This window comes from Lynx rufus, unplaced genomic scaffold (genome assembly GCF_022079265.1).
Source record: "Lynx rufus isolate CCGP_SWC_20201006 ecotype Redwood Valley unplaced genomic scaffold, mLynRuf1.p SCAF_2, whole genome shotgun sequence".
NCBI lineage: Eukaryota > Metazoa > Chordata > Mammalia > Carnivora > Felidae > Lynx > Lynx rufus.
The window spans coordinates 28,220,607-28,499,210 of NW_025814834.1; the positions used below are offsets into that span (position 1 = coordinate 28,220,607).

Consider the following 278,604-nt stretch of genomic DNA (forward strand, 5'->3'; position numbering starts at 1 on the left):
GATTGATGCTGTAGTGATGTAGAGAACAAGTTAAATAATTATCAAAATTTATGGACAAAGAGATGAAAAAGTTAAGATGATAGCAACAAAGGATAGAGAACAAAGAAGAGGGGCAACTGTTGTTCCTTAGGAGGAATCCAGAACAGCAGGAAAGACACAGTCACAGAGATGGGATAGGAGAGTGTTTCTCCCTAGAGGGTAGGGTTGAGGATGTAGCCATGGTGGGCACGTGACCAGATTGCCCTGGAAGGAGTGGTGTGCCTTTAAATTGGAGTAATGAATGACTACCTGTTGGGCTGGGTTGTGTCCCTTCAGTGATGTTAGGGGAAAAAAATAAAGAGATAAAGATAGTGAATGAATGCATGAATGCAGATGTTCAGCCGGAAGCGCGAAACCACATCCCAGATGAAGTCAATCAAGAGAAGTCAATCACAAGAAACCCAGAGCTAGACGCATTTGGGCAAAACTTTTGAACCGTAAGATAAATAGGAGGGAAATGCTACCATATCCATTTTCTCCTTTAAAAAAAAAGGTAGGGGGCATGCCTGGGTGGCTCAGTCAGTTATGCATCCGACTCTTGATTTCAGCTCAGATTATGATCTCACGGTTCACGAGTTTGAGTCCAAGTAGGGCAGAGCCTGCTTAGGATTCTCTCTCTCCCTCCCTCTCTTACGTGCTCTCTCTTTCAAAAATAAATAAATAAACTTAAAAAAAAAAAAGAAGAAAAACTACCCAAAACAAATTAAAAACTTAGACTTGTCACAAGCTTTTCTTTCTCTGCCACACAAAATTCCCAATGACAATGAAACAATGCTTACAGATGGCTAAAGAATGAGGTCAGAATCTAATCCCATTTAACTATGTTTTCACTCAAGGAAGAATAATATGAAGACCTTGGTTTGCAAGTACTCAGAAAGAATGCCACCTATGTAACCTTTTCAGAAAATTACTTCAGTTGGACTCTAACAAACTTATGAGTTGGTAAGTCGTGGAATGGCACCCTTGGTGGTGAGTACTAAAATCAAGTAAAATTGAGACAGGAAGAGTACATTAATTTTGAACATCTTCACCCTCTAAATGACAAAGCTTATCTCAGTAATAATCGTTAAGTGCAACTATAATAACGGCCAAAAAAGAAATGCAGAAAGTGAAAATAGTTTATTGAATTTTTTATGTATAATGGTACAGTAAAAAATTATTAGTTACTAAAAAAGAGAATATGGAAAATATGGATTACTACTTTTTAATTACAATGTTATGGATTTTTTTTCATAAAAAAAGGAAACAAACTTGAACCCATATACCTGTGTATTTATTGGTTACATAATGAATAACAGCATTATTAATTTAATATTAATTTATTAATAATATAATATATAATAATATGTAAGTGTACATTATATAATTAATAATTAATTATTATTAATTTAATAATAATTATGAGGGGCGCCTGGGTGGCTCAGTTAAGCATCCGACTTCGGCTCAGGTCATGATCTCATGGCTCATGGGTTCAAGCCTCGCGTCAGGCTCTGTGCAGACGCGCTCAATGTCTGGAGCCTGCTTCCGATTCTGTGTCTTCCTCTCTCTCTCTCTGCCCTCCCCTGCTCGCGCTCTGTCTCTGTCTCTCTCGAAAATAAAATAAAACATTTTAATAAAAAAATAATAGTTATGAAAGACTAACAAATTGAAAACAAAGAGAAATTTCTATTTTAAAGATAATGTTCAAATTCAATAAAATATTGAATACATAAGCTAAATTCTGTGCTTTCCAATAAAAATATTCACCTTGCAGTTTCTACTGTATCACCGTTTTATTTTATTTATTTTAATGTTTATTTACTTGAGAGAGAGAGAGAGAGAAAGAGAGAGTGTGTGTGTGTGTGTGTGTGTGTGTGTGTGTGTGTGAGTGGGGGAGGGGCAGAGAAAGAGGGAGACACAGAATCTCAAGCACCGGGTCCAGGCTCTGAGCTGTCAGCACAGAGTCCAAAGTGGGGCTTGAACTCGTGAACCATGAGATCATGACCTGAGCTGAAGTCAACGTTTAACTGGCTGAGCCACCCAGACACCCCAGTATCACTGTTTTAAATTTCAAATACCCAAAATTCAAATACTCACAAGCAATTACAGAACTGAAGTTAACTCGTGTTCTGATTCCTTGTCTTTGCAATCACTATTGTTGTTCCTTGTTTCAAATCTACTACTTAAACTCAGGCATTTGTAGTACCACAGGGGTTGGAAACACAGACTGCACTCCGAAAGTGAACTGGAACAATGCTGAACCATTTATAAAGCTACCTTTGAAATGAGCCTGCATGTCCCCCTGTTCTGGAAGCTCAATGAATGACTGAAAATTCTTGTGATTACTGCCCGTGTAGAACACAGCATGCACTAACAGATAAGTAATGATAAAATGTGCTAAGTTTAAGTTTACATGCACATTATTAACACTCAGTAACCTCAGCAGTTGTTTATGATGTAGGCCAAAGATTGTTCAGGAAGAAATATTTTGTGGCTGACTTTGTTGACCGTTGCTGGCATGTGGCGATAATAAAGGGTAGCTGACTTTAGTCGGTTTCCTTGTCATTCAGTTCTCACTGCTCTGCCCTCCGTCTACCTCTAGTTTGAATAATTCTGGTAAATCTGGCTGTGCAACTGAATGCCAGACCATAGGTCTCTCTTTTTCTAATTACCCTCCAAAGAGAGGACTGTGGTTTAATTAGATAGAATTATGCTCTCGTGCATGTATCAGGAAGCCGACAGAAAGGCTTAAGCAAGTGAGGGAAATAATTTTTTCCTGTAGCAGACAGCCCAGGGCTGGTAGAGCAGCTCTGTGAGGCCACCAGGGATGCACGCTCCCTTGGTTTTTGCATCAACATCCTTCCCTTTTGTCTTCTGCCCTTAAGCTCACAAAATAGCTACTGAACCTCAAGATCCTGTGCCAACATTATATGCAAGATGAAGCACAAAAAGCAAAGACAAAATGCTCCCCAAGCCAAGTGTGCCCCCTTTTTAGGAGGAAAACACTAGCTTTCCTAGAAGTCTCATCCACCAGATTTCTGTTTACATCTCCTTGGTCAGAAGTTGTCATCTGGCCACTCTTAGCTGCAAGAGAGTGTGGGAAATAAAGTCTTTTTATTTGACCTGGGCACCTAACCATCCTAAATAAAATTGGGGTTCTTTTGGGATGGAGGAATGGATATTGTTTAGGTAAAGTACTTGGAGATTAAATGCTGGCTATTAGGGGCACCTGGGTGGCTCAGGTCACGATCGGTCAGCTAAGCATCCGACTTTGGCTCAGGTCATGATTTCACGGTCCATGAGTTCAAGCTCCATGTCGGGCTCTGTGCTGACAGTTCAGAGCCTGGAGCTTGCTTCAGATTCTGTGTCTCCCTCTCTCTCTACCCCTCCCCCACTCATGCTCTCTCTCTCTCTCTCTCTCTCTCTCTGTCAAAAATAAATAAATATTAAACAAATTTTTAAATGCTGGCTATTAAATTCTTCTGTTGCTGTAAAGGTACTGAGATAAAGTTGGGGTGTACTTGAATTCCCCATAAGGAGAAACTTGTGGTTGAGGATCACTACAATTTTAATCATTCTAGTGTTACACATGAGAAAGATCCATGCTATGGTATGAATGTCTGTGTCCCACCAAAATTCATTTTGAAATCCTCACCCTCAAGATGATGATATTAGGAGGTGATTGGGAGATCCCAATCACCATTGGAAGATGATTACATCAGGAGGGAAGAGATTAGTGCCCTTATAAAAAAGACCCCAAGGAATGACCTTGCCCCTTATACCATGTGAGGACACAGGGAGTTGGGTGTCTTCTGTGAGGGAGCCATCCCTAACTGGACACCAAATCTGCTGGTGCTATGATCTTGGACTTCCCAACCTCCATAACAGTGATAAATACATTTCTGTTGTTTTTTAGCTACTCAGTCTATGGTATTTTGTTGTATCGGCCTGAAGGAAGATCAATTAAAAAAGATGCTTAACTCTGATGTAGTAGAGACATAATTGTTCTGGGCCAAAAGCATTTCAGTTTCTACTCTTTTTGTATTTTAGTATTTTTGTACTTTGTACCTTAATATTTTTTCCACTTGTGTTACTTTCTTTCTGTGTGTGACCAAGAAAGGATAAAATAGTGTATTATCACATTCAATCACCCAATATCATAAGGTCTGGAGACTTAAAGCCAGGATCAGGCTACTGCAAAGGCAGATATTGATGCTTCTTTTTCTGTACACTCATCTTTCAAGTTCTTGAATTTCCTTGGAGTTAAGCAGCCATGGACCACTAAGCAATACTGACCACTTACCATCCATGTATGAGTCATTGGGCCCATTCACAAGGCAACTCCTGGAAGGAAGAGAATGATAGAGCAATGGTCACTCTGTGGGTCATGTTTTTAATGCCCAAGCTACCCAATAGTGAAACAGTTCCCTGTTCATCTAGTCTCGCTCCTTCACTTTCCGTATTAGGCCCATGTTTTCTTATTTTGTCCTCAATGAGGTCAAGAACATTTTCTGGTGAAAATTGACATGACCGGATATCTATTTTCTTAATGCTTCCCACCTCAGAAAATAGTCTGAAGGATGAACTCAGGATAAAGGATCATAGACATAGGCCACAGCAATAATGACTGAAAGAAGTTTCTGATCATAAAGACTTTCAAACTTCTAGGGAGCGGACGGATGGGCTGAGGCTGAAAGCCTCTAGCACCAAGCTGAAGAAACTGCCACTTGATGGAGCCATTGTGTGTAGTTGACACACAACGTTATGTTATTTTCAGCTGTACAACATGATGATTCCACAACTCCTTATGCTATGCTATACTCACCACAAGGATAGCTACCATCTGTCACCATACATTTTTACTGTGACATCATCGACTATATGTCAATGTCATGCCTTTTGTTCCCACGACTTATTCATTCTGTAACTGGAAGGCTGTACTTCCCATTCCCCTTCACCCATATGGCCCATCCCCTATCTTCCTCCTCCCTGCAACCATCAGTCTGTACTCAGTATTTATAAGTCTGATTCTGCTTTTGTTCGTTGGTTGGTTGGTTTTGTTTTTTCACACATATGTGTGAAATTGTGTGATATTTTTCTTTCTGAGTCTCACTTATTTCATTTAGCAGAATACCCTCTAGGTCCATCCCTGTTGTCCCAAATGGCAAGATCTCACCCTCTTTTATGGCTGAGTAATACTCCATTATATATATATATATATATATATATATATATATATATATATACCACATCTTCCTTATGCATTCATCAGCTGATAGACACTTGGGCTCTCTCCATGGTTTGGTTATTGTTAATGCTGCTATAAACATCGGGTTGAATGTACCCCTTTTGAATCTGTATTTTTGTACCCTCTGGGTAAATAGTAGTGCAATTGCTGGACCACATCTTCTTTATCCATTCATCAATTGACACGACACTTACATTGTTTCCGTATCTTGGGTACTGTAAATAAAATACTGCAGTAAACATAGGGGGGCAAGTGCCTTTTCAAATTAGTGTTTTTTGTTGTCTTTGGGTAAAAACTCAGTAGTCGAATTATTGGGTTACGTGGCATTTTTATTTTTAATTTTTTGACGAAGCTTCATACTGTTTCCCACAGTGGCTGTACCATTTTGCATTCCCACCAAGAGCACACAAGGATTCCTTTTTCTCTGCATCCTCACCAACACTAGTTTCTTGTCTTTTGGATTTTTAGCTGAGAATGGTCTTTCTTAAAAACTTCTCAAAAAGTCTGGACTCGGTTCTTCCATTTTGCCTCTGTATGTGATTTAATGTTAGTTTCTGGTAATGTAATTTAATATACATGTAAAGATATATGGAAAGAGATAGCTATTGGTATAGATATAGACACAGACACAGATATAGGGGACAAAGGTTACTACCAAGCACAGAGCTGTCAGGTCACTTTGAACACACAGACCTCCATTCCAGCTGATACTCTCAAAGTCTGAGCACACCACATACACAGCCATCTGCACATCGATAGTCTAAAACATCCCTATTATAGGATTTCTCCCAAGCATAAGAACCAACAGCAATAGATTATGGTACTTTATTAAGTGACGCCTCATTATGCAGTGAAATACTACAAGACCATTAAAAAGAATGAGGTGGATGGCTAGGGCTACCAGAAAGACAGATACAGATATGAAGAGTATATTGTGACAGGAACAATGGAAGCTGGAAAGCTGTAAATGGAGAATTCCATCTGGTGTTTTCTATGCATAGAAAAAATTCTAAGGGAATGTTCAGCATAGGGAAATTTTTCTCTAATATTTTATGGTTTTGTTAAAAAATTACCTTTGCAATCAGCAAAAGCTATACACATCTATATACACATGTGTGTATAATAGATATAGATACATTTACATATATACACACTTATACATGTATTCACATTTTATGTGCAACAGGTGTTCTAAAACTCAATTCCTTGCAAGTTATGGCTTTGCCTTCAAACCAGAACTTTAGCTTCAGTCTCCCTCATGCCACGTTTATTCTCCCCTCCATACCTCTACTCCTGTTATTCCCTTTGCCTGGAATGCCCCCCCCCTGAATCTTTCATTTTTCAAATCCTGTCTACCTGACCTTCAAGGACTGAGACTCTTCCCCAGGTTCTCAGTCACCTCAGACTCCTTATTTCCTCAACTGTCATAATGCCTTTCAAACTTTGGTGTGTGTAAGAATTCCCCCGAAGGCATTATTAATGTTTCTGTCGCTCCCCTCCCCCACCACCAGAGATTCTGATTCACTAGGGCCAAGGTCGGGCCCCAAAGTCTGCTGTACTCATAATACTCCCAGGTGATGTTGACGCTGTGGGCTATGATCACCCTTCACAGGCACGGGTCTAGACCCCAACAATTTAGATTTAGTATATTCTGTTACTTATTTATTTCGTGGATCACTTGTTTCTCATTACATGGCCAACAACTTGTGGGTAGGAACATTGTTCTACACTTGTCTCTAGCCTCTGCAGTTCGAGAGCCAAGAGATGATCATAGGGTACAAGTTACCTGAGGCTTGGAAGTTTGCAGGCTTCTCAGTAACGCGGACAGTGGTGAAGATTATGTGAGTCTGCAGCAGTCTCTTTCACTTGTACCAGCCCCAGGAAACTTTCTGGCCCTGATTCTGAACTTGAATGCATCATGAATCCATGCATGCGATCATGTGACTTTACGTAGGTTAAGGGACAATGGACAAACCTACCTCAGGAGGACAATTCCTCTGTGGGGCCTCAGAGCCTCTGAAAACACAATTTTTATAATAAGATATCCTTTCTTTATTTTTCTAGACTGTCCCCTGTATTAGTGGAATCCTGAGGCTGGCTGATGCCACTCAAATATAATAGAGCAGTCTGAATGTGGGTGGCCATAACTAAGTGTGAAACGCAAGTGTGCAATTGACTTCTAGCTTTATTTTTTTTTAAGTAGTGATGGGATACATACAGTGGGTCAACTTACTGGAAGAATGCCTGGCCCCACCCATGCAAGTCAGTGTGTATGTGCTCACCTGGTCCATAAAGGCCAACCTGACGGCCATCTCTCCAGAGTATCCCCAAGCAACAGAACACACACCCAATCCTTCCTGTTACTTAGTGCCCACCGACACCCCCCCTTCTTACTACATTCAGTAGAGAAAGTCCCCAGTGTTCTTGGGAACCAGACAATTGGAACCATCTCACCCCCTCCCCCAACCGTCTCTGGGCCAGTGTTCCTGGAGTGCTGAGAAACTCTAATCTGGGACTCTCCTCTTTAGCTGTACCTTTCCCACCCCCCCTTCTCCTTCCCACCAGGTCTTGAGAAGACAGGAGACATCACTGAAGCTGGTGTGTGTTGATTTGTGCCTTATGAATCTGTGTCACTGCATAAAGGTCTACCCCTTCAGGGAATAAGAACGTGCTTCTAGTTCTACCTGTAAAACTAGAAAAGTAGTCTTTAATCTCATAAGAAAGGAGACCTGGCCCTCTACACTCATATGGGAATATGGGGGAAAATATGGGATAGAGGTAGTTCCCAAATACAGTAGTCATGGGAACCTCTCAGGTAACAAACTTTGAAAACGGTCATGGAGGAGTGAAGTACGGTATTTTGAATCACTATCTACTATGACAAATATTTATTAAGCACTTGGGTCATAGACATTATACTGGGTACTGAGGATATAATGATATACCCAAACAGGCATAGTTGTGTATGGAGCTTATGATTGTTCTCATGACACAGTCTTATGAGAAGGTAATTATTGTTTTTTTAATGTTTATTTATTTATTTTGAGAGAGGGAGAATGTGAGCAGGGGAGGGGCAGAGAGAGAGAGGGAGAAAGAATCCCAAGTAGGCTCTGAACCCAGTGCAATCCCCCTGGGGGTCTCAGTCCCATGAACTGCAAGATCATGACCTGAGCCGAAATCAAGAGTCAGACGCTCAACTGACTGAGCCACCAGGTCCCCTGAGAAGATAGTTATTCATATAAAACCATTCAAACAAATGTAAACATTTAATTAAAGTAAGTGCTGTGAAGGAGCAGTAATGGTGCTTTAAATGCATGAACTAGAAACTGCCAACCTAGCAAGGGCAGTAAGAGAAGGCTTTTCTGAAGATCTGAGTACTGAGCTGAGAGCTGAAGGGTGGGTGGGAGCTACCAGAGCAAAGCATGTTCCAGGCAGAAAGGTGTGAAAAGGCCCTGTGGCAGAAATGATATGACATGTTCTTTCATTGAAAAAGGCTCCAGTGGCTGATACAGGCAAGATGTCACTAGAGAGGAAGAAAGGGCCAGACCATGTGTGGGGTTCATATACAACATTAAGAATTCCTGTGGGTAATAGGAAGCCACTAAAATGTTTAGTCAGATTTGCGTTTTGAAAGACTTCCCCAGGCCGTTGTAAGAATGGGTTGAGAGGGCCAATGCTGGGACACCAGCTAGGGGACTATTGCGATCACCCAGGGGAGAGAAGATGAAAACTTGGTCTAGGGTTGGGGTACGGGAAATGAGACAAGACCAGCTCAGGCCACTCACCAGCTAAAACTAATAATACACAAAGTTTCCCCCACCCCCACCCCCATATGATGCAAACCTCCAGGAAAACTGAGTGTTTGGGGCCTTGGTTATAAAGCTGGCTGATTATAAGACAGCAGTGTGAATTCAGAAGTCCATCCTAAGTTTGACATGTGAGTGTGCAACTGACTCTAGCTTCAAATTTTTTAAGTAATGGGGCAGGTGATTTTTCTAGAGAAATAGACTTCTGGAAAATGAGTCAAAGCAGCAAGTTAAGGGAAAAATTCACGAATGGTGTCATTCTGCCTTATCACCACTGAGTGCTGCTGTTTCCAATGACAAGTTCCCCCCCAAAACCCCAAAGAGCCAAGGACCAGTAAGAGGAAGGTGGGGGGGGGAGGTGTTACCTTGGAATAAAAGGGAGAAAAAGACAAAGAGATTTCCTAATTTTGGAAATCTGAGTCCTAAGCAGCAGGGGTCCAAACCAAGAATTTGTGAAGGTCATTTTGCCGTATGGTAACTTCTGGCTTTACTGCCAGCATCTCTAAGGACAGTCCCCAGTATTAAAAGGGCCAAGATGGGGTTTTTTTTTTTTAGAACCATTAGCATGCCCCCTCCCCCACAGACCCATTAGTGGGCCTTATTAAACCAGTTCAGACAAAGAGTAAAGATGCCCTAGTTAATGGAGAGTCTCCGATAATTACTCTGCTCAGCCGCTTCTTTTAGGGTTTGAATGGCCTTTAAATAATGTTTCTCTTGCTGTGTTCTCAGACAATGACCTAGTAGTCTGCTTTAAGCGGTGCCAATCCCATTAGCTGAAGAATAGCAAACTGTGTGTGCCAATGAGTGTGTGCGTGTGCGTGTGTGTGTGTGTGTGTGTGTGTGCGTGTTGAGGAGCACAGCATATGGTGGAGGTCAGATTTAAATGTTGCTCCCTTCTTCTTTTCCTTCATTCCTTTGTAAACTCATCCCTCCTAGGAATCAAATGCACCACTGTGTCTCTCGGGTCATCGATTGGGTGAACATCTATTCCTGAAAGTAGCAAGCAACTTTCAAATGCTTACAGAAGATGCCTATCATTCTTATTTACTAAGCATTTCTTGGTAGGATGTGATCTTAAAGTTATTCCTTGCCTTCTAAGAACTTCAAGTCCCAATGCACAATAATGCAAAGAACATAAAGTCATCTCAATATGTGTTTACTGCTCAGAGTTGAAAAATGTGAAGCGTTTCATAAACGTGGAAGGAAAAATGTAGGAGACAAAACACAGAAGAGGGAATGCCGAGATCCTTGGAATACTTCCCTCTGTGGCCTCTCTGCTGATGCTGGCGGCTCTTATTTTTCTGGTAATTAGACTGCAGAGTTACCTTTCAAGACAGGTTATATATATCCTGACAGAGAATGTGGAAAAAGGGCAACCTCACTTTACTTGGGAAGGATCAAATTCTTCTATCGGAAAGTAAGTTCAATTGTGAACAGCTTTGTTATAAAAATGTGTAAAACAACGTTCAGAAACACTGTAGTGAATTCAATCTGGCTGGAACCAGCCCTTGCCCACCTTTGTCTGGAAGAGTTGTCCAGGCATTCCAGAATGGTCTCTTTTGATAGTTCTTGAACATACGGAGTGTGAAAACAGGCCAGCATCAGGACGTGGGGCGACGTCACACCATTATATGGAAGTGGGTTACATGCAGCTCAGTGAGCATCACACAGCACCCACAATACGCACCACACACACACACACACACACACACCCATACGTGCACACACACATTTGACAACTCTTGGAAAGGATGATCACACTGTAGCCAACAGGAAAAAAAGAGCCACTCTCTGGTTCTTATTCTACAAAAACACCATAGGCAAGGAAATACTCTACTTGGGAAAACTAGGAGGTTCCATTCAGTTTTCACTTTTTTTACCTTTTGTTTTAATGACCACGAGCACTTTATGTGTGAGGGCTCCTTGTGCATAATTTAAATTTCTGATGTTATTTATTTTTGAAAGCATGAACTTACTGAGAACTGAGAGATGTTAGTTTCTTGTACCTACACCGCTAACAACCTATCCGTTGGATAACAACTTTCATTTGTATAATAATTAAAGTGTGTGACGTAGGAATCATCCTTCAGGACATGACAAGTTCAGTATTTTGGGCATTGGACTCTTGTATCAGTGATTCCCATTCTGAGGAAAAGGACTGAATGGTATGACAGTTCATTTGGGTGTGTTAGGAGAGGTGAATTTTTGATCATGTACAAAAGGAAAAAGGGATCCAGCTCTTAGGGACAGGCTTGGACCTTGGGTTACATTAAAAAAAGAACAAAACAGGGGTGCCTGTGTGGCTCAGTCAATTGAGCGTCCGACTTCAGCTCAGGTCATCATCTCGCGGCTTGTGAGTTCGAGCCCCGTGTCAGGCTCCCTGCCGACAGCTCTGAGCCTGGAGCCTGCTTCGGATTCTGTGTTTCCCTCTCTCTCTGCCCCTCCCCCACTCACACTCTGTCTCTCTCTCCTTCAAAAATTAATAAACATTAAATTTTTTTTTTAAAAAAGAACAAAACAAAAAAAATTAAAATTAAAAAAAATGAAAAAAGAACAAAAAACCCCAATAAAACCTTCTTAAAAGTCACTCTTGAAGGGGCGCCTGGGTGGCGCAGTCGGTTAAGCGTCCGACTTCAGCCAGGTCACGATCTCGCGGTCCGTGAGTTCGAGCCCCGCGTCGGGCTCTGGGCTGATGGCTCGGAGCCTGGAGCCTGTTTCCGATTCTGTGTCTCCCTCTCTCTCTGCCCCTCCCCTGTTCATGCTCTGTCTCTCTCTGTCCCAAAAATAAATAAACGTTGAAAAAAAAAATTTAAAAGTCACTCTTGAAAACCAAATCAAATTATGGAATCTCAATAATCTTGAAAATTACAAGTGTTAAATTGTTCATTAAACCACACTCTGGGCCATTACAGTGCTTTGTGCTGTGCGAAATAGTAAGTATAATAAGTATAATCCATGATGTTAGACTTTGTGACTAGGATTACAATTCAGAGGTCCTGATCCCCAATCCAGAGCTTTTTCTAGTATAGCAAAGCCTCTCTTGTGATACAATTACCTTACCACAATCCCGCATGTATCAAAGATAGACTACTGCATTAAAAGGGCTGATCCCCAGTAGAACCAAGGGCTGCCCTTAGATGTGGGCCATTGGGCCGCAGTCCTGGGCTCTGTGCTCTAGGTCTTCCCCTGGCTGCATCTCTCTCTGGCCAAGGAGGTGGCTACCTGGAGCCCCCTCCTTCTAGATCAGGTACCTAGGAACTCGACATTCCCTGCCCCCAAAGTCAGAAGCCTGCCTCCAGGGCTGCATAGGTTTTTATGCCAGGGCTTGTCTTCCTGGGGGCTGGCCCAGCTGCCAGTGTGTCCTCTTAGGCCTGAGGAGTGGCTATGACTAGGGAAGCAGTAGATGCTGGGACATGTTAAGATGATGGGACAGTAGATGTTAAGACATGGTGGCAGAGATGTCTACATGCACATGTGGGGCCTTGTAGAGCGAGACGGGGTCTGGGCTGGGAAGCTAAGGGCAACCGTCTGTTCTGCTCTTGTCCCTGTAAATATCAGGTATGCCTGCAAGTTCTGGTGAATGAATGAATGTCTGTCTCTTGGTGTACGTACGGAATCATAAGGTTTTAATGTGTTCAAATTCAATAAATGATGCCATATACACACATTCATATAAATATACAAATTCAAATTCAATATATGTACAGTCCACAAGTTATGATGGTTCAACTTGTGATTTATATATATACATTTTTATATATTTATATTTTCCATTTACGTGCATTTGTATTATACACACACATTTTTACACTACTCTGAAATATAGTATATGTATTTGCTCCATACAATTAACAGCTCACATATTGGGGGCCTAATATTGCCATGCACTATTATAAACTCTCACTGTGAATTTGCTTATTCCGAAAACACCTTGAAGTAGATACTATTATTACTATCATCATCATCATCATCATCATCCCCATTTTACCCAGGAGGAAACTGAGGCACGGAGAAGTAAGGTCATTGGTGCAGGCGTGATAACCGGTGGGTGCCAGAGTCAGGCTTCTGACCGCAATGCAGTGCAGCTGTATTCAACTTCCCCTGCTTGTCTGCCTCAGCACTACTTCTCCAAGGCAGGCTCAAACCCTCGCTCTTTTGTAGAGCCCTATCTGAGCATCTCCGTCCTCCGGTTTTCTGCACTTCTGGAGTTTCTTGCGTCTTCATCACTCCTCAGATATTTACTGTTGGGGACTGCCGAAAACCTTCCCGTATGTTTATCTATTAGCTCTACCCTCGGAAAGTGAAAGATGACGAGACTCTCGCCTGACAATGTCCGGGTAGGTGTCTTGTTTTCCAGGATAAGCATGCTGGCCTCTGAGATGAGCTGCCAGATCCCTCACTGGAAAGGAATTGTCGCCCCAGCTTCTAGAAAGGAGTGCTGTCAGCAGACTGCCTTCAGCGGTCAGCCAGCCCCTTCAGGGATTGTGTCAACTGCAGAGAACCATTTTGCCCAAGGCCACGCTCCCTCCCAGAGTGCACCACCTCCATGGAATGATGGATGTGGGAGCGTAAAGCCCTGGCCCTCTTGGTCAGTGGCGTGCTGGAGCCAGCTTCCACGGACGTGGAGGCCTGATTGTGCACATCTTGAGCTCCATGTTCAATGACATGACACCCAGATCTTGAAATTAGGCATGGTGTGGTATCTACTCCATGGAAACTGGCAAACACGAACAGATCAGGGCTTTCGTTTTTCAGAGTCAGGTTGCCAGCACACCACTGTTCTTGGCCCAACTCAGGACTACTCTGGACCCTCTGAAGGGCCACTCTGTCTCTGAGGTCTTCGTGGGGTTGGCGGAGGCTGTCATTGGGCCTCACAGCTGTATCTCTCCCTCTGCCCCATTCAGCTCCCATCCCCTCAACCACCCTATGCAGGTGTATTGATCCCAAGGGCACTTTCTGCATGCCGAATTCTCAAAGTCTGCCTTCTGGGGAACTCAGCCCGCAACAACTCTAAATACTGTTAAAGTTTATCTAAACTTTGCAGATTGCTTAGGCACTTTGTCAGGAATGCTAGGTTTTCCCACAAGGAAGTTGAGAATATATCATGCAAAAAGGTTCTATTCCACATCAAGATTGAGACAATTTTTCTTTTCTTTTTTAAAAAATTTTTTTAAAAATGTTTATTATTGAAAGACAGAGTCAGAGCGTGAGCAGGGGAGGGGCAGAGGGAGAGGGAGACACAGAATCCGAAGCAGGGTCCAGGCTTTGAGCTGTCAGCACAGAGCCCGACACGGGGCTCAAACTCACAAACCGCGAGATCATGACCTGAGCCGAAGTCGGACGCTTAACTGACTGAGCCACCCAGGCGCCCCGAGACAATTTTTCTTATACAAGGTTTTAACATTTCTTAAAAAATTTAAGTATATTTTATTTATTCCAATATATCCAAAATTTTGTGATTTCAACATGCAATCATTACAAAATTTTTTACTGAGACATTTTACATTCTTTTTACATACGAAGTTTTAGAAACCTAGTGTGCATTGTATACTAACAGCACTCTCAATTCTGAAAAGCAATTGCTTTTCAATTGCTTAACAGCTATCTAAAGCTGCTATATACATTATACAATGTAACTGTTAAGAGTATCCATTGCTCAAACATACCACAATTTCTATATACACTTGATTGTTTTTTCCATCTTTATTGAATATATAGATGAATATATTGAATATATATATAATTAATATATAAAACCTGCACATAATTAAAGTATACAAATTAGTGAATTGGGACATATGCAATGAACATGCTTATTATTTGGATTGTGGTGTTGGTAACAGGAGTGTACATTTGATTATCGATATACATTTAGGTTGTTTCCAGTTTGAGACTATTTAATTTTGTTTTAATGTTTATTTATTTTTGAGAGAGAGACAGAGACAGACAGAGCGTGAACGGGAGAGGGGCAGAGAGAGAGAGGGAGACACAGAATCGGAAGCAGGCTCCAGGCTCTGAGCTGTCAGCACAGAGCCTGACACGGGGCTCAAACCCACGGACAGTGAGATCATGACTTGAGCTGAAGTCAGACACTTAATGGACTGAGCCACCCAGGCGCCCCCTCCACTTTGAGACTGAGAAATGGTTCTATCAACATTCATGTCTGTCTCCTGGTGTACGTATGGAATCATAAGGTTTTTATTTGTTCAAATTCAATAGATGCTGCCAAATATATTTCACTTAGTACTGTCAGTTCTTTTTCTAATTTTATCAGTTCTGAGGGATTGCTGGTGGTATCTAAACTGGAGTTCAATTTTTTAATTCCCCAATGAGAAATGATGTTGCTCAAGAGGTAAGCACTTAGTAGAGGCCCTGGTTAGTACTCACCGTCCTAGAGGACAATAGATTCCTGCAGTTCGTGCTTGTTGAATGACTAAAACAAACCACATTCAAATTGCCCAGTGAAAGAATTTTTTTGTAAGATTCTATCCCTTATCTTTGAGCTTTCTTGTTAAAAAAGGAATTGTAGGTGGTGACCGGGTGGGGAATCATTGAATCTTTTGCTTTGCTGAAGGTTTTTCACTCCCTCCCTCTGCCCCCCCCCCATTACCTATTTGTAGAAGTGATAGTCAAAAGACTTAAAAACATGTATAGCCAGACCATCAACTGATCAAAAAGGATTCTGGCCCTAAAGCAAGAGCAAAGTGTTGTGGATACCCACCATCCCAGCAGAATAGGGTCAGGTATTAATCCTTTGGGTGTTGGATCATAGGATGGGTGGACACGGGGTTCCTCAGAAAGAGACTTGGGACACTTAGGAAGTTTAGGACCGAAGCTAGTTACCAACCTGTATAGAACTGTTTCAATATTTTAACACTGGGTATGGTCTTGTGGGTGCCTGCTAGTTGAATATTAAGCTCCTTTGTGCTTTCCAACAGGGACTCCTTTTACAACTTTGACATTTTATGTCTCAAATGCTTTTAATTTACCTAAGAAGACAAATTATATTGCTCTCAATGAATATCCTAATCATCTCTACTTGGGCACATCTGGGGAGATGGGAGTGAGGTAGATACTTGGCTTGCAAACTTTAAGCTATAAATAGCACCCCAAATTTTCTGATTAAGTTTAACACTTTTTTTTTTTTTTTTGACGAGGCTTTTATTTCTTCGGAAGGTAGCATTGCTTTATTGAATCCTGGTCTGACCATTACTTTCGTAAATGGAGGCTAAAAGGGAAAAAAATAATGAAAGGACATACTAATATAAAATCTCCTTGCATGTCATTTGGCATTTCGTTTTATTTCAATGCACATTTACTGAGATATTTACTAGATACAATGGTATGTGTCATAGAACATGCAAAGATGAGTAAGATGAAATCCCTGACCTTTGGGGCATGGAGAAGGAGATACAGTAGGGGAGCCTCAGCAGGATAATGGGAAAGGAAGAGTATACAGGAGTGGTAAAAAAAAAAAAAAAATGTGAGTCGGGAGCTTAGAGTGGGAGGAAAAGAGTATGCAGGAGACAAGTCTGAAATGGTGGAATATTAGTCAAGATGCTTTCAGTTGTAAGTGACAGAAACTAACTCAAACTATATTTGGCAGACAGTGATATAATTGGTACCATGGCTGTGAGATCTAGGAGGTGTAAATAGATAGGCGACCCTATGGATTCAGGGTAATGATGCTGTGTCCTTGTAAGTTTGCTGTTTGTAACAAATGTACCACTTTGGTGCCGCATGTTGATGGTGGGGGAGATTGTGCATGTAGGGGAGCAGGGGGTGTATGGAAACTTTGTATTTTCCACTCAATTTTGCTGTGAACCTGAAACTGCTCTACAAGAAAGTCTGTTAAAAAAAAAGAAAAGAGGGGCGCCTGGGTGGCGCAGTCGGTTAAGCGTCCGACTTCAGCCAGGTCACGATCTCGCGGTCCGTGAGTTCGAGCCCCGCGTCGGGCTCTGGGCTGATGGCTCAGAGCCTGGAGCCTGTTTCCGATTCTGTGTCTCCCTCTCTCTCTGCCCCTCCCTCGTTCATGCTCTGTCTCTCTCTGTCCCAAAAATAAATAAACATTGAAAAAAAAAAGAAAAAAAAAAGAAAAAGAAAGAAAGAAAAGATGGTGGGGTTGCTTTTCTCAGACAGCCATTTGAATGGAGACATGAACTTAAATGTTTTAAATTTAAAGAGTAAAATATCCCCTGCTGACCTAATGGAGGCCTGAGTGCCTGCCCAGCTGAGATTGTTCTCAGTCCTTGACTTTTCATCCCTTTTCTGGGACCACCCCCTTGCTTCGGTGCTGAGGCTCTATATTAGTGATGGTGAATAAATTCAGTCATTTTGCAAATGTGACTCTTTAATGCATTTTATGTGGCAGACCCTGTGCTCGATGCACACTGGGAATACAGTGACAAAGCCTGGGCCTTTGCCCTCAAACTTCACAGAACGGTGTAGTTTTTCTCAAAGGGTAGTCCACTGACCGCCTATGTTGGAAGTACTTTGAGGCAGTTGTTTGAATCACAAAATTCAGGACAGTATCATAGACCTTCGAATACAAATGTGTGGATGTGTGACCCAGGAATTTGCATTTTTAACAAGTATTCAAGAGCCTTGACACTCAAAATATGGCATCTCCTGGGAGTTCATTAGAGGTGCAGAGACCCCACCACAGATGTCCTGAATCAGAATCTGCATTTTAACAGGATCCTCATACATTAAAGTTTGTGTTTGAGAAACCCTTTTTTAGAAGATTGTTACATGCTGACTTTTCAAAATCACTGGTCTAGGAAGAGGATATACAAACATGAATTTGTAACAATGTGATGAGTTTATTTTAAAGGAACATGTGAGTTCCTCTGGGTGTGCCTAAAAGGAAAAGGTTCACCTATCAGAGGTTTCCCAGACATGTGTGATAGCACCCACTTTTAAAGGGCAAGGAGTTAGGCTAACAAGATGGGGCAGGGGTGAGGGGTCTCATCAGAGGAAACCACAGTACAGAAGTCCTGAAGTGAAAAAGAATACTGCATATTTAGGGGACAAGAAAGGTACCTCAAATTGCAGTGTTGTTGTTATTGTTTTTGAACTTACTTAAACTCTGAACATCAACCGAAGGAGGTATTAAAAAATAATTATGGTTAAAGATTTTCTCATTAATCTTTAAGGTTAAGGGGGTGAGGGATCAGACTTTCAATTCCTTTCATGTTGCTTTCTCTAGCCTCCTTGGACATTTTTTTTTTTTTTTTGCATTTATTTCTTCACGTATTAATTCAAACATATATACATTGGGCACTGGTGCTTTGTGACTATTATGTGGTGGTGAGTGAAAACAAATAGTTCCTGCCCTCAGGGAGTTTATAGGTGAGGCTGGGGTGGGGGTGAGAAGCCAATAAAATAGGTAAATAAATAACTGTAATTATAAGTTGAGAAAATGGTAAGGAAGTGTGCTGTGATGAACACTGTGGGGAAACTTCAAGGAAAGGCTTACCCAGCTAGACCAGCATATCCTCTTACAAAGTGGCCAAAATCAATGTGGGTTTGGTGTGGTGGGTGTCTTACTAAGAAGCCCCCGGGTGCCAGTCAGTGTGTACATGAACACAATACACACACACACACACACACACACAGCACGCCACTGTTGTGCTGGGAATCCAAATGGGGGTTGAAGACCTCCCCTCAAAATCATCCCCTTTCAACCTGCTGTCTACAACATGAAAGGACAGTGAAAATTGATTTTTCTCCGCAGCTCCAAACATGAAATGAGAAGCAATCTCCAGCTTGTAATAGTCCCATTTTCAGAAAGAACTTATATGAGTAATTTTCTTAGGGAGCTGCAAAAAAAAAAAAAAAAAAAAAAAGGTCCAATCCTGTGTGTCTGTCCCAAGTGAAAATTTACAATTGCAAATATTCATTCGGGCGTTGGGGGGAGCCGTGCGGAGACTCTGCGGCACACGCCATTGTTTTCAAAACGTGTGTGATAAAAATCTTGTCTGAGGAAGCAGAGATAAGGCCTGGCTGTGCGGTCAGGCCCCGCCCGGGCCGCTGGCTCCTTGGGCAAAAAAAGACGAGTCCTTGAGACCCTGGAACCTTGTGTGTCCGGGTCTCGCTTCCCGGGTGGCTGGGGGGAAGCATTTAAGAGTGGGACCGCGAGAAGCGCTTGTAAACAGACGGCCGGGCTGGGATGGTCGGCGGCCAGACGGGCTGTCACGGTGAGGCGGGCTTGCCCGAAGCCGCGCCCCGGCCAGGAGTAGCCTGCAGGCCCCGTAGGTGAAGGCAGAGAAACAGCCCGCGGCCAGGTGAGCATCTGCCTGCGTCTGTGCTGCCTGGCTGGCCAGTGGGGGAAGGGTGTGGGGATGACAACATTGTAACACATATCCGAGGGTATCCCTGGGGTTGCGATGATTTTGCTCTTTCTTCCGTACTCTGGCTTTTAGTTCCTGCTGGAGACTGCGCTGCAATGTAGTGGATAATGGGTGTGGGCAGATCACACGATGCATTGTCTGCTTATTTTTTATCAATCAGGTATATAAGCAGAAGGCAGTTGAAATAGCACATCCTGTTCTGTGCGCTGTTTTTAGTCTCCCTGCTTCCTGGGTCCTAGAAACCAAACCTCAGCAGAGCTTTTAACTCACATCACGCCGGGGCTTCTAGAGAAACGATTGTTCCTTCTGTTGACAACGCTCATTTCTCATGTATAGTAAAGGACGCCGTGTGGCTGATGACAAGCATGATTTGGGCCTCTGTGAGAGGGTTACTATGCTAAAACACCAGGATGAGGACATTTCAGACCCACTCAACAAATAAAATTGTCTACTGAGGTATTTGGTTGAATGGCAAATGGATATTGGTCTAGATTTATAGCTTGCAAAGCAGGGCAGATTTGAATTTACCAGGTCAAGCTGAGATTGAGCTATGCTGTTGTAAACTTATTTGGAAGTTTTTTTTCCTTTCTTTTGTTTTTTCCTCCTTGGAAAAGAGAAACACCTTTTTTTTCTTTAGTATTTTCAGTAGTCATGGTGAATTGCAATTTATATTCATTCATAAGGTATTTTATTATAAATCGACTGCATGTAAATTTTAATTGTTGTGTCTGTAATCAAATACAAGCCAGTTTTCATTTCATTAGCTTCAAGAAAATGCTTTCACCAAAAATTGGGCTGTATACAGATGTGTCTCTCTGGTCACATAATCTAACTTTGAGTTAGTAGAGTATTAGATTAAATTGCATGTAGAGAAGTGTTTTGAAATCAAGCACATCAAAGAAATAATACTAATGCCTTATGAGTTTGTCTTTAAAATGAATATTTTCACAATGTGATGGTTCACAGCAAGAACTATAAAGCCAGACTACCTGGATTTCAGTTCCTGTGTAGCACCTTCCTGTTGTGTAACCATGGGAAGTTACCTGCCGTATTTCCCAATCTGTAGAATGGGTTTAGTAATAGTTCTGCTCTCATAGGGTGGTTGTGAGGATCAAATGAATTAATATTTTTAAAGTGTTAAGAACAGCACATGTAATAATTGCTACACACGTTTGTTAAGGAATACTTAAAGGGTTCCTGGCTGGCTCAGTCAGAAGAGCATGTGACTCTTGGGGTCATGAGTTCAAGCCCCACGTTGGGTGTAGAGATTACTAAAAAATAATAAACTATTTCATTGATTTGAAAAATACATAAAATAAACCTGTGTTGAAAGTAGGATGGTGATTGCAGAAGCTGGGGTAGGGGCTAAATGGAGAGTTTTGTTAAATGAGTATAGTTTCAGTTTTGCACGATGAAGAGTTCTACCGATTGGTTGCACAACAGTGTGAATGTTACTGACGTACACTTGAAAGTAGTTAAGATGGCAAATCTTATGTGTTTTTTCCCACAATTAAAAATTTAAAAAAATATCAGTGTTGGCAAAGGTGGGTGTTAAAATTTTTCTTTTTTTTTTTTTCCTTGAGAGAGAGAGAGAGAGGGCACAGAGAGAGAGAGAGAGAAGTGGAGCTCACCCAGGGCTCATGTTTTACCCAAAGTGGGGCTCGTGTTCACCCGAAGCGAGGCATGAGCTCACGAACTGTGAGATCATGACCTGAGTGGAAGTCAGATGCTTAACAACTGTGCCACACAGGTGCCCCGGTATTCAAAGTTCTTATTAGCACACAGCAGCACCGTCCACAGTTGCCTTTGTCATTGTGAAAATGCAACTTCTTACAGTCATCAGTAAGATTCATTTATTTAGTAAATTCATGCAATTAAGGTTTATCATAAAGACATGAACATGTTATAAGAACACCTAAGACTCTATAGCAGGCAGAATTCTAAAAATGCCCCTGTACCAAGATTGGATGGCCTAATCCATGCAACCTATAAAGATGATGAAATATCACTCTTTTGAGTATATTATATTTTGTGACACAGTTGAATTCAAAATGGCGAAAATACCAGAGTGGTGCTTGTCTAATCACAGGAGTCCATAAAAGTGGAGAGCTTTCTCTGGCTGGTGAAATCCAAACGATTTGAAGCTTGAGGAGGAACAACATACTGTTGCTGTTTTGAAGGTGGAGGGGACACTTGAGAAGGAATGCAGGAGGCCTAGAATTGCTGAAGTTGGCCCAGCATGGAAACTGGAACCTCAGATGTAGGGGCACAGTCTAGCAGCTGGACCGTGCCAACAACCTGAATGAGCTTAGCACTGGGTTCTTTACCAGAGTCTTCAGCTAAGAGCCCAGCCTGGCCAGCAACACCTTGAATATAGTCTCTTGAGAGAGGCCCTGAACAGAGAACCTAGTCAAGCTTACCCAGGCTTCTGACCTTCAGCATTGACCTTAAGAAATAGGTGGTGCTTTAAGCTACTAAGTTTGTGGAAATTTGTTATATAGCAATAGAAAGTTAAGACAGGGGCACCTGAGTGGCTGTCAGTTAAGTGTGCAACTCTTGATCTCAGCTCAGGTCTTGATCTCAGTGTTGTGAGTTCAAGTCCCGCACTGGGCTTTGTGCAGGACGTGGAACCTACTTTTAAAAAACAGAAAGATGAAAACTAATACAGACTTCAGCAGAAAATTGGGCAAAAGACAGGAACAGACTATCCATAGAAGAGGAAATTAATGGCTAATAGATGTACGAAAATACACATTACAGGCGCCTGGGTGGCCCAGGTCATTATCTCATGGCTCATGAGTTCAAGCCTGGCATCGGGCTCTGTTCTGACAGCTCAGAGCCTGGAGCCTGCTTCAGATTCTGTGTCTCCCTCTCTCTCTGCCCCTTCCCAACTCATGCTCTGTCTCTCTCTCAAAAATAAATAAACGTTAAAAAAAAATACATTCTCTTTCCATTAATCAAAGAAATGAAAATTGGAATAACAGCAGGGTCCCATTTTTTCCAGCTCTTAAAATTTACATATTGTTAAAAATTTCACATTAGTTAGGGTCCAGCGGAGCAGACACTCTCAAATGCTGTGAGGGGTTAGCAAATGGTATAACCTTTCTATAAAACTCATTGCTGAATGTATGCAAAGCCTCACTAATGCCCCCACCCCTTGACCTAATACTTCTACTTCTAACAATCTATCCAAAGGAACTTAGAAATACCTTTTAAAGTGTATTTATTTTTGAGAGAGAGAGAGAAAGAGCAGGGCAGAGATAGAGGGAGAGAGAGAATCCCAAGCAGGCTCTGCACTGTCAGCATAGAGTCCGAGCAGGGCTAGAGCTCATGAACTACAAGATCATGACCTGAGCTGATATTAGGAGTTGGATGCTCAACCGACCCAGATGCCCCAGAAATATTTTTAAAGTTAATGTCCACAAATGTTTAATGTAGCTTTGTTTTCTCATAGATTGTTGGAATTTAGGCTTTGGGGTATAGACCCAGGATAATTATCCAAGTGGAAAATAAAGAACTATAATGGATATGTAACCATTTGCAAAAAGAAAGACATCTGCATATTATGACTAGGAAAACAAAGCTGGCCTGGGTTGGTAACATCTGATACATTAGGAAACACTCAAAGCTATTATTCATTGAATATTTATCAGATATCTGACATACTCTATTTCAGTTTAATCATGTTTGCAACCTTCCCATAATACTTGAAGGCAAGCTATAAATTTACATATTTAAGAAGCAGGCAGGCAGATAGGTGCTACTTTGTTTTTTTAATGGTTATTTATTTTGAGAGAGAGAGAGAGAGAGAGAGCGCACGAACAAGGGAGGGCAGAGAGAGAGAGGAGAAGAGAGAATTCCAAGCAGGCTCTGTGCGCACAGCGCACAGGGCTCCATCCCATGAACCCACGAGATCATGACCTGAGCCGAAATCATGAGTCGTACACTTCACTGACTGAGCCACCAAGGCTCCCTAGGGGCTACTTTAATTACTAGTTTCAGAAGACCTGATTTTAACAGGAACCTGGAAAAGATTAGATCATTTGGGCAGATGTTTTAGGATTCTCCATCTCTAGACAATTTCCAGGAGCACTAGAGCAATGCTGCTCTTTCGTTTTCCCCACTGCTTCCCTTTCCTAATTTCATTTTGCTCTATTCTTTCACAACCACAGAAACATCCAGACAGTGCCAGTTGCCCCATTGGCACTAGCCAAATGCTGATTTTCTTCATGAGGAAGTGTTAATCCCTTAAAAGAAACCGTGTGGAGGGATGGTTAGCAAGGGGTTGCTTTTTTCTTTTTTCTTTTTCTTTTAAAGTGTATTTTGTATTTGATTTATAAGTAGCTGAACTGTATTCCAGCTTAGATGCAAGCTAAATAATTCAGAGCCCTGAGTACTGAGTGACACTATGATAAAAATGACCACCAGTAGTAAATTCCATGCATTATGTTTGCTCTATTTCATTGGCTCCTGTGGCTATTACCAGACAGACAATAAAAAGTCCACATAATTAACCCTCATACTGACAATAAGGTGAGAACTGTATGTGTTCTGAGGGTGTAATTAATCTTGATGGCAACGTGAGTTATGAGCAAAACCCAAAGTTAAACTATAGAGACCATTGTATTAAGATGTCAGGCATGCTATTTTCATTAACATTTTGTTTATTTTTCATACACACTAACTGTTAATTTGAGTTATGAGTTTCAGATTGGATTCTCTGATTACATGCCATGTTTGTGACTACTGTAGAAGTTTATTTGTCCAGTTATCTTGATTAGTGTAACCAATTTATAATTCAGTACAAACTAAAGCTGCTTTGTTCTGCATTATCAAGTTTACTTGTGGACATTTATCTAGTGGGGAAATTGCTAAATATCCACTTTACTTGTAGTTTTTTAGCCAGAGAATAGGGAACATGTATTGCAGGTTAGAAAACATCAGCACTGTAACCAGCAGTTTTTAATGCTCCAGGAAATTAACTAAATGATCTTTTCCCACGTGATCTTGATCCATTTTTATCAGCACTTTAGCCTTTCCAGAACAACTTCTCTTCCACCTTTAGGGATTCATTGATTCATTGGCTGAACAAGTAAGAATTGAGCACTTGTTTTGTACCATGACACATAGCTCTTGTACTTGGGGCCAGGAAAACAACCTTGACTAAAACAGTCATAGTCTTTGCCTTCATGAAACTTACGGTCTAGTGGAGGAAACAGACAAGTAAACAGGCCATTTTGCACAGCATAAAAAGCATTATAATTGAGGAAATTAGGATGCTATGGGGACACATAAGAGGGATGTCCAAAATGGACATGGGAGGTCAGGGAACAAGTGATACTTCAGCAGAGACCCAAAGGCTGAATTCACATTTGCCAAGTTGTGTCCCTGTGTGTTGTGGGGTAGAGAGAAGAGAGGGGAAATTCAAGAGATAAGCCTGGGAAAGTAAGTGGACATGAGCTTTTACAGGCAATGTTAAGGAGTGTATGGTTTTTCCAGAAGACAGCAGGGTTTTAATTTTATGTTTGTTTGTTTGTTTGTTTGTTTGTTTATTTATTTATTTTTATTTTTAAGAGAGATAGGGCGTGAGTGGGGGAGGAGCAGAGAGATATACGTAGAGAGAGAGAGAGAGAGAGCGAGAGACAAAATTCGAGGTAGGCTCCAGGCTCTGAGCTGTCAGCACAGAGTCCGACATGGGGCTTGAACTCACAAACCAAGAGATCATGACGCTCAACCGACTGAGCCACCCGGGCGCCCCAGAGTTTTAATTTTAGAAAGGCCACTTAGGTGGTAGTGTGGCGACTGGATGAGAGGAGGGCAAGACTGAAGGGAAGACTGGTGGTGGTGTCTGAACTAAGGCAATAAGGAAGGAGAGGAATGGATATATTTGACAGATGGAGGTGTGGGTGAAGGAGCCAGAAGGGTCAAGGATGATGTTCATTTTCTGGGGCAGATGATGATGTCCTTCGCTATATGGGCAATGTCAGGAGGAGGGGCAGGTTGAGGGTAAGATGAAGAGCTGGGTTCGTGCATGTTAGGAGTTAGGGGACATCCAAAAGGCAGTTGCATTTGTGGGTCTAGATCTTAGGGGAGTAATCTGTTGCTCATCCACCACGTGGATTGTAGCTGAAGCCACAGAAATGGAGAAGAGGAGGAACTAAATAAAAGGGTTATGGGGGAAAACAGAGGAATGTGTGCATTTATGATATGAACATAGGAAAGGGGAGCTCATAGTGGGGACTGAAATGAGCATGCAGAGATAAAGGAGAAATACCGGAAAAGGCTACATCAGTGTATTTGGGAGCGTGATGTTCAGTAGGTCAAATACCGCTGAGAGGGCAGGTTGGGTGTGGAGTGAAAAGTCTCCTGGGGTTATCAAGAAGGAAGTTGTTGATGACCTTTGCCTCTGCAGTTGCAGCTGGTGAAGAACCAGATTCCCTCTGGTAGGGAGAATGAACGAGTGGTGAGAAGTAGAGTCAGAAAGCATAAAGAGCAAGTTTCTTCTAGGAACTTGGAATTCAAAGGGAGGAGGAGAAAGTATTTTAGCTGTAGAGGAACTTGGAGGGCAAGGGAGGGTTTTACTTGGTTTTTCTTTTTTGAATCATCGTGCACTTGTACAATTGAATCTCCCCATTCGAAGACCACCCGGAACACGGAAACACAGTGACTCATGCTGCCTTGAACAGTGCAGGAGTTCCTTGAGTAGATTAAAACCTATTTCAGAGCTTCCTAAACTGATTGCTGTTACCACTCTCTGTACCAGTTTGTTGGTTTATAATGGGAGGAGATTAAAGAGGATGCCGTGCCCTGTTCACTGGTACCATGCAAACTCCTGTCGGCATCCTGTACCCTGCTTTGGAGTTCACAGAGCACTGCATTATGTCATTAGACTTGCTTTCTAAGACGACTTTTGAAGAGGGTAGGACAGGTATTATTTGACCTGCATCGAAGTGACTGGAATTCAGGTTCGAATGGCATACCTCTGGTAGTAGTGCTTGGAACCTTGAAACAAACAGGCCTTCCACTTCCAGGTCTTGTGGTCCCAAAGTAATTGTCCTTCATTGAAACATTAGATATGATGTCTAGAGATTCTCTGGAGTGTGGTGATATGAAACCGGAGCGTTATCAACTTTCAGTAGGCCTAAGAAACAAGACTGAATGTTGTGGGTCAACTTTGTTATTTTGATTGAGCCCCAAATACATTTGACATTCTTACCCTTCTTCCTCCCCCACCAAAAAAGTTCCGTTGGCTTTAGAAGGAGACAATTTATTTGGACCTACCTTAATAGTTAAAATGTGTTGGAATTATGTATGGTCATATTTAATTTGAAATGATTTCTTTAATTCTTTTGACAGAAACACTTATTAGCAGGGGTGGATTTTTTTTTGTTTTTTTGTTTTTGTTTTTTGTTTTTACAGCAAACATTTTACAAGTGCTTCTATTTATTGGCTAAATGAAAAATGATGTCTTAGGGAAATATTAGTAAAAGGTTTGGGCAATTAGGACTATGTCAACATTTGCAAAAGCACTTATTTGGCCTAAATGAAGTCATAGTTATTATACCCTTGCAGACATTACAAGTAATGTGTTCAAGGTCACTAAGAGAATTGACGTTAGCTATTTAGTTAGAGAACAGCTTTTGACTCTGTTTAGGGACCTCTCATCCACCATTCCCTTAAAGAATTTACAATGACACAGAAGTATTACAGATGTGATTTTTTTAAATAAATTAAGTATAAACTGTTTCCCTGGGTGTAAAGATGATATTTAGCATTTAACTTTCTGAGTTGTGGGATTAACAAAGATTTAAAAATAAATAATTTAAATAATTATTTTAGTTATTAATAATAAATAATTTAAAGTTGCTGAGGTTTGACACTACAATTCAAAGCCCAATGTCTGTAAGATTTTAGCTATATTGTTTCAGGGTAATTAATTTGCTATTAAATGCCTTCCAGGACTGTGTGTGCATTTTAGAGTCTTTTTTCCACCCACTGGCAATATTACTTTGGACACATAACTTCATCTCTTTTGAATTTCCTTTTGGGGCACCTGGGTGGCTCAGTCAGTTGAGCGTCTGACTTCGGCGCAGGTCATGATCTCACAGTACATGAGTTCGAGCCCTGCATCAGGCTCTGTGCTGATAGCTCGGAGCCTGGAGCCTGCTTCAAGTTCTGTGTCTCTCTCTGCTCCTCTCCCACTCACACTCTGTGTCTCTCTCTCAAAAATGAATAAACATTACAAAAAATAATACAAAACTAAATCTGAATTTCCTTTTCTGTAAAGTGGTAATCATAATAGCAGCACTCTGATAGAGTTGTGAGAATTTAACAAGATGATGCAGATAAAGGGCTTAACGAACCCTAACCCTAACCCTTTAGCAACTACCGAAAAATAATAGCTATGACTTCTTAATCTTGGTATTGGCTTAGGAATTATAAAAACTCTTTATTTTGTTTTTAAACATTTTATTAAATACATCATTCCACATTTACCATGTGTCCATCCACACTGAATGAGTCCTTTGCAGTACATTTTTAGTGAATTTAGTATAGTAGTGGTGGTCTTGGACAACAGGCATTTCTTTGAGTCCCAGTTATCATATGCCTGTCATCTTAATGTCAAAAGAGCTAAAGGAATATGGACCAATGAGAGCTTCAAAATGAGTACGTGCTGCAGAATTGTTTTCTAAAACTCCATTCCATGCTAATGATAACAGTCCATAATAAAAGAAATTTAAATCCAGAACTAGAGATGAAAATGTAGTTCCTGCTGTTTTTTTCCTTCATACTTTGTAAACTTTTCCTTTGTCCTGTATGATGGACAGAGATTGTTTCTGACCTTCATGTTGTATTTAGCAAAATAACAAAGGCTCATCCTGTTATTTTACCTTACCTTGTCCTTATCTTTGAAGGTCAAAGACTGTTTTGTCTGCCTTTGCTAGCCTTGCTTGTTTCCTGACAGAATTGGTAAGAGGCCGCTTGGTAGTCAAGTTTGTGGTCACAGATTAAGTTGAAAAGAGAAGGAGGAGCCATGGATGCCATTGATCACCACTGAGTGTCTGTCCTTTCAAATAAGAAGTGAATCACCTTTTGCTTAGACCTTATCATGGGTCTGATACTCTCTAGATGCCTTTTTTTTTTTTTTAATGTTTATTTTTGAGACAGAGAGAGACACAGCATGAACAGGGGAGGGTCAGAGAGAGAGGGAGACACAGAATCTGAAACAGGCTCCGGGCTCCGAGCTGTCAGCACAGAGCCCGACGCGGGGCTCAAACCCACGGACCATGAGATCATGACCTGGGCTGAAGTTGGACCATGAGATCATTGACCTGGGCTGAAGTTGGACGCTCAACCGACTGAGCCACCCAGGAGCCCCTCTAGATGCCTTTAACAAAGACCCAGGCTCACTTTTTAACAGGTTCAATTGTAGCTGATAAAGAAAACAACAACAACAAAAACAACAACAGTTAATTACTTCACTGTACATTCACCCTAAGTACCCATAGGAGCTGGTTTTGTGAATATGTACTAACCCATAAGCTGATTATTGTTTTGAAGGTTAAAGTTGTAAGTATTTCCCCTTCTGCTAATCAGCTGCAGTGACCTAAGGAATTGAAGTCAACAGGAAGTGAGGCATTTATTCATTTCTCATGACATCCCAGTCATGTAGCCGAGGCCTTCTGTTGGCCAGAGATGTCTCTGTGGGTCAGAAAGACTTGGGCAGCTTTGTGAAGCCCTGCATTCGTGCCTTCCATTTGTGAGATTATTCATTTACTTTGAACTGATTCTTTGGAACCTTTGAAGCTCTTACCATAGGTTGACAGCTTCATGCCAGACGTAACAGCATTTCTAGAGCAGGTATGATTGATTTTGTGTGTTTGTTTCCTTTGTCTTTGGTTTCTTCCAGCTGAAGTCATCTCTTTGTAGACTGTTAAGACATTTAATTGTGTTTGGTCATTAAGACTTTTTATTATCTCTTGATTATTAACGATTCCTTATTTATGTTCCTGTAACACCTTTTGGATACTTCTGTTAACGCACTGTTTACACTTGGTTTTATGTTGTTTCCCCACTAGCTATTAAGCTCTTTTAGGACAGAAGCCGTGGTTTTGTGTCCTCAGCCTCTAGTGTTTGGGTACTTGGTCCATGCTTGTAAATGCTTGTTGAGTATAAATGGTTGTGTGGTTAGAAATCAGCTAGTTTCTAATAGGAATAGTAATTGCTTTAGGTTTTATAAAGAGCTTTTACATATATTAACTGCATTTGTGCTTTACAATTTTCTAAGGTAGTTGGGGGCAGGCATTGGCAGGATTTCCATTTTGCAGATAAGGAGGGCCCAGAAGTCCTGAGTCAGCCTGACTTGCTTGTAGTCATTCAGTTTAGAAGTCAGTGCCTGGACATTAACCCTTTGTGGTTTTGGAAGTTTGTGTCCTCTTTGCCACACCTCTGCCCCATTGAACAAATTCAAAACTGGGTGGCTCATTGTTGGATTTAACCTACTTACAGTTTATGGTCCTTCTAACATCTGTGCCCCTGAGCAATTTAAGGTGACTTAAAAGGCAATTGAATTTGGTTGGCCCAGCAATTAGACAGGGATTCCAGGAGCCTCTTTTTGTTCCCCATAGGGCCTTCAGCTGACACTAGATGAGTCATCTTGGTTTCTCTTTAATCATCTTTAAAACAATCCTGCTACTTTACTTACCTCTCTCTGTTTACTATTGGTTTTTATCAAGAAGCTTATCAAACACTTTATAAACTATACTCTAAACCATGCATATGAAAAAGATTATTCTCAGTAAGCCAAATCGTGATATGAGTTGATAACATCTTTGAAGCTACTTTCTTAGTTCCTTTTGGGTGTCTTGCATATCTGGGTCTCAGTGTATCTCCCTGGTGGTTGTTACATTCATTGTTGTGGTCTGTCACGTATTCAACTTATGCCAGCTGGCTTGGCTCGGATGGCATCTACATGGATTCTAGTCAGTTATTCCCTGTTGCAGCTGGAGGCTGACTGTAGCCAGATGTGGTTTTTTATGATGGAAGTTTTTGCTTTCTTCGTCTCAGTCTTAGATAATTTGAGGGTATTTTGTTTGTTTTTTAATCTCTAGTCCTTACCATGGAGGTAAAGGGAAGTGGAAAACATTGAGTCTGCATTTTCAGACACTGACACTTACATAACTGAAGTTTATGTCTGTTTGGTTTCTAAAAGTGGGACATATTGGAACTCTGGTGGTTTTATGAAATGGGATTCCCAATCAGGAACCTTGGCTTTCCAATCCAGTGGTTGACATCAGGGCATAATAACATTACTGCCTCCAACAGCAGAGCAATCTGAGATTTGAAATGCCATGCTTATATTTAGTTTGGTTTCTGGGAAAACATCTCGGGGCATTAAATGTCTCAATGATTTTGCAAGCAGCAAACATGTACTGAAAAGTGCTTTAAATTGATTGGGTGTATTTCAAAGGGAACATCTCTTTACTGGTATTAGAAAGAGCTTGAGCTCTAAGTCAATGGGAAATGAGACCAGCCCAACTACTGATTTGGAGTGGTTCACAAAACAATTCCTAGCGCTGCATAGGTGCTTTTGTTCCTATAAAATGTCTGAGTGAGGTCTTGGCTGCCTGACCTTTGCCATGTTATTTTTAAACCTGGTTCCTACAGCTTAGAAGCTTTCTCCACCAAGAAAAAATTTTGAAGCTCAAATCAACATACATTTTGTTAGATTTTACTTAAATGAACTTATAATGAATTTAAATGTACTTTTGCCGGAAAACCAGAGTGGTATTTATATTGATAGACGTCAGTGCTTTGAAAACCTACTCTTTATTCAGTTGTTCATTCAGCAAATATTTACTGAGCACCCATTGTGTACTAGCCATAGTTCTAGGCCCAGTGGGGGTTATGAAAATGAAACAGGTTAGAATCACCAATCTGAAGTTTCTGTAGGTCCAGCAGGGTAGGTGTCTGACCCTCAGGCAAATTGTTTATCTTTGAGCCTTCATATTCTGTCTGTAAAATGGGGATAATAATACTCCCATTACACATTGTGATACACACAGGCAATGTACGTGGCACAATATAGGCTTTTGAGAAATTATAATTGTCTTTGTCATCATTTCAGAAAGAACAGGCAGCATGCAATGTATATGTTGTTGGGGCGGTACCAAGAGATTCTGTGGACCTTTAAATTAAAGAGCAGACAGTTTTAGGATCAGGATTTGAGCTTGTAGAGTGGAAAGAATTTCACAGGTAGAGGTGGGGAGAGGGTACCTTAGAGACAGCTGTGTTAACCAACATTTTGAAGCTGGGAAAACATAAACTTTGAGCTGTAGCATTGCAGTTTGGAGGAAACGAATATATTCTGGAAGAGAAGCGGGCAGCAGGGCAGGCAAGCCAGGCCAAGATTGTGCAAGGTTTAGAGCGTCAGGTGAGCAAGGTGGACCTTGTCGGCAGAAGCTTCATTGAAGGATCTATTTGCTACTGTCTCCCCAGTGCCTAGAACAGTGCCCAGCCCGTGGTGAGCGTTCACCAAAAATCTATTGAATGAGTAACTGACTGTGGTTTTAGACAGATTGAGCTTAATTTTGTCATGAGATAAGCCAGGTAGAAAAGTCCTATGAATAGTTGGGAACCTGGGACCAGAGAGTAGGCCTGAGATTGAGACTTGACAACGGACATTTGGAAGGCATAAACATAGAAGTAATTATTGAAGCCACAAGTGTGGAGAAATTGAGCCCAGAAGCATATGTAGCTGTAGTTGGAGAAGAGAGCTCAGGCAATGCCCACATTTGGTGAGGAGACTGGTGAGGAAGGGAGGAAGATGGAGACTGAGAATGAGAGGATAGAAATGAGAGGAAAAGTCGATGTGTGGTGCCTGTGAAGCACCGGGGATGTTTGAGGAGGGGCTGGTTAACAGCATCAAGGAGGACCGGGACTTGGAGGAACACTAGTGGTTGTGTATGGAGGAAGTCTCCGGAGAGCTGTAGATGGGAGGTTCAATCAAGTGGGCCCTCGTGCCAGCTTGTGAGGTGTAAGTGGGCACAGCACACCTGGGGACGTTGCTTGGTTTTTTCAAGGTTAGTGTTATTTGCTTTTTGAGCATGCGTGTAAACAGACAGTGTGCCCAAATTATATATATAATCTGATTCCAGTTAAATACTGGACACAACACACCTATTGATTTATTTTCCCTGAGTTAGGAGACCATGACTGATTTTTATTTTCTTTTCCATATCTGTCCGTATTTTCCAGTTTCTATGAATATTTATTGCTTTTAGAACTGGGAAAACACTATACAAATTATCTTCTTAATGTTTTTCTCCTAATGTGTTACATAGCAATAGACTTCTCATTTATTAAAACTTATAGACAATGTAGCCATTTAATGTTCCTTCTAGGCCTATGAAAATGGGATTCCATCTGTGTTTCTAGGTGTCCTTCTCCTCTGAAAGACCTCTGAACTCCTTACGAGGTCCACACTGGCACTATTTCCTCGTCTGCTGTTGGTGGCTCGCCTCTGCTCCATCCACACGCCTACATCATCTGTATGTCAAATCACCATGAAAAACCATTATCTCTTATAGCCTTATGGTCCAGAAAGGTCGCCTTACTAGGGTCAGATCCTCTGTGTGGTGGATTCTTTACATTATATAACTTAGAAAATTTTCCGTCAGCTACAACCCGAACCAAAGTGAAGAACACGGAAGAGCCACATGTGCTGACCATCCTTGTAATCCCTCTTCGTTCTCACGTTTGAAAATAGATTGGCAGAAACCGTTTACCCTAGGTGTCTTCAGCATTGCATTTTTCTCCATAGTCCAGCTGTTTCTAAAACTACCTAGCCTCAGACACCCTCTCAGCGCTCATTAAATTCTGATTACAGGCCATTTAGTCAAGTGGGAGGAAGTCAGCACTTTTACCATCCAGCTTTGGAGAACATGGCATCTTTGTGTGGGCTGGGCTGGTATTATTGCTCATATCTGCTTCTGCCTCAGTGTGGGAGGACTGACTTATTCATCCTGTTAATTAGCCTGGCTTAATGAGCATGTAAACAGCCGACTTCCTTGTTAGAAGATAGCAACACACTGATTTCTCCATCCTGTTACATTGTGATGTGTGCAAGGGATTCTTTGGGTTGAGCTTTTCTTACCACACTGACGAATGGACTTCAGTTTCTCAATCTTTTAAATAGGAGAAACAACCCTTTTTACAGAAAGGGCATTTTATGTAAAATAAGATAAAATATCTATAGATCATTGAATTTGGCTGAAAAGTAGTGTATTGTAAGTAGTTGGTTGCTGACTTTGCCATTGTTGGGCTGACGCATCTTTGAAGGTATAGACCAGGAACATGTGGTTGTTGAGTGGGTGAGGTCCAGTGGAGTGCTCCATAATTATATAGTTAAAGGCATGTTGGAACAGATACCTAGTGAGTGATCCACAGGCTTAGCAATTTGATGTTAGCAACTTTGTTGGATGCAGGTAGCTGAGTAAAGCACTCAGTGGTTAAACGATTTGCTGGAGGCCACCCAGCACGTGTATGTGTGTGTGTGTGTGTGTGTGGTTGAGCCAGATTTAGAACACAGTTCTAATTAGCTCCTAATTTCCAGTTTTGTGCTGAGGTAAACCACACTGCACCTACACACTCAATTTATTTGGTTCATTTTGTCAGGGGAACATAATCTGCATATTTTGACCTGTCTGAATATGTTGTTATTTTTAATTAATTTCAAAACTAAATGAAGCATGCTAGGGAAAGGTATTTACTTATAGAGACTAAATTTGGCATTAGCTGCTTGTGTTGTAGTGAATTTGAGGCCTGTATATCCTAGGGAAAAGACGAAGTTCCAAAAAGAATGAGGTTGCAAAATGGAGCCCCAGAGGATGAAGACACAGATTATACAGGAGGGTAAGTAAGCACCTTGCCTGGTGTCCAGTCGCTTCAAGTGTAGAGTGGGATACATGGGATAGAGATTGTTGGTCATTTCAGGGCGATATGGCAAACCCAGTGTGCTGCGAGAGAGCCTGAGCAATTGGGAAAGGCTCCCTACCTTGGAGCAAAGCAGGGAGGAGTAAAGCAGTAAGGGGGATGCTGGTTAGCATCTACAAATTGGAGAGGTGGGTAGTCACGAAGGCCCATGAACATCGCACAAAGGAGTAACAGTGCATTCATTCAACACATGAATAGTTAGTGCCTTTTGTTTTTTTTTTTAAATATGTCAGACACTATTTTATGCACTTGGGATACCTTAGTGAACAAAGCGAGCATAAATTCCTGCCCTTGGGGAGCTAATACTTTATTAGGGAGAGAGAAACACTAAACATTAAGTAAATAAGATCATTAAGTGGTGTGTTAGAAGATAGTAACTACATAAAGAAAAAAGGTCAAGCCAGGTGATCAAGGTTAACATAAACAGTGGTAAGTCATGTTGATAGTATCTGCCTTTGAGAATGACACTTCACCTTTGTGGGTTTTCTCCCAAAAACACATAGCTCTAGTCTAATCATGAGAAAAACATCAAACCAATCCCAGTTGAGGGATAATCTATAAAATATCTTGCCAGTGCTCTTCAAAACTGTCAAGGTCATCAAAAACAAGTAGACTGAGAAACTCATAGCCAAGAGGAGGTTAAAGAGACATGACGACTAAATATGCTGTGATATCCTGTATAGAATCCTGGAACAGAAAAGGATATTAGGAAAAATTGAGGAAATCCCAGTATGTGTGAACTTCAGTTAATAATAATGTATCATTATTGGACCATTAATGGTTCATTAATTGTGAGAAATGTACCATCCTAATGTAGAATGTCACATGGAGGAAACTGGGTGTAGGGTATGCTGGTACTCACTGTACTATCATTGTAATAATTTTGTAAATGTAGGGGCTCAGTAGGTTGAGCGTCCACCTTTTGATTTTGGCTCAGGTCATGATCTCACAGTTCATGAGATTGAGCCCCGAGTTGGGCTCTGCTCCAAGAACGCTAAGAGCTTGGAGCCTGCTTGGGATTCTCTCTCTCCCTCTCTCTCTGCCCCTTCCCTGCTTGCTCTCTCTCTCATTTTTATAAATTTATAAATTTAAAACTGTTTTAAAACTATGAGTTTATTTTTTAAAAATACAGAGTAAGAGGAATCAAAAGTCCAGGGCAGAGATATCTGCTATAATCTAAAAAATTTTTTAAATGTTTTTTTTTATTTATTTTGGAGACAGAGAGAGACAGAGCATGAGCAGGAGAGGGGCAGAGAGAGAGGGAGACACAGAATCTGAAGCAGGCTCCAGGCTGTCAGCACAGAGCCCGACGCGGGGCTCGAACCCACGGACCGCAAGATCATGACCTGAGCTGAAGTCAGATGCTTAACCGACGGAGCCACCCAGGTGCCCCAGATATCTGCTATAATTTTAAATAGGATGGTCAGGGTAGGCCTCATTGAAAAGGTGCTGTGAACAATTACTTCAAGGTCATGTTGGTTCTGAGTGAACAGCCAATGCAAAGACCCTGAGGTGAGAACATGCCCACGGGTTTGAGAATCAGCACGGAGGCCGGTATGGCTGGATGGAAAGGAGGGTGGCGGTAGGGAAGGTGTGAAGTCATGGAGGAGAGATGACAGAGCAGACTGAGGTAGGGGCTTCTAGGCCATTGTGATGTGGGCCAGGAACCATGCCATGTATTGTCTTATTTAATTCTCTCAACTGTCCTGAGAGAGAGGTATTATTAACTTGCTGATTTTGCTCATGAGAAAACTGAAATTAAGGAGGTTAGTAACTTGCTGAAGTCCCATTGCAGGTAATTGGCAGAGCCGCAGTTCCTCTGTTGGACTGAGTCTTCAGGGCAACTACTACCCACAAGAAAATCTGATGCTCTGCCTGCTTGGGCTTTTTTGGTTTTGTTTTTTTGTATTTTGTTTTGTTCTGAGTTGTGGTAAAAAAAAAAAAAAAACACGCACACACACACACATAAAATTTACCATCTTCACATTTTGATGTGTCAGTAGTGTTTTTATTTCTTTATTTTAACTTTTTTAGAAGGTGGGGGGAGGGAGTGGGGCAGAGGGAGAGAGAGAGATAATTCTAAGCAGGCTCCATGCTCAGCCCCAACTCGGGGCTTGATCCCAAGACCGTGGGATCATGACCTGAAATCAAGAGTCAGACGCTCAACTGACTGTGTGTCAGTAGTGTTAAATGTATTCACATTGCTTTGAAACAGTCTCTAGAACTTTTTCATCTTGCAAATCTGAAAATCCATACCCGTTCAGCACCACCTGCCTTCTTTCCTGTACCCCCAAACACCTGGTAAACCACCATTCTACTTTCTGTTTCTATGAATTGGACTACTTTAGATTCCTCATATCCCGTGGATCATGTGGTATTTGTCTTTTTGTGACTGGCCTACTTTACTTAGCATGATGTCCTCAAAGTTCATTCATATTAGAGCATATGACAGGATTTCCTTCCTTTTTAAGGCTGAATTATATTCTGTTGTATGCATATACTACATTCTGTTTATCAGCCTGTTTTGTAAGTAAAGTTTTATTAGACACAGACAGGCCCACCCATTTCCATATCGTTAATGGCTTCCTCCTGCATGACAGTGGTAGGGTTGAGTGGTCACAAAGCTGGCTGTTTGGACCATAAAGCCAAAGCTATTTATTAACTTAACATTGTTTAAAAGTGTTTATTTATTTTGAGAGAGAGAGTGTACATGAGTGAGCAGGGAAGGAAAAGAGAGAGAGGGAGAGAGAGACAGCGAGAAAGAGAGAATCCCAAGCAAGCTCCAAGCTTAGCGCAGGACCCAATGTAGGGCTTGATCTCACTACTGTGAGATCACAACCTAAGCCACAGTCAAGAGTCGGATGCTTAACCAACTGAGCCACCCAAGGGCCCCTGTTATCTTAACTCATTACAGAAAATGTTTACTGACCCTTCTTCTACTGGGGAGACTGTGAAGGGTTAAGAGAAGTGATGTGGAGACTGCATTGGAGGGAGGAAGGCAAGAGGCAGGAAGACCTTTCTGGCTTTGGGGGAACAGGGAGACAGGTGTGGATATGGGGCTTGCCCTCAAGAAGTTCATAGTTTAATTGAGATGAAAAAGATGGTTTACAAAGTTGACTTGTTCAGTAATGGGTTAGACATTTCGGGAAGGATGAGATCTGAAAGGACTGAGTCCTTAGGAAAGACTTCACAGATGGCTCGGATTTGGGATGGGATGGGTTGGACCAACACAGAGTATGGAGGAATGTATCTCCTTCTCAGGAGGCCTTCTTAGCCACACCTTACACATGAGACACGGAAAGCATTTAGAGCTATGCCTGACATATGGTAAGAGCTCCACTAGAATGTAAGTTCCACGAGGGCAGGATTTATATCTGTTTTGTTCACTGTAGTATCACCTTTGCTTAGGACTCAGTAGCTCCTTCAGTAAATATGGAATAAATAAGTTACTGCAACTCTCTGTAACTCTTTTTAATTGCTTAATTTGTACTATGCAAATACAGGCAAAGGGCTGGATCTCTCACATTGGTCTGTCAATTCATTTATTACACTAAAGAGTAATTATTGTTTTTTTTTTTTTTACTACTGTTAAAGCAGCAGCTATCTTTACTGTTTATTGCTGGAGATAGTTATGTGGTAAGAGGTGTTAAGTCAGAGGTACTGACAACAAAAGAAGAGGAAAAGAAAATAATGTCAATGGTCTTAAAGATAACCACTCAAAAATAATTCATTAGTTTACTTAACAAAGATTTATTAAATTGCAACTGTGTTCTGGAGGTCCAAGGGTGAGCCAAATAGACACAGCTGCTGTCTAAGACAGACTATTGACACTGAAACTGGTAATTATAACTGTGAAGTGTATAACTTACAGACATGCAAATGCCTTGGAAACTTAAGGACATTTAACCTAGTCTGGGACACTGGAGAGTGCTTCCCTGAGGAAGTGACAAGTCCTGATTATTGGTTGCTGTGTGGCAAAATACTCCCAAGCTTAGTGCCTTACAATAATTTATTATCTCTCACAGTTCTGGCTTAACTAGGCTTAGCTGGATGGTTCTCACTTGGGATCTCTTATGAGTTGCAGTTGGACACTGACTGGGGCTGGAATCCTCTGCAGGCTTAACTAGGCTGTCACCCAAGATGGCTTCTCCACTCACATGCCTGTTGCCTCCCTGATACAACATGTGACCTCTCTAATGGATAGCCTTATTTCCTAGGTATCAACTTAGAGCTCCAAGAGATAGGAAGCTGCCAGGCTGGGTAAGGTCTATACCTCAAAAGGGCAGAGCATCATTTCTGCACCCTCTGTTGATCAAGTCCTGCCCAGATGCAGGGAGTGGAAGAATAAAGTCAGTTCTTGAGGGGGGAGTAACAAGGTCTCATTGCAGATAATCATATGGGACAGAATTTGTTGTGTCCATCTTTAGAGAATACAGGTCTGTCACTTGATGTTAGGTTGAAGGATAATTTGGCATTTGGTAGGTGCAAAAGAGAGAGGGAGGGAATAGCCTGTCCAGCAATGAGAACAGCTTTGTGGATGGGCCTGGAGGTCAACAAGGTAAACCTCTAAGGAGGGACTGAAAGGCCTGTGTGACTGAGTGGAGGAAGAACAGAAAAAGTGGCATGAGAGTGCTGGGTCCCATAGAGAAGAGTAGAAGGGTAAATGCATATTTCCATCAGAAAGGAAAGGGAGTAGCTGCATAAGTTCCAAACAGAGGCTATGGAAAGCATTAAATAGTGAAAATCAAAATTCCTAGAGTAGGAAGAACAGGTTAGCCTAGAGAAGGACTTGGGGTGGAGTGGGTGTGGGTCAGGGAAATCTTGCCCCACATCACATAGCTAATATGAGACAACTGGGATCTGAGCCCGGAGCTGACTCTAGTTCAGACCCTTTCCACTATATTGCTCACCACACTGCCTATGGAAAGTCACTTAATAAACTTGAAAATCCCTTGCTAATCAAAATGTAATTTATGCTTTCTAATTTCTTCCTAGCCATCCAGGCAAATACCTTCTAAGTTTTCTAAGCTCAACTCAGGACACCTTCTTTTGAAGACTTTCCTAATGCATACAAAGGTGTCCATGTGATTTCATGATGTCTCGGCTGCAGTGTCCCCTTCTGTGAAAGATTGGGGTTGGAAGGATGACTTCAAAGTTCCCTTCTTTGTCTAGCAGTCTATGGTTTTACGATGTGTGGGGTAGAAGTGTTCTACAAGCTAGCTGTGATGGCCACCAATGGTTACATGCTTCTAACCAGCCTATGAATACCTAAACAGGTAGCACAAAGGTGTATTTCCAGATGTTTTGACTTGAAAGAAAGAAAGAAAGAAAGAAGAAAGAAAGAAAGAAAGAGAAAGAAAGAATCACTTTGAAGGCATTTACTCTCTTTCTATTATGATTAAAGACTGAATTTTAAGCACTGGGTAAGAAAAGGGATATGCATAATATAATCTTAGTCGAATAACTACCTGCTTTGTACCTTGGTGCATCTTTTATTAAATGGGAAACTTATGTTAAAAAAGCAAAATTTGACAGAGTAAACTTGAAGATCAATTTGGCTGTATTCAATAATTCATGAATCAGGTGACATCCCATGTTGTAATTAGAAAGCTTTACAAAATAGAAAGCTTTTATAGGTAGAAGGGGTGGGAAAACTAAAGTTTCTAACAAAGAGTGGCTTGTTTCAAGCAAGGTCACCTTTCTTTAGGGGAAGGGCAGGGATCTATTAGGCAGATAACCTCACTAGTGCTGATCTGGTAATTCCAGATTGACTGGTTAAAGGTTACATTCCTGGAAGAGGCTGAATGTGCAATAAGGTTAGATATTAAGTCTTGATTTGCTGATGTCTCTTGGGCTCCGCCAAGTGACTCCATTTTGGGCCTTTTTATGTAAAATATTTATTTATTTATTGGGAGCGTGCAAGCGGGGGAAGGGCAGGGAGAAGGGGAACAGAGGATCTGAAGCGGGCTTGGCACTGACAGGCTGACAGCAGCAAGCCTGATGTGGGGCTCAAAGTCACGAACCACAAGATCATGACCTGAGCCGGAGGCCTAACCGACTGAGCCATCCTTGGCTTTTTTTTTTTTTTTTTAATATATTTTATTATGTTCATCTGTAATTTTAGTAAAGAACTGAATGTTTTAAAATTTATAATGTATTTCTTTTTCATAGCCTCTGGTGTAGAAGATGAAACTGAAAAGTCCCATTTTTCAAAATTACAGAAGTGGTGAAACCCTGTTGCACAATTCAAGAGACTCAAGGCTTAACTGTAAACACAGGAAAAGAAACCCTGTTTGCAACTAGAAAAATATTATAACTGATGTTTATCTCTAAAAGTCAATCATTGCCTGGCTTCATGAGGGCTAACATAATGACGTATCAAAATGTAAAATAGAGACAAATTCATAGTCATTATCACTTTACAGGAGGTTAACCAGAGTTCTTGTGAACTACAAACCTCTTGACACATTTTAAAATAAAGGGCTCTATATACTAGTTTAATTTACATACATTAAGCAATGTAGATTGGTGCTGTTGATTTAAATGTTTTTTTTTTTTTCAATGTTTATTTATTTTATTGTTTGGGACAGAGAGAGACAGAGCATGAACGGGGGAGGGGCAGAGAGAGAGGGAGACACAGAATTGGAAACAGGCTCCAGGCTCTGAGCCATCAGCCCAGAGCCTGACGCGGGGCTCGAACTCACGGACTGCGAGATCATGACCTGGCTGAAGTCGGACGCTTAACCGACTGCGCCACCCAGGCGCCCCAAAATGTAATGGTTTAAAGACCTAAGTGCTAAAAATGATTTTAATTAACCACAAAATTGTGCAGTTTTAAACAAAAAAAGCACATCTATGAACCTTTGCAGCAACATGCAGAGGTATTGCTAATTGCCCAATTTTACCTACTTGTAAGTAGTTAAGGGCAAAAAACCCTTGCGTAGTTGTTTTGTTTCTTCATTCATTGGTACAAATACAAAGGTGTATGTGACTATTGAGCACATGAGATGTGATAGTACGACTGAAAAACTTTACTTGATTTTTATTATGAATTGAAATTGAAATAGCCATCTATGGCTAATGTCTACCACATTGGACAGCATCTCTGTCAAGGTCTGTGCTAATTTGGCCTGACCTTGGAGATCCAGTCTTTCCCAGAGAATGAGTTAATGCTCACATAGAATATTTTCTGCCCAGCCCTGGGGCTGGACCTGTACTCCTAGGCCAGTCCTCAAAGCCTTAGGGAGTTGAGCCTGGAGCCTTATTTTCAAGATGAGTGGAGGAATTCTGTAGTCCAGAGGCATTCATTAGGTATTACACAATCCACACCTGGGAAGCACAGACACAGTAACATTTGGGTTTAAGAAAAGGGCGGAGCCTCCCTCTGTCCTTACCCCTTGCACTTTTTTAGAAAGTTCTTTTTTTAAAATGTTTATTTATTTTTGAGAGGGAGAGAGAAGGAGGGGCAGAGAGAGAGGACAGAGAATCCTAAGCAGGCGCCACGCTGACAGCAGTGAGCCTGATGTGGGGCTGGAACTCACGAACCACAAGACTGTGACCTGAGCTCCAGTCAGATGCTCAACCAGCTGAGCCACCCAGGCACCCATTCCCCTTGCATTTTTTAGCCTGATACACCATCAGAGCTTTCAAAGTCTGTGGAAGGACTCATGCGTTTTTGAATTTAGACCAATTATGACGTAGGCCCAGACACAGAATTCTTAGCCTCATTGCTTCCTGTTTTAGGTCAACATATCACAGAGATTTGCCAGAACAGACTTTTCACAACTGTGCTCAAAGGCTTTTCTGTCTGAGTGAAAGCTATTGGCCTTAATTCCCTTTATCAAACGTTCCACCCTGCTCTGTGTAAGTTCTGACACAAAGCCGGGAGTGATGTGTGCTCTTGACAGTGGAGCCTCTGTGTAGGTGTTGTCCACTTTGGGCGTGACTACCGTAGAAAGATGTAGAGATGCGGAAATAGCTGGGCAGATTCGTGTACTATAGAATACAGTGAACCATGTGCCAATGTTGTGCTCTTTCTTTTCTTCCAGGAAATTAAGGATTGCGCGGCATTGCTTTGACAAGCACATCCTGTTGTCTTTTCAGAGATCTCAATGAAGAATAATCTCAAAGGAACATTTGTCTCCCCATACCTCTGCTAATGGCCATTAGCCGCTAGCAAATGCTTTTAATGACCGAGAAAACATCAACTACCCTTGGTTTTGGTCTGCTTTAGGCAGTCGAATGAAGGTTTTTTTCAGTTGTTTCCAGAACTCTATTGCTGAAGCACCTCTCTTTGTTGGGTGAACATTCATGAAGCCCTTTCCTGAAGCAGTGTAGAAGCCTTAGGCCTCTTGGAGTCTATGACATGGAAGCCTTGGAAGTGGATGATATCAGCCCAGCCTTGGAAGTTACTGAGGATTTCTTCAGTACTTTTGATAGTAAGCTAGAAAAGGCTGTGCAGCAAGCTGAGGTTTATGGGATTCAGGAAGTCCCCGAATTGGTGGGGCACGAGGTACTAAGTACCATAACAGATAATGGTGCTATCAGAAATGTTGCCTCCCTGGGCAAGGGGGGCCTGATTTGGGACCACTGTAAGAGCAGGCTCCTAGAAACCAAAGCTCAAAATGTCTTCCCTGCCAAAGAACAGTTTGTGGTTCAGAAAGGGACAGCCCCAGATAACCTTTCCTGGATGGAACAAAAAGAAGCGTCAACCTTTAACTTTTTCAACATCTGTCAGCGTCGGAGGGACAGACCTCGATCCGTGAATGACTTACTGGATGAGACCTCTACTTTCAAGCCAGGGCATGCACGTTCAAGATCAGATATTACCCAAGTGGACTGGAGGCTGGTCCTCAAAACCATGCCTCTGCAGCGGCAGCAGCAGTCGTCTCTTCAGGGCCCTCATTTCACCAGGCCGTCTTTTCTGTCGTCCTTGCCAAATAAGGTAGAAGATGCTCAAGGAAATACTGGTATGTTTTGATATCTGACTGCTATTGAGCAGTTGTCGATTTTCCTTGGTCTCTATTACATTTACCTCATGAGAAGTGTATTGTCCAGGGTCCTTGTCTGGTTTTGCTTACTTAAGCTCCCTCTTCCATTTACTTGCACACTTCACCTCAAGCCTCAGTCTTGGTATCCTTATAAGAAGTGCTGAGTGAAAAGACAACTGCGGTCAAGTCTCCCCTTCTAATCTTGTGTGTTAGAATCTACAGTCTCATAATTCGTGTGGTATTTGCCTTTGTACAGAGTATGCTACTGCTTATTCGCATCACTAGATGTTTGTCAGATCACACATTGGCATAGCCTTGTGCTGTGAAGGGTTTAAAGATCATAAAGAAACCATCCCTGCCTTAAAGAACTTCTTGCTTGCAGAGGGGATCAGACACTAACAAACACTCAAGAAGGCACCAGCAGGGAGAGAAAGTAGTAGTTGTCAACTGAAATATTTGTGAAGGAACTTTTGTTTTACTTTATATTGTTGAGATTTCTTTCACTGAGAAAATGACAGTGACTGTAAGAGGGCAGAAGAAGGAGAAGACACTGTGGTGGGCTTGTCAGGAAGGGCTAATGAGAGTTCATGGAGCTTTGACTGAACCATTAAAGATACTAAGATGCAGAAAGGGGATCGCACTAGAGGACACTCGGGATTATGGTGGGAAAGAAGGTAAGGAGATGAGAAGTACCAGGGGGAGCAAAGGATCCCATGGTGGGTAGTGGGAGGAAAAGGGGGGAGAGATTGGCTCAGACCTCATGGTGTAGGGCCTTGAATTTCCTTTTTTCTCATACATCATACACATGCATGTGCACACAACTTCTGTGAGGCGTGACAAACCATCTCTTTGTTTCCCCCAGCTTTTTCTTTCAAAATAACCTCATTTATACAGGCTGTCTATTCTTGTCATTCCTATTCAACCTTTAATTTAGATGGCTTCTTCTCAGTTAATTGGGAGTACTGTTTTATGTCCTTAACTGCTATTTTAATATTACTTTAGTCTCTATCCTTGCTTGGTATCCCATTGATACATTTAATATTTTAATAAATTTAGTTTCTAAGTATAATTCAAAGAAGAGATACAGTTTAGTAAGTCTATTCAGGAAATGCAGTGTCCCTATCTGTGAGGTGCTACATTATTTTCACATCCAGTTCAAATCTATTCTTTTAAAATACTTCTTTCTCGGACTCACTTATTTTGCTTAGCATAATACTCTCTGTCTCCATCCACTGATATGTGGAATTTAAGAAACAAAATAAATGAGCATAGGGGATAAAAAGAGAGGGAGGCAAACCAAGAAACAGACTCTGAACTATAGAGAACAAACTGATGGTTACCAGAGGGGAGGTGGGTGGGGGGATGGGTGAAATAGGTGATGGGGATTCAGGAGTGCACCTGTGATAAACATTGGGCATTGTATGGAAGTGTTGAATCACTACATTGTACATCTGCAACTAATATTACACTGTATGTTAATAACTGGAATTTAAATAAAAACTCAAAGAAAAATAAAATATTTCTTTCTTCCCACTCAAATTCATGACTTATAATTCCTTTTCTTTTCTCCTTGACTTTCACCAGTCCTCTGTAGCATCTAGCCAAGGGTGGTGACCATGGGAGTAAAAAGACAAGGACATTATAAAGCACAGTACTTGGTAGCTGATTAGATATTAGGGGACAAACAAGTTGCTCTGACCCTGGTGCCTGGCAAAATGAGAGCTTTGCCTTGAGTTCATATATAAACAAGTATACTCGTTGATTTAACAAATAACCTCTGTTGATTTTTGGTTTCTTAAGAGTTCACGTAGATTTTTATCAGTAAAGCACCGGAACCATTCTAAAACCCTGGTGTTACCCAAGTTGAGAGGGTGTCATATTTCCAGGTTTAGTTTTCCTGTCATTTGGATTGTTAGTGTAGGAGCTGGAGCTGCCTTAGATTCTCCAAAGGAACCTTGAGTATATGACACCCTGTGACTGTTGTTTTTTCAGTCTCAATTTTTAAAAAAGTTGAATACTAAATCATGTTGAAATGTATGTACTGAATGGTACTTTGAAAAGTCTACTGTAACAGATGGCCTTTCAGGTATTGATATAGTATATAATCTGGCCATCTTTTGATCATCCACGGAATATATATCCTAGCAGGAATTAGCACAGTTGGGCAAATGGCATGCCAAGTTCCTAATACCTTTTCTTTCTGTCACACTCACAGGCAAGATAAATCATGTTTGTATTGCTTACCAGGTGAGAGGCAGGGGTAAGCAGGGAGTACCCACTGACTACACGTTCTCAGGCTGGAGGTAGAGAAGAGTTTTAGATATGTGGCAGTCCCCCACGCTGGTGACCATAATTCTCATGGCAAGGGGAGGGATGTGCCAACACACAAATGCACACTAGTCACAATCAGCCAAGATCTTTCAGTAAAGTTTACTTTAAAACCTTTGAAATTTGTGATCCAAACTGAAAAATAGCCTGTTGTGTCTTCTGAAGAAATATGCCCCCAAAGCAGAGGGAGACAGTGTAATATCTTGGCTGGAGATTTAGGGTCAGGCCAGACCTCTCTTTTAACCTTAGACTCGCATATCTGACTGCCTGGCGTACATCTCTTTTGGGATGTTCCACAGACTCTTCAAATTCACAGTGTCCAAAAGTGACCCTCATCCTCTCATCTCCTATTCCTACTGTTCTAAAAATTAACAAGTGTTCATAAGAGTCTGGGGGCTCCTTAGAAGAAATAAAATTTAAACGGGTTTCTTTTGATGAGGTCAACTTGATGTTGTGTCTATCCCTGTCACTCTCTTAATTATAGGTTTGGTTACTGCATGATCCTGTGTTTTCTTCAGTTGATTTTTTTCCCTAGCTCCTTTTCTGAGCTCACCTTGAGTACGAAGACTCACCAGAAGTGGTTCTTCTTCTCGTCCTCCCCTTCCTCCTCTTCTGCCTCCCTTATCCCCTCTCTTCCCTCCCATGAAAATAAACCCAAGGATCTTCTTCATTAGTCACATCTTCTTCTGTGACTTCTGCTCATTTGGTGATGAATAACCACCAAATGAGCTTTTGAGCCTTACTAAGGATAAATGTCACATTGAGTATAAAGCAAATCAGGTTCTGGCCTAAAGAGGCCAGTGGGCAGCTGGGTGTAATACCATCTATTTCACTGATGGGCAAGCCTGTATGAAGGTCTTCTGGTGTGTCTTCTCCTCTTCCCCCTCCTCCCCCTCCTCCCCCTTCTCCTCCTCCTCCTCTTCCTCTTTATCTTCCCCCTCCTCCCCCTCTTCCTCTTCCTCCTCCCCCTCCTCCCCCTCCTCCCCCTCTTCCTCTTCTTCTTCCTCTTCCTCTTCCTCATCCCCTGTCTCTTCTTCTCTTCTTTTTCCTCTTCCTTCTCCCATTCTTCCTCCCCCTCCTTCCCCCTCCTCCCTCCCCTCCCCTTCCTCCCTCTCCTCCCCCTCTTCCCCTCCTCTTCCCCCTCCCCCTCCTCCCCCTCCACCCCTCCTCATCCTCCCCCTCCTCCTCTTCCTCATTCCCCATCTCTTCTTTTTCCTCTTCCTTCTCCCACTTCTTCCTCTTCCTCCTCCTCCTCCTCCTCCTCCTCCTCCACCACAACCACCACAAAGCTTGAGATAGTAATAGTACTTTAAATGTCTTATGTGCATTAAATGGGTTAAAAAATAGAAAGTACTTCTCAGAACCATGTTTGGCACATTTGTAAACACCTAATAGATATCTTAAACATTTACTAATATTATTACAATTATTAATTGAATTTGAAACTCATCAATGAGAATCAAAGTAACACAACCAATGACTCCTACTTTTCCCTGGCATACCAACTGATGTGTTGCAGTAAATGGCCTCGCAATAAATATTTCTTAGATTGGCCTTCCTGAAGTGTGTTTTCTCATATTATTGATAGGTTTGTTAGTGGGAAGTAAACCATTCATTCCCTCTCTCACACTGATTTAAGATCAACTGTTTACAGTTCTCCTGGTCAATGAGGAAGGGACTGTTTCTTACCGTTTCATCCTCAGTACTTAACATGGTGCTTTGAACATAGTTTATGCTCAAATGAATTGTTTAAGATGTAAGTTGAATGAAAAAGATATAATGCTGATAAGATAATTAACGCCAATAATCTCTTTAGCCAGTTCGTGTCATTCTAGAAAAAAACCCTCCAGCATCTTTTCTGAGGGCCTAGCGCCATCATCTAGCATTTCATACCTCGCACATCCTCTCTGTGAAGCTCTTTAGCAGCAGTGAAAAATGAAGATTTGCTTTCATCTCAAAGGCTGCCCTGCACTATCCTTGTGATAAGAGAAAATCAAACAGATACAGCTTGTAAAGCGGCCCCTGGTGTTGGCAAAATGTTGCCCTGGCCTTGGAGGAGTATTCAGATACGTCTCAGACTCCCGGGTCGCACAGGCACGGTTAAGCATTCCCCTTTGTGGAGGAACCTGACTGCTGCTTGGTGAGCACAAAGCCTGGTGCAATGATTATGCTTTGCCCTTTAGTCTTTCTGAAGCTGGCAATCATTTGAAGTAATTTTGCATCACTCCTCAACTTTTCCCTGTTCTCTGTTTCTTTACAGAAGGTGATTACTTTGGATTTGAAGATCACTTCTTCCGTAGGTTCTTGCTTGGAATATATGAGAGCAGAATCCGTCAAACAGATTAACAGCTTACTTGTCACTGTCAGAGCCAACAGCCAAGCACCAGTGCTTGTCCTCAGGGTGAGAGAGCCCATGTAGAAAGAGAAGGAAAAAAAAAAAGAAACAACCAATAGCTGTAGCAAGCACTGTGCATGATTTTAAGTTCTTTACAGCGAACAGCTTATTTAACTTATATAATACTCCTGTGATATAGACACTTTTACTGACCCCGTTTTGAGGATGATGAAACTTGAGGCACGGAAAGCTTAAGGAGTGTGCGTAGAGTCCCATAGCTGGTCCTGAGCAGATCCTCGATTGGAACTCGGGCAGTCTTTCTCCAGAGTCCACACCCTTCAACACTAAGCTGGAGCTGAACACTTACCTTGGAAGCCAATCGTTCCCAGTCTCTAGAACCCTCTATTTTGAAAGCCTTGTTAGCAGTCAGGCCCTGTGGGAGTAGAGGGTGGGAAGTAGTGTAGAAGAGACTGACCTGGATGGTATTCATCGAACCCAAAGTAATCCCTCAGGAGATCACTAGCGAGGAAAAACTGAGACACACCGAAGCAGTCTAGCTAAGCAAGGATTGTTTTCTGCGTTTAACATAGTCACTAAAATACATGGACAGTGCAGCGCTGGCCAGAGTTCTTTAGGGGACCAACGAGTCCACGGAAAGAAGACTGTAACTTTGCCTTTCATACTCCCGAACACTGACCATACAGAAGAGCTTAAGTGAACTGACCCCCATGGGTTTATCGTAACTATGGAACGAGGGCTTTGGCATTTTGCTCCATCTTTGGCTGCCTTTTTCAGTCTTACTTAGAAGCTTGTGAATGGATGTGTTCTAGAAATTTCATTGCCTCAGGCAGAGACAGACCTAGGACAGGCTTCTTCCAAGGGAATGTTGCCAGTGCTAAGTAGATGAAGGATACCGTCAGTGGGTCCTAGGAGGCTGTTAGAGTGTGGCTTGAGTCCAGCCCAGTTAAGACCATGCGTTTTCTGAGGGCCAGATAGTAATGTCGAGAAGGTCAGGTCAGAAATCACTAAGAAGTACTAGATCTAAGGCAAGATGGCGACAGAGACAGGTTTTACCCCAGCTTTATTGAGGTATAATTGACAAAGCTGGAAGACATTTAGTGTACATCGTGATGATTTAATATACATACTCATTATGGATGGATTCCCTGTCTAGTTAATTACCACATCTGTCACCTCACATCCGAGGCAGTTTTTTCTAAAAAACTTCCAGGTAGGTCATAGAGACAAAGCTGCCTCATGGTCAGTTCCTTTCCTTACTGCCACCCCAGTGCCTGCCATGCCCTGGGCAGCTGAAGCAAGGTGTCACAGAGAAGTAGTCCTGAGAGAAGGCCCTAATCCTACCGCCAGAATGGCTCGTTGCTAGTCCTGTCTTTAATCTTAGTTCTGTACAAACATGCTCTTGACCAGTACCTATGCTTAACCCTCTCTTCCTTTGCATTACGTCATCCTGTTCTTGTTCAGTGAGTAATAATAGAGCCACAGGCAGCAGGGAATGTCCAGTAGGATAAGGAAGACGGGGTCCTGATGTCATAGAATTACAATCCAAATATAAATATGTGTTAAGGTAAGAACATAAAAAGTCATGTGAACACGTGGACACTAGATATGTTGTCAAAAATGGATCACACACACGCATTTACACCTATAAATGTGTACGCATAGTAGAGGAGGGTCGGTCTGTGTGGAAAGAACACTCAACTAGGACTCACTGTGTAGGTTTGGAAGAATCACTCGTCTGTTGCTTTTGATTTAACGACCTAGTGAAGCAGGTTAAATTGTCTCTAAGATCCTCCCAATTCCAAAACCGTATCATTGTAAGACGTGTTTGAACTGACCCTGACTCATGGTTCTATGGGAGCTAATTACTATAGCCAGATGGGTATTGGAAGGTTGTAATGGAATTATGGGTATGGTTGAAATTATTTAACGCAGAAGGATTTCTGTGTGCCTTGTAACTCTACTTCTGGGTGAACTGCTGTGTTTGCAATTTTAAAATCAAAAAAAATTTTTTAAAGAAATCTTTTGCATTATCTATGGAGCTCTGAAACCCAACAGACTGCCAGAATCTGACTTACTTTTCCCTCCCTGACTGTGTTCACATTTTCATCTGCTAGGCAAGGGCAGTGGTCAGCTGGGCTTTTGTTTCAGTTGGTTTCGCTGTCTGGTGACCTGGTACCATTCCTATGCCTGTATTTTCTTGTTCTAAGTACTTGAGGAGTAGGCCTCAAGCAGAGATTTTCTTTAGAGCTAGAAAAACCATGGCAGTGTGGTTTCTTTATCTTGAGTTTTATGTTACTCTGTTTCGATTCTCTTTTTCCCCATCTTTAACTTTAAAAAAAAAAAGCCAAATTTGGGACTTATACTAAAATGACTGCTTTTTCAATTACGATGTTTCTCAAAAGCCTTGGAGCCAATAGAGGTGGGAATATTCCTGTGGGCTTAGAACAAGTGAGGTCACCAGGACATGGTCTCTTGCTGAATTTATGATTCACCCTTCAGCAAGATTAGTCAGTACAAAGAAGTTGCTAAAATAGGTCACAGAAAGTTGATTTTATATGGTTGTATAGTTTCCACTGGTTACATTATTGAATGTTGGCCTGTGGCAGCTATTTGGAAACCCAACACGCCTCATCGACAGCCCATATTCTGATTCTAACATTTCTATATGGGAACTCTGAAAACGAAGTGTCTGATGTTTTCTTGTGGTTGCTCTGTTAATACAGTTTATCTTTCTTGGCTAAGGAGAACTGTAGTTACTAATTTCACAAACTGCTAGAGTTACCATCTTAAAACACAAATCTGTTCATGCTACTCTGTTCTCAAAATGAATCATGGCTCCCCATTCTCTACAAAATCAAGTGTGTAAGTTTTATAAAGCATCCCAATCTGTCCCGATCTCACCACCCGCACCTTCTGTCACCCCGTCTATGTGCTGTTTTCGAATGTGCCGAGTACTTCCAAGTTCCTGAGCCTCTGCTTATGCACTCTCTTCATCCAGAACACCTTCCCCACCCGTTTCACTTTTCACAACCCTCCATTATCTTTCAAGGACCAATCCAAATGCTACGTCCTCCCTGAGACCTTTCTATATTTTTTCAACTAAAAGTCTTTTTTTTTTTTTCTTTCACTGTATGTTTTCACAGCACATATCATTCTGCTGTGCATTATAGGCAATTGCTTGTATATCCATCTCCCACACTGGTTGAAAGTTTTTTTTAATTAAAAAAAATTTTTTTAATGTTTATTTTTGAGAGAGAGAGACAGAGTGTGAATGGGGGAGGAGCAGAGAGAGAGGGAGACACAGAATCAGAAGCAGGCTCCAGGCTCTGAGCTGTCAGCACAGAGCCCAACATGGGGCTTGAATCCATGAACCATGAGATAATGACCTGAGCCAAAGTCGGATGCTCAACTGACTGAGCCACCCAGTTGCCCCGGTTGAAAATTTTTTGATGCTATAAACCATATCGTAGAAAACTTTGTATTGTACCAAGTATGTGAGCATATGCAAAGTGTCTGGTTGAGTTTTATGTGTTGGTGATTGGAACATCAGGACAATACTGTTTTGTTTTGTTTGTTTTCCGAAATGGAAATGGCCCCTCTTTCCTTACCTTATAGCTTAAGTTGACTGAAGTTTGTTATTAATAATATCAGTGAGAGCTATCATTTAATGAGAGTTAGCTTTATGTTCAGCCCTGTGCTGAGATGTGTCAACCTACTATCTTATTTAATATTCATAATAGTTGAATATGATAGATGATATTCTGATTTCACAAATGATGAAACTGAATCTTAGAGAAGTTGACCTCACCCAAAGCTATACAGTATGTGATGGGGCTAGGACTCCAAGCCAGTCCTAACACTAGAGGCCACACATAACCACTCAACAATGCTGTCTGTCTCTCAAGCATGAGGAGGGTTAGGTCATTCCCTCCACCATAAATAAACACAGTGTGATCTAGACTCCAAGTTTGGAGGTTAGAGTTTTCTACTATGAGCTTGCACACTTTGAATATAACCTTGGCCAAGTCATTTTGCTTCCTGGGATCTCTTTCCAAATCTGCTAAATCAGTTAAGAATATTTTCAGAAAAGGGGTGCCGGGGTGGCTCAGTCAGTTAAGCATATGACTTCGGCTCAGGTCATGATCTGATGGTTTGTGAATTTGAGCCCCACATCGGTCTCTGTGCTGACAGCTTGGAGCCTGGAGCCTACTTTGGATTCTGTGTCTCCCTCTCTTTCTGCCCCTCCTCTGCTCGCACTGTGTCTTGTTCTCCTTCAAAAAAAAAAAAATCTAAAAACATTTAAAAAAAGAATATTTTCAAGAGCAATTAATAGCATATACAACTAAAAGTAGCCTAAGTAATATGACCATTTGTCATCTTACGTTTTCATCCATCTAACAGGTTACTATGGAACACTTAGTGAATATCAGGTACTATAAACAATAGACACTTAAGACCTGATGTGTCATCAGGGATCCAGGCACTTTCCATCTTTTTTCTCAGCTATTCTCAGTATATTGGTAATGTCTCTTCTTTCCCTTCATAGGTACAAGATAGCCACAGCAGTCCCAAGGGTCACTTTCTTATACATCAATAGCCAAAGTCAGGAAGGGAAAACAGGGCACCCCCTCTGGGTCTCTTTCCCAGTAGGCCCCAATAGCACCCCCTAAGTAGCGAGGGTCACATGCTCACCCCTAAAGCAATCTCTGGCAAAGGAAAATAGCATTTCTGTGATTGGCTTAAACAAATCTTGCTCCTTTCCACGGGGTAGGGGAGAGGACATCTCCTCTGAGCATCTCCCATCATACCTGAGCAAGATTAGGTTCTGTTGGTAAAGAATCAGGAGGATTAGTTAAGGAGGTGAGTAGCTGACAAGTTCTACCTCAGATGGGATCAGGCTAAGAGATTTCTTATCGCTTCTGGCTCTAAGTTTCTCTGATTCTAGTATGTTACCCAAAGATACAGTAATGAAATGCCATTTACCTTAAAATCTGCTGGTCTAAATATTGGAGATTCTTTTCTACTTAATTCCTATAGAGTGAAAAACCCACCATGGCAATGAGTGAGCATATCTTGAAAGTTGGTTTGGAATCATTTTCTGGGTCACAAAGTTCTTCTTCTTCTTTTTTTTTTTTCAATTTTAGTTAACATACAGTGCAATATTAGTTTGAGGAGTAGAATTCAGTGAATCATCACTTACATTATTTACACCCAGTGTTCATCACAATAAGTGCTCTCCTTAATACCTGTCACCCATCAAGCTTGTCTCCCACCCACCTCCCTCCATCAACCTTGAGTTTATTTCTATTGTTAAGTCTCTTGTGACTGTTTCACTCTCTTCTCTCCACCCTGTTCACATATATTCATCTATTTGTTTCTTAAATTCCACATATGAGTGAAATCAAATGGTATTTGTCTTTATCTGATTGACTTATTTCACTTAGCATAATATGTTCAAGCTCCATCCATGTCGTTGAAAATGGCAAGATTTCATTCTTTTTGATGAATGAGTAATATTCCACCATATATATGTATATGATATATATATATATATGTATCACATATATATGTGGTACATATATATATATATGTGAAATATATATATCACATCTTCTTTATCCATTCATCAGTGGATGGACAGTTAGATTCTCTCCGTAGTTTGGCTATTTTTGATAATGCTGCTATAAACATTGGGGTGCATGTACCCCTTTGAATCTGTAATTTTGTATCCTTTGGGTAAATACCTAATAATGTAATTTCTGGGTCATAGAGTAGTTCTGTTTTTAACTTTTTGAGGAACCTCCATACTGTTTGTCCAGAGTGGCTGCGCCAATTTGGATTCCCACCAGCAGTGCAACAGGATTCCCCTTTCTCCACATCCTCGCCAACATTCGTTGTTTCTTGTGGTGTTAATTTTAGCTATCCTGACACGTATAAGTGGTATCTTACCATGGTTTTGAATTGTATTTTCCTGATGATGAGTGATATTATCTTTTCATGTGTCTGTTAGCCATCTGGATGTCTTCTTTGGGAAAGTGTCTATTCATGTCTTCTGCCCATTTCTTAACTGGGTTGTTTGTTTTGGGTGTTGAGTTTGATAAGTTCTTCTAGATTTTGGATACTAACCCTTTGTCAGATATATTATTTGCAAATATCTTCTCCCATTCTGTAGGCTGCCTTTTAGTCTTACTGATTGTTTCCTTCACTATGCAGAAGCTTTTTATCTTGATGAAGTCCCAGTAGTTCATGTTTGCTTTTGCTTCTCTTGCCTTCGGCGACATGTCTCATAAGAAGTTTCTCTGGCTGAGGTCGAAGAGGTTGCTACCTGTGTTCTCTAGGATTTTGTTGGTTCCTGTCTTACACTTAGGTCTTTCATCCATTTTGAATTTATTTTTGTGGATGGTGTAAGAAAGTGGTCCAGTTTCATTCTCCTGCATGACTGTCTTTTTTCCATTGGGATATCCTTCCTGCTTTGTTGAAGATTAGTTGACTATAAAGATGTGGGTCCCTTTCTGGGTTTTCTGTTCTGTTTCACTGATCTATGTGTCTGTTTTTGTGCCTGTGCCATACAGTCTTGATGACTACAGCTTTGTAATATAGCTTGAAATCCGGAATTGTGATGCCTTCAGTTTTGTTTTTCTTTTTCAGTATAACTTTGGCTATTTGGGGTCCATCCAAATTTTAGGACTGTTTGTTCTAGCTCTGTGAAAAATGCTGGTGGTATTTTGATAGAGATTACATTAAATGTGTAGATTGCTTTGGGTAGTATAGACATTTGGACAGTGTTTGTTCTCCCCATCCATGAGCCTGGAATGCTTTTCCATTTCTTTGTGGGTCACAAGGTTCTTAAAGACTAGGGATTACCCTTGTCACAGAAGGCAGAAAGCCTCGGCATTTACAAAGTTGGGTCTGTGACCTAAGTTCACACTTAGATCTCTAAATTCACACTTAGAAGTGAAATTGACCAGGACTGCATGGACTAATGCTCTATCACTGTTGCCCATAGCAAAGAAGTTAGATGGAGAAGATCCCAAAGTTGCTATGTCTGTCTAGTGAATATGTAGCCAGATATGTTACAGGTCTCTTTCTGCTAGAGTCTGCACAGATAATACATCTTTTTCCCTAAGTTTATTACGAAGGAAGATCAAATGGGATAGACTCCTTTACCCATGAAGAAAGGTCTCCAAAGTAGCTCTCAGAAAAGACATTACTTCAGTCTACTTCATTTCTACCAGAATTAGTTTGTTAACAAGTATCTGTGAGCTATCACTAAGTGTTGGCCTGTGGAGCATATTTCAAGTGTATAAGACACAGCCCCTCTCTGGTTCCTGTGGTATCATTCTCTTCATATTCTTTGCTATGGACAGTGGCAGTGTCCTGACTAATGTGGATCCTATTAATGTCACTTCTCCTGTGTGCCTGCAATGAGGAGTACAAAGACCTAAAATTACTGAAAACATTTCTCCCTAGTTTCTGACTTAAACACAGTTGAGTACTATAACATGAAACAAATAGACTTGGAAAACTGTGTTTTGTTAACTAGGAATATTAAAAAAAAGAGAGATGTGATTATAATCTAGAATATCAGAGAAATCTTCATTGAGGAAAGGATGCTTCAGCTGAGCATAGAGGGGTGAACACAAAACCAAGGTGGAGGTGAACACAGCGTGTGTGTGGGATGGCCAGGAGACTAAGCCAGGACAGAGCTCCATTTCTGAGAGTTGTAGTCCAAGGTCATGGAGGACTTGCAAAGCCAAACAACTAGACTTAATGTGATATGTTTAGCAAAGAAGCATTTGAAAATTACTTGAAAGTCAAGATTAAAAGGGTATTTTATAAAAAGTCAGTAAGTTGACAGGGCTGCAGGGTAGTGGGGGTAGGGAGCCAGAAACCTCCCCTCCTGTAGCTTTCATGTCTATGTAAAGGGATATCAGACTAACGTTTTTGGCCTCTCTCCCTACCTTTGCACACTCCACCCCTAGGGAGGAGCAATTTATGGGTAAATTTAGGAGAGGAACTAGGTGTGTATAATTCAGCCTCTCTCATAGGAAGCACTGATTCTGGTCTGTTCCTCCAAACCTGCTCCTCCACCCATCAGCCTTTCATAGGCAGTCCCCCAGGAGGGGAAGCTTGTAGTGATCAGTGCTGCTTGTGACTCAGAGGTAAGTCTGTATAATCCTAGGGCTCAGTTTGGTAGGACGACCCTAAACTGCGTCCTCCCAACTGGCTGATGTTTTGATCTCCGTGTGTCTGACAATGTCGGTCAATCTCAGTTGGTTTAAAACTTGGGTGATGAAGGGGATGCTATTTATTGGTTCCCCACAGGCCCCCACTATATAGAATGGATTGGTAGATGGAAAGAAAGGAAGGGATTGAAACCAACTAGAAGGCTCTGCCAGTCCTCATGCTGTGACTCAACTTAGGGTGGCTGTGGCCCAAGAGAAAGTGAGACTTGTGAAAAGAAAAAGAAGGGCTGTAACTGGGCCATAGATCTGTTGACAGGTTCTGTGTCTGAATTATTTGGTGTCTTCACAGATTCTAGTAGATTCCTTTATACATACATTCACAAATACTTATGGAGTCAGCCACCGAGTATACAGGAGTGCTAGAGATATGCAGGTCCCTGCCCTCAAGGAAAATGAGAGAGTTCTTTGAGTGAAATAAAGCGAGATGTAAGATAGAGAGGGGGGGCTCCATAAACTGGTAAAGGCTGGCCTCACCGATGATGGCATCTTGCGAGGAAAAACTGAGGGAGGCACGTAAGTTAGTGGGGCGGGGTAGAGAAGTTACAAATGGGGGATTTAACAACCTCAGAGTTCCCGAGGCTACAATACACTCAACTTATTTAAAGAACATAAAAGGGTGTGGCTGAAATGGGAGAAAGGGATGTGAGATGATGTGAGATGAAGTCAGGTTAATAATCAGAGGCCAGATTGTGTGGAACAGGAAGGAGGTATACACATTGTAAGAATTTGAAGTCTGCAGGAAAGAGGCAGATTGAGCCATACGAAAGGTAGGATCAAGTGAATGCTTTTTTTTTTTTTAATTTTTTAAAAACATTTTTTTATTTTTGAGAGATGGAGAAAGACAGAGTATGAGCAGGGGAGGGGCAGAGAGAGAGAGGGAGACCCAGAATTTGAAGCAGGCTCCAGGCTCCGAGCTGTCAGCACAGAGCCCGACACGGGGCTTATACTTACAAACCGTGAGATCATGACCTGAGCTGAAGTCGGACGCTTAACCGACTGAGCCACCCAGGCGCCCTGTGAATGCTTTTTTAGTAGATATAGTCCTCAGAATATTGGAAGACAGGAGGAAAAGACATTAGTGGAGGGATAATATTTCAATGTTAGTTAGAGGAGAAGAGAGTCTGAAGAAGTGGGAAGGGATTAGGGACCGAGTAGAGGTGGAAGGCTTATCTTTAACAGCGAGACAAGAAGACTCTTCCTTTGAGACTGGATGGCTAAAATAGGAAACAAGTATTAAATACTCACCATGTATCAGGCACTGTTCTAAGAGTTACTCATTTCTTTCTCACAGCAGGACAATGAGGTAGGTGCTCTTATTATAGCCCATCTTAAAGATGACAAAACTGGGACTCAGGTTAAGTAATTGTCCCATGGTCACACAGCCAGGAAGGGCAGAATTATGATTTCAACTTAGGCTTATTGGCTCTAGCACCTGTGGCCTTAACCACCGTACTCTTCTGTAGCACTTGTGCAAGACCTTGATTAGTGTAATGCCAACATGAAGCCAAGCATAGTATATATGAAGGAGCTCCTGCAGTGCACAAAGGATGAGGCAGTAGGATTAGGTGTTTGGGAAGAGTAAAAGAGGTGTGGAAAAAGTGTTCTGGGGGCTGTGTGTGGGATTCACCGAAATGAATAAAAGAATAAATTGTCAGGATGAAAGATAGGATAGAAATTGAGCAACATGAGTCTCTGTTTGGTGCTACGGTCTGAATATTTGTGTCACTCCCCAAATTCATATGTTGAACTCCTATCTCCTGAAGTGATGATATTGGGAGACATGGCCTTTGATAGGTGCATAGGTCATGAGGGTGGAACCCCCATGAATGGTATTCATGTTCATTTTTAAGACCCAAAAGAGCTCCCTAGGCATTCCACGACAAAAGAAATGTAATATACCTGCCCGATTTTGAAAGGCAATCCTTTTAGGTTTGTCTTAGTGTTATTCTGAAGGATTATGGGTACCCTCCATTCACACTCTACTTTGGCTTTCTTCCACATTTTTTGATCTTGTTGTAAGAACTTAAATATTTCCTTAAAATTTGCCTAAATAACTTTGATTTGCAATATTGGCACTACATTGGGTTTTTGAGTTCTTTGAAAACATTAAAATGTTGCTCTTTGTCTCTCACTGCAACCATGGTCTGACCTTGGGAATCCTATTCTTGTGACTTCATTCATTGTGCGGACTCAGGCAGTCCAGATTTTCTCAGGAAACCAGATTACCTAAACGTTTCTTTCATTTATTGTAATCTGGGGTATGGTGGTTTTTAAAAAGATAAAATTTCAGGGGCCTTTGGGTGGCTCACTTGGTTGAGTGTCCAACTCTGGGTTTCGGCTCAGGTCACGATCTCACGGTTCATGGGTCTGAGCCCCGCGTCCAGCCCCATGTCGGGCTCTGCGCTGTCAATGCAAAGGCTGCCTGGGATTCTCTCTCTCTCACCCTTTCTCTCTGCCCCTCCCCTGCCTGTGTTCTTACTCTCTGTCTTAAAAAAATAAATAAATAAATAAACTTAAAAAAAAGATAGAATAGCATAAAGTAACCAAAATGAAAGCACATAACCATTTCATAATTATATAAGCAAATATAATATACCTATAATTATTATTTATATTATTATTACATATATATCATGTCTAAGGGCTTCATACCAAATCGCATACAGTCTGGGCAGGAGGATTGTGGGTGCTGGGTTATGGCGGCAGAAACTTTTTGTTTTTGCTTTTTACATTTCTTTCTGATTTTTTGAATAATTTTATTAAATAATGTAGTGCATATGTGACAAATGTGAAATAGCATCTGAAACCTGAGTCATCAGAGTAGTGCAGCCATAGAGCCTTGGAGGCTCAGAGGAAGACAGTTGTTTTCAACTAGAGGGGATGAAGGTCTTCAGGAATAGGTGAGATTTTTGTACCGGCCCTCATGTGGGAGGAAAGAACGGGCAAGCAGAGGCAAGGGGAGATCTAGGCAGGGAGGTCAGTGGGAGAACATACACCAAGGTTGGGAGGGACGAGTTGTAGAAACAACATCGGGTCACTTGGCTGAAATATGAAGGAGTGGAGAAAAGTGCCTGCATCGTGTGAAAGCTCACTGAGGAAAGTCATAACAGAGGGATCAGGCTAACATCTTCTGAACCTCCTGATCCATCCTAATATCCTTAGAAGTGGGACAGCCACCTGTGACATATTCTTGCCAAAAAAAAAAAAAAATCTAAATGAACCTCAAGGTCTAAACAGCAGTTGACAGAAAACATGGGAAACGGAGGAACATTTAAACAATACTGTGAGGATTCACCAAGTCCAGGATGTGAGAAGTTCTACAGGACAAATGATTACAGCTTTGTAGTAGGGGCTAAAGTCTGGGATTGTGATGCCTCCTGCTTTGGTCTTCTTCAAAATTACTTTGGCTATTCGGGGCCTTTTGTGGTTCCATATGAATTTTAGGATTGCTTGTTCTAGTTTCGAGAAGAATGCTGGTGCGATTTTGATTGGGATTGCATTGAATGTGTAGATAGCTTTGGGTAGTATTGACATTTTGACAATATTTATTCTTCCAATCCATGAGCAGGGAATGTCTTTCCATTTCTTTATATCTTCTTCAACTACCTTCATAAGCTTTCTATAGTTTTCAGGATACAGATCTTTTACATCTTTGGTTAGATTTATTCCCAGGTATTTTATGCTTCTTGGTGCAATTGTGCATGGGATCAGTTTCTTTATTTGTCTTTCTGTTGCTTCATTGTTAGTGTATAAGAATGCAACTGATTTCTGTACATTGATTTTGTTTCCTGCAACTTTGCTGAATTCATGTATCAGTTCTAGCAGACTTTTGGTGGAGTCTATCAGATTTTCCATGTATAATATCATGTCATCTGCAAAAAGCGAAAGCTTGACTTCATCTTTGCCAATTTGGATGCCTTTGATTTCCTTTTGTTGTCTGATTGCTGATGCTAGAACTTCCAACACTATGTTAAACAACAGCGGTGAGAGTGGGCATTCCTGTCGTGTTCCTGATCTCAGGGAAAAAGCTCTCAGTTTTTCCCCATTGAGGATGATGTTAGCTGTGGGCTTTTCATAAATGGCTTTTATGATGTGTAAGTATGTTCCTTCTATCCCGACTTTCTCAAGCGTTTTTATTAAGAAAGGGTGCTGGATTTTGTCAAAGGCCTTTTCTGCATCGATTGACAGGATCATATGGTTCTTCTCTTTTTTTTTTTATTAATGTGATGTATCACGTTGATTGATTTGTGGATGTTGAACCAGCCCTGCATCCCAGGAATGAATCCCACTTGATCATGGTGAATAATTCTTTTTATATGCTGTTGAATTCTATTTGCTAGTATCTTATTGAGAATTTTTTCATCCATATTCATCAGGGATATTGGCCCTACAGGACAAATGAACTAATTTCTTCAATAAATACATGGCATGAAAAGAAAAAAGGAGAAAAAGAGAACTGTTACAGATTTAAAGAGATTTAAAACACATATCAACCAAATCAGTGTGTGAGCCTCAGTGAACAAACCATCCATATAAAGAAATTTTTTGAGACAATCTGGGAAAATTAGATACAGAGTAGGTATTAGATGAGGAATTATTCATGTTATCGGGTGTGAAAATGGTGTGTGTGTGTGTGTGTGTGTGTGTGTGTGTGTATTAAAGTTTTATCTGTTAGATTAGAGATACCGCTGAAGTATTTATAGTAGAAATGATAAACTTTAAGCAATTTCCTTTCAAATATTCCAGCCAAAAAACCAAAACAAAAAACAATAAAAAGCCAGAGCTGGAGGGGGTGGGGGATATGAAAAGAAGAATAGCAGAAACTTGTTGTTTGAAGCTGAGGGATAGGTCCGTGGGTGTTTATTTTAGTTTTCTACATGCTTTCAAGTGTGTTTGAAATTTTCCATAATCAAATGTTTTAAGGAGTTTGAACTTTACTGTGTAGCACCAGGAAAGCTGTGAATGGTTTTGGGCTGAGAAGGGGGCACAGGAAGGGCTGAGTGGCCCTGGTGACAGTGTGGGAGATGGCCAGGGGGAAGGTGGATGAGAAGTGCGAGCTCATTTAAGACCTTGATTAGGTCTTAAAGGTACAACTTTCCAGTTGTAAAATAAAAAAGTCATGGGGCTGGAAGGTACAGCATGGCAGCTATAGTTAGTAACACTGCACTACCTGTTTGAAAGTTGCTAAGAGAATAAATCTCAAAAGTTCTCATCACAAGAAAAAAATGTTTTGTAACGAGGTATGCTGACGGATCTTAACTGGACTTACCGTGGTGATCATTTCACAATATATGCAAATATCGAATCATTACGTTGTACACCTGAGACTAATATGATGTCGTATGTCAGTTATATCACGGTATTAAAAAACACCCAAACAAACCTTAATTAAGGTGGTGGCCATGAGAACGGAAACTTTTTTGAGAACAGATAGAGGAAATAATAGCAAAAGAGGAACTCTGGTACGTTGGGGGTACAGAAGTGAATCAGGTGCATTGTGTGGAAAATTCCCTTCTTCCTCTTCAGTAAATAGCAATCTTTGTCCTTAAACCACTGCACTGGTATTACAGGACGAAGAGAAGAGGAAGAAGGGGTCTTCACTAGAGGAACTGAACCGGCTCTTCATGCTGCAAAGTAGAAAGCAAGGGGGAAAGGAAGAGTTCTGGGTTTGGGTTTTGGTTTTTATTTTTCTCTCCCTTTTTCAAAAGGAATTACTCTCATGGTTTCAGTATGAAATTTTTTGGGTCCAGTGATTCATTTTGATCATCCTTTCTTGTTTTACTGAGGAAATGGTTATAATCATTGTCAGCGGTCCCATCTGAATCATTTATGATATTAGTTAAGATAGATATTATTCATTTGTGAAATTGAACACTTTACAATAATGTGTGTGAGGTTAATTAAATGAGTTGAAATGATACAGTCTGGGGAAATAAAAGTTGAACTATAAGTTAATGAAAGCTTAGATTTAAATACATACCTTCTGATTTGTCAGCACAAATATTAAAAATAAACTTCAGATAGAAATAGAAAGTAGCAATTATTAGAGATTAAAGAGAAATGGTAGTTCTCTGGCCCTCTACAACTCAAAGAAAATTAACACTTCACACAGGAAATATTGGTGAGGTCTGATATAAACAGGCCCTCCGGAGTGGAATACGCACCCCAGAGGATAGTTTCCTGGTCACGTTTGCTCTCTTCTTCTTGATTTTTCTTTCTCAAGAAATTAACGCTACAAACTGCAGCCTGTAAGGATGGACCTTTTCCTGTGACCAACACCAGTCTTTTCTGTCTCAATTTAATGTACCTATTTAAAGAGGGCTGAGACAGGTGGGGGGAAAAGTCTGGAAATACAATGAATTCTTTACCCTTACTCTGCATCAAGAAGGTGAGGGGACTTTGGAAATTCCCGGGAAGGATTTCCCATCCAGTCCACCCAAGTCAGAAAGAGGTGAGATTTTAGTCAGGTTTGCTGCTGACTTGGGCCCAATTAAAGCAGAATTTCTTTTTTCTTTTTTTTTTTAATGTTTATTTATTTTTGAGACAGAGGCAGAGCATGAGCGGGGGAGGGGCAGAGAGAGAGGGAGACTCAGAATCCGAAGCAGGCTCCAGGCTCTGAGCTGTCAGCACAGAGCCCGACTCGGGGCTCGAACTCAAAGACCATGAGATCATGACCTGAGCTGAAGTCAGACACTTAACCGACGGAGCCACCAACGCACCCCTAAAGCAGAATTTCTAATTCATGCTAGCTGTTGTAAAAAGCTCTCAGGAAGGAAAGAAAAGGAGAGAAAAATTCCTAGCTAAAAGCAAGAAAGATGGTTTTATTTTGCTCAGGGATGCATAGCTGAGCCACTGGGTCACAGGACAGATGGGGGTGGAGGAACACATGGTTACGAGTCTTATTATGGAAAAGCTCGAACTACCATCAGCGCTTGATGGAAATGAGTGGGGGAGAGGTAGCAGCAGTGTCTCTAACAGCACTGCCTCCCTTATTACATTATCCAAAAAGATAGATAACTGAGAATAGGCATCCATTATCTCTCTCTACAAAGGGATTAGTGTGGGTTGCAAGAAATTAATGGCTTTTGAGTTATCACAGAAATACTAATGAATGTCAGGACCAGAGATGTAAAGCAGGTAAAATTGGCTTTTCTCTGCCTTATTTCTCTCCTTTTCTTTTTTGGTTTGCTATTTTAAGATCTGGATCTGTGTTGGGTTTATTTCTTTACTTTTTATTTTTTCCCTTCAGCCAAGATCAGAAATCATGCCCTTTGGGAGTGTGATTTGTCTTCTTTAGGGAATGACTTCGTTAGTTTATGACTGTCTCCAGTGTGTATCAGCAAGAGATTTAGAAACATCTCAGAAATGAAAATCTCTGTCAGGGAAGAGTGCTGCCTCTTGCATGGATGTCATTTGCATGCCTGATAAAAATATCAGGAAGTCTCCCAAGTCACAGGAGACTAAACTTGTATACATTGCAGCTAATTGTTGATTAAAGATGGCACAACCAGGGGCGCCTGGGTGGCGCAGTCAGTTAAGCGTCCGACTTCAGCCAGGTCACGATCTCGCGGTCCGTGAGTTCGAGCCCCGCGTCAGGCTCTGGGCTGATGGCACAGAGCCTGGAGCCTGTTTCCGATTCTGTGTCTCCCTCTCTCTCTGACCCTCCCCCGTTCATGCTCTGTCTCTCTCTGTCCCAAAAATAAATAAACGTTGAAAAAAAAAAATTAAAAAAAAAAAAAAAGATGGCACAACCAGATAAACTTGTGAAACAGGGGAAGAGAAAGGAATTATATCTACTATATGCTGGGCGTTGTGCTACAAGCTTTATTTCTCATTTAATAAGTACTTTCTAAGAGCCTGCTATGTAGTAGGCATTGTACTCTGTGTTGTAAAAAAGGATGAAAAGACACACCTCTCCTCTTTCCTCAGTGGAGCTTATAGTCCAATGGGGAGGAGAGACTTTTTTAAAAACTTCAAAATTGTATTTATTCAAAAATTTAAATAAACTATTATAATACAGCCTGACAAGAGTCCATCAAAGAGGAATAATAGGGATACCTGATACTGACCCGGGGTGTGTGTGTGTGTGTGTGTGTGTGCGCGCGCGTGTGCAGATGAGGGGTTGAGGGAATCGGGACAGGGTCTGTTCCTGGAAGACAGGATGGCTAAGTGAAGGGTAAGTGTGTGGTAGCTAGTGGAAGCAGTAGGAAGGAGCACTGTAAGCAGGTGGTAACAGTATAAGCGCAGTCAGGCTCAGAGGTGAGAGAGAACTGCTACCTAAGCAGAGACCTAAAACATGGGCTGGTTGAGTCCAGCCCTGGGAACTGGTTACAAGACAGAAGGCTCATGAACTGGCCTTGAAGACTAATAGGGGTATCTGAGAAACAGGAGTTTATGAGAAGCATACTTCATGCTCTGTCCTCTCCATGGGTGGTTCCTGGCTTTACTAAAACCCAAATAATGTGTATTAGCAAGGAGTTAGGTCAAGAGATAGGAGGAATATTCGCTCTCATGTATTTGGTTTTCTGTAGAATATTACCTAGAAAACATGAAATCCTGGTGAAGTGCCAATTATTTCATGGACCCGTGGGGGAGAGTCACAGTTTTCCACACAGACCTCCGCATGTCACACTGACATTGCATACCACCCCCCACCAATACTTAATCTTATGCTCATAATTCCACCCTAGGTAGGCTATTGTGGACCTGAGATTTCCCCCCAATTACATCTTGTGAATTGTACTGTCTTGGAATTGTACTACCTCTACTGTGTTTAGTTTGAACCAGAAGGATGTCATTCCCTGATCTCTGGTTTCTTACACCTGCCTTATCGTCTCCTTGAGTTCATTCGTATCAATGAATTAATACATGGCTTCTTTTGTTTTTCCTTTCTAGAACACAAGCAAGCATTCCCAAATATTCTGAAGAAGGGGTACCTGGAGATCAGGAAGGACCATGACAGTTACTGGCAGAGCTGTTACGCAGAACTCTCACCCTACAACTTATCCTTCTACAGCCTAGACAGCAGTGGCAATCAAGCCCTCTATGCCACCTGCCAGCTTTCACACTTCCAGAGCATTTCCGTGTTGGGCAACCTTGAGGCCAGGCTGGTGGATACTGTTCTGTATGACAACACTCAGCTCCAATTAAAGGCAGAGTCACCGTGGGAGGCTTTGGACTGGGGGCAGAAGCTTTGGGAAGTCGTGCACGCCACGGTGCCTGGTTACGTGGGAAGGCAGGATGAGCTGGCAAACTCCCCAGGACTTGGTCATCACGCTGACTGTACACAGAACCATTGTTTACAGAAGAAATCCAGTGAGCTGCTCGCGCCATCACCTGTCTTGGAGAGCCCCAAACAATACCAAAACATCATCAAATCAGGGACGCTGTACAGGCTAACCGTCCAAAACAACTGGAAGGCATTTACTTTTGTGCTGAGCAGGGCCTACCTTATGGCTTTCCATCCCGGCAAGCTAGACGAGGATCCCCTGCTAAGCTACAATGTGGACGTGTGTCTGGCTGTCCAGATGGACAACCTAGATGACTGTGACTCTTGCTTTCAAGTCATTTTCCCCCAAGATGTCCTCCGCCTCCGTGCAGAGACCCGGCAGAGGGCTGAGGAGTGGATGGAGGCTCTGAAAACAGCGGCCAATGTGGCGAGGAGTTCAGAGCAAAACCTGCAGGTCACCCTGAGGAGCAGACCCAAGGATCAGATGGGCAGGCATGAACTCAGGAAGAACAAGCGTCAGTCTGTGACCACCAGCTTCCTCAGCATTCTGACAACCTTGTCTCTGGAACGAGGACTCACTGCTCAGAGTTTCAAATGTGCAGGTATGAAGCAAATTTTTAGTCTAAAGCTCCCTAAAGAACAACCTGAATCCTGCAATTGGAATTCACTATAAAAATCCCCTCGATGGGCTAGTCACATGTACCTTTTGTTTGAAAAGCATCTCTCCTTCAAGGAGTTTCCTACCGCAAAACGTCTGTCTATCTTCATGCCATGCTGGTGAAGTCAGTAGAAGGAGATAGGCTATACGCCGCTGAGTCCAAATGACTTAGCCGAAGCATAACCAGACTAGAATCTAGGCTTCTTGCCTCTGCTGTGATTCCATTTCCTCTGTCTTTTTAAATAAAGGTCACTGGGAATGTGGATGTCACAAATTGTCTCACAAGAGATATTCAGACCCAAAAGCTGACTGCTGACACTTCTTACCGAAAAAAAAAAACCAAAAAAAACAAAACAAAAAAAAACCCGTCTATAGCCAGTAACTGTCATTGATCATGACCTTGTCAAATCCTGTTAAGGAAGAATCTAAAGTCAGCCCTGACAGAAAATCTGGAGGTGACTAACAGCAGGGTAGATGATGATTCAGCAGATGACCTCTGAGTCATGATGGGCCTGTGCCTCATCCTGGGGAAGCCCAGGGCTTCTGAAACTGCTATGGAAGGGTGAGACACAAAGTAGAGTTGAAGGCCAATTATCTGTTATTTCTTAAAACCCTATTACTGCTTCTCTCTCCTACTTCTCTCCTACTTCCCTTTCACTTTCCCCTGAACAGTAAACTAGACAGAATAAAATCTTCCCTAAACCAAATCTATGTATCTACTAGAAACTAAATCAAATTACTTCCCTTTCACTAAACTCCACAATTTGGGACAAGAAATTTTCCTTAAGGTAAATTTACCATGAAGGTAATCTAATTGGAAACCTGATTTGGAAGATTTTAATTCAAGTGTGTCAGATTGAAGTATGTTATTTAAAAGTGAATGGGACACTCACCAGCAGCCAAGACCAAATTTTCAATTTTTGCTTGTTCCTGCATTGAAAGCCAAATAGTGGTGGCACAGGGAAAATTTGAATTTAGGTTAGTTGTGATGATTCCCTTTTCTGTTGAAAAATAATGTACCTAATGAGGGGATTAAGTGAATCATCCCTGCTTTCTCTAGAGGGGCTCTGTAACTGTGGAGCAGAAACTCGAGGGGTTGGGTAGGAGAGACCAGAAACACTGAGCCGGTAAGGAAGCCGCACTAGGTGATGTGCATGTATCTGCAGGTGTGAATGACCTTGTGTGAAGTCAGTCAGCTACTTTTGCAAAATGGTTTTGAAATAGGGGGCCACTGGCTTTACCATAGTTTGTAGAAATTACTGACATTTTAGTGTCTTATTAGTGCATGCGTTATATTTCAACATTCAGTCACTCAACAATAACTTATTGATGCTGATTCTGGGAACATTCTGGAATCATGATACACTTCTGTGGCTTTGGATTGCTGATAGGGTCAACAAATCTGTTGTGTTATTAGAATCAAGGAGAATAGCTGAGCCTAGTTCTCAAGGTAGAGACTGGAATCGCTGAGTTGGGAAACTTTCTAGTAAAAGGGGGAAGAAAAGTCTCAAGGGTTACACAGGGATTGTCACCTAGTTGACCCCTAGTCCACCTTTCTCTCATAAGTTTGCTTCCTGACGGAGGGTGCACTGCCCGCGTTCTGGACTTCATTAGTAGCGTTTCTAGCACTCAGAGGAAGGAGAAACACAGGTACAGGTAGCATGCAGCAGGTCCATCACATCTAGCAGTTGGAGAAATGAAAATGGGAAGAAGACAAAAAAGGGTGAGTAGAAGAGGCAGGGAGAAGGAAACTAAGTAGAAAAGAACAGGGGAAGGATTACCGAACGGTCAGGGACAGAACTTTTTGGCAGCTGCTTTACTTAGGTCCTGTGTTTTAAGATGTCTCCCTGTGCTGTCTAAATGTCCTCACTGTTTGGCCTGGTTGGAGAACAGGTTGAGGATGGGTGGTAATAGGGAATCCAGGAGGCAAGAGAAATGTAATCTGAAACTCATTTGCCCTGCTTAGCTCTTACCTTCGTGCTTTGGTTGGGAGTTCTAATAAGGCACGGTGGGGGGCAGGGGGGGGGGGCGGTTCTAATTTGGGGTGGAGAGAAGTCAATCCTAATTTGTGCAGTATGGCCGATTCCAAAGTAGCAATTTTTATTTCCTTTCAGTGCCCCTTCAATCGGAAAATGCTACGTTCAGTTGCTTTGTGGTACACATGGTTTACCAGCTTGCTTTTCATTTTCCCTAATTCCAATATGCAATACTGGTTTCCTACCCCAGGTAGGAATACTCCATCTCCTGTAGGGGGCAGAGTCTCAAAAGAAAAAGGCTAAAACTCTTTAAGCAAACCTCTGAATGTTTTTTAAATTTCTTGGGAGGCTGTTCATTATATTAAAGATTATTATATCAGATGGAACTTTAAAAATCGATCTGTTTCTCACAAACACAATCTAAACCAGCCGTCTGTTCATTTAGTACTTGTGTCCCCTAATGTTTCATCCTTGTAAAGATATGCATTCGGTGAAAAAGCTGGTTGCATAGTATGTTTATCTTCTAAAATGGCAAAATGTCCATTAAGTTGTTTTTAGTTCAACTTGGCATTATCTATTATTTTAAGGAGAAGCTAATTCAGAATATTGCATGGTTCTAATGACTCTCTTTGAATATAAGTTTTTATGTCCACTTAGTCCCTACCCCCTTAAATATTTTTTTGAGGATTTATTTATTATTCCCCGTTAAATACTTTTGATGAAAAAACTTTACAAGGGGACAGTTGCACGGAGTAGCTCTTTATTGTGATGTCATTCGGTTGCAATCCAGGCGAGCTACAAATGTTGGCTTTAAATCTACAGATTAGTGCAGTTGGCCTTATTTCATTAAATTCTTTCTGTAGGTGAAGAATTTTTGATATCCTTTTTGGAAACTTAAAGAGCCCCTGCAGAGAAAATGGACCATGACCATCCCCAAATGCCTGAGGTTATGGTTTTGAAAATACATGCTTATGCGTATAACTTTGTATCTCTTAACATGTGCTTGAACTTTTTATAGTTGTATTTGATTATGTGTGGTTTGTTCCATGGCTTCCTCTCAGCGCCACGGCTGCCTCATTCTAGGAAGCCCCAGTCACGGTGGTCGTCTTGTTGTTCTGGAACCTACCTTGGTCATTCTTGCCTTCAGGGCCTTTGCACTTGCATTTTTTTCTTCCCAAAAACATGCCTTTGAAAATGAAGCTCTTTCATTCATCCTACCACTTACCGTGTGCCGAGTTTCTTCCCATGTGCCAAAAACTCAGGTGCACGTGGAGGAGTCTTTGCTCTAAGAAAGCGGCTGTGCTCCTTGCCCTCGTGGAACTTGCAGTCCGTCAGGGGAGGCGGACGTTAATCCGAGAATTACATCATGAAGGGCGTACGGCAGCTGTGACGAGAGCTAGAGAAGTGAGGCCCACACACTGGATCAGAGAATGGCCAGGGGTGGTCTCAGGTAGAACTATATGAAATTGCAGCTCTCCAGTCATTTTTGACCCACAAAAGGAGTTTGATAGGGTTGAACTTAATACTTGACCCTGAAGTCCCAGAAGGTTCCTGAGCAGAGAAGCATACGGTGAAAGTGGGATTTCAGAACATTTCATTTGGTGCTGCTTTAGTACAACTTTTCAGAAACACCTCTGTGGAAGTGATTCTTCAGCGAAGAATCTGGTTGGGATTCGAAGTTTGGTTTGGCAATGAGGCGTCTGTGGTATTAAAATATTAATGCTAAAACAAATGATTATGTGGCTTATTAAAATATTTATGAAGTATGTAGCTATAAGTGGTTCTAAATTAGGTTGTTCACAAAATGCTGTATAAATCGGATCATAAGGCAGCAGTCCTGTTTTCTTCAGGAATTAGACGTGGGCACATACCTGTTTCCCCTCAGAAGATATGTGGACTACATACAGCTATTTTTCCTGTAATTTCCCAGCAGTCAGGAAACCTACCAACTGAGCACTGTAAGAAAAGGGCCCAGGGCCTTGTGTTAGGTGCCGCTGCCACTAAACCCTTCCTTCTGTCCCTGCTTTATAATCTGGGAGTGATATCAGATGGCCACCATGGGACAGTGTTCCTGATTCTGAACTGAAGCTGAAAAATGTTAACAGAAGACACAGCAAGAAAAACAGTGAGCCGAGGGGATCCCCTCCACCCTTTCCACACTGTCAGTTTTATGGTTTTACTCCTTCGGCTGCTGTTTAACCTCTTGGGACTGCTGTTGGTAATTACATCTCTCTGGCATTAAGAGCTTTTGCTTTCCTTTTTTTACCCCCAGCCCTTGGGAGGAGTAAGCCCAAGGGGGGGAAAAGTTTTGCTGTGAATTCTTCAGCCATTTAGTGCAAATTCCTGTAATTACCGGCATTGTGTCCTCTCTGAATGGCACATAATACAGCAGAAGCCATTCCTAATTGAGACCTTACAGGAGGTACAAATCCTCTCTTTGTTCAGCCTGACAAATTAGTGCCAGAAAGTGGCAGGGTCCGAGTGGGAATCAAAGGCAAGAAACACAAAGATGGAACTTAAGGCTACAGTAATAACCCTCTCTTGTCCTGAAGGGAAAAAAGGAATGGCCAAGGAAAAGATGAAGTTTTTTTTTGTTTTTTTTTTTTTTTTTTTTTTTTTTTTTGTTATAAATTCCCTTGACATGACAGCACCTCGGGGCTGCTCTATTTATTTAGCAAAAGTGATTAAATAGTAATACAACAGGGCCGCCCATTGTTTCCCTGGGTGCCCCTACCTCACAGACCCCTGCTGCCTCGGCTAATTGATTGACAATGAACCTCTGATAAAGAAGTATGTTGTTAGGACCTAGGTGGGGGGAGCACTTTTTCTCTCTCTTTGTGTGTCTGAGCGAGTGTGTGTGTGTGTGTGTGTGTGTGTGTGTGTGTATGTGTGTGTGATTTCATTTTTGTTTGAATTGCACTCTAGTTTTTCTTTGCCCCCACCCCTTCTCGCCCCTTCTGGCCCCTTCTCTCCCCTTGCCTTTTTTCTCCAGAGCTTTTCGGTGGCTGCTCCCAGAGGATACAAACAGGTAAAAAGGAATGAGAATTGTAGTGCAGGCTTTTGACAAGTTTATCTTTGGAGCAAACTTCCTCCTCTCCCCCTGCTCCGTTTAAGACAGAACTGCAGTGTGAGAAGAGTGAAAAGGAGAAAGGGGCTGATTATTAGTACTTCAGGGTCACAGAAGTTTTTTCTTGTTGTTATTTTCTCATTTGTGAGGATGGATGTCTGAAACTAGTCTTTGAACTAAGATTTTTCTCTTAAATTCCTTACTCAACTTTGAAAAACATTTACCCACTAATAACATTTACATGTTGGGGTGAGGGCGGCTGTGGAGTAAGAAATAACCATTTGAATGATTTCGTCTCTCCCCAGTTCCTGAGAAGCCGGGATTGGTTATTTGAGGGTGGAATCTGGCTGCTGGGGGCGTAACTCCGTCCCCCCAGGACGCTGGAAGCAGTGGGAAGAGGCCTAAAGGCCTCTAGGCAGATAATTAATAGCCCCTGGTTATATATGCTCAACTAGCTGAGCAGAAGCTAAATCCCTAATTTAACTCCGTTACAGCTGCAAAAACAAATCATTTCAAGCCCCTATGAAAGCAAAATATATTAAACAAACAGTATCGACCTTGTTAATACCACAAGGCATTTCGTCTGATAAATGAGGGCGTCTTTCTGGCAAAGGCCTATTTTATGACATCGTTTAGACATAAAGTATACCTTTACCCTGGTAATACAAGCATCCCTGATAGAAAGTATGGAGTGGTTAATTATTCATTAAATAGCTGCCAGTCTGGAAGTAAGCAACATTTCTGAGTTGGGGTAGTTACTTACTGGCCTTAGCATAAATCATGCAGAATAGCAATTCTTAAGAAAAAGAGAAATTGAATTTGGGAGCTGATTATGCATGTGAGTCTAGGTAAAGAAAGATATGTGGGTTTTTAATGAGGGAAGTTGTATATTATGCTCTTGAAGGGGAAAAAAACTTTTAGCATAGCCAAAATCTGTTTTGATTCTCATGTGAAAAATTAGGGCATCCTCTAGTAGCCAAAGTGCAAGATCTGCTAAGGAAAAGAGGGACAGAAATAAAAAGAATTGACTTTCCTTGATATCTCCAATTCCTATCTTTAGTACTGTCTTCAAATTTGTGTCCCACTTGCTAGGAATGATGATAATAAGGTGAAGATTTATTTGAGTTAAGGAATAGGAAGGTAGCCAGTTGGAGGAGAATAAGGCAATAAAGAAAAACTTAGATAGTCCCCTCCAAACACATAAAGAGCTTGGATAAAAGAGAATTTTTTTTAGTTTGTTGTTGCCTTTTTATCTTGTGTTGTCTTCTTTTTAGTGTATTGAGTTGTTGTCTCCCAGAGGAGAAGTCTCATATGTGTGTGTCCTGAAGGGCTAAGTTTTATTTCCCTAACCTTTAATATGACCATGAAAGGGTTGCTGATAGGCAGATCTTTCAGTGGAGTTCTGGCGATGGGTTCATTTCAACAAGCATTTATTAAACCCCTCATGTGCGCCACATACATGCTCTGCCAGGTACCTTGGGATATGCAAGTAGGAGTAATGTGCAGGCAGTGCTCCTTAGTGATTTATAGAATCCCCTCCAAGAGGACATGGGGCTTATAGGGGGTGAACAGGGGAATGGGACTGGGAGGTAAGGGGCTAGGCTGTCATGGCCACTGGCTTGGAGTTCCACACACTCCCTTTCTGGCTATCGTAGAGAATCCCTGTTGTAGAGAATTTGAAAACTAAAGAGTTAAAGTAGCGTCTCTTCCCACTTCCCCATTTTATTTTATTTTTTAAAGTTTATTTTGAGAGAGACTGAGTGCATGTTCATATGGGGGAAGGGCAGAGAGAGAGAGGGAGAGAGAGAGAGAGAGAGAGAGAGAGAGAGAGAGAATCCCAAGCAGGCTTCACGCTGGAGCCCAGTGTGGGCTAAGTCACCCAGATGCCCCTCACTTTCCCATTTTAAAATTCATCCTTAGATTTCCTATAGAATTCAACTCCAGGAAGTCTCCTTGGCTTTTACTACCCATCTATCAAAGATAAAACTTGAATTTTGGGGGGTGCCTTGGTGGCTCAGTCAGTTGAGCCTCTGACTCTTGATTTCTGCTCAGGTCATGATCTCATGGTTCGTGGGATCGAGCCCCATGTCTGGCTCTGTGCTGACTGCAGGGAGACTGCTTAGGATTCTCTCTCTCCCACTCTCTCTCTCTGCCCTGCCCCTACTCATGTGAGCTGTCTCTTTCTCTCTCTCAAAATAATTAAATAAATTAAAAAAAACTTGAATTCTTGTTATGGGCTCATTGTGTAATAGGTGCTATGGGAGATGTAAGAGAAGCAAAGATATGGTCTGGACCCTCACGACTCATCCCCTGGTTGAGGATGCACAAAGGAAAATGAGGAATTACTGGACAGCCAGGTCAGGTCCATGCCCAAGCATTTGGGCTTTTTTTCTTTTTTTCCTGGGACAGTGCCCATAGGCATTCTGAATGGTCAGGTTTGACACACAACACAACCTCTGACACAACTAGGCTGTCCCGAACCCAGGTAATAGAATGGTTTACCTTTATACCAAGAAGGTTGGGAAAGCACCAAAATCTGCATGTGGTGTGTGCCCAGGCTGGCTTTGAGGAGTTCGGGCTGTGAGACCTAGAGTTAGGAGGTTGTCTAAAACGAAAAAACACGCCAACAGGCCCTGTGGTGGTTCCATGTGAGCTAAGTGTGTTTGTGACAGGATCAAGTGTGCTTTCCTTATTGAGGAGCAGAAAATCGTGGAATTGTTGAAGGCGCAAGCACAGAGTCAGAAAGCTAAATAAAAAAGTGAAGATTTTTTGAGTAGTAAAAAAATGAAAAGACTTGTTCTGTTAAAAAAAGGGGGGGGGGCCTGAGTGGCTCAGTCTGTTAAGCATCCGACTCTTGGTTTCAGCTCAGGTCATGATCTCACAGTTTCATGAGTTTGAGCCCCATGTGGTGGCAGCACGGAGCCTGCTTGGGATTCTCTCTCTGCCCTTCCCCCACTCGCACTGTCTCTGTCTCTCTCAAAATAAATAAATAAACGTTTAAAAAAAAAGAAAGGAAAAAAGAAAAGCATTTGGCAAAATCCTCAACATGGAAAAACATGGGTTTTTCAGAGATTATAGTCATGCCATTTTGTGAATGATTGGCAGCTTTATACAAGGATTGTTGACAAATGGATCCCTTTCAGCCTACCATGTTGTTGGTAAGGTACATGATAATAATGAGAATGAGCATCATTTAGTAATTAGGATCAATGACTCTGGAATCAGAGTGGGTTTCCAGATTTGCTACTTACTATGTGACTCTACATAATTACTTAACCTTTCTGCATCTCCATTTTTTAATCTCAGATGTGAGAAAATAATCACGTCTACCTCGTAAGTTTGTAGTAGGAATAAAATGAGGTAAAAGGGCTTGGAAAAGTGCCTGGCATATAGTAAGTGCTATGTAAGGATTAGCTCCTTTTATTATTTGTCTACATAGGACAGTAATTATCTGGATAAAGATATCAGGCATACTTATCAAATTTGGAACTCTCATAAAACTATATTCGACAACTAGAGGGTATTATGCTAAGTGAAATTAGTCAGAGAAAGACAAAGATCATATGACTTCACTCATATGAGGACTTTAAGATATAAAACAGATGAACATAGGGGAGAGAAGCAAAAATAATATAAAAACAGGGAGGGGGACAAAAACATAAGAGACTCTTAAATATGGAGAACAAACAGAGGGTTACTGGAGGGGTTGTGGGAGGGAAGATGGGCCAAATGAGTAAGGGGCATTAAGGAAAATCTACTCCTGAAATCATTGTTGCACTATATGCTAACCTGGATGTAAATTAAAAAAATAAAAATAATAATAATAAATTAAAAAACTATGTTGGACAACTAATATGTTGAATGACAGAATCCAGATTCTGAAACACAAGCTAGAGAAATGGACCAAACAAGTGATATGGGGCACCTGGGTGGCTCATTCGGTTGAGTATTTGACTCTTTATTTCAGCTCAGGTCATTATCCCAGGGTCGTGGGATTGAGCCCCATGTCCGGCTCTGTGCTGAGCATGGAGCCTACTTGGAATTCTCATTCTCTCTCTCTCGCTCTCGCTCTGCCTCCCTCCCCCACTCGCACACTCTTTCTCTCTAAAATAGAAAGAAAGATGTGATTTTCATAGGGATAAATAGATAGTCCCATGCTTATATTCAGAAAATTAACTACAAAGATAGATCTGATGGCCATGGGTGAAAATCAGCACAGTGTCAAGAGCCCTGACAAATAAAAGTGAAAGAACTGGAATTGTGACCTCCAGGCAAGTCACTTAACTTGTCTGAGCTAGTTTTCTCATCTGCAAGATGAAGAGATTTATTATTTCAGCCCTTCTGCAAATGTTTATGGAAGCCCTACTATGTTCTAAGCATTATGTTTGATGAACAGAGTAATCCCATTATTTGCTCTCACAGAAATTCAAAACTGGAAGCCAGACAAATGAGTAATTATAGCATGCAGTTGAACTCAAAGGTCTTTGAATTTCCTTCCAACACTTCCATCTGTCTGGGATATTTTAGAGGGGATGGCCTTGCTCTATATGGTCCCTTTTATCTCTTATTCTGTGATTTTTTTTTGGCTGTCTATAGAAGATTAGAGAAAATTATATTAATGTGGTCCCTCCATTTAAACTTCATTTAATAATAATACCTTTTTCCTTTGAGGAAGGTATTTTAAACCAGTAGAAATATCACTTGACTAAGAAGACAGGAGTTGGGAATCTTTTTCCTGACTCTGATGTTTATCATTGGATAAATTTGCCTTTTTATCCTTTTTTGCAGTCTAATTTTTTCTGTCTAGAAAATAATTTTAAATAAAAATAAATCTGCATTAAGAATCTGGATACACACTGAAGTAGTAATATGACTATGGAAGAAGAAGAATGGTATATAGTTTGAGTTTTGAACTATTTCACATTCTAAAATTCAGAGAGATTTGATCACTTTATATAAGTAGGCTGTTTGATTTTATAGGATATAAATTTGCTTTTTGATTTATTCCTGGTATCTCATCATAGAAGTCACATGTTGGTCTTTGATATGTTTCAGAAGAATAAAATCATTTTGAATTTCAGAAGATATGGATCTTTTGATAGACCTTCCTGAACTTCATAGACCATAGCTGTGCTATCTTTTTTTTTTTTTTTTTTTTTAAAGCTGTTCATTTCTCCCAGTCTTTGTTGCTATACTTTGGTCTGGAAAGTTCTTGTCCCTTTTTGTAGCTTCCTTTATGGCTAACATTGTTCTCATCATGTGTTCATTTCCAGCTAAACTTCTAAAGTAAGTGTTAATGTACTGTTGGACTCTACATTGAGTTAATAGTTTCTATTTACTGACATTTCATTGGGAGAGAAATTGGCCTAGGTGTGGTTTTAGGATAGACTGGGTATCCTACCTGGGGGTAGGTCAATATTCTCCTTAATTTCTAGCTAAGTTCCTTGAAAAAGTAAGCTTTTCATGGCCTCTTCTAAAATAAGAGCTATTTGAGAGGTTTTCTAAAATTCATTGTACTGCCTAAAAGCAAAGGCATACTTAAGTAAAATGAGTATATTCATCCCTAGATAAGGAAATCTAGTAACTGAGTAATACCAATTTATTTCTTTTTTTTTCAACGTTTATTTATTTTTGGGACAGAGAGAGACAGAGCATGAATGGGGGAGGGGCAGAGAGAGAGGGAGACACAGAATCGGAAACAGGCTCCAGGCTCTGAGCCATCAGCCCAGAGCCTGACGCGGGGCTCGAACTCCCGGACCGCGAGATCGTGACCTGGCTGAAGTCGGACGCTTAACCGACTGCGCCACCCAGGCGCCCCAATACCAATTTATTTCTTACAATATTGTTTTCATCCAATCATTCATTCATTCAACAAACATGGGCCATATAAAGTTCCAGAAAAAGGTGTGGGGGCAAACTAAAAGTTAATTTTAGCAGTAGAAAATGTGACTGTATGCAAGTTTTATTTTGTTTTTTAATTGAATATAGTTGACATATAATGTTATATTCATTTCAGGTATACAGCATATTGCTTATGCAAGTCTTTATACCTTGAAATACATTAACGCAGAAAGTGTTTTAATTAAATCACATTAATAAGAAAGAGCATAAGACTCCTTTGCATGTTTCAGATGCAAAATGGAGCAGGCCTGCAAAGCAGTGAGCCCCAAGATCAGGGGTGACAAGGCAGTGTTCTGGGTACAGTTTTGTATTATGCTTTGTTGAAGACTTCTGGGTGTGAAAGATCCTTTATTCCCTTAAAGACTGCTTTACAAGCCTTCCTTGACTACCCTACCCCTGCCCTATTCTAATCCCCCAGGTAGAATTGAGCATTCTTCCTCCATAACCCCCACCCCCTCCACTCTCCTGGACTCCTGTCATGGGCCTATGATGTGTGTCTGACTTTTTCAAAGGCAGGACCTCAGCCTTCTCAGAGTGACCAGAGCACCATTTGCACCGGAATCACAAGAGTAATGAGGGGGGACAAGGCTGGACACTTCCCTAGACCTGTTGAAGTCAGGATCTCTGAGATCAGGTCTGGAGATTTTAACAAACTTTCCAGTTGATTTGCATACATACAAAGTTTGAGAAACCACTGGCATAACCCATTATGTTCTTAGTGAATGAATCAAGCCATACGATAGTTTTCTCTAGGCTATGTAAGCACATTTCTTTTAACTGTTTTTTCTATGTACGTCCAACACTTTAACCACTGAGGTGTCAATCTGCTGATAATCTCCAGGTTTGCATGTCTTCCTTACATTCTGGAAACCACCATGGTGTTCTAATAGGGTTCTACCTAGTGGTGAATAAGAATGAAGAAAGAGATTAGTTCAAGTCCTTACTCATATTCTGGCTTCCTTTTTAATACATCCTAATGTTTTGCCTAGTTTCTATTTTATACTTCATAAGTATATTTAGTATTTGAATTATAAGGTAGCCTTTACCTCCCTCATTTCTTTGCTACCAGCAGGCTCACCTTTCACCGAGACAACTACAGTGGCCTCCCAACCAGTCTTCCTGCTTCCATCCTAACCTTTCCCAATCTTGTCTTAACCATAGTGAATGTGATCATATTAAAATGCAGATTGACCCTGGTAGACCTCTCTTTACAGTCCTTTGGTGGCTTCCCAGTTCTTTTGGCTTGAAGACCAGGATCCTTATGATGACCGTGCATAATTCGACTCCCGCCCACCTCTTTACCTTCAACTCTTCTTGTCACTTCCTCCCACACACCAAGTCCCAGCCACACTGACTTTACTCTGTTCCTCAAATGTACCACTTCCTTCCCACCTGCCTCAGAGCCTTCACACTTGCAGTCGCCTCTCTCTGGAACATTACCACCATCTCCACTACCCTAAACTCTTTCTTTCTTTCTTTCTTTTTTTTTTTTTTTTTTTACCCCCTACTCTTTCTTGAGGTCACTACTTCAGCATTACTTTCTCAAGGACACCTTCTCCAACCAACCCCTCAGACTGACTTAAGACCTATTTAGTTCCCTCCTTTATAATGCTGGTTTAGTACCTCTTACTCTAGTACTTGTTGTAATTGAGATTATAGTGTCGTCTGTGTAATTGTTTATTTAATACTTGTCTCCTCCTGTCTTCTCCACATACTGCAAATGCCATAATGGTGAGGGCTGTGTTGTCTCGTTCATTGCTGTCTCCCTAGCTCTGCATCTGGTGCACAGTACGTATGTGCATTCAATTGTTCTGATCGTCGTCTGTTTTGAGCCCTCCCTCCCCACTTCCACCATATTCTCTAGGAATCCTAGATTGGAGTCATCAGCAGATACATTTAACATGTTCTCTACTCAGTCATCTAGGTTGTTTAACCATATTAAGAAATGATGGACCTGAAACTTACCCTTTTGGAAAACCAGTTATGGTCTTGGAGGTTTCCAGGGACTTAAGAAAATCTTTCTTGACTATGTAACTTTTTAGAGCCTTTATTATTCTGATAAGAGGTATAAGTATACATTTCCAAACTTAGTTGACCTTCTCCTTGCAGGACTAGGATTCCTCAAACACGGGGTGCACACCCCTTCTCTGGGCACCACACCATTAGTTTCTCTCATAGGCATATGTTCTGTTTCAGCTCCAGCTGCTGTGCTGCAGTTCAGTTCTGGCACTGACTGCCTATGGTTGGCACAACCATGGCATAACCATGAGTTAAGGGCTTGATCCTTCACAAGACTGCTGCAGCTCAGATGCCAGCCATGAACTCAGGGTGTCCCCAGACCACCTACACTCTCACTGGCTAGCTACAAATTTGGGGGTTCCCACAACCCTCTCAGATTAATAATTTGCTGGAAAAACTCATAACTTAGGACAGCGCTGTCCTCATAATTACAGTTTTATTAGAAAGGATACAAATCAGGAACAGCCAAATGAAGACACTCAGAAGGCAAGGTCTGGGAATGTTCCAAATGCAGAGCCTCTGTGTTCTCTGTGCTTAGAATCAGGGCATGTCACCTTCCCAGCACACCAGTATATTCTTCAACCAGGAGGTTCCACAGTTTCAGTGTCCAGAGTTTTTATTGGGGTTTCATTACATAGGCGTGCTTGATTGCATCATTGACCTTGTGATTGAACTCAATCTCCAGCCCGTATTCCTTCCCCAGAGGTCAGGCTGGCTCAAAAGACCAAACCCTCTAATCATGTGGTTGGTCCTGGTGACCACCTTCCATCTGAAGCTGTTTGGTGGCCCACCATGAGTCACCTCATTAGCGTAAAGTCAGTTGTGATCCAAGGGGCTCAGGAATCATAAAGACACTTGTATTACTCAGGAAATTCCAAGTGTTTTAGAAGCTCCCTGCTTAGAACGAGGGAGAAAAGAGGAGACAATTGTCTACCATACAACAGTGCGGACAGCAAAAATGGAATCTGGTGAAAGGAGGATAAATGATATACGTGGCTGCCCCTCAGAGGATGAGGAGGCCTCAGTCTTCTCACCTCGGTCTCTAATTTCCAGTCTGCTGCTAGTGTGTTTCTTCCAGCACTGACTGCACTCACCTGGGGAGGGGAGATTTCTAGTGGTGTCTTCTGGGTCTTCCTGGGACCAAGAGGTTTCAGAAGCAGCCAGGAAACTGGCCGGCTCTGGTCTGCCCAGCCTGGTTAGAGCCCTCCCAGGGCCTCAGCTCGGGGTGGTGGGTTGATGTGCACATTCAGTGATTTTGCGATCCCACTCTCTGACCCAGATACCATTCTCAAGTCTTGGCTTAACATTGAGAGTGTTTCTTTTTTTTTTTTTTTTTTTTAATTTTTTTTTTTCGATGTTTATTTATTTTTGGGACAGAGAGAGACAGAGCATGAACGGGGGAGGGGCAGAGAGAGAGGGAGACACAGAATCGGAAACAGGCTCCAGGCTCCGAGCCATCAGCCCGGAGCCTGACGCGGGGCTCGAACTCACGGACCGCGAGATCGTGACCTGGCTGAAGTCGGACGCTTAACCGACTGCGCCACCCAGGCGCCCCGAGAGTGTTTCTTTTTTTAATGGCTATCATAAAAGTGACCAGCAAAATTAACTTCATTTATTGACTTTAGCTAATTTAGTGCGTGCTATATACGACTTCTAGAAGGGAACTAGGATTCCAAAACCAAAGACGTGCAGGCTTGTGTCAGTTTCCAAAAGATTGAAAACACATTCATTTATTTCCCCCCAGCTTTGTTGAGATAAAATTGACAACATTGTGTAAGTTTATGGTCTACATTGTGATGATTTGATATACATATATATTGTGAAATAGTTGCCACATTAAGGTTGGTAAAGACATCCATTACCTCACACAGTTAACATTTTTTGTTGTTGTGAGAACATTTAAGATCTACTTTTATCAATTGTCAAGTGTACAAGTACAGTATTCTTAACTATAGCCACCATGTTGTACATTAGATCCCCAGAATTTATTCATCCCCCCAGCTTTATTAAGATATAATTGGCATATAACATTATGTAAATTTTTTTAAAATGTATTTATTTTTTAATTTACATCCAAGTTAGCATATAGTGCAACAATGATTTCAGGAGTAGATTCCTTAATGCCCCTTACCCATTTAGCCCATCCCCCGCCCCCACAACCCCTCCAGCAACCCTTTGTTTGTTCTCTGTATTTAAGAGTCTCATATTTTGTCCTTCTCCCTGTTTTTATATTATTTTTCTTCTGTTTTTTATCTTAAATTCCTCATATGATATTTGTTTTTCTCTTACTGACTAATTTCGCTTAGCATAATACCCTCTAGTTCCATCCGCGTAGTTGCGAATGGCAAGATTTTATTCTTTTTGATTGTCGAGTGATACTCCATTGTGTATATATACCACATCTTCTTTATCCCATTCATCTGTTGATGGACATTTGGGCTCTTTCCATACTTTGGTTATTGTTGATAGCGCTGCTATAAACATTGGGGTGCGTGTGCCCCTTCGAAACAGCACACCTGTATCCCTTGGATAAATACCTAGTAGTGAAATTGCTGGGTTGTAGGGTAGTTCTATTTTTAATTTTTTGAGGAACCTCCACACTGTTTTCTAGAGTGGCTGCACCAGTTTGCATTCCCACCAGCAGTGCAAAAGAGATCCTCTTTCTCCGCATCCTCGTCAACATCTGTTGTTGCCTGAGGTGTTACTGTTAGCCATTCTGACAGGTGTGAGGTGGTATCTCATTGTGGTTTTGATTTGTATTTCCCTGATGATGAGTGATGTTGAGCATCTTTTCATGTGTTGGTTGGCCATCTGGATGTCTTCTTTGGAGAAGCGTCCATTCATGTCTTTTGCCCATTTCTTCACTGGATTATTTGCTTTTTGGGTGTTGAGTTTGATAAGTTCTTTATAGATTTTGGATACTAACCCTTTATCTGATATGTCATGTGCAAATATCTTCTCCCATTCCATCAGTTCCTTTTTAGTTTTGCTGATTGTTTCCTTCACTGCGCAGAAGCTTTTTATTTTGATGAGGTCCCAATAGTTCATTTTTATTAACATTATGTAAATTTAAGTTGTACAGTGTGGTGATTTGATATACATATGTATTACAAAATGATTACCACAGTAAGGCTAGTTAACATATCCATCACCTCACAAAGTTACCTTTTGTGTATGTGTGTGTGTGGTGAGAATTTTTTTTGAATGTTCATTTTTGAGAGGGAGAAGGAATGAACATGTGCACAAGCAGGGGAGGAGGAGAGAGCTGGGCACTGAGGACCTCAAGTGGGCTCTGCGCTGACAGCAGAGAACTCATTGAGGCACGCTCATTGAGGATTGAGGGGCTCAAACTCGGGAACCCTAAGATCAAGACCTGAGCTGAAGTTGGAGGCTTAACTGACTGAGCCACCCAGGCGCCTGCATCGTGAGAAGTTTTAAGATCTACTCTCTTAGAAACTTTCAGGTATACAATAAAATACTTAACTGTAGTCACCATGCTGAAAATCGCATTCTGACCTAGTACATATCAATATACCAAGGGTTGTATCTTGTTCATTTTTTCAGCAAAGTAAACCATGTGGGGCTGAACCGAAAGCCTCACTGAAAATCATTTCCCCTTCAAATCATCAAGCCTGTACCTCTGACACAGAGGGTAGACTTAGTTTGAAAGTATTGGTTTCTTTCTCTGTTTTCATCAATAAAGATATTCTTCTTAGCCCCTAGGCTAAAATAATAGATACCTGTGATTTGGTGGCTGGGAAGCATCTAGACTTGGTGGGATAAGTAACATATTAGGAGCAGAAGAGCTGGATTTTCTGTTTGTAGCCCTGCCACTGATTTATCTATCATCCAGCCTCGGGTCAGCCCTTTTAATCTGGCCGGTCAGCATCGGTCAGCATCTTCGACACTCTAACCTGAGGGCAGATTAAACTGCCTTGACTGTGTACAATCCAAATGTTACAAAATATCAGCCGAACCAAAAGTGCCAAATTTTAATTCAGTAGTATTGTACATCACTGCATTTTCCCCCCCAGAAAATATGGAAGAGGTGCTTGGATGAACAGAAGTCTTACTGTGGCCGAATAATGGATGGGAAACCTTTAGGAAAATGATGTTTCTCATCCATCATTAAGATGAAGAATTTTAGGGGCACCTGGGTGGCTCAGTCAGTTAAGCCTCTGACTTCGAGTCAGGTCATGATCTTACAGTTTGTGGGTTCCAGCCCCACGTCTGGCTCTGTGCTGACAGAGCCTGGAGCTTCTTCGGACTCTGTGTCTCCCCTTCTGTCTGCCCCTCCCCTGCTTGTGCTCTCTCAAAAAAATAAATAAATGTTAAAAAAAATTTTTTTTTTAGGGGCGCCTGGGTGGCGCAGTCGGTTAAGCGTCCGACTTCAACCAGGTCACGATCTCGCGGTCCGTGAGTTCGAGCCCCGCGTCAGGCTCTGGGCTGATGGCTCAGAGCCTGGAGCCTGTTTCCGATTCTGTGTCTCCCTCTCTCTCTGCCCCTCCCCCGTTCATGCTCTGTCTCTCTCTGTCCCAAAAATAAATAAACATTGAAAAAAAAAATTTTTTTTTAATTTTTTTTTAAAGATGAAGAATTTTAACTGATGAAAGGTGGCTGGTGCCTGGCAACCCTCTGAGCCCAGCTTTCCTGGATGATCCTTGTCTCAGTGACCTTCACCCACGACCCCGTGTGCTTGGGTTGCCTGATCACCTTCCTTTTTCCTTCCCACTCCCATTAGAAGATGTTGTGTGTCTGAGCCAGCATCCTAATAGGGGCCTTAAACTGGACTTATTCACAGTTGGAGTCCCAGAGGCCGTGCCCTCTTGCCATAGCAGACAGGAAGACCGCACCCTGCCGGCCAGGCTGAGCCTGGCAGAGTTCTTCTAAATTCACCAGACACCTCGTCTCTCCATCTGTGATGAGGGCTGGACAAGCAATGGGGAGACAAGCTGGGAATATCTCGCTAGGAAATCCCTTTCAAATGGCAACATGAGGACCAGGGAACAGGAGTTTCTCACTCATACATGTCTCTTTGTGTCTTGCCTGGTAGTTCTGAGTATCCTGATACAAGCAGCCTGCCTTCAAATACTAAAGATAGAGTTAAAAGTTTAGCTTTGGAGGGGATCACAAACCTGTACTTTTAGAGAGACAGAAAATCCTGGAAAGAAGGCCAAAAATGGCATAGGGAAAAGAGTCAAGAAAGTACACTGAGGCAGTTCCCTAAGTCTTCTAGAACATAAAGAATTTGGTTTGGGGTGACAATGAAGAAATTCAAGCATGGGTTTAAGGGAAGCTGATGAAAGTGATCTCTCTTTCACTTTGAGGCTGTTCCCAGTACTACTTGGATCCACTCTCATGACTTTAATTTTATCAAATTGTTGTCATTACTAAAATAGCTCAAGTAAAAATTACTCTAAGAGATGCTGTCAAGGTTTTCTCGGAGGCTTTAGCAAAGAAGAGGAAAGGTGGTGTTGTAAAGATACTGTAAAGTTCAAAGAGATGAGACTCTCGAGAAATAGAAGGAAAGAGGAACAGGCATTCCAAATGGGGAGTGAGGTGGAAGAGGGGTCCGAGGGGCCCATGGTGGGACAGTGTTTGTGACAGAAGCAACGGCTGAGGCCGATGTGCACAGAAACTTCTATATACAAGCTGGAAGGAGACCTAAGTCCCAGAAAAAGACTAAAGGAAGACAGGTTGCTTTTCAGGGAAATAAAAAAGATAATCTGAACTTCCAAGCCAGTAAGAGGCTATTGACCTTTCAAAGCCATCGAAATAGAGGTGTAACTACTGTGCCGTCCAAAACCAAGGCCTACCAACTATGTCTTCTTTTCCTCACTCGGCTTTTCCTCACTTCTTGATAAAGTAGTGTCTCACAAAAAGAGAGTTAGTGGTGGCTTAATATAATGTTAAAGATCAGGGAAGATCACTGCAGAAAGAACATTATTGGGGTACACAGTGGACTCTCTTAGGAAAGAGGGTTCATTCACTACAGTGCTGGGACCAGGGTAGGGGGAGTGAGGCAGTTTCTTTGGGCATATGACTTAAGAGGATGCCCTTCCTTCAAAAAAAAAAAAAAAAAACCTCAGTAATGGACATAAATAATATTTTAATGTAATATTATTTAAAAATCAAAATTAATGCCAAAATATCCATGATGAATAAAGTATAAAATTTTAGAGATAGGATTAGTATGACTGAATTTTCCTTTTGCCCCTTGGACTCTTACATGGCTCGGCACTGGTTCAGAGGAACATTGCAGTAAGACAGTTTATGTAATAAGATACCTTCCCCCAAATCTTTCATTGTGTAATTCCAGAGAGCCCAGCTCAGCATTTGGCTTGTTACAGGGGTGGTGAGGATGACCTCCCTTCCCTGTCTGGCATTGCAGGGGTGCAGTGTGGGGATCCTGGTACTCCCATGCTTAAGAGAGATCTGGTAGCGGGAGGTAGACTGTGACAGAGGAACATTATTCCCACCTGTGGCCGCTTTCATGTCTAAAATAATCACTTTAGCTCAGCCCTTTCCATCTCTGCAGTTTTTCAAGTAAGAATTATTGGTAGCAAGTATTTCACCAGAAGGATTGCTTCATGAAGAAAAGAGCCCCAAGCTTGGAGCCAATGTTACTGGCAGGTAGTTTAGTAGATGGTGGTACAGTGTGGACGAGGCCTCTCTTTGATGGTACCTCTCTACCCTAAACTAACCTAGCAGCATGAATCAGGTTTTTTGTTTTTGTTTTTTTTTTTTTGTAGCTAAGAAAGTAGAGCTGGTAAGAGGGCTCTTTTCTTTCCCACAATAGTGTATCCATCACTTGCAGAGAAAAGTGATTAAGAAGGGTCAGTACTCGGATCTCTTATTTTGCCCTCTTATCTTAGTACTATCAGAGTTTCTTAATATTGGCACTACTGACATTTTGGGCCAGATAACTCTTTGTCGTGGGGGCTGTCCTGTGCATCAAGAGATGTTTAACAACATCCCTGGCCTCTGTCCACTAGATGACAGTAGGTACCCCACTCACTCTTTTATGACAACCAGAAATGTCTCCAGATACCATAAATGCCTCCTTTTGGAACAAAACTCTCCCCAGGTTGAGAACCACTGTACCATCAAGAAATAAATCCTGTCAACTATATCATCTCTTCCACACTCAGCTTTTACTCACTTCTTTATATACTTCTTTATAAAGTGATAAATGTCTTCTACTGAAATGCATGTTGGTTATTTCATGGCACCTAATGGTTTATAATGAGACCTTAGCATCTTAGTGGGTAGATCTAAGTAAAAATATTAGGTCATAGAAATAGAACTCTCAACCATCATTCAGTATCAAATACATCAGATGCTCTCAGTTACAAGTAACAGAAAATCCAAATTAAACTGATTTGTACAGTAAAGGGGAATTTTTCTTAGTCAACTAAGCTTTAGGAATCAGTAGATTGGGTAGCTCAAATTTTTTGAACTGTCTTTTGGACTTAATGCCCCAAACAAACAGCCGTTTCTTCCTGAAACAACCTGTCCCTTCTGACTGATAGGTATTGTGGGCATACAGCGTCATGGGCATCTTTGACAATCCCAATCCTTTCTACATTAGTCAGTTACCAAATGTTTGTAGTTTATCTCCATAGTATCTCCTCTTTCCCCTTCCTGCTCCCAAGATCACTGCCTACTTAAGCCCAGATGGTACAATAACTTATCTACTGGTTCTTTCCCCTTGTTTTTATTTTTTTCCTTGTCAATTAATCTTTCCAAAGTTCAGGTTGCTGTTCAGCTTCAAACAACTCCAGCTGTTCCTGTATCTTACTGATCAGTAAGGATTCTTCCCTCTAAGCATTTAGGATTCTTATGTTACTGGCTTCAGTTTATGGTTCTAAGCTCTTTTTTCACCCCTCTAGTTACAGTAAGCCTCAGACATCTAGAATAGTCAACATTTTCCAAACATGCCCCTGTTTTTCTGACTTGAGCTTTCCTCTTCCAAAATCTCTTTTCTTTTTCAAGGATCAGCTCACATGCTCCATGCCTACACAGCCTTCCCCACTCTCCACAATTAGAGTGATTGCTTCCTCCTTTGCTTACCTCTTACTGTCTTCTGCTTTCCACCTTCCAGATTTGTAACCTTGTCCCCCTCACCCTTCATATTCAGGGTGATGCTAATGCTGTGAGGTCGTAGGCTAATTCATTGACAAAGTAAATTATGCTCTTTTGTATAGTAGATTTATATTTTCTGTGCTTGTCATATTGCCGTACACAAAGGCCATTTAAAAAAATACTTTCCTCAAGGAAATAGCTACATGGGAATACACACACACACACACACACACACACACACACACACACAATGCTATTAAGCTCTGCCTTCTTTACTAACTATACAACCATGGACAGAATTACTTTATCACTCTCTGCCTTAGTTTCTTCATCTGTAAAATGGGGATAATACCTACATTATAGAATTGATAAGGATTAAATAAATATGTGTATGTGTGTGTGTGTGTGTGTGTGTGTGTGTGTGTATAAATTGTTTATAACAGTGCCTGGCATATAGTAAGCACTATGTCAGTATTTGTTTATCTGTTTACCTATTTATTATTTCCACTTAAAATTGCATACAATTTTTTTGAAAGTCTTTGGGTAAAGAGCAGACAGGCACAGAAGTTAATGAGAAAATCTACTCATAGACTAGTAAGAAGAAAACAAGTATGAAAAAACACTAAATTTAGACTGACTTAAATATACTAGATATTGAAATAATAACACTTCATTATTCACCTTCTCTGGTCTTACTGTATTACTGGTGATGAAGCACCTTATCATAAGCATCTTCCAAATCGTGTCTTTGGAAGTGAAAATCTGTGTCACAGATATTTTTAAGTCAATGTAGCTATTTAGTAGACAGAAAAGCAGTCAGAATCTCTAGAACAATGCACATATTTACTTACTTGCTTTGGCAAAAATTAAGATTTATTGCCTTTCAAGATAAATTTTGACTAAATATTGACTTTAGGCTCTCAATCATTGTTTACCTGAAAGACCAATGAATCTTGACACTTCTAAACTCGAGTTGGAATCTACTTGGTATTTATTAATTTATTTCATATGATTTATAGTCTTAATAACAACATTCCAAGAAGATTATACAAACATTATACCATTTATCTACTGTAGACAGCTTTTATATTTTCTTTTCTTTTCTGTAAAAACTTTATTGTTTCCATTTGGTCCATAGCCGGGGAGAGGGCACCAGGGTGTTAAAAAACTGCTTAGTGGCTATAGGGGGCAAATGCCCTGACACCTGGGGGATACAGAGGGAAGCTTACAAGTCCACTGGGTTCCAGAAGCTCTTAGTCCTGCTGGAGGGTGAGCCTTTACAAGAGCTGCTAGTCCAGCCCAGCCTGTAGAAGTTAGTCAGGTGGTCGCCATCTTCTTGATGAGCTTCACCTCCTCATTTAGGAAGCGGCTCTCCAAGAAATCACAGAGATAGAGGTCTGTGCAGGCAGAATCCAGGTCATGCTGATCCCAAAGGGCCTGGTTCAGTTCTTCTCCAGGGCCATGGCGGCTTCCATGCATGCACGGCTTTCCCCCACTCATCTTGGGAGGACATCTGCATGTCCTGGAAGAAGGTGCAGCCTCTGCCCTGGTTTTGTATTTTAAAGAGACACTGGGCACCCTTATGCTTCCCCTGTGCCACCTGGCAGAAGAAGTGGCCCATGCCCTCCAGAGCCACATCCTTGCAGTGAAAATAGAAGCCCGGAGAAAGGTAGGTGTAGAAAGCCTGCAGATGTAGGTTGACTGGGCAGTTGACGGCAGCCTCCATTTTGGTGGGATAATTCTGATGAATCTAGGAGCTCAAGGTTGGTGGGCAGTGAGAGGCTAACCACAGAAACAGCGTTGGCTGGTCCCAGAGGCAGAGGACAGCTGAGAAAAGATGGTCCTGGAGGTTGTGACTGGGAAGGAGGTTGGGGGGTTGTTGGAGGTTGGAAGAAGGGGTAGTCCCCAGATCTGTTTCATACAAACACTGTTGAGGCAAGAGACAGATGCATGGGATTCCCCGGGGCACTATCTGTATTTTCAGTCAGCAGTAATAACCTGGCATTTGATTTTTCGCTTCATTTCTTACTTAAATATAATACCTTTAGCACCATTAATACGACACACAAGTGAACTTGTTTAAATATTCAGTACAAAAAACCCCATCAACCTCATCTTAGGGCTTGTCGTGTATAGTACTTTTCACTTTTAAACCAATTATTGTTCAGATTGGGCTTTTAAAAGATGTTTTTTTGGTTGCCTTGGTCCTGCAGGTCTAAGCAAGTAACACAGGATTATACTTCATCACTGGCCTCTGTCTTGGACAGTTGATATCTGTGAATATCAGTCTCCTCTGTTTCTGTCTCTGGATATAAAGTGTACTCAATGCTTACGGTGTCCAGGCGCAGTGCTAATACTTTACAGGCATAACATTGGCCATCTTGTTGTTTAAGAGGAAAATTCTTTAGTTAGGTATATACATTTTGTACCAGAGGAGTTACTTCTGTTATATTCTTAAGGACATAGCTCTCCTAGCAACAGCTACAATCCACTCCACAAGTGCCAGCTTAAGTTATCCTAAATGTGCCTCAGTCACAATAGGAACAGTTTCCTTGCAAGTGTTACTTAATGCTTCCTCAATGTGGCAGTTCTTTGACTGTACAGACCAACTTTTTGAGTCCAAGTTTTGGCCAACAACGAGTGACAACTTCTCTTGTATGATCTCTCAATGCTACAAAAGCCAAACATAAAATGAAGCCAACCAGAACAAATTCTTTCCTGATGAACAGAAATAAATTTCAGTATAGCTTTGGAAACAGTGAGTACATTTCAGGATCGTATTTGAGGACATGTATTCCCTCCCATCCAGGAAGTTTGCATTCTCTGGGAAGAGAACTTACTATCAAAGGACTTTAAGATTTCATGGAGAAAATAATTTTGAAGTATTGCTATCTCAAGCGAGCCCATGAATGAAACAAAGGGACTACCAGCAGCATGCCATACTATTTCCATTAGCAACTATAGGTGGTACACAGTTGATTTTTCTTGACTTCTTTTGTTCTTTTAGTTTTATTAGACATGCTTGTGGATACTGTTTTCCTTATGACAAACAAAATGCATTCTCAGAGGCATTTGTTTTCATGTGCCTGATTCTCCATCCAAATATGTCACATTTTAATTGATTTTTATGACACAGTAGATGTCTCCTACCTTGTGGGTCACCACTTTGTCTCAAAGTCACAGAGCAACTCGGATGCTTGAGGTGGAAGACGTTTGGGATCACTTATTTCTGAGTAGGTGTTTCTCATTGTTCCTACCCCTTTCCATCGCCATGACCTAGAATTCTGTAGCCTCATTCTACCTGTGTTCACTTGGGAACCCACATGTGGTCGGTTTCATTCACATCCCAGCTCCAGTCTCTCCTACGATGGAGGACGGAAGTCTGGGACCCAGGGTTGCTTGGCTTCTACCTCCTCAGATGGATCCCAAGCTACGCTGCAAAACCTGCTTCCACCCTGTGTCCGGAAATCCTTTGTTAACACGCTGTGCCCAGCTTTGTGCTAATTCCAGTCTCATTAAACAGAACTTGTGATTGTATACCCAGTGCGACACCTTCTTTTAAGAAGTACATGTTCAACAATTACATGACCAGTCAATGGTTATAGACTATAAAGTAGGAGAGCTAAGTTCTGTATGACCTTTCCCCCCTCTGATTATTAGAAAATAGCAAGTCCTTGAAACTCCTCATTTCTGTTTTCCTTCATTTTGGGAAATCTGGTCTCTAGAGCTTATGATAAAAGTCCAGGCCTTTGAGTCACATTTTGCAAAGTGCTTACCACAGGTCATTTGCCCGTGCCGGGGCACTGGACAGAAGAGGGGAGGGAGGGCAAGGGCAGTCCTTTTGCCCTTCCCGTGGCCACCTCTCTCCCCTCTGCACGCATACAGTAGAAGAGGTGACGAAGCGTGCCAGTTTTACTTTTCTCCTTTAACAGAGAAAGTGAAAATGTATCCTCTCTTATCTCTTTTCCTCCCTTTTTAATGAAGACACATCCTCTTCTTCCTTTTCCCCCCCCTGGTTTTTCTCTTAGAGCCTTTCTACCTTCCAAATAGAAAACACCAAATTTGCTTTACCAAATTAGGTAAAGGGAGTAGCATGGCTGACTTAGAAAGCATTGTGTGAGTTCTTTCCTTGGTGAGAGAGATTCACCTGCATCTAGCCACAGCTCGTGTCACTTTTATTCCCATGAATTTTCCAGCTGCCGGTCAGGGGAAAGAGGGCTGAGTTGGTAGTCATGAAGTAGCAAGAAGGTGGTTGGCTTCTCCTCGAGATCTCGGCTTCAGTAACACTGCATTGCAGCCAATTGAGCTAACTAGGTGCACTTGTGAGAAGAAAGATTGCGCCTTTGTGGAGCCTTATGCCAAAATTTCTGCTTCAACCCCCAGCAACCGAATCTTTTGGGCGTCTTTAGTGAAAGGCCATTTGGAAAATGGACTGTACATGCAGCAAATAGAATTTCAGTTAAATGGTAACATTGGTTTCCAAAAGAGTACCACAGGGGAAGCTAAGCTCTTCAGAGCATGTGTTCATTAAAGATTTGAAGTGGGGTGGGAAGCAATAAAAAAAAAAAAAAAAAGGCCAGTGAGTTCTCTTGTGAGATAGTTTTTTGTTCCTATGAATTGAACACACTCTGAAAAGTTTCAAAAAAGAGACTGGGAAGAATGTATTTGCTTTGATCCAATATGTGGAGGGTTCCCTACTACAAATGCCCCTTAATTTAGAAGCATTATTGAAAAGTCTGTTTGAAAGTACATAAAAATATAATATGTAAATAAGCTCTAATTAGTTATTTCAATTAATTATTTTTTGTCTCTGCTTTGCAGCTCTGTTTTTCTCCCCATAATGTCGCTTGTCAGGGTCTGGCTTTGGCACCCTTGAAAAAGTGTGTTTTCCTAATAGTCGTTATTAAGAAAACACATTTTTTGCCCTGTTGAAAACACCACAATGGTAAAGTAAAATCCAGATTGTGTATCTTTGGGGTGAATTGTTTCAGACATTTTTAGTCCATGGTTTGCTAGTATGACTTTAAAGAAGGAAATTTTACAGTTAATTGAAAGAATAGATGTTTTCTTTTTCAGTAAGTGGCATGTGTTGTTTTTTAGAAAATGAATCTGTATTATGCCACTAGCCTCTACCCTTCTTTCCTGATCATCCTGTGTTCTTTCAATAACAAATACTACATTGGATTTGGAGACTAAAGGTTTTAATTCTAAACCAAATAAGATGCTTCTCAGTGGGGACAATGAGTGCTCTGGAAAAATACTGGTAAAATGAACTCAGGTTGTTTCCACATAGCAAATTTTTTAGAAATTGACTACGAACCTGAAATGTTGATTTTGCAGGCCTAAAACGTAAACTACATGACGAATTATGAGCTTTTCACTTAAGAGTCTGCACACCCTCTGCCCTTGAATAGAGTTGGAATTTTAGAGCATGGAGCCACCTAGAAATCAGGGAGCAATCCTCAGCTTTTACTCACCAGGGTCTATGATGGTAGTTGGCTGGTTGGGGAGAAATGCAGGGCCCTAATCTGGGCCCTAATCCAGATCTACAGAATTGAAGTGTAGGGGTGGGGGAGGGATCTACATTTTTCACAAACATCTCCAGAAAATTCTGATGGTCACTGAATCTGGCAACCCTTGATTTAGGCTGGCCCCTTTATTTTGCAGTGAGGAAAGCAGGCCTAGAGAGTTCGATGGGTCGAGTTCATGGTGTGTATTAGACAGGAACAGGCTTACTAACTCTAGACCTGTGCTTGTGTATACACCATGTATCCAAAATGTACAGGTATCCTGTACATATCCTAAGCGTACAGGTAGGTTTAAACCTACTTCTAAGTCATTAGGGGACCTTTCAGCACGGAGAGTAGGAGAGCCTGGTTCCAAATGAGGTATGAAGGTAAAGACACACAATAACTAGGAGTTTATATGCTCTTTTTCTAACCTAAAACCCGAGTGAGCCCTAGCCATGTTCTCTCAGCCCTTTCTGTATTTGATGAGACTAGTGCACAGTGGGGAGAATGCTTAGCTCGTTTAGTTAACTCATATATTTGAACCTCCAGCATGTTAAGCTTTGGACCTGTGTGCCTGATTGATATACACATTTTTAGACCGTATTTTAATATTGCTTATGTATATTGCATCTAAGAAATCATAATAAAGTCATTAAAAATTATAGACTGATAAACCCAGTAGTACCCACTAAAGCATATATAAATATCCAGCAAATGCTTACTGATGTTAATTATATCTAATGTCCAAAGAACCAAAAAGCTAAAGTGACCCAAATTTATTTTTGCTGTGTTCTGTGGGGAGAGTCAAAACTGTAATGATGACCCTGAATTCCTGCAAGACCGTAATCACTTTCTAAATCATTAGGAAAGACTGCATTTTATTCAGGGTCGTTTCAGAGCTAAGTCAATTTGACCATAAACTAATTTTGGGAACAGCAATATCCCAGAGTCTAGGATGTGTTAGGTTCCACTGACTCCTGTTCCAGGGTCCATATAGGAACACATGAGTAATGTGTAATTCTTAGAATGGGCAACATATTTTTTATGGGGTTCTTAACAAAAGTACACTGCTTTAAGAGTCAGGCGAGCAGGTTAGGGAGGATCAATTCTAGGACAGCTATGGGCAATTAAAATCTCTTCATATGTGGGTGTATGTGTGTCAAATAATATTCAGTTTATCATCCTTTCTACATAAACATTTACCAATAGTCTGCTCCATGTAAAGCTCTGTGTTAAGTACTGAGGATAAGAAACAGATTTGAGGAGTTGGAAAAGCACATAAAAAGGCACAGTAGTTTCAGGAAGCGTGTGCTCAATGCCAGATGAGCAATAATGTGGTCAGTGAGTGCAGCAAACAGCATTCCAGTGTTCACAGCCTAGGAATTTTGACGGCGCCTCCGTCCAGCAGAAGCAGCGTGTGTGTTTGGTTCTTCTTTATCTTTCGCACATATCTCATTGCTCAGCCAATCTGAAAAACGGGAGCTTGTTATGATTTTGCTGCTACTCAATAGGAAAGAAATAACCATTCCAGGAAGGAACGGTATGAAGCTTTGGAAGCATAATACAGATACATTTACTTACCATCTTTCAATAAGGACTGTGCTTAAAACCACCACTTCTCTTCCTGGAGAATGCACTATGAAACTGCTTGATTACTGATGCCGTTTGATTTGTGATGAAAATGAAAGTCCTGTGAGTTTTTGTGATATTTTCACTCATAGAGTACATGTGAATCACTTTCTTCTTAGGTTAGCAGTTTGTTAAATGTTTGGAGCTCCTTTAATGGAAATGAGGTGTAACGGTAGTAGTATAACATGGTGACGATGACGATGGTGATGATGACGAAGAGTAATCCATTTTATACTCTTATCATGAAATAGGCTTAATGTAAGATTTCTGTGATCAGTACACTTCTGGATCCAGCCATGAAGTGGGCGGCTACATGGAAGGATTTCTGAAATGAAGCAGGAGATGAGAAATGTCAGGATCACGTTGCTGTTAGTATAATCATGATCACCTGTTCTGGGCTGCCAGGATTCTGTCCTTTGGCTTGTGATAGGATTTCTATCCTCACCAATAGAAGGTGGTTCCTCCGACCTGAAGAAAAAGAATGGCTCCTTTGTGACAGAGCTGAGGTTATTACCAGTTCTTCTTAGAGGACCAGGACAGCGCTCAGAGAATCGTGGATTTCCACGGACACGAAAAGGGCCTTAGCAGTGACTTGCAGGCATCCACTGGTTGAGTCATGGCAGGATTTGGCAAATTGGAAATCAGAGAAGAGGGTGTTGTGTGAGGAGAAATAATATATGCCAATGTATGAAGGGCGGAGTGAGCACACTGTTTATTTGGGGAATAGTGAGGAGAATTCTCTGATTCCCACTGGAGAGTAGGAGTCAGTAGTTGGAAAGGTGAAATAGGGGCCAATTGAAGGACCAGTTTCTTTTGTAAGGCCACATATTCGTTTTTTGAGTCATTTTTAAATTAGACAAGCTCAGAGTCCAATCCAAACTCCACCTCTTACTGGCTAGGTAACCTCAGACAAATTCTTAACTTGGCTAAAACCATCTCAAAATGTTGTACATGTTAAATAAGATCCTTTAAAAAATTTTTTTAATGTTTATTTTTGACAGAGACAGAGCATGAGCGGGGGAGGGGCAGAGAGAGAGGGAGACACAGAATCTGAAACAGGCTCCAGGCTCTGAGCGGTCAGCACAGAGCCCAAAGTGGGGCTCAAACTCACAGACCACGAGATCATGACCTGAGCCAAAGTTGGATGCTCAACCGACTGAGCCACTCGGGCGCCCCTAAATAAGATCCTTTTATGAGAAGCCCTGAGCAACATGCCTGGTGGTGGAAATGGTTTATGAGGAGGAAGTGAGATGCTGATAGGGGGGTTGTAGAGACACTGATCTCCGACAGCTGTGTGCAGAAAACACAGAAGAGACTAGAAACAGGACCAGTTAGGTGCAGGTTATGGTGATCCCTTGGGAGGCGAGGAGGTAGAAGCTATTGGACACATCTATACATGTATTCTCTGGATTTTTTCCCCCCCTTTACAGACTTTTATTTGAGGGTTGTATAACCTTGTTCTGTGGTGTTAAAAGTACAGCAGTAATCACGGGCTCTTTCTTCTGCCTTGAACAGGATGCCAGCGATCCATAGGCCTTTCCAACGGGAAAGCCAAGGTGTGCAACTACAGTGGGTGGTATTACTGCAGCAGCTGCCACGTGGATGACAGTTTTCTTATCCCAGCACGCATAGTCCACAACTGGGACACTTCAAAATATAAGGTAAGCGCAGAGTCTGGGTTTACTTCATGATAGCAGTGGAGGTGTTCACATGTTGTTGTGTGGAGTATAAAGGGAATGATGCAAGAATTTGAAGCAAACTTGACTAGGGAGTCTCACGAAAGCTACGAGATCTTATCCAACGCTTCTCAAAACATCTCACATTTAAAGGTGTCTTAACTATGACTTTTATTAATTTCCTCATTTAAAAAGACATATAGCAGTTTTTTACTTCTGGGCCCTGATAATTAACTGTGGGTGCTAAAAAAGAATTCTGATAGAGAAACAGGCCTCATCATTTTTTATTAGATCTTCTCTCCAAAATCACAACACTCTTGAATATACAAGTGACTTTTGAGGGAAAGGACTTTAAATAATTCAAGATATTTCTTAGAGTAACATTCCTACTCATGTCAAGGTCAGTCTTCCAGAAATCCATCCCCCTGGAACTAGAACCTGGAGAGAAGCTATGAGGACTTCTGGGTAGGGGTCCACATCAAGGAACAGTGAACTGAACCACCCTTACACCTTTACCTGGACTGCTGTTTATTTCTTTTTTTTTTATTTTTTATTTTTTTAAAAAATTTTTAATGTTTTTATCTTATTTTTGAGACCGAGAGAGAGACAGAGCATGAGCAGGGGAGGGGCAGAGAGAGAGGGAGACACAGAATCTGAAGCAGGCTCCAGGCTCTGAGCTGTCAGCATAGAGCCTGACAAGGGGCTCAGACTCACAGACTGTGAGATCATGACCTGAGCTGAAGTCGGATGCCCAACTGACTGAGACACCCAGGTGCCCCTATTTATTATTTTTTTAAAGGGAGGAAGTGAGAATCACAGGTATATGCTAACAGCTTTGCAAAGTAGCTGATAACAGCCAACCAGGATATCCCAGAAGTACAAATAGCAGACTTGGTAACTATAAAAATGTAAGTCAAGAGAGGAGGAGAGGAAGCCTGAACACTGGGACACTCCATCTTAAGAGTGTGGAAAAGAGTGGGGTGCCTGGTTGGCTCAGTCGGTTAGGCATCCGACTTTGGCTCAGGTCATGATCTCGTGGTTCTTGAGTTTGAGCCCCACGTTGGGCTCTGTGCTGACAGCTGGGAGCCTGGAGCCTGCTTCGGATTCTGTGTCTCTCTTTCTCTCTGCCCCTCCCCTGCTCATGCTCTGTCTCTGTCTCTATCTCTCAAAAATAAACATTAAAAAAAAAAGTGTAGAAAGGAGAGAAGCAACCAGCAAAGGAGACTGAGGAATGCAGAAAGAGGTAGAAGGACCCTAGTGTGTTCAACAAGCCACAGGAAGAATGTGTCTCCAGATCAGTTGTGACAGAGGCTGATACATAGATGATGAGATATGATAAGATGAGCACTGAGAATTGACCATGGGATTTAGGAATGTGGTGATAATGACTGACCTCGCTGAGAGCAGTTTGAATTGAGCGGTGGGAGTGAAGGTCTGATTGGAGTGGGTTTGATATGGAACAGGAGAGAAAGTAGCGACAAGAATAGACAACTCTTGAGAAGTTTGCTGTAAGGGGATGGAGAGAGATGGGGAGTAACTGGAGGAGATGTAAGATCCAATTGGGTTTGATTTTTGTTTTAATGGAAGAAATAACAGCATGTTTTCTATGCTGGTGTGAACTACCGAAGAGAGAATTGCTAGAAGATGTGGTTAAGTGAGAAAGATGGAATCGTGTAGACAACAGGAGGGTTGGTCTTTGCTTGGGGCAGGAAGTAAGAGAAAAGGCAGAGTCTGTGGATGCAGGTGCCAGTGGGTGGCTTAGGGAAGTCCTCTGCCATTTACATCAGTAGCTGTCATCAGATCATTTTATTTCAGCACCCATGATCCTGCAGAGGTTAAACACCCAGCCCCAGTCACTCTGGGAAGTGCCTTTACCTTCTATTTCATAGAGATATAGCAGGATTAAGGCAACAGTCCCACCAACCCTTTTATAAACTCGTCCACATCTACACCCATCCTCCTTGCCCTCCTTCCAGCCACAGAAGAAACCTCACTCCTATGGAAGGTTTACTCTGCTCACGATCTTAACTCCTCCATCAGTTTTGCCAAATCTAGTTGACCCTCATCAGTTTCTTGTTCTACTGGACTTGTCTGGGATATAATATTTGACCAGGAATTCTTCTGCCTTGACTTTGAAGATACACCCTTGGTTTTCCTCCTACTTTGAACTCTTTTTTTTCTCAGTCACCTTCTCTGATTCTTTGTCCTCAGCCTATACCTTTAATGTTGCAGTTCCTTAGCGTTGTGTTTTGTTTTCTTTTCCCACTTTATGCTTTATTGCAGTATCTCCTTCTCTTCCATGGTTTTAACTCCCTGATGATTCCTACTTTTATCTTCAGCTCCATTTAAAAATTTTTTTTTAATGTTTATTTATTTTTCGGGGCGGGGGAGGGCCAGAGAGGAAGGAGGGGTGGAGAGAAGGGGACAGAGGATCCAAAGTGGGCTCTGTGCTGTCAGCTGTCGATGCAGGGCTTGAACTCAAAAACCAGGAGATCCTGACCTGAGCCAAGATCAGATGCTTAACTGACTGAGCCCCCCAGGCACCCCTCCGGCTCCATTTTTTGCTACTGAAAGGGAGATCTGTGGATTTAATTGCCAAATGACATCTTAGCTCTAGTTTCCAGCCTAGTAGTCTTCAAGATATGTGGATCGTACTGCAGTTGTTAGCTGCGTCGTACTGCAGTCCCACCCATGCATAAATGAGGCAGTAGAACTTGGTAAGTCGAGGAATCTAATCCACTGAAGTAGCCTAGGCTTAGGATTCTTTCATGGTCCTGTGTCCTGCCAGAATAGAGAATTCTGGTATCTGACTGACGAGAAGCTTTTTTCTGATCCTTCTGTTAGAATATTGTCACATCTGCCTTGAGTGAACCTTCCAAGCAAAGTGCTTTGTACAAACATAGTCTTTATGGCTGTTTTTATACCTCCTTGCCAGTAGCTGTCTGAGACTTGCTTTCACTGTATCACCTGGGAGCGAGGTAAGTGGGGAAGGAACCCATAACTCACCTACCAGTAATTTTTGAAGTCTAAAACAAACATGAAAATTGCAAGGGGCCATTTGGCTGATATCCTTTCTATACCCCTGGGAAGCTCTGTCCCCTGGGCAAGTTAGCCTGTGTTTGAGTGCTCTCATCTGTAACATGAGGACCGTAACACTTCACAGGGTCACTGCAGGTTAAATGGGTTCATGCATGTGAAGTGTTCAGAATAGTGCTAGTACGTAGTACGTGCCAAATAAGCATTCATTCTTATTATGACTTCTATATTTACCTACAAAAATCACGTGAATTGGGATAATACAGGACAGGCACTCTGCAAATAACTTTGATAAGCACTTGAAGAGTGGGAGCTGTTGTCACTGCTTTTCTTATCCTCACATTTATATTGCTCCTCTCTGTGAGCCACCTGGGCATGGGGAACCTGTCTTCGCATAGTTTCTGGCACGTAGTAGGTAAGCAGAAATGTATGCTGAAGGACGGAAGGAACGAGGCCTGTCTCCTGGGCCCCTCCAAACTCGGTACACCCCAAATGGACTTCATCCCCCTCACCACACATCCCTCCAGAATGTCCATGGCCCCACCCGTCACCACTGCCAGCGCTGGGAGACATCAGTTAGCAAAACTTTACGCTGGATTCGCACTCTTGAGATCACCCTCTCTGCTGCACCTTCACTTCCACCTCACCAGTTCACACCTCCGGTGTCACTCCCACGAAGGAGTTTGGTGGCCTTCTGACTGGGCCTCCTGCCTGCAAGTCTTGCCCCAGCAACAGTTCAGAAAACTCTGATCCCACCGTGGGTGAATCTTGTACCCTTTCTTAGTCTCGGTGTCTTCACCTTTAGAACGGAGGTGATGATGACGATAACAGCACCTACTTGACAACAGCGCTGTTTGCATAAAAGAATGACTCGCAGAAAGCACCGGGCACCGTGTCTGGCACACAAGTGCTCGATAATGCCAGTTTTTACTAGGACTGTATATGGAAGTCCAAACCTCATAGCCCGACACAAAGACCTTTTGTGATCTCTAGTCCCTGCGCTTCTAGCCCCTTCTTCATGCCCTACCTCCCCGCCCCCGTGAGCATCCTCCGTATGGTCTCACTCCTCCTGTTCCTCAGTGCTGCCCTGCCATTGCACACCTCTGGTCTTCCTCTTGCCCTCACTCGGCATGGCAAACCCTAAGCCTGTCCTAAACCTCATTTCCTCTCGCCCACTTCTTTCCTTCCCCTCTCCCAGACAGTTATCATTCTCTCCTCTGCATCTCATACTTGGCACTCTGAATGCTGGCTATAAATATGTTTGCCATGCGTGTATTAGATAAAAATGTATTTAGAGGGAAAGGACACTGGTTGACTTTGGTTTAGATTATTTATATTAATCTGCTTAGAGCGGGGCTTTGACAGCTAAGACAGGTGTAGAGAGAACAAGTGAGGGAGGCAGGCCCAGCCTGGGGTCACTGAGAGCTTAGGCTAGTGGCACCTGCCAACAGACTGTGCCACTTTGGGGAGTTAAAACAGAAGAAGTGGCACTAAATGAGGAGAATTTGAAAATCAGGCACAGCTTACCAAGGTGTGAAGTGGTGGAAGAGATCCAGGTCCGTTTGCACTGAGTTCTAAAAGCCACTGAAACCATCAATTCAGCCATCTCTGACACTTTCCGTCTTTTCCCCAAAGCAGACGTTTTTGCCTTGCTGGTCATCCAGGTGACGGGGTTTGATTCTGAGAGGATGAGTAACTAATTGAAGGTGTTACGTACGCTCATTTCAGCCATGTTGTACATGAGGAAAACCTCCTTTGTTAGACCTTCCTTCCCAGGTTCTCAGTGGACCAGGGAAGATTTTAAAGCAAGAACAGAGCAGGTCGAGTTTATCTGGATCATCTCCCACTGGCATTAAGTAACTATATTCCATTTAGTCCAGCCTGTCTTTGCTCAGACATTGGGACTTGATGTTTCTAATTGTGAGGATCAATTCAGACCTATCAGTTTCCAAGACCAGACATCATTCTGCTAGATCTGCCTCCTCTCCTTAATAAGAAGTACGTGACTGGCTTGAATATCCATTTAAAAGAGTGAAAAAATGGTTTTGCAGGGCAGAATGAAATCTGTCATCTTAAACGTTTCCTTGTCTGCCCTCTGGAGTAATCATACTCCTAATTATTTTTAAAGCAGGATTTCATCTATTTTCTGGTATACATCCTGCAAATTGAATTGAGCTCCAGGATTACCCAGCAGCTAAACCTTATCCTCGAGTTCTGTAGCCATTTTCTAATGAAATTCTGTTTGAAGATAACTTTCCTCCTGCTCTCTGCCCTCCCATTCAAAAATATCAAGCATGACAAAGAGGTGGTAAGGACCTCAGACTTGGCCTCGGCTCTTCCCAAATAGTTCCCTTCTGTTGTGCTTTTAAAAAATATTTTTGTGTCCTAGCCTGAATATTCACATTCCATTTAGCTAGGGGTTTTCCATGTTACATAAACTATTTCCTATCTCTACATCTTGAGAGGCATTCAAGGCAAGCTGGACTGCCCTCGCTGAGCTAGAGAGCAGCTCACTGATGGGAAAAAACACATTTTCAGAGTCATTTGGAGATTTTGTGAACAAATTGCAATTAACCTTAAGATCTCCTGATTCCTTCTCCATTAGCCCCAGTGCTCGTTTTAAGAGGACCAAGAAGTATTATGGTTGGGATTGATTTAAGACTTTCTCCATGATTTTTTACAATAAACATGGAGGGAAATGCAGGAAGGAAACCTTATACCAAAGCAATAAATGGTCATTGTACTGTGGTAACAGTGTGAGTGATCTATTTTTTTTTCCCTTTCCTGATTTCATTCTCCAAGTTTTCAGTAACAGGACTGTCACTTTTATTTTTAAAACTTCAGCTGTCATTTAACTCTATACATTCTACTTCAGAAAATACATATTAGATATTTGGCTTTTTTAATGCCTCAGAATTATGGCTATAAATAGGATTGTTGGGTCCTGTGATAACATCCGTGGGCTTTAGTGTGGTATAGAAGGCACTTTTCCACCAAGAAATTGCCTTGCACTGCTGTACTTTTATTCTTTTTTTCACATATAATACACTTCCACAAATTTCAAGATTCACAAATACAAAGGGCATGCATACATAAATAATTTCATTCCCACCTACACTGTTCTTCCCACTGGCATCTGAATTACTCTTTTCTTGTGTATCTTTCCAGAGGTATTTTCTGTCCTCTTTTACACAACAGTGGCAATTTGATGATCTACATGCTGCTCTGGGACAGCTTTCCATTTAGATCATATCACTCTTCCTGGGCTTGCTTGTTTTTTTTTTTTTTTTTATAGCCACTCTGTATTCTATCATGAATTTTACATGTTTTTACACATGACAATCTACATGACAATGACATGATTTTGTTTTTCAAGCTTTTGCTATTACAGGTAGTGATTCAAAGAATAACTTTATCTATCATTTTGCATCTAAGTTCTTCCATTCACCGGTGAGACTGAGGACACCTTCCTAGATGTAGGTTGTACATTTTTGAGTTTGGTGCATATTCTGAATTGTCCTCAATCAGGGTTGTGTCCTACACTTTTACCTGTATCTTCTTGCATGCACCTTCCTTCCCTCAGAGCCAAGATGCCAGCTGTCACTTCTGTTGTGACTGTGCTGCTTCAAGCTGTCTTTCCCCTTTTCTACTTTGTAAACTCAAAATGTTGTCTAAGTAGCCAAGCTGTTCTAAGTGTCTGTAAAGTAGTAAGAGTGTATGGTTCAGAGCATTGTAGAACACTCATTCGTTTCTTCAAGTATTTATTGAACACCCACCATGCTTACCGTTCTGGACACTGGGGACACAGTCTCTGCCTTGTGAATGCTCATATCCCAATGGAGGGAGAAAGACCATAAACAAATGCACAAATAAGTGACTTTTACATAAATGAGTTGTTCCTGGACTTTATTTTTTGCTTTAGGGTTAAAATCAAAAGGCTAGCAAAGCGCCACATTACATCATAGGTTAGTCTCCCTCTGTAGCCCCCCTGCCTTTGTATTTGGGGAAAGAGAAGGACAGAATATGGACAGGGATCACCTCTTCTAAGGAGTGATGAGTAGACAGTTTATAGTAGAGTTATTAAAAAATAACTGTGAATTTAAACAGTGCTACCAAGCACAGGACAGAGTATCCAGAGATCTGAGCTCTGGCTGTAAGTTCTGCCACAAAATGACTGCAGATAAGTCACTTAAGGTCTCTGGATTCAGTTTTTTTTTTTCCCTACTAAGGATAGGTAATGGATTAATTCAGCATTTCTCAAAATATGTTCCATGGAGCATTAACAAGTTCTGTGCTTGTTAATAGGTGTTACTCAAAAAGAGGGTTCTATAGGAGGGCCATAGCTAGGCCAACGCTACAGCTGGAACAGGGCCCCTCAGGAGAACGCAGCCCTGGGGGCTCACAGCGTGGCAAGATGGAAGGAATTAGAGAAAGAGGCCCCTTCCTCTGGTGGGGAAGCAGGGCCCAGCCTGCATTTCGTCTCCCACCGCCCTCTGCACAAGGCCTGCACAACATTAAAAAGCTGCCTTGTCTATAGTAAAATAGGTTTGGGAGATTGCTGGCCTGAGCACGTTAAGCAGACACGATATCCGAAAGCTTTCATAGGCTAACATGCTACCCTTTGAATCACCAAGTGAAGAAGGTAGTGTGTGGCATTTTTCCTGTTGAACCTCAGAACACTATTGTTGTGGGACTAGTATTCTTTGGAACACAGAAAAACTGGACTAGGTTGTGTTTACCAGTTGTTACTCTAAAAGTGTGTTCTCATCAATCCATTTTCCTCCCTTAACAAAAACTGAAGTCCTCACAACCCCCACCTCCACCACATCACCTCCAAATTGCTGTCTATCGTTAAACATTCCCTTTGCTCCATCGCTCTGTTACCCGGGGCTATTTTTGTGGGGGAACATACCAGGACACCATTCCAGAACCTCTTTCTCAGAATTACGTAAACCTGAACAACATTCGAGAACATTAAGAGGTAGCTGCCACCTGCTTAACAAAAGGCTTTTAAATTTATACCAATGATGCTTCCTGCTCACATAACCAATATGTTTATAAATACACTTTGATGTGTGAGGTGTGGAGGAGAACCGTTTCTACCTCGACTTCGTCCTCCTCCTCAGCTCTTGAATCCTGTAGACCACAGCGCTGTGAAGGGAGAACCAGTTCACAAACTGCAACAAAATCACAGTCACTGACTTGAGTTCGTCTAGCTTAAATTAGTCTGTTCGTAAGCTTCAAAAGCTCTGGAAAGAAATTATGTTAATATTAGTAAACATTAAATATTATTTAGTAAAAGATTAAAAAGTCAGTAGGTTTGAAAAATGAACTTATTAACCCTATAAAAGTTGTTTCTAATGTGAATGGAGTGGGATCACTAAAGACAATACCAACCAAAACCATTTTTTAAAAACGTATTGGGTCCATCTATCTGCCTCTGTGAGCTGAGTTTTTATATCCATCCAAAACAACGCTCAGGCTTCTCATGGTTTTCGTAATTTGGTTGGCAAGAAATAGGACAGTAGCTCTTAGGTGGGGATATATTTGGTGTTCACGGACAATTTATGTAATATTTCTATTAATAGCAAAGAAACTTCTCCTCACATAAACTTTATGGTTTCCTTCCCTAAGTAACTATATATTTAACATGTTCTTTTTTAAAAAGCATTCTAATTACAGTTGAGTTTGAAAGTGGAATCCTTAGACCAGTATGCAGGGTGGTTTAGAACTTAGGAAATCAGTGGGGATACAGCACTCTATTTTGCAAAAATAGCATTTTATCCCGAATTTTGTAGTTCTTTCAAAAATTCCCTTACCGGTGTAAGTGGTTGATTATCAGAAGTGAGCATGTGCTCAGTCTTGCTGCCGAAACCTCCCTCAGCCTTGCAAGGGTTTGTTCACCTACCCAGGCAGCTGTGGTCCCAGTTTGCTCCGTATTCTTAACACTGGTTAATAACTTTGTGAAGCAGTGCCTTAGACATCATCGAAACTAGCTCTGTTTTTGTTTTTAGTAATTCCAGCTTATGAACGCTCATGTCGCTAGCTGCTCTCCCATTTGTCTCACTGCTTTTACTGTCTCTGTAAAAGACTCCCTCCCCACCCCCCCCCCACCCCCAACCTTTTTAGGCTTAAGTACCACCTGAAGAGAGAAGCCTTTTCAGGCCTGGGAGACTGGCCAGTGCCCTTTGTCCTTCTGTTCACCTACTAAAAGGTAGCATTGTTAACCTAATTCAGCAGGTCCCTGACTCAGTATAAACACTGCTCAATAGAGCCAGAAAGACTAATTGAATTGTACAATACATCATTTTTCAGCAACGGTTTCAAGTGGACTGTACTTCATTTCCCAGAACACCATCGTGTTTCCCTCGTTTAAGATATTTAAATATGGCACATATTTAACCATGATAAATCAAATATTTCGACCCAATTCTGTCTTTCTCCACCGAACCTTGAGCTACACGAGGACAGGGCCATGCCTGTTGTACTCTCCACTAATGCCTGCTATGGGATCTGGCACGTACCTGTGTCTCTATGCCTCAAGTGAGGCATTCTGTATCCTTGTCAGTTGTTATTTCCAGTCTGGTTAAATAGAGGTTTTGGCTAATTCTAGGGCCTCTTTGTGAGCTGATTTGCAGAGACTGTAAACTTCACCACGTTTGTAACTGCAGGGCCCCAAAGGATCACACAACAGGTACCTCAAAAATAATTGCTAATAGGGAAAAAAAATGGGACACTTACTGGGGAAGAAAAACCATTGATGCCTTTATATATATATATATATATATATATATATATATATATATATGGATATATGGAATGGAAACTTTTATATGAGCTTTATTTTATATTACAAAATATTAAATGTCATAAATGTGCTTTAATCAGCATACAGTAGCCATATCACCTACTCATATTGGTGGGTTTTCTTGCTTGTATCTACTTGTGGTAATCTCTGTGCCATCCTTGCCCACCAAGTGAATTTCTGTTTATCTTTCTAGACCTTGAGGCAGTGTGGCCTGCTTTGCCAGCGGCTCCCTTCCCCCCAGGATAATTGATTTCTCCTTCCTTTAAGCTACCAGTGGACCTCATCCATATTTCTTTTGTAGTAGAGAACAGGCTATATGCGACATGTAGTTCTTGTTTTAAATATTTATCCCCAGGGCTCCTGGGTGGCTCAATCGGTTAAGTGTCCGATTTCACATCAGGTCATGATCTCACAGTTGGTGAGTTCAAGCTCCATGTCGGGCTCTGCGCTGATAGAGTGGATAGCCCTCTCTTTGCCCGACTCTCTCTCATAAATAAATAAAACATTTTAAAAATAAATAAATATTTATCTCTTATACTGCATAGTGAGTCCCTTAAGGGTGAGGACTGTACCCTATTTATCTTCATTAGTAAACTTCTAGTCTGGAATGCAAAGCATAATGGATTTTCAGTTTTCTTTTTAGTAAGCAAAATCGTTTTTCTAATGTTGAATTCTATCCTTATTCCCAGTACCAGAGCAGTTTTCCTGGAAGCTTTTTAGAGAGGTTTTACCCTCCCAAGTAGAAACTAAGCCAACTCTACACATCACTAGCCAGTCCACATCTCAGTATCAGCAAATTGGTAAAGATTCTCCCAAATTACCCACTTCTTATCCATTATTTAAACTACTCCCTCTGTATCTCAGATGCATTGCATTTCTACTCTTTCTAATGACAAGGAAATTTTAAAATCAACTTGCATTGTCTTGGTGTTTACCACCAGAATTGGATATAGAATTGGAAGGATATATTAGTCTGTCAGCCCAAGCTCAAAGTTATTCTAAGAGCAATTCCTTTCTGCTCACTAAAGTGTTTTTTGAGCCTGTTTTCTATGCAAATTATCCTGCATAAATAATATCCTTTAAAGCTATCCTTTTTATTCCTTTTGAATTTTGTAATATGTACATGATTTACCTATATTTTGATGGCTACTTATAAAAGTGGTATAGAATATACATGTATGTAGTTTTTAAAATTAAGTCTGTTTAGAGTCTTCATTTTTTTTTTTTTAATTTTGAGATGACTGTAGATTCCCAGGAAGTTGCATAGATAGTAAAGAGAGGTCCCATGTACCTTTCATCCAGTGTCTCCCATTGGTTACATCTTAGATCACTGTGGTACAATATCCATAAATCGGGAAGCCTACGTGGTATCTTGAGTCTGTATAGTTCTGTGTCATTTTATCTCATGTAGATTCATGTAATCACCACCATAATCAAGATACATAATTAATGGATTCCTTTCAATGCAACGGTTACTTCCACAGGTTTCTGGAAGAGAGAAAGAAAGCCACAATTTATATTTAGTTAAGTTAGGGGCTTTTGCTGTGGCTCGCTCAGAAAGTAATGTGACTTTGGCCTTTCAACTCTGGTTCCTAGTTTGAGGAGGTGTGGAAAACTGGATGGTTCCCCAGACTGACTGAGGAAGTTTATCTTGTAGGTATCTAAGCAAGCCAAAGAGTTTCTGGAGTACGTGTACGAAGAGCCCCTGATCGACATCCAGCAGGAGAACCCGATGCTGTACCGCCACGCCGAGCCGCTGGCCACCGTGGTGCGGCTGCGGCAGCGGCTGAAATCGCTGCGAGCCTATTTGTTCAGCTGCCGGGCCGCCGTGGCCGAGGATCTGCGCCGCAGGTAGGTCACAGATGGCAGGCGGCTCCAGTTTGCCTTCCTCTCCCCGCCCTGGGAGGGTGGTTAGAGGACCTCCCTGGCCTTTCCAGTGGGCACCGTCTTCTGTGACTCTCGCTCCCGGCTCATCTTTGACGTTTTTCCTCCAAAGTCCTCTAAGTTGAGCCAAGAAAAATGAAAGTAATAGCTCAGCGTAACTGAAGGCGTTCCAGCCATGGAACTAGTTGCCACAACAGTGAAGACTTCTCCTACCTGTAGACGAACTCGAGGGGATGATCACAGGAGTGTCTTCATTGATCACTTATGTAGCACTTTTCACTTTTCCTGGTTTTATTTGTGAAATGAGCATGTTTGAACTATTCCATAAAGACGTTTTTCAGTGGAAATAAGTGGTTATTCACATCTTACTTTCCATCCAGAAACAGGCTTGGTAGGTGATGCCGGGGGTAGAGCCTGGGATTAAGATGCACCGGCCCAGGATTCTGCCTTTTCATGTCACCGTTTGTGCAGGCTGGTTTTCCATAGGGCAGTTATCTCCAAGTTCACAGAGCACACAAGTCCATGCCAGGTTCAGATCCTGAGAATAAAACTGAAGTTAAAATGTGCCTGCTCTCATCAAATTCCTTCTTTTACAGTTAGATTTTATTAGCATTTCAAGTCTCACCCTTGGCACATACGAACTAGCTTACACTTGAAATAATTGTTGATGGTGTTCGTAGGTCCCTGAAAATACCTTTTAATGTTTTAATGGAAATGACCAAAAGCATACCTTAGTCATGGTTTCTGGAGGGGAGCCTGCATGCAAAAGAACCTTTGGAAAGTGTTAAAGTGATACGGTTTGTTATTTGAGATCTAGTTAGATCCAAGGAAATGGACATAACCCCCAGGCATCTGAAGAAGACATCTTAAAAAGAACTAAATGTAGATAGTGAGGAGTACATAATATCATAATATCTAGACAAGCCCTCATAAAATAATAATGAAAAGGCAGCTGCCATAAAGCAAAACACTTCTCAGTGGTAGTCATTCTATTACCTAGTTTTTCAAAAAGCACTAGAAAAAGGTCAGGTTTTATTCTTGTAAAGTCTAGGCAGATCTTAATTTTAAAAGATCGGGGCTTTCCCTGAAAGGCAATAGGATTATAGGTCCAACTAAACTAGATATAAGATTTGTAATGTTCAAAGTATGTTTGTTCTATCATTTTCACTCTTGGCTTAGTTCAGAGCTAGTTTTTCTTTGCCTGTATTTTTAGACAATATTAAAATCTACACATGGGAATCATGTGAGGTACCTTTCTGGGACAGTGTTTTGCTTTGGATAAATATGCCACATCAGGGCATACGTTTAGAAATTAAACAGATTCTGTCTTCATTTGGAGGACTAAGAATACCTTTGCTGTTCCCGCAGTCTGGTGGTTTACTGCCATGCCTACCCCTTATGGCCAGACCACCAGGAAAGGAATAGAAGTTCTAGAAAGAAGGCATTCCCCGGGCTGTGAGAATGAAGACAGCAGCCTTTCTTCCTTTCCCTTCATTTTTCTTTCCTCACTTGTCCATGACCCTTATGTAGTGCAGTTCCTGGCACCAGACAGGCATTCAGCAAGTACTGAACGGATAGATGGAAGGAGGGAGGGATAGACAGGTGTCTACTATGCTGTCACTCTAAACCACTGAACAACGGCTGGTAGCCCAGTTTTGAGGAAGGAGTCAATCTTCTGGTTTTATTTCTTCCTTAGGTGTCCGTTAGCACAGTGTCTGACCCATCTGAAACCCTCAAAAATAGTTGTTGAGTGAATGAGCAAACGAACTAAAAAACAAAGAAGTAAAGAAAAATTTAGTTGGTTTTGTTTTGGAGATCAGTCTCAAATCTTTCTTCTCCGTTTCACTTCCAATGTACCACCCTGGTTTGGAGTCTCAGGACAATTGCAGTGTCTCTCTCCCGTTGAACCTTCGCATCAGGCAAATTATTAAATACAAGTATGGAGTTCAAGATCTGTACAACTCTCATCCAGTATATTGTTCTACTCTCACATATCCTGGGATGATTTAACTCTTTAATGCATTCTGTTGTGGGAATTGGTTTTTTCCAATGGAACTGCTTATAATAGTGCATATACATAGTAAACACTCAATAAATACTATTATTCATACTGTTTTATTATCCTAGAGTGTTCTTGTCTCTGGCTTTAGAAATCTTTGTTTAAAGTTTCCACTTAAAAGCCACCCCTGATGCTCTGTCTACGGGACTCGGCCCCTCCTGCTCCTATGTCAGGAGAGGAGTGAGCCAGAGGAAGTGGTTTGGAGCACTAACCCTGGGTATGGGGCCTGAAGTTCCTGGGTATGTGATGCACACTTACTCATGCAGTTGTTGCACAAAGATGAGTGGAGCAGGAGGTTCCCTAAGACCAAAGAATGAGATTCCTATGGAACTCTAGAGGAGGCACATTGATTTTTCTTTTTAAAAATTTGTTCTTTGTTTCTGTATGCTTATATGCTGTGAAGATAATGGAGGGGCACCTGGGTGGCTCAGTTGGCTAAGCCTCTGACTTCGGCGCAGGTCATGATCTTGCATTTGTGGGTTTGAGCCCTACATCAGGCTCTGTGCTGACAGCTCCGAGCCTGGAGCCTGCTTCAGATTCTGTGACTCCCTCTCTCTCTGCCCCTCCCCACTTTCATTCTGTCTCTCTCAAAAATAAACATTAAAAAATATATTAAGGGGCACCTGGGTGGCTCAGTTGGTTAAGCGTCCGACTTCGGCTCGGGTCATGATCTCACGGTTTGTGAGTTCGAGTTCCGCGCCATGCTCTGTGCTGACAGCTTGGAGCCTGGGGCCTGCTTCGGATTCTGTGTCTCCTCCTCTCTCTGCCCCTCCCATGCTCATGCTCTCTCAATAATAAATAAACATTTAAAAAAATTTTTTTAAATATATTAAAAAAATAAACCCCAAACATTGTTACCATGTCTTCCCACCTTGGCACAGGGAAAAGCATACCAGCAGCAAGAAGTACTGCTAGCTTCTGGTGGGGGGTGGGGGAGGGAGGAGGCTGTTATGGGGAGCTGTTCTCTCTCTATTTTGAAGTAGGACTATTTCGTGAAGCGGGTCTAAGATGTTCTGGGCTGCTGGTACTCCTCGCAGCAGGGCCTTACTTAATGTCAGCTGTGCCTTTTTTGAGTGTGCTCTAAATAACCATCACCCACCTAATAACTAAATTCCTGTCACCAGAGGCCATCGCTTACCTACCTTTTACCTTTATAAGGAATCTGACGTTTTAAAAACAAAATTAGCCAGCCCTGCACCTTTGATTAGAGATGATAAACTTATCTAGAAGTAATGTGTAAAGTTCCCTTTGTTTCACTTGGAGGCACAACATTTAAAGTGGAATATCAACATAAGAACCTACTGGATACAACTAATCTTATATAATCTTGATAGGAATTAAAGGAGGGAGGAGTTGGTGTGCAATAGGGGAACGAAAGAGAGCAAGAGAAGCCAGTTCTTACCCAGTTGTAAAAGGCATTCTCTCCCTGCCTGGTTTTTACCTCTGTACAGGAGTAGCCATTAATCTCCAGCAAGTAGGCCCAACATGCTGAAGACCTGTCAACGCCATATAAACAGAAGAAAGCAAACTGTTAATATTGCTGTCGTGAGAAAACTGAAAACAGACTGATTAATCGTACTGGTGCTCCCCCTGCCAGGGAGCTGACTTGGGTCGTCCCCTTATTAGGGAAGTCACAGTTTGCTTTTAGGCCTTTCATTATAATGGCCGCCCGGTCTTCATCCTCAGTGTTCTTGTTCTTGTTGTTAAATGAATGCCTTGTTCTTGAACCCATACCGCAAATCTTGACTGGCAAGGATGATTAGTTTAGAAAAAGTCAGTGTCTTCCATGAAGTCTAAAATGTTTACAGTGCTGACAGTTCACTGTTTCTGAGGAGTCCCAGATGGTGACCCTGTTGGATTGGTTCAAGGCCTAGTTAACTTTTCATGAGAAGAATTGTTTATAGTGTCCACACATGAAGGTACATGAAGAACTCTCTGAAAAATCTTAGCACTCTGAGGACACAGCCACATCAGCAGCGATAGGGAAGTGTTTGGGAGGGACCCTAAGAACTGGTAGAAGGTCTCAGCCCTGTATATTCCGCTGCACACAGGAACAGTAGGATGTGTGTGTAAATCACCTGTCACAAATGAGTGTCTTGGGCCCAAATTTGGCCTAGAGACATGTTTTGTTTGCCCTTTCAGGGATGGTCTCCTTGACTTTTAAATTGGTGGAACAGTTGCTAACATTTAAATAACCAGGAGTTTTCATGTATACACAACGAAGCTCTCTGGTTCCTCTGAGGAAATCAGAAGTTCTGATTACATAGGGCTTCTGTCATTCCTGGATGATCCTGGACTCCCCACTTCGCAGAGTCTCTCCTGCTCCTGTTCCCCCCAAACGCAGGGTCATTCAGTGCAGAATATGTTGCTGCCTTGTTTTTCTTATCCCCAGCCCATTTCATTTGTTTATGGTGGTGCCTGGGCCCATGTTAGATAATCATGGTTTTATCAATTAAAAAATGCTTTCCCACAAATATAATAGTTGTTCTTTACAACAGTCCTTTCAGATGGGAAACAGATGCCATTTAGAAAGAAGAGAAGGAACAGTGTGACTCTGAGATGCTACGTGACTTGCCTGAGGTGACAAATCTGGTAAGCAGCAGAGTCCCTGCTCCGAACCAGATCGCTGCTGCTCTCCCCGGCACATTTGCTGGTGGAGGTGGTGAGGGACAGAGGTCTCCAGGCTCTCAGGAGGAACCACTTTTAATTCTCCGAAAGCCTTGACTGAGGTCGTGTGGAAGAGTGGGAAGGCAGGCGGGGAGGTAGCAGACTGCGATGTCCCAGAAAATGGGGTTGCTGACCCAGGCGGTCCTGCGCTCCCGGTTGCTCAGTCAGGCTCGGAGAGCGAGGCGTGACCATGGGCTTAGCGTTTTCCCTAGGGCAGCATTTGCCAGACCTTCCCATTTCACAGACCTGTAAATTTAAAACAAAAATACGGAGCCATCTGTAGGGTTGCCTTCCATATATATCTTTAACCAAAACAGACATAAACATTACCACCTATTTCTCACCATTTCATAAAGGAACATAGTAACACTACCAAACAAACAAGAAAACAGGCAAATGGTCTCAGAAATCAAACCACTTTTAAAATTCAAATACATTTTAAAATTCATTCTATTCTCTTTCTCATTTATTTTACCTTGGACTGCTGAAAACATCAGACTGACAACAGCTATTTGGACTAACTTTTCAGAAATCTGACTTAAGTTCTTGACTTGTTGACTTCTTCTGAGTCTTTTTTTTTTTAATTAATTTTTTTTTTCAACGTTTATTTATTTTTGGGACAGAGAGAGACAGAGCATGAACGGGGGAGGGGCAGAGAGAGAGGGAGAAACAGAATCGGAAACAGGCTCCAGGCTCTGAGCCATCAGCCCAGAGCCTGACGCGGGGCTCGAACTCCCGGACCGCGAGATCGTGACCTGGCTGAAGTCAGATGCTTAACCAACTGCGCCACCCAGGCGCCCCTTCTTCTGAGTCTTAAAGTGTATCATTCAGTCTAGGGAAAGACATTCTAGAAATTAATGTGGATATCTGAGTATTTCCCACTATCATCGAAATGTGATTTGGGGACTTGGGGTACCTGTGAATCCAAAGTTCCTCTTAGGATATAAATTTAAAACTATTTTCTCTCCAACACTAGTTGAGGCCAGTAGGCCTATTCTCCCAGTTGCTTTGGGCAGAATCGTATTGGGGAACATTTGGGCCTGCTTGTTTATCAGGTTTAGCCTTGGCTTAGACCACTCTGAAACAACAGCTTGACTTGGGAGTCTCAAGAGAATACCAAATGTGATTCTTCTACGTTTTAAGCCACCTACCTTTTCCTGTCTTTGGTCTCACATTTTCCTTGAAATTATAACCCTATCTACAGCATTAGTTCTCACTGAAATATCAGCTTTACTGAACAGTGAGAGATTTCTACCATAAAGATTCCCATTTTTATTAACATTATTTATCCAGGTGAGTACCTGAAAAGAAAAGTGTGGGTGTGTATCCTGTCAGACTGGCATTGCCTCCTCTTCTGTGAAGCAAAATTTAGCAGCCTGCTCGGCTCTTAGACCAGCCCCTGTTGGTGCCACCTCATGTACCAAGATTGCCTTCCAACTCCTTCCTTTGTTACCGCGGGGCAAGCTGCCTTTCTGGTGAGCTGGGGTGGGGGGGTGGGGGCGCTGCTAAATACAAAGGTTGAAATGTCCTTTGGCTATTTGCCAGCCTCTTAAACTTAATCTGCCCAAAACGGAGCTCACCTGTTGCCCCCACTGCTGTTGTCAACTGTGCCTGCCGCAGACTTCACCATCAAGCTGGATGGCACCTGTAGCCACCTGGTTGTCCAGGCCAAACACCTTTCTTTCACGTCCACATCCGGTCCCTCAGCAAGTACATTCACTTGCCGTCACCTGCCCGCTCCAACCCAGGTGCCAGCCACTGCCTTCTTTCCCCCATGTTATTGCAGTAAAGCATCTCCCCCTTCAGTCTGTTCTTAAACTACAGCTAGAGCTCATGTGTAAATTAGATGATGTCACCCTTGACCCAAACTATCTAATAGCTTCACTTCTCCAGGTAAAAGCCAAGGCCACGTACGGTCTCATCCCCAGTTACCTCTGTGCCCTCTTCTCCCACTACCTGTCCCCTCATTCCCTCTGGTCACACCGGCCTTTTTTTTTTTGTCTTTGAGCCGGCTCCTCCTGTGTGAGTTTCTATCCTTGCTTCTCCTTTCCTCAAATAACCACAGGGTTGCTTCCTTAACTCTTTTAGGTCTTTACACAGCTGTCACCTTAATGAAGCATCCTTCACTCCCTTCCACTTCTTCCCCCCATACACTTTCTGTCTTCTTTCTGTGCTTATCACTATATTACATGGTATCTTGTCTGTCTCCCTCTCTCGGGCCGGCATGCGTGGATATGGAAGTTGTGTTTTGCTCACTCCGTGCAGCCATATACAGTGGTCCTGCCCTCCCCGTTAAATGTCAGCTACAAAAGGTCATGGTTTTTATCCATTTTGTTCACTGCTATGTCCCCAGGGCCTAGAACCATACCTGACGTAGAGAGCTAATCAATATCTCTTGAACAAATGAGCTAAATGAGTAAAGTACTGTTACCAAGATCCCACCTGCTTAATTTGGTCACACTTAATTGTTTTCTTATTACAAAAAAAAAAAAATACCAGTCATTATAGAAAACAAAAATAAGAAAGCCAACCATTATCCTACCACTTTGGTGCCTATGTTTCTAGACTTTTTCTTCTGCAGATTTTTTCCTCGTTAAAATAGTTTCATACTGCACATACCACTTTTAACCCAATCACTGCACCTGGCATACTGTGGACATCTTTTTATGCCAGTAAATATTTGTATTAAGCACGATTCACTAAACAGAAATGGTGCTTTGTAGTGTGAGCATACCTACATACCATTGATCCTGGAAAAGTAAATAAGACTATTATTTAGTGTACCCAAAAGTTTGCGTGTCCTAATAATATGCTGAGAAATCATTTCATAGCAACACCTCCTCTTCCCCTGCACATTTCCCCCCCCAAATCAGAGTAGGTGGAGGGGCTATCTGTCACAAAGAGAAAAGATGGCTTGCTGTTGGGAATTGAATATGCCTAATTGAGGAGGCTAGTTTATTAAGACATATCTCTTAAGGCAGCCTAGTTCTTAAAACACAATCTACACAGACATGACTTGCTGTGTCTCTGACCTACATCTGAGGACTATTATAACCAAAACCTGAGATCTAATTGTACAATTATTAGCCAACAATTTTAGAAGAATAAGCAGTAGTAGGACTTGAAGCATGTCAGTAACACTTAAATTCAGTAAATGAATACAACTGTTTGCTCTTTATAAGATTTAATATTAGCCAGATTGTGTGGCTTTATTTTTTCATGTTGGCTAATTAAAAGTGTCATTAGCTTGCAGTTGAGGCTTTAGTCTCAATAGATTATGAATCTATCAGAACTTTGAAACTACCAAAACACAGGATGTTTTTGAACGCAACACTTCTCATTCTACTTTAAGAGTCCTTTTCCCTTGGATGACTTCTAGAACTTCTAAGGTTTTCAGGTCCTCTAACCTCTTGATCTCCTAATAGCTCCTCCCCCTTCTGTCATTTTCTTCAGCGATCTTGTTTAACAAATCGTGTACCAATATCAACACTCTAAAAGGGAGCTACAGGTTGCAAAAGACTATGTCATTCAAAACTAAACTGATTAATAAACTGTGAAAAAGGAATTCTGGCAAGTGATATATTAATTTTACTATAATGTACACATAGCTTTTTACTTGCTGAAATCCTTCAGAAAGTTAAAAAGTGATTTTGTTTTATTCTGAGAGGAAATGAAATATACAGAAATTATCTAAAATCATTTTGTAAAGGATGACAAAAAATAAAACTCAGTGTAGTTAGATAAATATTATGTTCTTGGAACTGTTAAAAAAATACTATAAGAACGTCTTCTAGGATCTATAACTGTGATACAATCTGTCACTTTTGCAATCAGACCCCAGAATAATCAACCAAAATTAGTTCCCAAGTATTCCTACTCCAGGTTTTAGATTGTTACTAAGGAACGTAAACACAATCTCTGAATGAGCAGGTAAAAGAGACCCTTATTTCCCATAACTATCTGCCAAGATATAATATCTGATGCAATCTTGCTACTTTTTCAAGCCAATGAGATTAGCAAAATGAGGTATCTAGATCGAAGCTTGTTTCTTCTACATGGGTTGCTATCGAAATGTCTGCCTTTGATTTAAAATTGTTTTTCCATTAGCTGGGAGCATGGCTAGGCATATGATTCCTGTCCACATCCAGCCTAATGTAGCAATTTCAGAAAGAGTTTGCAGCTCATATGAAGAACACCAAATTGCATCTCCCTGGGTATGCTTCACAGTGCTTCTCGCTGATTTTAGGGTGGGTGATACTGCAGCCCTCTCAACTCAGTACAAATTACCCAACCTGGAGCACAGATTCCTGGAAAACACAGTAATACTACATGAATAGTTTTCTTTTAAATTACTCTTTATGCACTTCTGTCCACATTCTTCGTTCAGGCACATAGGACTTAAAATAAAAAATGGAGGTTGTATGTGTGTGTGTATGTGTGTGTGCCCATATACATGGGCCTTTTCTTCAAAACCTATCTCTTACGTGTGCTAACGGTTCCATGACAAACTTTTTTTTTCTCATTTTAATCATTGGGCTTTTAAACACCAGTTGTGCACCACCGAGAACTGAGCTTCAGGGAAATGGTGGTATTAAATCTGTCAAAATCCTCCAAAGGGTCTGCTTACTTCAGAGTCTGACCTAGTGCCTCTTCTCTCATTAGCATCAAAGCTTGGTGGGGACTGAATTGAAGTCCTCAGAAATTAGTTGGGTTAAATGAGTCTTGATTTATTTGACTCAGTGACCTATTACAAAATGGAATGAGGGCCTCTACCTTTATTATTATTATTATTATTATTATTATTATTATTTGAGAGAGTGTGTGCACATGAGTGGGGGGGGGCAGAGAGAGAGGGAGAGAGAGAGAATCTTAAGCAGGCTTCAGCTCAGTGCTGAGCCCAACATGGGGCTCAATCCCACAACCCTGGGGTCATGACCTGAGCTGAAATTAAGAGTCAAGTGCCCAACCAACTGAGCCATCCAGTTGCCCTGACCCTTACCTTTTTTGTAAAGACTACTGCCTTTGATTTCATTGGCAATTATCTCTGCATTTTTAACCCTGAGTACCAGTTGCATAATATAAAGGCTGAATCATATATGACCATTTTCTTTTTTAAATTTTTATCTTTACCACCATTCTCATTAAAGCAATCTATAAATGAAGCCTAAGTTACCTTCTTGGAGTGTCAGGAAATTCTAAAGGTGTTAAAGTAGAAAACTTTGGCATTAGAAATGATTGTGCTACTTGATTTCCATGATTCTTTAGCAAGTTTCTTCATTGTTCTTTGGTATCTGAGAACTTGATAGTGCTGCCTGCCAGTAATGTGGTTTTCCTTGATGGATGAGTAAAGTGTGGAGTTGACTCTCTCCAACACATTTGTCCTTCGGCTCTGATGGCAGGACTGACCAGATGAACTTGCACTGGCATGAGCTGGGCTGTTCTCATGGTTGGCTTGCTGGAGAAATGCTGTCAGATCTGATGATTAATAGCCCTGCAGTCCAGTAAGGTCACTTCATCACAGAAAACCCTAAACACACAGTCACCTCATCAGAAAGCAAAAGACAGCACCATTCTGTAGCAAAGATCATGTTTACCAGAGGATTGCAAAATTAGATTACTTTCAGTTAGTTTGCAGCCTTTGGTTCCCAATATGTTGACTTTTAGAGGGAATATTGGAGAAATCAGTAACTACCTTTTATGTAACATTTTAATAGAAATGAAGCATTTCTATTGAAACATTTAATTGAAACATTTCAATTAAGAAAATACAGGAGAGGTATGTGTGCATGTGTGTGCAAAAGAGCTTCCAGCTGGGTCCGCCTCTCATTTTCTCTAGGCCATTCCAGGGCCAGGCTCTGTCAATTATCCCTACTTTTGTATCTATAGTTTCCTCCTTTACTAGCACCTTCATTTTAGCATATGAGTATGCCCAAGTCTCTCCCAACTTTAAGAAAAGAATCTTTTTGAGGCATAAAACTTATTTGAAGAAGTAATAACTGAAACCTCTCTAGCCTGGGGAAGAAAACAGACATCCAGTTCTAGGAAGCATAGGGAGTCCAAAACAAAATGAACCTAAAAAGAGCCACACCAAGACATAATAAATACAGTGTCAAAAATTAAGAAGAGTATTTTAAAAGCAGCAAGAAAAAAGCAACTAGTTACATACAAGGGAATACCCATAAAACCATCAAATGATTTTTCAGCAGGAACTTTGCAGGCTAGAAGGGAGTGACATTATATATTCAGGCATATAGACTGAAAGGAAAAATCTTACAACCAAGAATACTCTACCCAGTAAGTTTATCATTCAAAATTGAAAGAGAGATAAAAAGTTTTCCAGACAAACAAAATTTTGAGTTCATCACCACTAAACCAGTCTTACAAGAAATGTTACAGAGGCTCCTTTAAGTGGAAAAGAAAAGGCCATAAGTAGAAGAAAATTATGAAGGAAAAAAATCTCACTAGTAAAAGCAAATATATGGTAAAGATAGTGGTTGACCACTTATAAAGCTAGTATAAATGGTAAAAGACAAAAGTGGTAATATCAACTATATCTACAATAATTCATAAAGGGATACACAAAATAGAAAGATGCAAAATAGGGGCACCTGGGTGGCTTAGACAGTTGAGTGTCTGACTCTTGACCACAGCTCAGCTCATGCTTTCACAGTTCATGGGGTCAAGCCCTGTGTCAGGCCTGTGCTTACAGTGCAGAACTTGCTTGGGATTCTCTCTCTCCTCCTCTCTCTGCCCCTCCCCGACTTGCTCATGCATATGCTCTCGCTCTCTCTCAAAATAAATAAACTTTGAAAAAAAAGATGCAGAATAGATCAGATAGATGAAACATGGGGGGTGTGGTTAAGAATGTAGTGTGTTCTTTTATAATGTGTTCAAACTTTAAGCGACAATAAACCTAAAATAGACTGCCATATACATAGGGTATTGTATATGAAACTCATGGTAACCACAAACCCAAAACCTGTAATAGGTACACAAAAAATAAAGATACAAATATCCAAACATAACACTAAAGAAAGTCATCAAATCATAAGAGAGCAAGAGAAGGAAAAACAGAGAAGAACTACAAAACAACCAGAAAACAATTAACAAAATGGCAATAAGTCCATACCTATCAATAACTACTTTAAATGTAAATAGACTAGGGGCACCTGGCTGGCTCAGTCACTTAAGCATCCAGGTCTTGATTTTGGCTCAGGTCATGATCTCAGAATTTGGGAGTTCGATCTCCGTGTCAGGCTCTGTGCTGACAGTGCTAGAGCCTACTTGGGATTCTCTCTCTGCCCTCTCCCCCGCACCCCCCCACTCCCCGTCTCTTTCTTTTTCTCTCAAAATAAATGAACTTAAAAGAACAGGAAAGAAAGAAAGAAACAATGGCCTTAAATGACACATTAAACCAAATGGACTTAATAGATACATAATGTCCCATCCCAAAACAGTAGAATGCATATTCTTTTCAAATGCACATGAAACCTTCTCCAAAATTACACATTAGTCTACAAAACAAGTCTCAATAAATTTAAGAAGATTGAAATCCTATCAAGCATCTTTTGCAATCACAACAGTATGAAAGCAGAAACCAATTACAAGAAAAAACTAGAAAAATACACACATACTTGGAGGCTAAACAACATGGTACTAAACAATCAATGGGTCAATGAAGAAATCAAAGAAGTAATTTAAAAAACACCTTCAGGCAAATGAAAATGGAAGCAACGTTCCAAAATCAATGGGATCCAGGAAAAACAGTTTTAAGAGGAAATACAAGCCTACCTCAAGAAACAAAAATGTCTAACAGTCTAACCTTACACATAAAGGAACCAGTAGAAGAACAAACAAAACCCAACATTACTAGAAGGAAGGAAATAATAAACATCATAGCAGAAATAAATGAAATCGAGACTAAGAAAACAATAAAAAAAATTAATGAAACTAAGAGCTGGTTCTCCAAAAAAATAAACAAAATTGATAAACCTCTAGCCAGACTCTTCAAGAATAAAAGAGGGCTCAAATAAGTAAAATCAGAAATGAGAGAAGTCACAACCAACACTAGAGAAATACAAAGGATTTAAAAGACTATGAGCAATAAATTGGATAGCTAGAAGTAGATAAATTCCTAGGAACATATAATCTTTCAAGACTGAATAAGGAAGGAATAGAAAATCTGAACAGACTTTCTGTTCTCCTCAGCAAACAAAAGTCCAGGACCAGATGAAGCATTCCAAAAAATTTCAGATGAAGAAATGCTTCCAAATTCATTCTACAATGCGAGCATTACCCTGATACCAAAACCAGACAAAGACATTTAAAAAAAAAAAAAGGAAATTACAGATCAACAGCTTTGATATAGATGCAAAAAAACTTCAGTGAAATATTAGCAAACCAAAGCCAACAATACATGAAAAGGATCATATACCATAGTCAACTGGGATTTATTACTGGGATACAAAGATGGTTTAATATCCACAAAACCAACCTGATATACCACATTAACAAAAAGGAGGGTAAAAATCATATAGTCATCTCAATAGATGCAGAAAAAGCATTGGACAAAATTCATCCATTTATGATAAAAACTCTCAAAGTGGGTACAGAGGGAACATACCTCATCATCATAAAGGTCTTATATGACAAACCCACAGCTAACATCATACTCATTGGTGAAAAGCTGAAAGCTTTTCCTCTAAGATCAGGCACAAGACAAAGATGCCCACTCTCACCACTTTTATTCAACATTGTGTTAGCAGTTTTAGTTACAGCACTCCCACAAGAAAAAAGAAATAAAAGGTATCCAAATTGGAAAAGAGGAAGTAAACCTGTGCTAGACCCTACAGACTCCACTACAAAACTGTTAGAATAAATGAATTCAGTACTGTTGCAGGATACAAAATTAATATATGGAAATCTGTTGCAATATTATGCATTAACAAACAATCAGAAAGAGAAATTAGGAAAACAATCCCATTTACAAGTGTATTAAGAAGAATAAAATACATGGGAATAAATTTAACCAAGAAGGTGAAATACCCTAAAGAGAGAAACTGAGGATGACACAATAGAAGAATATACTGTGCTCAAGGTTTGAAAGAATGTTGTTAAAATGTTCTTACTACCCAAAGCAACGTACAGATTCAGTGCAACCCCTGTCACAATACCAGTGGCATTTTTCACAGAACTAGAACAAATAAACCTAAAATTTGTATGGAATAGCAAAAGACCTAGAGTAGCAAAAACAATCTTGAGGTATCATGCCTCCTGATTTCAAACTATATTACAAAGCTATAATCATCAAAACAGCATGGTATTAGCACAAAAAACAGACACATAGATCAATAAAACAGAATAGCCCAGAAATAAACCCACTCATATGGTCAACTAATCTACAACAAAGAAGGTAAGAATATACAATAGGGAAAAGACAGTCTCAATAAATGGTGCCTAGAAAATTGGACCACGTTCTTACACCATATACAAAAAATAAACAAAATGAATTAAAGACTTAAATGTAAGACCTGAAACCATAAAACTCCTAGAAGAAAACGTAGGCAGTCAACTTTTGGACATCAGTCTTAGCTATTTTTTTGGATCGGTTTTCTCAGTTGATAAAAAACAAAGCAAAAACAAACAATTGGGACAATATCAAACTAAAAAGCTTTTGCCCCACAAAGGAAGCCATTAATGAAATGGAAAGGTAACCTACTGAATGGGAGAAGATATTTGCAAATAAGGGATCAATATCCAAAATATATAAATAACTCATTAGTATAAAAAAAAAACCTGATGAAAAAATGGACAAAGCACCTAAAATAGATATATTTTTTAAAGAAGACATACAGATAACCAACAGACACATGAAAAGATGCTCAACATCACTAATCATCAGGGAAATGTAAATCAAAACCATAGGAAGATATCATACCTTTCAGAGTGGCTAGTATCAATACAAGAAATAAAAAATGTTAGCAAAGATATAGAAAAAAGGGATCCCTTATGCAGTGTTGGTGGGAATGTACTTGTTGCAACCACTGTGGAAAAGAGTAAAAAGGTTCCTCCAGAAATTCAAAATAGAACTAAAATCAGATGATCCAGCAATTCCATTTCTGGGTATCTATCTGAAGAAAATGAAAATTCAAAAAGATGTATGTACCCCTGTGTTCATTACAGCATTATTTATAGTAGCCAAGATATGGAAACCACTGAAGTGTCTATCAGTGGATGAATGGATAAAGAAATTGTGGTATACATACACAAAGTGGAATATTACTCAGCCATAATCTGATTTCAAAAATGAAATTTTGGTTGGGGCGCCTGTGTGGCTCAGTCAGTTAAGCATCTGACTTTGGCTCAGGTCATGACCTCGTGGTTCACAGGTTCGAGCCCCGCATCAGGCTCTGTGCTGACAGCTCAGAGCCTGGAGCCTGCTTTGTGGATTCTGTCTGTCTGTCTGTCTCTCAAAACATAAATAAAACATTAAAAAAATTAAAAGAAATGTTTTTTAAATGAAATCTTGGGGTCACCTGGAGAAATATTGCCATTTGTGACAACATGGATGGATGTAGAGGTCATTATGCTAAGTGAAATAAGCCGGAGAAAGACAAGTACCATGATTTCACTTACATGTAGAATCTAAAAAATAAAACAAAAGAATAAACAAAAAATGGAAACAAACTAATTGGTGGTTGCTAAAGAGAGGGTGGAAGGGTGAAACAGGTGAAGAGGATTAAGAGGCACAAATTTCCAGTTGTAAATAAGTCACAGAGATGTAAAATACAGCATAGGGAATTAAAATTTTAATGACAATGTGTGGTGACAGACAGTAACTAGATTTTTAAGTGCTTATTTTCTAATTTATGTAATGTTGAATTACTTTGTTACATACCTGCAACTAATATTGTATATTAATGACAATTAAAAAGGTTTTTCTAATTGAAATAATACATTTTCTTGTTTAAAAAAGGAAAAGATCCCTTCTTAGTCCTACCTCCTTTTTTTTTTTTTTTTTTTTTTTACCTATGGCCAAGTTTCTCTTTTTTTAAGGGCTACTTCTTTAAAGAGTAATCCATAGTCCTTCACCCCTCTGCAATCTGACTTCCCTCTTCCTCTCCTGAAATCAGTTCGTTCCAGGTCGCTAATGATTCCCATTTGCCAAATCCAGCAGAAACTTCTCGAGCTTTGTGACAGTCTTACTCATATTATTTGACCTCTCCACTGCCTTGGATGCCACTGACCCTCTTTTTCCTTCTTGAAATTCTCTCCTTTCTTGGCTTTGCTGCTCCTGGCTCTTCTGCTTTTTCTCCCTCCTATCACCTGCTCCTTCCCAGTCTTCTTCCCGCATCCACTCCCTAACTAATACTGTTCTGCCAGGATCCAGTCTGGGTTTTCTGTTTTTCTAATATGTGCTGTCCTGGGCTAGCACTTATGGCTTCACCTAACACCTGTAGGCTAAGGGCACACAAATCTCCTGCCTGGACTCCTGGACTTTTCCTGGACATTCTGCAAACAGTTCTAGTCCTCTGCCCCAACTGAGCTACCTGTTGCGCAAAGACCATTCCTCTTCCTTGTTCCCTATGCCGGTAAGTGGCCATGCCATTTACCTAGTGGACCTAGCCGGAAAACTGAATAATCCCAGGCTCCTTCCTGGCCTTCACTTCCTGTTAGTCAGCATGACCTGTGGATTCTTCTACAGAAATCTATCTTGTGGCAAGCCCACTCTCTACAACCCCAGAGTAGCCATTTAAATTCTGTCCAGGCCCCCATCATTTCTCGCCTAATTTACAAAAAAGTTGTCCATCCCTCTGTCTCTCCCCCATCCCCTTCTGCTGCCGGGGTTCTTTTAAAGTCACAGATCTAACCATGCTGTCCTCCTGCACTTCTGTGGCAGCCCCATCTCTTTTGAGGTAGATGTGTAGCAAGGCATTGGGAGACCTCTCGTTTCTGGCTCTGCCCTGCCTTTCTAAGCTCCTACCCATCTGTACATGTGCACTGCTCTTTCTTCCTCCCACACAGCCGGTCCCCTGAGAGCACTTTGCTCACACTGGCCTCTGTGCTGTCACACGTGCTGCTCCCTCCACCTAGAACTCCCCTCCTTCCACACCTTCAGATTACCAATGGGCAGTTCTCTGAGGCCTTCCCGAGCAGGTGCTCTGCAGGTTTCCCTCACCCCTGCAGGTATGTCTCCCGGTCTCAGCACTCCGCCTTGTGAACTGGAGCCATTTGCTTACTTGCCCGTGTATCCCACTTGTCTGCATATTCTTTGCTATTAAAAAGCCATGTTTTCTCCAAAGCTCCAGGGCCTAGCACAATGCCCGTCACATATTACGTACCCTGCATCTATTTATTGCATTGAAACATATGCTGATTTTAGGTTTTTACCACAGTGACAAGTCATAGAGGTTGTAAGGTTGGATTTCATTTGCATTAAATTCACTGGGAGGTATGATGATCACAAGTAGTGTTTTCTGACGAAATGCAAATAATCATCCATTCTTTATTGAATACATTAATAGTAAAATTAATGCTGACATGACTATCTTAAAGGAACACCCGGCTTTGCCTCCTGGATATGAATCACTCCCCCAGGGGTCCCTGAAGTGGCTGTGAACTTTTCTCTGCATCCCCTAGGCAGCTCTGCGTGAGGCAGTTTACTGCTACCCAAGCACACACTGGGTCCACAGGTCCTCTGCAGTCCCTTTTAGTACTCAGAGTGTAAGGGAAACTGGCCCCTGGGAGTCCCAACTCGTTCCGTCCATTTCCTAAAGAGCTTGGTCGATTGAGCCAACTTGCCCACGTAAACCACAGCAGGGAAGAGCCCTTGGTGTCACCCTGATGGGAAGTTGCAGGCGCTTTCCTGGGCTTCGCTTTTATGTTATTATTTACCCCCTTGCTTCCCTTTGGATGGTCTGCCTAAAGGAGATTTTCAGAGACTGTCTTGCAAACCCAACCTGCCGTGAAGATGGGAGGCAGTGAGAAAGAAGAACAGCCTGATATCTGGCCCTGCCTTTGAAACCCTTACCTTCTCTAAGCACAAGAGTGTGTTCCTACTTCTAAATGGCTGGAAAAAAATTTTTTTTTAATTTACATTAAAAAGCACCAGTAAGGAGATACATTTTAATACCTCTCAGTCTTCCCTCTCAGGAAATTTACGGTCGTATTTGACTTTAGTGCTTTTGTGCTACAATTGCCATCCTGAGGGAAAAGAAAAGCTGATTGGCATTATCGTCTTAAAAGCCTGTGGATTTTGTGGCCACCACCATATCTCCTGAACACATCTTCTCCAGACACACTCGGCTTAGTTCCTTTATCTTTTCTGCATATATTGCATTTTCTAGTTCTTTGTGTCTGTTATGACCGACCCCGTATAAATTATAGTAGTAGACACTGACAGGTGGTAGAGAGGAGACAGTAGATGAGGTGCTTCTGCGGGGAGAGAAGACAAACGTGAAATATATTCACACCCAGAAACATTAAACACATAGATAACTTTAGCAGTACAAATAATGTTAGATGACCGTGCTCAAAGTTGGTTAGTTATTGTGAGAAGAGGAGTGGTAGTTAATGAGCAGTGTTTGGAAGCAAGAAGGACCTAGCCCAATAAGGAGAATCTGGAAGTCATTGCTCATCAACTGTGTTCATTGACACATTCATCTCCAGCCCTTAGCACAACACCTGGCTTGTTGTATGCACTCAGTAAGTTGTTAACTGGTTAATGAACGGACTGGCTGTAGTACTCTAGGAAGAGTCTACCAGTACGATTTGATTTGTAAGTTTATAATTATTTCTTACATCCTGTGTACTCTGTCATAGAAGTCTTAGGATTTTAGAGCAGGAAGGACTAAGTGGCAAAACATCGAGATGACCCTGCCCTGTGTTTGTTCCTGCTAAGGTCCATTTCAGTCAGTTTCCTTCTCCCACAGTGTCCGGCTGACCTACGTTTGTGCAAACCAACGGAAGAGGTAGAAGCTAATCTTGAAATGATTTTCCAGCCTACCTACTTGATTCACTCTGTCTCCATTTCTTAGCCCTTCTGACACATTGCTTTCATTTTACTTTATTTAAGGGATTTCATTATTAAGCATTTGCTGTTTAAAGATTATTCCTCCCATTGAGCCATGCTCAAACATTCCATGTCCCCTTATTGGACTATCATATGTTGCTACACTAGCTGCCCCACTCTAAGACTGCGTCCTAGGTTTCCTATTTGGCATGTATCTTTAGGTCTCAAGTTTTCCTGCAAATGCTTACATTATATATAAATAGGAAACTATAAATGCAATGTTGTATTCAGATTGGATCCTTGACTAGAAAAAAGGACATTAGACAATTGGTGAAATTTGAATAAAGTCTATAATTTGCATAATGTTTCCTTTCTTAGGTTTGGTCAATGCACCATGGTTGTGTACGATGTTAACATCGGGGTAGCCAGGTGAAGTACATGAGGGTTATAAACATTTCACAAATAGAGGAAATGTTAGAAACCTGTAAACGTGCTGGTTATTTTTAAAACAATTTTTCAAGCAGAAGAAAAATTGCAGAATGCCAAAGTGTACTTTAGATAATTCCAGGAAGTGTAAGGAAAACAAATAACAATGCCTTTCCCTGCTATGCCCCTTCCTATTCAGTTCCCTTCTAGGTCCATCCCATCCATTCCCACAGCTTTAACTGTCACCTCTGTGCTGATGTCAGAAATGCCCTGGAGTATTCCACATCTCTTCATCCCATATTTCCAAGGCCCATATTTGCTGGCTCTCCTACAAGCACTCTATATTCAGCACGTGTGAAACTCAGTTCTGTATCCCCTGCCCTGACAGCCTGCCCTGTGTAGGCCAGTGACATCACCATCCTGTCACCCAAGCTAGTTACTTCACTCTCTTTTGATTCCTTTCTCCTCTTTCACAGATTCTAAACATTGTCAATTCTTCATCCAAAAGGTCTCCTGTTACCTATCCCCCACTTTCACTGTCCTCCTGTGGTTACCCTAAAATAGACTCTCAAATACCTGTCGGGACTATCTCTGCCTGCAGTCTGCCCATAATCTCTACTGCCTTCAGAAATTGGGCATGACAGAGTATATCAGTGTCACTTTCCTGCTTAAAAATGTATAAATGGCTATATATTGCTTCTGGCCTAAGTAGCAATAACATCTACCTACAAGAGACATGCATTATATAGCTAAATTAGATAGTCAGCCTGCCTCCCTCTTTCCTCTACTCCCACCTTCAAGAAAGTGGAAGGAGTACAGGCCTTTGGAGTTAGAAAGTCCTGACCTTGAATCTCAGATTTGTGACTTTGGACAAATTAGTCTTTGCCTCAGAGCATCAGTTTTTTCTCACATAAAATGGAGGCTATACTTACATGTAGGGCAGTTGTGAGAATTAAGTTAAATGATGATGTATGTCGGGGCACCTGGCTGGCTCAATTGGAGGAGCATGTGGCTCTTAATCTCAGGGTCGTGGGTTCGAGGCCCATGTTGGGTATAGAGATTACTTAAATAAATAAAACTCTTAAAAAAAAAAAGAAGGAAAGAAAGAAAAGAAATGATGATGTATGTCAAGTGCCCAGCCCCCAGTGGGTTTTTCTTACTGTTATTGGTGCTTAATACTATAGGGTGCCAGGAGGAATACATCTCTCAATCATCTCTGTCTGGTATGCGTGTTTTTGAAAATGGAAGTGGTCTACCTTCCACAACAAGGAGCCTGTCTGTAGTAGGGAAACTTATCCCTCACGTGGAGGAATAGGCACTTTCCCCATAACCTACCCACCTGGGCTTGGAATGTGTACCCCCTTCCTGCCACAGGTGTGGCCCTGAACCATTAGAGATGAAGAGTCCAGCCTCAGGTACTATAATGCATTTCCTAGAATATAAGTGCCTTGCCATTCACTCAGTCTATTCTCATTTCTGTGGACAAAACAGGGCATTTTAGCAGAATTTTTCAGAGCCTATCATACTTACTAGGAGAACTCCAAACAAGCATATGCCTGTACCAGACTCCATGGGGGAAGGAATTTATCTAACAGGTGCCCTTTCTTCAGTGGCTTAGTACAGTGGCTGACACATAGTTGTGCTTAATCAGTATTGGATAGATAGAAAGATGAATGGAAGGATGAAGGAATGATTTAATCTCTAGGATTTGTCTATTAATGCATGCATAATTGAAAGACTGAATAATAAATTTCCCAGTGAGCTGGATATTAGCTCAGGGATTCTAAACCTTGGCTGCACTAATCACCAGGAGAATTTTTGTTTCGTTTAACACTGATTTCTGAGTTCTACCCATGTTTATGCCCCATTATTTTCTAAAATCTCCCCCAAGTGATTTTAATAGACAGTCAGGGTTGGGGTCAAACATGCCTGACCATTCTAAAAATATGTATCCTGTGCATAACTTACCATTCTCAATTAACAGTTTATATATCTTTTCCTCACTTGACTTAACTCTCCTTGGCTTATTACTGGGAATGTCTTATTCACAATTTTCCACCTAGTGCCTGGCACAGTGTTTGGTATATAGAGGACAGTTATAAACGTTAATTGAATAAATTGGTTGTTTCATTTAGGATACAAAAAAAATCGCACAGTACCACAAAAGACAAAAAAATGCTGGCACCATGAGTTTTATTTTGGGATGTATGTGTGTTGGTCGGGAGGGTTCTAACCGTCTATACTTTGGTATGATTTTTGTCCATAATCCATTGTTTTTTTTCTCTGTTCACAGTCATTTATCCAGATACTGTAAATTGACAGCAGCTAAATATATTAGACTCTGTCAGGGAATCCCAATTTGAAATATTTCACCCCATTAATCCCATCTGTACCTATGCACTAAAATTCATCATGATATATGCAAGAGGATAGTTCATTAATGTGATATCAAGCACCATTGTCCCCATTAAAGAAAGCCATAAAACCCTCTAGACAAAGACACACAGGTTGCCACACCGATTTTCTCAATTCCATAATCTAGTAATTTAGGCATAGAACTGGAAAGATATTTAAAGACATCATGTTCAGTAGTCTTTATTAAACATTGAAGAAGCTGGAGCTAGGTGGGTTTTAGGATTTGTCTGAGATGACACAACCTGTGAGAGACACAGCTAGTGCAAGAAACCTGATGTTCTAACCCACCGTGGATTGCATTAGAGTCAAAGGTCAGGATAAATTCCAAGAAATGCCCAATCTTCTAAGACTGAATCAAGAAGAAATGCAAGATCTGAATAGACAAATTATAAATAGTGAAATTGAATCAGTAATCAAAAATTTCCAGCAAATAAAAGTCCAGTACCAGATGGCTTCATAGGTGAATTCTACTAAACATTAAAAAAGAGTTAACACCTATCCTTCTCAAACTATTGCCAAAAAAAAAAAAAAAATAGAAGAGAAAGAATACTTCCAAACACATTCTACGAGGCCAGCATTACCCTAATACCAAAACCAGACAAAGACGGTCAAGAAAGAAAGGAAGGAAGGAAGGAAGGAAGGAAGGAAGGAAGGAAGAAAGAAAGAAAGAAAGAAAGAAAGAAAGAAAGAAAGAAAAGAAAGAAAAGAGAAAGGAAAGAAAAGAAAAATAAAAGAAAAAGAAAAAGGAAGAAAAGAAAATTACAGGCCAGTATCACTGATGAACATACGTACAAGTATCTTCAACAAAATATTAGCAAACCAAATTCAGTAATATATTGAAAGGATAATAGGCAGTGATCAAGCGGGATTTATTCCAGGGATTCAAGGAAGTTTCAATATCCAAAAATACACAGATAATCCACATGATAAACCACATAAACAGAGGGATAAAAATTATATAATTATCTCAATAGATGCAGAAAAAGCATGACAAAATTCAGCATCCACTTACGATAAAAACTCAACAAAGTGAGTCTAGAAGGAACATACCTCAACATGATAAAAGCAATATATGACAAACCCACAAATAACGTCATACTCAATGGTGAAAAGCTAAAAGCTTTTCCTTTAAGATCAGACACAAGACAAAGATGCCCACTCTCACCACTTTTTAAAAAAATATTTTTTAATGTTTACTTTGTCTACTTTTGATGGGGGGGAGGGGCAGAAAGAGAGAAAGAATCCCAAGTAGGCTGCACACTAGCACAGAGCCTGACAGGGCTTGATCCCACAACTGCAAGACCATGACCCAAGCCAATATCAAGAGTTGGAAGTTCAACCAATTGAGCTACCCAGGCGCCCCTCACTCTTACACCTTTTATTCAAATTATGGAAAATGATAAAGCTGAGAAAAAGATAAAAAAAAATAATAGACCATGAGGGGAGAATTAGAGAACTAAGTGATTTAATGAAACGTAATAATATCTGTATCATAGGAGTTCCAGAAGAAGAAGAGAGAGAGAGAAAGGGGCAGAAGGTTTACTTGAACAAATTATAGCTGAGGACTTCCTCAATGTGGGGAAGGAAGCAGACATGCAAATCCAGGAGGCATAGAGAACTCCCTTCAGATGTAACAAGAATAGGTCTCCACAACATATTACAGTGACACTGGCAAAATACAAAGATAAAGAGAGAATTCTGAAAGCAGCTAGGGACAAATGGGCCTTAACCTATAAGGGTAGACACATAAGGGTAGTAGCGGACCTGTCCACTGAAACTTGGCAGGCCAGAAGGGAGTGGCAGGAAATATTCAATGTGCTGAATAGGAAAAATATGCAGCCAAGAATCCTTTACCCAGCAAGGTTGTCATTCAGAATAGGAGAGAGAAAGGCTTTCCAAGACAGACAAAAACTGAAGGAGTTCGTGACCACTAAACCAACCCTGCAAGAGATCTTAAGGGGGAGTCTGTGAGTGGAATGCTGTAAAGACTGCAAAGGTCCAGAAACCTCACCACAAGCATGAAATCTACAGATAACACAATGACACTAAATCCATATCTTTCAATAATAACGCTGAATGTAAATGGACTAAATGCTCCAAACAAAAGACATAGGGTATCAGAATAGATAAAAAACAAGATTCATCTACATGCTGTCTATAAGAGACTCATTTTAGACCTGAGGACACCTTCAGATTGCAAGTGAGGGGATGGGGAACCATCTATCATGCTACTGGAAGTCAAAAGAAAGCTGGAGTAGCCATACTTATATCAGACAAACTAGACTTTAAACTAAAGGCTGTAACAAGAGATGAAGAAGGGCATTATATAATAATTACAGGGTCTATCCATCAAGAAGAGCTAACAATTACAAATGTTTATGCACCCAATTTGAGAACACCTGTATATATAAATCAATCACAAACATAAACAATCTTATTGATAAGAATGCAGTAACTACAGGTGACTTTAATACTCCACTTACAACAATGGACAGATCATCTAGGCAGAAAATCAATAAAGAAACAGTGACCTTGAATGATACACTGGACTAGATGGACTGGAAAGATATATTCAGAACTGTTCATCCAAAAGCAGAACACACATTCTTCTCGAGTGCACATGGAACATTCTCCAGGATAGATTACATACTGGGTCACAAAACAGCTCTCAATAAATCAAAAAGAATTGAGATCATACCATGCACACTTTCAGATCACAATGCTATGAAACTTGAAATCAACCATGAGAAAAAGTTTGGAAAACCTCCAAATGCATGGAGGTTAAAGAACACCCTGCTAAAGAATGAATGGGTCAACCAGGCAATTGAAGAAATTTAAAAATATATGGAAACAAATGAAAATGAAAACACAACAGTCCAAACCCTTTGGCATGCAGCAAAAGAAGTCCTAAGAGGAAAATACACTGCAATCCAGGCCTATCTCAAGAAACAAGAAAAATCGCCAATACAAAATCTGACAGCACACCTAAAGGAACTAGAAGCACAACAGCAAAGAAACCCCAAGGCCAGCGGAAAAAGAGAAATAATAAAGACTATAGCAGAAACAATGTAGAATCCAAAAAAAAAAAAAACCCAAAAAACAACAAAAAAACACATTAAACAGATCAATCAAACTAAGAGCTGGTTTTTTGAAAAAATAAACAAAATTGATAACCCCCTAGTCAGACTTCTCAAAAAGAAAAAAAGAGAGGACCCAAATATATAAAACAAGAATGAAAGAGAGATCACAACCAACACCACAGAAATACAAACAATTACCAGAGAATACTATGAAAAAATGTATGCCAACAAAGTGGACAATCTGGAAGAAATGGACAAATTCCTAGATATCCACACACTACCAAAACTCAAATGGGAAGAAATAGAAAACTTGAATAGACCCATAACTAGTCTAGAAGAAATTGAATCAGTTTTCAAAAATCTTCCAACAAATAAAGAGTCCTGGGCCAGATGGCTTCCCAGAGTAATTCTACCAGACTTAAAGCAGAGTTAACATTTATCCTTCTTAAGCTGTTCCAAAAAATGGAAATGGAAGGAAAGCTTCTGGACTCATTCTATGAAGCCAGCATTACCTTGATTCCCAAACCAGACAGAGACCCCACAAAAAAAAAGGAGAATTACAGGCCAATATCCCTGATTAACATGGATGCAGAAAATCTCAACAAGATACTAGCAAATTGAATTCAACAGCGTATTAAAAGAATTATTCACCATGATCAAGTGGGATTCATTCTTGGGCTGCAGGGCTGTTTCAATATTCACAAATCAATGTGATACATCGCATTAGTAAAAGGAAGGATAAAAACCATATGATCCTGTCAATAGATTCAGAAAAACCATTTGACAAAATACAGCATCCTTTCTTAATAAAAACCCTCAAGAAAGTCCGAACAGAAGGAACCTACCTTAACATCATAAAAGCCATATATGAAAAGCCCACAGCTAATATCCTCAGTGGGGAAAAATTGAGAGCTTTCCCCCTGAGATCAGGGACATGACAAGGATGTGCACTCTCACCTCACCACTGTTGTTTAACATAGTGTTGGAAGTCCTAGCCTCAGCAATCAGACAACAAAATGTAATAAAAGGCATCCAAATTGGCAAAGCAGCCAAACTTTGTCACAGATGACATGATACTCTACATGGAAAACCCGAAAGATCCCACCAAAAAGCTGCTAGAACTGATACATGAATTCAGCAAAGTCGCAGGATATAAAATCAGTGTACAGGAATCGGTTGCATTTCTATACACCAATAATGAAGCAACGGAGATATCAAGGAATTGATCCCATTTACAATTGCACCAAGTACCATAAAATACCTAGGAATAAACCTAACCAAAGAGGTAAAAGATCTGTATGCTGAAAACTATAGAAAACTTATGAAGGAAATTGAAGAAGATACAAAGAAATAGAAAAACATTTCATACTCATGGATTAGAAGAATATTGTTAAAATGTCAGTACTACCCAAAGCAATTTATACATTCAGTACAATCCCAATCAAAATTGCACAGGCATTCTTCTCAGAGCTAGAACAAACAATCCTAAAATTTGTATGGAACCACAAAAGACCCCAAATAGCCAAAGTTATGCTGAAAAAGAAAGCCAAAGCAGGAAGCATCACAATCCCAGACTTTAGCCTCTACTACAAAGCTGTAATCATCAAGACAGTATGGTATTGGCACAAAAACAGACACATAGACCAATGGAATAGAATAGAGAACCCAAAATTGGACCCACAAATGTATGGCCAACTAATCTTTGACAAAGCAGGAAAGAGTATCCAATGGAAAAAAGACAGTCTCTTTAGCAAATGGTGCTGGGAAAACTAGACAGTAACATGCAGAAGAATGAAACTGGACCACTTTCTTACACCATACACAAAAATAAACTCAAAATGGATAAAAGACCTAAATGTGAGACAGGAAACCATCAAAACCTTAGAGGAGAAAACAGGCAACAACCTCTTTGACCTCAGCCACAGCAATTTCTTGTTCAACATGTCTCCAAAGGCAAGGGAAATAAAAGCAAAAATGAACTACTGGGACCTCATCAAGATAAAAACCTTCTGCAATGCAAAGGAAACAATCAACAAAACTAAAAGGCAACTGATGGAATGGGAAAAGATATTTGCAAATGACATATCAGATAAGGGGCTAGTATCCAAAATCTATAAAGACCTTACCAAACTCAACACTCAAGAAACAATAATCCAGTGAAGAAATGAGAAGACATGAATAGACACTTCTCCAAAGAAGACATCCAGATGGCCAACCAACACATGAAAACATGCTCAACATCACTCATCATCAGGGAAATACAAATCAAAACCACATTGAGATACCACCTCAAACCAGTCAGAGTGGCTAAAATTAACAACGTAGAAAACAACAGATGCTGGTGAGGATGTGGAGAAATGAGAACCCTCCTGCACTGTTGGTGGGAATGCAAACTGGTGCTGCCACTCTGGAAAAACAGTGTGGAGGTTCCTCAAAAAATTAAAAATAGAACTACCCTATGACGCAGCAATAGCACTACCAGGAATTTATCCAAGGGATACAGGAGTGCTGATTCATAGGGGCACATGTACCCCAATGTTTATAGCAGTACTTTCAAAAATAGCTAAATTATGGAAAGAGCCTAAATGTCCCATCAGCTGATGAATGGATAAAGAAGATGTGGTTTATACATATAATGGAATACTACTTGGCAATGAGAAAGAATGAAATCCTGCCATTTTCAGCAATATGGATTAAACTGGAGGGTACTATGTTAAGTTAAATAAGTCAGTCAGAGAAAGACAGATATTATGTTTTCACTCAAATGTGGAACTTGAGAAACTTAACAGAAGACCCTAGGGGAAGGGAAGGGGAAAAAATAGTTACAAAACAGAGAGGGAGGGAGGGAGGCAAACCTTAAGAAACTCTAAAATACAGAGAACAAACTGAGGGTTGATTTGGGCGGGGGCGTTAGAGGGGGAAAGGGGTGATGGGAATTGAGGAGGACACTTGTTGGGACGAGCATTGGGTGTTGTATGTAAGCGATGAATCATGAGAATCTACCCCCAAAACCAAGAGCACACTGTATACACTGTATGTTAGCCAATTTGACAACAAATTATATTAATTATTGGGGCAGAGAGAGAGAATCCTAAGAATGCTGCACATAGCACAGAGCCTGATGTGGGGCTTGATCCCACAACTGTAATACCATGATCCAAGGCGATATCAAGAGTTGGATGCTCAACCAACTGAGCCCCACAGGTGCCCCTCAATCTTACCACTTTTATTCAACATAGTATTGGAAGTCCTAGCTATAACAATCAAGAAAAAAAAAAAAGGCATCCAAATTGGAAAAGAGAAGTAAAACTGTGACTATTTGCAAATAACATGACACTATGTATAGAAAACCCTAAAGACTCCACTAAAAAATGATTAGAACTAATAAATTAATTCAGTACTGTTGCAGGAAACAAAATTAATATACAGAAATCTTTTGCAATTCTATACACTAATAACTATCAGAAAGAGAAATTATGAAAACAATATCATTTACAGTTGCATCAAGAATAAAATACCTAGGAATAACTTTAATTGAGGAAATGAAAAACCTGTACACTGAGAATGGTAAAACACCGATGAAAGAAATTGAAGCCAATACAAATAAATGGAAAGACATACCATGGACTGGAACAAATAATATTGTTAAAATGTCCATACACCCAAATCTGACCGACAGTCTGCAGATTCAGTAGAATCCCTATGAAAATACTTAAGCCATTTTTCACAAAACTAGAACAGGTAATCCTAAAATTTGTACGCAGCTACAAAGACCCTGCGTAGCCAAAGCAATCTTCAGAAAGAACAAAGCCCTGATCTCCAACTATACTACAAAGCTATCATAATGAAAATACAATGGCAGTGGCACAAAAATAAATGCATTAATTAATGGAACAGAAGAGAAAATCCAGAAATAAACCCATGCTTAGATGTTCAATTAATGTTCAACAAAGGAAACAAGAACATACAATGGGGAAAAGACAATCTCCTCAATAAATGATGTTGGGAAAACTGGACCATTTTTTTTAAATCATATACAAAATAAACTCAAAATGGAGTAAAGACTTAAATGTAAGGCCTGAAACCACGAAACTCCTAGAAGAAAACATAGGTAATAGGTTCTTGGACATTGATCTTAACGTTATTTTTTTTTGAATCTGTCTCCTCAGGCAGAGGCAACAAAAGCAAAGGCAAAAACAAACAAAAAAATCAAATGGGACTACATAAAACTAAAAAACTTTTGCACAGTGAAGAAAACCATCAACAAAAAGGTAACCTACTGAATGGGAAAAGAGATATGCAAATTACATAACTGATAAGGGATTAATATCCAAAATATATAAAGAACTCAATTCAATATCATAAAAAGAAATCAATTAAAAAATAGGCAAAGAATCTGAAGACATTTCTCCAAAGATGACATACAGATGGCCAACAGACACATGAAAAGATGCTCAACATCACTAATCATCAGGGAAATGTAAATCAAGACCACCATGAGACATCACCTCACATCTGTCAGAATGGCTAGGATAAAAAAGACAAGTAACATATGTTGGTGAAGATATGGAGAAAAGGGAACCTTTGTGTACTATTGATAGGAATGTAATTTGCTGCAGTCACCATGGAAAACAGTATGGAAGTTCCTCAAAAAATTAAAACTAAAACTAAAACATATGATCCAGCAATTCCACTTCTGGGTATTTATCCACAGAAAAAATTTGAAAAGAATATGCACTCTTACATTCATTGCAATATTATTTTTAACAGCCAAGATAGGGAAGCAACCTAAATGTCCATCAGTAGGTGAATGGATTAAGAAGAGGTAATATCTACATACAATGGAATATTACCCAGCCATGAAAAAGAATGAAACTTACCCATTTGCAAAAACATGGATGGACCTAGAAGGTATAATGCTAAGTGAAATAGGACAGAGAAAGACCAATGCTGTATGATTTCACTTATATGTGGAAACTAAAAAAAAAGCACACAAAACAGAAACAGACTCAAAGACACACAGGGAATAATATGGTGGTTGTCAGAGGGGAGGGGGTGGGGTAAAGGATGATAGATGGGAAGGGGATTAAAAGGTACAAACTTCTAGTTATAAAATAAGACACAGTGGTGCAATGTACAGCACAGGAAATGTAGTTACTAATACATAACAACTTTGTATGGTGATAGATGGTAGTTAGATTTATCACAATGATCACTTCATAATGTATATAACTATTCAATCACTTTGTTAAATACCTGAAACTAATAGAATATTGTGTGTCAGCTACACTTCAATAAAAAAAAAAACAAAAACAGAGCATTACTTCTTTTTGTCCTGAAATAAACTCATTAAGGAATTAAAAAAAAAAAATCAAAGACCAAACTTTTACTTCCATCTTAGTATCTGTTAGAAAGAAAAAGGGTGGGTATTGTTACAGTTTCCTCAGAGACTGTTGGGAGGAGGAGTGTTGGTGCAAAGGGAGGAAGGTAGAGGAAAGGGATCTTGAATGAGACTTTGAAACTTACCAGGAAGTGTGTTTTGTGGCAGTCAACACAGTTCATTTGTCTTTCTGTCCTTGTTTTCAGAATTTTCCCCAGAGAATACCTCCTTCAACAGATCCACCTGTATTCCCTCGCTGATCTGCAGCAGGTAAGCACTCAGAAGGGCCATTTCATTGCTCTTTTCTCATTGGGAAAGTGTCTTTGTTGATTATGGTATAGGTACTGAATTCTGCCATCATTGGGGTAGTTTCTTCATAAGCCCTGATAATCAGTTTCTACTCAGAATGAGAAAAAAAATTTACTATAAAAAAATATTACAGGACAATAAGAAATGCTGGCAAGGATACGTAGAGACAGGAGCTCTCATACATTGTTGGTGGGAATGTGAACTGGTTGGTACAGCTACTTTGGGAGACAGTTTGGTGGTCTCTCAAAAAGTTAAACCAAGTTACAATATGAACCAGCAGTTAGTTCCACTCCTAGAATATACCCAAGAGAATTGAAAACTTATGTCCATGTAAAACTTGTATACCAATGTTCAGAGCAGCATTATTCATAATACCAAAGAATAGAAGTAACCCAATGTTCATCAGCTGGTGAGCAGATAAACAAAATGCTATATATCCACACAATGGAATATTATTTGGCCATGAAAAGGAGCAACATACATGCTACAACATAGGTGAATCTTGAAAACATCATGCTGAAAAGAGCGAGACAGAAAAGAATATATATGTATGATTCTGTTTAAATGAAATGTCCAAAATAGGCAAATCCACAGACAGAAAGTGGACAGATGAGTGGTTATCAGCACCTGGGGAGAGCAAGGGAATGACTGGTGATGGCCTGGGGGTTTCCTTTGAGGCTGACCAAGGTGTTCTGGAATGATAACGGTGATGGTTGCACAACTTTGTGAATGTACTAAAACCCACTTTGGAAGAGTGAAGTTTATGGTATGTGAATTATATCTCAATAAAAAATTATGCAAAGAAAGAATATCTGAAAGGCAATGACTGTATGAAACTCTTTGACTTGTGCTTAAGTCACTTAAGGGAGGACCTTAAAGTTTAATAAAACATAAGAAATCATATAAGAGTCAAAATCATCTTTTAAAACTTTTATTAGTGCTCGTCCTTTTAATGATTGACCAGGTTAGCAACCAAGATGAAAACCAATATTTTTTCTGTTCAACCCAAAGTCCTGAATATGTTAAGCTTTGGTTAATCATTTAAATCAACAACTCACTGCCTAAGAAGCTTTTAGACGCTAAAAGCTTTCCATATATCTATCTATTCTTTCCAGAGTCAATTAAAAAGATAATTGTGACAACTTCCTAAGCATCTCAAATTATTCTGATTCTGTTCTTTTGTTTATCATCGTTGTCCTCTGCTGGTTTCGCCCACAGAAATGAGGTCCACTTAAAAACTGTTCAGATCCTTCAGTCATTTTACAAGACTTTAAAGTGTTGTTGTTTTTTAACTTCAAACTTTGGTGTTTTCTTTGTACAGTCTGAGGGAGGAAAGTTATTTTAAATGGTAGTAGTTTTAGAGCATTTAGTTGGAACGATCTGAGAGAATAGGAGTGTTTTAATTTCCATGTGTACATCAAGTTTAACCTATTTGCACATATCAGCTTGTTCTATTCTTCAGTCCTGTATACCCTTTACTACCTAATCGAGCGGCAATGATCTGCTGGCTGGGGTGGGAAAAGGTATATTACAATTGCCCAGTGGTGTTCAAGGAGAAGAATTGATTAAAATATCTATTACACACTTATCTATTTTCTAGAACTTCATTTGATCATAGTATCTGAGAACCCATTTGAGAAGTATGTTTAAAGGCATGGACATAGTCTTGTAAGGGTGGTTTAAAATAGAATGGGTGGGTTCCAAAGTGAGTAGTTTTTGAGGAAGCCTTTTTTTTTTTTTAAAGCTTATTTTGAGAAAGAGAGAGAGAGAGAGAGTGCATGCCCATGCAGGCAGGGAAGGGGCAGAGAGAGAGAGGGAGAGAGAATCCCAAGCAAGCCCCACTCTCAGTGCAGAGCCTGACGTGGGGCTCGATCTCAAGACCTAAGCTGAAATCAAGAGTCGGAGGCTTAACTGACTGAGCCACCCAGGCACCCCTGAGGAAGCCTTTCAAAAATGGTTACCAGATGAAGAGAAGGAATCAGAGCAATTCCATATTCATTTTGGGGTATCAGAGTAGTGTATCCATTTGGCACGATAAAGCCTGCTATTTAAAGCTTCCCTATGCCTTGCAGACTCCCCCCGCACCGCCCCCTTGTATAATCAAACCACATATGCCACGCAGCTCACTTAAGTCAGTGACAGCAGTATTCCTGGTGGGCTGGACCATTAGCCCCTGGAGCCCCATAAGCAGCTTAATCAGTTTTCAGCCTCAGTAGTAAAGCGATAGAGGCAATCAGCAGCTCATCAAACTCCCCGGGTTGGGGGGATGGCTAGAGCTCTGTGCATCCATTTAATACACAACAGCTCACTCTAACCTGGTTCTTTGTGCCTGGTTTTAAGATCCTCAGACTTATCATATTTAGAGGAAGTTTAATTCAATTACTTTTTCTGCCTGAGGTGGTTTAAATTGAATTTAGCTTTTGATCTGTCCGCATCTAGGCTATCAGTACTGAAGGGCACCTCCACCCCATTTTCTCTTAGTTTCTCAGTTTCAGGCATGTTTTCTGAATCCGGACTGTTCTTGCAAATACGTAAGAGAAGGGAGCACAAGAGGAGAAAAAAATGCACTATTGGTCTGTGACAGAGTGTGAGTGACAGCAGGCAGTCCAGCCTAACGAATGGAGCTGCCGGCCCTGTGCTGTCCTGTCCCCTTCTGTCCTGTGTGTGGCTGCCCGGTCATCCCGTTTCATGTCAGCTTTAGCAGTTTTAAAGTTATTTCCCCCCCATTTCATTTCCCTCTGCACTCCTAAAATAAAGGTTTCTATAAAAGCAGATCTAGCACATCAAATAACTACAGAAAAATGAACTTCAGTTTATAAATTTTGCAGGGGGTAGAAGGTACGCTACAGGAAGTAACTGAAGAGTTAGACACCTTGAATGACAATAACATAAATATCCTTCCCAAAGGCATAGACTGCTCTCCACAGATTGCTCCTCAGTGAATTCGATTTTTCCCATTAGCTTTTATTTAAAAAACAAAATGTGAACATCAACCAAAAATCAAACAAGGTAAGAATTTGGTGATGGTGTGGACATCACCAAAAATCAAACAAGGTAAGAATTTAAGAAACATGGTAAAGGGGGACTTACGATTTAAGCGTCTATAATCTTAAAATAACAAGTACACAAAACACTAGTAATACCTAAGATAAAGGTGCTGGAAGAATTCTGGTATCAAAAAATTTGCTTCCTTCTCATATCTCTGTTTTCATTTATATAAGTAACAATCCCAAAGTTGAGGAGACAGACTCAGTTCAACAATGTGGCTGGAGATTTCAAGCTACCTGAATGCTTCTGATGTTACATTCAAGACCAATTGCTTCCCGCTTCTCATTTTCTAAACTTAGTGGCCTCCTTTACACACATTCTTCTTTACATCTGTACGCTTGGGTGTGAGGAGACGAACCGCACGGATCGACCCTGCTTAGCGGAAGAGGCTCCCTGCACTTGTTCTGGGAGCTGTAGTTGCCTGCTTGCTGGCCAATGAGTGCCAATTATCAGCAAAGGTTATATAGCTCATGCTGGTACCGAGTCCCCAGTTGTCTGTTTATTTCACCAGTGATTAAGTTGCTCACTGGGTTTTACTAGCACCTCATAAAGGTAGTAGTTGAACAACACAGTCATTACGTGGCTATAATCAGTTGGCAGCATTATAACATGCAACACAGAAGATGGGACCAAGTACTCCTCCTGCCTTGTAGCAGGTCCAAGGACAGCAAAAGACAGGGGCGGAGGCTCTCCAAATCCTAGGAACTCAGAGGGGCACTGACTGGAGCCCATCATTTCTTAAGTCTAGAATTTCAGGTGAATCTCTCTCCAGGATAGTAGATACTGTTAGAGAAACTTATTCAATCCATGTTCTTTGAATATAAGTCTAACATAATATATTGTTGATTTTTTTTAATGTTTATTTTGAGAGAGGGGGAGGGAGAGCAGGTATGCATGCATGTGACTGGTGGAGGAGGAGAGAGAGAGAGAGAGAGGGAGACAGAGAATCTCAAGCAGCCTCCACACTGTCAGCACAGAGCCCAACACGGGGCTTGATCCCAGCAACCATGAGATCATGACCTGAGCTTGAAGTCAAGAGTCAGATGCTTCACTGACTGATCCAAATAGAATCATAAGCAGAAGCTTTCTTTCAGGAGGTGTGATTGCAGTGTTTGTTTTTTAAATGACAGAGCAGTTCCTTATAAAGGATTTGGCAGACAAGGACTAAGCATATATCAATGAATGAACAAGTACTGAGGCATGTTTTGAATGGGGGAAACCGAGGCACTGCTTTTTAAAAGCTTTCTCCTGCTTTGATACTTCAAGAAGGGGAAGTAGAAAATAATTTGTGTCTTGTTATTTTCTGTCTGTCCAGCATTTTCACAAATCCATGGAAAGGCTAAATTAAGATAGGGATATGATAAAAAGATAAGCCCCAAGGAATCAGCAGGAACAATACCATAACTCTCAATGCATTAGCTTTCTGCAGTAGCTCTCCCCTTTCCCTGTAAAGTACGCGACAGACCGTCTTCTTACTTACATTGCTGATAGGAAAATTCCACATTTTACCAATAGAATACATTAGTATATGTAAGTTAACATTCAAGAGATTATTGTTGCTCTTAAGGAACAAATCAGAACCCTGGTTTAATAGCTCATTCCCCAGACTGTGTAAGTGATAGGAGAATTCTTCTCAAGTTCCTTCTGTTTGCCGAAAGGAAAGGTCAGATTTAACTTCTAAATTTTAGCTACCTGTGCTCTTGTGACAAAACCTAAAAATGTATATTAATGACTAACTCTTCTGGTGTTACTCACCTTTGGGGCATATGTAAGCTAAGCATTGAATGATTCTATTTGTACATGATTCATGAGAAAGGATACTGGAGGATCCCATGGGTGAGGCAGTTGGTTAAAGTAGCCCCTCCCATCGACTCCCTCCACTGCCTACCCCCTACCCCCAACACGCACCCCGCTGTTGTGGGACAATCTGAGGAGCTGATTTCCCCATCATCCACCTTCCCCCAGCCCTCAATTTCAAACTAGACCTTACCTTCAAGTTAAGGCAATTTAGATTCCAGTTAATACAGAATACTACCTGAGAAGAATAAATTATTTTGTTACAAGTTCTTTTGTCTTGTTAATAAGTTGAAAGCACAGGATGATATTCAAGAGGAGATATACTTCAACAGATATGATGATGCAAAAAAGATGGAACAGTCTGGAATTTGGAGTACTTACTAACAAGATGTAAAGTGGGAAGGATGCCAGAGGGGAGGGCCCATAGCACTTACGAGCCATGAAAAGAGAGAGGAGTAAATCAAATGCATACTACCTTTCTAGAGTTGCCTAGAATGGTCTGAACTGCTTGCTTTATGCTAAAGCAGTAAACACTTACATTAAGCAACTAGGCATGTGAATATTTGATGTATCAATAGATGGACGGATGGATGGATACATTCACTATCCCCAAACTTATTAGCACACTCTGTCCCCAAAGAGAAGCAAACTAGTTTTAGCCCCTAAACCAAACTCTAATGCTGCTCTATAAAACAACAATGTACAGAATTCTAAAACCAAGTAAGAATCTACACCTTTTTTGTATTGGGATAATGGCACGTTGTTTACTGTTGCAAACTTTCTGCACACTAAACATTCCTAGACAGCTGACTTTTCAGTTAACTTTTTTGCCCCGTACCCATACGACTTAGGAATTGTCGTCTCTGTGACCTAAACATTTGTCAGAATTGGGTCCTACCGTGAAGATTATCTACTCTTTCCTAGCTAGTGAGTGCAGCCACTAAAAGGCAATGTTTAAGACATTTTGAGGCCACTTTTTAAAAACATGCTTTGCTGAATTCCTCTTTGAGGAAGTGTGTGAGTGATCTTGCACGGCCCTGCCCCACCAAGCAAACAATCAGAGAAAGTTATTCTCTGTGGGCACTGTTTGTCAGCAGACAAAGGCCGAGCCTAAGTGGGCACCCAGCACAGCTGCCCTTTCACCGAAGAAGCAACAGGTGATGACCTTTCTTCACACGAGGCTGACATCTTTGAATCCACAGTCCACAGGAGCACAGCGCCTCGGTGCCCACAACCAAGTCACCAGTCTCCAAGCCTCAACAGCCTGAGGAATTGTATTCACAGCCTCTCAGCACCCCTGATCCCCAGACCATTGTCCACCCAGGCATTAGCGGGCAGGGTAACTAATTAGGAGCGTTCGGGCTTAACAAGAAGAAAAACAAAGTGTGACAGCTTGCCTGTGTTGTTCCCTGGCTAGGGCCTGTGTCCGCTGCAGCCACCACTGCCCTCAGAAGCTTCTGGGGTGATCTGGGGCAAGATAGGAGTGGGGCCTCCGTGAAAACATCACTAAATCTTCCTTAGCTACTTTAGCCACCGTTGTTCTACTCAGTGAGCTAGAAAAGACCGTAAGTTACTTGGGGGAGGGGAGGGCACACATCATTCCTTTTAAATAAGCAGGTTTTTTAAAAGTGTGCAAGAGGTACAGGGAAGAATTGAATGTCATTCTTTGAAGCATTCACAGGTTGGCATCAGAGCAAATGGAAAACTCACTGTTTCTCAGGAGAGGTGTATCTTGAGTAGGTGCTGAATAGTCCAGGCCTCGAATTCAGTCTTCCACGGGGTTTCAGATCTTGGGGGAGGGGGGAGTGACGACCACTGCTAAGTGCCTGGGCTGGAAGCTGGGTCTGCTGACTCCTTGGCAGAGGCCTTAAATCTCTGGAGTTTTGTTGATCTTGACTACTGTTTTTTTGGTGTTTTGGTGATGGGGCCAGTTAGCTGAGCTAAAGCAGGTGATTAACAAGGTAGTGATACAGATTGTTCTTTATGCCAGCCGGTTAGTCTTTCTTTGCTCGGAGAACACTTTGTCTGTCTGCAGACCCAGGCCCCACACCCGACTACATCCACACACCTGGTCCAGAGACACAGTAAAGGATTGAGGAAGGTGGGCTGTGGCAGAAAACGTGGTTAGCTAAGGGCAAAGTATTGCCCTTCTTGGGCAACCAGGCCAGAAAGAGGACCATGTGTTGTAAGTGCTGGATAGAGAGCCTCAGTCTCCAGCTGAGAAAGAACTCAGTTGAGATAAGGATTCCAGAAGTCAAATGTGAGCCCTGGAAGTATAAACAGCATGATCATAGGGGAGGTCGCAGCCACAGAGGTAGGTGGTGCTCAGTCAGGGCTGATGGAGATCACTTTCCTGGAATCTAGTTTCCTGGCTCTGCTTCTACTATGGCTTCCAACCAGCTGGGGTTTGTTGTTGTTGTTGATTTGGGGGTTGTATTATTGTTGTTTCCCATTTATAAAAAAGCAGTTATGGGGCACCAGGATGGCTTAGTCGGTTGAGTATCCAACTCTTGATTTCGGCTCAGGTCATGATCTCGTGGCTCGTGCACTCGGGCCCTGCATTAGGCTCTGTGCTAACAGTGAGGAGCCTGCTTGAGAGTCTTTCTCTCTCTCCGCCCCTCCCCTGCTTGCACGTGCATGCTCTCTCTCAAAAATAAACATTAAAAAGCAGTTATATTACTGACTAGGCAAAGGCCTGCTTTCAAAAACACTTTACTTAAAGATATAGACAGAGTAAGGTTAGTGTCGATCTTACCATTGGTGGAATCAGACCCTCCCTGCCTGGCCCCTCAGCTTGCCGCTTCACACACAAATGTTGTTAGTCGCTAGGAACAGGCAAGAATGAACTGCCATCAAAACTAATCTGTCACGTGGTCAGATAACTGTCACAGTGGCAGTTGCTCAGTGGGGCCTAGTTCCATGCATGAGTTACCTATTGCTGTTTAACAGATTACCCCAAAACCCAGTAACTAAAACAGAAGTAAACCCTTGTCTCCCAGGTCTCTGCGGGGCAGGAATGTGGGAGCAGTCTAATTGGGCATTTTGGGTTCAGGCTGTTCGGAGGCTGCAGCCCAGGTGTCATTTGGGGCCACACTCATTGGAAGAAGCCCTGACTGGGGCCGGGGCATCTGCTTCCAAGGTAGGTTACTTCCACAGCAGCCGAAAGTTGGTGCTGGCCATTGATGGGAGCCCTCTGCCCCTCCTCATGTGGGCCCTGCCGCATGCTGCCTCGTGGGGGATCTGAGCAAGTGAAAGCCAGCAGAGGCTACTCTTTGTGGGTCTTTGCCTCTCGAGTCAGATAGCCATCACTTCTGCCATATTCTATTTGTTTGACATAAGTCACTAAGTTGGGCCCACACCTGAGGAGAAGTGCACTGCCACAACCAGAGAGCTTACAATTTTGAGAGAGACAGACAGACAGACAGACCGAGCACGAGCAGAGGAGGGGCAGAGAGTGAGGGAGACACAGAATCCGAAGCAGGCTCCAGGCGCCAAGCTGTCAGCACAGGGCCTGATGCAGAGCTTGAACCCACAAACCGTGAGACCATGACCTGAGACAAAGTTGGACACTTAACCGACTGAGCCACCCAGGCGTCCCATAAACATGTTTTAAACCCATCATATCCTATAATAGCAGCCTGTCCTATCTGTATACTTCTTCTATGTATGTATTTTGAATGTATTTTTTACCGTTTAAAAAGCATTCTTTCCAAAACAACCTTGTGAGGTCGGCAGCTCTGCCTTGTCTCATGCCCATTTCACGGGCAAGAATGCAGACGTAGATAAACTAGCTGGCTTGCCAAAGCTACACAGCTTCTGCTAAGTGACCGAACCAAGACTGAAACCAAACTTTCCTGCCTCCTTGTCCAGTGTTCTCTCTGCTGTACCATAGGAGTGTACGTGTTAAGCAGGCAGCCTCCTGAGTAATCTCACACTCTTGGAAGCAGCCACCATGTTGTAAGGAAGCCGAACCAGCTCATGCACAGAGACCGCAAAGAGAGGCCACATGTAGTCATTCTAGCTGACAGCCCCACTGAGTCCTGGCGGACAGCCGTCATCAGCCACTAGGCATGTGAGTAAAGATACTTTCAAAGGATTCCAGCCTCTAGCTTTCAACTCTTCTCAGCAGAGGCAACAGATATCATGGAGCGGAGAAAAGCCATCTCCACCATTTCCTGCCTGAGATTCTGACTCACAGATTCTGAGAATAAAATGATGGCCCTACACCACTAGGTTTGGGGTATTTTGTTTTGCAACAGTACTCACTGGAACACCAGTAACTCAGCTGTTAGATCACAGCCTCTAGGAAGCTCTCTGAGTTGAAATGTGAGGGTCCAGGCTGAAGCCAGACGGAGGGAAATGGGAGGAGAACTTTCAGGCCTTGGTAGCATCAAAGCCATCAGTGACCTAATCTACAGTGTTTCTATCAGGGAGGCAAACAGGAAAAAGGTTTTATTACTGACATTTGACATTTCTGAAGAATGTTCCGTCTGCATGCTTCAGGATTATTTTGAAAAATTGTCCCAACACACGTTCACGGAACATGTATGATGGGATCACTTGACTTTCCTTAGGAATGAATGTGATAAAAAAATCTGAGTCTCCAAGCTAGAGCTACAGAGAGCATGGAGTTCATAATTTTTCTATCCCACCTGTGCTCCTGAAGCAGGAGCCCAGTTCTCAGTCACCAAACCCTTGGCTGCACACCTATTCATTCATTCATTCATTCATTCATTCAGATGTTAATTAAGCATATACTCATAACTACATGCCCAGAGTTATGCTGGCCTTGAAGTTGAGAGCGCATTTTCTCAGGAAAGGACTACTGAGTCTTACTGATTACGGTCAAACTCCTGTACTCTATACTCCGTCTTTGCGTCAAGAGCTTCTGGTAGAGGCTGCCCATGACTGTGTTCAACCTAATGACATCCAGCAGGATTTCACCCCTCGATGCCTCATGCCAGCCACTCTGCCACATTTGTAGTTGGTCTTCAAGGGGCCAGAGGGATCTTGAGAAGGCTGTCTAAGTGAGGTATTGAAGGCTAAGGAGGTTTCTAGCCTTTTCACCAAGTTCATTCACTGGATGTTGCTCCAGGGACGGAACGAGGGAGGATGGCAGACTCACAAGACAGCATTAGCATTTGTGTCTTTGATGACACCACTGGCTGCACGTGATGGTGAGCTGCAGTTCCATCTATGTTTGGAACGTGGTGCTTTTCAAGAATACCGCACCCATCCTTCTGAGGAAAAGTTAGCTGACTGGGGCAGCTTTTCTCATTATTTGTTTTGAAATTTCTGGCCAAGCCCTAGTGAACCATCAACACATTTGCTCCTGGAATTTTAAACAAGATTAAAGTCATTTGTGACAGCAGGGAAGATCTTTATAGCCCAAGAAATCAAGGAAAGGTAGAAGGAGCAGCATCAGTCATTCAGGAAGCTACTGAAGCATTAATAAGCCCAGACCTCTGTTAGCTGTTGAACAGGTTTCTTGTCAGTCAGAAATTCACTTCTCTCCCAAGAGCCGGTCATTCATTTATCTATCCATACAAGAAACAAGTGATAAATGTCATATTAGGTACCAAGCACTTCCTGTGCCAAGTGCTGGGGACAGGATAGAGAAGGCACAGCGCCTGCCCTCTCAGAACATTCTCTCCCAGTTCTGTACTGGTATGCCAAGCACATCGGAGGGGCAGCCTAACCATTCCATTCTGCATCTAAAGGAGAGAAATAAGAGAAATGGGGCTTTAGCACAGGGTTATGTTGACTCCGGCTTCCGCAGGGGCCAGGCAAGTGGCATGGCATCTGTGCCTGACGCAGGCCCAAGTAGATGCTTCAGGTCATGACGAGGAGCCAGAGTACATCCTCCTCTGAAGGGGACAGCTGTTACTCAGTAGCTCCGGAGCTGTCATCTCTTCCCATTTTCCAAGAGAAGCCGGAAATCCGCATTTTTATGTGAAATTTCTTTATATTTAAACACTCTGCAGGCCAAACAAAACACAGCCACTGGTTTTGACCTCTGCTTTATAATAGAGAATGCTCGCTTTTGTTCCTTCAGAACTAATGAATGCTCAATTATGAGAAGGAATTTGGAGGTTGGTGTTAGATTATGCTCCTCAAAAGGCTGCAGACCCCACCCTGAACCCTCGAGATACTAATTGACACACTAGCACAGGCCGACAGCTGGGCTCTGGAAGTAGGAACACACGAGGAAACAGGCCAGCTAGTCCAGGTCACTTTGGGAGGTCAGGGCAGCAGTGCAAACATTAGAAGGCCGAAGACAAAGGTCAGGTGGCAGCAAGGAAGCCCTCCGTTTCCTCGAGCTGTTGGTTAATGAATCATATTCAAAAACTATCACCAGATTCCCCCTCTCTGGCACTGCTTCGTGAGGTGGAAAAATTAAATGGAAATCAAAATTACCATGGCTGTCGGGAGCTTTTCAGAGACCAGCAGGCCAGTGCGAGGCCAACATAGGATGAAGTTTCTGCCTGGAGCAAAGGTCTCCAAAGGATACCTGGTGTTGGGTATTGCAGAAGGGCTGGATGGAACAGGATTATATACTGGAGCCTTGGAGCCCGGCTGCCCATATTTGAATGCCAGCTCACTCCAGACTCACTAGGTGACCTTGAACTAATCACTTGTCTTAATAACTCAAAAAAAAAGCTTCATCTCTGAAGCCGGGGATAATAATGGTACCTTCCCCAAAAGTTGCTGTGAGGCTCAGAGGAGTGAACCTACAATGCTGCTTGACACGCAGAGCCTAGGAGCTACAAGCTTCACTGGTGGCCCAAGTACTGGGGTTAGTGTTGCTAGGAGAGGTGGGCCTTCCCTAAATGGCTCCCTGTAGCTTTCTTCAGTGGCAAGACACTGCATCTGTGGATACCGATGGCAACGGCCACCGCAGAAGTAATGTTTGTTCTACCTATTTGGGCCCTCAGATTCTGCGTGGGGCTCTCGGCCACTGGATCCTACCATAGCTGCACTGCGGTCACTGCACGGACCAGCACCTTGATAGGGAAGAGAAACCCTGGGTGGGCTTCCTCCTGCCTCTAGGGTGGTCCTAGACCAGGCCTCCCCAGAGGAACTGCACTTCGAGGCCTCCCACCCTCACCCCCTTCCTGCCCAGGCAGTAAGAACTCCCCAGAGGGCCATGCTAGATAGAACAAGTCAGAAGCACGTACTGGCCTCCTAGCTTCGCCATCTTTCTTTGGTCTTGCCAGGAGGCCTTCAACACTTGAACCAGAAGCTGAGTTTTGGCTTCCCCCAAACGGTAGGCACCTTCAGTACTTGTCTCTTTGAAGAATGAGTGCCCTTTTGTTGGTGGGGGTGGGGGGGGTGGGGGGGGTGTTGTGCACAGATAATCTCTTCAATTTTAACAAAAAGCATTCTTTAAATTTTGTACAATCCTAGAATGTGCTGTGTGTGTGTGTGTGTGTGTGTGTGTGCGCGTGCACGCTTAAAAAATACTGAGTCCACACTGTTTCTGTAGCTATAGAAGGGAGGAGCTTACCAGACTGAACTTTTGGCAGAAATAAAAAGGACCCATGTTTCCTTCCCACCTGCAATTATAGTTTTACCAGCTTGTAAAGCACCCGTAGAATTTGCAGTACATTCTTCCTTTGCAGGAGGGGAGAGGCCCTGCTGTGAGGGTAATTGGCTTTCTAGCTTCCTTTAATGTGCAGGTGGAAGGGACCTGTACTGAAGGGCCTATACTCTTAGGATTAACTGATGTTGAATTGTGTTTAACTTCCACGCATCTCCCTGAATACATGTGTTCCATTAAATCTTAGGAGTGGAAACACAGCTTATAACCTCGGAAAATATCCCCATCCCTATCACTTCTTATGGCTTTACAAAAACAGAAGTGTTTTTTTTAATGGATTAAAAAAAATTTTTTTAATGTTTATTCATTTTTTGAGAGAGAGAGAGAGAGAGACAGAGCACAAGTAGGGGAGGGGCAGAGAGAGGGAGACACAGAATCTGAAGCAGGGTCCAGGCTCCAAGCTATCAGCACAGAGCCCAACGTGGGGCTTGAACTCCCAAACCATGAGATCATGACCTGAGCCAAAGTCTGATGCTTAACCGACTGAGCCACCCAGGTGCCCCTTAAATGGATTTTTAACCACCGAAGGGATTATGTTCAACCCTGTTTAACCCTTGTGTTAAAGATACATGGCATCTTTAAATGACAGTTTCACACAGTACGTCCAACTTGTATGACTTTTTTCCTCAAGCTTTGGCTGTTTACAGTATTCGTACCCAGGAGGAGAATCTCAGACTCTTCACTACTTTATATCTAGAATTCTAAGTTACCTTATTTGTGAAGTGAAAAGGTAGAGTTAAACAATTTTTACAGCCCCTCTCCCAGCTCTAGGAACCCTGGTTCCATGATCCTTAAGAAGTGATTAAGTTGTGGAAGCTACTCTACATGTCTCTATCTACTTTCTGGGATTTTCTTGCCAGTTTTCATAAACTAGCAAGGCTCTGAGCATAGCAAGGAACATGGAGTGAAAGCCAGATAGCTGCTCCTTCAATCAAGGGACAAATGTCAAGATTCCATTTGCCAAAGATCAACTGATGTTTTCACTTTTTGTCCTTAAACAGCAGTTTTAATCTTTTTCACAAACTTAATCCGAAGGACAGCTTACAAAAACAAGTTAAATATACTGATTTTATACAGCCCTTAAAAGCAAATTACCTTCTTAATACCTTACAATCTAGTGGCGGCTAGAATAGTCCCCAGCACATAAAAGTTGGCCAGTAAAAATGTGCAGAATATGCCAGCTAGTGAGTTTGCTCCTAAATGGGCAGCTTCGATAGGTTATCTGGTGAACTAGGAGTTGGAGTTTGTGTCAGAGCTAAAAGCAGAGAGCCCCTTGCAGCTCGGGTGTGCATGAAGGACAATGAAAGAATGGGGCATCATAAGGGAAGGCTTAGACCTGAAGAAAAAGGGAATTCAGGGAAGGAGGTTGTTGAATGGATTCTTGGCTGGAGCAGAGGTCAAGGGTGCAGAGAGAAAGTCTAGGTAATCACAGGTAGTAAAACTACCGATTGGAGTTTCATCTTTTTCTCTTTTTTCTGTCTGTTGCCCTCTGGGGGCAGGGCAGGGGATCATCTGACAGACAGAAGGAGCTAGAAAGGGCCAGGATTCTCAGGCTGCTTGCTTTTTCCCCAAAGTTGTTAAGGCGCACTCTCACCGAAGGCAAAGGCCTCCCATTTCATAGCACTCAGTCAAGGAGGGAGGAGAGAGACATTCAGAAAACCTACAACCCAGGACAACAATAGTTCATCCTTTACCAAGTAACATAATACCTCCGGCACTTAGTCTTTGTAAAATGAGAACACTGTACTAAATAATTAGATTAATCATAGCTGTTTTTTTATTACATGTTTAAAAAAATGTGACTTTTATTATAGAGTGCCTACTTGAGGCCAGACCCTGTTCTAAATCCATGTAGATTACCTCATTTAATCCCAACAGCCCTCTGAGGTAGGTACTATCATTACTCATCTCTTGCCCAAAGTCATTTAGCTGAAGTAGAGGAGCTGGGATTCAAACCCAAGCTGTCCTGTTCTAGTACATACCTTCTCGTTTCCATTTTATATGAAATGTTTCAGACTTATCAAATCCAAGAATAACAAATACGACCAGCTGCTCGATTACCCCTGCAGTTGAAGGATTCCCTTCTCCAGTGGGCACACACTCTGAACCACTACGTTTACTATTTGCCACCAGCACTAACATTTCTTTATTTCTAGAGGCATCCTGATACCAAGATCTACCTGGCAGCAAGGCCACGCCCTACCATTGCTGAAGCTCCACTAAGTCTTATCACTGGGTAGAAGGAAAGAATAGAAGGCAATGAGGAGAACAGAACTACATAAATGTTCCCATCACAGCCTCAGAGTACCAGCACCACATATGTAAAAATCCAGTGCCTGGGAGACGCTGCGTAGATGCTGTGGTCATAGTGCTTAGGCCCAGTCCTGCCCAGGTTCCCCCAAATAGTCCATAGCCCCTAAAGTTTCTACAGTTTTAACCACTACTGTGGTGGCCAAAATATTTTCATTCTGTCCAACCCAGTGACCAGTTGTCAAAAACAGCAAACTTCCAGAGCAAAGAACTGGATAACCCACAGAATATATTATAGCACAAATGGGAAAGCAGGCTAACTACATATGGACTTATGATACTGTGAATTTGCTTTTGTTTTTTGAAATTTTGGATTTAGCATCTTCTATAGTCATCACTAAGGCTGACCTGTGTCAGTGTGTGTTTATATATTTATAGCTAGTCTGCTTCCAAAAAGGACTTTTGTGGTAGAGCATCTCTCTCTCTCTCTCTCCCTCCCTCCCCTTGTGTGTGTGTGTGTGCGCGCACGAGTGTGTGTGTGTTCATAACTGGCTACTTTTAATTCTCATCACTTGCCATTGGTTTGAATCATTGGCATATATACTTATCAAAGATGAGTCTTTGCTGCTCAGGATCTGGCGTGCCTGGAGTTCTGCTAGCATCCCTCCCACAGAATGTGGTTAGAAAACCCAACTCTTCTAGAATTGCCTTCAGCCTAAAGGTTCCCTTAGCTACTGGAAGAATAGAGGACAAAAATCTGATGCAGCTGACATTTTAGGTGTGTATATAATTTACCAAATTGTTGACCACTCAGCTCTTAGTCAGTGGTCACAAAAGGAATTAGAAACCCTCCCCTGCTACCCCACAACCCAAAGAAGGAAGGGTGTTACTTGGCTTTGGCACAGAAGCCTGCTGGCACACAGTGTCAAACAGCAGCACAATGGTACATTTTGGCCACAGAAGGCTTTGGGGTGGCGGAAAGGGCCAAAATAGTTGTGGCATAAGTTGGCCAAGATATTAAGCAGATCTGAGTTTAATTTGACGTAAAGATAACAACGCTTTTTTTTTTTTTCGTTGTTTGTTTGTTTTGTTTTCCAACTGGCTGCTGCTTTCTCTGTCTCCATGGGACCAAAGATTTCAGCCAGGAGCTAGTTCATAAGGGCATTCAAGTCCTTTCAAAGTGAGACATGCAATGGTCTTTACACAGGCTTTCACGTTTGGCTGGGCAAGATGGAGTAAGGATAAAAAGGCACATGGGGATCTGGGAGAAGCTGAAAATGGATCTTGAGGCTTGAATTCCTCTATGACTTTGCTTAAGCCACATTGCCTGAGCTTAGAATAGAGAGGCAGGCAGTCTGTCTCCTTGGGATAAGGAAAGATTTGGAACTCGGCTACTGTGAGGTCTTGGCCCCTACTGTGTATTCTGGTTTGTTTTGTTAGCAGGAGCAAGTTATTCTCGTTTCTTGCCTTTGGGGTTTTCTTCAGCACACTTAGAAGCTAGGAGTCTCCACCCCACTGATAGGGTGGACAGAATGGGATAATGAAAGGGGTGGAGAGACAAGTTGATTCAGCTGCTTAGGATGAGGAAGGCCAAGAAACTTCAGGCCTCAGAGCTAGCTTCTGGACACATCAAGGGTGGGGATGGAAGGGGCACCATGAGGACTGAAGTTATCTCTATCTAGGCAAGAAGCCATTCTTCCTAAGAGGCTAATGGGGCCAGCCGGGCTAGTTAGGAAAACCAATTTCTTGTCTGAATCGTGACTTTATTACCCGTGAAGTGGTTAACAGTGGAGGAGAAGCTACAGTATTCTGAAAAGTAGTCAGTGAAGTGTAACCAATCAAAAGGGATTATGAGATATACCTAAAAATGGTTAAAATGGTAAATGTAATGTATATTTACCACACTAAAAAGAATATGTAGCTTCTTTAAAAAAACAAAAAGATTAGGAGCACCTTAGGAAGGCTCTCCTTGACTTATGTATGGACTCTATTTCATGACCTTCTAAGTATTTGTGAAGTGCTAGGTACCATGTTTTGTGATGTGGTGGATTTAAAATGTGTAAGACAAGATGCTCATTCTAGATGGGCAGTATGCTGACGGGGTCCTCCGAGTGGGAAGGAGGTGCATTTAGGAGGAAACGAGCAGTCCCTCTACCCAGGATCTGGAGGTGCCTACCCAATTTCCAGACTGGGAACAGAGACGGTGCAGTTTTAGGATTCTCGCCAAGACTATGCTATGCATTCCCCACATAAAACGTTACCGGAGTTCGTTCTTAGGCCTGCTTGTAAGAGTCTTTAAAAATACTGGCTCAGTCGGTAGAGCATGCTACTCTTGATCTGAGGGTCATGAGTTCAAGCACCATATTGGGCATGGAGCCTACTTTAAAAAAATAAAAATAAAAATGACCTATACGTGGAAAATTCAACCTTGAATGCAAGTCTTTATCCACCCTGCACTCCACTACTAAGAACAATACCTGGGCAAGAGGAAATGCCCAATAAATATGGAGTGAATGAATGAATGAGTTACAGGAAGAGGAAGACAAGTATGAGACTGAGCTCAAAAGGGACTGTATGTTAATTTGAGCCACGATATTGCATAAGTGAGCATTTGTGACCTGAAGATCTCACTAACATTAATCTTTTTGTGTTTTCTTTTTTCTTTAGGACTATTTAGTCCTGAGTTCAGACAACTGATTTTCGGTAACCGCTATAGTTCAGCTATAGCATGCCCTCTGAAAGGCAGTGGAGCATAATGGTTGAGGGAATGGAGCCTGGAGCCAGACAGCTTGGGTTTACATCTTAGCTGTACCCCTTACCTGCTGTGTGATCTTGAGCGGATTACTTAAACATAGTATGCCTCAGTTTCCTTATTTGTAAAATGGGGTTTATTAAAGTACCTACCTCACAAGATGATGAGATTGTGTTATAAATACGTGAAGTTCAGTTGATTTACAACACCATAATAAGGCTTTTATCATGCATCCCGTGACTACAGGTGCTTTCTCTTTTTTATTCTAACAGTTCAAGCTGTCCATGAATAGCAAGAACACTTTAATATTAGAAACTCTGAAATGTTACAAAGGGGATTCCCTACCTGGACAATCTGACATATATTTCACATCCTCTTTCTACCACTACTGCCAATCTTTTCTAGTTTAGATGACCCCAGTTTCTCCATCTCTGACATAGATAATAATTTACCTTATATGGCTGATAAGGGAACCAATAAAAATATAGATAGATATAGATACACACACACACACACACACACACTGAACTTTTATTGAAGTGTGTAAGCAGATTAAGCGTAATAGAAAATGCTTTTTCAAATGGCTTAGCAGAAATCACTAATACTGGCATTTTTAAAAATACATTTAAAATAGTAGTTGACTGGGGCGCCTAGGTGGCTTAGTCGGTTGAGTGTCCAACTCTTGATTTTGGCTCAGATCATGATCCCAGGGCCATGGGATCAAACCCCGCATTGAGCTCCATGGTAAGCATGGAGCCTGCTTAAGATTCTCTCTCTCCCCTTCCCTCTCTCCCTCTATTCCTCTCCCCTGTTTACACACATTCTCTCTCAAAAAATTAAATTAAAAAAATGTTTAAAAATACAATACATAGCCATCATGATATAGAGCTAAAACTCAAAAATGAGAGTTTGGTGGGGTGATATTGCCAGTGACACTGCATTTAAGAATGATAGCCTTTTCTATTATCAGGTCTTCTAGCATATTCTAGTCATAAATTGTACGTAAGTATGCACAGATATGTATTATACACAGTCATGCGTTTAAGGAAATGGTCTCTTTTCCGTAATTCGAAAATTCCTGGTAACTCCATTTTATTTCATTAATGCACATTCTCACATGCTGTTAACTACCTGCTTCCTAGGATGCCGTACAATTTATACTGCTGACATGACCTTGTGACAGAATCATGAGTACTACAGCTAATTTGGAATTCTTCAAATATGAATGAAAAACACAGAGGAAAAATTAATAACCTGTGAATGGGGAAGGGCTGGGGCGGCAGAAGCAAGGGAGGAAGGCAGCTTGGCCCAGGAATGGCATTGGAAGCGGGGAGAAGAGAGGGAGCTGGCTGCCTCAAGACATGTTATTTTTACTGTGGCTTCTTGCTCCTCTCCACCCCCACCTCTTCCAGTCTGAGCTTTGAGTACAGTTGAATTTTCACCACAGAACTTGGCTAGGTCTCCTCAGGGACTTTCTCTTTCCCATCTTTCCATAAATTATAGGTTTGCACATGAGAACAGAACAGATGATTCCCATTATCTTTTGGGTTGGGTTAGGATTTTTTTTTTTTTTTTTAAACCTGCCCACTCTTAAATGTGTATCCTAGTTCAGGGAGGTGGAGCTTTTGTTAACATAGTGGCACATCCACCAACAAATTGATCCACTCCTCTTTAATAAGATGGTTTTAACCTGGTTTCCTTGACCAGTATGATTACGATCATTTTCCTGGGCCTTTAAATACTCACAGGAAGTCATTGCTCCTGAAGAACCGGGCCTTGCCGGAGCTGTTCACCAGTATCCCCAGCACTTGGAACACCACCTGGCAGAATGCAGACTCTGCATGTGTATGTATGGATATTTTGGTCCTTATTTTAGTGGTGAAGTGACATTTCCAGGACACTAGTATATTTTCATAAACGACCCATTCAGATCATTGTAAAGTAATCGGATAGATCCAAAAGTGTTCATTTTCCCCAGAGCATAGGGACCATTTATAGATAAGGTGTAGAACTCACTAAAAGCTAGAGCCACTGCTAGTAGTTACTAACGTTTAATGAGCTCCAAAGCTGAGGACTCTCTTTGACTAGATACACAGACCAGATGCAAACTCAAAGGAAGGGGAAAAGGAATTTACTGTATTGCATCTGAGTTTATTGTGCTCTTTGTGGTCTCCTAAAGTATTCAAGCTAAGCTCTCTAAAAGAAACAGGTCCTAGGGAAAGGTGCAAAGAGAAATGAAAAGATGCGGCCTAATTCCACTTCCAGCATCTGGAATATTCTATTGCTTACAAACATAATAAAAGTACAGTGAAGGAATTTTTTTTTTAAATGTTCTTGACAGTGAGGGAAGAAGTGGGAAAGGACAGATAACATTTTTAAAAAATGGTTAATATTTGATGCAGAATTCAAAACTGAGCGACCTTCCTGAAAAAGCAAAACAAATAAGGATGAGGACTTGGCCTGATCAGAAGAGAAGTCTAGCAATAAAGAGGTCTGTAGAGAACAGGGAGGCAAGTTACAAATGGGGGGATCATGACAGCAAAAAAGAAAAGCAGAAGTGTTCGACTTGGAACAACTGGAAGAAGAAACAGCCAAAGCTGAGTGGAGAGGAAGAATAGGCAATAACGATGTTACCAAGAAGCATACTATAGAGACAGAAGAAACAGTTCCTCCCCTGGAAAATGGACAGGGACTAAAGAAGATGGATGTTTTTGAAATCCAGATCCTTCTGAATGAGGCCACCATCAAGGTAAACCCAGAGTAGGGTCTAGAGTTTGCTATAAATTTCCAAGTGACCTTATCTTGTAGTTTAACAAACTAAACATGTATTTGCCCGCTATCTCTTGCCCTACCTAACCTTGAGCAAGATCTACTAAATTAATACCCTCTCTTTCTACTTGACTGCCCTGGCAGTGCTGTTGTTCTCTCTGTACTAAATATAGTTCCAGGGACAAAAGGGATGAAACACATGAAAGGCAACAGCTTAGCTTATGTTAATATATGTCTTTCTTGTTCAGGACCAACTAATCCATCTCAGGAGCCCCCCAGAACGACTCCTTTTTGATGTTAGCTTATTTATTTGATGATAGTAGTGATGAGTAAGTCTGTCCTTACTATATTTCACAATATGAATTAAATCATAACGTGTAGCCACTGTGAGGGTTAAATCCTGTTAATTCTATTGTTTACTCTAAATAGAGGGGACATTGATTTCATAATTAAAAGCCTAATATATTTGGATGGCCTTGTTTACCTAAGTAGCGATTTACAGTTAAGATCCCAAAAGCCCTTCTGTATGGTGTGACCTTTTTGTGTCAAAGGCATTGTGTGGTATGCCTCAAAGGCAAAAATATATCCTTCAACCTTGCTCTTAGCCAAGAAAATTGGGCATGGAAGGAAACAAACCAAACAAACAATAAATTGCCGTAGATGCATGTGCACTAAGTTATTCATTTTTACTCAAATTAGTAAAAGAATGGTCGTTCTTATTTCCTAGCTGTTCTTTCCAGAAATACGTTACTATATTACTATGTGCCTGATACAGCTTAATATAAGCCTTCAGTATCCTAATTTGGCATTCCTCAAAGTGTGGTTTAAGAAGAACAACATTTTTGAGCTCTTAATGTGCTATTTACATTTCTAAGAGATTTGCATGTATCTATCATTCCATCCTCACAACCAGCCTGTGCAGTGGGTTTTATTATGACGCCCATTTCTTGGATGAAAACCTTAGGCAGAGCAGGTAAAAATAATTTGCCCAGAGTCACCAGCTAGGACATGGAAAAGTATCAAAATTCAAACTCAGGAAGACCAACTTAGCCAGTGCTTTTCATTACTATACAAGGACATCTCTGATTTCATGGAATTTCTACCAAAATGCAACTGGTTGGTACAAGAGATGGACAGGGCATTAAATGACATTTAATCACATAATGAGAAAATTATTCCCTTCCGCTCTCTTTCTGTCCTTGAGGTTAAATTAAGCAACAACTTATTTTGGTGCGACTTGAACCCCTAACATCTGCTAATCTTTTTTTTTTTTTTTTTTTTTTTTTGAACAGAGTTGGTGGCAGGCTCAGGGTGTTCCAGCAGTTGTGTTACCTTGATTTTATGGCAAGGGATGCTGGTTTTCCATTTGTGGTATTCATGCAAGGCTTTCATTTTTAAACAAACTTACTTAAGTAAATGACTCCATTTAAATAAAGCATTAAGTAAACAACACAGGTGGAATGCAGCTATGACAACGTTTGTGAAGGTGTTTTCACACGATTGAAGTTTGGGAAACATTGTCCTGATTCTTCTATTCTGAAGTGCACTTTGACGCAATGTTTTTGGCAAACACTGAGTGAGATTCCTTGTGTTCTTATCAAAAAGATCCCTCCCTCCTTCCCTCCTTGGGGGGGGGGGCTCATCTGCCACGGAGTTTTCACCAGAGCATAGAGAAGAGAGAAAAATATATTGTACTGAACTTTTTTTTCCCCACAATAACCTATTTTATTTTGCCTTCCTGAGAGTTTTTACTTTATTTTTTTTGTAGTGAACTTTTAATCACACCTCATAATTTTTTCTTCCTGAAAACATACTATTTCTGCTTTTTTGGTGTTAAAATTCCATTACCTGCTTGTGAAAGGATAATGATAGTCAAGAGATTTTTGTTTGGTTTTTAATATCCTTACTCGGCAAAAGTAAAAATTAGAAACTTAAAAAAAATTGCACCGATCCTTAAAACATGAAATTTGGGTGCCATTGCTCAGTCACTGTTCATGGTAGGATTCCTGTTCGTTGCCTAGCAGGCTTGAGTACTTCAGGAAGGGTAATGTGGAATCATGCCAATCTCTTTCTAAAGTGCATTCAAGCCTTTTCTTCAGGGAAATTATTAAAGCACTCTGCTTGTGAAATTCTCTTTATTCTCTAGGTTTCTGGTTTTCCTATCAGGACTGCAATGCTAATTATTAATAAAATCCTTTTTGAAAGTTGCAGTGCCCCTGAAATAGTTACTGTGAGCAACCAATCCATTGGAATGCTGATATTTGTTAAAATGTTTATTTCATTTTTCACTTCCAAAATGGAAAGTTCAGAGCACAATTGAGAAATACTTGGTCATTGGTTTTTTGTTTGTTTTTCTTTAATGTTGCTGCTGTTGCTTCCGGGACTTAAGAGAATAGAGAAGCTAAAAATCTTGGACATATTTAAGAAAAAAAGTCACTTATTTTTCTTGACTTCATGCTTTGATCAAAACATTATTTTACATGAGATTTCAGAGTTGATCTAGAAGGAGGCCATTGGGAGTTGCAGAAAGATTTGTAAAAGGGAGAGGAGGCCCCAAATGCCCAATGTCAAGGAGGCTGGAGTTGGAGGGGTTAATTTTAAGTCCAAAGCACAGACAAGTAGCAAAGTTCAAAGACTCCTGCAAAATTTAAGATGATTTCTCAGGATAAGTCAGAGTCAGCCAGGGAAGATCTGGCCTGTTGAAGGCTGGCATTGGCCAGCAACCCCGAAGCAACAGGATCAACGCCACAGTCAATGCTCTAAGGAAGACAATAGAAACTAGTCAAAGGTCTCAGACTGAGACATTCCCAGCCCCTAGATCACTCTGTAAACTCAATGGATATGACTGGCTTTCACATTTTTTATTTCACTAACTCTAAGACGTCTGAGTAGCCCTGTCCCTTATGTGGCTTTCCTTGTATCTTAAAGGATCTTTGTAGAGAGGCAGGTTCTCATCCTTATCTACCCAATGGCCTTACTTTCAGCAGCAGATGGCAATGGCTTGTTCCTGGCCTGACACTAAGCCCCATGTCCATATGGAGTCTTTCATGATCCAGTACAAAGGGACCTGGAACAGGTCTATCAGACTAATGTCATCTTTTTTCTCTTGGGAGTAGCCATGACCCAGAGAACCTTCAGAAAGCAGGGCCAGACAAATATGCGGATGTTCCAGCAGGCTAATAATTTAGCATCTTCCTCATTGGTACTCTTAACTTACTTTCAGTAGGTACTCAGATGGTATTTAGTGTATTTAGTAGATAAGGAAAGGGAGCGACAAACTGATTATCAATAAAAATACATTATACTTCTTTCTGTTGAGAATGAAGAATTACAGGCACCTGGGTGGCTCAGTCGGTTAAGCATCCAACCCTTGGTTTTGGCTCAGGTCATGATCTCACAGTTTATGGGTTCAAGCCCGGCATCAGGCTCTGCTTGGGATTCTCTCTCTCTCTCAAAATAAATAAACATTTTTAAAAAATGAAAAATGTATTACATACTCTAACAGTAGCACTACCTTTTTAACTTACTTGGAATGAGATTCCTAATAAGTATTTCCATAACTCTGAACTGGATGGTGTTAGTCACAGCCTCTCCAAGAGTACAAGCAACATACAAGGATATAATTATAAGGTCTCGATCAAAATATACTTAAGGTGTTTTTTTTTTTTTTCTGGCTTTCATCTCAGCAAAATGTTTCCAAGTTTTTCAGATACCAGATTTGGTCACCATCAGTTTTTCTTTTTCTTGCCTAATTGTCTTAGCTAGAACCTCCAGTAAAATATTGAATAGATGTGTTAAAAACAGACATCCTGGTCTAATTCCTGATCTTAAGAGTAAAACATTTGGTCTTTCATCATTAAATATGCTTTTAACTTGAGTTTTTCATGGATAGCCTATATCTGTTGAAGAAGTTCCCTTCTTGTCAAATGCTTTTTATCACAGGGAGGGGTTGGATTTTGTCAAATGCTTTTTTTTGTTTGCATCTGTTGAGATCATCTTGTGTTTTTTGTCCTTTATTCTATTAATGTGACTTAATACAATGTTTGATTTTCAGATGTTAAACCAACCTTGCATTCCTGGGATGAATCTCAATTGGTTATAGTGTTTAATTCTTTTTATATGTTGCTAGATCCAGCTAGCTAGTATTTTATTGAGGATATTTGTATCTTTTTCCAACTCTATAGTTCTTAGTTTTGGTCTGCAATTTTTACAGAATCAGGCAACTGTAACATTCATGCAATGAAGCTCGTCTCTTGCACCCACATTAACTGATTGGTCAGATGACTGGTGCATCATTCCAGGATGCTTTTCCTGGCTTACAGTTTCTCTGTACACCTTACATGTGCTTACCACCAAAATGTTCAGTTCTCAATATATAAAGAAGTTTTTAAAATTTTTCACTGCTATCTACTTATCCTCTAGAGGAACTAGTTCACATTTGACAGTAATTTAAAGAGTAGCTGTGGAAATGTGAGCTCACTGGCACCTTATTTCCAATTTATTTGGTGATAATGTTGTACAGTTTACCAATTCATGTCCTAGGACTGGCCGGGTCACACTGTAATCTAGCTCTGATGGTGGGGGCTGAGAAGAACCTCCAAATTGGACTCTGATGTTTGGGTTCATCATCCCTGATAGTCACAGAAGAGAGCTCTCTGGGATTCTTTCCATTTTCTATTGTACCAGCCACAGTTTTGGGCAGCATAATCCCATAACAATATTCAGATCTTCCCCTTTTGTGACTTCCTTTGGGAGAAGGGAGACAGAATGCCTAGCCGAACACATTAGGTACCAAAGCTTTGCCAACTGGTGGCGAAGTCCCACGTGTGGAGCCTCCCAAACTTTGAGTGCAGGGTTCATTAGGATAGCTTGTTGAGCAGGTACTGAGACCTGGATCTGCTTTTTAGTCTGAACGAACTACATCAGTGGAAAATGATGTTTGTTACTTGATTGGAGCTTTAGGATTAGGCAACTCTCCTTGTGATAACTCAGGCCTTTTATAACTATTTTCAGAGAAAGAGAGAGAAAGAAAACAAGAGGGAACAACTCTGACCATGGTCTAAAGCCAGGCTTCTGTCACTAAGCAATCAAGAAAAAAGCTCAAGTGGCCCTTGCATAAGTGGGAATTTGCGGTTTCTAAAGCTGCCCATTCCCCAAACGACTAAAAGATGTTATTGGCATTTGGCACTGTTTCCTATGTTTTGCTCTCCTTAAATTTCTCTTTAAAAGGGTTTGAGTTTAAAGGCAGAACCACTGAAAAAATGCAATTGAATCCTAGAGCTGTGAAAGGCCAAGTCCAGAGTTAACCCCAGGAGGCCCTGTTTTGTTCTTGTTAAGGCTTATTCCCAGGGGATGCCAGGAAGTCTAAGGGTAGGCAGAAGAGAAGGAAGAGACTAGTCCAGATCAGCTCTAGGATGGCACCACCATGCGCCAAGGGCTTCCCGCCCTCACCAGGCCAACTGACTCCACGATGTACACTGGAAAGACTAGGGGAAAGGGACAGGAAATTTAGGAAAGAGAACCCAGAGCCAAGGGCAAGAGAAAGAAGACTCGCTGGTGGCACAGCCTCCCATACCACAGGCTGTCATGGGACAGAACACAAGACTTCCAAGGGCTTCTTGGCCCCAACTCACTTTTTTAAAAGTTGTGTTTTCCCCTAGATTATTAAAGTCTACTCATGGCACAGAATTTGGGAAGCACAAACAGTTAGTAGGGAGAAAATGAGAAAATAACCGTCAGGCAGGATGGCAGAGAGTTTCAGATCCCAGCCCTTGGTAGGTCAGACTTTGAGTCCCAGCTCCACTGCTCAGCATCCTCATGTACAGCGAGGGGAGTAAGATCTAACGGTGATGTGAGGATTCAGTGAGATCACATACCTGGCCACGGTTAGCTGCTGCTGCTGCTGCTCCTGTCATTACCATTAGCCCACCACCACAGTTAACAATTGGATACACATCTGGCTAGGTCTTTCCTATGCATGTATAGGTATAAAACATGGCTTATTCTTTACAGTAGATCAATTTTTATCTTGCTTTAACTTAAATAACCTTCAGAAGCACTAGCTCTTTGGGGCGCCTGGGTGGCGCAGTCGGTTAAACGTCCGACTTCAGCCAGGTCACGATCTTGCGGTCCGTGAGTTCGAGCCCCGCGTCAGGCTCTGGGCTGATGGCTCAGAGCCTGGAGCCTGTTTCTGATTCTGTGTCTCCCTCTCTCTCTGCCCCTCCCCCGTTCATGCTCTGTGTCTCTCTGTCCCAAAAATAAATAAACGTTGAAAAAAAAATTAAAAAAAAAAAAAAAGAAGCACTAGCTCTTTTGCTTTCGTGTGGAAGATTCTATTGCTATAGTTGAATGCCTTTTCCTTATAAATAATACGAGGATATATATACATCCTTGTATAAAATCTTCAGCTTCTGATTATTTAAGGTAAATTCAGAAGAGGAATTATTACAGTCAGGGTTTGAACTTCTTAAAAGCTCTAGATACATTTTCCTAAATCTATACCTGCCAACACATCAAGTTCTCTCTTCAGATCTCTGGAGCATCAGCCAGGGATTTTAAACACATATACGCACATGTGCATACACACACATTTTTGGTAATTTTAGAGGCAAAAAAAAAAATTCCTCATCACTGTTTGATTTTGCCTATTTTTTTTTTATTATTTGGGAAGCTAAATGTGTTTTTGCATGCTAATTACTACGTTTAAAAAATTTGATCACGTCTTTTGCCCATTTGAGGACAGACTATTTTTTCCCCCCCCCCCACTGAGTTTACATGAGTTCCTTATATGTTACGGGTCATGTTTTTCCTAGTTTTGTTGTTAGCCCTTGGATTTTATATGTGATCTTTTTGATAAACAGAAGTTTTCAGCTTTTATGAGTTCAGATCTGTCCACTTTTCCCTGTTGTGATTTTTTTTTTTCCTGTGGCTTTCGAAGCCTTTCTCCATAGTTGAATCTGATAAATGATAAGTTGCATTTTGTCTTTTCAAATAGTTCATTTCATACATTCAGTAAGAAATTTCTGGGATTTTTCTTCATTGTATAAGTGAGGATAGAGGGGAAGTTTCCCCCCAAATGGTTAAGTAGTCATTTCAGCCCCTTTTTTAAGATACTCCGTCCTTTCCATGCTGACTTTTGATTCCATATTCATATAATCTAATTACGTGTGTGTCCTGGGATCTGTTTCTAAGCAATCACTTCTATTTCCTCAGTAGCAATTCCAATGGCCAGTACCAATCATGTGAATTTTATGATATTTTCAGGTCTGGTAGCACAACTATATCTTCATATCCTTGTTTTACAAAATTGTCTCACTTACGCCTGCCGTTTTATCCCTCCAGATCAACTTTGAAATCACCTTGTCAACCCAATTTCCTTTTTAAATTATTTTAATAATTGTACTGACTCCAAGTTGAATTTTTGCACTTTTTGTACTTTTTCCTAACAGTGAGAATTTTTAGCTCGGGACTTGAAAAGAAACACATGTAGCTTAAACTTATGTAAGATTAATAAGCTAAAAGAATTAACTTATTTTACAATCCTAAATACAACTATGATTGAATGATCACAGCCAAATGCTGCCAAAACTTGTCAGGAGGCAGTTGCAGAGCCAGCCACTTCCTGTCAAGTTAGGAGCCTTTTACAGACTGCGCATTAAGATTCATTTTTGAGGTACAGAAGGAGCTGAACATGCACCAAATGTTCAAATGCTTCAGTGTTTTTTATTCTACATAATCAACAAGAATGTTAGCTATTCCAATGATAAAATGCTTTTCAAGAGCAGTTCAAAAATTGCCCACTCTGGCCTTTCTGGCTGCCCACAGCATTCATCCTCTATTGTCTCATGTTTGGAGAGCCGACTAGCTCATCCCTCAGGAATTGTGCACGTCCCAGGAGCGCGTGAATCACACGTCCCCTGGAGGCTCTGCTAAAGTGCACGTGGTGTTTAACTGGCAGCAACCCCTCTGCCCTCTAGGTTCACGCCATGAAACCATAACCTCATCTGGTCAAAGGCTTGCCATTTTGTTGGGACAAAGTTGGCATTTAAGTGTTTGGTTCCGGGGCCTGCAGTAGGAATATCCCAGAAATATCCTGTTTCAGCTTTTTGAATACAAAGGTTGAACGCACTTGGAAAGGCCCGAAATGGAAATGGAGCAGGACCCATTCCTCCTTAACAAGTGATCTGTTTATACCCATGGAAGGGCAGCAGAGCAAGATAGGGTCAGGTGGTGGCTAGAGGCAAAAATGCCTTAGAAACTAGGTGGCATTTGGGCCAGGTATGAGAGCGCGTGCCTGGAGAGGCGTGGTAATGGAGTAGGAATGACTAGGCATGGAAACCATACGGGCCTGAGTTGAAACTCCAGCTTTGGTGCCTGTTGGTCCTCTGACCAGGCGACCAGTCCGTGAAGCTCTCTATGCCCAAACTTACTGACCTGTGAAAGGAGTGAAGATGCTACTTATCCTGGGCAGTTGCAATAAGAATTGGAAGTCAGTATAGAAAACATCCAGAACTTCTCCATAATGATAGCAATAGATAGTAGTTATCAAGCAAAACTTTTTGAGGGAATGATGAGGTAGGCAGGCATCATGAGAGCAGGAGACAGAGGCACAGTAGATAAAAACTAGAAGCAAGTTTGCAAAGAGTGGATGTACCTAGCTTGTGGGAAGACCTTGCAGGCCATACTAAGGAGTTGAGACCTTATCTTATAGGGGCTGAGGAGGCCTCAAGGGGTTTTCATTTAAGAAATACCAGCTCTAGGAACGTACTGAAGTGGTTAGCACCGGGCCCTGGGAGTCCAGCTCCGTACTCCACACGTTTAAGCTGGGCGACCTTGAGCAAAGGACGTAAGCCTTATGAGCCTCAGTTTTATCACCTGCAAATTGGCAATGATAACAGTATTGACCTTTCAGGGTTCTTGTACATAATATTTATTTAGTGCTCACAGTGTGCCTGCAAATGTTCCAATTACTTGACTTGTATTAGCTTAATGGAGAAAATGAGTTAAAAAGCTTAGGGAAGTGACTGGCACAAATTAAACAGTCACTGCTGTGGGGGTGGTACAACAGCTGATGTCATTTTCATCACTTGGTCAGATATTTTAATAAGATCCTGCTGGTGATGCCATAGAGAATGGGTTGGCGTGGTTGGGGCTGGAGGCCGAGAGAGCAAACAGGACAATAGTTTGGCACACGTCTAAAATTTCCTGGAGTTGTACCTAAGATCTGTGCACTATACCTTATGTATGGGATACCTCAACTTAATATATGAGGTAGCCAGTGAAGCCTCTTCTCCCAGCTGACAAGAAGCTACTCGCCAACTTCCTGGAGTTTCAATGAGCTGAGTGCTCTTCACTTAAAAAAAAAAAAATTAAATAAATAAAAATTAAAGGAGAAAGACTGACTGAGGGAACAAAGTAAAATCCTTTTTTGATTACTGTGTGCCTGAAGCACAGAGGCCCCGAGGAAAACCGAAACCTCTACGATTTGTACGAAACTCTGACCTGCTTGGTAGTTTTCCTTCACTAGAGCTACGGGCAGTAGCACACGACTGTAGAAGAGTCCTCTCTTCTGGCCCAGTGACATAGAGATGCCAGAAGGGAGAAAGGCAGGCCATTGGGTGGTGTGGAGAAGGAGGCTGCTCACGGTTGATCTGCCCTCAGCCCTCTGGAAAACTGGCCCCTTGCCGGGCTTTCTTTCTTCGCACACTTTTCCATTTAGATTTTGCGGAAACTCTGAACATGTCACATGTGAGCATGCTATTCAAAATGCTTTTCTCTTTGAACCTGATCTTGTCTTTGAATGTCCTCCTGTTGTAAATTCACGGTTTTCATTTTTTGCTTAAGGCCAAGTCTAAGGCAGGTCAGTCAGCGCATTGACTTCTCCTTGGATTCACACCAAACTACGTGACAAAAATGTTCAAGTTGGGGAACAGACTTCCCCTGCACAGTACGCTGGGTGGTATGAAATTATTATAACCTTTGAATATCTGGGGAATGGATAAAACAATCCGATACTACTACTGTTTCTCCTCCTAATGACTACAAAAACACAATTTAAAACTATAGGAATTTGTTCACCAACCAGGTGATCAAGATCAAATAATGTCAGGGGAGGGAGCTGTGAGGGCAGGTCATTTCTGAGAGGGCAGGAAAGAAAAAGTAGAACCGCCAAAGGGCATTTAAAACATTTAAGTGAGATTCATAGAAAATGCAATATGCATCATTATTGCTTACTTACTGACTCCCAGTTAGGTATTTAAAGAGATAAGATTAAATGTCTAGAATTCAGTGATAATTATGTAAACAAAAACCTGACCTTAAATTGCCTGGTATTAGATAGGGCTATTGACACTCCACATATCTTATAAGTCATTCTAATTGAATGGGGCAGTGTTACCTTCCAAAACCTAAAAACACCCATAAGTCAGAGAACATTCTGATTAGACACACAGGTCTCCTTAGATACAAGCATCAAGTCTAATGCAGTCATGACAGGTTCACTGATAGGCAATTTTCAAGACCTTTTGTGAAAATAAACATTATCAGAGACGAGTAAAAACACAGGCCATACAAAACCAGAAAATGAAGGTCATCTACATTTTTGTAAAGTTTACATATATGCATATGCAAATTACATTTCTAAAGCCATGCTTTGTAGAGCTGTCGTTTTTTAACAATTTAAACATTATGAAAGTTAACTTGCATTCATAATTTAAACATGAAAAAACAGAATTATATATATATATATACATATATTTTTTTTTTGGAAAGTATGAAAAGGCTAGTTACTTACAAATTGAGGTTTCAGGGACGAGCAGAGCTCAAACTCTTCCAAAATGACTGGAGAGAATAAGGAAAGCAGACTGGCTTAAGGCTTTTATTGCGGTTAGGGGGTGGGCCTGGGTGAGGATTCCGGTAGGAAGCAGGAAATTGGGTGGTTTGAATCTCCTGCAGGTGCTAAGGAAGAACACGTCCCATCAGCTTGCCCAGGTGTGGGGCACAAGAAGAGGCAGGCATGAGGTTTAGAAGCTGTTTACAAACATCAAAATAGAGTTTAACTCTGTATTACAAACATCATCCACACAGTCACCCAGTCACCAATTTGTTCTTCCAGTGTTACCACCCAAATTTCTCTTTTCTCTCCACTCTTACTACCCCCCCCCTTTTACTTCTAAGAAGTTATCACCTTTGAATGTCTGATAGCTTTCTTTCCTTTTTTATTGAGGTCTAATTGACGTACATTATATTCATTTCAGGTGTGCAACATGATTCACTGTTTGTGTATATTGCAAAATGGTCACCACAACATAAATCACTACACGTAGTTAACGACTTTTTTTTCTTGTGATGAGAATTGTTAAGATCTACGCTCTTAGCAACTTTCAAATGTGCAATACAGTATTAATTACAGTCACCATGCTATACATTACCCCCCACCCCATAACTTAACTATTTTATGGCTGGACATGTGTACCTTTTGACCCTCTTTACCCATTTCACTCTCCAACCCCCACTACCCCTGACAACCACCACCAATCTGTTCTCTGTATCTGTGAGCTTGGGGTTTTGCTATTGTTGTTGTTTTAGATTCCATATATATGAGAATTTAGATTCTCTTAGCATAATACCTTCAGTGTTCATCCCTGTTGTCACACATGACAAGATTTCACTGTTTTTTTATGACTGAGTAATATTCCTCTGTGTGTGTGTGTGTGTGTGTGTGTGTGTATCACAGTCTCTCTATTCATTTATCCATTGATGAACACTTAGATTGTTTCTATATTTTGGCTCTTGTAAATAATGCTGCAGCATTAATGGGAGTACAGACATCTTTTCTCGTTAGTATTTTCATTTTCTTCAGATAAATACCCAGAAGTAGAATTGCTGGATCATATGGTGATTCTATTTTTAGTTTTTTGAGGAATCTCCATACCATGTTCCATAGTGGCTGCACCAAATTACATCCCCACCAACAGTTCACAAGGGTTCCCCTTTTTGCCACATTCTTGCCAACACTTGTCATGTTTTGCCTTTTCAATAATAGCCATTCTAAAAGATGTGATCTGATAGCTCACTGTGATTTTGACTTCTGTTTCCCTGATAATTAGTGATGTTGAGCACTTTTCATGTACCTGTTGACCATCTGTATGTCTTCTTTGGAAAAATGTTCAGATTTTCTGCCCGTTTTTTAATCAGATTCCTTTTTGCTGTTGAGTTGTATGAATTCTTTATATATTTTGTATATTAACATCTTACCACATACAGAATTGGGGTGCCTGAGTGGCTTGGTTGGCTAAGCATCTGACTCTTGATTTCAGCCCAGTTCTTGATCTCAGGGTTGTGAATTCAAGCCCCACATTGGGCTCCACACTGGGTGTGTGAAGCCTACTTAAAAAAGGGAAGGGAAAGGGAGGGGAGGGGAGGGAAGGGGAGGGGAAGGGAGAGGAGAGGAGAGGAGAGGAGAGGAGAGGAGAGGAGAGGAGAGGAGAGGAGAGGAAAGGGGAAAGGAAAGGAGAAAGGAAAGAGGAGAGGAGAGGAAAGGAAAGGAAAGGGGAAAGGAAAGGAAAGGAAAGCAAAGAGGAGAGGAAAGGAAAGGAGATAGGAAAAAGGAAAAAGGAAAAGGAAAATATATGGTTTACACTAGGTTGCCATTTCATTTTGTCAATGATTTCCTTTTCTGTGAAGCTTTTTAGTCTGATGTAGTCCTATTTGTTTATTTTTGCTTTTGTAGCCATTGCTTTTGTTATCAAATCCAAACAAAAATCCTTGCCAAGAATGATGTCAGATGGCTTACCACCTAAGTTTTCTTCTAGGAATTTTATGGCTTCAGGTCTTACATTCAAACATTTAATCCATTTCGAGTTAATTTTTTGTGTATGTATAAGATAGTGGTCCAATTTCGTTCTTTTGCATGTGCCTGTCCAGTTTTCCCAGCACCGTTTATTGAAGAAAATGTCCTTTCCCCATCATATGTTCTTGGCTCCTTTGTCATTAAGTGACTATACACATGTGGTTTATTTCTGGATTCTATTCTGTGCCAATGAGCTATGGGTCTCTTCTTATGCCAATACCATACTGTTTTGATACTGTAGCTTTGTAACATAGTTCGAAATCGGGGCGCATGATGCCTCCAGCTTTGTTCTTCATTCTCAAGATTGCTTTGGCAATTTGGTGTCTTTTGTGGTTCCCTACAAATTTTAGGATTGTTTGTTCTATTTCTATGAAAACTGCCATTGGAATTTTGGTATGGATTCCACTGAATCTGTAGATTTCTTTGGATAGTATGGGCATTTTAACAATACTAATTCTTCCAGGGGACCCTGGGTGGCTCAGTTGGTTAACCGTCTGACTCACTATTTATGAGTTCAAGCCCTGCCTCCAGCTCTGTGCTGACAAGACGGAACCTGCTTGGGATATTCCCTCTCTCTCTCAAAAATAAATAAGTAAACTTTAAAAGAAAATACTGGGGCACCTGGGTGGCTCAGTCGGTTAAGCTCAGCTCATGATCTTGCTGTTCCCGAGTTTGAGCCCGGGTTGGTTGGGTTCTGTGCTGACAGCTCAGAGTCTGGAGCTTATTTCAGATTCTCTCTCTCTCTCTCTCTCTCTCTCTCTCTCTCTCTCTCTGCCCCTACCCTGCTCACACTCTTGTCTCTCTCTCAAAAATCAACATTAAAAAAATAATTTAAAAAAATACTAATTTCTTCCAATCCATAAGCACAAAAATCTTTCCATTTATGTGTTTCATCTTCAGTTCCTTTCATCAGTGTCTTATAGTTTTCAGTGTGCAGGTCTTTCACCTCCTTGGTTAAATTTATTCCCAGGTATTTTATTCATTTTGATGCAATTGTAAATGGAATTGTTTCCTTAATTTCTTTTTCTGATATTTCATTACAGAATTCTATTTTTAAAGTCTGCCCTTCTCTCCCCTGACATACCATTCTGCAGAGATAGCTTTTGTTAACTATAGCCAGTCTGTCTCCTTCTAGATATTTCTACTCATTTACAAATGTTAACCTTTTTTTTGCAAATGGGATCAAGCAATACTACCTTTCTGCATCTTGCCTTTTTCACTTAATAGTGTTCTGTGGACATCTGGACATACGTGCACATTTAGTACACACAAAGGTTTACCTCATTCTTTTATCAGCTATATGCATAGTCTAGTTATCTTAATTTTTAACTAGTGCATTCTCTATTAGAACCAACACTGCAGCAAACACCCTCGTTTATTTCTCTGAGCACTTGTGTGACTATGTAGTGAAAATGAGTTAATGTGGGACAGCCAGGTCAAAGGGTATGTGTGCTTTGTAGTTTCACAAGTATTGCCACTTGCCTTCTGAAAAGGTGGAACCAGTTTATACTTCCATTCAGGATCTTGAGAGTGCCTGTTTTCCTACACCCATGTTAAATTAATTAAACATTAAATTTTTTAACATTTATTTATTTTTGAGAGAGAGAGAGAGAGAGAGAGAGAGAGAGAGAGCATACATGTGCAAGTGGAGGAGGGGCAGAGAGAGGGAGACAGAGGATCCAAAGCAGGCTCGCACTGTGAGCACAGAGCCCAATGTGAGGTTCGAACTCCCGAATGGTGAGATCATGACTTGAGCCCAAATGAAGAGTCAGCCGCCTTACTGACTGAGCCACCCAGGCACCGCTTAATAACATTTTTAATCCTAGCCAACCTGAGCAATAAAAAGTAGCTTCACACTATTATTTTAATTTGTATATTTTGCCATTGTAATTAAGATTGAGCATCTTTTTTTTGTTGTTTGCCATTTGTAGTTTGTGTTCATTGCCTATTTATTTCATGAGCCTCTATTTAAATTACGTTGTTGGTCTTTTTGTTATTAATTTGAAAGAGCTCTTTCTTTATTAAGGAAATTGGCACTTTTTGATATAAATGGGAGCTGTTTTTTCCCAGTTTGTTTTTGTCATGTCATTTTGTAAGTGGTATTTTGTATTTTACTAATATTTTAATTTTGCATGTTCACATTTATCACTCTCTTATGGCTTCTAAGATTATAAAATATTTTCCCCATGTAAATATTTTGCTAACATTTTTCTCTAATTTTTTTTGTAGTTTTAAAATACTTCTATGGTTTTCTTTTTATAGTTAAATCTTCAATTTATCTGCAATTACATTTTCTTATGAAATGAGAGATTCAGTTTTATTTTTTCCACAATGTCTCACCAGTTGCCACAGCATCATTTATTAAATAATTTATCTTTACCCACTTTTACTGTATAGTAAGTTCCCATACACATTTGAACCCATATCGTGCATTTATAGATGCCCAGCATACAGACACCACAAACACAGTAGATAATATTCTTGAAAAACAGGATGTATGAAATCATAATCAGTACTGTGCGGTGAGTGGTGGTTTACTACTTGTTGACGCCTTGAGGCGAGGAATAAAAATTACCAGTTGTCTTAAGACAATGGCATGCAAGCTAATAAAGAGCACCTATTCCAGTTTATGTGCAGGGTTTGTTTTTCCTCACATCAGTAACCCAACAATGTATTAGATCAGAACCTTCTAGCCAGAAACCCATTTTGGTTTTTCATTTAATCTTAGGCACTGCTGGTCTCATAAAAGCTGTTAAGTAATAATAATGTTGAGCACTTATATTGTGCTTTCCATCCCTAAGTGCTATCTAAACTTTTAACTAATTAAATGCATTGACGACAGGAAGGGATTTGCAGACGTCTTCAGGAAAACCGATATCTGGTTGCACACCTGTGAGGGATGATTCCTAAAAAGCATTAACTCCCTCTTTGAATGGCACTCAGCAAGCAGAGGAATAAAAAGCTGGTGACATTATTTCACTTCTTTTGAAAATTTCCTTGGGTATCTTCTAATTAGTCTGGTTAAACTCACCTTTTATCTATCTCCCCAGATATTCCCTTTCTACATTCCTGGGGGTATTCAACAAGCTTCTTTTGATGTCTTCCCTGTTGGTTAATCACAAAATCATAGAATCTTCAAACTGAGAGGGATCCTTATTGATCCTGTAGTTTTGAACGACTTAGTACAATCCCTTTATTCTGTAGATAAGGAAACTGAGGCACGGAGAAGTGAAGTGACTTATAAAAAAGGTTGCACAGCTTACCGGGGACATAACTGGGGATAGAAGCCAAAAGTGTCACTCCTTTATCTGCTGTTGGTCAGCCCTGTCCTTTGTTTCTCTTTGTGAGCATTTGAATTGACCTTTTCTATTTTCTTAACTTTTTTTTCTTTTTTGTTTCCATCCTTTCCCTACTTCTCCTTCCCTTCTTCACTTTCTGCCTGTTATGTGTCTCCTGTCCTTACATGATCAGCTAATATTGCCTGGATTTCTCCTGTATTTCCGTATCTCTTCAAATGTGGAGTCTTTTGTTGTTTCCTGTTAAGATGTTTTATAGTGGTCTCTACTCAAGCCCTCTCTGAAAAGCCATACTTCTTTAATTCCTCCCACATCACATGCGTAGAGGGAGTTGTTCTGTTTTGCTTTGCTTTTCCCAGCTGTAGTTGCCACTCCTTTTAAGAAGTTACATCTCTAGTTTTGGTAAATAGGCTAGGGTTTAAGTTGATGGTAAGTCCATTTTTGTCACAGAATTTGGTGGTTACTTTAACTGATGAATTTCCCAGTTCAACTGATAATAATATAATATTTAAAATCATGTTCCATATTCAGAAAACAACACAAGATGTGACCATTTAAGAGAATTTGCACACAAGGATTAAATGTGTTGGACAAAAAAAAATCTGTAAGGCACAGCAGGTCCAGTTCAGATGGAAATCATGGCGATAAGCCTGGACCAATGCAGGCTGTGCGTCTTGTTTCCGTGCAGGAACCAAATCAGTTTAGAAATCCATTTCTACATGGCGGGTCAGTAGGCATCCAGAGACCTCAGAATTCTCAGGCTGAGCCAAACCCAGAGGCTGCACTCTGACCTAAGATATCCTTAGAAAGGCTCCTTCCTAGAGTAGTGAAATGTGCGTAAGAGGGGGAGTCTGGGTCTGTCACCAGCTGGCCAAGTGATCTTGGGCAGCACACATCACCTCTAGACCTCAGTTTTCTCATATATTAAGGAAGCTGAGTTTAAAAGATCACTTAGGGCCTTTCCTTATTTACTACTCAGTGAGTCAGTATTATCTTAACTAGAGCCAAAATGAACAATAGAGACCTAAATATAATTAATTTCAGACATATAACTAATAAACTCAACAGAGAAGTAAAATTCTGCTGACCATACCATGAGAATTTTCTGGAATTGTTTCCATTTAAACTATTTTAATTATTTTCCTCATAATTACATGTGTACCTCTATCAGACTGTATGGCCTGTTTGGGGGGCTCACAACATGTGGACCCCATAATTGTACTCACCCTTTGTGAATGTTTCCACTGGAGTTCCTTGAGGTTGTGGCCTGATGAGGCCACACCCCTGGAGGCACTTTGCCTAGTGCAGAAAACCTGTCTGAAGTAGGCCCCACCCGAGATATTTTTCTGAATAAGAAATTTGTGTTCTTGGGTTCATCTCTGTTATTCACCCATTGAAGACAATTGAAATTGAAAATTTTTTTTCTTTTATTCCCTGAGGCTGTTTCCAGCAGGAAGCAAAATGTGATCTGATAGAAATGATGATGACCACTCACAAATCTACCCAATTACATCAACCCAGATTAAATTATCACATAGTTTACAAAGTCTAAGTAGAAATTGTCACCTTTGGGAGAGGCTCAGATAAGAGCTAATTGGTGACGTCATAATCCACCCTCAGGGAAGTGCTTCATTAACCAAAGTTTCAGTCCTGTGAGAGGGGTGAGGAGCAGCTAATTAGAGAAGTTTTCTGTTTATATACAAACAACCCAGGACTGAGCCATAATAAGGGGCTCAAAGGTTAGCAATGGGGAAATGGCCTTTCAACAAACTTTTTGAAATATGAAAATCCCCTTTACTAGTTATCCCCCCTCCTTTTTAAGTAAGTTCTGAGCCCTATGTGGGTGAACTCACCACCCTGAGATCAAGAGTCAACGTGCTCTGCCGACTGAGCCAGCCGGGCTTCCTTAGTTATTTTCTATTTTTAAGAAAAATAATATGGTGGCATGCTTTTTATTTTTTATTTTTAAAGACTTACAATTAAGAATAGTAAAATTTAGAATTGAATGAAAATTAGGGATATTCTGTGTGCTAGGGTTTTCCAGCCCGGGAAGAATCTACAGACTGCTTTTTCCTAGCTCTTCACAAACTCACCTGGCCGAGATCACTGGACTTCACCATACCCACCTGTTAACGCCGACAAATGGCACTCAGAGAAAATATAGTGAGCACAACCTCTCTCATGGTCCTCTGGCCAAGCAAATGCCAACTAAATTATATTTGAAATCATTTTACAACGTGTGACAGTTTTGATTCTTTCATCTCATCAAGCTAGCTTGTTACCACTGGTGAGTGGCAGGTGGCTTTGTTTACCATGAATGGGGTCTTTGGGTTAGACTTTTAAGGAGGGGCCGTTTGTCAAGTGCAACAGGCCTCTTCATCACAGTATTCCCAACAGTTGTCCCGAGTCTAGATGTTACACAATGGCTGAGGAATGCCTGTATTGAGATGCAAGGTAACTGGACAAATCAGGGGGTAGGAATTAGCCAGTGCATGAAGAGATTCAATGAGAAAGAGTTTTTTCTTTTTTCTTGTCCAAGTCACTAGTGGTCTGTCCCTCTCCCCCCGTAGATCTTGAATGTTGTGGTGGTGCCAAGGGAGTGAAGGCAACGGACACAAAAGAATCATTTGTGCCCTTTTCCCAATCCCACAGATCTCTATTGGCCACAGACCTTGAACATGACACTGCAATTTCCTGGTGCCACACATGAGTAATAAGCAGCTGTTTCTGAAACTGTGGTTTGGAGAAGGCAGCACTAGGTTATTTTTTAACTTAATTGTAATTTTTGATTGGTCTGCAAGAAAGTAAATCAAATAAAGACTGTTGTCTTAGTCTGCAAGAAAGCCATAGGCCTCAAATTCCAATGCTGACCATCTTGACCAGAATAGAAAGGGGGGGAAACGTGTGTATCCCTGAACTGGAAGTTCAACCAGGCAGCTTTCGTGGGCTGCAGTCACACAAGACGGATAAGCAGATTTAGTATATTTGTCAGCCAGCTGGATCATGAAAAGTGCTATTTGGCGGCTCCTGGAGTTTTAGAACTACCTGAAATGATGAGTGAAAAGAATTTGTAGAAAGATTGCAAAAGTAAAAAAAAAAAAAAAAAAAAAATAGCAAAACGGGGAAGAAGATACCAGCTTGGTGTTGATTTTGCCCTTATCCTCCCATGTGATGAGAGGACGCATAGTTTTAAATTACAAATGAAAGTGTGTATTCTTTGACTACCTGACCCTTAAAAAACTCTGAAATAATCACATATGCACAGTCTCCAACTAGGTAGATCAGACTAGTACGTTCCTTAGTACAAGAAATTAAGTTTAATGGAAAACAGAAGCAAACTCCTTTTCACTATTTTGGACATCTGCCTTTTCTCAAGGAGATAGGGCAGTTTGGCATGGACAAGGTGAAGGAGGTTGAGTGTGGGGGGTGGGAAAGGGGGGAAGAGCTACATATGTTTTCTGCTAATTACTTTGTCATAATTTTATCCACATAGGCTGGCACTTTGGGGACGATAAATGGAGGGATAACCAAACCTCATGTCAGAGATCTATTTCACCTTCACTCGTGACTTATCTAAATGACCACCTGGTTAACTAAAACCAGTAGCCTTGTTATGCTAAACATGGAATGGCCTTGTGACTTTTGATGGATTGTGATGAAGTTCTATTAACTTGTGACCAATTTAATTACAAGAATGAAAAGATTAAGAAAGACAATTTCCAAGTGTTGCTAAAGTATTATATGAGTGATTCAAATCAAGCTTGAGGTGTGTTACATGTCTTTCCCCAGCATTCGGGCTGCCTGTCTGTCGTATGAGCTCTGTTCTCTCAATAACAGCAGTGTTGAACGGAATGGATCTATACACTTTACATTAATCTCAACTGATCCTATCCAAACAGAAAGACAGTCTGATGCCTTTTAAAAATGACATGTAGGGGCACCTGGGTGGCTCAGTTGGTTGAGTGGCTGACTTCGGCTCAGGTCATGATCTCGCAGCTCATGAGTTTGAGCCCCGCGTTGGGCTCTGTGCTGACAGCTCAGAGCCTGGAGCCTGCTTTGGGTTCTGTGATTGTCTCTCTCTTCCCCTACCCTGCTTGTGCTCTGTCTTTCTCTCTCTCTCTCTCTCTCTCTCTCTCTCTCTCTCTCTCCCACAAATAAGTAAACATTAAAAGTAAATAAAATAAAATAAGTAAAAATGACATGTAAAAAAAAAACCTTTTTGGGGTGCCTGGTGGCTTAGTCGGTTGAGCGTTCTACTTTAGCTCAGGTCATGATCTCACAGTTCATGAGTTCAAGCCCCACATCAGGCTCACTGCTGTCAGTGAGGATGGGATCCTCTGTCCCCCTCTCTCTCTCTACCCGTCCCCCCTCTCATGCTCTCTCTCCCTCTCTCTCTCTCTTAAAAATAAACATTAAAAGAAAGACCTTTTTTTCTCCCCCTTGCTATAAATCACAAGTGTTTGAAATAAAGAATCTAAATCATATAAAGTTTCTGTTTCGATTAAGATAAGCTAATAATAAGCTATGGTTTATTGATTACTTGCTCTAAGTTAGACATTATGCCCAGTACTTTCATTATGTTAAATCTGATCCTTCCTTCAACGCTGCAAGGTAGACATTATCCTGATTTTTAAGTTGAGGAACTAAGGCTCAAAGAGGTTAAGTAACTTGCCAAATTTGGTCTCATGGCTGGAAGGCAGATGAAGTAGAATTTGTGCTCTGCCTTGCTGCTTCCCCTTACCCAGAAACAACTAAGTTCTGAGGGAATATGGAAAACTCTGTAATGTCAATCTCTCTGGGAGACTGATGAATCAACTCCCACACACCAGAAAAATAGTCAAGTCGACAAGAAGCAAAAATGATAGATTTTTTAAAAACAAGCTTTGACCAGTTTTATTAAGGATGCACTTTTGTGATTTACTTTGTCCTGGTTGGTCCTGGCTTGCTCTCAGTGATATCAGAATCTCCTGGATCGACTCTAATCTAAATAACGCAGTTAGTGGAACTTTTCCTCATGCTGGACCCTATCGAAGACTTGTTACTCTGGGCAGTAATACTGCCTAGGGAGGTACTCCAACTTAGGGTTGACACAGAAGACTTCTCTCAGGTTGTGCACTTGCTGGCCACCTATTGGCTTGTTGGACATTTGACTTTTTGCTGCCCATAGTCATTTTCCAGGTCCATTGGTATCCTGGCAGCTCTTTTCTACTTTGTTCTCAGTTGGAACCTGAAGATAGTGGCTGCTTGGGCTTTGGTCTTCTTTGGCGCCACTATCTTCATGGTGTTTATGGAATATGTCCCTAGCCTTAAGCCCCCACCAAGATGGCTAGGAATTGGGAATGAAAGTTGCAAGACTCTTGGGGGCAGGAGGAGATGGCAGAGGCGGGACATTTGGTTTCTTTTTACGCAGTTGTTCAAAACAAAGATAGATCTGGTTTTTAAAAAGAACCCTAGGAGATTTCACACCTGGAATCTACTTCTTTATAGTAATAAGACCTCTAGACCAGAAGCCCTAATAGCTAGATTCTGTTCCCAGTGTTGCTAGTAGTTGGATTCAAAGACAAGACTTAAACCTCCTACATATATCTGTACCTCTGGCAAACTGTAAGTATGAAGTTTTCCTTTCTGTAATATTAAAAAATTCAAAAATAAATGTATAGACTATTACCTCACTGTCCTGGAGGAGAAACTTTCAGCATCTTCAGCTCTTTGGAACGTGGCCATGAACCTAAGCTAACACATAGGAAGAGTAATTAATCAAGTGTAAAGAAGCAAAAAAAGTTCCTGAACAGCTGAGCAACCACCAGGTCCACGCACTCTTTGTGCTCCTCCCCAAATCACACAGCAGAATGACTGAAAATGTTTGTGACACAAAGACAGCCCTGAAATGTGACTGCTGCTGCTGCCAAGGAGGGAAAACAGGAACACCTCCCTGGTCAGTCAACAAGAGCTTACGTCCCTGGCAGAGAGGGGACATTTAAGACAAGTATGAGACTCAGTCTTTGCCTTCAAGCAATTGACATTCTCAGATTTCTCCATATAAAGTCACCATTTTATAGGTAGTATCACCATTTTTATATGTTCGATCTAGTTGGATAAACAAAACAATCACATGTTAAACAATAGTAAAGAGTACAAAACAGCATCAAGTTCTGTATTAAGTTATATGATGTAAAAGTAAATTATACAAAGCACAAGACATTCATAACAGCTGAAGTAGCCAAAGATGGCTTTCCACATCAAGCTGACTAGATCTGAGCTATGAAGCCTAGATGAAATTTAAATAAGTGTTAAGAAGTGAAACTTAAGATAGAGGAAATGACAAGGGTGAGGGCCCAAGAGCAAATGTAAGCACATTCTACACAGGGAAAAGTTTTCTCACAGCATAAGTTATACAGTGAAAAATGGAAACTGAACTTAGATAAATAGTATGGATGGAATCAGCTTATGGAGACACTTGCACACCAAGCAAAAATGTAAGCTCCAATCCCGTCCAGTTCATTCTTGTATTGAGTGCCTGGGACACAGTAACTCAATATCATTTTATGAAATGAATGAGTGAAGAGATTTTCTTAATGATAAAATAAGAACTCACCAAGATTTGAAAGAAGAGATGATACTTGATAAAAGCGATGTCCAAAACTGATTAGTATATACACTGGATGGACCAAAGGGAAAAGGCTGGCATCCAGAAATAAAACTAGAAGATTATTTCATCAGTCTAGAGAACAGTGATAATAGGCTGGGGAAGACAGGAAAAAGGGACTTACACCAGAGATATTCAAAAAAGAATCAACGTGAATCTTGAAAACACTATGCTGAATGAAAGAAGCCAGCCACAAAAGGCCATATATTGTATGATTCTATTGATATGAAATGGCCAACATAGGTAAATCTATAGAAGAAAAAGTAGATTATTGGTTGCCTAGAGCTTGGGGGAGAAGGGATAGGTTAGGGGGCAAATGGGAGTAACTTCTAACGGGTACAGGTTTTTTTGGAAGACTTGATGAAATGTTCTACAATTGACTGTGATGATGGTGCACATCTGTAACTATACTAAAAAACACTTCATTGTAGACTTTAAATAGGTGAATTACATCGCGTGTGAATTACATCTCAATAAAGCTGTTATTTAAAAAAAGAGGGAGTGAATAAATATGGTGAATGACAATATATGTGTTTGATGGAGAAAATGAGCCACTCACTATAGATTCTATAATTTCCAGTTTGATTCTCATCGAAATACCAAGAATATCCACTAACACCATTATTACTTAAAATTTTTTTAGGATCACTGGATGATAAAGTAAGGCATGAAACATAAGAGATACAATATTAGAAAGGAAGGGACCAAGTTATCACTTTCAGAAAACCCCAAGAAATTACCTAAAAAAGATTTGCATTCATGAAAATTCAGTAATATATGTAAGATATCCCAATGTCAGTATATTCTAATATATAAGCAGTAGCTAATAAGAAAGCATATTATACAAAAGTTTAACCTTGAGATAATCTAAATAGTAGTGTGAGTAGCTTAAACTGGGGGAAAAAAACCCAGAAAATTTTATTAGGCAATAACAAATGAAGATTTAATAAAATAGAGATATAGACAAGGTTCTTTGATAGGGAGAATAAATATTATAAAGATACCGATCCTCAAATTAATTTTTAAAGTTTATTAAAGTCCACATGTAGGAATAAATATACGTTTCTGACAGTATAAGTTTGTTGAAGTATTTCAGAAGCCTTCAAAATGCAAAATGTTCGTACCCTTTGTCTCAAGGAAGTTTTCTAAAAGAAAAAAAAAAAAAAAACCTTTATGCACGAGATGCCCAGTCTTCTCCTTTAGATCCTCCTTTCATGTCTTCCTCCATATCTTCCCTTCTCACCATCTGTCCCTTCAAAGAACCTTTACTCACCTGGTTTCCAGGCTCTTCTATATACTGCTGTTTCCCCCCTAAATGAACTATATCTTGTTAGAACATCTCTCTGAATGTGTCACTAACCTTAATTTGTTTAGGAAAGAGTAACATAAGTAAAACCAAACTCAGCTGCACTGTTGTTACCACAATTTAGAGCTAACCCTATGACACATTGGAAAGTGTTTGATATAAGATTTGGTAGTTGTTGTTTCTTAGAAAGTGTGTATCGTGTGTTGGTATTAGGAGTACCTGTTACTGGGGTTTATCGAAGTTAATGGTCCTTGAGAAAACAAATAAAAGGAGGTCTATCTATGGCTTCTAAAGGAAATGGAGAGGAGAGTAAGTTAAAGAATGGTGGAAATGTACCTGCTTAACTCAAAAAACAGCAGCATAATTTCTACCCCCTTTATTAAGAAAAAAAAATCCACTCTTATAAAGCAGTGAACTTTATTTTTCTGTTCACTTTCTGCATCGTAATACAAAAATAGTATACATTGTTTCTTATAAAAAGAACTACATATATACAAAATGAAAGACTTGCTTTTCCAACTTGTTCCCTTCCTTAGAGTTAACTACTGTTACATTCATTTTTAAAACATGAGATTATTCCATGATGTTTAAAAACCACTTTGAGTTTTTTATCTCCAGTATTAGGTAGAGCTTCATTTTTTGCAAAATGCTTTATTAGATTCCTTGCAGTCTTTTATTTTTATCAGCTACTGCTATTTATTCACCTTGACATTGTAATTTCTCTTTAGGTATGACTTACTACATTTCCCTCAGATGTTATTTTTATGTAAAATTGTCATTTTAACTCTGTATTTATTTGAAAGGATCCAGCTACTAGCAGTTATTTCCAGCTACTTCCAAACTAACTTTAATGTTCATTCTTTTCTTATATCAAAATCAGCATGTATATGCAGGTGCATTAATGAGAGAGAAGTAAAGGCAGATGTTTTTCTTGTTAGTATTGAACTGCTGAAGTCTTTGAAGCTCATGCAGTATTAGTTCAACGAGATCTGACTAACACTGGTTCCAGACTCATGGATGTTTGCAGGCTAACCGGTGAGGTAACAGTGGGAGGTAGGCAGATACAAGACAGTAGGGCCTGGCGGGGACAACTGTCCGCTGCAGAGCACGTGCCTCAGTAGGAGCAGACGGCCCCTACTCACAGCCAGAATCATCATCATGTTGGAATTCAGGCCTAGTTTTGCTATATCTAATGATTTTTCAAAAGAAGCCAAAAATATGGGTATTTATGTGAAATCTCCCAATTATTAAATTGGCTCACTTTTTAAAACACTGAGAGATTAAAAAAAAAAAAAATCCTCAGGCTGAATGTGGCCCTCAGACGGTCAAGTTGCAACCTCTTTATATTAACATACTTATCAGCAGCAAAAGAAACCTATTTTTCCACATTTGTTACATGTTGTTGGGGAGACGGTGAAAAGGCTATCCTATTAACTCATCAGAGGAAAGGGATTACTGAATTTACAGCACAACATTCGACATTAATATTTACCTTGTATGTGTCCTATTTTGGGAAACACACCATACTTAGGCCACACCATAACGGTATGCTGGTCTACGAAAGTAGAGTTCCCCATTTGTTGGTCCTCAACTCCCTGTATCACACTACAAAGAAAGAGGAATACAAAAGAAGTTTCAACATCTTCATTTTCCAACCTCCAGTGGTTTAAACCAGAGAGCTCTTTTGGAGTGAAAATACTACGTCTTTTCTTTCTCAGCGTTGCTGAGAAATTATAATTAGAGGTTTTCCTGTTGTGTAAAGGAAAGGAATTCCAGTCCTCCTGCGTCTGCAAGACTTCTGTTCTCAATGAATTTGCTTCCCTGTCCCATTTCTCTTTCTGCAGGTGATAGAGGGGAAGCTGGCTCCATTCTTGGGCAAGGTCATTAAATTTGCCACCTCACACGTGTACAGCTGCAGTCTTTGTAGCCAGAAGGGGTTCATCTGTGAAATCTGTAACAATGGAGAGATCCTCTACCCTTTTGAGGATATTTCAACAAGCAGGTACAGAATCTCTTGTCTTAACAAAAGTATACCTGAATATGTCACATGTCGTTCTGTTTGGCCTGATCAGGCCGACTTTTAGTCAAGTACCGTATATCTGTCTCTTACCTTGTATCAGATTCCTCTTATTCTTGGAGAATATTTTTTGACCTTTTGGTTTCCTATATTTATTCCCAACTCACTTCACTGTCTTTATCCAGAATGAGATAACAGAGTTGCAAAGAAACATCACCTATTTCTCCCTTCTTAGGTAACAAAGAGGGTTCAGATTCATTTTTAGAATGAAGATTAGGGAGGATGAATCCTCACAACATTTCAGGGCCAAGTGATAGGCAATGGGAAATTGCAGTCTCAGAGCAAGGCCAAAACCGTCCCAACTGCCAGGAATAAAACTACAAGACACTGGGGAACAGCTGTCTGGCTCGCCACATGCTTTTCTCCACAGATGCGCTGCAGTGTGGCGATGAAAGTTTTAGGATCCAAAGGAGGGAAAAGTGGGAGTTTATGTGGGATTATTTTTCTAACCAAAGTAATATTTGGGCATCATCACATTCGTTGGTTGATGGATGATTTTTCCCCCCACTAACTTGAGACCAGGGTTTTTACTATTGCTTTTCTTGAATCACAAAACGATACGTATCACTTTTCCTTTCATCCCAAAAGCATCATAGAAATATATACTGTTTCTGTATCTGTGCACTGGCTTCTTTGGCCATGAAATCATGCCTCATTTCCCACCCAGCAGGGCTCACTTACACTGTGGTTCCGAACAGAAGGGAGGCATTGTAGCCAGGGGGAGTTGAAGCATGTAGGCTAGAGCTAAGATATTAAGAGTTGACTCAGCCCTTCTGGCCTCTTCTTAAACCCAAAGACTCTTTGTAAATATACAGGAACTTGAGTTGGCCCCACACATAGAAAGATAAACACATACGCACACATATACATGCTCCAGCCTCGTTTCCTGAGTACAGGTACTTAGCTCATGGCCTAGAGATTATATACTTCTTAAAAATGTGCACCACACAAAAACTTGTACACAAACATTCGTAGTAGTATTCATAATAGCCAGAAAGTGGAAACAACATAAATGTCCAGCTGATGAATGGATAAACAAAATGTGGTATATCCATACGATGGAATATTATTCAGCATAAAAAGGAATGAAGTACTAACATGCTGTAGTGTGGCTGAACCTTAAAAACATTATGCCAAGTGAAAGATGCCAGATACGGAAAGCTGTATATTTTATGTTCTGTGTATATGAAATGTCCCAAATAGGCCAATCCAGAGAAACAGAAAGTACATTAGTCGTTGCCTGGGGCATGGGGGAAAAGGAAGAGAGTAACTCCTAATGGGTGCAGATTTCTTTTAGGGATGATGAAAATGTTCTGGAATTCGATTGTGGTGACAGTAACGTGGTCTTGTGAATACGTTAAAAATCAGTGAATTGTATACTTTAAAAGAATGAATTTTATGGTATGTGAATTAGATCACAATCAAAAGTATTTAATAGAAAATAAAACAAATTAAAAAATGCTTCCAACTCTATAAACCATATGCTGGATCACAAAACAAGTTTTAATAAATTTTTAAAAACTGAAACCATACCAAGTATGTTCTCTGACACATTGAATTAAGATCCCCAGTAGCAAAAAAATATGAGAAACCTCAAATATTTGGATAAAAAAAACAGTACACACTAAAAACTTATGGGTCAAAGAAGAAATAAATCACAAGAGAAATTTTAAAATATTTTGGAAAAGGGGCTCCTGGGTGGCCCAGTCAGTTAAGCATCTGACTCTTGATCTCAGCTCAGATCTTGATCTCAGGTAGTGAGTTCAAGCCCCACATTGGACTCCATGCTAGGTGTGAAGCTGTATCTATCTATCTATCTATCTAATGAATGAACATGAAATATAAAATGTCAAAATGTATGGAATGCAGCTAACATAGTACTTAGGGTGAAACCTATAGCTATAAATATATCATGGAAAACATGTCAGAAAAAAAGGAAAGGTCTCAAATCCATTACCTAAAATTCCACCTTAAGACACTAGATAACAGAGCAAACTAAATCGAAAGCAAGCAGAGGAAGGAAAGAGTAAAGATTAGAGCAGACATTAATGAAATGGAAGATAGAAAAAAAAATACATTAATGAAATCAAAAGTTGGTTTTTTGAAAGAATCAACAAAATTGATAATCCTTTAGCAAGACTGACCAAGAAATTAAGAGAAAAGAAACAAATACTCAAAATCAGGAGTGAAAAAGGAAAAGGCAGTTAAAAGAACTATAAAGAGATACCACAAGTGACTTTATTCCAACAAGTTAGACAACTTAGATGAAATGGACAAATTTCTAGAAAGACAAATTACCAAAATAGACTCAAGAAGAAGTAGAAATATGAATAGCCCTATAACAAGTAAAGAAACTGAATTAGTAGTTTTTAAATCTGCTCATAAAGAAGCCAGATGCCTTCATGATGAATTTTGTTGAATATTTTAAAAAATAATACCAGTCCTTCACACAGGGATAAAGAGGGGCATTACATCATGATAAAGGGATCAGTCTTCCAAGAAGACACAACAATCCTTAATGTGTATGAAGAGAGTCAAAAGACATGCAGCAAAAAACCCCTAATAGAACTACAAGGAGAAACAGACAAACCCACAATTATATATCCACTATTATACTTAGAGACTTCAACACCCCTCTGTCAGTAACAGATCCAGCAGGCAGAAAATCAGTTTAAGCATATCGTTAAACTGAAAAGCACTATCAGTCAACTGGATCTAATTGACATCTCTGCCAATTCATGTTGTTCATCCAACAACAACAGAATATGCATTCTTCTGAAGTTTACATGGAACATTTAACAAGAGAGACCACATTCTGGGCCACAAAACACATCTGAAGAAATTTACAAGAATAGAAATCATGCACAGTACGCTCCCAGGCCATAATGAAATTAAACTAGGAATCAGTAACAATGTTACTTTTACGGTACCTGTAAAATCCCAACGTACTTGGAGATTAAACAATATGTTTCTAAATAACACGAGTTGATCATTGATGTCCACACAAAACCCTGCACAGGGATGTTTATAGCGGGTCTACTTGTAATCGCCAAAACCTGAGAACAACCAGGATATCCTTCAGTATGTGGATGGTTAAATAAACTGTGGTATACCCATGCAATGGAGTATTCTCCAATAATAAAGGAAATGAGGTATCTAGACACAAAAGGACATGGAGGAACCTTAAATGCATATTACTAGGTGAAAGAAGCCAGTCTGAAAAGGCTGTATACTGGATGATTCCAACTGTATGACATTCTGGAAGAGGCAAAACTGTAGAGACAGTACAAAATCAAATCAAATCAAATCAGTGATTACCAGGGGCTTGGGAATGCATAAGGCGAGATGAATAGGTGAAGCACACACAGGTTTTTTTAGGGCAGTAAAATTATGCTGTACGGTTCTGTAATGGTACACACATGACGTTTTACATTTGTCAAAACCCATAGAACCGTAGAACACAGAGTGAGCCTTAATTTAGATTGTGGACTTTAGTTGATAATAATGTGTGAATATTGGTACATTCACTGTAACCAGTGTGCCACACTAATGTAAGATATTAATAGAGAAAACTGGGGGTTAAGGTAGTATTATGGAAACTGTACTAACAGCTCAATTTTTCTGTCCATCTGAACTGTTCTAGGGGTGCCTGGCTGGCTCAGTTGGTAGAGCATGCGACTCTGGATCTCAGGGTTGTGGGTTCAAGCCCCACATTGGGGGTAGAGGTTACTTAAAAAAATGAAAGTTAAAAAAATAAATAAATAAATAAATAAAAGTGAAAAAAAACTGTCCTAAAAAATAAAGTCTATTTTTAAAAAAGACAATTCATCCAGCTGAACAGTTGACTCAAATACCAAAGCTGATCAATGTGAATAAACTTTATTAGAACAATTTTAGACTTACAGAAAAATCACAAAGATAGTACAGAGAATTACCATAGACCCCACACCCAGTTTTTCTCTTATTAACATCTTACATTGATATATTTGTTACTATTAATGAACCAATACTGATACATTATTATTAGCTGAAGTCCATAGCTTTTTCAGATTTCCTTAAACTTTTTCAATGTTTATTTATTTATTTTGAGAGAGAGTGTGTGCATGCAAGCAGGGGCAGGGCAGAGAGAGAAGAGAGGGAGAATCCCAAGCAGGCTCCATTCTGTCAGCACAGAGATCAACACAGGGCTCGAACGCACGAACCGTGAGACCATGACCGGAGCCAAAATCAACAGTAGGACATTTAACTGACTCAGCCACCCAGGTCCCCCAAGATTTCCTTAGTTTTTACCCCATTATTATTTCTGTTTCAGAACATCTCCCTAAGCTCCTCTTGGCTGTGACAACTTCTCAGACTGTTTTTAGGACATTGACAGTTTTGAGAAGTACTAGTATTTTGTAGAATCCCTCTGTGGGGATAGACCTGATATTTTTCTTTTGATTAGACTGGGTTTTATGGGTTTGGGGAGGAGGAGTGCAGAGATAAAGTGCCATTTCCATCATATCATATCACAGGGACATGCTATCAACATGACTTATCACTGCAAAGTTTGTGTCAGGTTTCTCCACTGTTGATACTCTTCTCCTCTGACCCTTCTCCATTGTTACCCTCTTTTAAAGGAAGTCACTATGGGGGCACCTGGGTGGCTCAGTCAGTGGAGCATCCGACTTCAGATCAGGTCATGATATGGTTTGTGAGCTCGGGCCCTGCGTCGGGCTCTAGGACTCCCGGCTGTCAGCACAGAGCCCACCTCGGATCCTCTGTACCCCCCCCCAACTCCCTCCCCCTGCTCACGCTCTCTCTCTCAAAAATAAACAAGGCTTTAAAACATAAATAAATAAAGGAAGTCACTATGTGCAGCCTACAGTTAAGGAGTGAAGATTATGCTCCACTTCCCTTGGGAGTGGAGTCTATACAAAATCACTTGGAATCCTGCATGAGTGATTTGTCTCTTCTTCCCATTTATTTTTTTAAAATTATCTATTCATGTCAGTGTGGGCATGTGCATATTTATTTTATATTTTTGGTTATAACCCAGTATTACTTTACTTTGTTGCCCAGACTGTTCCAACTTTGGCCATCGGCTCTTTCAGCTGGTGCCTGCATCACCTTGACACCCTCCTACCATTGTGGGATGTTTGTTTCCGAGAATTTCTGTACTTTCTGGTGCTACCAGACATTCCAGACTCATCATATATATTTCTTGCCCTAATCCTACAAGTAGCCGTTTCTCCAAGGAGCCTGGGTTCCTTTTTTGGAAAATATTAGAAACCAACATGAGGGCACTTAGACTGCACACCCGCTTTTAAAGCCCTCGGTCCCAGGACTCATCCCTTGAGGAGGGATGAGAAGAGAGATGCTTCCCTCTGACTACACATCAGAATTTCCTGTGAGACTTGTTGGGTTGTTTTAACTCTGAGCATCTTTATCTTCAGAGTCTCCCCGTGTGATTCTGCATGGCAGCCAGAAGAAAGAATCACTCCTCTAAGATGGCTGTGGCCATAGTCAGACGTGCCAGATACTTACAGTCCGAATGACCACATTAACACGTCTGTGGACTCAGAGGGCCCTTCACCCAGCAGGAAGGAATATGTAGCTATTTAGAATCTTCCGTTTCTCTCTTGGTCAGATGCAGTTCTCTAAGCTGCACAAATGTCTGAGAGCAAAGGAGCCCTTACCAGCCTACCTGGAATTTCAGGTTGATAATACTTCCCAGGACCCCGCTGAGCTCTCTCTAGTGGTGTCCAGTTTCCAGTGAAACGCTGGGAATGGTTTATGCAAGTCTGGGGTAAAAGACAAAAATAAACACCAATGAAATATTTATTAAAGGAAAACTTTAATCTGAAATTGAGTTGCAGATTTAAAACCTGTCCATAAAAATGTGCTGAATAAATGTGATAAATAAAAATAAATTTGAATAGTGGGGTAGATTTTAAAATTTAACTGAAATCTTCATGGATAAAGTTCTGTAAATCTGGGATTTGCTTCAAAATAATCTGATGGTGGGAGAGAGGGAATAGATATAAATGAAAGAAATTGATAATTGTTAAAACTAGATGATAGGTACACAGGGGTTTATTACACTGTTCTGTGTACTTCTGAATATGTTTGAAATTTTCCACAATAAAACATTTTTAAAAATCTGTAAGTAAGGGGGCCTGGGGGCTCAGTCGGTTGTGCATCCGACTCTTGAGTTCAGCTCAGGTCATGACCCCATGCTTAGCACGGAGCCTGCTTTTGATTCTCTCTCTCTCTCTCTCTCTCTCTCTCTCCCTCTCCCTCTCCCTCCCTCTCCCTCTCTCTCCCTCTGCTCCTCTCCCCTACTCTCTCTCTCTAAAATAAAAAGTAAAATCTATAAGTAAAAATCTTAGAAATGAAGTATTTAGTGAATTTGTCACCACATAGCCTTGACCATCTTGCTAAAGTCAACACCTCTGTGACCTCAGAAATATGCTTAATATCCCATCAGATCCAAATATCATCTGAACAGCATAATTACAACTCAGTAAAAAACATTCTACAAGCATTACAACTATTCATTTTTTCAATAAATGACTTACTGAGCATACTGTGTTCGTGCATTGGGCTAGGCTCCTGGGCCACACGGTGAACATGGCATGTTCCTTGCTCACAAATAGTCCACAGTCCCTGGCAAGAGACACTGAGCCATCAGGCAGTTGGGTTGATGTGTGGGCGGAGCCCTGGTCTAGGGGGTGGACCTAGAGCTCCAAGAAGGGACATCGTCCAAAGCGGTCATGTACATTGTAGGTGAAAAAGCAGTTCCACAATTTCTAAAAATGTTAGCTCTGTGTTGAACTTTATCTGAAGCACTGATTTATTCACGTCCGTATTAGAACATACTTGGTTTTAACATGCTTATTTGATTACGACCATATGTCAAACATGGGTCAACTCTTCATAGTTTCTTTTCCTTATTAAATTAATTGTTATGCAGGAGAAGGCTTCATGAATATGTAATTTAAAAATATAGCCCTAGCATTAATGTTTAGAACACCGTCTCTGACAGACATAGACAATGTGCTGGGGTTGTAGGAAATTGCACTAATATTTACTAGTGCTGGTGCCAGCAATTTACATATCTCGTCATTTAATTCTTATGCCAGTCCTCTGAGGGAATATTGTTACCTCCATTTTAATAATGAGGAAACCTAGGTTCAGAGGAGCCAATTAACTTGGCCCAAGAGATAAGGCCAAAACTTGAACCCAAATATATCTGACTCTCAAATCCATGCTTTTTTCATTATACATCACTGTTTCTTCTGTACCTGTCGTCTTCAAACCATTTTTGCAGCGTACCCTCGAACAGAAATGTGAAGAAATTACATCCCTCCGTCATTAAAGAAGTGTCCCCCCAAACGGTTATTCTGAATTCTCCCCATATTTGCCACCCTGAAAGTTTTTACACTTGGAGCAGTGAGCCAGCTAGATTAGGGCGGGGGAAAGACACGACTTTCTTTTGCAAAATGGTGGGGGGCTGTGGTGAGGGGGTGTGGGGAAAGAGCTTCCTTCCGCCCCGTGCACAGCGCTCGGCAGGTCGGGAGGCCCAGGGGCGCCTGCGGGAGCTGGAGATCTGCCTGACTCAAGCTGAGTGGACAGACCCCACTTGCTGCACTGTCCTCCCCACTTCCACTCCGTTCAGCCGATAATGCGGACAGTTTCACACTGAGGTAGTCTTTCTTCACCAACACAAATTAAATGCATACCTCTCTCTAGTTTAAAAAGGAAAACACTCGGACCCAAACTGCAAGATTTTAAATACAAGAGGGAGATCCAGAATCACAGAACTTAAACTTAATCCAGTATTTACCCTCCTAGAGGACTAAACGGAAAGCACAGCTTTAGGAGAGAGAAACATTCTGTTAAAACAGCAATAAAATTCCACATCCTAAAGACAGAGAAATGACAAAAACCGTACCCTCCTTGATTGAGAATAAGAAATAAAACTCTAACTTCAGAATTACAAATCAGAAGGTTAGACTGATACCTCTCTAAGACTTGAAGGGAAAACAGTGACTATGAAAGCAAAGAAGTTGCATATATCCACAAAATGACCCTGGACTTAGATTTTTTAAAAGAAAAAAACAGTCCTCAAATTGCCTCCTATGCCGCTTTCTTTCTGACATCTCTACATACCACTAATCTTCCCTTGTTATTAAAGACATAATGCTGCTAAAGAGACCATCCTGCCTCACACATTTGTGTGTGAAGATGCCATTCCTGAATCTTGAAATGCTTCCAGATCACAAGTACATAAATACTTCATCTTAAGAACACTCAGCATGCATTTTAACATGGGACTCACAAGATATACCAGCTATCATAAATCAGTTCCATCCTTTCTGTCTGACCCATTTGCCTTTGTTAATTTTTTCATGTGACATACAAATCATCCCCACAAGTTTTCCAATATGGAAAACATTGCACTTCTAGACTTTATGACCCTATACCATTTGGGGCTGTATCTAGATGTGGGTATACTATCAGAAGATTCTACTTAACACTGAATTTGGTGTATTCCATATAGTAGGCATTCCATAAATACTTATTGTTTGGTTCAGCTCTCCCCAACATATCATGTGCACTCATTAAGAACACTGACAAAGCTTTTTAAGTAAACTGATTCAGAAAGTTTAAAATATTTGCTCTATGTGAAATAGAGAATAGATTCTTTATGATCTCACTTACATGTTAAACCTGAAAAAACCAAACTTACAGAGAACAGAGTGGTGGTTGCCAGAGGCAGGGGTGAAGGTGGTCAAAAGGTAAAAATTTCCAGTTATAAGATTAATAAGTTCTGGGGATGTAATATACCACATGGGGACTAAAGATAACAACACCATATCATATATTCGAAAGTTACCAAGAGAGGAGTAGATCCTAAAAGTTCTCATCACAAGAAAAAAATGTTGTACCTATACCAGTTGATGGATGTTAACTAAACATTGTGGTAATCACTTCACAACCTATATACATATCAAATCATCATGTTGTACGCCTGAAACTAATACAATGTTATATGTCAGTTATGTCTCAATAAAACTGGGGGTGATGAAATACTTGGATAGATAGAGGAGCATAGTAAAAGTCTGAATAACACTACTTTTACGTAAGCTTTGTCTGTAAGGTTGAAGCAACTGACCTACTATGTGAGGTATTTCTGTGGTGTGAGCATCGGCCTGCCCAACATTCATTTCTCCAAGGAAGGCATTCGAGGTGTTCTTCCTGGAGGGGGCTGGGGGGCTCCAGTGGCTCAGTGGTGACTCTTCTAAAAGCAGTCCATGTTTTTTGAAGCGCTGCGGTTTGGAGAAGCAGATTGAGCATAACTTGCCAGCTTTTCTTTTGCTGATCACTCCCTCCTCTCCTCCAAGAATGACGATTTCACTGAGGACCTTGAACTTATCAACACCAAACTCTTACCGGTTAAGTCAACATATTTGGACACCATGTTCAATTTGCACACATTTCAGGAACATTTCCTACATCTGTCTATTGAGAATGAACACTGGCCTCATAGAAGAGTCCATAGCAAGTGAGTTTCTAACATGGCCTCTCCTCTTTTTCATTTTAAAAATTTATTTCTTTAGGTTAACTTATAGAAAAAGAAGGCCTGGGCACCGGGGTGGCTCAGTTGGTTAAGCATCCAACTCTTGGTTTCAGCTCAGGTCATGATCTCTTGGTTTGTGAGTTCGAGCCCCAGGATGGGCTACTCACTGATAGCACAGAGCCTGCTTGGGATTCTCTCTCTCTCCCTCTTTCTCTGCCCCTCCCCCACTTGTGTGTGTGTTCATGCTCGCTCTCTCTCTCTCTCTCTCTCAAAATAAATAAGCTTTAAACAAAGAAAAAGAAAAAGGCAGCCTCCCAAAGAACTCAGTCCAAGCCCCATTGCTCTCATCCATCTGGCCAAATTTCAGAAAGGTCCAGCTTGTACTGAAGAACATGCAGACTCCTCCCAACACTCTTGACCTTGTGAATTGGTCTTTGTCATCTTACATTGCATGGCAATCCACACCACCTTGCCCCTCAGGACCTCAACTTGTTGGGGAGTGGACTTTGGTCTTTGCCGTGGCACTTTTCTGCCCTTCCTGAAGCTTCATGAACACACTAAGTTTCCAATAGCTAATTGTAGTCAAACCTCATAAAGGTTTGTTTAAAAGAGAGAAAGCAACTGCTGTATTATAAAGGATAGAATTACGTCTTCCACAGAAGATGCTGAGATGTGCGGTTTTCCTCGGCACAACTTGAGCAGTCCATCAGGGGCTGTGTTTTCTGTGCCCGGGTTCCCTTTGATTTGTCCCTGGAGGATAAACATGGAGACGGCTTTCCTGAAAGTTGTTGCTTACTTCGGTGCCTAGAAAATCACCAAACCCCAGATTCGCCAGCAGCCTTACAAAGGCTCTTACATTTTTCTGGGAGCCAGTTCTAGTTTGTCATTTTCTGAAAGAGAGGTTCATGTTTAGGCAGGAATTTTTTGGTGGGGGTTGGGGACTAGAACACACTCCAAGGTAGAAGGAGAGGGAAGGGCCGCCCAGAAGCCGGTCTTTCCTTGTGGCGTCCTATTTGTTCAGCCTTCGTTTTTGTCAGTCCTTGCACAAACAGACTGAATACCTGGATTATTCCCTCATCTGGACTCAAATACTCATACATTACATACCCTTTCTCACTAATCAGCCTGACACATTCCTTTGTTGGTAAATGGTTCCAAAACAAACACTGTCAGTGTACCTAATTAGCAGGTTTGCGGGCTGTGCTCACAGTCCTGTTACATCCTGTTCAACAATAGAGAACAACAGCCCTGGCGAGGTCGGGCTTACAGGGAGGGAACCGCTCCCCCCAACGCATATACACTTTTTTAATGATATTTCCTTTCTGTGGCTTTTCTTGGGAAGCAGCCACTTGGTGAGTACTGTGATGAGGTGTGGGATTCTTGCAACAGCTAGAGGAAGTTTGGACTCCTCTTCGTAGGCACCTTTGCTTAGGAGCCATTAGTTTCCATCTGCTTATTGTTCTTCTCTCTGGTACTGGAGAGGAGCGCAGTGAGGAACTTTCTCCACGTCCTCTAACACTGACGAGAGAGGACAAGATCCCTGCCTGTGTTCTAGAATCATAAATGAACAGAGATGGAAAGGACTGTGGAGAACATCTGAATATTTTAGGGGTAGAAAATCTGAAGCCCAGGGAGCTCGCAGGTTTTATGAGGGGCAGAAGCCGAGGAGCAACTTACCAAGATGGAATTCTGCTCTGCGGCTACATGACTGCCAGCTCTTAAATGTATTTATTGTATCAATGAAGGTTTTCCTTGATTAAAAAAACAAAACAAAAACAAAACAAAAAAAATAAATTAAAAAAACCTTGAACGCAATGCTAGTTTTTTTTGGCTTTTAAACTTCGGTCAAAGAGTAACTTGGCAAATAACATCTCACCTTGGCCTGGTGGCTCCTATATTCACATGTCAAAATGTTTCAGAATGTCTGCTAACACAGACGAGACTTTTGTGAAACACTCAGCGCTGACCTGACCCTGTATGCCATTAAGCCACTTTATAAATACAGTGCACTTATAAACACAGCCCTCGCTGGTGCGGCTGCCATTGTATTTTGAAACCATTTGGTCACTTGAATAGATGGCTGTCATCTCTACCTCGACGCATTTCTTACCAAGCTTCTCGTTAGGTGTCTGGTTAATACTGTGTTGTCATCTTATCTCTAAGCATTTCAGACAACTCAATTTTTTGTTGATTGGAGGGAGTAAAGTTCAGCATTGTTTTTTTTTTTTATTTTTTAAATTTTTTTTTTTCAACGTTTATTTTATTTATTTTTGGGACAGAGAGAGACAGAGCATGAACGGGGGAGGGGCAGAGAGAGAGGGAGACACAGAATGGGAAACAGGCTCCAGGCTCCGAGCCATCAGCCCAGAGCCCGACGCGGGGCTCGAACTCACGGACCGCGAGATCGTGACCTGGCTGAAGTCGGACGCTTAACCGACTGCGCCACCCAGGCGCCCCAAGTTCAGCATTGTTTAATTCATGTTGTAACTTTCTGACTATAAAACTGATACGCATTACAAAACCTTTGAAAAGTACACAAAAGTATAAAGAGGAAAATTCTCCATACATATGTCTGTATGTTTACTTTTTAATAAAATATGTATATATATATATGGTTTTATTATTTTACTTTTTAATTTTTTTATGTTTATTTTTGAGAGAGAGAGACAGATAGCAAATGGGGGAGGGCCAGAGAGAGGGAGACACAGAATCCAAAGCAGGCTCCACACTCTGAGCTGTCAGCACAGAGCCTGACACAGGGCTCGAACTCGTGAAATGCAAGATCATTACCTGAGCCAGAGTCAGAGGCTTAACCGACTGAACTACCCAGGCACCCGTAGAATATATGGTTTTATACCCAGCTTTTTATCACATTATATCAGAACCAAGAAAATAGTTTATCTATAAACTTTTATTGATGGCTACTTTAACAGGAAAAAAAAAATAATTGGTTCTAAAATCATTAAGATCCATTTAAAAAAAAGTAGAGGCAGACTAATCCACAGAAAAATCACTGGAGTAGGAATACAGAAGTCTAGATGTCATCCCTAACTTGGCCACTAATTTGCTGTGTGACCTTTGACAAGCCACCTCCCACCTCCAGATTTACCTACGAGGTATATGGCATTGTTTTAACCCCGTATTGACAAAGAAGTTAGAACTTTATTTCATTCTGCTCCTTTGTTTAGCATTTGCAGTAGTCTGTTTAATAGTTTGTCACAATGTTTTCAGTGAAGTTGACTATTTTTGGTACAATTTACCCAAAGGGATTAAGATATAAATTCAAATTGTGATTCAGTCCACCATTTTGAAATAATGTCAGCTCCATGAGGAAATGGACTTTCCTATTTTGCTCACTGCTCAGTTTTCTGCATCTAGAACAGCACGTAGTAAATGCTCAATGAATAATCCACGAATAAAGAGTTTGCTTTACTTTTAGTTTTTCAAATCTGTGCTTTTTCACATATTTTATTTTATTTTAAATAAACTTTAAACTAATTTCAAGGAAATTGTCTGCTTAAATGTAGACATTGCCAAGATATATGACTTTATCGAGTGATAGCTAGCATTCTCTCATATGTTAGGAATAGATATAGTTTTCTGGCCCAATGAAAACTTTCATGTCAAAAACTTGAGTTTTGCTCAACTACTCAGTTTAATTTTCAAAACGTGTTTTCAGTCATGTTTCAGTGTGTTTTTTCCTTCCCAGTGGGACTGTAAATAAGTAACCTGAATACACAATAGGAAAGAGAGGAGTGTTTACCTTTCCATACAAAAAATGTTGATTCTTCAGCCTGAGCAGTATGTTCTGAAATGAACTGTCTTATGCTTTAGAATTACAAAAAGGTACAATAGTAACTTGATTTCATCAGCACATGTTTCTGATATTTTGAGACTTTTCTTGCCTCACTAATTATGGGAATACAGATAGCAAGATGTTATAAACGCTATCTTTTAAAAATCCTTTTTTGTTTTTATTTCAGCATCTAACGTATACTATCACCTTCGTTATAAACCCCTTCAGTATTCTGAATATTAAACCACTCGGTGGTGCATCAGGAAACATCTTCATTTGCTGTCTGTAGCTATCATTAATAATCATCTGTTCAGTTCCTAATGCTTCCAGAACACTTAGAGTAGAGATAAAAACAGCCTATAGATAGATGTTCATTCTCTAAAGAGGTCGCCGCTTGGACTGAATTAGATCTATAAAGCATAGGACTTGGTATAGAGTCAGAGGAGCTTAGCAGTTATCTGCCTGTCACTCCCGCCCCCCTGATACACGCACCTTTCCTACCCCACCTTCCCCAGGGAGGATGGCATCCCCGCCCAACACCACACCCACAGCTAGTAGGAGATGCAGGCGATTGAATTCCAGTATAGTCCCCTTTTTGCCTCTCCTTGTCACAGCACCATCCTGAAATCTGAGGGAACGCACAAGCTGTCCAGAGGAGGGCAAAAGATTATATCACCTACCCTTAACTAGTCTCACTTCTGGTGATAGTTGGTGTAGGGTGGCCGGGGAGAGGTTCTCAACAAAAGTATAATGGGAAGGATCTTATAAATTTTTGATGAGAAAACAAGATCACGTTAAAAAAAGTAGTAATTCATGTGAAAAACAGAAATGTGGGAATTTCCTTTTATAGAACTGGTAACATAACAGACTAATTTCAAGTCCTGAGCGAGTGGCCGATTCAAAAACTGCATTGGAAACATTGGAAGCCACTCACTGGAGCTGACTGGACTTCAACTGAAAGATCTAGTTTGGCCTCGAGAGGTGGGAAGCTGAAGCATGTTAAAGCTGTTCTCTGAGAGAAGAGTTAACACTTTTTTTCTAGAAAGAATCCTTGATGGTGGAGAGAAAGGCAATTTAAATGAAAAGACTTAGCTGGAAAGCAGGTTCCATCAACGATTTGAAAGAAAAATGTCAGAATCGAAAATGAAAAGAGATAAGCAAATTTTCCGTGGGGGCAGGATGGCCAGGTAGGGTGGAATAGGTGCTACATGGTTTTCATACAGTGCTTCAAAGAGGCACCAGCCAAGGGACTTAGGGACAGCAATCACATGAATGTCAAAGCAGAAAGCAAGATGACTTTTCCCTTCCTCCAGCTTCCCTGAGAATGTAGTTGAGGTACACTGTTTAAAAGAGAGAGTCCTAATCAGGGGAACCTTAATATTTAGAGAGTACCTAAAAGCAAGCAGTACTTAACCCTTCTCCACACCTAAACACACCCAAAATTTTCATACTTCGATTGTTCTCCCTGAGGGGTCTAGAGAGCTTGCCCAGGCCACCACTCAGAAAACTGAAAGAGAAAAGGCTTATTAGTTAGCACAGCACTTTACTAACCAGACCTAAGCTAAAGGCTCCCATTGGCTTCCCCCAGTGACTGTACTATTGCCTTTGAAAGTTTCCTTTACCGATACACTAGCCTGTAGCCTTCTCTACCCTATTCCTGTCTTACGAATATACATGTTGAAAGACAAAATTTTCAATGACTCCGAGGTGTCTTACATGTCTGTTTATTGCTTCCATACTTAGCATAACTACTTCTATTAGTGTGATTATCAGTTCTATTCAGCCTTTACTAATACGCAGAGTAAAAACAAAAGTTCTGAATAACGTGCTCACTGAATGAAAGAGACTGCTAAAACATGCGTTCTTATTCACACCTTCCCGTGTTCAATGATAACGTATACCATGTTTTAAGCATTTTTGCAATATTTTTCCAAGGTAATACATCCTCTGTTCATGCAAAGTAGGATACTTTGGGGCGCCTGAGTAGCTCGGTCGGTTAAGCCTCTGACTTCAGCTCAGTTCAGGATCTCATGGTTCATGGGTTTGAGCCCCACATTGGGCTCTGTGCTGACAGCTCAGAGCCTGGAGCCTGCTTCGGATTCTGTGTCCCCTCTCTCTCTGCCCCGCCCCCACTCGTGCTCTGTCTCTCTCTCTCAAATATAAAAATTAAAAAAACTTTTTTAAAGTAGGATAATTTTAATTACTAAAAGTGTACACATTACTAAACAGTTGTATTGTTTCATAATTTTATAAACATGTAAACAATAAGTCTATTAGTTTAACTTATCAAATTTACATAATACTTTTATTACTATATAAAGATGAAAAAAAATCCGAGATATTCAAAAAGTCAAATATCTAAAGCCAGGATTAGTCCTTGACTAAGATGTTTACACAGGTGCATTTCATTTTACATAAACCTCATAAATTACACTATAAATTTGTAAATTAGTTGATTGTATACATTTCAAAAATTTTTTTATTTAACATTAAGATGAGCAGCTGTAAACTTTCCTAATATATTCAGTATAGAATTTGACCTCTAAAGTTGTTTACATGAAGGGAGACTGTTTTCGCTAGATATAAAAATGTATTATAAAATATACACTACAGTGCTGGCATAGGAACAGACAGATCAATGGAACATGATTTTGGAACATATGCAAATAGACCCAAGTAATATGGGAATTTAGTACATGATAAAGATGCACAGCAAATTAGCAAAACAAAAGATGGAACTTTCCATACAAGAAACTGGGAACTAGACAGCCATTTGGAGAAAGAAAAGGAATGCTGGATTTGATCATACTCTTTACATCAAGATAAATTCCAGATGGATCAAATATTTTAATGTAAAAATAAAACCCATAAAGTACTAGAAGAAAATATAGGAGAGTTTTTTTGTAATCTTAAGTGTGGAAGGTCTTTCTAAGCTTGACACAAACTCAGAAGCCCTGGAAGCAATATGCTTTTAAATATTTTTTTTTAATTTTTTTTTTCAACGTTTATTTATTTTTGGGACAGAGAGAGACAGAGCATGAACGGGGGAGGGGCAGAGAGAGAGGGAGACACAGAATCGGAAACAGGCTCCAGGCTCTGAGCCATCAGCCCAGAGCCTGACGCGGGGCTCGAACTCACGGACCGCGAGATCGTGACCTGGCTGAAGTCGGACGCTTAACCGACTGCGCCACCCAGGCGCCCCTTAAATATATTTTTAAAAAGTTAGGACCCCTGGGTGGCTCAATTGGTTAGGCATCTGACATGCGATTTTGGCTCAGGTTATGATCTTGGTTTTGTGAGTTCCAGCCCTGCATCAGGCTCTGCGCTGTCAGATTCTCCCACTCTCTCTGCCCCTCCCTTGCTCATGCTCTCTCTCAAAAATAAATAATAAATAAACTTTAAAAAAATAAATAAGTATATTTTTTAAAAGTTAAATGCTTAAAGTTCTCTAAAGACAAATGTAAACAGGAAACCGGGAGAAATATTTTCAACACATTTAACAAAGTGTTCATTAATTTCCTGAATATGAAAAATCTTTAAAACGCAGTAAGTAAAAGTCATTAGACAATGGGCAAAGGACAGGAACTAATTTACTGAAAAAATATGCAAATGGCCAATATCTGAACAGCTTAGTGTCACTTCCAATTAAAGAAAGTAAAATGAGGTTCTTACCTATCAGCTATGAGAAAGTATTAATAGATATGAAATGTAAGGCCCAATATAAAAACATTAATTAATACCACTTTTTATTTTCATTTTGCAAAGTCCGTATTTTTGTTCTAAATATTTACAACAGTGCTGTCTAACATATTAGACAGCCCTGCTGCCTTTGGAAACAGTTGGCCTAAAGCAGCAGTTCTCAAACTTTTATATTCATCAGAATACTCTGGAGGGCTTGTTAAAACACAGATTGCCAGGTCCCACCCTAGAATTTATGATTCAGTAACTCTGGAGTGGCACCCAATAATTTGCATTTCTAACAAATTATCTGGTGATGCTGGTTTGGCTGGTCCAGGGACCACACTTTGAAAACCACTGGCCTAGAACGAACACATCGAGTATTAGAAAATTATGTGATATCATCTTGTTAAGAGAATTGTACTGGTAAGGGGAGGCAAATTAGGGGAAGTCTAAAGTAATGACATAACACTGCGTCTTTCACCTGAATGTCTTTCTCCTTCTAAGTTTATATCACTAACCTATTCCCAAGCAAGCAGTCATCTTCATAAATCTAGATATGGTTTACCTTCTAAACTTTTTTGCATTTTTCTACTATATCCCTCCTCAAAAATGTCTTTTATTTTGGCCCCCTTAGGAATCTTAGTACTTTGAGGAACTGAAATGTAATATGAAATAGAAATAGAAATAAATAGACATAAATCCCGTTCAGAGTCTTAGATACATATTATCCTTATAAATTATTATTTCTTTTAAAGAGGCTTACTTCAAAACCTTGACAGTTAAATTTTACACTTTTACATTAAAGAGGTAGACTGGGGACTCAATGGAAGCCCATATGTAAGCTAAGTTTTTCTGTTTTAAATCTACATTAGCCAAATATTATTATATTCACTGCCTTTGTCTTAGATGTAACAAGACATTTCTAAACATTTCTTGGGTTCTCAGGTGTGTTGAACTACTTTAGCAACTTTTACAGAAAGCCATTGCTCCTCTTTATGGTTCTCTAATGGCTACAATTATAATATATTCTATTTTCTGGAAATCAGAAAATTCTGAAATCTTCCTGCAGTTTCTTTACTTTCTCTAATATTAAATGAGATTCTCCTAAAGTAACCCCAAGAAGAGATGGACCTTTGTTTGTTAAGAATTATATTAACTGCCAGGTGAACCATTAAAAAAAACCCTGAGGAGCGCCTGGGTGGCTCAGTCGGTTGGGCATCCGACTTCAGCTCAGGCCATGATCTCACAGTCCATGAGTTCGAGCCCCGCGTCGGGCTCTGTGCTGACAGTTCAGAGCCTGGAGCCTGCATCGGATTCTGTGTCTCCCTCTGTCTCTGCTCCTCCCCTGCTCACGCTCTGTCTCTCTCTATCTCAAAAATAACTAAAAACATTAAAAAAAATTAATAATAATAAAAAGAACCCTGAGAAGTGTCAGAAACACTAGTGTTTCTCTATCCCCAAGTAACTATTTCACTCAGGTCAAACCTATTAAGATTTCATACACATACACAGAGTATGGCTGAGGTCTGTCACCATCCACAAATTAGCAAGAAGCATTTATTAAGCATTGGCACTAAAGATAATGTGATTTACTGTTCCCAATAGGATAGCAAAATTAACAAATGAATTAATTAACCCTTGTTTACATTCTATTTCAAAGCCAAGATTTTAAGTAAAGCTTTTGTCAAAGGTATTAGCTGAGCTTGGTTTACAAACTCCAAGTGCAAGACTTGTGAAAGCCAAATGCTTTGTGGTCTGCAATCAGGGAAAAACTCTTCCTTAATTAACTCTGGGGATTAAAAGGTAAATAAAAAGATCTCTGCAGGCATACCAATTGTTCTTCCCATGATCTGAGTCTTAGCAGGTATTTGGGGGTGTGCTGAGTAATTGAAAGGGACACGTGGCTGATAGCAGGGGAAGGAGAGCCAGATTTCATGATAGAAGACTGGCGTCAAGTCCAGAGGTGATCACACACTTACCCACCTGGGACCAGAGAAGCCACCACCTACTTTATTTTATTATCTCATTTCATTTTATCTATTTACTGACTGACTGGCCTATTACCCATGGGAAAACAAATAGTACCTGGCTCGGAATCATATTACAAGGATAATTTCTATAAAAACAGGGGCAAAAGGCCATACAGATGTTGCCTAATTTATTTATTTATTTTTTTTAATTTTTTTTTTTCAACGTTTATTTATTTTTGGGACAGAGAGAGACAGAGCATGAACGGGGGAGGGGCAGAGAGAGAGGGAGACACAGAATCGGAAACAGGCTCCAGGCTCTGAGCCGTCAGCCCAGAGCCTGACGCGGGGCTCAAACTCCCGGACCGCGAGATCGTGACCTGGCTGAAGTCGGACGCTTAACCGACTGCGCCACCCAGGCGCCCCCAGATGTTGCCTAATTTAAATGTCCAATATTGATCTGGCTGTATGTGTACTTACCATTCAGAACTATTGGAATAGCTTTACAAACTAGCACATACACACCTAATCTGCCAGACATCTGGCCAAAGAAGGTAGATCTTTTCCAGTCTCATACAATTCCAGTCAAACCATATGGATACCTTTTTGTCCCCATCTCCCTACCCCTAACCAACAGACACACGCGCACGCACACATGCGCGCACACACACACACACACACACACACATTGAATAATCCCAAATGTAGTCCATTTCTAGTTCTGCATGGAGCCACGACAGTTCTGTAAGCCAACATTCCCAGACCTTTTGCCCTCTTCCTCCCCATCCCACCAGCTTCCCCTGGAGTAGGGGAGAGAGGCATCTGGAGCGTGTGGATTTCTAGTAATCCTGGCTCAATGCTTCACTGGAAGTGGTGCTCCAGGCAGAGGCTGTGAAACTTGGACTGTCCCCAGCCATCAGCACTAACCGTAACCTGTTTCTTATTGAAATTGCCTGTAACGTGTCTTTATTTTAATCCTCCTATTACCCCACAAAAGAAAGAATCTGTTAGATTGTTTAAATCCCGTTTAACTCATTTTACCTTAGAATGTTTGCTAACATGTTCTGTGTATTCTTCTAAACAGCATACATACATATATACATACAGGGAGTACAAACCTAGCACATATGTATACATATGCAGACATACACCTTATGTGATTTTCTACTTAAGCAAATTATAAATGATTGGCTTATATTCATTTACTTACACAAGAACAGAAGAAAACACCAACCCCAAACATTAAAATAACCAGGCACCAATAACTACCTCCCTTAGCTAAGAGATTTAAATAATCATCTCGGTTTCTTGGAAAAACCAATAATAGCTAGTGGCTCTGTGGGGCGCCTTACATAGTAGCCATACAGCAAACCGCACTCGCATGCCTGATAACGTGCACTTATTTCGGCACCCCACCCTGTTCGTTGTGGGCTCGGCAGAGTAGAAATCAGCCAGAGCGCTGCCCCGCTCTGCAGGCCTGTCCTTTCACTTGTCAGAGATCCAGCCAAACTCAAGCCTGGATTTCAATCCTAATGAAATATCTGAGGTCATTGCCTGAGCCAAAAATAAAAATGCAGCAGGAGAAGAATCCGACATGGACAGAGCAGAAGCATTTCAGTGACCTCAACTTGGGGCAGGGGCCTTTAGCAGCTTCCCATGGCCCGCCCGCATGCAGCTAGAATCTGGAAGACACAGACAGAGCCGTCGAGCCTGTCTCTAATTGGTCTCACATCATCAGCATTCCAGAACAGGAAACTATCTACAGCCAGGAATTCTTGCCTCTTTGCCATAATATTTGAGAAGCAAACCTTTTCCCCTGCACATATTTAATTCTGTTAGTTTGCAGCAGGTTAGCTTTCTTGGTTTTGATACTCGAATGAGAACACTGTGTCTGTGGCTATCAGATTTCCAGGGTATGAACCTCTCCCTCACTTGCCTAGGTCAGTAAGCTAATTTTTAGGCCAAAGACCATTCATAAAATGTATAGCATCTCATTCGATGATGCCTTTACTAAGACATAGAATGAGATCTGCTGGTGGAGCTATGCCCCTGCCTCCAGCCCTAGGAAGGGGACCAGTTTTCCAGGGCACACGTGGACATTAATGGCACTGCCCCGAGAGCTTCCAAAGAAGCCAAACTAGAGTTCCTTCCTCCTTATCCCACATCATATGGTATGTCCAATGCTCACTCACAGGCATACAGTTCACTCCACTGTGGCTGTCCCAGGGGTCAAAACGCAAAAATACTTGCACATCGGATGAGAAATGACTGCCGCCTCTAGCCAGCCCCCACACCGCCCCCAAAATAAAAACCCCACCACACTGAACCATTCTGGCTTTTTCTTTGGGAGAGAGGGTGTTGATGACGGTTGGGAAAGTACTTAGAAAGGAATCCTTAATGTTTAATTGAAATGTTCTGAGATAGAGGCAGAGTCAGCTCCTTTTGGCCAAACTCCTGAAAATCAGAGCTGTATGTACTCGTCTATAAGCTATTTCATGGTTTCATTTATCAATGCAAATAAATAAAATTTAAAGTAATGCTCTCACTTTTTTTATTAAAAAAAAAACTTTCTTACGTTTATTTTATTATTGAGAGACAAAGTGAGACAGAGCATGAGCATGGGAGGGGCAGACAGAGGAGGAGACACAGAATCCCAAGCAGACTCCAGGCTCTGAGCTGTCAGCACAGAGCCCGACATGGGGCTCGAACCTACCAACTGTGAGATCATGACATGAGCCGAAGTCAGACTCCCAACTGACTGAGCCACCCAGGTGCCCCGGAATGCTCTTCACTTTAAGGATCCTCTCATTCAGTCCCAGCTTGTCAGTTTGAGATTTTCCAAGGAGTGGCCAGCAAGGCTGTATTCCCACTCATCCATCCACAGACATTGGGGCAAGAAAGTATGGAAAGAGAAAGATAAAAGCCAGAGAGGCCTTTACCCCTCCTGCACAAAATCTGCAAGTTGGAAGGAACCTTAGATAATCCAGCCTCCCCTTTAACTTCCATGGGGAGCGAGAGCTTCAGGGATGAAGTAACTTACCCAAGATCCCAATGACCATGGGGCCAACCTGGACCAGGAAGTCCGGGCTCCTCATTCTAGCTGAGCCCTCCTCTCTTTAAGAGAAACAGCCCAGATGTTCTTGGCACGGAGCAAATAAATACTACTGGGGGCCAACCCACCAAGGTGGCTTTTGGGGAAGACTAAAAAAATCAGAGTGAGTAGATAGAAAGTTAAGGGTTACTAAGCAGTACACAGAATTGTGTCATGGGTATTAACTTCTTAAATGCTGTTCTGAATTAATTTTTAAAACCATGGGATGGTTAATGCTAGTGAATTTCAGCTCTGTTAACCAAATGATGTATTAAAAATATATATTTGTGAAAACGAAATGAATAAGTAACACTATGCTGGACCTTACTGGTTGGTGTGAGTATAAGCCACTGGTTGGCACTTGCATGGGGAGGGTACAGTTTAAGCATCCCCTGGACACTCCCTCTATGATGCCTTCTCCAGATGAATTAGGTCAATGGTTCGCAGCTGGGATGAGCTCCCTGCCCCTCCCAGGGGACATTTGGACTTCGGGCAGCATCTAGAGACACTGTCAGTTGTCACAACTTGGGGAGAGGGATTGCTACCAGCATCCGGTGGGTTGAGGCCAGGGATGCTGTTGAGCACCGTGCGGTGCACTGGGCAGCCCCCTTCAACAACAAACAGCTGTCTGGCCCCAAACGTCAATAGTGCTGAGGTTGAGATCCCTGGATTCAGGGAAGCAGTGGACGTTTTCAGGAAAAACCCACTGGATGGCTTTGGTCAATAGCAACTATGTCTCCCTGGGGTTGCATTCCCTGTGACGCTGGAAAGGAGGACATAGGTCTTTGTTCTCCGTGATGTACAGCAACAACCAGAAAGCCATGAAGCTGCTGATTGCTGGGAGCAGGTAACTCAGAAATGACGATGAAACTGGCCGGCTTTCATTTGGTTTATCACTCAGGGACACGGAAGGATGGGTCTCTTTCATTATCTGCTGCAATTTTGCACACGGATGATTACATTGATAGATTTACCTTATGTGCAAGATGTGTTCCTGAGAAGTTGTCTGTTAAGTCATGTTTGAAATATAGTCGGGAAATTCAGGAAACACCAAGGAGTCAGTGAATTCTTTTAAAGTGAAAGGGCCTTTTAAATAAAGTGCTATTCTCAAAGAGGAGCAAGCCTATATATTGCGTTGTTTAATGTAAATATTTCTCCTGCACATTTTTCTTATAGAGCTCCATAACTTTTACGTAAGAAACTGTTTCTCTTCCTCCTTCCTTTTCCTGACCTTATTCTTTTCACTTAAAAGCAAATCAGGGAGAAAGTTAACAGTAGGCTGTCTGAATTTGGGAAGGTCATTGACCAGTCCGTCCATTATACTGTTCCAAAGATGACTGCTGGGTTACAAATGGTTAGAAAATAGGACTTGGTTACATTCTGAAATCGTTAATTTTTTATCTCAGACTTTTTTTCAGTTACTGACCTTTGGCTGGAAAGAGCAGGTGTACTCAGCCCCTCCATCACCCCATGGGTGTCTGCTGCACCGGAAATACCCAATAAGACTCACCCCTCCTCACTTAAGTGGGGTGTGGGGGTGCTGGTATCAGCAGAGATAAGGGGGTGGTACTGAAGGAACCCAGCGGTTTTCCCCTTATCAATCACTGCCCTAGGGCAACATCCCTAGGTGTATAAATCACTAACTCAGCAGGGCAAAAGGGGCAGGAAGGAGGAAATTTATTTGATAAGGCTACCATTAGTGTCACTTCAGTGATAGGAGGGTATGGAGGTGTGACCCAGTGAGGACAAAGACACTGCCACTGGGGAAGAGCTGACCCAGACAAGAGGCACTAGGAGACCTGGGTCCAACCTTCATCCCACTGGAAAGAGGGAGGAGCCAAGGGCAGGGAGATGCTAGAGATGATTCTACCGGGTGGACCGTCCTGACCAGTGTGGCTCCAGCGTCAAGAAAGCAGGTCCTAGAGTCACCACGAAGGGTGGTGTCACACTCACCTGCTCTTTAGAGCACTTGCCATTGGAATATCCTTCCGTATACATTCACCCATTTCTGTTCCACAGAACTCCGTGAGTAGGAAGGAAAATGAGGAAACCAGAGCAGTGACTTGCCCAAGATCGCTCAAAGAAAAGGTTGTGATTTGAGCACAAGTCTTCTGATTGAAAGCCTTGCATCTCCCTCTAGGATGGCACATTCCCCCCACTCAGATGATGAGGCCTCGGTATGAGCTGTGGCTGGGCTGTCAGGAGTCCTGGATTCTAGTCTCAACTCTGTCTTTAACTCACTGTGTCCTCATGAGACAATCACTAGCCCTCTTAGAATCTCGGTTTTCTTATCTATGGCATGAGGGGGTTGATCAAGATGTCCTCACGTCACCGCGGGTGTTGTAGGTGTGGTCAGATTGAAATGAAGACTCTCAGGAAGGCAGCAGCAGCAGTCTTGGCTGTATTATTGAGCACCTACCACATGCCAGGAACTGTGCTAAATGCTTTATTACCTCATTTCAGCTTCACAACACTTCTACGAGGTGCATGTGAATGGAAACTCTACTTAGCAGATAAGGAAACCGAAGTTCAGAGAGGTGAAGTGACTTGCTCAAGGTCATTGTCTTAGTCGGCTCAGGCTGTCATACAAAATACCACAGACTGGCTGGCTTAAACAACAGATATGTATTTCTCACAGTTCTGGAAGCCTGGAGTCCCAGATCCAGATCTAGCAGGGCGTGGTTTCCGATGAGAGCTCCCTTCCTGGCTCACAGATGGCCACCTTCTTGCTGCCTTCCTCACACGGCCTTTCCTCTGGGTCCACACAGTGGGGGAGAAAGAGAGAGAGCTCTCTGGCGTCTCTTCTTACAAGGACACGAATCCTATCAGATCAGGGCCCACCCTTATGACCTCATGTAACCTTGATTTCTTCCTGAAGACGCTATCTCCAAATGTGGTGACGCTGCGGGTTAGAGCTTCATCATAGGAATTCGGTCAGGGCGGTGGCAGGGAGGAGGTGCTGCACAATTCAGTCCAATACAGCCGGAAAGTGATGTGAAGGTGGAATTTGAAGTCAAGCCATGTCACTCCTAGCCACCCCTGTGTTTTACTTGCCCAGAGAGCTGAGCTCGGGCAGAGACTGCCGCCACCGAGAGGTCCTGTCTTTTGGTCTCTGAGCAGCAGAGGAGTCTCCTGGGTACGAGGGTGGGTGGGTGGGTCCTTTCACCAAACTTTCTCAATCTGGACTGGTCCTGGGGCTAAGTCAGAGGCAGGCTAGGAAAGGGTGCCCCAAAGACCATCCTATGCCCAGGACTGAAGCCCAAGATACTAGAGAAAAAACAAAAGCAGCACAAACTGAGCCTTGAGGGCTGTTTCCTTCATAGTCCTCTTCGAACCTGGTCCAGTGCTGGGCCCCGCATGCACTGTTGCTGGCTGGACAGAACCACGCGGGCCCGATTCCCTGGGCTCCTGAGATGAGGGAGCCATTGCTTGTCAGGGCTGTGTGGAAGGGTGGGCGCTGAATCCACACTGGCAAGCCACCTCCTGGAGCAGCTACAGTTGTGCTTGACAGTTACTCATTATTAAAGACTTTGCAGGAAAAACAAGTCATTTGGACTCCTGTGCAGGCTTCCACTAAGCCAAACAACAAACTAGTCATCCACCTGGAATGCCTCCCCTCTATAAATTACAATATCTGCATGTTGCCTTCAAAAAATACCCTCTTCTCCACTCTCTCGTGCTTTACTGTCCCCACTTGTGTTATAAAGATGGGCTTACAAAGGTGGGGGGGGTCCCTGATTTTTAAAAAACTCAGAAGGACAATAGACCAAAGGATATCATTCAGAAAAGTGTCGTTTGACTTTTCCAAACTGTCGGATGAAGGCAGGGAGTCACGGAGAACCACACAGCCCACATTAGCAGAAGTGGACAGCACCGTTTTCACGGCTAAAACGCCGGGGCCGTCACTGGTATTCAGAGCACAGCATTCTCGTTCTCCGTCACTTCACCCCAGAGTTACTACCCACACTGCTGGCCCAGGGATAGGAAACTAACACACAGAGCTTCTAGAACTCTGTCCACTGTCACCACGATCACACAGTTGCTAGTTGACTGCTGACCCCCCTCCACTGTGAGCCATAAGCCTCGCCCCAGCTAGTTCTAATCAGAAAAAAAAAAAATTCTTTTTTCAAGGGAAATTCAACCTTGAGCATCTTGGAAAAGGGAAGAGCCCATTTCTGTGAGTCATCTCTCTCCCCGGTGGCGGGGCTAACCCGGAGTGAATGTACTCTGAGCTGCACAGAGGACTGGACTTCAGCTATTTTTGTCTTGCTCATCTCAGCCTGGTTCATCATCTCCCACGTTCGGCTTTTGCAGGTGTGAAAGCTGTGGAGCCGTTTTCCATTCTGAATGCAAAGAAAAGTCCGTCCCCTGCCCGAGGTGCGTCCGCCGAGAGCTGCAGAAGAAGCAGAAGTCTTTCTGGCGGAGGCTGAACGTGGACGAGAGCCTGGAGGAGGCCTGTAACATGTTCGAGCTGTCCTACCAGAACACCTGACTCAGCAGGGGCCCGAGGACAGGGACTGACCTCTCACCGATCCATCAGCCCGGCGGCCTCCTGACCAGCCAGTTAGGTCCCTTTGGAGGAAGAGTATGTCTCATCTTCAGCTAGATATAGATATATATTTACATACATATACACACATACCTAGACGTCCCGTATGTATGTTCTGTGTAAATCGCCGTCCAAAAGGTCCGTGAAGCCTCTGTGGCTCAAAGAAAATACCAGTAGCTGAATTAAACTTAGCCATGAATTTCAGCAGCTTGCTCCCAAGCAAAACCCTGGTTCTCACACGATGCTTTATATAGCCCAGATTTTTTTTTCTTGTTTTGCTTTGTTTTGTCGTTTGGCTCTCGGGGGCCATCTTGTACGCGGGACACAGGAGGAAGCATTTCCTACAGAAGCACAGAACTTCGGGTTGCGTTTGTGTTATTTATTTTGAGCCTTCACAGAGGATGCGGTGACCGAGGCAAGCCCTCGCCATCGCCCGTGTCACAAGAAAATCTTCAGAACACGGGGATAGATGACTCCGGGTCACCTCAGTTTCTGCCGTGCAGGTGGGGATCACCTCAGCTGAGCCGAGTGGCCCAGAAATGAGGAGTGTGAGCTCCCTCTGACAGAAAGCACGCACCCCTACTTTATGAGGAGAGCTCCTTCTGGTTTTGAAGTTAATCTCAGGGGTTTTTTTCCTGAGGAAAAAAGAAAAAAGAGACCTCTGAGACCAATAGCTGCTTGTTGTCGTCGGTCTGTTTGCTGGTTCGAAGCCCAGCGCCACCTAAGGGTGCGACGCCCCAGCATATTTGGTTGAAAACGGCTTTCTGAAGGGCAGTTTTCCCAGGGTTTCGTGGGGAATATTTATGATTTTTTTTTAATGGTGCTGGCCTGGGGAAATTTCCTACGATTGTGGTCAAACACGTCGGTTTCTAGACTGTGGATATTGTACGTACATTCTGTGAGGTGGCGTTCAGTTTCTTTTCACAGAATCTTAGGTAGGCACGTCCTTCCTATTTATTTGAAATGCTTTATTTGTCATTGTTCTCCATTGCACTTTCACTTTGGCCTGTCAATTTAACCACATCTGCTTTCACACTTTTCAAATTGTTTACAAAATCAAAGTAACATGGGACTTCAAAACACCAACAGTAGACTATTAAGAAAATACCAAACTTATGAATACAATTAATGAACTAAATGTAATAGTATTGTTTAAATAGATACACACACACACACACACACACATAATTGCCACCTTGAAACAAAAATGCTAAAGTCATATCCTAGGAATAGGAAATATAATGAATCGCTTCACCACTTAGCAGAGCCGTGGCCCCCACCGCCATGCCCTGTGGGAGCCAGTAGAATAGTCGTGACCAAAATGTCAAGTAGGCTGGCACTAGAAATCATGGCTCCATTCTTTCCACCATAATCTTCCCAGAGCAGAAAGATACACTGATAATGAAGCAATTTTCAACAGGCCATAGGAGACGATTCTGTATGTTTTCCCCGAGCAGATGCCTCCAAGGCCCTCAGAGTTGGGTAGTTTCACCGCTGTTGGGATCTGGAGAATCAGTGGCTCACAAAGTATAGGATACATTTCACCCCATTACTGCTTCGTCCCCACACCTTGCTCCCTCCAGATCCTAACTCTTGAAACCTCTGTCCGTGTAGAGGCGTGACATTCCGGACTGACTTTTGTGCCGACTGCTGGATGCAAACATTTCACCTCTCAACCCATGCCAGTTCCTTTGGCCCCGGACCATTCATTTCAACTTAATAGCTTCCCACCACACATGCATGTATTTTCTGACTGCAGCATCTGTAACCAAGGGCATAAAAACTTGTTAAAAGGCCAAGACCCCATTCACGAGACACCTTACAGTGACTTTTACTCTTGGAAAAAACAGGTTGACTTCCCCCCACCCCAACTCCGGTTATAGAGAACATTGCACACAAAAGATAAAGGGTGGAAAATCTCAAACAAGCACTTGGCAAACAGGCAAACAAATTTGATCCTCTCCTCCTTTTTCTTCCCCTTCGTGAAATACAGTATTTATATTTTCCAGCCTCAGAGAAGATAGCAGAACATGATCTTTCACAAGAGAATTATAGACCTGCTTATTATAAAACAGATGTGCTCCGATGGCAAAGTGCCTTTTCCCCTCCGCCCCCAGCTCCCCATCGCCGTAGTTTGCTTCTGCCTTCGCTGTAATTAATGTATCTGTGATCCCGCCTGTCAGCGAGGCCATCCCCAGCACAGTGCGTTGGGAGACCTGAAGTGCAGGCCCCCTTGCCCCCTCCAGCATGTTTGCTCTCTGGACAGAATTTCCTGTCCCACCTCACAAGCACCTAGCGTCAGACCTGCTGAGAGGGAGAGATTCTGGACCCCTGTTCTAAAGGCCTTTGTTTTCACGGGTGCCCATTTAGAGGTCCTTGCTAAATACTGGCATTCCCTGGGTACTCCAAAGGAGACCTTTCTACCCACATCATTTTCTGCTTATTTTCAAAAGGCGAGAGAAAAAACCAAACCGTAGATGTGCTGGGTCCTTTGGCTACCCAGAAGCGGAACAGCATCCCAGCTGCTTGTTTTCCCTCCTTTTCTGTGTCCCTGACGGCCTGGTCGGTGCTGCCTGCCAGTCGACACAGCAGTCCACCACCACCACCAAAATCTGATAGGACAGAGTGGAGCCAGCTTAGGAATTGGGTCTGTCATGAAAGTTCAAAATTGCTGTTTTCCAGCCCAGAAATGCCTTAGAGCACATGAACGCCCTTACTGTTTTCAACCCAAACAAATGACTCGGTACACTGTTAGGTAATTGTTCCACTGCTCAGGAACTGTCGAAACAAAAGCAGATCTGTGGATTACCACCTCCTTCAGAACCAAGCTAATACCTGCTTTCCCTCCTGTTCCCATTCTCATCCCATATTAAATATCTCACACATAAAACACACGAGAAAGCGGCCAATTAATCTCCTAGAGCCGGCGGCTGACTCCAGGGAAACTCTTTTCACTTGAAAGGCCCATTCCCTGGTGTATCACTTGAGGAAATCCCTCCTAACAGTGCCAGAAGCTCATGTGTGAGACAGTCCAACCCTGGTAAAATGTTGGCATCTAATCCTGCAGTAGAGAAGCCAGTTCCCAAAATAGAGCCCAGTTGTACCGCTGCAGGAAGGCCACAAAGTACTTTAAAAGCAATCAACTGGAATCAAGTCGTGTTCTTTCCAGGGCTGATTTTCCCCAAAGTTGAAAGCCTCTTTATATGAAAACCATGTAAAGTCTCATCATCCCCCTTCGCCCCACTGCCTTTTCAGGGTACTTGTGTTCCAGCCATTTTCATATATGTAGTAATAAAATGTGATATTTTTAGGAGCTTTAATACTTGATTAGCTGAGAGGGTAATCGCTTTTCGATTCTACTAGACTAGGCCTCCACCAAAAAAAAAAAAAAACAAAACAACAAAAAAAGGGAATATGATTAGTGTTTGGGATTTGTGGTTTCCAGCTAACTCAGTGGTACTTCGGACTCCTGCAAAGGGACTGTGCCATGATCTCCTTCGGGCTGCAGTGAGAACCTCGGTGTTTACATCACTCTAGCAGCCCTACACAGCCTTTGCTTAAACTAAGCGAGTCCACTTGGATGAGCTCTGACCTCTGGTTTTGTCTCTGCCTGTGTACACACTGCATACTGACACTGGACAGTTTCTTCCTGTGCCTCCTTGAAAAGGCTTGGCTTCCAGACCTGTGGGTTTGTTCTCTATCTACTGGCCAAAAAACGGCATGTGTAAATTACTGTATCAGGGTAGGACCGGATGCCACACCGAACACTTCTGCAAAAAAGAGGCATTACCTGAGGAAGCCAAGATATATTTTGTTCCTAATTTAGGGTAAAGCCAATGCTGCTGTTCATAAGTTTGGGCAGAATTCTTCATCTCCACTGCTCTGCTGCACTTTATTGAAATAACTGGATTAGGAAGTAACTCGTCAACTCTTGATTCTAACACTGTCTAGAGTCAATTCAGAAGTTATTTTATTTTATTTTTTTACTTCTCCCACTAAAGAGAGATGCATACAGTTTCCCCCCTTATTTTTTGAATTTTCTGTCTCAATACTTTTCTTACTCTTAAAATAATGTCATAAAGTTAGAGAATTGGGGGCAGAACTGACAGAAATGAACACTCTCTCCTTGGCATGAATTGAGTCTGTAGAGGTACTGTCTTCCTTCCCTTGGTTCTTGTTAGCAACTGAGCATTGCTGTATTGTGTACTGTGGCCCATTCTCCTGACCCCGAGTCTAGTAGAACCCACTGCTCTAGGTTGAGCCCAGGACGGGTGATAAGCCCTGCTCAGTTAATTTAAGCAGACAAGTGTTGATTTCTATCATGGGGGCAGTTAAGTCCTAGCACCCAGCACTTCCTGATGGTAGACAATTCTAATTTCATTGTATTCAGACCCTCTGACTTGAGGGGTTCTCTTTAGTATGTCTTCGTGGATGCATGCCAAGGTAAAGTCTCAGTCACTGTTGAACTCTAGGTAAAAGTCAAAAGCGTGGAATGTCCTCCTCGGCACCCCCGTAGTTGTCAGGGGCTTTATTTCACGTGGGTTCCTGACGATCGTGTGATGTGGCACGCTCCTCATCAAGTGGCCTTCGATGTGGTGGAAGCCAGGGTTAAGCACAAGGGAAGGGACAACTGCTGTTGGGGTTCGGTTCCTCCCTGGAAAGAGAAGCCATCTTGTCAGAAAGGCGTGACACAAAGCCACAGTGGTTGCCTAGGGGAGAAGACTCAGGCGCATAAAGCAGCTTGTAGCTCGGTGGAGACTCCTTTCTCCCGGCCGTAGCGCTGCAGACCAGCCTCTCTCCCCAGCCCTCGATCTTCCTCGCCCCAGTCCTGAGCCGGGGCCAGCGTCAGGCCTCATGGCTGTAACCCGGCCGGCAGACCACTGGAGCGGGTGCTCCTTCTCCATGTTGGTCTTGCCATCCGCCTTTCCCAGCAGGAGTGCCTTACAGCACTGCCTAGTGCTTCTGTCTCCTCTGTGGACCCACCTGAAGCCTGCAGGGCCCTGCGCCTCAATCTGGATCACTTTGCTTCCTCTCTGCCGGCCACTCCGTTTTACAAACGCGCTGGCGACCTGCATATTCCACACGCATGTCAGACCTTTCGCCTTTGTTTAACCTGGTGCCTTCACCTCACGAGCAAAGGATTCCTGTCGGGAAGATATCATTAACGCAGAAGGGTAGAAACATGGGCTTCTTAGCTCCGTCAACACTTTTACCACGAAATACAAAAGACACGACTGCGTCACGGTTGAACTTCGTTTTACGCTGGTTCGGGTTTTGGGTTTTGGTTTTTGATCACTCTTGTTATTTGTTTGTTTGCTTGCTTTCATTAACCAAACTCAGGGGAATGTCACGATGTCACCAAGGCCAATGAGGAGAGATTATCCAGACTTGAATCTGTAGAGTCGGTGAGCTTAGCCTTCTTCAGGCTAAAAAAGGTATACAAAAACAATTTTCTTTTCATTTACCATATAAAGGTTTTCCTTTTTGCGTCACCACCTGTTTCCCAGGTAGGAGTGGGAAGTCTCTTGAACACATTGTGATGAAAATGTTTCCGTGTGGCATGGGCAGTCCATTGAGTCCAATTCGGCTTTTGCTGCTGGAGGCCTAGGTTCTGATTTTGGTCACCTACCAGAATCTTCTTTTGAATAGCCAGAAGCCCACCGAAGAAGATTGGGGGTGGGGTTGGGGGGGGGGAGTCTTCTTTAATGAACAGTAAAAGGAGGGAAAATGCTTCGTTTGCAAACGAAGAGCATGGAACATGGCGGTCGGTGCACAAGACTTCCACTCGACTTGTTCTCCTGCTCCTGGGTCAGATCCGTGTCGTCCTCCCTTCTTTCCACTCATGCATGACAGAACCCACTAAAATTCTGGGCTTGGGCAATTATATCACCCTGTGTTGAACTATTTGAAATAACAAATGTGCTATACATGCTATTTCTGTTTTCTGGAGTTTGTTGCCTTTCGTCTGGGCATAACTTATCCATATTTTTGTTTATATCATTTTCAAATATCAGTAACCATAATAATATAAAGCAAAGCTGTATTGTTGACAAGAGCCCTAGTTTTTATGGTCATCTGTCGTATAATTTAAGTGCACCAGTTCCTAATGTACAAAGTCATCTCTCTCTCAATAAACAATTCAGAAAATACTTTCTGTTCTCATAACAACTTCATTAAAACACTGTTTTCGCAGGGGTGGTGAAAACCCGAGATGAGCTCTGGATGTTAACTCAAAGTCAAGATTTGAGATTTATTGAAAATGGGCTACTAGGACTTTGAAATATCTCTTAATATTAATCTTACAGGGGTTCCCCCCCCCCCCGCCTAAATTCATCGACTCACAATACTCTCACAGCCCTTCCTATACCTGTGAAAAATAAGAGTGTAACTTTATAAAAATGCAGATGTAGTTTTTTCTGGGCCTTGTGTGTCAAGGTGGCATGGTTTCTTTCAGGTCTGAGAGAAGCCCGCCACAGCTCATGCGTGGAATGTCTTCCCACCGTAGCTCCTCCCCAAGCCTTCTTGTCCTGGTTCATCTCGCCACCGTGCTCCCCAAATTAGATAGACAAGTGACAGGCAGTAGGCCACCAGGCAAGGACACTCGTCTTCCCGAAGACCATATTTAGGGGGCAAAGAGTGAAAAGTAGAGGAGGTGCTTACGTGAGAGACAGCAGCCCTCTGGTTGGTGAGAGCCAGGCAGGCACGTCTGTACTACGTGGCCAGGGCCGGCCCTGGCTTTTCCGCCACCGAGACCACGGGTACAACAGTTCTCCACCAGGAAACGTAAAACACCATTTTAACTCACTTTCTCAAAGACAGACATCGGAGACTAGAAAAGGTGCTCCCAGTTAAACATTTACCAGAGGTGAACCCTGAGCCTCACCCCCCAAGACACACCTCAACGTGTCCATATCCAACCTCTGCTCCCCCTCCCTCAGGAAACCAACTAGGGCTCACGCCCATTCTGCCCAAGGAACAACTGGACTTCATCCTCACAAGAAACCTGTTACAACCCATGATAAAGAGAGACGAGTTAATGTTTCACAGAACCACGCTAGACACGGGACGTGGTCAGAGCCTGGATTCATCTGATTCACGGGACAGGTCAGCTTCCCCCCAGTTGTAGTAACCTGCAGCAGCCTGAGAACTCCAGGAAGTTTGGCGTCATCACAGAGAAGATATGCAAAGATGTTTTCAGAAGGCTAGAAAGAGACACTATTTTATTCATCTCTCCCCACCCCCAGGAGATGTTGATTTGAATCTCCCTTAATTGTTTCCCCCAGTCCTGTCCTTTGATGATGGCTCAAGATGATGGCTTTAATCAGTGGTTCCCACATCAGAAACACAAAAACAAAAGCCAAATGTCAGGACCCCATCACAGACAATTGAATCCGAATCTCTCTGGATGGGGCCTGAGTGTTTGTATTTCTTAAAAGCTCCCTGGGTGATTCTCCTGTGTTCTGAAAGTTAAGAACCACTAGATTAAATGAAGCAAGTTGCCCTGAAATAAACATTTGCTTGGCATTACTGGTGGTCCGCAGTGGGAAAGATGTCAAAGGGATGTGGACGGACTGAATGGCCTGAGTTGCCCTCTAGCCAACAGCTGTTGCCACCCCTTTTCCCAGCAGACTCGGAACAAGTACTTTGGAACTTGCCGCTCATGGGCTGCAATCGCTTTCGTAAAACCCTACCTTTATACCCCCTGTATTTTCTTCCAGGGTGTGGTTAGCTTCTGTTTCTCCAGTATATCCTATCTCCGGACAGCCTGGTGAATAGAAGTGGCCAGGTCATGGCCACAGGTGACTAAGCTGGCTACAAAGGCAGCCTTGTGTTCTCCCTTTCATTTTTTTCCTTCCTCCATTTCAGCAGGCTATGCTGCCTGCGTCCTCAAACGCATGCATGCACGAGTCTGCTCCCACCGCAGGCCCCTCGGTGCACACGGACTTCATCACTCTCGATAGTGGTGTTTAAAATGGAAAAGCACTAGGTGCTTCTTGCCCAGAAAGATCAGGGGAATTCATGAAATCTTGAGCTGTGTCCAGATTTGCCTCGGGTCAGTAGAAGAACTAGACTTGCAAATGAACCGGAGTCATTCCACGATCCGGGCACCTATTGAACTGATGAGTTTCAACCTCGGTTGCCAGTGACGGGTGAACCGAAGCAGCCAGTTCCTTCCCTCTCCTTCCTTTAGGAAGTCAGTAGCTTTGAAGACAAGTATTCCTCGTTCATGAGCTTTTCCAAAGGGTTCAGAGTCTTAAAAATTATAATCTCCTCCGTGCCCGCAGTGCTTATCACATGGAAAACACCCACAGCGGTGATGACTTAATTCAAAATCACCAAAGGCAGCCACGAGTCCTTTGGGAGCAGGAATGCAACTAGAAATGAACTTGGGTCTGCTAGGGCCTTACCTGGGATTTGTTCTAAAGCAGCATCAGTTGAAACTACATTCCTGACTGGGGGGGAGGGGGGAAGTTTTAAGTTTCTTTTTATTATTGTTTCGGATTCCGACGGGGGTAGAGAATTATTCCTCCCCCAGGATAATAAAAGCCTCTGGTACATAACCAGGAAGCCCGAGGCAAAATACACCCAGCAGAAAGATACAGTTTACTCTCTCCTGTTGGCATCTATTTCTTCACCACTTGGGCAGAGAAGTCTAGCAGGAAGAATAAATTGTGACTAGCTGAACATACGGGAATTCTGGTTTATACTCAGTGACTTCCAGTTTACCTGGACAATAGGGAGATTTGTTACTCTACCTTTATTTCATATTCCTCCATTGAGAGCTCCTGGTTTTATGCAAATCCGCTAGAGTTCACCAGTTCATGCCACATTTCAGATCCTACCGGACAATCTCGGGCAGCTGCCGGTCTGGGGAAAATTCCAACAGCTTTTATCCAGATGCTCCCAGACACACTGATATGTGAACCACTTTCAGTGACTTCCATGTTCTCCCGGGATGGTCTGTTGTTCTGAAGCTGAAGAGCTGCTATTAGCACAGTAATTTTTTCAAATGAACATTGAGCTAAATTATCTCGAATGTATGAAGGAACATCTCTCACTGTGTTACGGAAAATTGCCTCCCACATTACAAGACTATACAAAGCACATATTAATTTGGGGCCCAAGGACATCCAAATTGCCTTAGCTTCTGGGCTGTATTGTGATGACACTCTCTCAGTAATATCGGGTTCCAAGGACACCACAAGGTGCACACCGTTAGGAAAATAAACCAGAAGCTTTCTCCATTAGGATCCCCGCATGCATCCCCAAGCCCAGCTAGGGGCATTTTGTTCTGAGATTCAAGCCTTTTGCAGAGGAAATGAATTCCGATTGCATAGGCAGGGAAGTGGATTTGAATTCTAAACTGGGTCAACTTCCCCAGAGGGCTTTCTCATTCTGGAGGGAGTCCTGGAGGGAGGCAACAGAGGAAGCAGCCATGGGGCAGCCCCAGCGACCGCGAGCCCCAGCGACCCCATAGCACCCCTACGACAGGTATCTCAGGAATTAACTCCAGCAGGTGCACATTCAAATCCAGGCCAAGGTGAGAGGGGAACGTGCAGGCTGGGCCCTGGCTGATAAAGTGCCAGTGCTGCCGTGAGCATTGTCCGCGTGTGGCCCGGCCGGCAGCGAGCCCTGAAAACTACGCCTGTCTGCATCGCCCCCCCAGCACCCAGTCAGCTCACATGCAGCCCCCCACGGGATGTCTCAAAGATAAAAATAAACATCTTTTAAAATAAAAATTGTGAGGCGCGCTTGGGTGGCTCAGTCGGTTGAGCGGCCGACTTCTGCTCAGGTCACGATCTCGCGGTTCGTGAGTTTGAGCCCCGCGTCAGGCTCTGTGCTGACAACTCAGAGCCTGGAACCTGCTTCAGATTCTGTGTCCCCCTCTCTCTCCGCCCCACCCCTGCTTGTGCTATGTCTCTCTCTGTCTTTCAAAAATGACTAAACATTTAAATTTTTTTTCATAAAAATTGTTAGATTTTTGCCTCGTTTGTCCCACCCTTGCCTTGTTTTTCATTTTCTACTTTTCTGAGGAAATATCACAAAGCCAATCACAGACATCATGACAGTCTATCTCCGCGTGCTTTAAGTACACGTCTAAACAAGATGTGTGTTCTTTTCCAGGTGGTCACAATGCCATTACACACCTAACAAAATGAGCAATGGCTCCTTGTTTTCACCCGGTACTGTTTCAGATCAAACTCATCTTATTATGTCCAACACATCTTTTGTTGTTTTGTTTGCCCAAACGGTAAAGCTCTTACAAAGTAAAAATAAGATTATGCGGTGCCCCCCCACCCCCGTCCCCAGAGCTTGATAAACTGTAAAAGGCTGTGCAGCTTCTGCAGCCTCCCTCCCGCCGTCTTTAAGGCACACCTGTCCCACTCTTCCTGCAGAGGACAGGACTCTCCAGGCCGGGTAGTCCCAGTGGCCTCTCAGTCAAAGTCTCCTCCCTCTTGGGACCCGCGGCCCCGAGCTGGGCCAGCAGGAGCATGAACTTGAGGGCAGCTGAGCACGCACAAGACTACGAGACTACGATCGACCGCTGAAGGGGCTTGTCGGTTCCTCCGCCTCCCTCGGAGCCGCCCTGAGCTCTGCTCTGCCCAAGACCTGGGGGTCGGGGGTTATGCCTTATATCCTATCAACTATGCAACAGCGACTTCTCTTCAACAGCTGCTCCCTGACGCAACGCCCTTCCCACGCAGGGAACCGTCTCAGCACGATTCCTTCCCTTTCTCTGCCTTCGCCATCGTACCCCGACCGAGTACCCAACAGCACTGCCACGTGAGGACGCAAGAGTGAACCCACCGGCGGAGGGCGCCATCCCTGGCCTCTGTACCCAGGCGACAGCCCCCGTGTGATGACAGCAGCTCACTAAGGGTGCTGAGGAACCGACTAACTGAAACGATGGGCTCATAGGAAAGGGTTGGTTCCTACAGGACTGGGTGGAAAGACAACCCTTTATTGCAGGCACGGCCAAGGGTTCCATCTGGGGTTCCCTGGCGCGCGCTGAGACCCAAGCCATTGGCTCCTGCTCTGACACTCTGGTCCTCTCCGGTGGCTCCTCAAACCTCGTCTGTCCCCCTCGATGCCCTCACCAGAAAGACCAGAACTCAAAGGCCCTCTATTCAGTTCTCCCCTCGGATGAGCCTTTCACTCGAAAGCATAAGAAATATTCATGAAATAAAATTAAAAGGTACAAAAACCTGTGAGACAGAAGGGCTCTCTGGCGGAGTCCTCCCAAATAAAAGACTCAGCCCAGGTATTTTCTTGAAAATGCTGCTGTTTGCAATGTGGTTAGTTGGGCACGTTTCTGACCTTTTTTTTTCCCCCACCAGATACAAATGGCTATTTTATCAGATTGTTATTTTAAAGCAGGAAGAAGCCGGGGCGCCTGGGTGGCGCAGTCGGTTAAGCGTCTGACTTCGGTCCGTGAGTTCGAGCCCCGCGTCAGGCTCCGGGCTGATGGCTCGGAGCCTGGAGCCTGCTTCCGATTCTGTGTCTCCCTCTCTCTCTGCCCCTCCCCCCGTTCATGCTCTGTCTCTCTCTGTCCCAAAAATAAATGAACGTTGAAAAAAAAAAATTTTAAAGCAGGAAGAAGCCTAAGATTATTTATGATGATCAAAGCTTGCCAACTTTAATTTTGCCTTAATAAAACTCCTGATCTCAGGCCACAAAAAGACAGAGATAATGGAAGAAAGGGATTCCCTGTGGCAACGTTAACATCACCCCCGGAGCACCTGTTGTCAACCTGCCCCCCCACCCCCCCAGCAGCAGCAGCAGCAGCTGGAAATGTTAGAAATGCATGTTCTCAGGCTCCAGACCTGGGGGGGGGGTAGGGCCCAGGGATCTGTGTTTTAGCAACCTTCAACCCCAGGGATTCTGATGCAGGCTGAAGTCTGAGACCCAAGGGGGCATAGAGGAGGTCTGCGGATAATTCAGCCCTCCCCGCCTCCTCAAGACAGCAAGCCTTTCTGGAGCCTCCTGTAGGCAGAGTGCTGCGTTAGACGCTGGGGATGCACAGACCACACAGGTACAGCCTCCACCCTCCGGAGCCGCCGAGTGACCGGGAAAGGCCGGCGTGGCCGCACATAGGGCCTGTTAACCCGCAGTGTTATTCCAACAGTGAGATGTATTCCTGACCCCTGCGCTCGGATGCTGGGTGACCTTGGGTTAGACCCTGAAACTCTTAGCGAGGCTACGAGGCCTCGGTTGCCCCGCTGCCTCCTCTGTGGAGATAAAAATAGTCTTCAAGTTATGGGGCCGTTGTGAGGGTTAGGTGAAATCATGTGGATAAGGCACTTAGCACCAGGCCTGGCACACAGGGGAGGGAACTGGATGCCAGGTGCTGTTGTTTTCAGGGAGCAGAGGGAGAGCCTGAAAGAGGATGTGGGTCAACTCCACCTGGCCAGGCAGAGTTTCCGGTGGAGGGCACGTTTGAGGCTGGTCTGGGAAGGTGAGTCAGCGTGTGTAAAGGAAGGGTGTGGGCTGGAGGCAGGTGGCTCTGAGGCTCCTGCAGACTCCGGGTGGCATTCAGGGGCTTCCCACGGCTTCTCCAGCGGGCCCCAAGAGTCCCACGGCATTATTTGGCTACCATTTTGTTCCTGTCTACAATCCTGCCCAGCTCCACTTATGGACCAGCGTACAGGTGGTCCTTCTACAGCTCCTGGACTTTGTGAGAGTTTGCTGCACCCCACGGCAAGGGACTCAGCCTTCTCCCTTTCCGGCTGCACCCCCTCCCCCGGCCTCACTGAGAAACGTGGTGGAAGTGGGGACATCACCACGCACCAGCCTCAGCGCCCGCCTTTCCACCCTCCTGTGGAGAGTTTTCCTCAGAGCCTTTCCTCACCAGGGTCTCCCACTTTTCTATCAATTAGCAGAAACACCAGAAGGGTGGATGTAGAGGTCAGCGGGCGTCACTCAGGTTCCCGTCCCACAGGGTCAACCGGAGGGGCCCTCACCTCCTCCCACCCCCCGCCACCGCCACCATCACCAGGACCCTGAAGTTGTCTGAGGCAAAGTCAGCTTTTTTTTTTCCCAAAACTATTTTTTTTTTCTCCTTCATTTTTATTATTAATTTAGAAAGCCCCACACAAGCCCCAGTCCTGTGCCCCCTCTGCGGATCTGTCCCCCTCTCCTCAGGAACCTGGGCCTCCCATCCTCCTCCTCCTCCTCCTCCTCCTCTCCTTTTATTCCGGTGGCCGGTGATTGGAACAGAGCGCCCCCCTCTTCCTCCCAACCCCACAATTGTCACCACCAATTAGTGCATTGTTAGGACACACAATGGCGTTACTGTAGCCAGTGGAATTGGAGGTCTTTGTGCTTCCCCAGTCGGCCGTGGGGGCAGTCAAGTCTCATTTAGAGACTTAAAACACAACGCCAGAAGAAAAATGCTATCAGAAAAGCAAAGAGAAAAAAAAGGGGGGGGGGGGGCTGAAGAAAGGGAGAAAAGCACCAAAGAGATAAAAGAAAAAGAAAGAATGAGAAAGAAACAAGAGGAAAAGAAGAAGGTGAAGTTGAAGATGAAGGGAAAGAAGGACGGGAAGCAAGCAAGTGTTGAAAGAGAAGGAGGGAAAAAAAGTGCTATTCAGGAGTTGGCCCAAACTCATGAAAAGACCCGAGTGGTTGCTACATACTGAAGTCCCCCTCAGAACACAAAAAGGGGCTCGGGCTTAACAGTAATTAGTGGCCTGATTGTGCTTAGAACACTGTGCGTCTTTAGAGGGTTTTTCCAACTTTCCTATTTTTTTTTTTTTCAGTTCTCACAAATAAAGGGGGTGGGAAGAGAAAAGTAGGGGCTGGGGGAGGGGAGGGCCTGCAGGCCACGCTCTCCCCCCCCCACCCCACCCCCAGCCTGGGGGTGGGGGCAGCCTAGCCTTTCTCTTTGACAGGTAAATTGGATTTTATTCTCTGAAGCTTGTAACTAATTACAGAGGGTATTTTTCTGTAAGAACGCGACATATGGGTACGTTTTAGAGTCACTATTTTGTTTGTTTCAAGTACCTTTCGAGCAGCCTGGCCCTTTTCGCAGCCCGCAAGATGCCCCCAGAGGCCCGGCCCTTCTTCCATCCAGGACCCACCGGTGGTGGACTTTTCCTATCAGCCAGACTTCTACGTCCAGAGCCTTTTCTGCTCGTGAAATTCATGTCCCAGTTTAAACACAGGACCAATCTGAGGAAGCAGCCTCACTCCTGAGGACTTGTCCGACAGCTCTTGGGCTGATAACAGGACCTCCCCTGTGTCTTTCCTCTCTCTCTTCCTCCTCGCTGATCCCTAAAACAATCGGAAATGCTCCGTGCCTCTTAGAGCTAAGGCACAAGGAAAGTTCTTTGAGGGAAAGAAGCCACCCTGAAGTTAGGCTGGTCTCTTGGATGCCCAAGTTCATTCTCCACATTCATATTCCCTCTCTCCCTCCCTCTTCCCTCCCACCTGGCCCACACCACACTTTCTAGAAAGTGCAAAGACGCACCAAGTCCAGTTTCCCACAGAACAAAGGTATTCTTGGGGTGCCTGGGTGGCTGAGTCAGTTAAGCATCTGACTTCAGCTCAGGCCATGATCTCATGGTTCGTGAGCTTGAGCCCTTCTTCTCTCTCTCTCTCCGTCGCTCTCATGGACTCTCCCTCTCTTTCTCTGCCTCTCACTCACTTGCTCCCTCTCTCTCTCTCAAATTAAAAACAAAAAAATCTACCTAAAAAAAAAAAGCAAGAATATTCTTGTGTTGCTATTTTTTTAACAGTTTTCTTGGAACAATGTAGCCCAATGCAGTCAATTCCTAACTTGTACCAGTTTTTTATTTCCCTTCAAGGGCACAAAACATGCCTCCCCTTTTCCTCTGTCTAGCTCAGACCAGACTCCTATTAATGTGTTTCACAGATAAGCTAATGGAGGCATCATCTGCTCCTTGCAAGGTTTCCATAAAATCGCTGCCCCCCCCCCCCCCCCCGTCTTATAAACAAAGCCGCCAGAATTTGCCTGGGACTGTCTAACCATTGTGTCTCTTTTTGCTTTTCCATGTGTGAAGTGGAAGCGAAAAAAGTGGGGGTGGGGGGGTGGGGGGGGCTGTTCCCAGGCATTTACTTGGGAGGGAGGGATATTGGGGGACACCCAGGAAGGCCCAGACCAGAGTTCTCCTCTACATCCCCAACCGGCGGCCAAGGCAGGTGGCTCTACACTTGGGTGAGCTCACTGCAGTCACTATGCTCACTCCAAGGCCCAGGAGGAGGATGAGAAGAGAGATCGGATCAGAAGGGAGGAGTCCTGGCGCACAGCCGTGCCGGCACTGCGCACGTCCGCTTCTCTCCCTGCCGACCGCCGGCAGGTGCCCTGCGCTGGCTCTTTTCATCCCTCCTTGCGTGTTGGGGGGACTGTTCCAGGCTCCCTCACCCCCACTCCACCCTGAGAAAGGGCACGTCCTGACTCAGTCGGGAAATGAAAAGTGAAACTCTCTGATGGTGGTGGCCCATGCCATGTCACCAGTACCCAAGTCGGGAGATGCTGGAAACAAGGATGACCGAGCCTCCTAGGGGCGGCGCCTCTAGGGCACAGACGGGTTGGCTCGGTTGCCCCAGATCCGGGGTAGGGCAAACAGGGTGAGGGGCGCCCTGAAAGGGTCCTTGGCGAGTGGCCTGTGGCACCGACTCAGCACCTCCCACTTGCCCCCCGCCCTCGGCCTCTTGCTCTGGGAGGGGTAACGGGAGCCCCAGGACGCCGGGACCTGCAGGTGACGTGGGTGGAGGTCAGCCAACTAGGACGCGGAGCCTGAAGACCCCGAGTCGGGCAGTTCAGGTGCGCAGCGCACGCCCCAAGGGCTGTCCGAGGAGTGTCCGTCCCCAAGTTACCACGGCCGCCGCCTACGCATCCCTCGGGCCCGGTCCCCTCACTGTACCGCTCGCCCTGCTCCTGTCCTGATCCTCTCTCCAGGCCGCCTCAGTCAAGTTCTGAATGGCGAGCTCCAAGGCAACGGAAGTGCGTCAGGGCTCCCGGTGCTTCTTTGAGTGACACTTAATGAAATGCTACGTTAAGGAAACACATGCTACCTTAAGGTCACTCCAGCGACCGTTCTGGCGCTGTGCGTGCAGGTTTATTGTGACTGTCCTCGCTTGGGGCCATCAGGGCCACAGCGCAGGTCACCACTGTCTGGGGCCGGTGAAGCAGCCTCTGTCCAGTGGCGCGTGCCTTAGAGTACGGTCCGAAAGAACTTTCTGCGGTGAGGGAAGCGTCCCCGGGGCTGGGCTCTCCAGTATGGAAGCCACCGGCCACATGTGTCGTGAAGCACTTGAAATGTCAGGGGTGCCTGGGTGGCTCAGTCGGTTGAGCGGCGGACTTCGGCTCAGGTCATGATCTCGCGGTTCATGAGTTCGAGCCCCGCCTCGGGCTCTGGGCTGATGGCTCAGAGCCTGGAGCCTGTTTCCGATTCTGTGTCTCCCTCTCTCTCTGAGCCTCCCCCGTTCATGCTCTGTCTCTCTCTGTCCCAAAAATAAATAAACGTTAAAAAAAATTTTTTTTAAAGAAATGTCATAGCTAGTGCAACTACGAATATGAACGCTCAATTTTATTGCATTTTAAATAGCATAAATCAGCCCCTTGTGGCTAGGAGCTCCCACATTGGACAGCACAGCCTTCCGTGATGTTGCTGAACCCTGCTACAGCCAGGGAGCAAGTCGGCTCCCAAATCTTTTTGCTTCAGAAAGACAACTGCCCAAATCACAAGCCCTTGAGCACCTCCTGAGGAGAAAAATTTCTAATTAAAGGCAAAAACAGTCTTTTCTGTCTCCCTTGACTGACACCAGCAACTTCTCTCCACTCACATTCTGCTGACAACCACAATTTGGGGCTCCCCGGTGTAGACACACAAGGTCTTACCTTGAAGTGAGAAAAAGAAGCCTTCCACACCTAGGTGTCGGGGCGGCGGGGGGTGGGGGGTATACCCCGGGGAGTCAAGGGATTCTGTTATGGTTTCCAAGGGCAATAAGTCTAGTCTACATTCCTTTCCTCCAAAGTTGTCAAAGGATTCCCATTAACCTTAGTGATGGCTCTCCACAGGGCCTGCGAGGCCGGGGCCACTGTTCTGGGTGCGAACCAGTGGAGGGTCATCTGGCTGCTGGCTTGTTAAAGACTTTGAGTGAAGCAGAGAGAGAAAGAGAATGAGAGAGAGAGAGGTTTCCATTTTCAAGGTACATTGTTTCTTTCAGTGAAGACTTCTGTAACTGATACAGGTAACCATAGATCACCTGGGGACGATTTCAAAGACGAGAGCAGCTGGGTGAGTAAAAATCACAGCGGATCTCGATGGCCAGGAACCAGGACGGCACAGGCACATCACAGACAAGCCCCTGAGCTTCTTGGTATTTAAAATGATCCACGCGCTTGCAGAAAAGACAAAACCCCTAAAGGATTTGAATTATAATTCCAAGTGCTATTTTAAATTATCATCAAAAGGACAGATTAATTTTTTCATACCTCCCAGTAAAATGGGGGTCCGTTTCTCACCTTTGCTGCCACCCCCCCCCCCACCGCTACCCCCACCAGGTTCCTTAGGGGCCTTTCCTATTTAATAGGCCCTGCAGCAGGCAATTCTAGAAAATGAGTTACACTAAAGACTGGAAGTTAGGATGGGCACGGGGGAAATGAGAGCTGGAACTTTGGGGGGGGGGTCTCCCTTTAAAGTTCTGCTGATCGCATTTAAAAACAGGCACGTGGCATGCTTTCCAGAAATACAAAATTCAATTTAAAGAGTTCTTCCTCATCTTTCTTCTCTGAGGATAGGTGTTCATACTACTTATCGTCAGCTGACTCTGAGGTTTCAGAGGCTCTGAAATGATTGTCCACTGCAAATAGACTTTATCAGTCAATGCCTGGGTCTACTATTTAAGAAGAGCTGTGTACAAAAAAATAAATGTACCCCAGGCCTCTGGCCCTGGAGACGTCACTGTTTATCTGGCGTGACAAGAAACAAAGTTCAGAGAGCAATACAGGAACAAATATGAGCCCGTATTAAGCTGTGAGCTGCAAACCCCCTGTGTGGTCAGGGTTCAAAAGGCAGAGATCTCTGTGGGCTCTAGTCAGGAGACCAGCAGAGCCATTCCCGAGGGGGGACAGGTTGGAGCGTTCGTGCTGGACCTTGGAGGCCCCTCCAGCGCCTCAGGGAAGCGGTCCCAGGAGGAGGCGGGGCTTGGCCACTGAAGCTGTGGGCCTGTGAGGCTCATGGGGTCGCTCGAACCTGCATCCCGCACCCAGCCACGGGGCAGGAGCAGACCTTCCTGCCCCCCTTCCATGCACATACCCAAAGTCAGCCACTCTCGGCCACGGTTCCTGGTAGTAACCTCGATCCAATACTGGGGTACCAGGGACACGGATGAGAAAATAGTTTAAAGCTCAGTGTCTGCCACCAAAGTGACAGGGACGAATTCCCAGCCCTACTATCTACCATGAGTCGTGTCAACTTATGAATTCCAGCCAGTGACCTAGCCTTCCGGAGCCCCCCACATCTGTCAAAGGTGGATGATAATGGTTCCCCTGCACGACTGCTGTGAGGACTAAGTAAGATTAAATAACAAATGTACAATGTCCAGCAAATCATTTATATAACTTATATTTATGATATGAACCCTATACCAATCTTTTGTAGAAGAGGCAGGAAGGCTAAGTGAAGAACTACTCTCTTTTCTGTGCTTTTCTTTTCTAATTTGTGGGCTGTTTGATCACAAACTATTCTCATTTTGACCAAGCTCACTGCAGTACGGTTTCCCTGCAGTGCCTTTCAAAGGACAGAAACTTGAATGATCTACTATTTTCATAGCAATTTGGCTTAATTTTTTTTCCCCCCGAGACCGGCAGAATAGGTTAAACTTAAGGAAAACGGTGCTGTGAGGCTAGCAAGAAAAATTTAATTTAGTTTCTGGATTGGACTGACCACGGTGAATCCTAAACAAGAAACTAAAGAAACCATGTGCTGTCGAAAAGCACTTCGGTCACTGAGAGAGCACCTACCAGGAGGCAGGCCCTATGCTGCATCCAGATGGCCGCCTGTGCGCTCGTAAGTAAAAGTTCCCATCAATAAATATTTCTTAAATACTCAAAGAGATAAGGACAAGTGCTTAGATCTGGAATGATGGAGAAACCGGTTTTGAAATGTGAATTGTGTGCAACCGATAAAAGAATGAACATCCAGATTGGATGAAGATTGTCTAAAACCCCATTAAAAAATCATACCAGGGGGCGCCTGGGTGGCGCAGTCGGTTAAGCGTCCGACGTCAGCCAGGTCACGATCTCGCGGTCCGTGAGTTCGAGCCCCGCGTCGGGCTCTGGGCTGATGGCTCGGAGCCTGGAGCCTGTTTCCGATTCTGTGTCTCCCTCTCTCTCTGCCCCTCCCCCGTTCATGCTCTGTCTCTCTCTGTCCCAAAAATAAATAAATGTTGAAAAAAAAATTAAAAAAAAAATCATACCAGACAATGGGCAATTTACGGAAAAGAGAACTTAAATGGCCACTGAGCCCATAAAAGATATAATGGGAGATGATTAAAAAGCACGAGTTAGCATAGGATTACATACGATCCCGCAAAGAAATGATAGCAATGACTCAAATAAATCTTTGCATACCCTGTTCATAGCAGTATTAGTGTCCATAGTCAAAAGGTAGACACAATTGATGGAATGGATAAACACAATATGGTACATAAATACAAGGGATTACTCAGCCTTAAAAAGGAAGGAAATTCTGACACAGGCTATAACATGGATGAACCTTGAAGGCACAACGCTAAGTGCAATAAGTCAGACATAGGAAGATAAATGCCATATGATTCCACTTTTATGAGGACCCATAGGGGTCAGACTCATGGGGACAAAGTAGAAGAGACAAAAAAGGGGGTGAGGCAGAGGGGGAAAGGGGGAGCTGGTGTTTTGTGAGCACAGAGTTCAGGGAGGGAAAATGAAAATGTTCTGGAGATGGAGGGGTGGTGATTGAATGTTAATGTGCTTAAGTCACTGAACTGTACCCCTAAAGATGGTTAAAATGGTCCATTTTATGTTATGACTATTTAACCACAATTTAAAAAATGTATTTCCAAACTTGGATTCAAAAACGCTGTTATCCTAGGGGCACCTGGCTGGCTCAGTCAGTGGAGTATGTGACTCCTGATCTCAGGTTTGTAGGTTCAAATCCCATGTTGGGTATAGAGATTACTTAAAACATAAAACAAAATCTTTAAAAAAAATCACTATCACCCTTTCAAAAAAAATCCCTTAAATATATCCTTCTTTCTTCTCCCATCATTGAACTTCTTTAGTGTGCCTTTACTATTAAAAATGCAAAAACTGGGGTGCCTGGGTGGTTCAGTCGGTTAAGTGGCCAACTGCTGATTTTGGCTCAGGTCACGATCTCACGGTTCGTGAGCTCGAGCCTTGCATCCGGCTCTGCACTGACAGCATAGAGCCTGCTTGGGATTCTCTCTCTCTACCTCTCTCTCTCTTTCTCTCTCTCTACCCACCCCACCCCCCATGTGCATGCTCTCTCTCTCTCTCTCTCTTTCAATAAATAAACTTAAAGAAATGAAAAAAAATTTTTAAGAATGAGGTAGGCAATGAAAGAAGTCTAAGACAAACCATAATGTGAAAAAGTTGATATACACAATGCTTTCCATTTATGTTAAGAAAAAGAAATACATTGTATGTGTACAACACAGAGGAAGGTCTCCCAGGAAACACCCCAAACTGGTCACAAAACTTGCTTCTGAGGAGAACAGGGTGGGGGGAGTAAATGGAAACTTGGATTTACTTTTACTGTGGAATAATTTTTTTTTAATTTTTTTTAACGTTTTATTTATTTTTGAGACAGGGAGAGACAGAGCATGAACGGGGAGGGGCAGAGAGAGAGGGAGACACAGAATCGGAAGCAGGCTCCAGGCTCCGAGCCATCAGCCCAGAGCCCGACGCAGGGCTCGAACTCACGGACCGCGAGATCATGACCTGAGCCACCCAGGCACCCCTGGAATAATTTTAAAAGAGATCCATAATTCCCCAGTATCAGGGGAGGAAGGCTGGAGTCTCCTGCCCAGTGGGCTTGGCAAACTGGGTCCAGGACTGCCATCTCTGACTCGGACAACCTACTACAAAGTGGAAAACAGGCTAACGCATGCGGAGGGGGAAGGAGACCTTTCGGACTGCGAATATTATGAACAGTTGTCTGTAAAAATAAAACGTATCTGTGAAATCACGAGTTTCAGTTTTCAGTGTGGAAAATATGGCCCGCGCATTTCTGCTTGGGAGGTAACAGCTCCGCCTTGAGCCAGAAATAGACGAGTCTAGATACACCACATGTTATTGGTGCGAGGTAGACAGACTATTTAACTCCTTCCAGGATCTGTTTTCCCATCTGCAAAATGGGTATAACAAGAATACAGATGGTGGGGGGCGGTTATGAGGATTATAAAGCATCTGGCGTGTACCAAATGCATAGGAAATACCATTAACATACACAACAAAGTCTCATTTCTTTAACAGGGTGCGTGGAGTCTCAAAAGCCAAAGCCAAAGCCAGTTCTCTCCCTTGTGCAGAACCCAGCATCTAAAGAAGCATTCAGTAAATAGGACCCTGGGCCTTACCCACCGGATCCGCGGTCCTCCAACCTCAGCCAACATCCAAATGGTCTGAGGGGCTTGTTAGAAATACAGATGCCCAGAGTCCATCCCAGCAACTGTGACTCAGTGGGCCTGGCGTGTGGCCCTGGAACCTGCTGTCTACCTCCAGTGCTGGACAGGGTGCACTTAAGAACTCCTGTTCTATGAGAACTATTTGGAAAAGATGAGGCAGAGCTCAAATGCCCTCCTTTGCCCCCGCCAAGTCTGCTTTCCCCTATTCTGCCTCCTCTTCCCTCTCTGCAAGAAAACGACCCCTCTTTTTCTTCTTCCTTCTCCAGGGTTTTGGGAAGTGCAGTTTCTAGAAAAAAATGTGCTTGCTGTTTCTTGACAAAGCTTCCACAGGACTGTTTTTAAAAACAGAAAGCGGTGGCGGGGTGGGGGGGGGCACCTGGGTGGCTCAGTGGGTTAAGCACACGACCCTCCATTTTGGCCCAGGTCATGATCTCCCGGTTTCCTGGGTTCGAGCCCCGTGACAGGCTCTACACTGACATGTCGGAGCCTGCTTGGGATTCTCTCTCTCTCCCTCTCTCTCTGTCCCTCCCCCGCTCACTCTGTTTCTCTCTCAAAATAAACTTAAAAAGAAGAAGAAGAAGAAGAAGAAGAAGAAGAAGAAGCAGAAGAAGCAGAAGAAGAGAGGAGGGGGAAGGGAAGTGGGGAAGGAAGGAAGAAAGAAAGGGCGGCTTCCTGGAGGTGGGCAGGAGAATGCCAGGAAGCAGGGGGCTCTGAGGAAGCCCTTCACATTTGTCCCAGAAAGACGAAAAATCCTTCGAGATCCCATCTCATGGACAGAAAGACCTTTTCCATCCCCTGCAACAACATCCAAAGAGTCTGTCTTCCAGTTGGAGAAGTAGCGGAAATCAGAGAGTAAAAACTGGGCTAGAGGAAAAAGAGGGGTGCAGAGCGGGCACAGGGCGGGCTGCAAACGGACAAGCGCCGGACATAACAACGTGACGTGGATGTACGTTCAGGCCAAGTCTAAGTGTCCGTTTCTCAGTACCTTGTAAACAAAAAAATATATAAAAATAAAGACTCACCTAAAATGCTGCTTGCTTGCTTTGTGCGTGTGCGTGTGTGTGTGTGTGTTTCTTGCAGCTTTGCAAACACCAACTAATGAATCCGTCTGGCCAGGACAGCCCCTCCGGAGGGAGGTAAACAGTCACAGGCTCTCAGGGCCTATCTGCTAAGTAAACCACAACCACAATGGGCGAGAAGTTAAGCAGCTCGTGCGGTGAGAGGCTGCCTAAAGTTAATTAATTGCCTCACGTCTGTTGCTGATAAAGCAGGTCTTAAAGGGTGGCTGTTTTCAAGTTGTGCAGCCTTAGGTGGAAGTTGAAAATTAAAAGAGTTGCTCCTCTAAGAGATTCGTGACTTCAGGATCAAACCTTATTAACACTAGTGGCGCGAGGTGGAAGGGAGAGATTTGAGGAGGGAAGAGTGGCCCCGTTCAAGTCAGGCGCCCACGCTGCCATTACCCTGGAGTTTTACTTCAAAAGACAGTAGAGACGCGTTTCCCAGTTCGGGGTGGTGACGGGCATCCAAGAGGGTCCATCCGTCTCGTCCAGCCGTGACCCCTCCCTGTCATACCAGCACTCCCTTTGTCTAGTGTGTTATTACTTCCGTAAACTTTCTATGATAGAACATTCCACCGTAAACCCGAAGCTCCACCCCAGCCACGCGCCGCCCAGCCTCAATGACCATCAGCGCAAGGTGAATCTCATTTCATCTAAACCAGCTGTTCTCAGACTTGAGTTTGAATCGGAATCACCTCGGTGGGGGCTGGGGCGGGGAGGGCTTGTTTCACGAAGTCTGAAGGGAGACCTGAGAATTTGCATCTTCCCAGGGGCTGCTGGTGCTGCTGGTCAGGAAATCACATTCTGAGAACCACTCATCGATATTCTCACTCCCTTTTTTTTATTATTATAAAACCAATCTCCCATAGCTTGTCACTTCACTTGAAATATTCAGTGCTCTAACAAATAATGCCATTATCACACCTGAAAAATACAGATAATTCATGAATGTCATCAAACACCTCGTAAGGGCTCAAATTTCCAAATGCCTCATAAATGTCATCATTTTTTTTTACAGTGTATTCTAATCAGAATCCAAATAAGGTCCATATTAGGATTGTGTGATGTGTCTTAATGTCTTTTCGTCTTGAACCATTAATCCTCCTTTAACTCTTTTATTTCCTTGCAATTAACTTGTTGAAGAATGTTTATGGCTTTTTAAGAGGTAGAATAGCATAGTGGTGAGCTCCCTGGGGTCCAGCTGCGCGCTCGTGACCTTGCTGAGTTAGTCACCTTCTCTTAGCACCGGGCTACTGGTAAATGTTTAACAAGCAGCTCTCAAGGGAGGAGGGGAAGTGGGGGAAATCCAAGCCCCGATTTGTACTTTTGCCAATGTCTCTGGTGACTGCACCGTACCGTGGCCGATTTCAAGTTACCAACATGCTGTCACAAAACACAGAGCCTGGAGGCGTGTGGGGTGGCACATTGTCACACAAAATGTCCACGGTCCCGACACGAGAGACATGCATAACTCCCAAGCGCAGACACGAACAACTCATAAGAAAATAATTGGAAAGTGATGACTTTTGAGTACTTATCACCTTTGTTTTTAATATGACTTATGTGTTATGGGTCTATTTAATTTTTATTAATGGCCATGTTTAACCACTAGCTTGCCAAATTCCTGTAAGTTTAATGGTCAGTGCCGGCTGCCGTATACAGCTGTCCCTCCGTCTCGCAGCCATGAATGGGAGGCATCACAGCTCTAACGCTTAGCGGCGAGGCTGAAGGAAGACCGTGCACTGGGGCGTGCGGTGGGACCCAGTGCGTGCACTTGACCTAGAGGACATCAGATAGAGTTACTTGCTCCCGGGGTTGGGCTGGGAAGGCGGCCATGTGGGGGCTTGTGTCAGATCACCACCTACAGGGGAGCCGTTTTCAGAGTTCCAGGGGAAGAAGCAACCAGAAGGGCGAGAGCGGCAGAGGTGGCCCTTGGCCCTGGCTCCATCACCACACAAATTCCAACCCGCCAGAAGAAATGCTGTGTAGAAGAACTGACTCAGGCCTGCGCCCCTCCCCTCCACTTCACGAGGCCACTTGATCTGTTTGCTAAAACCAAGACCCTTCTTTTGAGGTAGATCAGGTTACTGGCAAGGTGATTATTGTTTCTAATGGTCTGCAAACAGGTTCTCAGCTGTTAACCCCTCCAGCCTCCGGGGACACAGGGACAAGCCAGACTGGGCAGAGGCAAACCTCCCTGGGAGCTCAGGGGGTTGAGGGATGCTAAAAGAAGGAGTCTGGGCAGGGGTGGGGGAGGGTGCGCAGCGCCTGGGTGGCTCAGGTCATGATCTCTCCGTTTGTGAGTTCAAGCCCCACATCCGGCTCTGTGCTGACAACTCAGAGCCCGGAGCCTGGTTTAGATTCTGTGTCTGCCTCTCTCTCTGTCCCTCCCCCCACGGGCACTCTGTCTCTCTCTGTCTCAAAAATAAACATTAAAAAGAGAAAAAAAAAAACAAGACTGGGTTTAGAAGGGTCCTGTGCTAGTGAACAAATGAAGTTCAACTGCAGGCTGAGCACTGACACCTGCATTAGTTCCCCGCATAGCCTGTGACTCTGTCCTGACTCCCTCCGCTCCCAGGAGCACCCCCCTCCCACCCCCGCCTGAGCGTGACCCAGTGGGGCTGGAGAATGCATTGTCCACAGAATATGTAAATAAAGGAGGCAAGGTCAAGTGACACTAAACCCTGCCTGCCGGTCACCCTAAGCTCTCTGGGCTGCTACTTCCCAGCAGTGTGAGCTCAGGCAAGTTATTTAACTTCTCTGAGGCTCGGTTTCCTCATCCATTCGATGGGGATAACAACGATTTCCACTTGTGGGGTTGTGGGGCAAATTATAAGTAATGCGTGTAGGGTACTTAGCAAAGTTCCTGGCACATAATAAGTACACAAGAAAGACTAGCTGCTATTATCATTGTAATGCACGTGGATACTGTCATCGTTGATAACAAATCTATTAATAGTTATTCCTTTCCATGTATTTTCTCATTCAGTAAATATTAAAAGTAGCATAGGGCACGTCTTTGGGGAAGTTAGACTTTAATTTTTTTTTTCATGTTTATTTTTGAGAGAGCGGGACAGAGTGCAAGTGGGGGAGGGGCAGAGACAGAGGGGACACAGAATCCGAAGCGGGCTCCAGGCTCCGAGCTGTCAGCACAGAGCATGATGAGGGGCTCGAACCCATGAACCATGAGATCATGACCTGAGCTGAAGTCAGATGCTCAACAGACTGAGCCACCCAGGCGCCCCAGGACGACTACCCTTTAAGAAGGGTCTTCACTCTCCAGAAAGCACTCATCTAGATTCTGGGAGCATTTTCTCCATGCCCCTCAGGGGGGCTCAAGCCCATGAAAGATGACAGTGTTGTGCACACTTGAAATGGCAAAAAGGCAACGGGGATTATTAAAGAGCGCCACCGGAGAGGACAAGAAGAGAACGAAGCAAGCATGAGGTGTGGGGAGTCTGAGGCAAGCAGAGGGAGGACGAGGGCCCCTTAAGACAGACGCCATTTGGGGCACCTGGGTGGCGCAGTCGGTTAAGTGGCTGACTTCAGCTCAGGTCATGATCTCGTGGGCCCGTGAGTCAAACCCTACGTCAGGCTCTGTGCTGACAGCTCGGAGCCTGGAGCCTGTTTCAAATTCTGTGTCTCCCTCTCTCTCTGCCCCTCCCCTGCTTGTGCTCTCTCTCTCTCTCTCTGTCTCTCAAAAATAAATAAATATTAAAAAAAAAAAGACAGACACCATTTAGAAAAATATGATGTCGCCAAGGCATTCTTCTACCCCGCCGTGGTACCCACAAACTCTTTCTAAGCATGCTGACACGGAAAAGCGGTGACTCTTTAACATGAAAACGGGAAATTGTTGACACTCAGAAATGGCCGTCTCAACCTTGTTGCACGAAGGCTTTCCTTCAGCTGGACGTGTAGTCATGGAGCAGATTACGGCACAGTGGGCAGGCTGAGCCCGCTTATGTGCAAGTATGTGCCCAGAAAGAGCCCCAAAAGGTCACTGCATGAAGTCATGAACAGCAGTCAGCTCAGAAGTGTGAAATCTGGATGTAGGAAAAAGGCTTTTGCTTACTTCATTACTTCTTTATAAAGTTTTGTGACGATCACATACCACTTCTTTCCCTATTTTAGAAATTTGGATATAATTCATCTTTCTGAAGTGCGCAGATCGTAAGTATACTGATTGATCGGTTCTGGCAAATGTACATACCCATGTAGTCCCCACCCCTGCCAAGATCTAGAACATTCTCCTCATCCCCAAAAGTTCCCCCGTGTCCCTTCCCCAGTTAATCTCCTCCCCTGGTCCCTCTGTTTCCAGTCCTTGCAAACAAACACTGATCTAATTTCTAGTTCAGCCTGTTCTAGAACTTCATATGAGCTGAATCATACAGTACATACTCGTATCTGGCTTCTTTCACTCAACACGTCAGTGAGATTCATCCATGTGGTCACATTCCTCAGCAATTTGCTCCTTTTTATTGATGAGCAATATTCCATTGCATGGACCCACACCAGTTCGTGTTGTCGTCTGTCAACCATCACCTGCTTTCAGTTTTTTGATTATTAGGAGGAAAGATGCAGAGAAACTCATCTCCAAGCCTGTAGGAGGGCACATGTGTTCTCTCCCATAGGCAAATATCTGGGAGCAGGGTCGCTGGATTGAAGTTGACGGTGTTACACATTCTCACTGGGGACCTCGTGACCAGGATGAAATGGAGCCAGAGTGGTGGGGGTGGGTGGGAGAGGAAGACTGGAGTGAGGAGGATGTGGCATTCTAGGGCAGAAGATGCCACGGACGGTGATTTGGAAGGCCCCAGCCTCAAACCGGGTCTTCGTCTTTGGGCAAGTCGGGGGTCCAGTTTCCTCATCTGGAAAAGAACAGCCACCGTGTTAAAGAAGATGGAAGATGGGAGCAGGTGGTTTCAGGCAGGCCCACCAAGAACATGGGCGGGTCCCTATCAGACCTCTCGCCCTGACTTGGAGGTGGGAAAGCATGGCCAGCGTCCCTATCACTGGGCATAAGTGAGGAGAAGGTCATGCTCGTCTTGGCTTTCTAGGTAGCTAGGGAAGAATGCATGAGTGACTAGCTTCAGAAAGTCAGTTCTGTACGGTCTCTAGCTCATAGCTTCCCAGGACCAACTTCTTGTGTTCCGCACCTCTTCCTCCGTAATCCGGCAGAGCAGGGGGGCCAGGCCCGGATTCGCATGCTGGGAGCCAGTCGTCCGCTGGGAGAGGAGGGAGCCACGTGAAGGACCAGGCAAGGTACAGGGATGCCCTTCGGTGCTTGTAGAGGGGAGCTCTTCGATGGGACCTCAGCTGTTGGCCCCGGGGAAGGAAGCACAGCAGAAGGCTAGAGCTGGTCCTTGGGCGACCGCGTCACCAGCCACCCTGCGCCCGTGGCTGCTACTCCACACGCTTGTCCTCCTGCCGTTCTGTGATCCGATGGAGTCCCGGAGAGCCGTGTTCTCGCTCCTCGTCTCCCCCAGTTCCCTGCAAATAGTAAGAGCCCATTGGACAAATGAACACACCATGCTTCCTGTGCCTTCACGTTGGGAAGAGGCTGAGGCGACCCTTTGAAGGCCGCGCAGGATGGCTGCGTTGCCCGAGTGACCTAATGCCGGGATCGTTATTTCCAGAGCGTTACATTTTCCCACTGCCAAGCCCAAGTTAAGTCTCAAAATTCTCAGTCCCTCGCATGAGACTTTCCCTTTTGTTTATAGGCAGGAATATTTCCCCTCTGTGTTCCTGCCTCTGGCAAGGCTTTACACATCGTCAGGATGTTTAAAAAGCACACCGCTCAAAGTCGAGCTTCGGGGAGGGGGGAGAAAAAGAGGATAATGTGAGCATTATTTTGGATTTTTTCCCCCTCCTGGCCAGGCCCATGGCTGTGGCTCCGATTACAATAATTTTGCCTGGATCTATTAGGTCTTGTTTTATCAAAGTGACTTACTCTTGTTTTTCTTTCCTCGCTCCTGCAGGCATGGCCTTGGGAGGGAGACAGTCTGGCAGCTGTGAGAAGCATAAGGAGCAGAAGGGGAGCCGGGGGCACCGGGCCTGGATGCGGAGCGGACGCCTCTCCTCTGGACACGCACACAGCGCCCTCTGATTCTAGCGCCCAAGGAGCAGCATCGCCACGGACTTTGACTTCGCTTTACGAAATAAAAACCAACACAACGTGTAAAGTAAGCTGAGGTTCTTCGGGCTCTAGTCCTGGCACAGCTCCAACTGACTGGGAGGAGCCACTGGGCAGCTGGGCCCCTCAGGGAGCTTCCATTCAGAAACTCCAGTAAAAGAGTAAGGTAACAAAGACAAAGGGTGTCCTTAGAGGTTACGGTGAGCGCTGAGCACCAAGGCTTGGGGATGAGAAGAAAAGCAATTCAAGGAACTGCCATCTCCCCGCCTGTCCCTCACTTTCCTTCTTCCCGGTGTCCCGGCCAAATACAACAGCCCCTCAGCCACCCCCCATCCCCACGCCCCACCCCCACACAACGATTTCCCTCTGGGCTCCAGGTGTTTACTTGGTCTGGAATGCTCTTCCCTCAGCCCCTAAGGGTCAACTGCTTCCTTCCCAGGGTGTGGGCCCTGGGTGTGGGACAGTGGCCCCATGCACTCCTGGGCACATGAGCATTTGGGTGAATCACTGGATCGTATTCTCCCTGTTGTGTGCAATGGGCCAGCGTTAGCTTCCTTGGAGGATTCTTGTGAAGACTAAATTAGAGAGTATGTATTCAGCATAGTGCCGGAACATAATAGGTGCTCAAACAAATACGGGAGGGAATAATAATACAGAATAATGCATGAGTGTTCGGGGAGTCGTGGAGCGTCAGATACAATCAGAAAGGGATCCAAGATCCTGAGCTCTGACTGCTTGAAACGCTATCTTCCCTGTCACAGTGCATGGCATACAGTCAGCATGTGACCAACACTCACCCAATGAGTTATTCCATATGGAAAACCATGGATGGCAAACTAAAAAGTCTAGTGTTTATTTTGTCTTTTTATTCAACTAACATTAAGTGTTAACTGTGTGCCAGGCACTATGGCAGCCTCTGGGGAGACAAAGAAACCGGGCCCTGTCCTCCAGATGGCTACAGAAGTCAGATTTTAGGAGGGATTTGGGGATGGGGGTGGGGAGGAGGGTTGGATGAACAGAACCCTGGGGAGGGTAGGGGGGAAGCCGAGAGAAGCTAGCGTGGCCTGCCAGGCCAGGCAGAGCTGAGGGTGGCCAGAGGGCTGGTTTGGGTGACAGGCCAGAGGAGAATTCTCAGCAGGTAGAGGGACAAGGTGGCATGAGAGATTTCCACAGAGGGGACTCCAGAATCCCAGGAATTTGTCTGATCCCTGAAGAGCAGGGGTTTTCCCAGCACCCCTGGGAGGAGGTAGCACCTCTAACCACATCCCACCCTCCACCCCCTGCCCTTCACTAGAAACTCTGTCCGGTCCACAACAGGGCATACTGGGGCTCACACTGACCTTCAAATGTAGGGAGCAATTTCCCAGTGCAACCCACAATACAGAGCCCAAGACCCGAGGCTCAGAGGCTTTCCAAGAGGGAAGGAACTGGGCTGAGCTCAGAGGAGCTTAACTGAACGTTAAGCAAACACCTTTCATTGTAGCAACTCAGGGTGTTTCCATTCGTCTCCTTAATGTGCAATTAACTGTTCCCACTTTATGCCATATTGTTTCTCTTCCTCTGCTCTCTTGCTCCCTACCTCTCTCCATGGGGTGAGATTTTAATTTATCCATTCATGTAACAATTATCCATTGAGTACCAACATGCCAGAGATACAAAGAAAAACAAGACAGAACCCCAGCTTTCCACCTTGGCAACAGTTATTGAATGTTAAATGTCATCACAGCCTTTGACTCAGTAGGTTCAACTCCCAAGAATTTATTCTAAAGATACACTCCCACAGGTGCCAACACTATTACATAAAAGGACAATTCTTGAACTATTTTAAAATACCAATTCAAAATTGGGAATAATACAAAGGTTCACCAATAGGGAACCGATAAAATTGATTATGATAAATGTAAGCAATAGGATACTCTAATGGTCAAGAAAAGGGTTGATCTTTTATGAGTATGTGTGCCTCCATGCTGATTTCGCTTTATTTTGTATTGAAGCGTACTTGATACAATATTATATTAGTTTCGGGTGTACCACAAAGTGATTCAACATTTATATACATCGAGAGGTGATGACCACTGATAAATCTAGCTGCCATCCATCACCATAGACAGTTGTTACATATTAATAACTATATTCCCGATGCTGTACATTGTATCACTGGGTCTTCTTTATTTTACAACTAGAAATTTGTACCTTTTAAGCCCTTTCCTTTCTTTTACCAGACTCTACCTGCATGCAGCCCCTCGTCAACCACCAAATTGTTCTTTGTATCTATGAGTCCGTTTTTTGTTTTTTAGAGTCCACGTGTGAGTGAAATCACGCAGTATTTGTCTTTCTCTGAGTTATTTCACTTAGTGTCATGCCCTCCAAGTCTATCCATGTGGTCACAAATGGCAAGATTCCATTCTTTTTCGTGGCTAATATCCTATTGTATGTACCCAGCACATCTTCGTTATCCATTCATTGCTGACAGACACTTAGGCTGCTTCCGCAGCTTGGCTATTATAAATAACACTGCAATGAACGTACGGCTGCACATATCTTTTCAAATTAGTGTTTTCCTTTTCTTTTTTAATAAATCCCCAGAAATGAAATTGCTGGATCTTATGATGATTCTGTAAAAAAGACTGATCTTTAGGGGCGCCTAGGTGGCTCAGTCGGTTGAGCGTCCGACTTTGGCTCAGGTCATGATCTCGCGGTTCATGAGTTCGAGCCCCGCGTGGGCTCTGTGCTGACCGCTCAGAGCCTGGAGCCTGTTTCAGATTCTGTGTCTCCCTCTCTCTCTGAGCCTCCCCCGTTCATGCTCTGTCTCTCTCTGTCTCAAAAATAAATAAATGTTAAAAAAAAAATTTAAAAAAAAGATTGATCTTTATGGAAGATAAGGAAAGATCATTAAGAAAGATGATTCAGTGAAAAGAGCATATATATCATTTTTTTAAATGTATGCAATTATATACATACGAGGTCTATCTAGAATCTACAGCTGAGCTGTCCAACATGGTAGCCATGAAACTTGAAATGTGGCTGGCTGGAACTGAGATATGCTGGAAGTACAAAATGCACAGCAAATTTCAGAGACTCAGTACGAAAAAAAGGAATGTAAAATATTTCAATTATTCTTTATTTTGATTACCTGTTGAAATGATAACATTTTGGATATAGTGGGTTAAATAAAACATACTACTGAAATTGATTCTACTTTTTTAAAAAGTGCTTTTGAGTACATCCACAAGAAAATGTATAATTATGTATGTGGCTCATATTATATTTCTATTAGACAGCAAGCACTATTCTAGCTTGGAGCCAGCAAACGATTGTCCCGGGGCCAAATCAGGCTGAAGCCGACTTTTATAAATTAAGTGTTATTGGAATACACCCACGCCCATTTGTTTAGGTACTGTCTGTGGCTACTTCCCGGCTATAAGGATAAGACTGAGTAGTTGTGACAGAGACAGTGTGTCCACAAAGCCAAAAATATTTACTATCTGGCCCTTTATAGAAATGGGGCCTCAGTGTTGCCCCAACCCCCATTCTAGAAGAATCTATAGGAACCACAGTCTATAATGGCTACCTTTAGGGTGGAGATGAAGCAGATTTTTAGTTGCCCCCATGCCCCACCCCATAATAAGATATTATTTTTGTCAGCAGGGAAGAAAAACAATTAAAAGAACTTTTAATTAAGAACCTGCCCTCAAGAAGTGTGCATTCTAGTAGGGGGTCAAGCAAGCAAGGAACTGAAGAGTCAAGGAGAAGTACAAGGTCATTGTTAGATGTTTGAAATGCCAAGTAGAGAAGAGTAATAACCAGTGACTGCTGACAGCTTAGAGATGGCCACAGTGTGCCAAGTAATGCTTTATAGATCTTATTTTGTTTTATCACAACATCCTCATTTTACCTTTGAGGAAATTGAAGCCTAGGGACAAATAACTTGCTTAATGAAACACACCAGTCTCTACTGGGGAGTTACCCTGGAGAAGCGATCCGTCAGATCAAGGAAGACTTTTGCTAACTATAGCTCTCCCTGACTCTATCTCCCTAACTAGCATTTTTGTCTGTTTTTCTATAATCGGCTTGAGCGGGTGGGGGCTATGCTTCTCTGGGATGTTCTAAATGTCTTTAAGAATCTTTTCATTATAAAGAATGACCTGTTTGTAAATTACTAAAACTACTCAGAAGCAAAAAAGTGACTGTGCCATTCTGCACCCTCCCCCCCCACCACATCCCCAGTGCTCCCACTGGAGGGTGGCCTCCCAGACTTCATACTTAAAACATACACAGTGAGGGGCATCTGGGTGGCTCAGTCAGTTAAGCGTCTGACTTCAGTTCAGGTCCTAATCTCACGGTTTGTGAGTTCCAGCCCCATGTCGGGCTCTGCGCTGACAGCTCAGAGCCTGGAGCCTGCTTCGGATTCTGTCTCCCCCTCTTTCTGCCACTCCCCCACTCGTGCGCTCTCGCTCTCTCTCTCATAAATAAACATTAAAAAAACACACACACACAGTGCTTTTAGCAGAAGCAGTGTGTGATGATACTGTCAGGAGACTGGCTTTTATCACCTAACAATAAAGCATGGACTTTTTTTTACATGATAGCACTCCTGATCTACTTAATTTTTTTAATAGCTACACGTGCTTTTAATAATCCTCTTTTTAAATGAAAACATCGGTTAAAGTTCTGATGGAATACTGGAAAAATACCTCTTAAGAACGACTTTTACCCTTTAGTCTTTGCTTTCAGGAAGTGGATTTATGTTTACGGCTTCTCCCAGCAGCAAGCTAGGGGCAGCTCTGGCTGTGTTGGAAAACGTGTTGCTCATTAGTTTTCAATCCCTAACAGTCTGCAGACAAACAGCCAGAAATGCAACTGAACGCAGCGTCTTTACCCCTCAGGTGCTTACACAATCGGCTGCGTTATACACCTGTAAAACCCAAGATAATAACTGTCCCAGTAATTACGACTTGCCAGGGGAATGTCAAAGTCATGTCCAGGCAGGGTAGGTGGAAGAATAACACCGTAGTGTCTGCCTCTCTTTTTCTACTTTTCCAGCCACCAACCTCCCTTGAGCTTTTTCTCCTCGTCCCTGGACTCCTGTTGAGGTCTCCAGGAGCCTCCTAACCTCAGACACTCTCTGGTACAATCCACTTGGCATGGGGTGGCCAGATTACACTCCCCCAAACACTGTTTTGTGCATGTTGCCCTTGGATCAAATACCTAAACAAGATTCCAGATCTTTATCTTGGCATCCAAGGTCGTCCTCAGTGTTGCCCCAACCCACCATTCTGGTCTTACCACCAAGTCACTCTCTAAGCTCATCTTCCCATCTCCACCAAAGAGGTCCTCTTCGCCCCCAGTTCGTCTTGCTCATTCCAGACCCTGCCTCTGCTAAGAGAGCTTCTGTCTGGCTCTACAGTCAGCTCCCACAATCCTCTTGTTCTTTCTAAACCCTTCCTTAACTCAAATGAAATTTTCCTAAAGACTTCTGAGTCCCTCAAGCCCAAACCTTTCTCTGATCTTACCATGTTTCGATTGTTAGTTACCTTTTATATATAAAGATTGTGTACACCCCAACTAGGCTGTACCATTCTCACATATCACTTTATATCTTCTGTAAAATATGTGTGACCACCTTCCATATAATACATGGTACAGATAAATATTGGTACAGATTCATTAAGAGTATTTAGGCACCCAACTGCCTGGGTGGCTCAGTTGTTTCATGATCTCATGGTTCACGAGTCTGAGTCCCGTGGCCAGCTCTGTGCTGACAGCTCAGAGCCTGGAGCCTGCTTTGGATTCTGTGTCTCCCTCTCTCTCTCTCTCTCTGCCCCTCCCCAGCTCACGCTTTGGTCCTCTCTCCCTCAAAAATAAATTCTAAAAACATTAATGAAAAAAAAAAGAGGATTTAGGTTACTTCCAGTATTTTACTAGAAAAGAAATGCTGTTTGAATAATTTTGTACATCTGTGAATATTCCTGTAGAACAACTTCCTCTGGTGAGAATTGTTAGAACAAAAAGCATATCCATTTTTAGTTTTGAAACATATTTTCACATTGTCCTCCTTGAGGAACTGTAATAATTCACACTCTTAACCATAAAGTTTGAGGCACAGCCATCATATTTAGTGTTTTTAAAGGAATCCATTGAGCAGAAGAACCACACTTGATTAAACGATTCCCTTATTTTTGTACATTTAAGCTTTGTCCCTATTCAATACAGAAATCTACGTTCATGGTCCCAGAAAGTGAGAGAACGTGATCCTTTGACTTATAAATCACGTAGCTTCTCCACAGAGCAACAAAAATCCAAGCACCAACTATTTCATATACACAGATGTACTCCTAAAACAGTGTGTAAAAGTGATATTTTTGTAAATAAAGTCAAACAACCAACCGGAGGATTCAGCATAGTTCCGTAGAAACAACACAGATTGAAGGTCAAAGGTATAATTTTTCATCTTTTTCTTACAAGTTGTAAGACTTTGGACAAGCCGCTTAATCTCTCTGAGCTATAATTTTCCCCTCTGAAAAGGGACCTAGTATTTTATGTTTGTTTGGTTTTTTTTAATTTTTTTTTCAACGTTTATTTATTTTTGGGACAGAGAGAGACAGAGCATGAACGGGGGAGGGGCAGAGAGAGAGGGAGACACAGAATCAGAAACAGGCTCCAGGCTCTGAGCCATCAGCCCAGAGCCTGACGTGGGGCTCGAACTCACGGACCGCGAGATCGTGACCTGGCTGAAGTCGGACGCTTAACCGACTGCGCCACCCAGGCGCCCCTAGTATTTTATGTTTTGATATGAATGACAAGGTTTAAAAAAAAAAAAATCCATCTAGCTTGAGCTGCTGGCCAGCTCAGGAACCATGCCTCAGTCACTGTTTCATCCCCAGTGTCCACAGCAGTTCCTGGAATGTAGCATATAATCAATATGTAACAAATAAATGACCAGTATTTTATCTACTTGTCCATAGGATGAGTGCCTCGTCAAAGGTCAGATAATAAACGACCAAGAAAAGTTAGAGGTGGTCAAGGAAGGAGCTCACACGGGCACATCTACCTACTAGTCTGGCCCATTACCTCTCCATTTGAATTTGACCAAAGACTCCATAATTGTCCCCAGCTTTGCTCTATTCCAAGTGAAGAGCTGTCAGGAAGGTGCCTTCTATAACCCATTTTCAGGGTCATTCCCCTTCCTTGCTTATGTATCCCACACTCTTGAGACATTGTCTCTGGTCTCTGGGGAAATGAGACTTTGCATCTGGGCTCCAAGTCTACCTCCCAGCCCTTAGACCCAACACATTCTTGGGGCCTCTGGGTGGCTCAGTCCGTCAAGCGCCCGACTCTTGATTTCAGCTCAGGTCACACTCTCATGGTTGGTGAGATGGAACCTCAAAGAGGGCTCTGTGTTGGGCTCTACCCTAGGCGAGGAGCCTGCTGAAGATTCTCTTCACTTCTCACTCCCCCACTCTCACTCTCTGTCTCTCAAAAACAAAAACACCCACGTATTCTCCAAAATCGTCCCATTTCCAACTTAATGGATCTCTCCCTTTTATTTGGGTAAAATGTTTTATCTAGACGAAATTAAAATACCCCTGGAACCTCTCTCCCACCTTCCCCAACCCTTCCTTAACTCTCTACCAATGGAGTTCTAGGACCCATATTACTTTTCCAATATCTTCTCAAGCTCTCACGGTTTTGTGTCTGCAAGCCAGCTCTGTAATTTGTGGAAAGACCCAGAGAAGTTAAACGATCTACCCAAGTTTACAGAGCGAACTGGGGAGGGGAGCGGATTTTACCTCTGATCTTCAGGTTCTGGGTCCAGAACCAGTTCAACAGCCCTCCTCTTCCCTCTGCTCACTCCCCATGGCTTCACATTTGTAAAGTGCTTTTGTTTGTCATATAGTCATAACAGTCTCAGGGGGCATGGCCCCATCGCTATTGCTAGGTACCAACCATCTCAAAGTTCAGAGGCTTAAAATAACCATCACTTCCTACTCCAGCTCCCGCGTCTGCGGTTCGTGGGGACGCCGGGTAGGCAGAGCAGCTGATCTTGGCTGGGTTTGCACACGCATCTCAGGGGCAGCTGGACAGCTCTGTTCTGGGCGGGGCTGAGCTGGACTGGGGCAGCTTCCTTGGGGGCCCCCTGCCCCACATGTCTCTCAACTCCCCCCTGGGACCAGTGGTCTAGCCCAGGCAGGCTCCTCTCATGGGAATAGCAGAGATGCAGGAGAGCAAGCCCAACCACACAAGCATGCCTTCAAGCCTCTGCTTGTATCCCACCTGCTAGCATCCTATTGGCCAAAGCAGGGGTCATGGGCAGAATCAGTGGGTCAGAGGATACACTCAACTCTTGATGATGGAAAGAGCCACAGAATCACATGGCAGAGGGTAGTGATAGAGGGCAGGATAAAACTGGAGGTCCTAATGCAATCTACCATGGCCGTCAAATATCAAGCCATCCTAGTGAAGCTAAGTTTTCTTCTTGCCTAAGAGTGTAGACCCGTTCTCCAAAGCACGGCCCCCCTTCACATAGGCCCACGGAGTACAGGGTGTAGCAGGAGCGGACGCTGAAGGCACTTCAGTCGCTGGCGACTTGAGTGCAAGGAGGCACTTCGGCGGCTGCCGCGGGTAAACAGAGAATGAGGGTGACAAGCCGGCACTGGCTCCAACCTCCCGGCTGTGTCTCCGGCTGTTCCCACCCTAACAACTCCTCGCACGTGATTCACTGCTCCAGGAAGAGAGAAGTAATTGAGGGTATAATTTATATTGGAAGACTTGCTCTGAAGGAAATTAGACAGCGACAGAGCCAGCACTGTGGCTCCAAGGGAGTTTCCTGCCAAAGACCAGAGCAACTCAACCAACCAGTGTCCAGGGATATGGGAAGCAGGGAGAGGAGACAGACCCCTAGGGGTGGGGGCTGGGGAGAGATCTCAAACAAACAGTAGCAGCGCGCCTGGGTGGCTCAGTCGGTTGAGCATCCGACTTCGGCTCAGGTCGAGATCTCACCGTTCACGCGTCCAAGCTCCGCGTCGAGCTCTGTGCTGACAGCTCAGAGCCTGGAGCCTACTTCGGATGTGTGTGTGTGTCTCTCTCTGCCCCTCCCCAACTCATGCTCTGTCGCTCTGTCTCTGTTTCTCAAAAATGAATAAACATTAAAGACATAAAATAAAAGGGACAGTCGCAAGAAACCCCAAAGCAGTCTTAGAGCAGAAATAGAAAGAGGCAACAAACCCCACAGTTTCTGAGATGTGTTTTGCTTTTTGGAAGCGTTTACGAAATAAGGCTTACACGTGTGACACCAAGTTTTCCGTGAAAACTTCTCGACACGATCTCTCTCACGCTCTACCCCTTCCGTTGCCAGGATAAACATGCTAGGAGGGCAATCGCATACGTCACGAAATGCAAACAAACTGAACAAACTCGGGGAAACGGAGAGCCTCCAGCTCCCAACTCCGATAGCTCGGTGGTCATCCGTTCCAAGTCTCGTTCAGGTTGGAAGCTAGCTACACAGAGACTTTTGTAGTTACGCAAAGAACAACACTCACACGTGACTCGCTACAAATGTTCGATTAAATAGTCATAGCAACATCACCTCACCAGCCACAGAGTGGTAATGACAAAGGTCACAAACCTGTGCGTCTGTGGCTTAGAGGAAAAGTCAAAGCCCTGCAGCCCAGTGATGCCCCTACCTGCGCTTTCCGCCCCCCCCCCAGGGGTTCAGGCCGTCTCCAATCTTCTCTCGTTGAGTGTAAGGCCTCCAAAACCTTTCTTGGCCGGTCTCCTCACCTGAAAAAGAAAGTGGTCAAACTACATGCTCATCAACGTCCATGCCAGCACACACAGTACTTCGGTGATTCCCCCCACCCGCCTCCTCCAACCGCGCCTTGAAAGAGTGAAATCAGAGTGCCAGGAATCTTTGCCCAGGTATTTAGTAACAGAGGTTGCTTGGCACAGATATATAAAATCAAAACCACAGCGGAGATAACAGCAAGAAGAAATGCTCCAAGTGAAGCTACGCCAAACTGTGTGCCCTCGAGCAACTTACTTCATCCTTCGTGCCTCAGTTTGCTCAGTCTGTAAAATGGGGGAAATAAAATAACCTACTATTATTGAGAGTTCCGAGGACTGAGTGAGACAGTGCGTGAAGCATTCAGTGAGGGGCTTGGGCACGTAGAAAGCACGCCATGCGTTTTTTTAAAGTATTAGCTGCACATGTGACTTCGGCAACCCTCGGGACGGCAGGTATTTCTTTACTGAGAAGGAAATGCTGAGAAAATTTGTTTATAAATGAAGGATTTTGTTTAAAAAAAAAAACCCCAACTTTTTCAATTCTTATTGACTTGCTGATGTGCAATAGGACTTATACACGTAACACAAGAGGTGACAGCCTGGCTCGAGGCAGAGGGGAGTTTGAGTTTCTTATTTGCTCTCATTTTCTTTCACCTGTATCTGTGCGTTTGGTTTTCTTGCATCCCGTTTCCCTACCCTCAACCAGTAAGACGTGGTTCTCCATCGTGGCTGCACGTCAGAGTCATCTGAGGGAGCTTTAAAAATCTCTGCACCCAAACTCTGCTGTTGGAAGTGAGGATAGAGGTAGGGGTGGGGTTAGATGGAGGGCAAGCATCTGCATGCTTCTAGAGTGCTTGTCACGTTCTGATTCGTGAGCTGGGCCCAGGGGACACCGGTACCTTCCGTTTGTAAAAATTCGCTGTGCTGCATACTTAGGACGGCGCACGTTGCTACATGCATAATATACTTCAATAAAAAGTTACACAGGGACCTCTTTGCTGAAATTGCACTGAAGAGCAATTAAGTCAAAATCTTCAGGAGTGGGACCCTGGCATCAACGTTTTTGTAGAGCCTCCCAGGTGGTTGCAATGTAGAGCCTAAGTTGAGAACATGCTGCAGACGTTCTTGAGGCCACAGGGGACCCGGGTCTCAGAACTGGCATTCAAGCCAATAAGTAGAAAGGCCCTTGGAGCATCTAGGTAGCAGTGTTCCTACCACTCACCATTTCGTACTAGACCTATAAGGAAGGAAGAGGCACGGATGTGAGCTTCTGTTGCAATCAGTGATTTGCTCATTGCACATGAATCCATAAATGCAAGCCTCAAGAGCACGTGGATGGGAACCGGCAGTCCTGTGGCTGTCCCTGTCTCCAGCACCTGCACGGGGCTTACCGAAGTCACCCCAGCTTTGTGTCTCTTAAGAGGAGGCTCTGGGCCGTGCTTTCTGCTTACCTCCCCCAAGTTTCCAAGAATCTTAAAATCAAAAAAAGGTGTTCCTTACGTGCTTCCCGAATCTCCCTTTTATTTATTGCAATTGTACCTACATCTTCTCAGAGTCTGGGGGGAAAGGAAGAACGATGCTGTTCAACATATAGTTGAACATCATTAACACACTTTTTTCTCTCTCCTTTGCTCTATATTTCAACATTGCAGGAATATTTTGGATTGTTTTCCTGAATGCTATTCACTTAAAGCAATTTTTCATAGGGGCGCCTGGGTGGCTCAGTTGGTTAAGCGTCTGACTCTTGTCTTCGGCTCAAAAGTCACGATCTCATAGTTCGTGGGTTCGAGCCCCCGTGTCAGGCTCTGTGCTGACAGTGCAGAGCCTGCTTGGCATTCTCGTTCTCCCTCTTTCTCTGCCCCTCCCCACCCCCCACCCATGAACTCGCACACTGTCAATAAATAAATGAATTAAAAAAATTTTTTTTTAATTGGCATCATCCTTATATTTTATTTTATTTTATTTTATTTTATTTTATTTTTTTAAATTTTTTTTTCAACGTTTATTTATTTTTGGGACAGAGAGAGACAGAGCATGAACGGGGGAGGGGCAGAGAGAGAGGGAGACACAGAATCGGAAACAGGCTCCAGGCTCTGAGCCGTCAGCCCAGAGCCCGACGCGGGGCTCGAACTCCCGGACCGCGAGATCGTGACCTGGCTGAAGTCGGACGCTCAACCGACTGCGCCACCCAGGCGCCCCCTTATATTTTATTTTTGATAGAGAGAGAGAGAGACAGAGCACAAGTGGGGGAGGGGCAGAGAGACAGGGAGACACAGAATCCGAAGCAGGCTCCAGGCTCTGAGTTGTCAGCACACAGCCCAACACGGGGCTCGAACTCACAAACTGCGAGATCATGACCTGAGCCGAAGTCGGACGCTCAACCGACTGAGCCACCCAGGTGCCCCTAAAAATTTTTTTTATAAATGTGTCTCCTCAAAACTATAATCCTCTTGAACACTTAGTGTTACTGGATAAAGATTTAACAAGTTAATTCAACAGGCACTTACAGGGGCTTGCTACATAGAAGATTCTGGGCTGGGGGTGCATGGGTGGCTCAGACGGTTAAGTGTCCGGCTCTTGATGTCAGCTCAGGTCATGATCTCGCTGTCATGGGATCAAGCCCCGCAACAGGCTCTGCACTGAGCATGGAGCCTGGTTGGGATTCTCTCCCTCCTCTCCCTCTCTCTTTGCACCCCCCCCCCAAAAAAATAAACATTTAAAAAGAAGAAGAAGATTCTGGGCTGGGCTGTGAACGCCATTGATTCCCACCTTAAAGGAGCCCACATTGAGGTAGAATAAGACATAATACTAACACAAGATGGGCTGTCAGACATTCTGCAATATAGTTTACAAATAAGCAAACCACAGTAGTATGAAGTCAAAAGATAAATTCTACAAGTGACAATCACCAAAGTTGCTTTAGATAAAAGAGCTGGGTCTATGGTTGAACAAGGATACTTGGAAAATTGCTGATCATCTAAAGGTCCATAAAGTGTTATAACTATTTATTTTTGTATTATTTTCCCTCACAATGTCACTTCCAATTTGAAGTTTCACGCTTATGCTAGAGTCAGAAGTTTTTTCTTTAGAAAGAGTAACTTACCATCTTTAAAAATAAGCGAGAGTTGTTTGCTTCTGTTTTAGATGAGATCGACTGCATAATTTTGCTAAAAAGACTTGAATACTTTGCTAGCCTCAGAAAAATCACTTAATTAATAAACCATCAAGGATTCAGGAGCAATGGTGTTCCCCAAAACTAAACCTAAATATGTCCTCATAAAATTCAAACTGATGAAGTCCACATTCTGCCAAAGGATGTAAGCAGTGGCGTGGTCAGTACAAGAGCGCTGATGGAGAGGCGAGAATGGTCTGGAGACAGTGGTGCTAACGGTTCAGGCTGATGTAGAGCCCGAAGTCCCTCTAAATGTTAGAAGGACCGCTCATGATGTCTCTTCCAAGATTCTTCAAGCTGCTTCCTGGAGTCCAGTGATCTCTCCATGACTTGTTTCCTAGCCATTTAAACATCTTTGTAGATACAACACTATGATCCATGAAAGGAAAATTGATGCTGGACTTCATTAAAATGAAAAACTTCTACTCTGTGAAAGACACTGTTAAGAATAAGACAAGCCACAGACTTGGAGAAGATAATTTGCAAAACATGTATCTGATAGAGGATCTATATCCAAATATACAAAGAACTCTTAGAACTCAGCAATAAAAAAACAAACAACGACACCCACTTTAAAAAGTGGTCAAAAAATCTGGACAGACACCTCACCAAAGAAGATACACATATGGGAAACAAACATATGAGAAGATGCTCCATACCATATTAGGGAATTGCAAATTAAAACGATGAGTAACTACTACACGTCTATCAGAATGGCCCACATCCAAAACACTGACAACACCACATGTTGACTATGATGTGGGTCAACAGGAACTCTCATTCATTGCTGGTGGGAATGCAAAATGGTACAACTACTTTGGAAGACAGTCTGGGAGTGTCTTACAAAACTAAACGTCCCCTCACACACATGCAATCCAGCAAGCCTCATGCCTTGGTATTTACCCAAAGGAGTCGAAAACTTACGTCCACACAAAAACCGGAACACAGATGTTTAGAGCAGCTTTATTCATCATTACCAAAACTTGGAAGAAACCAAGATGTCCTTCAGCAGGTGAATGAATAAACTGTGGTACATATAGACGCTGGAATATTATTCACCACCAGAAAGAAAAGAGCTATCAAACAATGAAAAGACATGGAGAAACCATAAAATACACACTACTAAGTGAAAGAAGCAATCTGAAAAGGCTAAATACTGTATGTTTCCAACTGTATGACATTCTGAAAAAAAAGGCCAAACTATGGTTGCCAGGGGTTGGAGAGAAGGACAGATGAATAGGTAGAGCCCAGAGGATCTTTAGGGCGATGAAACTATTCCTTATGGTACCATAATGGCAGATACTTATTATTATACATGTGTCAAAATCCATAGAATGTACAAAACCAGCAGTGAGCCCAAATGTAATCTGTGGTCTTTGGGTGATAATGATGTGCCAATGGAGGTTCATTTATTGTGACAATGTACCACTCTGGTGTGGGATGTTGATAATTGGTACAGCTGTGTGTTTGCGGGGGAGGAGGTATATGGGAACTCTTTGTACTTTCTGCTCATTTTTGCTGTTAACCTACAACTGTTCTAAAAAAAAAAAAAACAACAAACCACCCCAAAAGTGTTTATAAAAAAAAAAGAAAAGAAATAAGCTATCAAGCCATATCAAAGCCATGAAGGAAACTTAATTGCATATTACTAAGTGAAAGAAGCCAGTCTTAAAAGGCTATATACTGTATGATTCCAACTATATGACCTTCTAGAAAAGGCAAAAGTGTAAAGAGAGTAAAAAGATCCGTGACTATCAGGGGTTGGGGTGGGGGGTAGGCAAGTGATGATTAGGTGAAACACAGGTGGTTTTTAGGGCAGGATGCTATTCTGCATGATACTGTAACAGCGGATACATAATAGTATTTGTCAAAACCCATAGAACTGTACAATATAAACAATGAGTGCTTTTTTTTTCAGTTTTAGGTGTAGAATTTAATGATTCATCACTTATACACAACACCTAGTGCTCAGCACAAGGGCCCTCCTTAATCCCCATCACCTATTTAACCCATCCCCCCACCGACCTCCGCTCTGATAATCTTCAGTATGTCCTCTACAGTTAAGAGTCTGTTCCTTGGTTTGCCTCTCTTTTTCCCCCCTCTGTGTTTGTTTCTTAAATTCCGCATACGAGTGAAATCATACGGTATTTGTCTTTCTCTGACTTATTTCTCTTAGAATGACAATACACTCTAGTTCTACCCATGTTGTTACAAATGGCAAGATTTCATCCTTTTTGATGGCTGAATAATATTCCATTGTATATACATACCACATCTTCTTTATCCACTCATTGTTTGATGGACATTTGGGCTCTGTCCTAATTTTGCTACTGTTCACAATGCTGCTATAAACATCAGGATGCATGTTTGAATTAGTCTTTTTGTATCCTTTGGATAAATACCCAGTAGTGCTGGGTCATAGAGTAGTTCTATTTTTAACTTTTTGAGGAATCTCCATACTGTTTTCCAGAGTGGCTGCACCAGTTTGCATCCCCACCAACAGTGCAACTTTCTCCACATCCTCACCAACATCTGTTGTTTCCTCTGTTGTTAATTTTAGCCATTCTGCCTGGTGTGATGTGGTATTTAATGGTGGTTTTGATTTGTATTTCCTTGATGAGTGATGTCAAGCATCTTTTCGTGTGTCTGTTAGTCATCTAAATATCTTCTCTGGAAAAGTGTCTATCTGTGTCTTCTGCCCAATTTTTGACTAGATTATTTGTTTTTCGGTGTTGAGTTTTATAAGTTCTTTATAGATTTTGGACACCGACCTTTATCAGATAGGTCATTGCAAGTATCTTGTCCCGTTCAGTAGGTTGCCTTTTAGTTTTGTTGATAAGAATGAATTCCTAATGTCAACTATGGGCCTTGGTTAATAATAATATATAAATACTGGCTCACCAGTGTAACAAATGTGCCACACTAAGACAAGATATTAATAACAGGGGGAGAGGGGTGCCTGGGTGGTTCAGTTGGTTGAGCGTTCGGCTTTGGCTCAGGTCATGATCTCGCCATCTGTGAGTTTGAGCCCCGCATCGGGCTCTGTGCTGACAGCTCAGAGCCTGGAGCCTGCTTCGGATTCTGTGTCCCCCGCCTCTCTCTGTCCCTCCCCCACTCATGCTCTGTCTCTGTCTCAGAAATAAATAAACATTAAAAACAATTTTAAAAAAATAACAGGGGGAGATGTGAGTGGGAGGAGGGCATATTGGGAATCCCCAGTATCTGCTCAATTTTCTGTAAACCCACAACTGCTCTAAAGTCTATTAGTTTAAAAAAAAAAAAAAGTGCAGCCCATTGCTTGGCCAGTTCTGTATGTACCACTTATTTAAACGGTAAGTCATTTTTGCAGTGTGCCCCTGGGCAACAAGCAATGACACAGCACAGCCCATGTGGGCTGAAGGGTTTCGAAGCCAGCAAGTCCTTCAGAGCCATCCCCTCACTACAGCGTGAGTAGGAAGGCAGAAGGGGGACCAGACTGTGGTGTATGGTACACGAGCTTCCTTTTTTTAGCTACAACCGAGGAGTCACCGAGCACACACGAAGGCAGCCCAGCAGGGGTGGCAGCATCCTGAAGAAGAGCTACACTTGCGATTGGTTTAACCAAATAATCTAAATAAGCAGATAACAGCCAAATAATTCACCCTCCGTGATCTTCAGTTTCCCCGCTGGTACAAGTGAGGGTGTTGCTACGGATGTTGCCGTGATGTTTTCAAGCCTTCCCTGATGTTCTCAACAAACACACGGGAACATTCTTACGTCTTATGATGATGATAAGGAAGGGGATATGCGTGATCGTTTAGGACACGAGATACATTATTAAGGAAGATAGAGGAGGGCTCTTCTTGAGGATTCCTGTTTTTCAAAAAGCTTTTCTAGGGATTAGAGATTTTGTTACTTTCATTGCTGTTATTCACCCACTTGTCACTTGACATCTAAGAGTCTAAGACTCTATACCTTAAAGCTAAGAGTCATACCCTCCACCCATGATAAAGACCTCAGAAGTTATATTAGCCCTGCAAATAGGTTTCTGTCAAGCAGGGCCTTCTACTGATAAATTTGCTAACCCAAAAGCGAGAAGCAATCTACCCCTCCAACCCGATAGCTCTTCAAGAGTGGTGGTTCTGCAATGAATTTAAAAATCAGAGACAAGAAGCACTTCCCCCCACTTGAGATTGGAAAGTGAGCATTCAGTAAGAGAAAACCAGATCCAGAACTGAAGAAGCAGGTTCAAGCCTGTGAAGTTCTAAGTATCACAACTGCTGAAGAAATATTTAGCAGACCAGCAAATAAGCACAGTGAGTCCAGGCTCAGTGAGACTGAGGCTTTCCCTAAGCTCCAGCCAGTGACTACTTTCTCCCTCTGTGTGGAAAAGAGGATTGCGAAGAGACTTCAGATTGAGATTCACTTGAATAGTTCCTACTGCATTGCTCACTGGACAGTATTCTTTTTCCTCCCCAAGGTGGTCATACAGCAAGGTGGTCGCCTCAACCATTCATTCTCATCCCTTGGCATGAAGTGTCTCAGCACAGATATCCAGCGTGCAGTGGTGAGAAGGGTAGGCTCCTGGAAGCAAGACAGAAGGGAGTTCTAGGGGCGCACCCCCAAACCAAAAGGACTCAGGCTACAGGAGCTCTCACAGTGAGAGCCACAGTGAGAACCTATTTTCGGTCATTGAAGCCTAGTTTGGATTCTGGTTTTGGAAAAAGATAACATTTGTTCTAAAAAAAAACTAGAGGATTTTTTCAGGGGGAGAAGGGGTTCTCTCCAGCCCTGCTTTAGAGCTAAAAAGGAAAAAGTGTTGAGAATAACAAACTTTTTCTTTTCATGAATTCATGTAGTAGATGTCTCAAAATGACTGGCAAATATTTATAATTCATAGAATGTTAGAGGCAAAAGGGTGCCACAGGGCCCTCTGGTCTCCTCATTCTATAGTTGAGAAAAATGAGGTCCAGAGAGGTTAAGTGTTATGTCCAAGGACACACAGCTCACTCACAAGATAAGACTTGAATCCAGGGGTGCCTGGGTGTCTCAGCTGGTCAAGCATCCTACTCTTGGTTTTGGCTCAGGTCATGATCTCATGGTTTGTTAGTTCAGACCCCACATCAGGCTCTGCGCTGATAGCGCGGGGCCTGCTTGGGATTCTCTGTCTCCCTCTCTGCTTCTCTCTCTCTCTCAAAAATAAATAAATGGAAAAAAAAAAGACTTGAATCCAGATTGTGCATGTACTAGCCAATGCTCTTCCCACCATATTGTGTTCTGTTTACCAGCCCCACAAGAAGATACCCATAGACATTAGTTTTTATTTTTTAATTTTTTTTATTTTTTTAAAATTTTTTTTAATGTTTATTTATTTTTGAGACTGAGAGAGACAGAGCATGAATGGGAGAGGGGCAGAGAGAGAGGGAGACACAGAATCGGAAGCAGGCTCCAGGCTCTGAGCCATCAGCCCAGAGCCCGACGTGGGGCTGGAACTCACGGACCGCGAGATCGTGACCTGAGCTGAAGTCGGACGCTTAACCGACTGAGCCACCCAGGCGCCCCAGACATTAGTTTTTAAAAGCTTGGCACTAAACGTGTGACTAATTAGAAGAGTGCCCCACCACCTTGAAGCTACCAGCTAAGATCCACTGTGCCGTGTCTCAGCACACCTGAGGCCTTGTGGGTAACCGGCTCAAAGCAAGATTATTGTCTCAACTCAGCTCCCTGTGTCCAGGTAGCCACAAAATGGAAATCGCTTTACTTGGGGAAGAACGGGATGGGATGAAAAGACAGCATGTTTAAAATGGATAAAAGAAGGTACTTTTTTCCCCACTCTACACAATTGACCTGGGGAACTCACTGCAGCGGGATATTAAGATCAATGGTGAAGATTTGTGTTTTAAAAGATTAGACATTTCACATGCATATCATCGTGAGCGAGGTTCAACAGGATGAAAGTCCTCGAGCTTCAGTGCCTAAGCTGATCACCAGCTGCGTCCGGTAAAAAGAAAAAAAGTTGTCTACTTGGTCATCTAAGGTCTCACAGGAAGGCAGGTTTGGGGTTTTCCACTCCAAACTAGTGGTGTAAACCCAGTGTGCATTTTATTATGCTCAGGGATGCTGTCGGCCACGAGTTAGCAGGACAAACAGTAAGGGATGGCTTGGTTTTGCTTCCTGATACCCGGGGCCTCAGTTGGGAAAACTTGAGGCTGGGGGCTGGAATCATCTGGAAGCTCCTTTTGCATACGTCCAACTCCTGGCCTGGGATGACCTGTCCGCTCATTCAGCTGGAAACGTCACCTGGAGCACCTACATACAGGTTTCGAGAGGGAGTGCCCCGTGGAAGAAACATTTCCAAAGACCAGTGCTCCAAGAGAAGCAGGTAGAAGCTGCATGACCTTTTATGACCTATCCACGGAAGTCCCGTTGCATCACTTCCGGCATAATCTGTTGGTCAAAGTCATCACAAGCCCACTGAGATTCAAAGGGAGGGGCACTTAGGACCTCCCACTTCCCTCCTCTACGGGGAATGGCAAGTTTACATTGCAGAACACCTCGGATGGGAGAAGTTTTTGCAGCCACCTTTGGAAAATCCGATTTCTTTTTTTTTTTTTTTTTTTCAACGTTTATTTATTTTTGGGACAGAGAGAGACAGAGCATGAACGGGGGAGGGGCAGAGAGAGAGGGAGACACAGAATCGGAAACAGGCTCCAGGCTCTGAGCCATCAGCCCAGAGCCGACGCAGGGCTCGAACTCCCGGACCGCGAGATCGTGACCTGGCTGAAGTCGGACGCTTAACCGACTGCGCCACCCAGGCGCCCCTGGAAAATCCGATTTCTTAGGCAGGCGGTGAGGGATGTGAGGTTGCAGGAACATACAACCGATTGGAAACAATTGATACATAAACAGATAATCACAGCACAATAAAATAAACTCAAGGTAGTTACTTCCTCCTCTTTTAAAAGCTGCCATAAGAATTCTTTCCCCGCCCCCCCCTTTGATAAGAGTCATCACATTTAAGTGTTTTCCATCATTTTCTGTCTTGCCACTAGACTGGAATCTCCATGCATTTAGTTCCCTGCTGCAACTCCTCCGCCTAAAAGATTACCAAACCCATAATAGGCACTCCATAAATATTTGTTGAAAGAGAAGGAGTAAAACTCTGTAACAGAGGAGTGGAGGAAGGGTTGTGGGAATACAGTCTACAACAAACAGCTCAGCCAGACAGGAATGACATTTGAGCGGGTCTTGAATACTTTTGAAGGATGAATAACAGTTTTTCTGGTTAAAAAAAAAAAAAGGGGGGGGGGAAGAGGATAAATGTTTGTCCTTAAATTTCTTCAGAGACTTCTATTACCCAAGTTTAAGTGGGCAGATCGTCATCCTGAATCCACAGACTGCACGTAGTAGTCACGATGTTCTCAGTTGCAAGTGACAGAAAACAGTGACTCAGTTGGCTTAAGAAACTAGCAGTGTGTTGCATCACATAAGAAGTCTGGAGGCAGGCGGTTCAGGCAGCCTCAATGTCATCCCTCCTCATGTGTCAGCTGAGCCCTTTCACGGTTGCAAGATGGTGCCCACAATGGTAGGCGCTGCACGCAGACAAAATAATATCCAGCAAGAGAGAGGGCTGCTTCTCCTCTGGAGTAAAATCTCTCCCATCAGCACGCCTCCTTATTGGCCAGAACTGTGCCCTGTGCACCTGTCTAACCTATATACTAATAAGAGGAAATGGGGGAGCACGATGGGTTGCACCAAATACATGTTACTTCTTGAGGCTTGGACTGAGTCCCCTTGGAGCACATGGCTGTGCAGAAAAGTGTAGACTCAAAATAAAACAAAACCAAAAACTGGGGTTCTGTTAGGAAAGAGAAGAGATGAGTCTTGAGTATCAATAGTGTTTGCAACATCATGCTTGGCGAAGGTTAAGGTTCTGTTTTCTCACTTAATACTTCCATTTATTTCTTTGTTGTGCTTTTTGCTCATTTCCTTTCTCCTTCTGCATTAGTAGTCAGTTGAATAAGTCCAGCACTGTGTCAGTAAAAGCATGTTATTTGTAGAGTAGATGTATGGATCTAAATTTAAAGATAACATTAATTAGACACGAATGTGATTTCAGGTAAAAACGTTGATTCAGATGCTTCTGTTACTCCCTGAGAGCCACTTGTCCTGTGCTCTTCTGTGGCCTTATGCCCTTTACTTGTGCAGATTCCTCTGTCTAGGAAGTTCTCAGTTTTTTCACCTGTAGTAGATACTAGGATTGTTTCTGTTATATCCTTCTAGAAATCTTGTTGGAGAAACTGGACACTTGAAAATGATATTTCCCAGACTCTCTTGCAGCTAGGGTCTGGATACAATATATGTTTGGTCAACCAGGTGCATTCCTTGGAGATCCAGCAGGTGCAAAGGGAAGGCACCAGGCTGCTTCAGCTGAGGCTGGCAAGCGCAGTCTCAGAGGTAATGCTAAGAGGCCTCAGTGCTGGACTCCATCCTGTCTCAGTGTCTAGTCGCCAGGTTCATGGGTGTGAAGGCAGCTGCGGCAGCAACACCACTGATTTCTGGGACTCGGCTACTGTGGTGGTCCCTTGAACTCAACAGTCCAGGTAGCCTCCTGACTTCTGCCCCTCCAGCCTTTCCAACAATTTTGTGAGGCCCTGCTTGATTCTCAGTATTAAGTCTTCCTCTGCTTGAAATACCCGGGGTGGTTTCTCTTTCCTGTACTAAACTCTGACTGATAAATTGCCTAACTCCTATTCAGCCTTCTGGGCACAGCCCAGGTCTTCCTTGAGCCACCAGGTTGAGATAGGTGCATCTGCGCTCCCACCATGCCCTGCCTGGAAAGTCCCTGCCTCATCATCTTTGCACCCCAGCACCAGTGCTTGGCCCACAGCATGCGTGACATCAATATTTACTGACCTGGACCTGCCGAGATGCCAGGGAGGTTCTAAGTCTAAAGGGCGTCCCACTTCATGCCTGGTCTGCAAAGCTCAGAGAACAAATTGGCTCTAGTCTCACACTGGAGTCTAGGTGAATCCAGAGTCTTCAGCTTCTTCACACATTAGCCCCTCCTCCACAAGAGGCCGCACCAGAATTGAAGATTCACCCTGGTCCCTAGGAAAGTGATGCAAAGGAACAAGGAAAGTTGCTTCTCTCAAGATTTACCATCTGGTGGTTCTCAGGACCCTCTCTGCGGGGCTTAACTTGAGGTCTGCAGTCGATGGCCGCATAGGCTTTGGAGTCAGGAAAATCTAAGTTGGAAGCTATGTAACCCTGTATAACAAGTTATTTAACTTGTCTGAACCTCCGTTTCTTAATCTATAACATGGAAATAATAATATCGCCCTTACAAGATTCCAGAGGCAAAAGAGATGATATACATAAAGTGTTATTATTGTCCCCACTGCTGTTAACCATATCATCACCATACCACAGTTCTGTTGCTTTACACAATTTTTCCTTCAGTCCAAACAGACTCACATGCAACTAGGCTGCGCTTCTCTATACTTTCTCCTGAGGTGCCCCATTTGCACCCTGATGTGATTAACCCCTTTGGCAGAAGATCCAGCTGGGCCCAAGGTTGGGGCTGGACTGAGAAAATAACAAAGTCATCTGTGTCAGTCATTCTTGAGCCTAGCTAAAAATCAGGATCACCTGGAGAGTTAAAACAAAACAGCAATACAAGCAGGCAAACAAACAAGCAAAACCAAAAAAATGAGATCTCAATGGTCCCTGAACTAGAGATTTTGATTTAATAGGGCCCAAGCATCAGTGTTTCTTAAGACTCCCCCAGGTGATCATAATGTGCCGCTAAGAGCCACAGTTTAATGTGGGAAAGATTAGTACTTCCATTACCTTTGGGGGAAGAAAAAGCTTTTACTTTTCTATAATCTCCACCATACCACCGTGGTGGAGCAGAAAGGACTAAAGATTATCGTTGAATTATTCCTCTTATAATGTGAACGAGGCATTCTCATTATGCACATGGGTAAATGACTCCTCTTGTTAATTCTCTGATTAGGGACTTGGTTTCCCATGTAGAGGGGTGTGATCTGGTAAGAGAAGAGATCAGAAACGCTCTAGGACATGGAAGGAGCCAGTCTGGAAACACCTGCGAGGGATTCATGTCGGCTGGCAGTGTCTCTTCTGGGCCAGCACTGTGTACGTTTGCAGAGTGACTGGCTGGTTGCACTTGCATTCAGGGCAAGTGAAATGATCTCTGCTTTGGCATAAAATGTATCTAATGTCTAACTACCAGAGATGGCTGGTGACGGCTGAGAGTGTGCTCCAACAAAGTGCATCTAAAAAGTGTAACTTTCCCCCATTATTAAAGTAATACGCAAAAGAGAATATAAAAGGTTGGGAAAACAGAAAAGTAGAATGAACCATAGTGGAAACTAATAATAATGACTAAGACTATATAGACTTCCCAGGCACTAAATGAGGTTCTAAGCCCTTTACCGTATAAATTCATTTATCCCCTCACTACAACACTATGAAGGAGCGAACTATCTGTAACTCCATTTTGCAGGCAAGCAGAGAGCCCCTGGAGCTGTTAGGTGGTTGAGCTGCTAGGCAGGGACAAGGCTTGGACTCATGCTGCATTTGTATATGGTCAACCTCAGAGATGTAAGAGAAGCTGCATGCAAGGATTCAATGCCAGCTGCTAAAGTTTAGGAAGGTAATCTCATTCACGTTGTCAATCATTCATCCACTTATTTCACAAATATTTACTGAAGGTGTTTGTGTGCAGCATACGGTTCCAGGCTTGATTATGAAGACACTGAAGATTATACAAAGTTAACCTGTCCAGTCATTCCTATAGCATGGAACTCTCAAGTGTGTCAACAGAATAATGCATAGATAAGGAACACAAGTCTAGTGAGATTCAAAATGCTCCAACTATTCCCTGATGACAAAATCCAAAGCCAGTACCTCAACACTTTTGGAATATCACACACTTACTTGGTAAAATGTTTAATTTTTTTTAACGTTTATTTATTTTTGAGACAGAGAGAGACAGAGCATGAATGGGGGAGGGTCAGAAAGAGGGAGACACAGAATCCGAAACAGGCTCCAGGCTCTGAGCTGTCAGCACAGAGCCCGATGCGGGGCTCGAACTCACGGACCGCGAGATCATGACCTGAGCCGAAGTCGGCCGCTTAACTGACTGAGCCATCCAGGAGTCCCAAATGTTTAATTTTTAAAAAATGTTTATTTATTTTTGAGAGAGAGAGACACAGTGTGAGTGGGGGAGGAGCAGAGAGAGAGGGAGACACAGAATCCGAAGCAGGCTCCAGGCTCTGAGCTGTCAGCACAGAGCCCAACGCAAGTCTCAAACCCACAAACTGTGAGATCATGACCTGAGCCAAAGTCGGATGCTCAACCGACTGAGCCACCCAGATGCCCCCCTTGATGGAATATTTAGCATTGTTCTCTGTATTTTCATTAATTCATAAACACGCTGGACAATAATTTACGTTGAATTTCATGAATTTCGCTTTGCAGAAACATGTTTAACATAGTTGTGTCTTCAACTCAGAAACTGATGTTTCTTGGATGAATGGATGGATGGATGGACGGATGGATGGATGGACGGACGAATGGCTACGTGGAAGTACAGATGAGCGAATTCATTGACAAGAATGCTTCCAAATTGCACCTTTAAAAAATCACGTAGTGTTTTCTAGTTTGTTAAATAATAAATTATGAGTCGGGAGACCAATTTGGTTTCTATCCTTCTGATGGACTAAATTGGTCACCTCAAGTAAGCCATTAGGGTACCCATTTCATCTGATTGTTGCAACGATCAAATGAGCTCTAAATGAATTATTTAGCAGCCTGCCTAATACATGTTAAACAGCGTATTTTAAACTGCCTTTAAACTGAAGTAGTATGTGTAAAAAAAGCAAAATTTTAAATGATACAAAAACTATACAATGCAAAATAAGTCTCTCTTGGCAAAGTTTCCTGCTGTTGTTACTACTATTATTAGAGATCTCCAAGCAAAAATAACATTTCGCTCTTGATTAAGAAGGGAGAGGTTTACAGACCAGTAGATAACATCGTTTGAATCAGAACCAAGTGAAATAACACAAGTATTCTGGCTAAATTCCAGTGTGAGTGATTAACATTCTCCAACTTCAAATAATTTTTATTATTAGCCAACACTTGTCCATCCCCAATAATACACACGTTGCATAAAGGGCACAGAATGAGACAGCCCTTGCTTGGCATTTTCACAGTCTGCACATACTTTCCACTGAGGGTTTCCCTTTCTTTCTGATTGCTATTCCATAGCTTTTCAACTCCCACTACTTTCAACCCTGGGATGTTTGCCGACCCAGAGTGCCAAGTGTTTCCAAAACACAAAAGAGGTTAAATATGAACACCTGTAGAATTTCAGCGCATGAAAGGTGGAAGGTACATTCTAAATATATCTATTAATAGTTTTGATGCTTGTGAAACAACTGTATTTATTCACTTTAAACTTTGAGTCTGGGATTAATGCACATATCTTCATAATTTTCCACAAAGCCTTGGTGATGAGCCGGAGGGAGACGGCTCTTCTGCAATCCAGTCTCCCAATCTGTACAAACGGGATCCAGGACAGAAGAACGACGATAACTGCAGTCTATATGTCTCAACCCTTTAGTCCAGTCCTGACTCCTTGAAGTACCCAGGCCCTCCTGTTCCCGCCCCCCCCCCCCCCCCGCCTTCTTCCCAGAAGAAGGAAGGGGTGGGGGGAGCAGGAAACAATGCAAACCCTTTTGTAAGCGTGTGAATGAATTTCAAGAATGCTAAACACCTCAGTCTCCCAACCTAATTAGAACACGTAGAAAAGAGGCATTTTTAAGACATTTAAAACTTGCAGCATAATAACCTATCTGGAGAGCGCCACTGTGTGTCCCAGCAGTCGGGGCACCCAGCTGGTCCTCCCTCCTGCCGGGCCTGCTCCCAGCGCCCCCGCTCCCCAGAGGCGAGCCAGTGCACGGCTCTTACAGCTCGCAGCCCCGGGGGGCCAGGCGCCCTACCCGCAACAGATCCGCGAGCTGGCGCGGCTTCTCTCCGCAGGCGATTTCGGAACTGCTTGGGCTTTTAAACTTCGACAGATAGAGGACTAACATCTCTCGAGTCTTCCAAAGACAGGAAGAAAATCACTTTATGGCGACAATAAGAGTTTGTTAAGTGCAACAGTAAAGGTTGAAGACTAGGAGATACAGGTAGTACACGGGTGGGGACAGTGGTTAAAACTGGGATGCAGATACGTGGGTTCGAATCCTGAGTTAGCATTTGAGCGCCTACTATGTGCCAGGCGCTCGGAATACTGGGGTGAAGGCTGCCTATGTTGCGGCTTTCTTGGGGAAGTATTAGCTCGGTTGCCTTGGTCAAGCTTCTCAACCTTTGTTCCTTCACCTGTAAGGAGTACCTGTCTCACAGGATTGTAAACATCTGAGATCTTGTATTAAGGTATAAACGATTAACGCGCTGTCTGGCACGCAGTAGGGACTCAATACACCTTCGCTCTTCTCTCAGTGTGAGCTCACCTGGTAGGAGGACAGCGCAGAGCGCAGGCAGGTGCCACGGTTAAGAATGATTCTTCGAGCGGTTCTTTTAAACAAGCGCTGGACTGTGAAGATTTTTAGCTGCAGAGAGACCTGGTAGGGGCCCTGGAAGCAAGGGTTCATAAGCCAGCCTATTACAGGAAAGTGAGCCGGGGACCGCTGAGCGCCCGCAGCGAACTCCGGAGGGACTTCTGGCAAGGGTTTCCCGCCGGGGGTCTCTAGAAGGAGCGATTAGCATTCGCCCCGCCCCCATCGCTCTCCGGCCAGCTATTGGCCGGCTCTCTTCGGCGGCCGGCTCCGGGCGGGGCCGGAGGGCGCAGGGGGAGAGGCCGAGCCCGCGGGGCAGTGGGCGGGGACGCGCGGAGAACGTGGCGGGGCGGCCCACCAACCGAGCCCCAGCGCGAGGGGGCGGGGAAGGGGCGGGGCCTCCCGGCGGGCATTAGAGGCAGGTGACCCGGGCGGGGCGGGAGAGGCCAGTCAGCCCGCGGCCGTGACTCCACCGTCGTCGCCGCCGCGCGCGCCGTTCGGTGCCCGCTGGAGGTGGGCAAAAGAGTGAGAGAGTGCGGGGGAGGAGCCGAGCCGGGCGCGTCCCGGGAGCGCCGCCACCGCCCCCAGGAGTCCGCTGGAGCGCGGAGCCCCCTGCAGGGGAGGAGGCGAGCGGCCGGCGGGACGCGGCGGCGGGCGAGCACCATGCAGTCCCGGCGGGGCTAGCGCCAGCTGCTCGCGGTGCAGTGAGGCGGCGGGATCCCCAGGCTGCCGCACACCGCCTTCCTCTCGCCCAGGTGCTGCCAGGCGCGCTCGCCCTTCGTCCGGCTCCCGGACCCCGGTAGAACGCACGGTCGGCTCCTGCTCTGCCCCGCTCGGATCATGCGGGGGGCCCCGGAGGAGGAGAGGGCGAGTGACCGGCCTGCGGCGACCGCGTTCAGGGTGCGACCTCCTCTCTGAGAAGCCCCCACCTGCTGCCATGTGCCTCGCCTCGGGTACCCAGCCTATCGCCAAACTTTCCGGGTGCCAGCCCGTCTCTGAGTCGCATTTCTGAGAGACTGCCCCAGGAACAGGAGACCCAGGCTGGCTGACGACTATCTGCTTTTCAGGATCCGCGAAGGTGAGAGCCCGCGCCTAACCCCTTTCTTTCCGTTCGTTTCCCGGTTCCTCCGCGCTTTTCCTGGCGGCTGAGCTCTCTGACCCCGGGGTACAGCCTAGAAGGCCCAGCGTTAAGGGAGGAGGGGCGTGGGGGTGGGCCGGGAGTCAGTAGTTTGGTTCCCGGAGGTGGAGGGGAGGGAAGGAAGAGACATTAACTTGGAGATTTGGAGAGCGCTTGCGGGGACTGAGCGGTTGACTCCCTTCTAACTGGGAGTGGTTGCAATTTTTCTTCTCCCTCAGCTTCTTTTTTAAAGAGTACTTCTCCTGGAATCGGAGCCCTAACCGTCCCTCCCCAGCCCTATCTGGCGAAGAGCAGAGCGCTGCCTGCGGAGGCAGCGCCTTCCCGAAACAGTTTATCTTTGGACGGATTTAAGAGAAAAAGAAACCAACAGGTTGCCAGCCCCGGCGCCACACACGAGTCGGCGGAAAGGCCGGCCCGGTTTCCCCGGCTGCGTGGGCCCCGCGCGGGCTGCGGCGGGCGCGGCGAGGGGAGGGAGGGGGCTATGGCTCGGCCTGACCCGTCCGCACCGCCCTCCCTGCTGCTGCTGCTCCTGGCGCAGCTGGCGGGCCGGGCGGCGGCTGCCTCCAAGGCCCCAGTGTGCCAGGAAATCACAGTGCCCATGTGCCGCGGCATCGGCTACAACCTGACGCACATGCCCAACCAGTTCAACCACGACACGCAGGACGAGGCGGGCCTGGAGGTGCACCAGTTCTGGCCGCTGGTGGAGATCCACTGCTCGCCGGACCTGCGCTTCTTCCTGTGCTCCATGTACACGCCCATCTGCCTGCCCGACTACCACAAGCCGCTGCCGCCCTGCCGCTCCGTGTGCGAGCGCGCCAAGGCCGGCTGCTCGCCGCTCATGCGCCAGTACGGCTTCGCCTGGCCGGAGCGCATGAGCTGCGACCGCCTCCCGGTGCTGGGCCGCGACGCCGAGGTCCTGTGCATGGATTACAACCGCAGCGAGGCCACCACGGCGCCCCCCAGGCCCTTCCCGGCCAAACCCACCCTCCCGGGCCCCGCGGGCGCACCGGCCTCAGGGGGCGAGTGCGCCGCCGGGGGCCCGTCGGTGTGCAAGTGCCGCGAGCCCTTCGTCCCCATCTTGAAGGAGTCTCACCCGCTCTACAACAAGGTGCGCACGGGCCAGGTGCCCAACTGCGCCGTGCCCTGCTACCAGCCCTCCTTCAGCCCCGACGAGCGCACGTTCGCCACCTTCTGGATTGGGCTGTGGTCTGTGCTGTGCTTCATCTCCACCTCCACCACGGTAGCCACCTTCCTAATAGACATGGAACGCTTCCGCTACCCTGAGCGTCCCATCATCTTCCTGTCTGCCTGCTACTTGTGCGTGTCGCTGGGCTTCCTGGTGCGCCTGGTGGTGGGCCACGCCAGCGTCGCCTGCAGCCGCGAGCACAGCCACATTCACTACGAGACGACGGGCCCTGCGCTGTGCACTGTCGTCTTCCTGCTGGTCTACTTCTTTGGGATGGCCAGCTCCATCTGGTGGGTCATCCTGTCGCTCACCTGGTTCTTGGCAGCTGGCATGAAGTGGGGCAACGAGGCCATCGCGGGCTATGCACAGTACTTCCACCTGGCCGCGTGGCTCATCCCCAGCGTCAAGTCCATCACGGCGCTGGCACTGAGCTCCGTGGATGGGGACCCGGTGGCCGGCATCTGCTACGTGGGCAACCAGAACCTGAACTCGCTGCGCGGCTTCGTGCTGGGCCCGCTGGTGCTCTACCTGCTGGTGGGCACCCTCTTCCTCCTGGCGGGGTTCGTGTCGCTCTTCCGCATCCGAAGCGTCATCAAGCAGGGCGGCACCAAGACGGACAAGCTGGAGAAGCTCATGATCCGCATCGGTATCTTCACTCTCCTGTACACCGTGCCCGCCAGCATCGTGGTGGCCTGCTACCTGTACGAGCAGCACTATCGCGAGAGCTGGGAGGCCGCGCTCACCTGCGCGTGCCCGGGCCCCGACGCCGGCCAGCCGCGCGCCAAGCCCGAGTACTGGGTGCTCATGCTCAAGTACTTCATGTGCCTCGTGGTGGGCATCACGTCGGGCGTCTGGATTTGGTCCGGCAAGACTGTGGAGTCGTGGCGGCGCTTCACCAGCCGATGCTGCTGCCGCCCGCGGCGGGGCCACAAGAGCGGCGGCGCCACGGCCGCGGGGGACTATGAGGCGAGCGCCTCGCTCACGGGCAGGACCGGGCCGCCGGGCCCCCCCGCCGCCGCCGCCGCCGCCGCCGCCTACCACAAGCAGGTGTCCCTGTCGCACGTGTAGGACGCCGAGGCCCAGAGGGGCCGGGAGTGGAGGGAGGGGGGTTGTTTTGTTTGGTAGTTTTGCCAAGTTCACTTCCGTTTACCTTCATGGTGCTGATGCCCCCTCCTGGGGCAACTTGGAGAGAGGGGAAAGGGGCCCTTTCAAAGGCCGTACCGGTCCCAGGACTTCTCGAAGGGGCTCAGCCCACGTGTATTCTATTTTGTGTTTCTTACTACCTTTTGTTTTTGTTTTTGTTTTAGGGGAACCCTGTTGTTAATTTATATGTAGTTTTCTTAATTTTTAACTTTGTTGCATTTTGGCAACAAAATTTACCTTTGCTTTGGGGGCTTTACAATCCTAAGGTTGGCATTATAATGAAGTTCCGCTTGGTTCAGGTTTCTTTGAACTGTGTGGTCTAAATTGGGAAAATATATTTCCTATACTTGTGTCTTTAAAACAAATGTGAACAGTGAAAGTTTAGGTTGCTATGAATGACTGGGAGGTTGTCAGGTGTGATTTTTCAGCTTGTTTTCTTTCACTGCTTAAAGTGTCCCAGACGCTTTAAGGCTGAGCTGCTGGTCTCTGTTTATAGTCCCTAAGTTAGAGGAAACCCCAATTCATGTCGAGGAGGGGGAGCATAATGGGGCTAGGGCCTCCCCAAAGTGACAAGGTTAGAGAGGAGAGCGTTTAACGATTTTGTGTGCCATACTAGTTTTGTTTATTTATCGACCTTCGGTTTCTTTTCTGTAGTTCTGGTAATCATTCTTATCCCTAACAGCACCCAGCATGGTCTTGAATAAGTTAGAGGTAGCATCATAGAGTGCTGGTGTAAATATTTGGAAAAGTGAAAATCTCGAGGATGGGGATTGGTTGAGCTTGAATTCTAGACTGGTAAAATGGCAGCTTTGTGCCAGAGAAGGAGTGGGTGGTTAACAGGCTTCAGTGATTCCTTTTTTTTTTTTTTTTTTTTTTTTAAGAACTCGTGTTCTGATTTTGGTAAAGGTAAACCCACTCCCTTCTTCTGGAAGTACTTAGAGATGGTTGTTAAAGGAGCTGCTTTTTAGATTTAAGGACTAAAATGGATATACCTCCAGTAATTAGGTAAATTTCTAACACTTCTCTTATCTGCTCCACCCCATCCCACCTTTATCATGTTAAACAGTCTTTTTGCTTTTCTTAGTCCTCCTCTCCTGGAGAGCTGTGATTAAGAAACCCCACCCACCCTTGAATGGGGTGCTTGAGCTGGGGGCAGGGAGGCTGGCTACCTGTGAACAAACATTGGCAGCAATGAGGGAAAATAAGTGTCCCTGGACTTTGGACTCGTTTATTAGGCAGATATTCCAAAAGCAGCCAAACATTGCTCTCTGCAGTCTCCCCAAACAAATGACACCCATAATGCACGTGCAGAAGCTTTTAAAATATGGCTCAGGGGACTGCTGCAGGAGGAAAGCTGTCCTCTCTCCCCCACCTCAATATGTTTTTCTTTTTGCCGAGCACACACTTGCATGCACCCACATGCACGTACACATGCACTTTGCTATTAGGGAATTCTGTTTGCTTTCCGACATGCTTAACCATTCATTAATATATGAAAGCCTATATATGAACACACACACACACACACACACACACACACACACACACAGGTTTCTTTACTATTTAAGAATTCTGTTTGCTTTTCTAATCTGTTTAACTGTTCCTTCATGAAGAGTGTGAGGCCATGACTTGGAGAAGGAGGTGACAGTGCAATGACCAGCAAAATACCAATGACCAGGGTTGAGTGGGGACCGAATTTAGGAAGCTCAAGTGACAAAAACTATTAAAATTTTAGACGGACTCCCTAGGAAAATGACGAGTCTAGGCATTTGTGCTTTATTTATACCAAAGTTGGGAATGTAAGATTTAAACCCAGGCCAGTTTTCACTTCATGGATATTAAGGAAACAAATGCACAGTTCCCATAGCGAACTTAAACACTCTGCTTCAGGGAGAAGCCTGGTATTGTAGTTTGGGGGACTCTCAAAAGCTGCTCGCTTTTATAAAAACGCACTGCTCTTACACACTCATACTCTGAATCAAAGTTAAAATTTCAGCGGATTCGACAAAACCTAGTACATAGAGCTACAGAACTTTTTGCACATCTTCTTGTCCTTACTCAGAAGCTGCTTCTTAGGACCTTCGAATAGATCCCCTGTCTGAGGGCCAATTCTTGTGTTTTTCAAATGAGGACCTTTCCCCGATCACCTTGACCTCTTCCCTCTTTTAGTATGTCTTCCCAGAAAGTACACAGATGGTCATGACGCCTCCGGTCATTGTGCTTAATTTGGGTTGACCCCTTGACTTTTTTCTTTGTGGAGGAATCTAGAAAATGATGCACAGTGCATCTAAAAGCTGTGGGATGAAATGGATGAAAGTGGGTTAATTCTTCATTTTTTAAAAAAATTAGTGTTTCATTTGGGCAACATGCCAAGCCTCACAAAAACAACCAATTTACTGTGAAGGAAAAAAAAGAAAAGCAGTTGAAAAAGGACAGTGAGCCAAGGAGGGGCAATATAAGTAATGCCTTTTGGGGTCTAGTTGCACACCACTTTTCAGAGATGCCCCTTTGTTTTCAGTCTGTGTTCTCGCCCCCGCTCTTCCTCTCCCATCCCTCAAAGATAAAGCCTACCTGCTTCCCTAGAGTCTTCCTAATGTCAACTACCCCATCCCCCACCCAGGGGAGAGAAGCCAGATCTATTTATGGCCACCCTCTCTTTCCATCCCACATGCTATTTCCCCCCGATTTGCATTTTTATTATGCAGACAGTTCATACTCATGAAAACAATTATAAAATGAAAGGTTGTGGGCGGTGGGGTCTAGCAACTTCTTCACAGATAGCTTTGTGGAGTTGGAAAGGATTTATGGTTCAGTTTAATGTCACATGTACAGCTTCCAGGTTGTCCCTTTCACAGGTCGGTTTTAAGCATTGTCTCGCTTCATGAGTTGGGGGTGAAGATTTAGAAAGTTGTCTAAAGGAACTAATGTGACCCGTCCGTGGATCCGTTGGCCAGACTTTTAGGAAGTCTCTTTAATTTATATGATTTCCCTCCTTACATTTTGGCGTTGTCTAAATTGGCTGAGAATAATTTTTCTTGGTGCCTTATTGGTTTATCTTTGCAAACCTTTGTCATCTTTTCACATGACCGTTTCCAATGACGGGCCTGTGTGTGTGTGTGTGTGTGTGTGTGTGTAATTGTGTGCATGTACAGGCTTAAATAATGTGCCGACAGCACTGTTTCCAAGTTGGTATTCATTAGGCTGTTTCCTCCTGGGCCAGGGCTGCACTAATCCTGACACTGGCTGCCAGGAGAAAACCTCATGGATCCCACACCGAACCTTAATAACAGCATCCGTGACCTGCACTCTCAAGTACAGAATGGAAACCCCAGAGCTAGGAAACGTAGTTGTATATTTTAATGAACTGCTACCCCTGCTAAAGGGGCTTCTTTCACTTTTGTGCTCTACAGAAAGACCAAGGGGGGTAGGAGGGACAAAGCTTTGAATAACTGCTTTCTAACACCAAATGTGGCAAACAGGACAGAGAACGTCACACATCTAGGCAGGTGTGAGGTACAGTGGCTGAGAATTGCCTGCTCCCTCTGCGTGCCCTTTCTTGCCTCCAAAGTCCAAGCAAGTGATCCCAGGGGGGAAAATATGCCTGGAGGGGGGAGGGTGGTTCTGAGGGGAAGAAAAAAAAAAAAAAAAGCTACCAAGACATTAAAGCAGGGCAAAGGGTGGGCAGGATGTGAGGGACTAAGTAACCTGACTCAACTCTCAAAAGCTTCTAGCAGCTCACTGACAATTGCAGGATTCATTTCAGCCAGGACTATCTGGTACACCATTGTGAGACAATATTACTTCGTGTTGTTACAAACTGTATGTATAGTATGTATGTGTTGTGGGTGTGTATATACATATAATATATATTATATATATATATGAGAGATTTAGTGACTTTGATACGGGTTTGGTGCAGGTGAACTTATTACTGAGCCACATGAGGCACATACCGAGTCAGTAGGTGGCGTCCAGGGCATTCAGTACTTTTTTTTTGATTTTCACCCGTGTATAGTGCCTATCACTGCAGCATCCTCGCCGTCGCGTCCGACCCAGAATTCCCCAATCAGAGCCAGCGATATTTTCTTTGTAGACAATCAACTTGAATCTATAAATTATTATTGGCAGAGGATTATAATTTTGACTCCGTAACATTAACAAAAGGAAACCCAGACATTCTCGATAGGTAGTTTTTGGTTTGGTTTTGTTCCTGGAAGTCCGTAGAGCAGCAGTTGTACGTGGTTATGTTAGTCTCAAGATGCTTAATTTGCTGACCTTATTATTTCAGAAGAGATTTTGTATGTATTATATTTGTGGGGAGGTAAAGTAATGGTTTGAGATTTTTATCAAATATGGAGAGTAGTTATTTATGAAAAACAAAGAAATGTCTATTTTTGTTTCTTTGTTCCCAATTAATGTAGATAAATTTTAAAGTGCATTAAAACAATGGTAAAGAAAATAAAAAAGATGCTGTACAAGTCTTTTTCTCCTCATGCTTTTATGAAGACACACACTGCTTTCTAAGAGTGCTTGAGGAGATATGTGGATTCTAACGTCATAATCAGATTTCTCAGATGTACTTAAAGAGGCGATGCTTTTATTAGTATGAAAATCAAGCCAATTCCAGTCACCAGCAGCAAAACTAATGAAAACATGTTTTACTTGAATGTACTTAGGTTTCTGCTGTCGATCCTGTGATTGTTTCATGAATCCCTTGAAGAAATGAAGGGAAATACACGTAAGACCAGCGACCTTGCCTGAGATCGTTTTCTATTTTATCAGCCCTCCATCTGTACTTGATACTGAACCTCTTTGAATAGAGGTGATGCTGTTGTGTGTCTGGTTGGGGGGGGGGGCAGGGACTCTCAAAACCGTTTGTCATTCAGCAGTTAGATCCACAACTTGGTATTAAGCCCTGAATACAAGTCAGGGAGCCCAGAGAAGAGGCTAGAAATTGATTTAGAGTTGGCACCTCCCTGATAATCTGCTGCCTGATAAACCTGAGATACTATTGTCAGAGTCCTTTCTCCTGGCTGCCTGTTGGCCAAACGCAGAGTAGTCCCCAGTCCACGGACCATTGCCTGTTAATGCCTGGGATGTCCGTGTTCTCCAGCATCGCTCTGAGGCATAAGTATGTCGAAGACGGGTAATTAGGGTCTTCACGTTTTGTTGGAGGGAGATAAGACAAATCTAAGAGGTGGACAACAATATGAGCGTGTGTAATTTAATGTCAGAGTGAGTGCTGTGAACATTGTCAGATTCATATAGAAGTGAGGACGGTTGGGAGAAGCAGAATGGAAGACCCCGTTGTTGAGCTGAATCCTGACGGAAGAACAGAGCTGCACCTTCCATGTGCAGGACTCTGGCGGTGGCACACCCTCCCAGGGCTTCCTCATTGCTCATTTCTCCCCAGTGGAAGAGGGGGTAGGAGTAAAGCCACAGGCCAGGGCAAAGGGACTGTAGGGACTTAGCAGGTTGGAGAAAAAGGTGGGGTCCAGAGTATTATTGGTAATAATTCTTTTTAAATGTTTATTTTTGAGCAAGTGAGAGGGGGGAAGGGCAGACACACACACACACACACACACACACACACACACACACACACACAGAATCCGAAGCAGGCTCCAGGCTCTGATCTGTCAGCACAGAGCCCGACACGGGGCTCGAACCCACAAACTTTGAGATCATGACCTGAGCTGAAGTCCGGCACCTAACTGACTGAGCCACCCAGGTGCCCCGGTAATAATTGTTTTAGTGATTTAGAGCTTTTTAGTTTGTCACCAATGGAAATGGGATTGAGAGGCAGTAGAATGGATGCCAAGTCTTTAAAGACTTGGCAGCTAGACAGCAAGGGATTCAAGTTCCCGCTCCTCCATTTATGGGTTGTGTGACCCTGGACATATTAATCTCTGAGTTTTTCAGCTTTCTCATCTGTGAAAGAGGCAGAATAGCACTGATCTTAGGGCTGAGGGGAGCTAAAGGATGAGATCAGGTTAAGGTAAAGCAAGGAAGAAGCAACGGTTTAGGCATGGAGCAGAAAGCGAATGGATAGAATCTTCTGGAGTTCCTACTAAAAATGTAGATTCCCAGGCTTAAGCTCCAGGAATTGAGATTCAGTAGGTCTGGGGCCCATAAAGCTGCTTTTTTTTTTTTTTTTTAAAGAAAACTTTATTTTGGACTTAATGTTTATAGAAAATTTGCAAAGATAATCCAGTTCCTGTATACCCCTTAATCATTTTGCCCTAATGCTAACATGTCATCAAAGGTCACTGTCAAAACGAAGAAGTCAACACTGGCACGTTACCATTAACTCCAGAACTTCATTCGGATCTCACCAGATTTTCCACTAATGTTCTTTATCTATTCCAGGATCCAATACAGGACTCCACATTGCATTTAGAGAAGCTTCGTTTTTCATAGGCACTTTCAGCTGATGAGAGGTAGGTGGTCTGGGGACCGTATCCTGAGAAATAATAGGGCAAGTAAAGGACCGAGCAATCGCCCCATCCTCACACTGGGAAGACGAAGCAGTTTTGAAGAACAAGGGGGGGATGTAGACGGCTGGTGTTAAAAAGGTGGAATGGAATCCCCTCCATGAGACGAGGGGGGTTACGTCAGGAAGTGAGGGGCCCGTTCCTAATGCCAGCTGAAATGAGTCTTGGAGCTGGAAGGAAGGTGGGGATGCTACCTGGAGTGAGGAGATCCATCTTGGGTTGGGGGCAGGTCAGGGGAGTCAACAAAGGCAGTGTGTGGGGAGCTGCTTTGGGGAACCCGGGGAGGGCTCCAGTGGGTGACTGTAGGAGCTTACGAGGGGCAGTTCAGCCTGGGAGCCCCACAGTCCTATATTTTCTGGAGCCTGATGAAAATGCTTTCGAAATAGGTCACAGTAGTAACTGACGTCACGCACTACCACACTGGGCACTAGCAGAGGTGGAGCGGGGAGATGGTCTTGTTGAGGGAGGACCCTCACCAGTGGCGGGAGGTGCACACACTGAAGCTGTGCCTTGGAAGACTCTCCCCCCACAGTGAGATCGGGGGGCCCCGTCTGGGTGCCAGAAGACAAGGTGGGTAGAACTGAGAAGGGTAAGAGGAGGAAGGAATAGGTGTTTTAAGAAAAAGCTAGCAGAGTGACTTTCGGTCTTGAAGTAGACGCTATGGAAACCTTCCTGAGGACTTTAGGTCCGGAGGCAATCACTGAATTTCTCTACCCCCCTCAGAGGACGTGGTTCCCTCCGCAGCAGCTCCCATCATTACCACCTAACCTGTTGCCTCTTAAAAGAACGTTAACCTTCTTTCATTTGATTTGAGATTCCTCATTTCTGTACTATTTCACTTAGTTCTTTCTGCACCCTATAAATGCTAAACCACAGATATTCTTAAAATTTGTATCCTATTAAGTACGTGTTGGCTCATGTGCCAAACCCATTAAAGACAGGGTAGTGGAAACTGCCTCAGAAACCAAACCGACCGCACCCGTGTACCTCAGGAACAGGCCTTGCCGAAGGGTTCCCAGATCTGCTTTCTTGCCGGCACAGTGTCTGGCCAACCAGGTCAGTACGTGGCTAAGACTTCAGGCAATCAGGTCCTTAACTTGCTAGATGCTGCGTGTGATCTAGATTCTGCACAGAAACGAGCGCTTACCTGGGAGTGGCTGCCGGCTGCCGAGCGCTTTTCCAAGCAGCTCCACACTCCAGGATGCAGCCTCTGGTTGAGGGAACAGCTGTAGTCGTTTTACGTGTGACTAGAGAGAAGTTTCGGTGATGAAAGACCAATTTAGCTAACTTCTATGCTGTAGCTAAACTTTTCCAAAAAACATTGTATAACCTGAATACAGAGGGAATGATTTTCCTGTGAATACTGGCTTCAGCATGTTTTTCCTTTAAATCAAGTAGTATTTATACATACAGGAAAACTAAACCAAGAGATGAACCTCACACTGTTACAAAACCAAGATTAAGTGGTGTTGGATTTCAGTAATGTATGAGCATATGGGGCACATTCAGCGTAAATGTCAAAGAAAAGGTCGTGATGGAATCTGATACAGCAGGGAGAGTTTCTCTTTAACCAGAAGCACTGGGCCCGAAGAATCTTAGAATGAACCATATGAAACTGCTGATAGGCAAGCATTTTTTTTTTTTTTTTTTACCTCCAGAGATGGCAATTTCATTTGGTTCGAACATAGATTTCAGACCTTTGTCTTTCCCTTGTAAAGGAAAGAATACTTAAAGGCTCAGTTCACAATATATCAGAGTTAAAATTTCACTGAGAAAAACTAAAATTGAAGATAAATGAGACGAGATGGTTCGATATAACCCTTCCCAGGTATAAAACCCTGAGAAAACCGCCATAGGTACTACCCCATTAGCAACTGGTTTCCAGACCCTGCAACATTTGTCAGAGAACCTACCAGCTTTCAGTGATGTTTATTATCTTTACCCTAAGTTGACTTGACTTCTCCTTTATCACAATGGCTATATTGCCACCTAGAATTAAAACCAAAGGGGAGAGAGTAATTTGTGGTTCTCCTGCTACCAGCTTGTTCTTGAAGCTAGTCTTACAGTGTTCC

At 42.7% G+C, this 278,604-nt stretch overlaps 2 protein-coding genes and 1 non-coding gene across 10 annotated transcripts; all 3 read left to right on the forward strand.

Annotated features, from left to right (window-relative positions):
* The first annotated feature begins 19,088 nt into the window (after window positions 1–19,088).
* PLEKHM3 (pleckstrin homology domain containing M3) lies at window positions 19,089–217,352 on the forward strand. Of its 8 annotated transcripts, none has more exons than XM_047082243.1 (9): window positions 19,089–19,358; window positions 34,261–34,337; window positions 42,467–43,387; window positions 65,234–66,169; window positions 95,928–96,073; window positions 107,590–107,783; window positions 138,061–138,124; window positions 184,322–184,479; window positions 210,969–217,352. In XM_047082243.1, exons 3-9 carry the CDS (start codon window positions 42,784–42,786, stop codon window positions 211,144–211,146), a joined length of 2,280 nt encoding a protein of 759 aa, XP_046938199.1. In that variant the 5' UTR covers window positions 19,089–19,358; window positions 34,261–34,337; window positions 42,467–42,783; the 3' UTR covers window positions 211,147–217,352. The 8 variants fall into 8 exon arrangements, with proteins under 8 accessions (XP_046938199.1, XP_046938198.1, XP_046938201.1 ...); XM_047082244.1 differs by lacking the exon at window positions 19,089–19,358 and adding an exon at window positions 29,058–29,285; XM_047082242.1 differs by lacking the exon at window positions 34,261–34,337.
* Window positions 188,202–188,274, forward strand: TRNAQ-CUG (transfer RNA glutamine (anticodon CUG)). Its single transcript has one exon. It is a non-coding gene; the product is annotated as a tRNA-Gln (tRNA).
* A 49,798-nt stretch (window positions 217,353–267,150) lies between the features above and the next one.
* FZD5 (frizzled class receptor 5) lies at window positions 267,151–269,963 on the forward strand. The gene is made up of 2 exons (XM_047084623.1): window positions 267,151–267,649; window positions 267,928–269,963. Exon 2 carries the CDS (start codon window positions 268,191–268,193, stop codon window positions 269,961–269,963), a length of 1,773 nt encoding a protein of 590 aa, XP_046940579.1. The 5' UTR covers window positions 267,151–267,649; window positions 267,928–268,190.
* The last annotated feature ends 8,641 nt before the right edge of the window (window positions 269,964–278,604 follow it).

Bases quoted from the DNA above. Each gene is read 5' to 3' on its own strand.
- PLEKHM3 (XM_047082243.1), top strand. From the start codon at position 42,784: ATGGAAGCCTTGGAAGTGGATGATATCAGCCCAGCCTTGGAAGTTACT. The intron at 138,125-184,321 runs GTAAGCACTCAG...CTCTTTCTGCAG, and splicing joins CCCTCGCTGATCTGCAGCAG to GTGATAGAGGGGAAGCTGGC. The intron at 184,480-210,968 runs GTACAGAATCTC...CGGCTTTTGCAG, and splicing joins GAGGATATTTCAACAAGCAG to GTGTGAAAGCTGTGGAGCCG.
- FZD5 (XM_047084623.1), top strand. From the start codon at position 268,191: ATGGCTCGGCCTGACCCGTCCGCACCGCCCTCCCTGCTGCTGCTGCTC.